General features: G+C 43.4%; 7 protein-coding genes and 4 long non-coding RNA genes across 14 annotated transcripts in view; 9 read left to right on the forward strand and 2 right to left on the reverse strand.

Annotated features, from left to right (window-relative positions):
* The first annotated feature begins 4,143 nt into the window (after window positions 1-4,143).
* On the forward strand, window positions 4,144-107,798 carry LOC142033811 (AF4/FMR2 family member 1-like). The gene is made up of 21 exons (XM_075034261.1): window positions 4,144-4,399; window positions 36,694-36,814; window positions 37,353-38,264; window positions 70,049-70,093; window positions 72,892-72,978; window positions 73,765-73,801; window positions 74,184-74,235; window positions 79,284-79,338; window positions 79,470-79,507; window positions 80,939-81,095; window positions 83,817-84,734; window positions 87,260-87,357; window positions 90,922-91,168; window positions 92,202-92,293; window positions 93,293-93,356; window positions 94,178-94,314; window positions 95,521-95,592; window positions 96,223-96,316; window positions 96,419-96,462; window positions 97,860-98,089; window positions 100,875-107,798. Exons 1-21 carry the CDS (start codon window positions 4,383-4,385, stop codon window positions 100,994-100,996), a joined length of 3,639 nt encoding a protein of 1,212 aa, XP_074890362.1. The 5' UTR covers window positions 4,144-4,382; the 3' UTR covers window positions 100,997-107,798.
* A 13-nt stretch (window positions 107,799-107,811) lies between these two features.
* Window positions 107,812-111,699, forward strand: LOC142033814 (uncharacterized). The gene is made up of 3 exons (XR_012651342.1): window positions 107,812-108,194; window positions 110,006-110,538; window positions 110,765-111,699. It is a non-coding gene; the product is annotated as an uncharacterized LOC142033814 (long non-coding RNA).
* A 3,457-nt stretch (window positions 111,700-115,156) lies between these two features.
* On the reverse strand, window positions 115,157-130,399 carry LOC142033808 (kelch-like protein 8). Its single transcript, XM_075034247.1, has 9 exons — window positions 129,154-130,399; window positions 125,332-125,880; window positions 121,940-122,126; window positions 121,108-121,251; window positions 119,870-119,981; window positions 117,639-117,807; window positions 116,897-117,056; window positions 115,698-115,899; window positions 115,157-115,280 (listed from the first exon to the last, which is right to left on the reverse strand). The coding sequence occupies exons 1-9, from the start codon at window positions 129,370-129,372 to the stop codon at window positions 115,157-115,159; spliced, it is 1,866 nt and encodes a 621-aa protein (XP_074890348.1). The 5' UTR covers window positions 129,373-130,399.
* LOC142033817 (uncharacterized) lies at window positions 115,214-125,341 on the forward strand. Of its 2 annotated transcripts, XR_012651346.1 has the most exons (4): window positions 115,214-115,311; window positions 120,233-120,420; window positions 124,073-124,133; window positions 125,135-125,341. It is a non-coding gene; the product is annotated as an uncharacterized LOC142033817 (long non-coding RNA). The 2 variants fall into 2 exon arrangements; XR_012651343.1 differs by lacking the exon at window positions 115,214-115,311 and having other exon boundaries at window positions 119,977-120,420.
* A 9,250-nt stretch (window positions 130,400-139,649) lies between the features above and the next one.
* Window positions 139,650-162,165, forward strand: LOC142036606 (AF4/FMR2 family member 1-like). The gene is made up of 15 exons (XM_075039954.1): window positions 139,650-139,678; window positions 139,779-139,833; window positions 139,965-140,002; window positions 141,438-141,594; window positions 144,322-145,239; window positions 147,758-147,855; window positions 151,420-151,666; window positions 152,700-152,791; window positions 153,791-153,854; window positions 154,676-154,812; window positions 156,019-156,090; window positions 156,721-156,814; window positions 156,917-156,960; window positions 158,357-158,583; window positions 161,370-162,165. The coding sequence occupies exons 1-15, from the start codon at window positions 139,650-139,652 to the stop codon at window positions 161,489-161,491; spliced, it is 2,394 nt and encodes a 797-aa protein (XP_074896055.1). The 3' UTR covers window positions 161,492-162,165.
* A 9,300-nt stretch (window positions 162,166-171,465) lies between these two features.
* Window positions 171,466-193,809, forward strand: LOC142036613 (AF4/FMR2 family member 1-like). The gene is made up of 15 exons (XM_075039967.1): window positions 171,466-171,494; window positions 171,595-171,649; window positions 171,781-171,818; window positions 173,254-173,410; window positions 176,134-177,051; window positions 179,570-179,667; window positions 183,232-183,478; window positions 184,512-184,603; window positions 185,603-185,666; window positions 186,488-186,624; window positions 187,831-187,902; window positions 188,533-188,626; window positions 188,729-188,772; window positions 190,169-190,395; window positions 193,183-193,809. The coding sequence occupies exons 1-15, from the start codon at window positions 171,466-171,468 to the stop codon at window positions 193,302-193,304; spliced, it is 2,394 nt and encodes a 797-aa protein (XP_074896068.1). The 3' UTR covers window positions 193,305-193,809.
* Window positions 193,810-203,821: 10,012 nt separating this feature from the next.
* LOC142036619 (AF4/FMR2 family member 1-like) lies at window positions 203,822-228,999 on the forward strand. The gene is made up of 15 exons (XM_075039981.1): window positions 203,822-203,850; window positions 203,951-204,005; window positions 204,137-204,174; window positions 205,605-205,761; window positions 208,488-209,405; window positions 211,924-212,021; window positions 215,586-215,832; window positions 216,866-216,957; window positions 217,957-218,020; window positions 218,842-218,978; window positions 220,185-220,256; window positions 220,887-220,980; window positions 221,083-221,126; window positions 222,524-222,750; window positions 225,515-228,999. The coding sequence occupies exons 1-15, from the start codon at window positions 203,822-203,824 to the stop codon at window positions 225,634-225,636; spliced, it is 2,394 nt and encodes a 797-aa protein (XP_074896082.1). The 3' UTR covers window positions 225,637-228,999.
* A 7,158-nt stretch (window positions 229,000-236,157) lies between these two features.
* On the forward strand, window positions 236,158-258,481 carry LOC142036625 (AF4/FMR2 family member 1-like). Its single transcript, XM_075039995.1, has 15 exons — window positions 236,158-236,186; window positions 236,287-236,341; window positions 236,473-236,510; window positions 237,942-238,098; window positions 240,825-241,742; window positions 244,263-244,360; window positions 247,925-248,171; window positions 249,205-249,296; window positions 250,296-250,359; window positions 251,181-251,317; window positions 252,524-252,595; window positions 253,226-253,319; window positions 253,422-253,465; window positions 254,863-255,089; window positions 257,854-258,481. Exons 1-15 carry the CDS (start codon window positions 236,158-236,160, stop codon window positions 257,973-257,975), a joined length of 2,394 nt encoding a protein of 797 aa, XP_074896096.1. The 3' UTR covers window positions 257,976-258,481.
* A 3,645-nt stretch (window positions 258,482-262,126) lies between these two features.
* Window positions 262,127-270,716, forward strand: LOC142033848 (uncharacterized). Of its 2 annotated transcripts, none has more exons than XR_012651360.1 (3): window positions 262,127-265,174; window positions 266,990-267,524; window positions 267,751-270,715. It is a non-coding gene; the product is annotated as an uncharacterized LOC142033848 (long non-coding RNA). The 2 variants fall into 2 exon arrangements; XR_012651361.1 differs by lacking the exon at window positions 262,127-265,174 and adding an exon at window positions 266,826-266,854 and having other exon boundaries at window positions 267,751-270,716.
* A 1,403-nt stretch (window positions 270,717-272,119) lies between these two features.
* On the forward strand, window positions 272,120-282,503 carry LOC142033854 (uncharacterized). Its single transcript, XR_012651363.1, has 5 exons — window positions 272,120-272,280; window positions 276,664-277,389; window positions 281,042-281,102; window positions 282,102-282,306; window positions 282,401-282,503. It is a non-coding gene; the product is annotated as an uncharacterized LOC142033854 (long non-coding RNA).
* LOC142033821 (kelch-like protein 8) overlaps window positions 272,126-283,998 on the reverse strand; it is a 138,670-nt gene continuing 126,797 nt past the window's right edge. The window contains exons 3-10 of one of the 2 annotated variants that reach the window (XM_075034299.1): window positions 282,299-282,847; window positions 278,909-279,095; window positions 278,077-278,220; window positions 276,839-276,950; window positions 274,609-274,777; window positions 273,867-274,026; window positions 272,668-272,869; window positions 272,126-272,249 (exon numbers count right to left, since the gene is read on the reverse strand). In XM_075034299.1, coding sequence (XP_074890400.1) covers window positions 272,126-272,249; window positions 272,668-272,869; window positions 273,867-274,026; window positions 274,609-274,777; window positions 276,839-276,950; window positions 278,077-278,220; window positions 278,909-279,095; window positions 282,299-282,847 — 1,647 coding nt within the window. The remainder of the gene's footprint in view (window positions 272,250-272,667; window positions 272,870-273,866; window positions 274,027-274,608; window positions 274,778-276,838; window positions 276,951-278,076; window positions 278,221-278,908; window positions 279,096-282,298; window positions 282,848-283,998) is intronic. The other variant, XM_075034308.1, reaches the window with a different exon arrangement.

The raw sequence follows: 283,998 nt of genomic DNA on the forward strand, positions 1-283,998 counted from the left end.
TAAAGTAGATAGTCTTAAATAATTAAATGCTTCCCTTTTTCCTTGCTTTCTAATCTCTTCAGCTGAAATTGCAGAAGATAATTACATATATAACTCTCCAGGGCAAATAGGATCTTTGCATTTGTTTGGAAAACCCCTCCAAAATGTTGCTAGATGTGCAGTTTTGGTGCTGGTATTAGTATGTTTAACTACCAGTGCTTTTGATTATACTTAGTAAGAACTTTCTAGCAGCAGTTAAATATATTCTCTTCTCTGAAGCTGTCAGGCTCTCAGCATTATTATTATTTTCCATAGCTTTTCATAGGGGGAAGAATCAAGTTCCTTCAAGTGACATGTGAGCTTGAAAGAGGATGTGGGACTTTTTTTTTCTTTCTTTTTTCTTTAAGTTATGATTTCAAATGCTATCATTAAGCCCTAAGAAGAAAAGCAGCATGTGTTTTGAAAGCTGCAGTTACTCTTACCTTCTTGTTGGTGACATACATTGCACTGAATCCCCAACTTTGCTATGTAAGGCAGACTAAGTGTCGTGGTGAACAAGATGAACAGGACCCATCAGTGTGCCCTTGTAGCAAATCACTGCCTGGGCTGCCTTAGCAGGAGGGTGGCTGACAGGATAGGGGAAAGGATTCCTCCCTTCTGTCCAATGCTGGGGAGACCATGCTCCCTAGTAGAGGAAGGACACTGAGATATTACAGAAAACGCAGTGCAAGAGCTACCGGGACAACCAGGCTGGAGTGCACAAAGTGCAGGAGAGGCCGAGATGGCTGGGTTTGTTTTCCTGGGCAAGAGAAGGATGAAGGGGTGTTTATTCCTGTCTGTTGCTATCTGGTGGGGGTAGAGAGCAGGCAGGAACAGAGTTCTCCCAGATGTGAACAGTGAAAGGATGGGAGGCAACAGATGCATTTTGAAACACAAGAAATTACAATTAGATAGTAAGAGCAGGGGCCCAGAGAGATTGTAGGATATCCAGCCTCAGTACAACTTGATAAAAGTTGGTTGTGCTTTGAGAGCAGAAGTTGGATTAACTGATGTCTGGATATCCCAGGCACCTAAATTATTCTGTGATTCTGTCTTGCAAAATAAAAAAATGGAAAAAAACCCCCAAACTTTTAAAGACCTGTTGTCAATTTATATTTTGTTCACATTAAACCTTTTGAAACATGTATTTAAGAAGCCTCAGTTTCTTGCGCCCCCAAGTGACAGGCTGGCTATCCTCAGTCTCTCTTCCTTCCCTCATCCCTAACTCGACAAAATGTGACAGGTGATAAGGAGAGACCAGCAATGGCCCAAGGACTGGGGTACTCATCTGGGATGTGGAACTTTTTTTTTTAAGGTTGGGGAGAGGGGAGATGTTTCACCTGAGAAGAGTTAGGTATTTGTGAATCCAGCTCTAGCAGTGGTAGCCCCGACAGCAGTGGTTTGGTTTTTTTTTCTTGACTGTAAAGTGCTGAAACCCTCCTGCTTAAGCTGCTCTCCTAATGGCAAAGGCTTGCACATCGTGTATCTGCGTAGCATTCCTGCCTTGCTGTTGCTTTCTTTGTTTATTTGGCCCTTTCCTAGTGGAAAAGGGGCATGAGGGTAAGGTGCGTTTCCTTGGGGTTGTGTCTTACCTGAAAATGAAAAAAATCCCCCGATGAGAAAATCAATGAGTTCAGCTTCAACAAAATAAAAACACTTACAGGATGCAAAAAGGCCCCTCCACGTTATGATACAGTTGAAGGTAACAGCAAGAGGACGTAGACAGGAATTTTCTAGCTTGTTTTTCTGTAGTACCTTGCAGAAATGTTTTAATTCATACAATACTGAGTATCAGAATGGCGAACGCCAGACCAGGAGTTTAGATGATTGGAGTGATTCTTCAAATAAAGCCAAGGTGAAAAAAAAGACAAAACTATCGTTTTTACCATGTGGGGTAAATTACATATTACAAACCTGGCTGAAATGTCTTGTGGTCACCAGTATCAAGTTATCAGAGCTAAGAGCCTGAATTAGTCTTCTAGGGAAAAGAGAGATGCTGTGCTTCCTTCTTGACAGAGCTCTAATATTTCTATAGTGTTATGAATTTATAAAATGCTGCAAAATAAGAAGTATTAGCTACCAACATTAGCAACTCTGATACTAGTAGTTAGTTTGCCTCTTTGAAGACCCCTGCTGCAATCTGGGATGCTTGTCTTCCATTCTAGGCTTTGCTGTTGGCCACCTGGGTGAAGCTGGGCATGTCATGGCACCTGTCTTTTGTACCCTGTTTGTAACCTGATGAGATTGATACTTGTCTCTTTGGAGATGCCCTTATTAAAAAAAGTGTTGTATGAGGATTTCATGTTAATCTTGTTACCTCCACACCACAGGTCATATACAGTAATCATCTCTTGCTGCCTTCTGTACTATCTCATTTACATATGAAATTTGCACTAAATAGCTACTTCTGCAAGCTTAGTTTTAAGTTTAAAAAAAATGTGTATGCGAGTGAGTGTTTGTGTAAATGTAAAACGTATGCTTTGCTGGGAGTTAGGGTTTTTGTGTTACAGTTACTCTTCCTAGTGAGGGGTGTCTGCTGCTTGGATAACTTGTTATTATTTTGTCCAGCCCTCATGGGTTTCCTTATTTGTTAATTGCTGTGAAATTGTCATCTTGTCTTCAGAGATGATAGTGGTTTTACCGGCACTTTTAGGACTTCAAACAATTTCACAAAATGCTGGGTGTGGATTTTGTTTTCGTTTGTTTGGGTTGGTTTTTGAGGGTGGGTTTTTGGAGTTCATAATAGACATTGTCTATTATCAAGGTGACACCTCAAATCCCCAGTCACTTATGAGCAGTTGAGTCCATGATTATCTAACATAACAGTGGTATTATCTGCTTAGTTTATAATCAGAGCCACTTGTTTTGCAGTTTTCTATTTACAATCTTTCCTTTTTGGGCGAAGACAAGGAATGGGAAAAACCCAAACATTTTTCAATAATTTTTACATTTTTAAACTATGTACTTAAAATTATATGCTTGTAGAAGCTTTATATAAATGGCCTTTTAGAATTATATTATTTTCCATGAACGGGGTATAAACTCTTCTCCTGGTACCTGCTGAGAGTACTTTGACGCAAGTTGTGCTTTAAAACAGAAAATTAGGAGGAATGTAATGTTGTTGCAGCGTTGGTAGGAATCTTAGCTATATATAGTCTGCTGAGAAAAGCTGAAGGGATCTTGGATAAATGTTTTTGCCTGCTGAATGCTTGGTTAATTACTGGTTGAAAGGAGTTGCAGTAGTTTTGTTTTTATAATTGTGCCAAGAACACAGAGCAAAGGACAGGTATTGCCGCTTTCTGAGCGAGTCTACAAACCGCGGTCAGGACTAGAGCCCAGAAAAAAATTGCGTAACAGATTCCCCCCCCCGCCCCAGTTTCTCAGCCTGCAATTTCAAGTACGGGCACCCGCAGGTTTAGTAGTTTAGTAGTATACTCAGGTTTTCACGTGCTCCACCTGTGTGGCCAGACGGGCTTCACGTTTACATCTAGGTTCTATGTCCGCTTTGAACATTTTGGAAACTGTGCGAGCCGCGTTCTCTCGTCTCTCCACAAAACCAAAGCCCCCCCCGTCAGCCCCTGGGGTGCGGCCAGCGGCAGGAGCTGGTACGCGGAGTAGCCTCCGCTGCCACCCCATCTCCCGGTTTCGGACGCGTGCTCTTTTTCCTTAGCCTTGTCCTCCCCCCGGCCCCCCGAGCGCCTCCGGAGAGGGACGCGGGCTGCGGAGGCCTGCGCTCGCGCTCCGGGGGTGGCGGGGCGCGGTCCCGGTCCCGGTGTGGGGCAGGGACCACCCCGGCACCGCGGGGCCCAATCCTTCAGTGCTCCTGCCCTGTCAGAGCGGCATGTCCATTTAAGGAGGTTGGGCCGTACCATGGAAACCTTGCTAAAAAGGGGTAGCCGTGCACACTGCGGGCGCCTGGGCTGCGTGAGCCGCTGCGAGGGCCGCTGGCCAAAAAGCCGCAGAGGAAGAAAAGAGCAGCCGGCGGCGTGCGGCGCTGACGCTCGCAAGCTGCGAGCCAGCCCTCGGCTTTTCGGCGGCGCTGTGTGCCCCCCCCCCTCCCCGCCACTGAAAGTGCGAGGGCCGCATCGCCCTCCCTGCCGGCCGGGAATGCATCGAGCCGGGGGAGGGCCCGAGTGCCCGGATGTCGATCAAAATGAGTGTAATCCAACCCTGCGCTAGGCAGCCCGGGCTCGGGAAACTGGGGCTCCGGGAGCGAGGGGCGCAGTGACATTTTAGAGGGGAACCGGGGAGCGGGCAGGAGGGCGGCCGGCAAATGGAAGAGAAGACTTTGGCAGGGGGGTAGAGCCTGGACAGTTGGGGAGAGAGCTCATGGATAGAGGACGCTTGGCAGTATAAACTTCACGATGGCTGCCCAGTCGAGGTACGGCATTAAATAACTTTTATCGCTGTTGGTGGATTTCACTGAGGGCTTTTCGTAGTCCGGTGTTGTTAAAGATGCTCTCGCTCGTTTTCAGACACAGTTTGCTGTTGATTTTCACACGGTGCTTCACAGAGATGTGTGTAGAGACACGTCCTGGATAGATTCTGTTCATGTATTTTGTTCACTGAAGTGTCCACTACCTCCTCTCAGCGTGAACTTTCTTTTAACAGGAAAAACAAAGTCTCAATTCCTCCCTGTCAAATCTCTCCCTTTCCAACAAGTTAATAGCTCTTTGAAGCTGATTTTCTTCTCCCTTGTGGACTTGTCTATTATTTGTTTGGTTTTTTTCCCCTGTAACCAGCCTAGTGTAAACAGGTTTCTGTGATTGCTCACAGCAATATTTTAAAAGGTAAATGGTTTATATTTGGTTGCATTGGAGAGCTGGCTGTATAAAATGGAAGCAGGTTGTGTCTGCTTGTGTGCAAATCTGCTGGATGGGTGGGAGGGTAGAAAATGGTTGTAGAGTATGAAAAAGAATGATCCAACGTCGTTGCTGTCAGGCAGCAAAATTCAAGCAAATATACCAATCTTGTTAAATACTTTTCAACAAACCGTGTTTTTAAAGAAAGAACTTCTTGCCTGCTCTGGGGGGGCATCCTGTCTAAAGTGAATTTCACACTCAGCATGGGGGAGGCAGCTTTTCTTAAGTCACAGTACTTGATGAAGCAGTGCTATTTAAGGTACCTGTTAAATGCCTTTTAGCTTTTACGATACTTTAATGGGCATTTCAGATATGCTGAAGAGAGAAATTCCTTTTTTTTTTGGCTCTTTAGTCCCATACCAAACAGCCACCCTGCTCCCCTTTTTCCTCCAGGCAGAGAGAAAAAAAAATTAAAATGGTGGCATATCCTACACAGAAGTTTGGCACTTGCAGTGTATTCTCACAGTGGTGCTTTTCTGCAGGTTTGAAGCCATGAGCTGGCTTTAAATTACAAACTGCAAATGACAGAGCCCTGAGGTTTGGGGAGGAAGGACGGGAAGATTGATTGCTTCGTTAACAGCTGAACTCTTCTGTAGCTCTGACTGCCTGCTCTCTGTGTGTGGGGAGACTGGGAGTACTTAACAAAGAGGCAAAGGTTTAATTTTTCAGCATCTTTTTTTCCTTTGTATGATCACTTATTTGCATGATTTACTGGCCTGCATTACCAGTGCATTGCTTTAATAGGTCCACACACTAAGAGAGGATACAGCATAAATCTTAGTGCTGCTGGCTGGCCTTGAAGCTTGGCTTGGCTCCAAGGCCAGGGACGTGCTTGATGTCTCAGAGGTTGCACAGCCATTTTCTTGGGTGGCAGGAGAGCACATGGAAGCCAGGTCCCAGCAGTAGCCCCCAGCCTCGGCAAACTGGCTGACAAGGGGCAAGGCTGGCACTGCGGTCAGGAACCCACATCCCTAACCTGTAAGGTGGATGGTGCAGAGAATAAAGTTTTATACATTGAGTGGTTCAAACTGAAAGTGAGGAAAATGGACCAAGGGCTGCATCCATGGGGCTGAGTCCTGTGGGGTAGGTGAAAGGACCGTGGCCCACACCTACTGTCTGAGACAGGCACGGAGACAAGATGTGCACCTGCCATTCTGGACCCTCCTTTCTCCTCCATCGTATGCGTTGGCTTTTGCTTTTGTCAAGATGCTGTCAGGTGCTCAAGCTGTAAAACTGTGTCAGAGCATTTGAGCTTAGGGAGTGAGAGGATAACCTCTGTATGCTTGAAGCTCAGTGTTAAAGTCTCTGATTATTGCTCATTTTAAGACATTTGAAAGAGAGTAGGAGTGAATATGGGCAGCAGAAGTGTATCTCTTGCAGGAGAGGCTACATTTGCCAGAAAGCCTGGTGCTTGTGGCACAGTCAACAGGGGTATCCATCTCAGTCCAAGAGATTTGTGCTTTGTGGATGCGTAGAAGCTTTTATTCAACAGTGAAGGATGAATTCATATTCACAATAAATAATTGGAGTTATATATACTGTGTGGGACTGAGAGGCCACATGTGTCTAGAATTTGTTTGCCAAAATGTGTCGGAGGGTTTACTCTGCTAGGTAGCTGACAAAAGATGTGGGTGAGCTTTTTGTGTTCATTTCTCCTTTGTAAAAAATACAAACAAGTTCTGCAAGCTCAGTAAATTACTGATGAGCTGGTATGGTACAGAGCACTGTAGCGTTTTGGGTATCACTCTGTATGAGGCCTTCAGGCACTCCTCCATCTGCTTGGGTTTGCTATTTCTCACATGCTGTATGTTTCAGCTAGTGAAAGGGATGTGACATTGGGGATGATGCTTGTTTGGTAATAAGAAAATCCTGCATCCTTTCTTGAGCTTCAGGGCTGTGATCCCGGACAGCTCACCTAGCATTTGGGTTTCACTGTTTTGAAGGGTGGAAGGGTAAGGAAAACAAGGTGATAAAACATGCCCGTTGCTGCTTTTCAGCATTTTAAAAACTGTAATTAGTGATGACTGAGAAACTGATGTGCTAATGGATGCCACAACATTTTTTAAAATAGTAAATCTTAAGAAACGATTATGTGGTGAGTTGGGTATGTTTTTGTTTCGGCTGTTTGAGAATGATCAGCTTCTACCAGTGGCTGCTGTAAATAGCTTATATCTAGAGCCATTAGGTGGAGAAACTATCCTCCACTTAGTGTTGTTTTGTGTATAATGTAGGTTTTCTTTTTTTTCAAGTTGCTAGCTGAGCTGTAGGTTTTCAGCTGTAGCTTTCTATGCACTCGCTTCTGGAATGCGCGGATGATCTGATGCCTGTAGTGTCCCCAGGCAACAGGGCTTGTGTCAGGTGTTTATGGTATATTCAGGAGTGTGTGAGCAGAAGCAGGATCGATCTGAATGAAGACAAGTTTACTTTCTTGGTAAATGTGGTGTGATATTCATCACGTGCTGTTCAGCTGCTCTGAGATACGGCAAGACCCCTAGGAGGTGTGTGGGACTGACTGGCAGCTGTGCTCACTACCAGCTACTACCAGCGGTCAGTGAGGCACGAGGATATGGCTCCTTAAGTGAGTGGCAGAGCCCATCTCTCTTCTGCTTCCTTCTTCGTTAAAATGTGTGCTCTACTGCAGCAATCGCAAGCTGAGGATCTTTAGGTGAACAGCTGCTTTTTTGAAGATGTAGGTTGTTTTTCTCAGGCTGGTTGGGATCATTTGAAATTATCTGTAGAGCCCTGTTGGTTACACTTCTTTTATTTAAAATTGGTGGATAAATAAATACTTGGTCATTATGGATGCTAAGAATTTCTAGTTGTCGTATAACTTGCCTTTTGAAGTGGTCATGATTAGCATGATTGCAGGTATGCAGAATGAATGCAATTTCCTAATCTTTGTACATAGGTGAACACAGTAGCACGGTCTGAGCAACATGAAATCCAAGTGTTGTGCTGTCATCCCTGCTGGGCTCACCTTGCTCTTTCTCCCGAGTCAGCCCTGCAGGGAAGGGTAATGATGGACAGCGGTCTGGGAAGCCCTCTGTTTCCACCCCTTAAAGCCAAGCGTACCAGCTAAACCCAGAAGAGTCTTGAAATGAGGCCAAACCACTCATTTTGGTAGAAAAAGAAGGTGATGCTGTGCAGAAATAAAATGTGGCCATATCCACCTTTAAAACATGGTAAATGCAGCAAGACAGTTTCTTCTGAAGGGAATAACGCTGAGGCTTTTCCCCAAGGAGAAGCTATGTTGAATGATGCAGCTTGATTTTGTTCCATGTCATTTCAGAGCTTTCCAGGCCAGATCTGAAGACATGTTTCATAACTTGTTTGTTTCGTGGGTCCTGTTGGTACAGGCAAATGCCGGTATTGGTGACGCTGCATTCCAGACAGCTGATCTTGGTGAAGAAGGGATGAAGCAATGTCTTGTTGGAGTTTACCTGTCTATTGAAAGCTAAAACATCCTGTGGACCCCCATTGGTTTTGCTGATACACTGCTACTAGCCCTGCCTGTAGAAATACAACCCTATTTTCTCCAGAACAAAATGCCTAGCTGATCTACAGCATGTTTTGTGGGCTGCTAGGGATTTTCAGTTCACAGTTTCTTATTTCCTGGACTTTCTGAACCTGGAGTCTGTTGCTTTGGAGCAGGCCTGCAGCTGAAGCTCCCCCATGGAGAAGAGATGTTCATAGGGAAGTGGATTTTTCAAGTAGGTTTGTTGGGTTTTGGTTTTGTGTGGTGGTTTTTTGTTACTTTGGGGTTTGGTTTGTTTTTTTTTCCAGTGGGCGTTTCAAGTTGTTATAGGCCTTTGAAAACTTTGAAATACAATTATCATGGTATACATGAGATGGTATAGAAGGGAATGTTTCTTTAGATCATGTAATTTTCCTGGGTCTGAATCTGCATTGTAGAGAAAGGCATCTTCTCACTGCTTTTTATGAGAAAATCATTTGCTAGTTCAACTGTAAGATGCAGCACAAGTAGCAGGAAACAAGCTTTTAATGAACTGCATAAATTCTCCTCAGCACTTTCTTTCTGAGCGTAGGCATAGTGAATGACAGCACGAAGCTTTTAAATGCTTTTAAAATATAATAGAGAAGCTGTCTCAGTAGTACATACGGATGCTACGAAGACATTGTTCTTCATGAGGTGGACTACGGTGAAGTGAGGAAGAGTTCTTCACTGAGTGCAGGGTGTCTTTCTAAGGCCTGGATCAGGCATAGGGTGGTCAGGACTGCAGAGGCTGATTTAGTGCCTAGCTTGCGAGCAACATGATGAAAGAGTTACTTTAGTGTAGAGATGCCCAAGCCTCAAAAAAAAAAAAAGGGGGAAGTATTCATCCTGACTCATCCTGTTCAGGCTTGAACACAGCGTGGAGATTTTTTCCCCTGTGGTATGTTATAGTGAAAAAAAGTACTGGCTATGTTATGTTTTGCAATTTTGGCTGCTGCAGTTCATCTGTGTCCATGATAAAAATGAGAAGACACACGTAGCACTGGCTGGGGTGGAGCAACTGGCTGGGGCAGATACTGCTCCAAAATGCAGTGTTATCATAGGTGGATTAGGATAGAGCTGCATTGTTCCAGCAGAATGCTTTTATGGGGAACAAGCAAGAGTTACTGCATGTGCTATGAGCAGATTTTCCACAGTTGCATATTTACAGACAATTCGGGGAAGAGAAGTTGCGTTCTAGTTCTGTACAGAATCAAGCAGCTGTAGAAAGTGGTGGGGGGCAGAATCCTTCCCGCCTGTCTTTCCTCTTGGCTGTGATGGCTGCTTTGTGCAGAGCTAGCCCCCAGCTCTCTTGTACGCTGCTGAGGTGCAGAAATTGTTGAACACCTTATTTTACTGCACAGGTTTTAAAAAGTGCATTTCTCTTGCTGCCTTATTCTTGTAGGGGAAGGGAGAGGTGGCAGGGAGGGAGAAAAAGCAGGTCTGTGGGCACAAAACTGCATTTGGGAAGGTGTTCTGCTCAGCATTGTCAAGCCGAGGTGTCTAGGAAGGTTTGAATAGCCAACCTTCATCATAGGTACCATATGCTTCATGAAGATGTTTGTCTTGGGTTAGTTTAGGCTTAGATATTGTTTAGTGTGTAGAGTTGTTGAACTGAGTGTTTGTTGTATCAGTGACCTAAAGTTTTCCTTTGGTGGTGTTTTTGCAATGCTACCCATCAGGTTAAGAGAAAATAATGTCCGCGCTTTAATTTTTAGAGAAGGTTCAGCAGGCAAACTGTTAATGTTTAACCTCAGAGACAACAGTAGAACTCATTCTCAGAACTGTAAAAAATGTGGGTTTCATTTTTGTACTTGTAAAAAAAAAAAAAAAGCTACGAAAAACCACAACCAAAGAAGCAACAAAGAACAATAAACAAAACCACCCCTACCCCCAATTCACCAAAACCTAAGCAAGAAGAGCACAGCAGATGCCCTTTTAAAAAGAGAAACAGAAGAGCAAACGCATAAGCATATGATAGTATTTTTATTCTGTACATGTTTTGCTTGGAGTACCATATACTGTGTAACCTATAAGCAGCAAATGATGTATTTATCGATGTATGAACATCTCCTTCATGGCACAGTAGCATTTAGCAGCTGGTGTGTGTATGTGAGGTATGCGAGAGAGCATGAGTGTGTGTGCCTCTTCCCTGAGCTGAGTTATGGGCATTACAGTTCGAAATACGGGTATCTGCTAGCATCTGAAATTGAAAGGAGTTATTAAAATGTGTAGCAATAAAGGGATATTAACATTTTTGGGGAGTTGTAGACGTATTGTAAGAAATTGCTTTCAGTATTCTTATGCTACCGCAGTTTGTTAGATTGTGCTTAAAAAAATATTATCGAGATAATTAATCTTTGCAAGCACAGCTTAGAAACCCTTCCTCAAAACTGGTCTGCATCTATTTCTCAAGAATCCTCTCCCCCCACTAGGCTGTTTTGGAAAAATCATCCTAATTTGAAGACAGGGAATATGCTGGCAGTTTAGAAGTGCTTTGGTGAAATCCTTCTCTGTTTTCCCTGTTCCCACAGCCCTCGGAAGAACAAGCTGTTCTAGTAAAAGTTGTTTTCCTGGTGCCAGTAAGCCCGTGGTTCTGCTGAGAGCAGGCTGTCAGTCTAGGGACCTATTTCTTAACACCTTTGCTAAAATAACATGTACTAACAGAAAGATAGAATGGGCTACCCATGCTGCAGAGCAGGCAGGTTTGCTTGGGGTTTGTTTGCTTGGCTTTTTTTTTTTTTTTGACTCCCTTAGTGTTGCCATTACCTAGAGGCTCCCCGTCCCTGGTCGCTACCGTGTCTGTCTGGCTGTCACTGCAGCTTCAAGGCCTTGTTTACCATGAAAAGTTTTGCTGGCATAGCTAAAAGTACAGGCAACAAATATACTGCAGAGGTGAGATAACTGTGTTGGCCAAAGGTTAGTGTAAACTCCATGATGCTGGTGAATAAGGCTGCTTTTTCTGGCATACAGCTTCTAGGGGTTGGGTATGGGATCGTGGATGTAAGCTGTGTTGGCTAAAGAGCTCTTCTGGACCACTGTGTCTGCCTTCTTTGCTGAGACCCTGCACACCCCTTGCAGCGGGATAGTCTGCTTTGTCCAGCAGTTAACTCTTAATTTGTGAAAGAAAACACCCATCTGTCCAGTGGGATCATGATCTTTCCTGTACTCCAGCCTGAAAGTCTCGCTTCAATTTTACTGAAATGCTACACCCACCTTTCAAGTTTTTAAAGTTACTTCTAGAATTGTCTATCTATATGCATTTAAAAAAAGCACTGAACCCCCTGTGGTTTACACAGATAGAAAAATGAAGATGCCTCGTGTTAATCACTGGGTTTATAGTATGCAGCTCTTTTGGAGAAACTCGTTTTTTCCATTACTAGTGCAGTGTAGTCTGACACGAGGAATGCAGTTACTTCTCTGTTCCTGCTGGGTGTCCTTTTGCAAAAATAATTGTACAGCTACTCTTCCCTTTTTTTTTTTTTTTTTTTTTTAACTGTTGTGTTGAGTCTTCAGTGTGTGAGTGAGGTGATTGCATTTGATTCTGGTACTTGTTTTGGGGAGGAAACGGGGAGAATGGAAAGCAGTCATTAGAAATAGTGTGGTGATACTTGAGACTTCATACCATGTCTCTTGTGGTCCTTGTGCTAAACTGTGATTACTGCCTGAGTTAGCACATGAGAAATAAAACTCATCGCCCTTCTCAGAAAAGGCTGGTTTGGGGCCTGCCTTCACCAGTGTGATAGCCGGTTGTGGTTAGTCTGTATGCCATTTTCTCACTCGTGCCTCTTTGTAGTATTTGCTACTGGAAAGCCGAGCCCACTTGTAAACTCTTCATTTGCAGCCTGGCTTGCAGTTAATTCTCAGTCTGCGCTGCAGGGTGATCTTGGCTGATGGACACCCAGATTTGAGGTACGTCCCAGGCTGGAGAGCGATGCCTTCCCCATGGGTGTCTCTTGTGCAGGCTGATATGAAACTTATGGCAGTACTCAAAGCAGTGCTTCTCCCTTCAAAAATAGTTATCAATTTTTAAAGCTTTAAGAATGTCAATTCAGAAGCATGTGGAGTTTAAATGTTTTTTTCCTGTGTCTGTATGTTTTATGCACATTCGTTTTTGAAAGCTCATGATTTTCAACTTGTTTAGATGCTCTGTGTCTCAGAAATGTTTAGATATATGAGGCTTGATTTTGGGTTTATGATTCATTTAACACGATATTCTGTAACTTTCATTCTGGAAACAAGATGAATGAGACAATATTTAAAGGGAATGTGATCACTTTGCTGAAGTTTTGGAACACCATTAATGATCTTTATCTGTCTGCAGACCCCTGCCCATTTTACATGGGGTGGCTTCAGCAAACTAATAATAGGCTTTCTTTGCTTAGCTAGTGTTTGTGACCCTCCTGAGAGGAAATGCCTGTTTTGTGTAATGGACTACAGGAGTAAAAAAAACTACTAGTCTAGAGCTTAAGAAAATTCTGTGTAACTGCCCAAATGAGGGAAAGACAGAAAAATAGGTAGAATTGTGTTCTGTTCTTTGAGAAAGTCTAATCTGCTTTTAGAAACACTGTAATAATGAGATGTATTCAGAGACGGGGGGGATTTTTCCCATTGCATTCTGCATGAAAAGCAGTTGACTCATACACTGAGGCATTAAAAATAATAGACCAAAAAAAAAACCCAACCTTCCGAAATTGGCTAACTTGGAAAAATTCAGTAAGTCAGTTTATCACCCTTGAAAAAAGACTTTTGGTCACTTAGTGAATTAAGTGCCACAGAGCTTTACCTTGCAGTTCTCTATTTGTAACAAAAATGGCACCAGTATTCCCAGCCTTTTCTGTTAAAAGCATATGCTGATAAAGGAATACCTTTATGGTATGGCTTTTGTTCTTCTAGGTATAGGGAATTTTTAATGTCATCAAGCTATTGCAACAAAAATGATGTGATATATGAAGGAGCTGGCAGAAATTCTTCCCTGCTGGGAAAACCCGGAGTTAGTAAGTTAGATGGTACAATGTAATCAAGTAAGAGCAAGTAAGAAAGCTGAAAGAGAACATGGTTAACACTAATAATGATGTAAAGAGGTGCCATCTAACTGTAACAGATGTTAGAGTGTTTTTTCCATAAGTTACCTATGGAAAAAAAACTTATTTTTAGCATACCATTCAGCAAGTTTCATTTTGGGGGAAAAAAGCTTTTACTTTGTAGACTTTCTTAGCAGGATACAAGTGTTTGTATTAAGCAATTTTGTAGCTTACTAGGGAACCATTAATAACAACAGCTGAAGGGAAAGTTACTAGCTTAAATTAATCTCTCACAAAAATTAATATCTCTGAGTACAAAGGTGTGCTTAAGGTTTGGTTGTGAATAGCTATATGTTTTAACTACAGACTGCAGCCTTTTGTGCAAGAATAAACCACCCTGGAAACTCATTTTTTATCAAAGACTTTCTGGGCAGATACATGGAATTGTGCCTACAAGGCAGCCTAGCCAGTTTGCGATGAAGAATTTAACTTGGGAATGGAGAAGAATAAAAGTTAACAACTTTATTTTGAGCAAAGGCTAGACTTTCCCTTTGAAGATGCCCTTAACTTTTTGTTGATGTTGTTCCCTTCTCCTTCCAGACTAGCTTCAAACTCTTGGTGAGTAAATGGGATGATCTCAACCTTGGTTCCGAGCAAGCCAAAATGAGACAGCCCCAAGCTGGAATTTTTGTACCTACCTTAGCATGTTGCTGAGCATAGCATAGTGCTGTTGCTCAGTGCTGCAGTGCACAGGCGGTGCAACTCTGCACAAGTAGGACCACAGCTAATTAAACTGGATGGATGAAATTGTCAGTCTGCAGAAATGATAACACTAAAACTTGGCTCCCAAGCTGGTTCTTGCTGCTCCTTAGATATGTGAGTCGGTCTGGTTCCTAATGATTTGGAAAGTGTGTTTTCTTTCCAGGTCAGTTAAGTAAACTGAACAAACTGACCTACAGTCGATAGGTTTCTCTCATTACACATCCCTTTTTCATACGTCTTTGGAGGGACAGACTGAATTTACATGCAGGGAGCCTATTGCTGTTCCCTTCTCTTACAATGTAGACAGCTGATGTAGTCTAGCACTGCGTTTCACAGCCAGAACCTTCTTTCTGTAATTCTTAAATTAATGAAAGTAGTTTGTAATTATAACGTAATCTGATAATTGCAACCAAAAGCTTCTCAGGCTCTGTTTTGGCAGCTGTATTGGTGTGTGTTGATGTTGTTTCACTATTTTAACAACTTGGGAAGGTATTTATCATGAAAACTTAGGAACTGTGCTATTTAAAAACAAAACACCCCAAAACAAAGAAAAAGAAAATGACACGCAACACCTGCCCGCCCCCCATCCTGTAATGCTTATACAGCCAGATGTGATCTAGGTTAATTTTTAAATCTGATGAACATTTAGTTGACATTCTGTCCTTTGGGCTGACCCTTGTGTTGTTTTGTGGCCAAATACAGTTGTTTCAGTCTTTACCCTAAGAACTGACTTGGTATCTGTGCTGTACTTAATTATAAAGAGACACATACGGAGCGCATGGTGTCTCAGTCAAGGGTCTCGCATTCAGTACCATTTCCACTCAGCTCCCCTCCCTTAAGAGTGCTTATTCCCATGGCTTTCTGATTTGGCAGTAATCATTTGTGCTAGTCAAAACAGTGGGGAGGGGAAGAAAAAGTCTTTTTATCATCTATAGCAAAAGAAAAACTCAAAAGCCGTGTTTAAAAATATTCCCCTCTTTGAAAAAGTCTGATAGAAATGCTGTATAAAAGAAGGTATTGTGAAGAAAACTCATTTCTTTCTGTGTCCCAACCCTATCTTTTGCTTTTCTTTTGATGGATTTCTGTATTAGCCGCCCTTTCATTTTTTTCTATGGGACATTGCTTTCTAGCTGTTAATTTGGTGGGCAAGGGCTGTCGTGTCAGTATGCAACTTATGGACAGGGGAAATACTGGGAAAATTACTTCTTTACTTCCCTGTTCCTTTGTACATCGATTAAATATCAAGTTAATGGTTTCCTTTTTTAAAAATTGCTTTCTTGAAAATGGGCCGTCCTCCTCCCTCTCAGCCTAATGAAGGAAATGTACAGATGATGTTGATATAAGCTATGTTTACTTGAGTGTAACAACTTTAAAGACCATTTATGTACAGTAATCTGGCAAGCAAATAATGATTTGGTTTTGTTTGTTCAATATTTCTTTCTTCCCCCTGGAGAAGTCCCTGAACACACAGGAGCCAGAGTTGTGAGGGCTGAAAAACCATTAGCAGTCACTGGGGTTAATATGATGCGTTTAAATGGTCTTTAATTAAGTCATGCAGTTTTCTTAGAAACTCCTTGAACTATTCTTTTACCCCTTCCTTTTCTCTTTCCCTTTGGTGAGTAACTGCAAATAAGATGGAGTGCAAGTGAGGTGCGGGCAGTGACTAGATACAGATCTTGGATCCTGCTGACACGCAGCAAAGTCTCAATGGAAAATAGGAAACCAGAGGAGGGTTGAAATGGTTTGTGCGAGTTCAGCCTGCCAAGGGTGTGCTGGAAGCTGAGGCGGCGGTGAGAGGTGACGCGCCAGGGCTCAGCAGGGTGTACGTGCAAGGTGTTAGAGCTGCTGCTCTGAATTTCGTGGGTCCCTCTGGGGTTTTCTACGTCGGTCTTATTCAGGGCCAAATCATAGCCTTCAGCATGTACCCTCGGTTCCAGCTGACCTATTCCCCCTGCATCTTTTGAGAGGCTTAAACTGTATATTATAATGCAATGAACTACTTTGGTGAAAGGAGGATTTTAGACCGGTATCTGGTTTTCTAGTTTCCTTTGGTTTTAAGCTTTCAAGTCCAATTCAAGAAAGCATTCCTGTTAAAGAGCTGTGCTTGAGTTTGTGCTCAAAATGAATTCTTGATCTCGAGCTTTTACACAGAGGATGGTCTTTGCATGTGTGTGTGTATAAGCAGGTGCTCAAAATGGGTTCCTGATTCACAGCTTGAAGCTGAGGAATGACTTCTACATGTGTGCATGACAGAGAGAAAAAGAGGTATGGGAGAGGGGAGGAATATTAACCTTACCATTTCCTTTGTTCTTTCTTTGTTGTATTGCTACAAGCATCATATTTCTAAGCAGGGCTGTGTTAAGTGAAAAAATGTGGGGCTAAGGCACAATATGCTGGCCAGGAAGGATTCTAAGAGTTGTTCTGAGGACAGATAAAAGGAAAGTTTCAGGTGGACTAGGAAAATGCAGAAATAGTGACTCTCTCTGTTCTTTCCGTCCTCCCATTTTTCAAGTGGCTTCCGGAAATACTTATGCGTAACAAGGTTGTTGTGCAAAATGTCTACTCTTTTGTGGTTGCATGTTTAGTAACTGTGACAACTAAGCAATTGAGTAAGGTGGAAAAGATACGGAATGTATTAGAAAGTGTGTGCTGAGATTTTAGGGAGATGTAGTTATCCTGTGCTTTAAAAAAAAAAAAAAAAAAAAAGTTGTTCAAAATCCCTATGATCAGCTTACATTTTCTTGAAAGTATCTAGCTTTCTACAGAAGACTAGGCTGGTTGTTACTTGGGTTGTTTGGGGTGTTAGCTGGTGTTGGAGTTGTTATTCATCGTGTTTGTGGATGCTTCATTAATGAATCTCTGGGACAGTGAGAGACTACAGAGAGATGAAGCAATCCAGAGGAAGCGCGTCCCCGTGATGATGCAGGAAGCTGGCTGGCTGGAAGCAGGTTGTTCAAGAGGCCTACCATGCTTGACATTGGATGTAGCTCTAGACAGACAGGGTCAGGGCGCAAGGGAAAATGCAGCAACCAACATGGAAGAATTTAAAACCTTTTTCAGAAGTTTGACACAATGGTTACTGTAGGGCATCTGCTTGGTCCCATGGAGAGCAAAGCGCAGCCCTCCTGCCTCGTGCTCAGGGTGATGAGTAACTGTCATTGGGAACATGTGTGGAAGGGCAGGGGATGAGGAACCCCGGGGAGAGGCAGTGCTGACTCATTCTCCTTCCAAACTGTCTGTCGCCACTGTGGCATTGAGGACAGGGGCTTTAAAAGGCTGTTGGTTGTTACCATGAAAATACTCAAAAGGGTAGGGCTCTGATGGGTTTTATCAGAGAAGGCAATGTATCGCTGGAAGACATCCTGAGTCACCACTGAGTGGACAAAATGTTGCATATGCCTGGTGGAACTCCTCCTGTGTATTCCTGCAGCACTTCAGTGTAATTTTCCAGCCTTGGTCACAAGCTTGGCACAAAATCGCCACCATTATTGTCTGGGCAGACTTGACTTCCTTTGAGAGTGGTAGTTTCCCCAGACAAAAGGACAGCTGGTTGAGAACAGTCTTGGAAAGATACCAATCCCTTAGAAGGTTAAAACTGGAAACAAAGTGATACAGTCTGGAAGCCCATGAAATAGAAGAGCTGTAATGTAATTAACAAGTACTTTGACTAGTTGCCTTTTACCAGTTGGCTGTCAGGTTTTGCTCCTTGAAGAAGGAAAGAAAAGTTGCTGTGATGTGACAGGGTGTTCTCATAGCTGAGACAGGCATATTTTTAATATGACTAAAGTTGAGCTTCCTCTCTAATTTCCATTTGCAGGAGTTGCATCTAGCGTGTGCTTCCTGCCAAGGTCCGAGGAAGAACATCTTCCTCATTTGTCACAGTCTTTTTACTTTGCAAGGGCTTCACTGGTACTGATAGTTTCCAAGGGCTGAAACTTTGTGCACATGGCAAAGCGGGGGCTTTCACCAGTAACCTCCAGTTTTCATGGGCTTAGAATGGATCACGCAGAGAGGGCAAGGACTTGGGAAAGAGCAGCAGAGCTATGCTGCAGAAAAAGAAGGAAGCAGAGAAAAAAAAACCAAAACAAACCAACAAACTGTAAAGTGGGGCATGAGGAGAACCACCCACAGAAATGGCAAACTTATTTCATTGTCCAGTTTTCTTGGTGGTAAATGTATTGACTGAGGCTGCACGAACACGGGAGATGTCTGAAATACTGGAATTCCTGAGTCCCACATGTGTACTGAAATGCAAGAGGCAGGAGTGGTCACTTTTTGCAGAAGTAAAACTTCCTGGACATTTCTTGCTCTGCTCTTAGAGACGTGAGCAATGATGCTGTGTTTACAGAGGAACTCCTCCTGCACATAGGTGTCTAGCCAGTGATTCTTACCCAGTTTCACCCAAACTCCTGTCAGGAAGCCAGCTCATCCATTGCTTATTCCACGTTGGTCCATCTGTAGGCGTGCTATGTGTCCTTTCCCTGGTTTTGGGACCCCACATGAGAAGAGGGTGTTTCTGTTGACCCATGAGCACTGCCTGCCCTTCCTGGGCTGCTTCACAGGGGCTCTGCCTGACAGGTATCTGCTCATGAGACTCCTGCGGTTGCATTATGTTTGTTGCTCAATTGTTTAACAGAGTGCTTTTAATGGAAACATAAAACTGTATAGAAATACAAAGCCTAATGGAATAATCTCTTAATTGCAGTGCTGTAAATGACTATTCAGCACATGATTACTGTACTTGCAGGGGGGACAGTGGGGAGGAAAGAATATTGAATGAAAGACACTAAACACTTCAGCTGCTAAGAATGATGATTTATTGCCAATCTGAGCATCAGGCTAAGCAGGGCAAATAAACTGACAATAGTAAGTGCTTTTAGAGGTAGAAATTGCCTCATTCATGGTATTCACTGCATGGGACACGTAAATTCTACCAGGATAAATGCACAAAGAGCGATTAATTAATAGTGGTGAGATACTCATGCATGCACTGTCCTTAGGCAACCCAGAAAAAGTATTAATCAGCACATTGCCCAATTATTGGCAGATAACTCCTGGTATGTAGTAGTTTGCCATTTCAGCTAGAAAATGCATTGTCCCTCTCCCTCCCTGTTAAAATCATGGCTTTTGCTGTGTTACTTGGTTCACAAAAGATACCTCATTTTTTTAAGCAGCAAAGGAGATGTGCTCAAAGGCATGTTGACATTATCATCTTTTGGTATTGCTGCAAGCCTTTCAAGACACATTAGTCCTTACAGAAGCTGTGTCAGTCTTTCAGATATCTCACCTAGTTTAGGCAGCAGCAGGTGGAAAAAGAATAGCTTGGTATTGAGCTGGCAATTGATTTGGTGTACAGCTGTGTGCTCTCCAGAACAGAGCGTAGTTATCAGGGAATATGTGCTCCAAGAGCACATGCTGCTCAGGAAGGCAAGACAAGTATTTTGGAAGCGGCCTTGCTGGTTCCCACCAGCACTTACTTTTCCCACAATTTACTGCCTGGTTTCCCTGTGCTGCCTAAGAAAAAGGACACCTGACTTTACCTGCTTGCAAAAGCCCCTCTGTTGCTCAAGCCTTTCTTTGCATGTTTAGGACATTCCACGTGCCTGTTGGACTCTACCCTTCTCTCTCTGGTACACACAGAAGCAGACCAAGTGCCATGCCTGCACCAAGCAAGTCAGAGATATTTCCAGTGTTTGGAGTGGGTCTCAGCACTTCCAAACCCATGCTGCTGTCCCGTGGGAACTGGAGCTAGCTGTTGCTTTTGATCTGAGCCAGTGTGATGTTCTCACTGCCTGCTGAGCCATTCGCTGTTACTGAGGGAAAGATAGGAGCTTTTCAAATAGACGTTCAGATGATGCAAGGAAAATGATTCTTTTTTTTTTTTTTTTTTGAAAGATGTTGAATAATTGTGTTCAGAATTGAAGGGAAAAAGTATTTGTAGCTTTTAAAATTATTCTCTTAAAGGAGTAGCTTTTTGTAGTTGCTAAAAGTAATAGCTTGTGTAAGATGAACTGCATGTAAATATTTTTTAAAAGCAGAAAAAAGGAAAGATGAGACACTTCAAAGTGTATTTTAGAGCAGCATATGCTTTGCAATGTGTATTAGGCATGCATCAGTACCTGCCTAATGCACCCTGTCATGGATTATTGCTCTTGCGTAGTTTGAACGCTTTCCAAGTCCTTTTGAATGACAATGAAATGCTTTGTTATATAGACATCAGGCTAATGATTTGAATGCAGTTTGAAACTCCAGCATAGAGAGGTACTGAGATACGGAGCATGTGCGCCTCTTAATAAAACTGAACAACAGTTACAAACCATAGGAAAATTAGCAGGCACTTGTGTGTGTAAATGGAAAAATTAGGAAATACTTCCAGAATAATTATAGTCTGGCAGAGACTGCAGGAAAGATTTTAAAATAGGCTTTCTCGGATATAAACAGATCTTTTTTACAAACATTATTAATCTCTTTTTGTTCCTGCTTAGTCCTTGCTATGCAGATAAGACTTGTCCAACCTGTTACTTGGTACATGCTGTTATGTAAGTGGAAAAATCAAAAGAATAGGAAACCTTTTCATTTGTGCATGATTTGTTTGCTGCTAATTCCTATGAAAGTATGAAAGAATTTAGATCTTTAATATTCTTTAATTTTTTTCTTAATCTCAAATTAGTTACAGTAGTGTCTTGTTCCTGTTCATAGCATGTTAGGTCTGATTTAGTCAATTGTTTGGCAAGAATTTTACAGAGTATGTTTCACAAAAAATATTACAGATTTGCTCATGTGCTTAATGGGTTGCAGGGGGTTTAAAGATTCAGGAGGCAGAACTGCACATATCCATATTTCTGAGACAGTTTCAAATGCTTATATTTGTAGGTTTTGCTTTTGTTATGCTCTACAGCAAATTAAAACCACTGATAGCATTTGATGTGTAGTTTATTCTTTAAACAGCTTCAGGTTTGCAGTCATGAAAGGAACAAATGCGAAGGCTGACATTACATTCCTTTTTATGTTGGGCTTTGTTTGCATTAAGCTGTAGGTCTTCAGGAGTACATGTTAGCCCACAGCTGGGATGGTAGCAGAGAGCAGAAAGGAGGACCCTTCTGACTGCAGGAAATGCGAGGTGCAAGGCTCTTAGGCTCTGCAGCAGTCTCGCTGCCAGCCTTGCAAACTGACAGCATTTAGGAAAGACTGGGTGGAATTAGGTCTCTGAAAAACAGGGGTTTTTTGGTAGTGTTTAAGGGAACAAGCTTACATGCTTTACGGTGATATGGATGGTTCTGTTGCCTCAAGAGGAGAATTGACGAAAGATAAGTTGTAATGTATGTGCATATATTTGTGTGTTATGCAAAGCAGGATGAAGTAATGCTGCAACTGGTGCTCCACCCGCATAACATGGTGTGGGGAGTGTGCAGGGGCTCGTTGTGGAGAAATGGTACTGAAGCTGAGCTGTGTGTGAAATGAGGATGTGATGCACTGTGTGGCAATAGGTGGATGATATGGCACCTGTGGGCTGCATGGCAATGCAGCTGATGGACTTATGAGCTGCTTGGCAGAGCATGGACAAGGTCAGCTGATAGCAGGCTCCTACGTAAAACCAATGACGTATTTACTCGGCTGGATGTACAGGGATGTTAGCTATGTGAGGAGGAGTATTACGTGAGAAGAGATTTAAAATGCAGACACATGAAGCAGCTGCTCACTAAATATTTCAGTTCCTTTTTTACTAACTATATATCTTGTTAAAATTCTTCTTTGGTGTAGTGGAGAACAATAATGTTTCGGGTTTTTTTAAAAGCATTTGGGAAACCAGTTCTATAAAATCAGTGAACAAAAGGCACATCTGGTTGAATAATTTTAATGTAGTCCTAAAGCAGAAAATTTATTGCATTTGACTTCTTGCACCTGCAGTAAGCATTTATGTATACTTGAAGAACTGAGGTAGAAAAATAGATTGTAAGACTTGAATCCTTGATTTAACTTGCAAGATGGTTTCACATGGAAAATTAAACATTGGGGAGGGTGTCTAAAATGTAATAGCTGATATCATCTAGATTTTTTTCTTTTTTTAATTTTGCTGTAACCTACTTTTATCTTAAGACCTTTTGACTGAGCTAGTTCTTTGAAAGGCTCATAATTTTTATGAGAACCCTGGGGAAACAGTAACTGGGTTGGGGGAGGGACCACTGGGCTTTGCTTTATTGAGTACTTCTGTGCTAGGTCAGGAATAAAATGTTTGGACAGTTGGTGGAAGAAACAGTAGGTCTAAGCAATCACGGTTTCATTTCCTACAATCAGTAAGATGGAAATAAGCGTGTGAATCATCATCTTGTAATTGAGTGAAAAAATGTATTAAAATAGGTTTGGGAAATTAATACTAAAGGCAAAAACTGTTTTTCTTGATTCCTTACTTGCTTATTTGGCTCTCAACCAGTACTAGTTTGCAACAGCCTTTTACCTAATCTCTCCGATCTCCAAGATTTGCTTGTAAAAGACATTCTTTTGGAGCCTATTTCAAAGAAATAGAAACCTGATTTCACGATTACATTCCATTTTTTGTAGATTGCTGCTACGAATGCACTGTTCCCTTGCTGCCTTTAAACCTATTACCAATAAACTGACTGTACAGAACAACAATAACAACAAAAAAGATATTTCAAGGCAAAAGCAAGTGAGCAGGTAGGATAGGTCTTATATAGGGTAGAATGTAGGTTTCACCCTATAGATTTTCCCAGGCAAACCTGGAGCAGTTCATCTGAGGTGCTGGATTTCTGCCACTGAGAGGAAGAATTCAGAAGCAGATGTGTACAGTGGGAGATTTCATGCAGCACTTCACTGAAGAAAGCCTTCAGACTGATTGGGCAGCAGCTGATAACCACTTCTGTCTATTCAAGAATGCCTTATCAGTGTTAGAAACAGTGATATTTTGCTAGTGGTGGGCTAGTTGATAAAACATCATAGTCATGGCCTCTGTGTTTCCGCTGGGGAACACCTCACTGTGCCAGGCAGTTGTGCACACATGTGCACGCAGCAAAAGGCTACCCCTGCTCTGAAAAGCTTGCTGCTTACCACATAGTAGTAACCCTGTTCCTGTGCTCATATGACTGACTTAAAGAGCTGTAACAGAAAGATTTGGCACAGAGATAATAGCTGAAGCGATGCACTGAAGTGCAGAGTGCTAGAGGATCTAGCCAGGATTAACAAAACTTGAGTTTTGGCACTCTTCCACTTATTTTACTTCAGTCACATCATTTTCTTGAGCTGGGGTTTGTAAGCTAACACTTGAGTTAGACTTATTTATTTGTCTCAAGTTGACTTAAACAACTGGGAGAAGTGTGTGATTGTTTTTATTATGAGTAGATAATCAAGAGGGAGAAATGTTGTGGGAAGGGATAATGCTGCAGGGCAGTCCATTCCTGAGTGGTGAGAGTTGTTCTGGGTGCTGTAATCCTAGCAGAGAGCAGAAGGTGTTGAGCTGGGTCTCTAATGGGTGTACTCACCTTCATTTTTCTTAATGCCCTCATACTGACTGAACACTGACTTATCCAAACAAATTGCCACTGTGCTGCTCTAAGGTGGCCATATTTGAGTTCATTTATATGTTCTTAATTCATGGCAGTTGCTAAGTGCTTTACCTCTGTTTTCATCAAGGGGAAAAAACCTCCATCTTGCAGCAAGCTCCAGGTAGTGCAGAGGCAGGGTACTGCTGAAACAGGTACAAACAGCAGCTGACGCACAGTAGCTTGTTACCCTGCTGCCAGCATGCCTGCGCTTGCCCTGTGGCAAGTCAGGAATAATACCAGGTTGCTTTTTGTTGATGGGAGACTGTATGACTGCCTTTGACTTTTAAATCCATAAAAATGGGACAAGGTCACTTCTGAGAAGAAGTAGATCTTGATCTTGTGTTCAGAATAGGTTTGCATGTGAAACAGCTGGTTTAAAACCTGAACTCTGGCTACAGGAAGACTTATCTTAGCTGCACTAAATTTTTAACAAAATCAGACTGTAGGTAGCACACTTAAGTAGAAGACTAGTTACTTTTTCAGAAGGCTGTGTACTATGACAACAGGTCTTTTGCAACCATGGGTTACTACAGTACATCTGCGGTTACTTAAACACACACTTTCCCTAGTGAGATTTGATCCTAGGTCACTTCCTTTTAAAGTTACTCTGCATCTATGTTGTATTGTAATGTTTAGACCGGGTGGAGCAGGATCAGCCATGATTAGCTCTGGAAAGTAACTGTGGCTTTCATGAATGTGTTTTTCAACTGTCTCTATCTTCCTTCTCCTTATCTAAGGAAATAAAAATGAGAGTACATCACTAGAGATAATTTCTCCCATGCCCAGTGATGCTTTTTTTGGTGGGTTTCTCAATGTCTGGCATTCTTCTGTAAGAAGAAACCCTGGAGAAAATTCTGTGAATTACTTCTCCCTGTCTTTTTCCTCTCTTGTTTCCTTATTATTTCCTCACATCACTTTTGTATTAATTCTATAGAGGCATGTGTGACACTTGGTGAGGGCTTTGTGGCAATTTTTTTTTTCATGTGTAATATGTGGTAGAAGTCTGGGCTTTGATCTGGAAATGTGTCACCGTTCTTAAGTGGGGAGCTCTGCTGGCTTTAGGAAGGCAGGTAAAAATATGTTCATCTTCATGGGTATAAGTGCTAGTAAGGTTGCTATCCTAGTGTGCATGGCACTTGGTGGGTAAAAACACAAAAAAGGAATAGTCGTTTTTTGTGGCAAAGGAGACTTATAGGGTTTTAGCGATATCTTTCCATAGCTATTGATAATATGTTGTTCATAACTGGGGAAAGCTTGCTACTAGGGCGTAGCTTTATATGAGATGTCATTGTATGTGCGTATGAAGTGTTTGATGACCTTCTGTGGACAGTTATTTTAAATGCAAAATTGTCTGCACCTTCTGTGTAAAAGTCCTTTTTCTGCACTCATTTTTTGTAGAACTCTTGAAGAAAAAAGTAGTAAATGGAATTCTTGTGTTGTCATACTATGCTCTACTGAAATAAATATTGCTTTGTTTTGTGTTTGCTATTTTGGAATAATGAGCACATGTTAGAGCTTCTTTAAAGAAAAAAAAGACGTCAACTCAGGAAGCATGCTTCTCAGGGTAGGAGAAGGGAAGGGAGAAGAATGGAAGGATATAAAGCCATCCACCATGTATATGTGCCTCTGTAAACTAAACAAACCTATTTAGTGATGTCTTTTCCCTGCTTGTCTACTTACCTTCAGAATCTGCCTGTTTCTGGCTGTTTCTTAGGCAATGCAGATGAATTTCTAAGCAACATAGTATGTGCAAAGAGTGGTGTGTTACTACAGTAAGTCTGTGCATAGCAATTTCCAAGATGTTTACAGCCATCAGGTATGTCAGTGAAAAGTTCTGTTCTGCTCACGTGAAAGGCATTTTGTGGCCTTGAACCAACAATGTTTCCTAATTTGTTCAACTCAGCTGCCCTTAGCTTGATTCAACCAGGCAGCTCATGTCTTTTGGTCATTTGGTGGACCTGCTGGGGCTCGGAAGATGAGATGTTGCTGATGCTTGCTTTGTCATGTAGAGGCACTCAGCATGGTGGTGTGAATGCAGATGCTCTAGGCTGTATTATGCAGCATGGCTTTTCTCATTGGAAAATGAGCTAACATGGAAGGCATTTGCCTCAGCACAGACGAACCGTCAGGAAGATAACATCCAAGGCTTGTCAGAATGGGGCCTAAGCTAATGCAAGATGACTCCAAGACAAATGCAGAAGAGAAAAGAATGATAGATGAAAACTTGAATGTGATCCTGTAGTCACTGTGGTGACGGATGGTGCTTAATGAAGGCTACCCTAGGCATCTTCCAAGAAGTCCTTTCTAAATAGCTTATGAAATTGCATGCTGAAGCAGGTTTTGGGGGAGGGGGGCATGAAGTGCTTAGAAATGGTGTGAGTGTGGGACCGCTTAAAACAAGACAAGTAGAATCGAGTGGGATAAGAATATGAATTAGCTGCATGATCACTGTGGGGGGCAGCAAGAGGAACAGAGTGTGGCTGGCCTTTGAAATCTGTTTTTCCTGTGCTTTGACGGTAGATATTTTCTCTCTGAGCTAAACTTCCAAGCAGACCCAAAGTTTACATTCTGGTAGAAAGGCTACACCCCATATGTTTGTTGATAGTGCCAAGGCCTTGTATTTACTTCCAGCAGCCTTTGATCTAGGGAGGCATGATGTAAGTACTTTTGAAGGGTAAATGTCTTTTCTGTTTGTGCGATCGTTTCCTCAGGCCTTTTTGCAGACAGGTCTTGGAGTGATGGTGGGTGACTCGGAGTCCTCTCCCAGTTAGAGCAGGATCTGCTCAGCAGGGAATGCTGTTTCTCCAAACAGACCAATTCTCAGACAAAGCCAGGATGTAACACTCTGTCAGAGGGATCTGGGTGTGCATTTCTCAAACTACCAGCTGAGCTTAACCAGATTATTCTTGGGTCTGAGAGCATGCTGTGGGAGAGCCTATGGAGGTACTTGCGTCTATGTGAAAATGTTTGCTCAGCTGTGCAACAGAGGAGTGTAACTGTGTTTGTGGCAGATTGAGGTCTCCAATTTTGATACAGAGTGAAGTTTAGAATAACTCATTTCTCACTGTCGCCTCTGCAGAGTAATCCCAGTCATTTGGGCATGTGTATATCGGCATCCTGACCAGGCTAACTTTTTGATCCTTGCTGATGAAGTGAGAAGAGACATGGATGGGCTCCTCTTGCCTGCAAAAGCTGCTCCCATGTAAGCTCAGTCTTGTCACAGTTGGGGCACCACAACCAAGACTGCTTGGTGTACAACTGTGAGGGGGCTCTTGGAGCCTGGGGAGTAGTCCTGCACTCAGGTCCCATTCTAGGCTGCATATCTAAAGCTGCTCCATCAGTGCTGCAGCCAAGGCACCGGCAGCTTTGTCTGAATCTTTCTGTGCATACTCAATTACTGAAATAGTACTTGAATTGCAGATCTTTACTCACCTACCCAAAAAGACATATGTGCCTTCAGGGCTGAAAGGCAGTCGGACCACTTTGGCTTGGGGAAATCCTGAGATGTGTGCCTGATGAATTAGGCTGCTGTGTACAGAACGCCTTGTCTCTAAGAGGTGAAGTGGTCAGGATTTTTCATTGCAGGTACCTGGTGATTTAAATTTTTCACATTTCCTCCTTTGCCTGCCACATCCAGATCAAAGAAAGCCTTAAATTCATCATTGTTCCAACGCCTTGTCTGGTCTCCTTGTAATTACACATAACACATCCACACCTTCTTAGAAGCCCTACTAGTATATTTGCATTTAGATGGAGAATAACAACTTTAGTGTTCCCTGTGTAACTCATAATTAGCACCTTTTCTGACAGTGTCTGACAGTGCTTTTCTGACAGTGCTGATTAACATCAGCATACGTGGGGTGAGGTTGAAAGCATGGGTTTCTTTAGAGAATTCATTTCTGCAGCATCATGAGTGGAGGGACTGCCTCTAGGTTTGTTCAGGTGCTTCAACTACAGCAACATAGTTAAGTGCTGTTATTGAAGACGACTAAGTGAAGATTGTATAAACTGAAGTAATTGTCACACTTTTCCAGATTTTGTAAGTTGCTGCTCTATGTGGCTGTTAAGTGAGGCTGGCCCTCAGCATGAGCTCCTGCTTTTTGTTGGGAACATCTTTCCGCTAACAGGCTCTGACTGTTTGCATGCTGTTTTCTGGCCTCTCAGAGATTCACCACTTTGGGAGGGGGTCGTTTGTTTGTGTTATATGTTCATCGTGAGGCTTTCTTGCCTCTTACAATCAAAAACTTTCTGCTCATATGTTAAATGGTGTGTCTGTGGAGACCGAGGAACAGTTGGCTCAGGTATGAGAGCTCCCGTCACTGTGGAGGGGAGGAAGAATAGGATGCCCTGCTGCTTAGGGGAGCACTGCAGCTTGGAGCACTGCTATTGGAAGCATTTTCAGCTGGAGAGTGCTGCACCTTTTTTAAAAGTATCCAAGTATCCTGTATAGTGCGATGTTTCTATAATGGCTTTCATTTGCAACTAAATAAAAGTTAGATTTTAAACATTTCAGTGCGTGAGGGAAAGTCCAAGTCATAAACCCTTCATTTTTTGCCTTTTTTGGGTAGGCAGAGAAGAGGTTGTTACTGTCAATTATTTGCATCTTTTAAAAAATCTTCGTTTTCCTCTTTTGAGCCTTCAGTGGTTTGTAGACCATAGGCTGAGAAATACTGCTCCAGATCCTGGGGTGTGTTTTTAAGCACATAGCCATTTGAGGATTTGGGGTTTTTTAGGCTCAATTGCATGAAGGGTTTGTTGTGTTTGAAGAATGTCTGAGAGTTCCCAACTCCTGACAAAGTCACTGGGTGCTGCAGGGGCTCAGCTCGTCTCAGGAAATGTTCAGGATTATTCCTGGGAACTGCTTGACAAAGAAAGGCCTATTGATGCCAAAAGGAAGCAAAAACCTTTTAATGGCTGAGTAATGAATGTATTTTTAAACTTGGCATCAGCAATAGGAAACGAATAAGTAAGAATCTGAACCCAAAGATTACCGTGGAAGAGGCAGAGTGAGAAGATGCTTAATGTTACATAGGTAGAACTGATTTTTTTTTCTGAAAAAAGCCAACTTAGATTATACTTAAGCAAACTGACAGTTCCCTGCTGCCTGTTACAACATCCCAGCCATTCTCCACTTCAATTTTTTGGTGTAACCTAGAGGGCTCTGTATTTAAAACATAGGAGGAGGTGTATTCAGCATCATTTTTCCATATGGTTTGAAGGAAAGCTTGCAGCAGTACTGGATTTTCTTGGAACATTGTTTTTGTTAAAAAATATTTGCCAGGAGGTTTCTTAGAGTCATCGTGGAAGTACAGATGGCCTGTGAGGCCTTGATCTCCTGCTCAGTGGTCTAATGCTGCTGTTGTACAGTCAGTGAACAGGGCTGGATAGACTTGATAAGTTGAAGGAGCTAGAGGAAGCAAAAGCTTGAAAAACAAATTCCAACTCATATTTCTCCAGTGTGAAGATATGTATTTTTGGAAAGCATGTACCAAAGCTGGTTGATGGTGATGATGCAGAAAATAATTGACTAACTGTACCATCTGTTGTGCTTCTGCCATATGTTTTCCTCTTATAATTTCTTTCTGTTCAAACTGTGTATGTTCTGTGAAGTAGTGTTTGATGTGAAACAGAACTTAAAAATATCCATCAAGTCACAACTTGATGATGTTTCCATAAAGGAAAGGAAGCAAAAGTCGGGACGAGGCATTTTTAGTGCTGTTTGGTATTAACTTTAATGTCATCCTTTCATCTGCTTGTCTTATAGTGACAAGCTGCTGAGGTGAGAGCTGAGCACATCTGTGATGCTTGGTAACTTCCTGTGCCATGCGTTTATCCATGTTTCTTTTCAAGCTGATGGGCTGATGAATGAAACTGCATATTTAATCTGTAGACGTGATCCTGGCTGTTGTAAATTGGTGGCAATCCTTCTATGGAGACTTTCAGAGCAGCAGAGCCAGAGTGCTGCAGCAAGGCTGTTACAGTGCATCCATGTGATTTCTGTTAATCTTTTTGGAGGGTGATGTGTCTTGCCTTGAAATTAAACAAGAATATATGTCTCAATCTTGAGAAGTGTTGATCAGCAGCTTCTCATGATAAAAAAAGAGTCCATTTGAATGACAAAACAGCTTCGATAAATTTGTGATTTCCTGCAGTTGTACTAAAAGGAAATGTTCTGTCTTAATGTTTCGGAGGAAGAGGTTCTGTGCATTCAGAAGGAAGTGAGCACTGTTTGTGTGTTTGCTTTTTAGCCTTTCTCCACCCCCTTCCCTGCTGCTGGAATAATTAATTCATTTTGGGAGCCAGCAACAGATCTTCTTACAATTAAAATAAAAGCAGATTTTTATTTTCATTTCACTTTCATTTGGACAACACACAGGGCAGGAGGAGAGGCAGAATTTCTTCCTGCATCAGTCTTTTTTTGAAAACTGTTGTCATGGGCTGGATTGTCACATATTGGCATTTGAAACTCTGTAGTAAAGATTGTCATGTTACTGAGAGTGGCTTCAGAGCACGTTGGTATTTGCATGGATTCTGTTACAGACCCAAGCCTAGATGTTGTGGGTCAGGGTGTATGCTTTGCTGAACTTTCTGAGCCAGATCTCTCTTTACTGGAGCCAGTGGACTGCCTTTTCCAGCATGGGCTGGTTTAAGCCTAGGAGTATTGTACCCTTTCAGTGTGTAGCAAAGCATGATTTGGGTTTCTTGGGGTGGGGCAGCCGGGGGGAGATTTGTGCATGTGTTTGAAGATGATCAAGACTGAACTAATGTTTCAGAGCAGACATTCAGTCTCATCTGCCTGTTTGAACATTCGGGGTACTTGGGTTTTCCTGGTGACATGTCACGTGTGGCCCAGCTGCAGAGAGTGCAGCACTATTTTTAACTCAAATTTTGAACTGTTTCCCCCCCTGAAGATGGATGGGGTGGGACTGTGGAGTTCCCCAGCTCCCAGGCTCCCATCTACTTGGCATGTTGGTGCTAAGCCTGGAGGTCCAGTTTCCCAAAGCACTTCCACAGATCAGTAATGAAGAGCTTGGGGGTGATTTTGGTTTTGAGTTTTTTTGAGTTCCCATTCTAGGAAAATCTAAATATCAAAGTTGCTAATCTGGAGAGGTTCCTGAAGAACAGGAGCTGGGGTTCATCCTGCAACTTTGGCAATAGTGAGGTTAGGGCTCTGGCCGTGCATGCACAAGGGACAGCTTGCTGGAGCCTGGCAGGCGGCTTTGCTGCACGGATTTCCTCTAACGGTGCCTGGCAGGCCGTGGAGACCTCCTCTCCTCTTGGCACAGGTCCATGCAGGCCCTTAGCTGACTGTGGTTCTCCGATGCTTTCTGCCTGCCTACCTAACACTAACTTTGGGGAAACTGTGTAATGTTATGAGTTACGGCATAGCCCAGGTTTTCAAAAGCTTTAAAGAGCATATTGACAAATACCCTAAAAGGCCAGGTTAATGGTGGACAGAAACTGTCTCCACAGATGTTGGGACTAGGATAACTACAGGCTTATATTTAAAAAGTAGACATTTCAGTAAGCAGCAGATGCTTCTGCTCTGAATTAGGAATTGCATCTTGTGCAATACAACTTACTTGTTTTTAAATAAGAGCTCCTCAGCATGAGATGAGGCAGCGTGCATGGTAAAATCTATGTATTAAAATGAGTTTTAGCTGTTGTCTTCAGGTAGTTTAAGGGCTAGTCTGTAACTTAAGAGAAGCGAGGGCTGGTGCTCTCCACTGCATGACCAAGTAAGTAGCTACTTAGTGTTTATTCCCTTATCATCCTGCTGTTACAATGATACCTCCACCTGTGCACTGAAGTTGGAGGAAAACTTGGAATGAAAATTGGTGTGATCCATTTCAGAAAGGGAGGCGGAGGGTGGGTGGCGATCCTGAGCAGCAAAACAGAGGGGTATGACCCCTTGCCTGGCTGAACGGGCAGTCAGCTGTGCATGGCCAGCAGCCTGGGCCACCAGTCACCCTGACAGCACGAAGAGGTCTGCAGTAGGGACAACGCATGACTAACCTTGCTGAGCAGTGCCCAGCAGGCCTGTACGTGTGAGAGCACCCGTGTCAGCCGGGCTGCCCTGGAGTAGGCACGTTCTTCTTTTAAACCTGCAGGAATTGGCATTATGGCAGAAAGGCGGTGTCCCTTCCCCTCCCCACTGCCCCTCCTCTCTCTTCACACACTCTTTAAAAAGAATTTATTGCTGGGAAGAGAGCTTGGGGTCAGGGAAGGTTCAGGGAGAGAAAAGGCCTTTGGAGGTATTTCAGCTGCCGTTTTTGCAGCAAGCGGCATGTAAGATGTTTTACATTCAGTGTTGGGATACATATAGGAAAGATAGCTGTTTCTCATCGTAAATATTATTGTTGCAAGAGACACAAGTTACAGTTGTTTAGGGTTTTCCTTTTGTTCGAAAATAATCAGAACCTCTGAGCAAAACAGCTTGATTGCTCTGAATTTGGATGCTTGCCAGCCTAGAAATAGAAGGATATCTGACGTAGCACAGTGTTTTAGTAGAAAACAATTTGCAGGGTCATAATATGTGGCTTGGGGTATTTTTGTTTGGTTGGTTTTAATTTTTTTTTTCATTGCTGCTGTTAGTTTTTAAACTACTTGCAAGTTAAGGGCTTCTCTTGCTCTGAGTGGAAATCTAGTGAGACATTTATAGCAAGGCATAATGTAAAACAAGAACCCTGATTGGCCAGCGCTGACAGCAGATTTTATCCTGGGAGAACAAATAAAAATAGCCTATGACATTTTCTGCAGTTCTTCCAACATGTCAGACTGATGTTCTTCTGTGTGCCTCCTTTCCAGTAGATTTTTGCTTGGGCATGTATGTGCGCATACAGGTTCTGTTTTGTCTTAATAATTAGGACTTGATGATATTGTTAAGAGAGTCTGTGGTAAAGAAGATGAAATATATGAGTAGTAATATTGTGCTAATGCTTTGGTTTATGATTAAGATTTATAAACTCAAACTTAATATTTGAGGGCTGTTTGTTTGGGGGGGTTGTAGGGTTTGGGTTTGTTTGTTTGTTTTTAATTTTTTGAAAGGTGCAGAAGCTGAACCTTGTGAGCTGATGTATAGTGTCCAAATGTGTGCCCAAGGTCACGCCTGTTTTGCATGACTAAAGAATGTGCTCTCATTGCCCAACACAAAGTCCGTTGAAACCAATAAGAAGTTTTTTGCCTATTTCAGTGGGCTTTGGCTAACCCTCCTGCTCTGCAAGTTGAGACAACCAAACAAAACCTCTTGGTCAGAATTTCCATTTGTTTTGCAGCAGAGTCTTACTGTGGAGTGATTCAGCTTCTCAGTGCTCCTCCAGCCAGGAAGATACACACGTGGTTATGCTGATATTTGTGTATCATCACTAATACTTTTCAATCTTGGTTTACTGCTGATAGTGGCATGCTGTTTTGTATTTTTCTGCAAGAATAGTAATCTGAGTAGTTTACGGCTCCTGCCCTTTTTACCCAGCAACCATAGAAAAAGACCTGTTAATACCAAGTAATGTTCTGTATAGGTTTTATCATACAAAGGGAGAACACAGGTGAACATGTGGATTCCCACTGACTTCCCACGTCAGCCTTCTGATATGTGGAAATGATAACCCAGCTTGTTAACTGGATCCATCTAAAGTATTGCATGTATTGGTTTTTGTTTTGGTTAAGAAAGTTGATCTACATTATCTCCTTGCTAATAAATCTTACGTGAAGAAGCTGATCAGGGGAGTAAATTTTAGATTACTGTTGAAAGCTAGACAAGCAGGGGTTAGTGAAGTCATAACAAGATATGACATTTGACTCTAGTAGCGTGTGGAGGCTGTTACTCAAAGTCCTCAGTGCTTTATAGGAGGGGCCACTACTACAATAGTGCACCTTGAAAGATCTCAAGTATTCAAATACTATTGCATGTGTCTTACTATATAATAATGCGGGTTATAAAGTGATGTGGTATGCTCTAGTAGTGATGTTAGAGTTTTTGAAAGGTAACTGATGTTGTTAGGGAGGTTGGGAATGGGTCTGTTCGAAGAGAAGTTACTCTTTCAGTCTTGACAGTGTTCCCCAAGAGACTTGTGTTCAGCCTTGTGGCTTTTATGTCTTTCTCTGTCCCTTCTGAAAGAAGCAAACAGCCTCTTACCTGGGAAGATAAAATGAGATTGGCTCATTTTAAAACAATCTATTTTAAAAACAGAAGGATTGGCTGTGGCTTTTGTCCTTATGTATTGTTTAGATGAACATTTTAAACTGCTTTCACTTCTTGGGCTTCAGCAGAGGGCTATGCCAGCTCAACAGCTTGTCTCCAGGAAGCCTGGATCTGAAGTGTGCCACAACAATCTGCAAATTGCAGTGGCAAAATCTGTTTTGGGGAAAGCTAGCACAATATCTGTGTGTGCTGTGTACTCCAGCCAACACCATGAGTAATTTAATAAGTACTAGGGAGAAAACAAACAAAAACAAATAAGTATATTTAATGTTGCAGTTGTATTAAAAAGTACTGTGTAGGTCTGAGTGCTTGCCATTCATGGTGTGGATCAAGACAGAAATAGTAACAGGGCGGGCTGAGATGTCAGCAGCGTTGTACAGACCAAAATGTGTACCTGTATCAAAAGACACAAAGCGGGAGAAGGAGCTTTGCTTTCTTTTTCTTTAATGCAGTTGTCAAGCTTGTAAAAAGTAGATCCCCTTTGTGCCTTTTAATTTCCTGTATGTCCCTCTGTCTATCGAATGATGAAAACTATGGCTGAAGAGCTGACAGGGAAAAACATGACTGGGAAAACAGCTGATGCTCAAGGAGGAGGAGTTAAACTAACTTAATATTGTACCTTCAGCATTGCACTGAATACTATCATTAGGCTCAAAAACATGGTGGTAGCTTCAAAAGGAAAAAGTCAAGGTGGGTGGGGAGAGCTGGAGCTGAGCACCTAGTTGCAGTAAGAGTCTTGATTAGTCTGAATAGGTCAGAAGAGCTCCTTGCAACAGAGTTGTATAATTTGTTAAGGGAAGATACTGACTGCAGGGCAAAGAGGCTGGGAACTGGCAAGAAGTGAGGACTGCCACCAAGGGCAGTGGTTTTCCTCCTTTGCCCTCCCCACAGTGTCACAGATTGGTGAAGAGAAGGTTTCAGAAGTCTCCTTCATGCTACAAGCCAGGGTCTTAGCTGTTAAAACCATCCTTTGTGGTTTTTTTCATGCTTGCTGTTAAGGGAATTTTTTTGAAGTTTATAGAAAGGATATTTACAGAATCAATTTTTACTTCCTGGAATGTTAGGAAAATGGTGCTTCATTCAGTAAAAATTTTCCAGATAACTTGAACAGATATGTTTGAAAAATGCTGTCAACTTGAAATGCATTCACTTAAAAATCATTCGTACCATACAATTTCAAGTAGTAGGTGTAGCCAAGATTGCTTCTAGTTTGCCTTATAATTCCTCCTAATTTTTTGTCTTCTGCAGTTGGTATCTCCCATATCTGGCTGCACAAAGCTTTACTGGCACACACAGGGCAACTCACTGATGATAGATATGAAATTGCTCACATGCAAAATGACATCAGATGCACAGAAGGAATGCTTCTATTATATATTGTTTGTAACAGAAGGATTGTGTATATTTACTGAATCAGTGTTCTGTGGGTTTTGTTTATTTTTTTTTTAATTTTTAAAATTGTTTGCAGAAGTGGGGTACATAGAGCTTACTGGAAACTTCTGTTTTGCTATATTTGGAAACAGTTCAGCACTAACAAAGTTGGAAACTATTTTAAATGTGCACAGTCTAACCCCCTGAATATGTTTTTCTGTCTTAGTGGCACAAGTACATCCTTGCTGCAGTTCCATATATGGAAATTTGCCATCAGACAGCATCGTTTTCCAGAGCTCACATTGAGTCAGGAAACCGCCTCTGCAGTAGTCAGACCTCTTGGTTAACTGTTACAGGAAAGCCAGTCCTCTATCTCTCCTTTAGGGATGATTAAACTTTCAGTAGATGATTATTAGTGTGATATTTGAGACAATGTCACTGGTGGGGAAGACAAGGCTCTTCCCTTCCAAACTGGAACACTTGAGGAATTGCATGTATGCAGTAGACTGTGCAATAGAGTAGAAATAGGAGAGGAGAGTAATACCTGCATCCACATACTATGCCTGCATGCTTTTTCTTCCCAAATGTCCATAAACATTAGGGCAATAGATTCACTTATTTTGCAGTAGTGTTTCACAGAGGAGGTGTAGTTTAAAGGATCTGGCTTTCCATGAAGTCATCCTGCTGTCCATGTGACACAGTTTTATTGCTGGTTTGGTGTGGGGCTGGTGGAATTAAGTGTGTGCGTATGTGGTTGAGGAGGAACAGGGGGATTCGACCCGGTATTTTCCAAATTTCTGAGACCTTCTCTTTACATACATTTACGCAATTGCTTTAAATGCAACTATGTGGTTTGCCAGGCAAGCAGCTTTCCAAATGTCCATTTGAAGTAGAGAGTAAGTTTTCAAGCCTGTTTATAAAGTAGGCAAAGTTCAATCTCTGAAAGTGGCAACACTTTGAAAATAGTGGATTCTTTTTTACTCTCAGGTGAAGAGTTGGGGCAGAAGTCTGGAGGAGAACAAGAATGGTAGTTTTCACATCAATCCTTGCAACTGGATTTGCCAGCTCATGCACTGATCACCCACGTTGACTTCCTTTCAGTTTGTGTTTCACAATTAAATGGATGGATAGTTTTTCCCTTCCCACCCTTCTTGATGTATGGTATCAGGAGTAGAAATCACTGAGCAGGATGTGTGCTGTACCTTGTATGTTACGTTACTATGCGGTATGGCAAATACTTGACATAACTGATTAGTCAACTATAACCACCTTGTGAATTTCAAAATTATTTTTATGCTGGACATATGCCGGTCTGAAAACCACAGTTTCTGCATAAAGTAGATACTTGTTAGTAACACTGGTGTAAAGTGTTAACCATCCTTTCTTTCTCTCTTTCCTAAAGCTTGTACAACGAGGACAGAAACTTGCTACGTATTCGAGAGAAAGAGAGGCGGAATCAGGAGGCTCTGCAGGAGAAAGACAAGTTCCCTGAGAAGACTCCGCTCTTTGCAGAACCCTACAAGGTAATGGTAGCGGAGTGCGTGGTGGAGGGAGAGGAGGAAAGTGGGTTGGGGTGGAAGCAGAGAGCTGTGGCCTCTGCATACGCTATAGCAGACTTGAGCATGATACATGCAAACACAGCATCTTCCCATCTGCTTAACTTAAATTTATCAGAGTATGTCCTTAAAGCTCTGTAGATGGTGCAAGTGCAGTACAGACTTTGGGTTGCGCAGATTAATTTGGGGGCCTCCTGTAGTCTGGGAGTTTGAGAGAGAGTTGCCCAGAAGCAGCTTGGCTGCCTGTCTGCAGCTGTGGTTGAAACAAACTGGTCTGATGTTAGTGTTCCTGAAGACTTGGCTCAGAAGAACTAATACTGACTAGAGCAGTCCCACTTGCTTTCAGAAACTGCATGCAGGATCAAGATGAGTTTGCATAACTTCACTCACAGTGATGCATGGTGATTAAAATAAGATCCTGAAGAATGTCTGTTCTTGAGCTGGATCTCTTGGGGTGGGGGGGTCATGCTTTTTAAATTTCTACCTCTCTGTTCTTCTGTTGCAGACTAATAAAGAAGATGAGTTGTCAAGCCGAATTCAGAACATGCTGGGCAATTATGAGGAGGTCAAGGAGCTCATCAGCAACAAATCCCATCAGAATCTCATAGGGATTCCAAAAAGTGTTGCTCCTCTTATCCCACAAGGAAAGCCTGATCGCCCATACTTCCCGGAAAAGACCAGCCATACATTACCATCTTCATTCCACCGCACAACCTACCATCCACCCATGGGACCTACGGTTGTACCTCCTCCCCCTCCAAGCCACTCCATTCACTACCAAAAGGCACAATCAAGAACAGAACCAGCTTCAGGTTTGCACACCAAGAGTCACAGCTTATCCAATGGTCGGAGCCAAGGTCAAGAACACAGTCGTGGTGGTCAGCAAAGTCATGCATGTTTTCACCACAAGAGAAATGACAGGCGTGTGGTTGGTGAAGGTCATGCTGATGAACTGCAGGCCTCCCTTTTGGTGCTTTCTCCATTGCTGTCATCTTTTTCTTCTCCAGTGGCACCCCTGTCACCTCTACATTCCAGCCAGCATATCAATTCCAGGTCACAGAACAGCAGCAAAAGTCATGGGCAGACCTACAGTCAAACAAAATCATCTCAGGACCTAGTGACAGGATCACAGGAGAAGGAAAGTCGGGACAGCTCAGCCATTAACCTGACCAGCACCGCTCAGCCTTCCTCTCAGACTTTTCCCCCACCTTTGCCATCAAAAACCAGTGCAATGCAGCAGAAACCAACTGCCTATGTCAGACCAATGGATGGCCAAGATCAGGCACCAGTTGAATCACCAGAGCTCAAACCTCTTCTGGAGGAATACCACAGAGAACCCTATGAAAAAATCTCAGATTTGAAGGCAAATGCCAAAGCCAAACTATCCAAGTTGGAAATCCCTTCTGAGCCTATAGAGGTGAGTGCCATTGTTGGGGGGCTCTGCTACTGGCAGGGTAAGTTCAGCTGTGGTAGAACAGGTCATCGAGGGACAGAGACTACTGGAAGCAATGGTGACTGTGCATGTGTTACCATTATTAGAAGGTGCATTTTGAGGTTGGCTTTTGCTGACCTGGGTGAGATACCTGTTTGGTGAAAATGCAACACTTGCCATGATTCTGTGGTTTTCTCAGTGAGCTGTAGCAGGTTTTATGGTTAGAGAGACTGCTTCTGTTGGTACGATTTTTGTTTTGCCTGTAAAGGATGTTGAAAAGGAGAAGGGGGAAATGATATACTGAGAAGGTCAAGTGGTGATGCACCTGCAGTTAGTACATGCAGAGTGTCAGTACTCAGTCTGAGTGCTGGTGGGTAGAAGCCCCAAATCCTCACTGACTATTGGGACAGCTGACTGTGCAGTGAGTTCTGTGGTCACCTGGTAGGTTGAAGGTTTTGGGGCTTTGATAAGTGACTGTGAACACCACAGGGTTCTCCTAAAAAAGTTTGTAAGATCTCACTGTAGACCCTCAGAAAAGTATTAATGTGAATAAAAAACATCCTATCGATTTCTGCCAGATGGATTTAGCCTAGCTTTCTCAGGAAACACACCACCGTTCTGTCTCCGGCTTCATCAAATGCCTTTTGAGTAAGTTCTGAAGGTTAAGTAAATTTAGTGCAGAGGTGGAATTCTCAATGATAAGCAAGATCCTAAAAGTTCTGTAAAATTTTGCATTCAAGCAAAGAAGATACTCTCTTTCTTGTACCAACTATGAGCAGAACTCTGCTATGTATTTGTTCTTACTAGCAGAAGGCAGCCTGGGCAGCAAGCTTGTGCATACCTTCGTTCTAGTCACTACACTTACCCTTTCTCTGCCAAGGACTGAGAGGGATGTTGCAAAAGACGTGGGATGTGAAGCTGCAGTTGTTGCAGTGAAGAGGTGGCAGTTGGGCCAAAGACCAAAATGTGTTGCATGTTAACCTTTGGTTATTCCTGCTCATCTGAGAACAGCTTCTTCCTGATATGTATTATTTTCTTGAGAGCAAAACACTAGCTTCTTCATTTGTCCCCCGTTTAAAAATGAATAATGTTTTGGGGCTTAGATTTCAGCCTGCAGTTAGAATCTGCAGTTTCAGTCTGCAATTAGACTTCTGTCTTCAGGTGCTCTTCCATCTTTCATTCTGCTCCTTTGGTCATTTTCATGGATTTGTCTTTTCCAGGTTGACACATGTCAGTTGGTTGCAACAAGGTTGAGTGCAGGGGTATTGCAGATTAGCAGGTGCAACTCAGAACATAACGCTGTTGCTCTTGTTCTGCTTAACTGGCCCTCTTGCTAGAGGGACGAAAACTTCTGAGAATATGGATTTTTGTATATAGTTCTACCTGCATCTTGAGTTGGTTAGAGATCATATGCAGTGTGTGGTAGAGACGGGCGCAGTTAAACTGGATTAGATTAGTCTGTTCTAGTTTTCACTTGAGAGAAAAAGGAAAAGGCAGTGGTCAGAGTGGTTGGGAAGGCTTTTCCAAAGATTTCAGAAAGCATCTCTCACCTATGTTTGCACCCTGCTCTGAAGTCCGGTGGCCTCACAAGGAGCAGGTGCATTGTTCAGGACACTGTTAGGAAACTTTAGGGCAAGGGGAGGATGGCTGGAATTACAATTGCTTCTTAACCAGGCGGTTAAGAAGTGGTTCTTTCCTTTCTAATTATTTTGATACAGCAAGATTCCTTGTTGTATTCCATCTGTTTTTGCTGACCCCAAGACCACCTATCTGATTTGTCATGTGTGATTGAGGTAGAAGCCTTGGATTTCTCAGACATGTGCTGTAAGTTAAAGTGGCTTGAAGCTCACACTGGTAAAACAGTGGGAGAGAAGGAGCACTGTTGTTGTACATGTGTTGTTCAGCAAATGCACGCTCTTTTTTGTTGTGCCCTTTGAAGACCACTGTTTCAGCTTTGCTAAGGGACCAGCACACTGATTCTGCCTGCCTTGTGGCTTAGCCTCCTACGAGCTCAAAGGCACTTGGTTCCCGGGTACATTTGGCAGTTTTACCATGCTCATCCTTTGGCACTGAGAATATTGCTATGCTCTATGGGATGTAGGATCCCACAGTGCTGACCTAAGGCAGCTGGGCGAGGAGAGCTTTGGAGATATTTTCAAATAGTATTTTGCCTTTGTAATAAAAAGGGAGAGTGTGGGTGAGGTCTGCTTTTCATGGAAAAGAGTGTTGATCAGCTGCAAATGGCTGTAGGCAATTTTTTTCTGGAAAATGAGACGAGACTGGCAAAATGACATTGTTGAGAAGTTGTGAAAATACTTTCATGCTGAGAGACTTTATTTGCTTCAAAGTAGGTTTGACATTGCACATCATAACTCCAAATAGGAAGTGCACTGTGGTCTGCTTTTCATTATTTGTTTCACCAGATATTTTAGTCCTGGGGGAGAAGTAAAGCAGTGCAGGGCCTTACCTTCTGCATTACCCATTCTTCATTAACCATTGCCAAAAAGATAAAGGGCATTTCTGGGTTTAAAACTCTTTTTAAAACTCTTTGCAATTTTTTTTTTCTTTTTGAGAGGGCATGCTTATTTTTTAGAAATGAGACTTTCTTGTTCTCTCCCAACTCTCCTGGTCCCTGGTCCCATTTCTATTTTCATCTTCTCTCTTTTTTTTTTTTTTTTTAAATTTATTTTTAATCCCCATGCTTTTTATGTCGTCTCATGTATCTCTGGTTTAATATGATTTTAGATAGGGTAGTGTTAGCTATGATGCTATATGCTTAATGAAACTTCTTTCTCACTTTCCATTGAGCACATGACTCTGAATCCAAATGCCCGTAAAAATCTTACAGCTTCCAGAGCATGAGTAGTGTTACCCATGCTATTAGATCTGTGGCAGAGTAAGAACATAATAAAAAGGGAATTGAAGATAATGAAAGAAATGGTTTTGCACAAACCAAAACCCTGGGTTTAATTATATGCTTAGTCCATTTGAAGCTGATAGATGAAACCTTTTGTGAATATGCTGAATGATCCTCATTTGAGGTAGGTATCTTTAGGCTGTGACGTCTGACTGTTTTCTGTGCATAGGCGTTTTGGATAATGGCTCTGTAAGCTCTAGTGAAAAATCCATGACTTCATTTTCTGCTTGTTTGAGGCTCATCATTATCATATTCACTTACTTCTGTTTGGTTTCAATATTTAATGTATATTTGATGGTACAGTCTTTCAGTGCTAAAGCCTGGAGAGTGAAGAGGAAGAAACAGTGTGGTTGCACACCTGGGTATATTCCCTCTGTGCTGGATGTACACTGTAAGAGAGGTGATTGGGGAACAGGGCTGGGCTGGTTTGCTTTTAGGAAACATCCAGTGGGGTATGTTGCATGCAGGTGAAAGATTCACCCAAAGAAAGGGATCTTGGGAAGGCTAATCAGGGGGTCCTTTGGCTGAAAGGTTGGCCCTCCCTTTTGTTTTTGGTGAAGCAGGAGCTGTGGGGAGGCTTCTTGCCCTCCCATGACCCTGACAGTGAATAGGTCTAGACTAGCAGAAACTCTGCTGTTCTTCCCTCTTCTTCCCAGCAACTGGGAGCATGGTTTTACAGATTTTATTTAAACTGTTTGGCCCCAGTTATACTGAACAGCCACATGCCAAACACAGTTTTTCCCATGATCTCCCTTGACATCATTTAGGAAAGCCATTTCTTCTACTGCATGTTTTTTGGCTAATTGAATTTCTAAGGCGTGTGTCACCTGCAGCTGTGAATTCATTATTGACAGCTTCTGTTCATGGCAACACTGACAAGTTAAGCCTTCCAGTCTGAATAGACAAGCAGATTCACTGTAGAGTGAATTAATCCACAGTGGATAACTGTGCAGTGACTCACTTTGCATTCATGTAAAGAAACTGAACAGCTCTTGCCCCACTTCCCCAAATAAAAACCTTCACTTTCAAACATCATCCCTGACTCTTTAAGGAATCTTTCCAAATTTATTGTGAGACAAAAATACAGCATACATGAAGCTTAGATGTATCCCTTCTCTTAATGTGCCATGTTTTACCTCTTCCCCCAGCACCTAAACAAAGATGCTTTTAAAGCCATTCTGTCTTTTCATGTCTTTAGGAGAGCTGCAGCACCAACAGAGACCCTTGTATTACCTCAGTTGACAAAGACTGTGATGTCTTAAAGGGAATTGTCTTGACGGAAGGGCTAAGAAGCAGTGAGGCTGGTTTGAGAGTGTTTATAAATCCTCAAGCATTATTAAGGGCATAGTGTCTGGAGGAATGTATAGCACTTGATGCTCACTGAAGATTTGACTTTGTTTTCCTGGCAGTTTTGTAAACATTAGGGAGTAGCTCCTTTTATCTCATGTAATGAGACCTCATTGGACTTTCCTCTTTCACCTACAAACTGGGAAGCAAATAGGGAAGCAACCAATTTAAAAAAAAAAAAACCAAAACCAAAACAGCAGCAGCAAACAATAGAGGAGTCCGGACATGTTAAGTCTTTTTGGTAATACTGTATTATCCTTGAAGTACAGGGTACACACAAAGATCTCTGTTCAAAGTGGGATTGCTGTCATTGAGCTCTGTTCACCTCAGTAAACATTTATGAATGGTCACCAGTTAAAACATGATTGTTGCGTAGTATATAATGATGACTAAATACCTAGAAAGAAGTTTGAATGCCAAAACAAAACCATTCTAGATAATATTTTTTCACTGACTTCTCTCCATGGCAGCTGAGCTTTTCTGCTGGAAGGAGTAGTCAGACAGGTGAACCCTGTAAACTAGAAATAAATACATTGCTTTAATCCGTCCTTTAAAAATGAAAATCTTTTAAAATATATATATAGCACTGTCATTTGGTCTTACCTAATGATTACAGAGTATTTAACATTATGCTGCTATTATTGTTTTTCTACCAACCTTATATTTATTTATCATTTACTGAATAGAAGGAATATTGGGCTTTTTTTCCCCTCTCCCCTTTGTATTCCTTTTTTTGATTCTTTTTTTTTCTTTTTTTCCCCTGCTTTGCACCAAGAGAGAGGTAACAAGGTGTTGCTTCTATGTCTCCTCTGCTGCCCTCTTTATAGTCAGAAGTGCCTTATGTGATTGGAGAAGGGTTTCCTTCCTTCACCACAAGCATTGTGTAAATTTGTCTTTTTGTTGGTGTGTGACTGCTAAAGAAGTAGATCAAACATGAATGACAATTGTTACTACTAGATTTTTAATATTTGCTTACGGTCTCCAGAACAAAGAGTGCTCTGGAAGAGCTGGAGGGTGAGGGCATGTGGGGCGAGGAGCAGGTGGTTGATTCAAAAGCCACAAAGGACATCTTGTGTTGTTAATTCAGTTTAACCAGACTCTGATGTTTAAAGTTCATGCATCAGGCTGCACAAGTCATAAATTAGAAGTAGTCTTGTTCATCTTCCTCTTTGATACTTGGAGAAGGTACTCTCAAGTCCAGTGTCCAACTACCAACTCTCACCTGCGAGGCTTTTCAAGTTTGAGAGCCTTGCTTGTTCACTTGGCTCCAAGGTCTGGGCTTGGCTTTTATGCAAAATACCAAATAATAGGGGAATTGTTTTAAAAAAACTGCATTCAGCCATCAGGCCACCAGAAATGGGTAGTGTTTGTTCTCGCTGCTTGGAAGGCCAACTAGGCAGTATCAGTGTGAAGAAAGGAACAGGGATCCTGCATCTGCCAAGAGTGTGTGGTGAGGAGGGGAAGGAGGGGGTGCCAAGAAACTGTTTCTGAGAGAACCGTTGAGTCCTTGCCAGTTTTTCCCATCAGATGTGGATGGACTTAGCTCTTTGGTTTACACCAAACCCGACTTCTCTCCATAGAGTGTCTCTGGGCACCATTGCGGAACATTTGTCCAGATTCAGTTGCTAAATCCACCACTTTGCAAAGCAATGGGAGACTGAGAAAGAGTAGTTAGATGCAGATTTGCAGATCCTGCAGAGAGCAAGAGCAGGATAGATAAGGTCAGGCAAGAATTTCCATAAACTACGGTGCATCTTTCCAGATGACTCAGAAGTCAGTGTCTCGTCCAGATTGCTGTGAGAAACTTGGGCTTAAACAAGCTGCCATAGCGTATTAATCACTGGGAAGTTTTTTGGTTGAGGTTTTTTAGGTTGTTGTTCTTCCTATGAAGGGCTTGTGATCAGCGATCCTTACTGGAATCAGTTATGATTCCAGCACAGCATTTAGGCCATTGCCTTTCTCATTGGCAACTGTAAAGAGAGTGGTGTTTAAAAAGGAGGGGCAAAAAAAAAAAAAAAAAAAAAAAAGAAGAAAGAAAGAAAACCTGTGGTCCTCTGCAGTTTGCAAAGTCAGGAGCGAACAAGCTGAATTTAAGGAGAACTTAAGAGCACTTACGTTGTTTACCATTGCTGTGCAGCACAAAATCAGTGCTTGTTAAATGTTGTGTATGTAAACAGCTACTTTTTTTCTGTAATAACCCATTTTGTGTCAATGGCTGTATGTTAATGAGTAAAATGAATATCCTGCAATTGTGGGTATGAGTAATTTTCCAAACCTTCATCTGTACAATGAGGACTAACATGCACAGTTTTACAAAGGTGAGTGAATAAATGTGTGTAGAAACTTTCAGATGTAGTAAAGCTGAGAAGGTATCAAAATAAAATTGATAACCCTGTCTTCAAAGCACGGAGTTAGTAGTGGGGTCTGGTAAGTCAAGCAAGAAGCAATAGTTTGGAACTGAGGGGTAAACCAGCAAGTGCTGTAAGCTACTTTGTAAAGCTCCATCTGTCTAACACAGCAAATGGCAAAATGTCTATATGACACACATTCTCACATTTCTCCTGAGTGCTTGATGTTGTTGGGTTAGTATTCCTGAAGTGCAGGGCATCAGGAATGAGTGGCTGGCTTCTGAGCGAGTATGGAAAATGTCAGTGAGACAGTTTTGCTGGATCCCTCAGGTTTCCTAACTCTTTTTCAACCCATGATTGTCTAGTGCCAGCTGTGTGAGTTTGTACACACTAGAGAGAGTGAGGGGAATGTGTGTGCCACTGGGGCTGCAGTTACGTTAGGGTAGCTGTGGTTTGAGGGACAGCATGGAGTTTGTGGGCTTTGGTGCTGACCGAGAGTCCCAGGGAAGGAAGGAAGGAAGCATCATTTGAAGGCAGCTGAAAACACATTGTTTAATAGTCTTGTCTATCTTGCAGGAGTTTCATATGAGGATGCTTTTCTTGTGCTATAATTGCTAAACAAAACCAAATCAAACATGCAGAACTTGTCTGCGAGCTGTGTTTGGTTTGGAAGTTTGTGGTCTCTATTTTAGTCCTTCAGAAAAGCTTGTACACCTGAAGGCCTGATTTGGTTTTTATGCTAAAGCACCTTGTTTAATAAGTAGTAGTATCTCTTTCTGGGAACCTGGAATCATGTGTCTTGACAAATATCACTGCTTCAGTGTCACTGTAACAGTTATATTGACAGAACTCAGGAGTAAAAACATAATGCTGTGACTTGTGTGCTGGGTATTTTCCATCCTCTGAAAGATTTATTTTTTTGGCTCTTTTGGAAGAGTCCCATCTTCTACTTTGAAGGCTTAACCATTGCTGTCATGACTTAAATCTGTGCTGCCCCCCGTAGTGATGATGATGGTGAAGTCCTTTGCTAGAGCTGCTTAGCCAAAGTTAAATTTCGGCAGAAGAACCCAACCTGGAGACCAGCATGAATTACCTGACCCTGAACACTATTCTGAATTTGAAGCCAAGCGTCAAGCTGCACCTTGCAGATGGTTGCATTATAGCCAGCTTTATTTACTTCTGAACAGCAAGGAGTCTAATTTTAGTTGGGTGAATGAGAAATGTTACTGCTTCTTTAGAACTGGCTTAGAAGAATTGGGAACTATTATTTCTAACTTTTTTTTTTTAAACTAATGGAAGTTTTCTGCACAAATCTTTTAAATGCAGAGGCAGCCTGTGCCTTTGCAGACAAAGCTTAGCTGCTCCGATAGCAACTTAAGGAAAGCAAAATTCAATGAAGGGAGCAGACTGCAGAAAAATATTTATTTAAAAAAAAAAAAAAAAAAAGGTTGTTTGGGAATGGAAGCAATGTTCCGTGACTGTCAGGTGGCCACTGCAGTTGCATGGGCATTACTGGTTTGTGATGCAGCTCGTTTGGGGTGGTAAGCTTGCAAGGGAGGAAATGAACTACCAGCTGCTGGGGTGGCGTGTCAGGGAGGGATTGGTTGGTTGATTGGTTTTAACTGTTTTGTTAAGCTGAAGGGGCTGTTTTCAAACCTTGTGTGGATAGTAATTGTTCGCAGTAATTACCTGACACTCCTGCTAAAAATCTGTGTGGAAATTAGAAAACTTTGTGTCAACCTTATCTTTGGTTATTGTTCATATGGGTCTCCAGTGGTGACTGCTGGTATGCAAAACTGTTGTCTGAATAGAGTAACGTATACTCATGTAGTGGAATCTCAAAGAGGGAATTGTCGTGGGGAAGAAACAGCAAGTGAAAATAGAACTTGGGTTCCTTGCTTGTGGGTGCACATCATGAACGAAATCCAAGGAGGTTGTGATTAGCAGCAGAAACATTACAAGAGGCATTTCATACTGCTAATACAATGATTGTTACTGCCCAATATAGACTGACTAATAGACAAGAAAAGTGGTCTGGAAAGCCTGAGGAGAAGGCTAAGAGCAGATGACAGCCAAACCTTCCAACAAGCCAACTTCAAAGCAAGCACTGAAGGCAGGGAGACGTTGCAGGTGACTTGCATGTTAAAGAGCTTCAACAAAACACAGCCACTGACAGCTTATCACTTCTAGTTTCAAAAGTAAAGCCAGACATTTATCTTGGAGGAGGAGGAGGTGACTGTAGTGGCCTCAACTGTTTCTCTGCCTGGTCTCCAGACTCCATTGTCCTGCAGTTGTAAGGTCTTTGACTGCAAGAGGCATAAAAAGTTTTGGGTTGTTTTGTTTTTTTTTTTTTTTTTAATTTTAGATGTAATTCTGGAAGAAAAACCCCAAAACCACAAACCCATGGTCTTTTGAAAATCCATGTTACGCTTGATGTTAGGTGGCACCGACAGACAATTTTCTTGTAGCCTGTGGCAGTAAGCTTGTTAAAAGCTGAGGAGTGGCTTTATTTCTGACCTGATATCTGTTTAAATGTGAAATATGTCTAAGGTTTGTTTAAAAATGATTTATGATTTATTTAAGAATTCCTTTGGACTTTGAAGTAGAAAATTTTTCTGTCCTCGACATGGCTCTCTTAATCAGTCCTCTGCAAGCCAGACTGTGTTGGTTGGGGCATATTTTGGAAATCTGTATGGAAAACTGCAAGCTTCAATGGAGCTTTGAAGCTCCAGTATCTTACCCTCTGTTAAAGTAAAATGAAACAGTCAAAAAAAAAGGATAAACAGCTTATTGGAGACTGCAAATCACAATTCCTTCACCTCTTTCCCTCCTCTCTTCCTGCATTTATGTTGCATTGGGTTTCACAGTGTTTTCTCTCCTAGCCCCTTTCTTGCTGTACCAAGCCAGGGGGCAGTGGGAAGAGTGCAGTGTGCAAGATAAGGGGGGTTGAACATGGTGGCAGCTCTTGAAGTTATTTTTCTGTAGATTAAAGTATACATCAGCTTTTCACAGTATACGGTTAGCTAGCCATTCATCAGCCTTCGTGTTATAAGCATCTCTTAACAACCAGGATGGAGTCTGTCATTAAGGTTTATATTGTGGCATAAAAATGCCTAGATCTGGGATGTCACTTGCTCTTAAACATGACACGAGTCATTTGCTTGGAAGAAACTGAACTTGGATTCCACCACTATCCCCTTACTGGGCATAGTGGTTGGCACCTTGGAAGATGTTAGAGGTGTTTGCCTGCATCTTTGTAAGAGGATGGATTGTATGTGTTTCTAGGAGGATTGGGGGTTTTAATTACTTTTTTTTAAATCAGTTGGCAAAACCATTTATTTTTATAGTTTCTTCACATGTATACATAATGATACTTGAATACTCAGGCTTGTTGTAATAGCACTTAGTCTGATCAACTCCATTTTATTTTTCTCACTCTTGTTTTATATTAGAAAAACTTAAAAAAACCACCAAAACCTCAGCTTCACTATAAGGGCTGAAACTGAGCTACACCATTCCCAGTAAACATCCCTAAAAACTTGCATGTTAATACCCAAAGCTGTGTGGTCCGAGCCTTCCTTGTAACCCTTAGGCATTGTGGTAAGTGTGAGCTGAAATGAATTGCAGCCAGAGAAGGGATAACTACAGGATTCTCCGCTGCTTGTTGTAATACCAAGTGCCCAAAGATGTATCCTTTTATTTGAGTCTTTTCCATGGCCCTTTTTGGCTCTCAGAATTGAAAGCAGTTGGTACCTTTTTTGCTCTTACATTAATTTCATTTCTTTTTCCCTTCATTTGCTGTAGCAGCTGTATTGGAGGTACATTCAGAGGTACTCACCCTGATCACTGCTTCTTGGGGTGATTTCATAGACACAAGCAGTTTAGGGGTTTGACAGTGCGCTACTGGTTATGAGGTCAGGATTGCATACAGCTTTTGCATTTTTAAATACATAAACAGATTTTGGCTTCTCTTGTTTTCTCTCACCTGATGTGCATGCAGTATCTTAGGAGAAATTAAAGTCAATCCCAGTGGACAGGAGAGAATGATATGGCAGTGCTGTGTTTTGGTTTGGGTTTTTTTTAATAAGCAAGCCATAGCATGCAAGTGTAATTATATAAGCAGAAATAGCTACTTGTTGTATTTGATTCAATAGGTGAGTCCCACTGGATGTGAAAGACTTTTTTTCCCTTGTGTGCCTCTCCTTTGGAAGAAGCCACATGTTTTATCCAGGCTGGAAATAAACCAGCAATAAAATGCCAAAGCAGCACAAATAGCTCTCACAAAACGACCTCCACCAACCTGTTTGTAGATTTTTTTTTTTAAACTCTCCGCACCATTTCTTGCACAAGTGGAAAGTGCCAAAGGGACAGATGTTGCCAATTTGAACCGTACAGGGGGAAGGCAAATATTGCTAAGCAACCGTGTGCTTGAGAGAGCATTTTTCGGAGAAGAGCCAAGGGAGTTATGCCTGGGAGCGCTTGCAGCTTCTCATGGCTCGGTGCGAGGGAAGAGATTAAAAGTTCTTTCCTGTCAGGGCTGACGCTGCTAGCACAAAAGACACCATAACCTATTGACACTGATTAGGGCTGACAAGGGAATGTATGAAAACAGGAAATCTCCCCTGCCATGTAGGAAGGCAGTAAGACATGTTCACGGAGGTAAGTGCACCACGCAGACGTGGCTCGGCACTAAGCTGCCTCTGCCAGGGCAATGTCAGGCGTTTAGCTTCAGCGGGAGGAGGTAAAACCCAGGCAGGCAGCTGAGCCCTGTGAAGTCTGCGGGGGTCCTTGTCTGGGTCCAGCTTTCGCATCTGGCTTGCGAGCAGGTTGCTGAAGGATGGGCTGGTGGGGAGAGGGGGCTGCTTTCAGTGAGTCTTGTAATTGCAGGCTGCCTCATGTAAATCGAGTTAACTTCTCTAGTTATTGAAGGACAAAAGAGCTTATAAACAAGGCAAGTCTTAAAACACCTTTGTATAGTTGCACTCCTCCCTGGCCAAGCAGCACCTCATAGCTCAGTGCCAGGCTGGAGGTCATTTTTCTGGTGGTCCTGAATGCCACTGGAGATGTTTCCTCAGAGAATGAATTTGCCTGTTTCAAGCCTCTGCATTATTTTGGCAATATACCTCTGGTGTCTTGTTCAAGAATGTATTTTCAGGAATAAAACAGTTTTGTTTTTCTACATTGGGCATCACATTAATACTCTCCTAAAGCTATTTTGAGCACCTTCTTGTCTTTGATCTGATTCTTGGCATTGTTTGAGTGAGGGGAGATGTTTAGCACACGCTGTGTTTCATGTCTTACTTCATGGGATTTTTACTAGGTACCAGTGAACCACAGTGGAAATGGCATTTTGCAGCCTAAGGATGCTCCGTAGGCATCGTCTGCATCAGCACAGTGATGCATGTTATGACAAGTCTTGTGGTACTGCTCTTGCTTGTTGGGCTCTGTTGTGATTGCAGTGCTCTTGCCCCATACAGGTGCTGCAGCAAGAAGTTGCTATGCTGAAGTGTTGGTCAGCTCTCTGGTTTTCAATAAGCTTGCTTGCTTACTAAGGGGAGAAAAGTTCTCCTGCCCTCTTGATGATGAGTAACTTGAGAGGGCAGCTGGTATAGTCCTGTATGGCAGAAGTGATTCCCGATGTTACCTGGTAGGGCGTGATATTGCCAGAGCTCACCAAAGAAGGCAGTGTGTAACCACTGCCACCTTAGGGGCAGTGATATTGGCTAGAGCACGGGCCTAGCATCCTTGGCAGGGATGGGCTCAGAGTGGGGGTCCAGCTCTCTGTGAGCATCCCTGTGTGTGTGGACCTGACCTCTGCAGTCTCCAGCACTGGCTGCTTCTGAAGCTGATGGCTGGTGCTAAACCAATGATACACCAATCCTGAATTTCAACATCTCTGGCTGATGTGCTGTACTGTTCCCAAAGCCTGACTATACCAGTATGTTAATTTTTGAAATGATATTCAGAAACTAGTGGTATTCTTGCCATGGCATACCCCTCAGCATAATCTGTTTTCTGTCAGTTATGCCTCTCTTATTTGTTTCCTTGTGTGGTTATACTGTTTCTCAAAGTTTCAGGTCTTGTTTTTTATTTTCACTGATGTCTAACAATGTCACTCAATTATCTTTAATATCCCCCTCCTTCCCAAGCTTTAGCTGCCAGTTTTCATTATCATAATGATGAGCATTTATTACTTAGACAATAAATTAGTGCTTAATTGTTTTAAGCAGAAGAATATTTTAATTCCCAGTTGGAAAAGGTGATATTCCTACCTTTTTGATCTCCTGCTTTTCAACACACTAATTTCTCTTTCTAAACTGCATTAGCAGTGTTACATTTTCTTGCCAAATTGTTCAATTGGTCAAACGGTTCATAAATGTCGTTAGATATTGAGGTGCTCTTTTTGCATGCAGTCAGGTGTAGCAAATAGTACGAGACATGATCTTGGCAGTCCATCCTGCTCCGAGCAAAAGGTCCGGGTGCATTTCCCAGAGAGGCTCTGCCGTCAGCCCAGCTGCCTTTGCATATACCCAACCACATGGAAAACAAACTGCAGCTGCCCATGGCCATGACTTAGCTTTTGTTTCAGACCCGGCAAGGGCTTGATGCTGGAAAGTGTCCTTTGCCCTCTTCCTTCCCCGCAGCTACCTTCATCTAATAAAAGGCATTACTGCTTTCTATGAGTCCTGCTTCTCTGGGATACTGAATTTAATCACTTTGGCCTTTCTGCCTGTTCTTAAGATGGAGCTTTTCTTGAATCAAAGGAGGAAGGAACAAGGGTGATGTTTGCCTTGGCTGCTAAGGAAATAGAGCTCAATAGTACTGGACTTACGGAGTAATTTTTAACTGGTTAGTCACCTTCAATACTAGTAAAAAAATGAAACTTTAAACTCCCATTGCTTACAGAAACTCCAGTTTGGGTGACTTATCCAGATGTGCACTTTCCTGTCAAGATAAATAGTAACTATTGCTATTCAATACATTGCTGTATAGCTTAGATTATGCCACAAGCAGAAATATTATCTTGGCTGGCTTATTAAGCTTCATTAAGTGAAAAGAAAAATGTGAACATTAAAAAAAACCCCCACAAAGTTTTCAGATATCTCTTCCTCTTTCACTGCTTGAATTTAGAAAGAATAGTGACAACATGGCAATACTTACTTTTTCCTTTTCTTGAGAGATGTTGAGAAAATTACGTTTCTGTATTAGCAGAATTTTGAGAGAACTTATTCCTCTTGAATCAGAGCCTAAATTCAAATATTTGTTTTAATGCACTATTGAATTCAATAAACAAAGCACGCCCAAAGGGAGAAATTCCTAGTTTAGAGATCAAACCCACAGAAATGCAGGAAATTTTGAGTGAGTACTTCCCCACGATTTTTAAGGCTAACTGCTGTATGTATTTACAACTACTTTTCTGTGTTTCTAGATTGAACACACTGGCAGGGTGACTGCTCAGTTTAAAAGTCTATTGTAAAATAAACAATGTGTGGAATGATTCCTTATTAATGCTGTGGTATATATTTCTTTTAAAGCTTGTTGGTTTTTTTTTTTAACAGGCATAAGAACACTAGGTTTTTTTACATATGCCTTATGCATGTTGCATTTTGAATAGCAGTAGCTTATGAAGTATGCTACAGGTTTTGGAATATGAAGAGTGAATTCTGTAACAGGAGACAAAGTCATGTCAGATTTGGATCCTGCCAACCTACTTCTTATACAAGGAATATTTTGGTTTCTTTCATCAGCCTGTCAGCTCATTGCTGTTCAGACTAAGTTGTAATTCAGTCTTGGTTGGACTCTATCTGTTTGCTAAAGGTGAAAGGTGCAGTATTTTCAGCCTGAACGTTTTCACTTGAAGCAAGCATTTTACTAAACGTGTTCTTGGCTTTTAAGTTGCTTGTCTATTTGCAGTTTTGCTTTGTTAATCCTTGGCTGGATGTGCTGAAAGAGGACAGGCTGACTTCCCTTGCCTCCTTGGTTTGCTATACTGCAGAGCAGGGTCAGCTCCATTCCCTCCTCTGCCTGCTGATACAGTGTTCATGTTACCACAGTAATACTCCGCATGTTTCCATAATGAAAGCAAGAAGAGAAGCAGTGTGGTATTTATTTTTGTTTGCTATGGTAGCAGTAACCCCCTTGGGTATGTCCTACCCTTTCCTTAGACATTTCCTCAGAGTCCTATAGTCCACAGCCTTCTGTGGTGCACATGTAGGGAAATGCTTGTTGTCCAGCTTGCAGGAGGTTGGTTGGGGATTGCAGGCAAAACTATCCAGATGTAGAGACTTTGCCTGAGAGGACATAAAGAACAAATTGCAGTACACAAAGGTGTTGAGCCCGATCCATCATATGACTACAAATTATTAACCTGCCTGCTCACATCCCTGAAGTATTTCAAATGGTTTGAGTATTTTGCCACTGGTTCATGGGAACTTTTCACACAAATATTGCCATCATAGGAGCAATTATGTATGAAGGAAAGTACAGGCAGTGAAACAGTAATACAGAAAATCTGGAAATGAGAGTAGGGGATGAGAGCCTCAAGTAATTAAGTCTTCTCCAGTTTGCTGTCCCCAAAAGCTGCTTTAGAGAAAGATGCAAAAAGCTTTCCTTAGGCAGAGGTTGGCTGGTCTCTTGGTAATTCTTGTAACCATCTCCCCTTGGTTGGATTTGGATTATAAACCATTCAGATGGTATGTTAAATAAGCAAAAAAGCCACTTCTTCCTTCCAGATTAGACAGACAAGGAAAGAAACAGTGAACTGACCCTCTCCTGTCCTCTCAGCATCGCTTTGTTTTGACAGCTATGTGAGCCTGGGAGGCTGATGGCCCATAGCCTTCCTAATTAATACACCTGACTTAACAGGGAATCACTTCTTAAATGCCAGCCAGGTATGTAAGCTCAGCACCTCCTGCTTCACTTAGCTGTGGGTAAAAATTGTATGTGACAGCTCTGCAGCGCTTAAACCTGGCCATAAAGAATTTCTGGGACTTGGGAAACACTGTCTGCAGTCTTTAATGCACAGTTTAGGGGATGATAAAAATGTCTTTCAGGGAAGTTTAAGTTTTTAATCATAACAGAGGCAAGTATCTTCTACATACGGATTTTAAATATTAATTTTAGACTGGTTTTTCTAGGCACAGCACAAGCAAAGCAGGTCCTAGAAGGCTGTGTCCAGCCCTGGCCTCTGTACCCACCTGGCAAACAAGCTGAGCGTGCTGCGGGCTTTACACTTGAGTCTGCAAAGCTGTTTGCTGAGGACAGGATGAAAGTGTCTCTGTGTGTGTGTGTGTTCAGTAAAGTAATAATCATCTCCTAGAAGCAGGCCTTGTCAGCCTTGGACACTGCTTTTACAGCTGAAAGTTTAAGTTAAGCTACTTCAGCAGGTAGTTTTGTATACTGGAAAGGGTGACCAGGTAACTGGTGGACAGGACTTGCTGTGGCTTCCAGTCTTCTACAGCAAGAGAAGGGAGCTTGCTAAGAGACTTGTGCAATACTCATCTCAGGGAGGATAACTTTCATCTGTGTATACATGACTTAATGAGGCACTTCACTGTCCCAACCCCAAAACATCAAATCTGGAAATAATCTGTTTGCATTTAGGTCAGTTGTAAAACTATGGCAACAGTTGCCTTTACAAGTAAAAGGATATCCTGCTATTTTTTTTCCCCACAGGTTAAGTACCTTGATTTGGAAGCATTGAAAAATATTTCTTAAATTTCCATTAAGTTCTTAAAATAGCACCTAGGCTCTTTCTCAGTTAAGAACTTAGCTTTCTTAAGGAGAGAGATAAAACTCCTGTCGTCTCAACACACACGTTTTCTTTTTTTCCTTTGGGAATACTATCCTTGGACCCACTAACAAGTATCCCTTTATTCACTTCCCTCCTGCTAGTCTGCTCTGTTGATGCACTGGTGCTGGTGGCTGATGCCTTCCAGCTCCCCTCCAAGTTGTGTGATCTGTCCCAGGCAGCAGCACAGAGCTGTGCCCGGTGCTGGCCTGGGACTGGTGATGCTGTGCCAGGCTCCAGCCTCCCTCTTAAATTCCTTTGTTTTCCAAATTTTTATTTGCAGTGGTGGCAATGCAGAGAGGTGGCATGGGGTACTGCTCTTCAAAACAGATAGACAAATAAAAGGTCTCGGTTCAGAAAAGCAGTCCTGTTAAGTATTAAAACAGTGTGAGAGCCTGCATCTCCAAGTATTGTTTACTGAGTCATTAAGGGGAAGTGCACCAAGTGTCACCACTGCCATCATAAATCTAACTCAGCTCTTTTTCCGAGAGGAAAGTAGTGTTTGGAAAGGGAAAAAACTTCTGAGAGATGGCAGCCATTAATTATCCGAGATAATCCCCAGAACCACAGGACACCTCTCACCACTAAAAACCCCAGTTTCCTTGATGGTCTTAACAAATGTACTTACTGTTTTCTTACCTTTTCGTTGAACTCAAATGAAGATCAGGATTTACCATCAAATAATTTCTCAAGCTTGCATTAGGGGATTTGAAAAATAAGTATATTAGCTGTAATACAATAATGCTTACAACATTACTGTTTCCATGGAAGGGAAACCATACTAGTGCCAAAGTTATGGTTGACATAAGAAGTCAGCCTGCTTGAAGACTGTAGTTCCTATGTGGTTCAAAGTTACTTCCAGTATGAATACCCAGTGTTTTGTGATACTGGCACTGAGCATCCATAAGATATACAGGAGTGGTAAAGAATGGGATGGGGAAGAGTGGAAGTTTGGGAAGCATGTGTGGGTTTTCAAGTGTTGCGAGGGTGGGTTTTTTTGTTAAAGCAGTTGATTTGAGAACTGAAGTGCATCCTTTGTACTCGCTCATATTGTTAACAGGTACCTTAATGCACAGATTTTTTTTAATTTTTTTTTTTTAAAGAGCCAAAAGGTAGCTATGCTCAGCTCAGATCTAAGTGAATAGAATTTATTGGCAAAATGCTATTTGCTTTTAAAAGCCTAAGTTGTGCTGACCTTCAGCAAAACATGGACCCTTAAATGGTTAAATCACTTTAGGAAGTAAAGCTAGAGCATCTGAGAAACTGGAAACCTTTGAAATGTATACCCCATCATTTGAATTTCCTAACTTGTGCTGCATGTTTATTTAATTATGGCACTTCGTGGTTTTCAAATAGCTTTGCTACAGTTGATCTATCACTTACGCATATATATGTATTAGCCTTGATACAACATTCCTACTAATGATCATGTATTAAATTTTGCAGATAATAATGATGCACCCTAATTTGTGATTTCATGCTATTTTTCTTTATAAAAATGTTAAAAATCATTATCTTTCAACCAGGTCTGAGCTGTTTTCCCCTCCAGCTCCCAGAATAATATCAAAGCTGTGATTTCTCCTCCTGCCCTGCTCCTTTCCTGTGACTATTTTATGTTAGCAAAAATTCATATGTAAATTTAGTTATGTCAGCAGAATACAGATTTATTTTATTTACTCATCTGACAGAGATTATCAACAAAAATCTCCCGTGACATGAATTATGTTTAGTTCTGCTACTTGCACGGCATTATCTGTATCGGCTGCAGTGACCAGCTTTTTTCTGGAGTAGGCTAGGAGTCAGGCTACCCAAAATACTGTAAAAATTATATCTAATAGCATAAATTGTGACAAGGTGGTATTGGAAATGAGAAAATAGCTGAAATCATGGCTTGCTACTCTTACTCAAATGCTTTTCATACCTTCAACACTTACACTGAAAGACGCCTTGTGTTTGTTCTGAATGGAACAGGAGGACACAGACTCAGCCTGTTATGGACACAATACTTATAGATTAATGTTAAGCAGTTTAAAAATTATTTACTGGAGAGACTTTAAAGGGACAGTAGGTAGGAAAGTTTTGCAGGATCAAGGGGTCAAAATTAGATTATTGAGAGGTGCTATACAGATAGTATATACTACAATGGGGAGGTGCTTTTGTGCAGAGATTCTTTATGTAGAGCAATTTACTAGTGAAATAATCAGCCTTAGCTGGAGTTCAGGTCTACATGGCTATATGCAGGTGATGCTGCTCTTAATTTTCATGTTTAGTTTATTTGGATTTCAATTATATTATTATTAGATGAAGGCTACCAAGGGATGCATGAATTGCTTTCAGCAATGCAAGATTTTTAAAGAAACCTTTATTAAAACATATCAACAGTCCATTCCTCTAGAACACAAAACCCTTTGCTCCATCAGACAAAGGAAGACAAAATAGGGATTTTTTTTTTCTCTTACACTGTTTGAACACAAGAAGGAGGCCCATGCATTTATTTTTAGATTGAGCAAAATAATCCATCTCAGAGTTAGAAAAGCGTGTAAAATCTTTAAAGAATGTTTTATTTCCTCCAGGCGCCCACGCAGGAACACGAGAGTACAACCATTGTTTACTGAGCATTTTGATGTAAAATGCTTAAATTGCCAGGATCATTCAGTGTCAGCTGAAGAAAGCAAGAGTAGAAGTTCATGGAAATGGTTTGATTTGTTTTCAAACCTGCGATGGGGGCGGTGGCAGGTCGGAGCTGCTGTCTTTTCTTGTGAGCTGGGCTGCTGGGTTGACGTCGGGGCAGAAGCAGGAGAGTGCCTGGTGGTGTGGCATTGTTGCAGTGGAATAACTTTGTCGTTGCCTTGGAAAGGAGAGGAGTGGACTCAGATGGGTTAAGTGTGCTTGTGAAACGGTCCACAGGGGACTTGGCTACATGCAAACTGCTGGTTAAATGCTGGTGCCCACAGAGGACCTGAAATAGCACCCAGAGAAATTATTTTAGAAGGCTCCCGTGGACTTTGAGACTTGTGGGTTGGTTTTGTAGTCTACAATGAAGTCATGTGTGTCAAAAACAAGCAAGCAGCATATAAACAAATGTGAAAACAAATGCATTTATAATGTAATTTTGAAGATTTTTGTCTCGCTGGATGAGACAGAGCCCTTATGTACATTTCTATGGTGCCTCAGCATTGTTTCAGTGTGCATAAAGCAAAAAGTGGTTTTGTTTTTCATGAAATACAGAAGTGAAACTTAATGCTGTAAGCAATGACAAGCAGATCTACTTTAGCTTTGCTTTGATTTGCTGGAATTATTCCAGCCTCGCTCCATTACGTTCAAGAACTAAGTTGGTGAGAGGGGAGACTTAGAATGTGTTGCTTGTTTCTGCTCATCCTTCATCGCTAAACCCACCCAGCTGGCTACCTGAAGCTAGACCAAAACTTGAACAAGTGCATCCCCAAACATGTATTTTTTACAGCTGCTGTGGTGTGTGGTGCCTTGTTAGTACTGCACTAGAACCAAATTTCTTCTCTTTCCACAAAGATAGTCTGATAACAAGGTTTTTATAAAATTGGTTTTCTATTTCAGTTTTCTTTGTGTTTCATTTTCTCTTTTTGTCCCTCTCTCTTCTACTGTCTTTTGTCTTTTTGTTGTGGTTGTCACGTTTTTGTTGAAATAAGGTGAGCTTTCTTCTTCTGTGCTGAAAATGATGCATCTTGCAGTAATTTTTAACCTCCTGTGAAAATTAATCCTAGTCTTAGGCTACCTGCTGAGAAAATTGCCTTCCCTTCTCACTGGTTTGTCGTTCTCTGATAGCAGCTTCCTGAATTTTCTAGAACAGTTCAAGCTGCTGTTACAAGGACGCTGCTGCCAAATATTATCTGTGCATTATTTTACAGTAGTAATGAAACCTCAGGCAATATTCCACATGACAAAATGGGATTTAAATCTGTACCTATAATTTATGAAGCCAGTCATTAAGGACATATTTAGCTCTGTACAATTTGAGATTTTAAACAAATGATATCAACAAAGATTTCATGACTAGATAATAAAAGTCCCTTCTTATTTTAAGTTTCTGAAATAAATGGTTTTGAGCTTAATACAAAAATAGCAGGAAGGAAAACTTAAATGTATGCAAGTATTCCCACACTGAAGTCAGGGAAGGGATGGTCTCATCCTTAAAATAAAGCTTGTTTCGAAGTCTTTGCACACTCTTTTATCTGATTCGTTATTGAGTCAATCCAAAGCTCACAGGCAAGAGTGCAAAGACCTACTCATCTCAGTAAGTTTTAGCTCAAATTCCATGTTTTTCCTTTCAAAAATGCTAACACTTTTTTGTATGAACTTTAAAAAAGAAACAAACACAAAATCCTAACCCCTACAATTCCTGAAGCTGAAAGAAATCAGAAGAAAATCTTGTATTAACTATCCGCCTGCACCTTTCTCGTATTTGATGCAATTTTGCTGCTTTCGTTTGCCGTTCATCAGTGTGGCTGTTTCCCCTGTGTAGTCAGTTCTCCTGTGGTTTGTAGGGGTCTTTTTTACCGCAGCAGCTGTGATAGCGGTGTTTTCCTTTCATATGTTCTTGCAAGAACACACCCGTTTACAAATGCAGGTGATGCATCTGAACCATTTTGACTTTTACGTGCGTGTGTTTCGGGTTAACCACGTGCCCTTTGAGTCGGCCTCTCCCGCTGCTCCCCGCTCCCCGCAGCGTGGCAGATGGCGCGGGAACGCGGCAGAGAACTCCTCTGCTGTGGCTGGCTGTGCCTTCCCCGCAGTCTGCCTTGCCCCCCGCTCAGCAGGGCCGCTTGCTGTGCAGCCGGGATGCCGCCGCTCTGAGCTGTGCGTAGTGAAGCTGCGCAGAGTGCCCAGGGCTTGTTCTGTACTGTTCCCAGCGCTGTGGGCTCTGTGGCCCAGCAGCGCTGTAAAGAGGAGCCAGCTGGCTTTAAAATCTCTGCTCGTTGTGTGTGGGCTCTTTACTGATCTTGATCCTCCACAAGTGACGTTGGTGCAAGATTTGCTTGTGATTTCAGGTTGCCCTCACAAGCCGAGGAGCCCACCTGAGGGCAGGGAAAGTTGGCATGGTAGCAGACAACAGCTGTTTGTTTTCTCCCTGGGTAGGTGAAATCAGGTTCGCCAAAGTGGTTGGTGGTGCCAGATCTGAACAAGTTGCATTGTATTAGAAGGGGCGGATGCTGATAAAACCTGTGGGTTGGAAACGAAAATGTGGTTTTATGCCCCAGAGAGCTGTTGAGGTTAGTAAGTTTCACCAGCGTGTCCTGCACTTCAAAACCAAGTCATCGCTTTCTTTTGCTTCCAATCTGTCTAGCTACAAGCAAGTAAAAAACCCCTAATCCACAGTTCAGAGTACTGAGGCAAAAACAGTGCCTTGAACTAGATTAGTGTATGCAAGAAAATGGAGCATCATGACACAATCTTTCTTATTTACAGGCTTTCTAGGCATAAGGAAATTTGCTAGCAGCAAAACATACATTGATCGCATGGGAGGTTTTCTTTGTGTCTTTTTGAAAATCTAAAATACCCACTTTTTAAAAATCATTATTTTCAAGTTATGCAAATATCAGGTGCAATATAAGAGGAACCTGAGATTTGTAAAATGTGAAGAATTGCAACACTTTTTCTACTGCAGTTCAGGGGAGTTTTACCACTGTAGGAGCAGGGTTAAACTGTGAACTGTGTGCTTCCGGAGATAATTTTGACCATAGGAGGTTGGCTCTGGATCCAAAGGGTTTACCAAACATTGGAAGCTGTGTAAAATTAAGACCTTTGCTCCCTCCAGGTGTGCCTGAGCATTTGTGGGAATGCACTCTCCTTCCCCTTCAGCTGCACCACTTCTGGTATTCATCTGGTGCTGTGGCCAGGTGATCAAAGGAGCTGAATCAACAGAAAGGGAATGATTGTCTGCCAGACCAAGTCCTGGACTGTCTCGGTGCAGGCTCAGGCCTGTGCCAGGGTAAGGGAAGGGCAGCAGAGGGGTGCACATGGCCATGGCCCGTGCAATCACTTGTTCTGGCAGCCACCAAGGGCTGCATTGCCTTCCCTGTGCTGTCAAACCTCACCCTCGAGCCTTAGAGCTGTTTCTGCTTCAAAATTATTTTTGCTTCATCTTCCCTTCTCCTCCCTGGCTCCCACTCGAGGCAAAAAGCTCAAAAGCAGAGTCCTACTGTCAGTGACTGCTGGCGGCTGACTTGCTTACCTCCCCAAAGACTTGTGGGGCTGATTTTTTGCCTCAAGGCTACTGTTTTAGGTGGGATTACTTTATAGCACTTCCTTTTGTGCCTTCTATCTGAGATTCACTACTGCTAAAACAAATATTGTTTACTGTAAGGTTCATGCTTAATGCTGGCTGAGAGATCATACAAGATGAATCAAAATGCAAAGCTCACAGGCATGAGAATGTTGTTAGCATTGCTATCTAATTAGTCTTGGTTTTCATTTCTGTTCCTCCCGCCCCCACTTTTTTTTTATAGCATATCTTAACAGTTGTTATTCAGGGTAAGAAAATTTTGTTGAATTGAGTGCATACTGTTTGAAGGATTGTTAGGGAACCTGTCTAACCGCAAAATAAACCTTTAGCTTGTTGAGTTGGAAAAACTTTGTTTGCCCTCTTAAGAAAGGGTTTGCCACGCAGCAGACGGCTTTTGGGAATCAGTAAGTGCGTGAGAGAGAGAGAGATCTGTTGAACAAGTGCACCATGTCTGCAGCAAAATATGAACATCTTTTAAAAACACACTTAACGACCACCCATGCTGATAGTTTGCTTGCAGGATGATGCCTGTCTGGCTAAAAGTGATTTTAGTCACAAATGCATTCCCACAGTCTTCATATTTGTTCTGATAAATGTTCTCCTGAATAGATAACTAGGAATTGTTGCTTCAGCTTTCTGTGAAAGCAGCTTTGTCACCACATCCTCCAAAAAAAGGTGGATGGAATAAGCCAGGTTTCAGATCATTGGACCTGTCTTTGTTTCATAGATGTATTTTAATCCATTTTGTGATACGGAGCATTTAAACATCCTTGGCAGAGAATCTGCTTGGGTGTTCCTCAAGATAGCGTGTGAAAACCTTTATGAATTTGTGTGTTTATGTGTTTGTTTTGACCAACAAAGTAATTTGAGCTTTAAATTTTGGCAGCTTTTTTCAATACATGGCAGAACATTATTGCATCCATAATCAAGATCAGTAGAGGCTTGGTTAAAATACGTATTGTCTCTTTTGTTGGCTGGGTCATTTTGGAAACACGCTCTCTGTGTTCATCTCGCATCTATCTATAGTATGGAGAGAGTGGATTTTTAACTGCACAGAAATGCAGGTGGAAAATTGCTTTGAAGAGTAAGTTAGCGTGCTATCCCTAGCGTGACTTGTGTGCAAGTAGATGCAAGATGTCCTCCTGCTCTGAGCTGGCTAAGCACATGTGGGTGAAGTGAGGACAGGATGGTAGGTTTCAGTCTGATTTTGTCCTGCCTGTTGTTTTCAAACTAACCCTTCATGCATATGCAGTTTTGTGATCTTCATTGCATTCAAGTGGCAAAAGCCTCTGCAGTTGACACGAAAAAATAAAGTTAAAACTAAATATTTACATTAAAATACAGTATTAAATGGGAAGCAGGTGTAAATGTGAAGGTTTGGGTTTATTTTGTTTTAGCGTGAACAGGTGACCTCTGCTGATAGTTGCAGTGGCAAAGCTCTCATTAGGAAACAAAGAAAACAAACAATACAATGAAGGGCACAGAACTCATAATTGGCTTTTCTTATCCTTGCTGCACTGCTCACTTGGGTTTTCTCAGCAGTCATAATTCAGTCTGAAATGAGGCAAAGAGCAATAGCTGGCATACTTGAGCTACACACACACGCACTTTGCAAATCCATTTCGATTAGGAGGAGATACCAGGCAGCATATGAAACGCACGCATGCTGTAGCTGTTCTTCACCTGTGCTGCCTGGGTATCTACAGGCACCAGTTTCACTGGAGGTGAAGGAGATGGGGAAGCACGGGGCTTGTTTGTGCGCAGGATGTCAGAGGGGCAGCTCTAAATGGGCTGTGACAGCAGAGGCATGCAAATAAGCAGAAATACGCAGTCGGGTAGAAATTACTGAGATGAGAAGGAACAGTTAAAGGTCTGCAACACCTTAATGCTTGCCTGAAAGGCAGCCCATATCCATTCTAGTTAATATCTGCTTCCAGACCTCCTGTCCTCATCTTTGCGTAATCTATACGCTGTTATGGCTGCTGGCCTTGTTTGAGCCCGCACATCTCAGCGGTGCCACTCAGTGACTTCTGAAATAATGCATGGCCAGCTCTCTCTTGGAGACAATTTTTTTGACAGCCTGCTTTAAACTATTCTGCCAGCCTCCTGACGAGGCAAGCCATTTAAAAACCAGGGAGAAAGCTTCGGCCCCCCACTTCTAAGTGTGAGAGCCTCATGGTCCTTCAGGTCCATTTGGCACATGTGGCAGAATGGGAGAAAAACGTGTGCTGTAATTTTTAATGGAATACCTTTTTAAAAAAAGAAGCAATCTTAGAGGCTCTTCAACATCATCTCTATTACCAAAAAAAGCACTGCTTATTCCTTGTAGTATCTATGGCGAAACCTTATTTTTAAAAAGATGCCCAGTTGTTTAGTTTCCCAGCTCTGGCCAGTATTGACTGCTTTGTGCCAGAGAGGAGAAAGCTGGGCTTTTGCAAGGATCCTTTCAACATCTCTCTCATTTTCCCCTTCCCCCTCTAGCCATCATGCTGAGACCGAGGAGCAGGTTGCTGGTCCCTCCTGCTGTGACGGTCTAGCGGGTGTAACTGTGTCAGCAGGAAAAGAGCACAGCGCCGGGAGGGTTGATGCTGTCCCTTTCTTGTGTTACTCCCTGGTTGGGGCACTGCAGCGCTTCTGGTTGACAGTTGGGTGGCTGGCCAACGTATTATGGCCAGTGGGGCATCTCATTTGTGTACCAGGTGGTTCCTCAAGCAGTTTAGTCTGGTTTCAGGGTGATTCTTATTATCCCAATTTCCTCAATTTCCTCATTCATGTCTATTTAGTGTGTCTAGCAGAGCTGTGCAAGGCTTGGGGCATGAGCAGAGCTTTGTGCTCATCAAAGTGTGTGTTTCTTTGGAATTCCTCATGAAGAGAGGACTCGGAGGTATTTCTGAGATTTTCGTCACACAGTTGCTATGCAGCTTGAATTTAGTGCCTGTGCAGATTTTAAATTGTCTTCTAAATTAAGAGCTTGCTCTCTTCTTTTGTGGGTATGTGCACCTGTGCATTTTTGCAAGACTGTTGTAATAAAGGCAGACTAGCTCCTCTCATAACTTCTAGGGCTTCTTATGTTTGTGTAGATGCTTGAAATTATATTGGCCCCAATCCTGAAATCCTTTTCAGCTCAGGATCAAAGTAGTACTGAATCCTTCAGTGGCTGGGTTTTTTGACTTTTAATGGGCAAGGGTAAATCCCATTGCATAGTCAAATCAGCAAATCATGTGCTACCCTAGTACATACGGGGAGGGGATCACACAAAATCTTTCACAGCCAAATTTCTAATAGATGCTTTAGCTGCTAATTCCACTTCTTTTCACCTCCTTTAGCATAAAGAAAGCTACTTTTCATGTGATTGAATGCATCATGGTACAGGAGGCAAACATTTAACTTCCTCAGGGGAAGCATGATGCTGTAGAGCAAAGCAAAATACTCTTTATCTGGTCAGCTGCAGTAGGTTATAATGTAGATGGTAATTCCTGCAGGTCTCTAGCCTTTGAGTTGTTTGTGCTTGGATAAAGTGAAAGCATTAATGTCCTTATTACTGTGGTAAAGAAACTGCATTAAAATGTATCACCCAAGCATGTGGTATTTATATACATTTTTGCTTTCTGTAACCATACATTGGCTTTCTGGATACAGCATTATGTTGTGCTGTGTGCGTGTAAGTGAGCGGAAAGGGAGTTGCTGGAATCTGTAGGAATTAATTAATCTCTCTGAAGTAACTTCTTCAACTGCATTTTCCCAGAAGGAAAATAGCAGTGCTTGTCTGAAACGACTCTGAATTGCATGTCCTTCCCCACATCGTTATCTGGGCAATGCACTTGCATGTATCAGAGGTTTCCAAAGTGGTGTACCTATACTAGATGCTGAATGAAAGTGCACAACTTCTTTGTCAAAAAAACTTGAATCAAAACAAACCCAAACCCCCAAAACCCCCTGAAAATATATGGTACCTCTTTTTTTTGTTTGTTTTATTAAAACTTTCACAGATATCTGCATAGAGATTTCTTCTTGGCTGAGGTCACTAGTAGTGAGGAAAAAGGAAGTGATTTTGTGCAACTACCAAGGGGAGAGAGTGTATGTGGGATTTAGGTCATGCTAGTCTGAGCTATTATGTTGCAGTTACGTTGAACCAAAAGGTTTGAGTGAAGTCCTTTTCAGACAACTTCACTTATACTTAGCAGTACTTCAGGCATATTGCCTTGTAGCACTGTCTTTTGTTAACCTTGAGATGATATGACTTTGCAAAATATTGCTTGGCCTTCATCAGCCAGTTATGCAAGTTGGTGAATTGGAAAAATGTATATACTGCAAAAATTATAAAAAGGAGAAAATGTGGTGGTCTCACCATTTTAATAGCATGTTGCTTGTTCTTTAGTAACTGAGAGAGGCTTAGAAGTCATATTAATGGTATTCTCTGCATTTTTCTGTAGTCAAAATTTATTTAATGGCTTTGGCTTTATGTTTATCCTGCTTTTTGTTAACAAAAACCTTGAAACCAAACTTATCCTTGACATTGTGAAATGTCTGTTATGCCAATTAAGTCTGTGAATCCTCATCAGAGATACTTGATTTTGTCTTGATGACCTTTTTAAACCTTTCTCTTTGCTTTTTAAGCTTGCAAGTAAGGAAGTTGTCTATTAAATTAGCCTTGCAAAACTTATTATGGAAATTTATCAGTCCAGATTCTGCTCCCATCATATGTTATCATATAAGTATAATTTTAAAATTGTCCCTTAAATTATTGGTCATGTAACAGGCATGAACCATGTTACGCAGTCTGTGTCTAGCTGTTCACTGGGATTTTTGTGGATAAGCACTGCAAATTACAAAGGTGGCAGTTTCTTCTGCCTGCTTTCTTAAAGTAGTTTTCTGTCTTCCTGAACAAGATTTATTTCCAAGTTACATCCATTTAACCTCTCCAGAGTTTGTGGGCCTGCGTCAATAGGGGAACTGGGCTGGAGTCTTGGGTCAGCTGTGACTACCTGCTTGTGGCTGGACGTGCGCGTCTGGCTCTGATGGTGCCTTCTGCTGGCGGAGATGGTAAATGGAGAAGTGTGCTGCCCTACAGACCTTTTTGGATTCTGTGAGATCACTGGGAGTTGGGCCTTCGATTGAGCAAAACCAGACTTTTTGGAACATAAATTAGTATTATTGTTGAGGGGGGTGGCTGTTACTGAAGCACAGCATCAGTTTGGATGGGAACTTTGGCATTAAAAAGCAAAACCAAAACAAAAACCCAGTGACACAATGGTTCTGGATGTCCTGTGATTGCACTTGACCTCGGCCATCAAAATGTTTTATGAGTGGCACTCAGAGGCATCTGCATCATTCCCATACTAACAGTGAGTGTGAAAATGGCATGAGGAAATCCTAGCTTGAGATTGTGCAGATGTCAGTGTCAGCCAGCAAATATGCACAGGGCTTGTCTGTGGGGAGTATGTTACAGTGTTCCCAGTAAAGGCTGTAAAACTGCTAGCAGGAATAGGCAGCAACATGTAATATTTGATCTTCTACACATACAGCCCTCACTGGAGCTTATCTCACTTCAGTGATTTCTTTGGCTTTATGGCTTTTTAACTTTTCTTTGAGCAACATTGTATTTCTCCTTTTGCCTAACCTCTTTTCTTAAAACTGCCAAAGACCTCCCTTGCTGCTGGGTGGTAATTGTCATTTAATGGTAGTTTAGAGGCCAAGATATGACTTGAATGAGGAAAAAAAAAGGGGGGGTGGAGGGGTGTGCAAAAAATTACTCAGCATGCAGAAAAGCCCAGCTTTGTAAAAGATGAGGAGTGCTTGGACACTGCAGCTGGGACAGAGTGAAAGGTGTGTGCCTGCCCTCTCCAGGGCCAGCGGGTTTGCGGCACAGGGACTGTGAAGGGCTGCAGACTGCATTAAAAATGACAGTCACAGTCCTACTTGACAGACAGGAGGGTTCCCCAGTGCAGTCAAATGGCACTGAGCAGTAGTGTTGTGGTTTTAGCACAGAAAACAAATTTTCTGTGTGTCCCCTGAACAGTCTGTCATTTTAAACTCTATAGCAAATGTTTCACCGTATATTTGGTACAGGTGTTGCAAGTCCATTTGTGAGCAGCAGTTATGTTTGCCTGTTGCACATTTTACTGATGGTGAAAGTGTCACTGGGTTTTTCAGTCTTAGGATGCAGCAGAATAGCAGAACAGAGATTAAAAATGCCTAAAAACCCATGCTCTTCAGGAAGAGTCTCCAGCAGTGGCATGGATGTGTCCTAACTTAGTGGCTCTGGGAGTAAACTGCTAGCCAAAGATGAAAGCAATCCTGTGAGCATCCCTAATACCTTATGTTCTGTATCTCCAGAGCTGCACATATTTTGGAGGCATGTATTTAAACCTTGTGTCTTAAAAAAACAAAAATAGAGGTCCTTGTGCTGCTGATGCAGGCTTCTGCAGTACTTGTTCAGTATCATGTGTTTGCTTTCCTTTAAATTTTGTGCCATGAAGAGGAAAGTGTTTTCTGCTAAGCCACTGGACCTGTGAAGAACAGCAGTCACTGAACAGTGCCCTTCGGTGTTATGATAAATCCTCCTGATAATTGCACTATAAATACTCATTGTATGTAAACCTGTATCAATTTCAAAGCCTCTTCAGGCCTGTCTGAAAGACCTTCAGGAAGGGATGTGAGTTCTTTGGCAAGGATAAGAGAGGTCCAAACTGGCTGTTACAGATATTCTCTGATTCTGAATTCCACTTTTGTCTTCAGTTATCACCTCATAAAACTTAAGTTTCTGGAATGAGAGAAGCAAACTGATTTTAATTTGTTGCAACTGATCCATTGTAGAGAGAGTTTTTGAATTCTTTGTCCAGGCAGGATCTTGATTGCTTAACCTGTTTTGTGGGAAGGGTTTTTACTGTGGTGCTCTCATGGGATATCTCAGGAGCTTTCTGAAGCGATCTGCTAGTTGAACACTGCTTTTCTGTACAGCAAGACACAAGTTTCTGTGTCTGCTTTTCACCATTTGTTAAATTAAGAAGTAAGTTAGGTGGTTGAGCTACCAGGTTAAGCTTGCTGGGAAGGAAGAGGGATTGCTTTTTGGCACCATGAGTTCTGAAGCGTCCGGATCTCTTGCCATGTGGTAGAAGTTCCCTGCTGTTTGCTCTCCCTCTCCCCTTCTCCTGCCTGCTGTGGGGTGCTTCTGCAAGCCTTGCTAGATCCCAGCCCCTTGCTTTCATTCATGTGACTCATCTGGCCATGCCTCAGCTTCCATTTGTCTCGGGGTGATTAAGGTCAGAAGCAGCTATCCATGCGTGATTTTCTGAAGAAAAGTCAAATCTTTGTCAAATGAGCACTGCCTCGATGAGAGCTTTATGTAGACACAGACAAATGAGGTTGCAGGGAAAAGAGATTCCTCATCTCCTCTTCTCCCTCCAATGTAAATAGTGCAGCATATGGGAAACAGATGAGTGACCTTTCTGCGAGAGTGTTAACGACAATGCTTTTTTACTTTATTAAAGTGTTTGCTTGCTTTGCTGTTTACCTTGTTCTGGGGAAGATCCTTCTGATTGGGCACTGTGCTCGCTGCCCCCTTCCTTTGACATGAGGAATGTCTTCCTGGCCTTTCCCTTTCAGCAATTATGCTGATTGCTGGGCATTTCCATTGAATCTCTTGTTTATGGGCAAGAAGCTGGTCCTGGATACACTTTGCTCCTTATAACTACTCAGCTCTTTGGTTGTTTTTCAATTTCCTTTAATGATACCAGTTAGGAAAGGGTGTGTAAATGACAGGTACTTTCAAAACACATGTCTTGCTAGTAGATGAGAAGCTGATCTGTTGAAGTGAAGCAGTGTTCCCCACGGCCAGGTGGCAGGTCAGTGTGTGGAAGCAGTGCAGGTCCTGCTGTGGAGCATCCCCGGCACCTAGTGCTGTTGGTGGCACTGGACGGAGGGCACTGCTGCTGCATCCTCTCCCGCTGTGCACAGCCCAGGCGTGAGGCAGGGGGGCTCTGTCAGGGGGCATGGCTGGTCGCCCTGGCTGTGCAGTTACCCTCGTCCCCATGTGCCTGGGGAGCGGGAGGTGTTTGCCGTGCTTGTCCCAGCCCCTGCCTTGCCCAGCAGTACCCACGCTGCCAATGCGTGGTGTCACGTGTGTGGAGGGGAGTCTCCTGCCAGGAGCCACGAAGTAGTTCTGCTGATACATTAGAAGCAGATTTATGTGTTTGCACAAGCTGCAATGTCTGCTGTTTGTTATATAACTGGCAAATATTAGCACTGAGTTTTGCTTTGTACTCTTCCCCAGAGCTTCATCGTGCCTGGGCTTGTGAGGCTGGTTGAAGGCAGCTGCAGACGCTGCCCCAGCTGTTTCCTCATCCCCTTCAGGTGGTGTTGGGGTAGTGCCAGGGCACCACCAGGGAGCTGGCCTCCCTTCAGAGGTCCTCACCACACTTGCACTTGGGGAGCCCTGGCCCCTGCCAGACGGGCACGTGGTGGTCACTGCCTGGGCTCCAGCGAAGCAGGTAGGGGAGGTACAGGGGCAGTCCCTCAATCCAGATCCAGGTCATCTGCAGGCTTTTCTAGAAATCACCATGTTGCTCCTACCCGGTGGTACATTCAAGGTTTTACTCTGAACTGTACAAGTTACAATTGTATTGCTTTTCTATTTTTTAATGGCAGTTGATGTTCCCATGAGTCCAAGAGCTGGCATTCAAGGGCCTGGTGCACGATTCCTCCACTTAAAACCACCTCTACTTTGCCTTCTCCAAGCTTAGAGCTTTATACTGTCTTGTTTTTCTGCTGAGTGTACATGGGTGTGTACAAGAACTCAAGTCATGAAACAGAGAATCCTGTCAGCTGAATGAGCACCACTGTTTAATGAGCTCTGTTTCACTTTCTTTCCTTCTCATTCTTAGAATATATCTTCTACTAGAGACTTGAAAACAACAGCCTTTCTAGAAGTGCATTTTTGACTGCCCTTCTGATGTGTCTTTTAATTCTTGCTAGCATTATATTATTAATGGACTTCCATGAAACTTACAGAACTGTTGATAAGCAGTGTTTGATGAGTGCGTCTGTTTGTCTTGTGTCAGTTGGTAAAAACAAAACAAACTCATGCTGCTTCCCTCTTTTTTGTTGTAGCAAACCTTTCCCAGTGATGTCCACTCCATTGAAGAAATTTTGAGGGTAGGTGGTCTTAAATAATAGATCTCTGTGTTTGCTTATATTTTGCATGCATTAAAGTAGTGTGTGGGAAAAAAGTATCGCTCTGCTTCTGTTCTATCAGTGGATGCTGCAATCACTAAAAGTGTGTTTTGGGGTACGCTGTGGAGAAGTAAAAATAAAAGTTAGCCTTGGATACAGCTGGAGTTGTAAGACCAGTCTTTCTATTAGTATGTAAGTGTAATACAGTCTGGCGCAGTCCAAGAGCAAGACTGACAAGTCATCCGAAACAGCCAGAGCTGCTGCTTTGTCAAGTCAGGGGGTTGCCATTACTAAGTGCACTTCCTCCAGAGGCGCTGGACATGCTGCCTCCTGTCCGTGCTGCCTCCTGTCCGTGCTGCCTCCTGTCCGTGCTGCCTCCTGTCCGTGCTGCCTCCTGTCCGTGCTGCCAGCCCCAGCAGCACGGCCCTGAACAGGAGCACACACCTGCGTCCTTCCCACGTGCCTGCACGTGGCACTGCTGCTGGGCTGCTTCTCCCTTGCTGTAATGCCAGTCCATTCGTGCAAAGCTAAGCCAGCTCTGACGCAAAACTGTCTCTGTAACCTTGTGTCAGAGCTGGCTCTGTGAGCCATGCACAGGCTCCTGGTAGCTGGGTCTAAGTACGTGTCACCCATTCACCGTGCACAGTGTGATAATGCACTATGATCTGCAAGCTGGTCATGCTGATACAGAGAAGACAGTTCCTTGATGTCAAATACTGTTCTGAGGCACTGAAATCCTAATGGAGGTGTTTAGTTTCTGTGATTGACTTCCCTCACTGTTGCTTCAGGTTGCAAAATCCTGGTGCCTTTATTGCTCTCAAGAAGCTGTTGTAGGGGCAGTGTTTTAGCTGAAGGGTAGTTCGTTGTGCACAGGTGCTCACTAGCTGCCACGTGCTGGTTGGTGTTGCAGCACAAGTACTCTGCCGGGAAGTACTGCATCCTTTCTTGTTTCACAAAATGTCCTGTTTTCTTGCCTGTTGATAATGCATAACACTATTTTTATAGCAACCACAGGGAAGCATGTACAAATACATGAAGAATTGTAGTGCACTGTATTGAAGAGTTTATCATCTATTGAAAGATTGCACAGCTAGTGAGTGAAGCGAGCAGTGAAGTGAGCAGTGAACAGTGGGAGGGGAGAAAGGAAACGGCAAAGGTGTTAACAACGCGATCACATAGTTACCCAGGTTAGTTGTAGGCTGCTTCTAGTTCTGCACAGAAACCCCTGTAGATTGCTCTGATCCCTGCTTATAGATCCAAAGGTAGCAATGTGGTTTCATTCCCTGTAAATGTTTGCATTTGATGGTACTCCTAATAGATAAGGAAACTAGGGACACTTCTGAACTTTAATATTTGTGCCTTGATGAAAAAATGGCACTTGTAAATTACAACACAGTGGAGATTTTCACACCTCAGTCTATTTGGTGCCAAAAGTACAAAAATGTACTTTGCACTGACAGGTTCCTCATTAATTTCTTTTAAGCCCCTGAGCAAGCTGTGTGTGGTGCATCCTCATCATGAGATGCGTTCAGCATGAACATAATTCCTAACTTTCTGAGCTGAGCAAAGTGCCAGTATTGTGTTACTCTGCAAGCTGCTTTCTTTGGGAAGTTGGCAGGGAATGGTTGTGATGACAGCCACTAGGGATGGGGATGGTGGGTGCACACCTTGAGTACAGAGGTGGTGTTGGACTAAGCAGGAAATCCTGAGATAACTATTCCTGGAAAGGCAGTGAGGGTGGCAGGCCATATGAATTCATTTACTTCTTGGAGTGACTATTATGCTCTTCAGGATTTAAAAACTTGAGGCTCAGGAGCCAAGAAAAGTCTGTCTTGTGTGATTTCAACAAGGTGGTTCTAAATTTCTGACCCCCAGCTTCCCCAAAGGCCTTGTCTAGATTAACCCCCATTAAAGTATTTTAGTGTATGTTCAAGACAAAGATCTTTCTGCTAGGCTTTTCATGTGTGTTTGTTGCAGTGCAAGTCAAGGTTTTAGCACGCTCGTCTGGGCCCAGCTGTGGTGCCAGAAGAGGCAGGCTGGAGGTTGATCTCACCTCCCGAGCCCTATCCCGTGGCCGTGATGTTTGTGCTCTGCTTTCACCTGGACCATGGCTGAGCCCAAGAAGCCAGTAGCTGGTAGTGATGATGGGTGAGAGTAAGGGCAGGGGAACAGGGCAGAAGGATTCCTAAAGACATAGCATATCAGGCGGTCTCTTTCTTTGGTTTGAAACTACATCCTGGAGCTCTGCGTCAAAGACCTCTTGGTCATTCAGGGCAAAAGCCAATGTTTCAGGCAGAATAGCATGGGCAAAGGCTGGCAGTCAGGGCTCTCTGGGTGACGCCCTCAAGCTATGAAGAGCCTTTCAGAGTGTTGTTGCTGTAAGGGGATATAAGAACTTCCATAATAGGAAAGTCCTGCGCTTTGAAAAACCTCAGAACTACTCATGTACGGATTTTATTTACTTTTCCCTTTATTAACTGTGATAGCTGTAAGGCTGAGGCCTAATCCTGCAAACACAGTAAGTACCTAACTCTCTACAGGCTTCACTGAGATTGCTGTTACTTGGGCAATTCAAATATGCTTGCAGAAAAGGAGCAAGTCCTTACCATGGTCTGGCTGCTGCGCTCAAAGGAGGGCTTCTTGCTGCAGTACCATCTCTTGGGTTTATGATCGGGTCGACGAGGACTATTTTGGTAGATCAATATGAATCTCTTTAGCATAAAACTTCACCTGTGTCTATCAGCAAAAATACTGTAAGCCACTTCTCAATCTCTTTCCAGGAAATGACCCACTCATGGCCACCTCCCCTGACAGCTATTCATACGCCTAGTACAGCAGAGCCTTCCAAATTTCCATTCCCAGCAAAGGTAAAACACCCTCTTTTTGCCAGGGCTTTTGATAAATTAGAAGAGAGCTTTCTGGCTCTTGCATGTGTTTTCATCTGATTTTGTCTCCCTTTTTGTAGATAAAGGCTGTTAGGAAAGATTATCTTTAGCAGAATTCATATAAATTAAAGCACAGTGGATCTTGAGTTGCGTAATGGCTGCTTGCAATGCATTGTTTTACTGAGAATTAGATCAGATTGTGCTTCTGAGTAATTGTTTTTGAGTGGGCTATATGGTAGTGTAATTATCTTTCCTCTTTCTTATTTTTTAAGCAAGCTTTGTATTTTTAAAGTTGTAAGATGTTTGAACCAGATGGGGGGATGAATGAATAATGTTTCAATGACTTACACTTTTGTTGTAATTGTGGGCTTCAAATGTGACTGCTTTTCAGAAATATTTTAAGCATCTCATCTCTGTTGCAGCACAAAAAACATTTTATCTTTATTGTCAACAAAATATTTGCTGACTGTGTTAAACAGAAGTGTTTGGCAGCTTTTATAAAATTTTTTTAATATTTCTTCAAAAATGCACATACCACTAATGTGCTAGCAACACATTTTTGGTGGCAGTAGCACGTATCATTTCTGTCCATGCTAAGGTACATCAGGCTAGCTTAGACTATTGGACACTTCAAAGTCATACTTTGACAAGTTAGTAAAAATATTTATTACACTAAGTAACATGTAGAAAACAAATCACTGATATGGTGCTATTGAGAGAGAGCTGATTTATTTTATTCTCAATTTGCACTTTGTCCCTTCTTTCTAGGAATTGCAGCATGTTGGATCTGTAGCACAGAATCAGAGTAAGTAGAAATCCAAAGAAAACACACTGTTATATGTGTATTGATAGATAGTTTTGTGTGTTGTGTGTTAACAGGTTGAAGAGAACATCAAATGTTTACATTGATTGAGGAGCACAATTTCCTGTGCTGCTTTGAACAGTGATGAATTTAGAAGATGTTTAAGAGATTGTATACATTCATTGCCTAGAAATTAAGGCAGCAGTTCAGCAGAGACCAAACAGTATTTTGTTAGGAAACCCCTTTTGGCATGATGAATAATCTCAATGGCAAACAATTACATCCTGGAAGAAAGTGACTTTCTGATCTCATGATCAGAGATCATAGGGTAAAATATGCGACAAGTGAGGCAAATAAAACCAACCGATTCATTTTTGATTTACAGAACAGTATGACGCACCTTCAGAAACGTTGCCTAGTTCTCAACCAAGAACATCGTAAGTAACCAGACTCAGTTCCCATCTCTACTGTGCAGTTACTTAAAAGAACCTGGAATGAATTAAAATTTGGTTTACTTGATGATTCTGAACATGATGGTTTTATCAGTCTGATTTTTCTCAGAAAATTGCAATGCAGGGAATTTTCACCAACAGAAACATTGCTGTTTCATGATTATAATGACAGTGTTAAAACAAAACTGAAGGAAACCCCCCCAACTATTATGTACATGATTGAAGCTTGTTTGCTCTTTTAATCTGTGGCTACTTAACATCTTGTCACACTTAGTGCTATTCAAACTACTAGCAATGCATTCAACTGACATAAATTATAAGGGATACAAACTGAATCTGATCTATTCTGCATATTGTTTTGAAAGCCTGTGAGGCCTAGTAAAGCTACAGCTATGAAAACTGTGAAAACTAGGGGTGACACTTTAAAGCAATCATAGGGTGTAACTTTCTGCAGTTGCCCAAGGAAAAGTTTTCTAAAAAGTGTTGTCTTAATTTTATTTTTATTTAAAAACAAACAAACAAAAACCTTTCATGTGGACTTTCTAGAAACCTCAATTATATTCTAATAATGTTAACTAGTTGCAAAGTGGGGTGAAGATGAAATTTCAGTAGCTTTTTTTAATAGTATATATATTTCTACTTTTCTTCATATATTTCTTCTTTTCCCTGTCATGTTATGTTTTCTCTCAGAAGAAAGCTTCTTAGAATTTGAGTCTCGGTGTAAGATGTTTATCCAGCGTCACTATAAAAGTTTTACAAGGCTAGGAAGGAGTATCAACTAATAAATGAATCGTTCCAATAGAAAATTTTAAGTTGGTGGATAAAATAACTTGGTACTGTCCTTGTAGGTGAAAGTGGCTATCTATCAATTAGGTTAATTACAGAAATTGCTTGAAAGTAGTTTTGTCTGAGCTGATATTAGTCTTTCAGTGTTAACCTGGCCAGATGGCAGCATTGATAGGTTCTGAGTCCCAAGTAACAAACAGAAATCTTTCCATGTCTGGAAGGCTAAGGGGTGCGTGTGCAAGGCAATTGTGGAACCATTAAATGCCTATCAGTTCATGTGATATATAAAGATCTCATGTTACTCCATGATATATTGTTCCATGGAAGGCTGCAAACTACAGACTGCAAAGCTTGCTCCACTTGTTTTGCTTTTCCTTATCATGAACAATTTAGTTAAAAAAAACCCACAAAACTGGGCTAGTCACAAGTAAGAGGAAGAGCATCTCTCCATCTTGGTTGAGACTCAAGTAGAATTTTGCACTCAAGCTCTGTAAGATCTGTAGAACAACGCTTTCCATACTGTTCCAGCATCATGCAGAGGAGCCCTCACTGGCTGGGAGTGTGAGATAGTGTCTTGCTGAGCAGTCAACTACTCCCTAAATCCATTCTTAATTTTTTTTCCAACTTCTTCCACCCCAGCTTGCTCCTCCTGAACAATTTCTGGAAATTTTCACTGCACTATTAAAAATACTAGTTTCAACTGCTCCAGGCTCTGCCTTCCTCCTCAGCTACCCTACAACCATCATCTTTATTTCAACTCTTCTCAGCTGCTTGTAAAAATCCCTCTAGCACTTTAGTCAGTTTTCCAGGCGACAGAGAGATAAGAGACTTTTACTGTAGATAAGAATCTGAAAATACTCCTTTCTTAGCCCAAAGGTCCAGAATTGTAAATTTGGCATGGTACATAGCTCTGTCCTTAGCCAACACCCCCTCTCTGCTCAGTGTCCGTGCGGGCACTTCAGAGTCAGCGGTCATCTACTAGGGACATGTGTGCTTACAATAGATGAAGGCAGTTGAAGCAGGAGGAACAGCGTGGCTTAGTTTTATGTCCAAAATGGAGTCAAGCGAGATTTGCCCAAGGACTACTTCTACATCTTTCCCTTGAACTGATGCATCCCTTCTTTTTTGTTTTTGTTTTCATTTGCACAACAGGGCTTGCTTTCTTTGCTGTTCAAAGCTCATGTGCCTGAAAATTCAGCTGCCTAGAGTAGCTCGTGTTACAGAGTGTAGCTGGCTGAAAACAAACAGCGTTTGTGCTGTTTAATTAGAAGTTGAAATCCCAGTGCATCTGTGTGCCCAAATTAAGCATTCAGCTTTACAGAGCGTGCAAGGGTTTCCCAGATGGCCTTCATTCTTGAATATAGCCCTGAAGTTAGCACCTGGCTGTGCTGGAATGGAAGTAGCCCTTCTTTTAAAAGGGGAGATGCCAAGCTCATTCTTGGTGATGCATCTTTAACCTGGCTGGTGGAGAGGGACCAGCCTGTGCTTTCAGTAGGGTTGTTTGGCAAGCAATATTAATTTTAGTGCTGCTTCTCTTGCTAAAAGAGCTATTTTTACATAGCTGTACAGGGAGATTGATGGTGTGTATATAAGCTGCAAATGAACAGGTCCTGCAAATGAAAACTTGGCATCTATTAACTCCTGAGCTAATTAAAGCCGTAAAAATATTAAAGCAGATTTATTTTCTTTAACTAGGTTACTTAACAACTTGTTGAAACCTTGTTTTGGGGAAACTGGCTTTGTCTATCCTTGCAGAAGTATGACTCATTTAAGACTCATTTAAAGTTTTACTGTTCTTCCTTGATTCTAAATTGAACTTAAGTAGTTACAATGTTCTTTTATGCTGATGCATTTTATTTACTAGCAGCTTAGGTGAAAAAGGCAGTCCTTTTTATTACAAACAGTTAAATCAGATTTAAAAGAAGATCTAGGTAATGTTTCCTTGCATTATCCTCTTATTGCTAAAGGAAATACATCTGTAGTCCACAATTCCTAAAGCAAAACAAAAAAAACCGAAAACACTTTCAGAACTTCTTAGCATCCCTGGAAGTTTGTTCATTATCACCTTTGAAGGACTACTTCCCCTAACAGGTTGGAAAAAGAATTAAAAGAATTCATTGAGATGCCAGTAGACATTTGGCCCAACTGCCCAGAAGTGTGGAAACTGGCTGTGTTGTTGCTGCTATTCTTTTTTCCTTTTTGTGTCTTGGTGGACTGGCAGTAAGCTTCAGCTGTAGCCTACATGTGAAGTTGGTGTGTGCAGGATTGCTGCAGACTGTGTGCCATTTGCCTTCTGTAGGAAATTCAGGGGCCTCGTTTTCCAAGGTGGTGTCTCATAGCGCTTCCCTTCAGTGTTTACTGTAAAAGAAGAGGAAGGAGGTGATTTCCACCAAGAAGGTGTGTAAGGAAATGAGGCAGTAGAAACTGAGAGATGGAGGAGGATTGTCACAGGGGAATGGCAAAGTCAAAATGCCTGAACAAAGAAAGCACGTACGTCTTCACAAGTGTAATCTGGCAGAGCCCTTGTGCACTGAGAACCTCTTCTGCATCAGTGAGAGGTACTCCGGGACTGTGGGCTCAGTACCTTTGCAGGAGGTGTCACCTGTGCAGGAGGGGTTGGCTCTGTACTGGTAGACACAGGAGACCTTTGGGGTTTCTTCATGTTGTCCTGCTCCATGGACAAGAGCAGATTTCTCACTTCTGGTTTGTGAAATTGTTGTTCGTTGTGAGATGGTGGCCACCTTCGGCAGTAAACACGGTCCTATTTCAATGAAAGTATCTCCGTGCATGTCAGTTGCTTTGGTATGAGTGTAAAATAATTTGTGTAGTTGGTGGGGATAGTGTTTAAATAAGGGAATCACTTTTTTATTCAAGGTTTTTACTCCTCTGTTGTCACAGAATCATAAAAGCAAACTGCTCAGAGTCATTAGAGGTGACCCACAGAGCCGTAAATCTTTTTTGCTTTGTTCATAATTTGACATGAAGGCTTGCAAGAGTGTGAGAGTTTCTGCAGGTTTCCTTTTCCTAACAAGCATCAGGAACACTAACTCTCTCCTCACTTTTCCCAGGTGATGTGGTTCACTGGGGATCTTTCGTATTTGTTTTCTTGCTATAAAATGTGTTACAGCTTATTTTTCTTATTTGGGCATGAGAAAAATTTCTCACAGAGAGCCCTTAGTTTGAAATGAGGTTGAAATAAACAGAGTTTTGACCTGATTGATTAAAACCCCTGTCTCTGTTCCCAAGCTTTTTATCCCATTTTTGGAATGACACTTGTGTAATTCTTTGCATTGAGTAGTCGGTCTCCAGCTAGTTTCAAGATTTAAACCACTATACTTTTGAATAGCAAGAGTTTTGCCTGTCTGTTTTCCAACTCCTTTTGGGGTGCCTGCCTCATTGCCAAAGAGGGGGATAGCAATTTGGGAGAACTTCGGGTCCCTCCCCATAAATCCTTCCCTTCCAGCCTTTTGAGGACCTCGGTAATACATTGAAATTGCCAGCAGTAGTTGCCATCTGCAGGCAGAGGACTAAATTATGCTTTTGGAAACATTTGCAGGCAGCCTGCTTTCTACTCTAGCAACAGTAGAACAGAGTTCATGCCTCCCCACTTGTAAACTGCTTTAAGTATCTGAACTGCTCAATGTTACGGTTACTGCTGAGATGTGCAGGAGCATGAATTTCATTGTGTAGAGAAGAAATAGGTGATAGGCTTGACCTTGGCATTTGCTTATGTCTTGTGTAGGAGACCTCAGCAGCAAAAAAAGAACCCCTGTGGCAGAAGAAATATTCGCAGAGAGAGTGAACATGCACAGCTTCTGGTGCAAAGTTGATGCTTTCTGCCCCTTGGGGAGCCAGTGCAGTCTAGTAGCATGCTAGTCTCTTGCTGTACAAGGATCAGACTTCTTCCACCCTGCCCTGCTGTGTTAGTGTGCTAGGTAACCTTCGTTTAGAATTCCGCTCACGGAACTTTGTCTTTGTTGTCTGTAGATGGCAGCCAAGGATACTGACCTCCATTGCAAAGTGTCCTGAGATCAGTTGGAAAGCACAGTTAAATCCCTAGATTGTGTGTTATCATTTTATCATTCATTCAGGTAATGACAAGGTTTAGCAGATTGGGCATGCTAAATGTTCAGAAAGGATGTGGGAGGTTTGTTTGTTTTGGCAAGTGCAAACTAAGTCTTTTTCAGTGTCTGCTGCTTGAAAATGTGTCTGCCTTGGCTGATATTTGTCTTCTGGTTGTCTTTCAGAATGCTCCAGGCCGACCTGCAGCTCAGTGATAGTGAAGAGAGTGGTGACGACCAAGTCAGTTTTAGATGTTTTATACACTAGGCACACAGACTTCCCTTTAAATCATCACAACTTGTTGTGTTGTTCCGAGTTCCTTAAGCTAACCTTTCCTCCCCCTCTCCTCTTTGTTTTTGTGAACAAAACAGGTTGTTGAAAAGCCACCTTCTTCACTTGCTCCTCCAAGGTACAGGTTTGTTCCCAAACTACTAGCTAGACCAAATAAGGAGGAAAAACAAAACTAATGGGGTAGAAGATGGGTAAGGGTTCCTGGTTTCTCTTGTAGATACAGGTGTTGGTTTCTAGCTGCCTGAAGCTGCTGTTGAAAATCGCCTTTAGTTGTGTGGAGTTTTACGGAAAGCTCCGATTAGAAAGTAATAATCCAGACATGCTGGATTTTGTCTGTGAACCAGAACTGATTTCCCCAACTGTTCCCTTCTTTTCTCCTCTTCCTCTCCACCAGTGTATATGTAGATCACACTGGATCTAATGGGATTTTCAGTTGTAGTAGTGACAAGTGAGGTGTGAGTCCAGTTTTAGTTTAGAAGGAAGCCCAAAAAAGCCAAGTGGATGAAGAACAGAAAAGGGTTAGGTAGGCTCATGGAGGCTATTTCAGCTCCTACTGATAAGGCAGCTGGCTGTAAGCAGTTCCTGCCATGTGTTGTTAGTCAGAAGCAGTATTCAAGGTAGACTGAACAGCCACACGCCAGCATTAGAGGAAGAAAGGTGGAGAAGCCCAGAATTTTTCCTATAGGAGAGCACCGACATATGTTTTTGGCTTGATATCTATATTCTTCAAGCACAGGGTAATGGTCTACAAAGTCAGACTGGCAGAAGGGCACGTCAGTTCTTGGTGTGATCTGTGTCTCTGCAAGCTCTTGAAATAGAGTGTTCTCACAGTATCAGTCTGGATAAGCAAGGAGCTTGCCTCCAGATCATACAAATGTGTTGATACTAATGTGGGAAACAGTTTTCAAAGCAAAAAAAACCAAATCAACATTTTGTAAGCCCATTTCAAAACAAAAAGAAGGTGTGCATAAAAGTCACAGTTCTCCCTCAGTTCCATCCACTCCCATTGTCAGTGCTAGAGGAAAACACTTTTGAGTAGGGGAGGGTGTTGCAAAAAATGCTACTGATTGACATGACCGTTAATGAAACAGTTACAGCACCTTGACCAAGTAACACAGATGAAGAAGTAAAAACTTAAGGGGGAGAACACAAAAAAGAGAAACCATCCTGGAATGTATGTTTCTGTCTTGTTAGCCTTTATTGGAAATTTTTCCGTTGAGGGTTGGGGCTTTCAGAAAAACACTCGTTAGTTTTGGCTATTTTGTAAACTTCGGTTGGCTAAATGCAGCTTCATACTGGAGCAGTGATGTCCTGCTTACGTATTTGTCCGACTGGGTTGGAGTTGAAGGTTTTATTATTTCCAGAGGTTTTTTATTCCAGTGCTTTATCTTTTGACTATGGCAATGTATTCCTTTGGCCTTCTCCCCTCCCCTCTCAGTGCCAAAACACAGGGTTTCAGTTTTATTTTTGAATCCTGCCATGTCAATATAATAAGTAAGTAACCTTCACCCATGCTGCTTTCTAATTTTATCTCATGGTGGCCTTGCAGTGCCCTACAGTCCCAGCCCAAGAGTGTGGCATCAGCACATTCCAGCAGCCCGGAGTCAGGGAGCACCAGTGACTCAGACAGCTCTTCAGACTCAGAGACGGAGAGCAACTCGAGTGACAGTGAAGCAAACGACCCTCCGAGAGCGTCAGCACCTGAGGTGAATGCCAATAAAATGTAGAGGCTGCTTAATGCAGCCTCTTGCCTCAGACTCTCTGCTGTCTGAATGCATTCAGGACAGGAGACCTGAAATACTGTCGTTGTTCAGGTGTCCCCTTGACATCTTTGCTGCATCATCAGGCTTATCTTGCCCTTTGTTTCCCTTCTAGAGTTTGTCAATTAAATAACCCTTAGTAACAGCATAATTAGACGTCTACATGCCTAACCTTGAAGTGTTGCCCCCTTCTCCTTTGGCATCATTGTCTAGCACTCCTGGAGGAATTAGTGCCTTCACGGGTGAGACACAAGCAAGGTGCAGATGAGAAGCACAGCTTGTCTGGGGTGTTTGGGGCCCATGTCTGCCCGTGCAGCTTTCCTGGGTGCCAAGGCTATGGGTTGCTTCGGGGTGAGACCAGTTTCCTGATACATTAAGAGGAGCCACTGCCTCCCTGCAGCTCCTGTGTGTGAGTGACAGATTCAGCTTCTCCCAGATCACAGCTGAAGTGATGAGACCTGCAGGAAGGGCTGGAATGTGCTTAGACTTGCTTCTGTTGAATTTGGCTCAGATAGTGCTGCACTGGCATTTCTGAGGCTTTTACTGGGAAAAGCAGACAACCAGAACTTAGCGCCTTAAAGTTTCATAATTGAGACCATGCATTTTTTGAAAATCTGCTGCAGAAGTGCTCATGTCCCATGGTTTCAAACAGTTCCTCCAGCTTGCAAAACATTCTTGGGCCAGTGGGAAGTACATAGTTATATCCTGTGGACCACAGCTGATGTAAACCAATCTGCTGCCAGTTTTGAGGTACTCTCACAAAACACAGAAACCGTGTAATTTATTCCCCGCCCCCTCCTCCAGCCCTAGTTTTCCTTTCTTTTACCTTAGAAGCACATGAACAGGGAGAATTTTATGTGCAGAAAACAAGCTTTGAGAAGGTGTATCTTTTCATCTCACATCTAATACACTTCACCCTCTAGCAGTTCAGTTACAGACTTTGCCCTCTGCAGTGTGGGTGTCTTTGGAAGGACAGATGTTATACTTCTCCTCTTTTACCAAAGCCTGCCTGGTTTGTCCTGAAAATACTAGATTGTAAGATCCTTCTCGCTCTAGTGAAGTCCTAACTATTTGCCATTGACCATTTTATCCTTTTTTATTCAGCAAACTATTCATCCATGGTGCTCAAGGAGTAAGTTAGTGCACATGGCCCATTTGTTTATAGTCAGTTCTTCACATGCAAAAGAACAGACTTTAAGACCTATAGGCAGTAGTTCCTTTATTTTTTTTTATTTTATTTTTTAAAAAAAAATCTCTTACTATCCTTTGGTTTTGGAAACCTAATGAAAACCTGTATGATGGTGTAGATCACAAACAAGATAACCGATGGTAGAAGTGCTAGAAAAGGATCAGAGTATGCCACTGTCTGATAGCTACGTACATTATAAACCAAAGTTTACTAAGTCTTTTAGCCATGTTTTTACAGTGTTTGACCAAAAACCAAATGTTCTTCAGTGGCTAGTAAGTTAAAATTCTGATGAAAATAAAGCAGATTTGTGTTATCTGAAAAGCCTAATGGAATTCGTGGTTTAATTTTACTTCCAAACCCATGGTAAAACCAAGCACTGTTTTTTAAACCAGGATTCTAGATGGACTGACTTAAACACAGTTGAAGACATGTCTTATTTATCTGCATGTTCTACAGTGAGTTGAGTCTGGATAGAGAAGAAAATCATGGCAGAAGGGATTCATTAGTCTCGGAAAACATTTCACGTACTGGGCTTTCTCTTTTTGGGGAAGGGTTGTGGCTCTTCTCAGAAGTGAGAGTGGTAACTGGGGAGAATCAGTGAGTGCGGGAGTTTAGCTGTGCTCTGATGGTGCCCAGATAATGAGTTACCCATTTGAGTGGTGTTGCCACATACATGGTATTTTCAGAATGGGCCCCAGAGAATAATGCCTCAGACTTGCAGCTTCTGTTGTCTCTTTTAGCATTAGTTGGGTTTGCTTTTCTCGTAATTTGTCAGACCGCTGTTAGATTAGGCAGAGCTTGTAGCAACCACGTTATGTTATTTGACCGTGATGCCAGGGGCCTTCAGACTTCAGTCGTTGCTCACGCCTTGCTTGACCCAGAGGGAAGCGAGTGTTGGGTTGTGTAGGCAGAGGACTCAGAAGAGGCCGGACTTGACATGCTAGCCATACAATTTATTTTGGTAAATGGTTTGCTTTTGGCTAAACCACAGGAGCCTGACAGCCTACCTGTCAGACTTCAATGAGATGTGTTAGCTGGCACAGCTGCTCATCTGTTTTGAAAGTAGTGCTGTGTGCAACTAACTTTCCAAAAGTGTTGCGAGGACAGCACCTAATCCATTTCTACGACTGCTGCTTTTTTTATATGTTGTCTGATTGCACAACGGTGTTGGTTAGTGGCAAACCAAGATGAAGCTTTCATGTAGACTGGTCTCTTGCTGAGCAACAGGTAAGGCTAGCAGAGATCCAGGAGTGCTGTGCAATACGTTTGACTGATCCTGTGCGAAGATGAGGTCTGTGTTTCTGAATTGTCAATGTGCACACGCTAAAGCATCACCACTGACACATGGTCTTTCACTTTCAAGCTCTTTTAACATCAAGGGGAAATTTTACTGGGCTCTGGTAAGCCATGCTAGGATGAAAATAGCCCATAAAGGCATCATAAAGTCTTGCATCCTTCCTTTCTCTTTTTGTGTGCAGCCTGACCCACCGACTTCTAATAAGTGGCAGCTTGACAACTGGCTAACCAAGGTGAACCCACCAGCAGTGCCAACAGAGAGTCTCAGCGAAATTGCCCATGGGGATGGATGTGAAGAGGGCAAGGAGCAGGGGCAGGCTGTCAGCAGCAATTCCTCCCACCAGCGTGCCGAGCCGAGGGAGCCTCATCACAAGAGCTCTGGCCGAGCGGCCAGGGCTCCTCAGGACGCTCATCTTCTGACCAAACGCAACTGCCAGAAGTCTCCTGTGCGGGCCGAGGGGCCCTCACCCAGGCAGACTGTGGGCATCAAAGGGCCCAGCAAGGGCCTTGTCCACGAGGGGCCCAAAGGAGGCCTGAAGGTGGAGAGTGACCCTGGTCCTTTTGAGGTCAGAGACCAGTCTTCCAGAGACAAGCCAAAAGTCAAAACGAAAGGGAAGCCAAAATCCAGTGACAGAAAAGACCTGACCCCGGCACTGCAAGAGCCCCCTGAGAACAGAAAGCACAAGAGCTCCCACCAGGCCAATGCCAAACCCTTCTTGGACCCCAAGGTCATGAGAGATGTTTTGCTTGGCAGTGTCCAGGAGCATCTCGCTCTCAGTCCCCTTCCTCAAGGCCAGGGCACAAGCCCCACCAGGACTAGCGGCCACAGGCCTGCCATCGTGGCCAGAGAGGATTTTCACAAGGAGAAACTTCCCTTGCCTATCAGGGGGAAGAAGTTGCTCTCGCCAGTGAGGGACTCCCCTGCCCCTCAGTCCCTCATGGTGAAAATAGATCTCCCTCTGCTGTCAAGAGTCCCCCAGCCCCCTGGGAAAGGCAGTCACCAGAAGAGAGCAGAAGCCAAGGAACCCCCTGGTGCAAGGAAGCAGGACTTGGAGAGAAAAATCACGGATACTCTTGACAAGTCCCTTCAGAAGAGGAAGGTAAGAGGTGGAGGTGGGTTTGTACAAGGACCAAGGTGGTGTTTGAAAAACCCATGCGGAGAGTTCATTTCTGCTCCTAAGTTGGGAGTAGATCCCTTGCGCTCCTCCTTTAAAGGTGTTATCAAACTTCTAAAGGGAATGTGTATCAAAGCCGTTCATAGAGGTTTCTTGTTGGTCACAAATGCCCTGCTGAGCAAATGAAAAGCCTCGTGAGCTAACAAACGCTTTGGTATTTGAAAACATTTTCTGCTGTATTTTCTTGAAATACTAGTTTTCTCAGACAACAAAACCCCAGCCCTCCTATATTGGAGGAGCTTTCAGCAGCAGGCTGTGTCAGCATGTGGTTGGCCAGCCCCCTGGTAGCATTTGTGGGTTTCCCTGGCTTTCAACCAAGCAGAGCTTTGTAGGGCTGTGGTGCCCCCTCCCCCTGCAACCCCTTTAAATGCAGCATGGTATCTGAAGCACCTCCCAGACTGTGCAGTCATCTACACTATCCATTTAATGTCTGTTGTGGGAGAGCACCTTGCCTGCACTTTGTGGGGAGAACTGACACAGGCTGCCCTGGTCTGTGGTTTTTGGTTTTGTCTATGCGTGGACCTTCTGCTGCCTTTAGCCATGCAGCCTTAGGCTGCGTAGCGTAGTCTTTTCCTGTGTGGAGTCATTCATTTCCATGAAACAGTTGTGATTGCTTGCTTACACAAAGAGGAACAAATTCTGCAGGTGTGAATTGTGTTATTACTAGGGATGATGGCAGCAGCCCCATGTTTTTGCTTTTCCATAAATGCAGACTTTTAACTGAACCAGGTTCACCGAGAGTAACAAGTGTCGCTAAACCCTGCTTTGGATCTCAGCGGTTGGCTAAATATGTAGAAAACTTCTTTGGTTTCCCCTGGAGCTGCTGAGGTGCTAGCAGCGATGCTAGTGCTTAAAAGATGCATGTGTCCAGAGTCCTTCAGCTAGAATAGTTGCTTTGCTTTGAATTACAAGACAGCCCTTTATTTAACTGAGATGGTAGTTGCTCACAAGTGTTTTTTGGAAAGCTAAGTCCCAAAGGGGGCTGTGAATATACTTCTAGCCAGCTGGTTCAGCTGCACAGGGTTGGTTGCAGGCCTTGTGGTGAATGGGTATTCACTGTGGATATTTCAGTGCCTGTATACCTTCTTGGTCCTCCTCACAGAGCAGGTGGCTTAGCACATGTGGGTGAACAACCTTGGCTCCCGTGTGGGTTTCATTTAGTCTTGTCATTTTCTGAACTTCCCATAGTTGTGGGGGAGAATTCAGAAGAGCAGGGAAAGGGTGAAGAAACCGGAGAGACCACAGCAGTCCCCCTCTTGCGGAGCAGTGGAAGAGGGTAAACAGGCAGCAAATCTGTTGCTTCTCCTGTTATCTCAAAGACCCAAAAGAGGAGCTATTTGATATTAGACATGTCTTCCCTTGCAGCCTGAGTGTCTGATTGCAGGAAACCCCTCCTCAGAGCCTTGCTGTCTGCATTATGTCAGCATGCATCAGTGTCCTTGGAGGCTCAGGCTTCATAACAGCCAGCTAGGTCAGGTACAGCTGTCAGACATCGTTTGCGGCAGTGTGGAGCTCAACTTGAGAAACAGTTTAAGAACTTGATCTAGGTGCTGGAGCCTTGCCCTGAGCACACTGCCAGAGGTCGACTCTGCCGAGCACAATCTACTGAGCTCCATCACAGTGACATAAACCTGCATGTACTCTTGGGAGAGAGACAGAAAGTCCTGGAATGCTTTTGGCTGCCACCAGGCACACTGTGGGTAACACTGACTGATAAGTGCAGTTTCTTTTACATTTTCTTGGCTTGTAGCAAATTATTCTAAAGTTTTTCATTCAGGTGAGCTGATGATTTGCACGCTTTGTATTGTAAGACCTATGGAGTGCAGTTAAAAAGTATTATTTATTACCTCTCCGCCTTAATGGTTCCTGTTCTTCTGGAGGACAATGGCAGTGATTTTAACTGCCTGTTTAAAATTTCAGCTGTATCAGATTCTTCTTCATAAAACCAAAAACCCCTGCACATCTGAGGAATCGGAGGGATCTAACTCTCCTGTGAATGCATTTTTTTCCTTCCCTTTGATAAGGCATACCACAAAACACAATTGCTTGCAGTTCATGACTTTGCCAGGAGGAATCTGAATACATTTCTGTATAATTCGTACTGAGTAGGAAAAAAAAAGCCCATCTAGAACAGATGGAATGCTTATTTTCAGCAGTGGAGATGCCTTAATTTTGATTACTATTAGCAACAAGAGGTTTAGCAGTTCCATCCCCATCACTACAAAATAATTAATCTATCCAAGCAAATGTAGGTAAAATGTCATTTTAGGATACTTGTCAGCGAGCCTGAAATCTATATCCGCTGTGTTTTGGGTTTATGCTTTGTCAGTTCTAATATCTTATCCTTTTCTTTTTTTAACCAGAATCAAACTTAGCTGTATTGGTCTGTACTTTGCACCAACTTTCAAAACGTGAGTGATTTTTTTTTTTTTTTTTTTTCTTCCTGTTAGAGGGAAGTGGAGAAGGAGATTGATAGGAAGAAAATGAAATCAGAAAAAGAAAGAAAATCATTGCAGTCTTCAGCTAACAAAGACTCCAATAAATTGAAGTGAGTATACAGTGGTGGGATGGCAGACATGCATAAAACTAAGTCTTTTTTTAAAAAGGTTAAGGCGAGGAACTGTATCTCCTGTCCTTATACTTCTGAGTTTGCTTATAACATCGTGTGCCTTCTGAAACTTAATCTGCTGCAATCTGTCTTTACATCCTGGAACCAACCATGTGGCTATGGGAGTGTCATTTATTCGCCTTTTTATTTGTTGCAGATGTGAAGTGATACTTGGGTGTCACTTATCTTCCTCTCCCTTAACGCTGAGGATTATGGTTCTAATCATTCAAGCATAAGCTGACGTTTCCGTGGCTGATCATCCTCCTATACCTGGTTTACACTGCTGCAAAAGCGTTGAATGCTGTGGCATTTGTCCTGATTTCGAACAGTTGAGATGGGAATGAAGACTTCACCATTTTAAACACAAACTTGTCCATCCTGCAGCTTATGTTGCTGCATGCTCTGATCCATATACTACATGTAGCTCAAAGAATCTGTTTATGCTGCAAGAAATTTAATTGCCAGTTGTGCCCGTACTACTTTTCCTTCTAAGCTGGTAGGCAACCATTTGCACTGCTCTCTTTCAGACCAGATGCAGGAAACAAATTTGTGCAAAAAAATTAGACGTTGTTTGAGTTGCAAACAGTGTGGTAGATTGCACGCTGGGATGTAGGAGCCATTTCCCCTTCTCTAAACTACAGTGGTGGTAATCTCTCAGCAGACAATTGCCCAGGTGATCTGGGAGGTGGCAGCTGTTCTGTGGGGAGTAGCATATGCTTGTTCTGCACGATGGCTTAGGTGTTTCAGGGGATGGCAAGAGAACTTGCCATCTGGTTGACAATGTCTCTGCTCATTGCAGGGGGGTTGTACTAGATGATCTTTAAAGGTCCCTTCCAACCAAAACTCTTCTATGACTCTAGGTGAGTAAGACTTGAGAGTTCAAGTATCAATTATTTCTGCTTTCATGAGAAATGGAACTAGCCTTAAAATGCTTTTAAAAAGGGAGTTGGACTAGATGATCTTTAAAGGTCCCTTCTAACCCAAACCATTCAATGATTCTTACGAACTTCTTTTTCTTTGCGCATGTTTTCCTCATTCTGGGTTCTACTGTCATACTTGTTTTGGGGAAGTTCGTGGTCTCACTGCATGGGAAGCAGCAGAAAGCTTTTTAGCAGATTCATAGTACTTCACATGCATTTAAAGCTCTGAGTCTTTGTAAGGTGAGAAGATGATGTGAACGTGTTTTGCACATGGGGAAATTGAGATGCAGACAAATTTGAGTTGCTTGCTCAGGCTCCTGCTGCAAACAGGTGACATAGCTGAAAGTGTGGCCCCGAAATCGTGAGTCTTATTCCCATGATTGAGCAATCACGTCCACAGCAGAGCAAGTTCTGGCAGCCTCTTGGGAAAGGATATTGTACTAAATGCAACTGTATGTCCATAAATTTTGACTAGGTGATCATTGCTGTTTTCGTAATTGGACAGGTCCTGATGAAAGAAAAAAGTCAGATGTTAATGCTGATACTCTCTACTCCCTCAGCTGCTTTTGCTGTCATCGGTTACAGACTTTGAACAGCACTTAGCGGCTGGTGCACGCAGTGTCTGTGCTAGGTGGAACTTGTCTTCTCCCAGCTGAGAATGCAGAGGTGAATGTGATGGATATTGCAGAGCTCTGTTTTCTCACCTTGCTGCCATGGGAGGCTGCTGAGCTGGGATGCTCCAGAAGCACGTGGACATGCAGCTCCCCCTTTCTCTAACCAAACCAAGATGCCGCAGTGCCAGTAGGCTTTTTACTTTGACTAGCCCAGATTTGCATAGAGGTGAAATGTGCAAAGCCCAGTCCAGAAAACAGATTTGTATGTATAGGTGGGTAGGGAGCATTTGCATTCTCCACTAAAATCATCATCTTGTTTTTGTCTTTTTTGTATGTGACCTAATGGGGACGCAACCAGTGTGCCTTTTGAATTGCGGTCTTTCTAGAATTTCAGATGGCCTTTATGGCCAGGAATTTCTCATGTATTCCACTATAGCATTTGCAGTGTTTCTGGTAGATCTGCTGAAACTTACCCCATAATTTGCATACCAGTGTACTGCCAGCATTTTGGCTAGGTCTTTGCTAGAGCAAACGCTTCCAAGAGCATGTCTTCAAATGGGCGGTGTTCCTGAGAGGGGAGGCTCCTGTGTCAGTTCTAGGCTACTGCATTCAATTCCTGCTTGATTGTGGCTTGAATTTGAGGTATTGACTTGCATTGGTATGTAGCATTGAGGTTTGTGTCCTGACAACATGAGTAAACTGCTTTTCTGCAGAGAAAACATTGAAGTACTCTGAAAGCACTTAGGCGTTAGGGCTAACATTTAGTTGGGTGAAGGGATATTTCAGCTGTGGTAATAATGGAAGGGCATTACTTCTGTGGTTCATTCCTCCCTTTTTCTCAGTGAAAATGAGCACCCCTTTTAGCCATGTTCTGGCTTTCAGAGTGGGAAGAATAGGATGCGTTTTTGGGGAGAGAGGGCTCTGGGTCAGGTCAGGGGATGCCGCTGAGCTCTGCGTCAAACAGTCCTCTCTGGAGCGTCAGCTGTAGTGAAGCTGGGGAGCATGTGTGCAGTGAGTAGGGACTGTGCCACGGGAAAAGTGGGTTGTGGAAGAGGGGAGAGGACTGTCGCACGCACAGCAGAACAAAGCAAGATGTGCAATGTTACACTTCAGTCTTCTCACTGGGTTTAACTTCATTTCCTCCTCTTCTGATAAGGCAGTCCATGAGTTGGGATTCACTGCTCTGTGTTTTCCTGGAAACTTTGAGAAGCTGAATAAAAATGGTGTAAATGAGCAGTAGTGAAACAAGGTTTAGAGCTATTTGGTGCTGCTTACAGCTGCCAGAGTTCCCTGGTAATCCTAACTTCAAATGATCAGAAATCTGATGTGCCACCATCCTATTAAATGTGATAGTCTCTGCCATTTAAAAGCACAGCATTTTAAGTCTCTATCACTGGAATCCTCTCAACTTTATAGTGTTGTCTAGTTGAGCTGGTGAGTCCTGGCAAGGGATGACTCAGTTGAATTCTGTCAAAGCACATACAGGATCAAATGTCTAGGTGAGTATCTCTGACCATAGAAGATATCTTCTACCATAATTGGGAAAGAGAGGTAGTGCTGCAGTTCATTTGCCTTGTTGGGTGATTTGTGCCAGGGATTTTAGTTGCTGTGATTGCCTCTCTTCCTCTTTCAGTGAAAAGGGGCTGTGTTGGAGGGATGCCTTTTTTTTGCAACATCCTCATATTCTGGTTGCAAGCATTTGCTCCAATGATAAGTCCTGAAGGTTATTCCTACTTGAAAACCAACTTGTTTGTGTGTTGTTGGCGGCTTAAGATGTGTTACCTAATGCCAGTGAAGTCCCTGAAGTTTTGTTTTGCTTTTGTTGGATTCTTTATGTTAACAACTCATTTCACACTTCCAGAGAAATTTAAAGAGAACTGGCACATGATATAACTATGTTTTTAAAAAAATCCCTACCTTATATGTACACCATATTCATCCCAATTGCTGAATTTGCTTCCCATCTCCAGAGCATCAAAAACTTCACTTGAAACCCAGAAGAAAGATCTCCTGCTACCCCCACCACTGCCACCCATGTCTCCTGTACATCCTCCACCAAAGTCAACCAAGATGGCCCAAAAGAGACCCAAAAGTGAGAGCAGCGAGCTGCCTGTCGTGGAGAAGACTGCCAGGGACGAGAGCAACCACAAGGATCCTTTGTTCTCCAAGCACAAGAAAGTGGAGAGAAATCCCGCTGAGCTCTCAAAGGGCATCAAAGTAGGTATCCATTATAACTGGCAGGATGTTTCCTGCAACCCATGGGTGCTGTGTGATTCTCTTGAGAAACATGCTCTGAGGATATTAAAAAGGAAGGAGGATAAACAAGCCACCAGAGAAAGCTCTTTGAAGCATTTTTACCCCTTTAATGGCTATCTGTGACCTTATGTTGCTAGCTCAAAAGCCTGTGTTGTAACTTCTCTGCTGACTTTCCATCATCTGTTTTAATCTTACCAGTGAAACATAGTGAGAAGGGGTGACCATGTGAAAAACAAAGGCAAGAGAATCGTGTTTATGGTAGTAACTGCTTCTGACTGTAGGCAACTGCAAGTACAATATTGGTGTAAAAATAAGTGTGTTTACAGAAAGAAAGAGTGGATTGCTTAAAAATACGAAACAAGCAACCTGTGGTTTTGACCGTGACCTAGGTATAAGGTTTTATAGCTTGCTTACAAAATTGTTGATGATCCTTGCAGCTGGATCTTTGCATTTTGAGGTTATAAAATTCAATTATATTGCTGCTTACTCATGGCTCTGTGTGTGTGATCTAGGATGTTGCTGTGTGTGTTAAGCTAGACTGTGCATGCTGTATTAGCTGGCTTCTAACTGCTTGCTTTTTCCTGATAATGTAGTTAGTAGTGGAGAATCAGCAATTTCCATGTGGTTAAGCTGGAAATAAGTGTGAATGGATATTACCCCTTCTGCCTTGGCTAGTGGCCATGAAAAATGTGCTGCTTGCAGCCTTACTGCTATTTTAGCCATTGTGCAAGGAAACCTGCTACTTAATTTCTCCATGCTTGGGAGAAGTTTGAATGGTATTAAGCCTTGCTAGCAGTCAGGTAGGATGCCAAGTTTCCATTTCCATTATTGAAAGGGGTACTGGGGAAGAAAGTAAGAAGAGCTGGAGAGCCTGGAGAATAGATTATGCCTGGGACAAATAAACATTTTCTCTTGAAATTTAGGAAAGCCAAGCTTTGGAATTGATTTAGACATCTCTCTAACCAGCTTTATCTCCACTCTGTGTTTTTTTCAGGGATCTCCAGGGGATGTCACAAATCCTTTCCCAGTGCCTTCTTTGCCAAATGGTACCTCCAAGCCAAGGGGACCTCAACTCAAGTTTGAAAAGTAAGTTTTTGTTTTACACCCATCACCTGTACTTTCTGAATACACCAGACAAGGCTGGCCCTGCAGCCACCCAGGCTTCTGCTTCTTGATCACTTCTTTGGGGAGGAAAGAGAGAGAGAGATGTCTGAGACCTGCCCTGTACTGCCTTCTTGTGTCTGGGACTTAGCCCACCCACCACAAAGCAAAGGTCTCATTACAACAGTTCTTGGTTTGAGGGAAGCTACTCTAGAAATTAAGTACTTTTGAACTCTGAGAGGAGGTGTCTTGTGCCTGCCTACAAGTAATGGGTTTTGATTTGTCTGATTCTTGACAAGTGGCAAACTCCTCTGTGACAGGGTGCTGGGCAGGCAACTGACTTTTTCTGAGAGGGTATGACTCTACTTGCTCCTTTTGTTAGCGCACAGGTGGCTGTATGCCATTTCCATGGTGAATAGATTATCCCAATGCGCAGAAATGTGTGCAGTCCAAATTTATCATCATTTATGTGTTGACTGAGACCCAGCTCTGTAGAAGCGTTGCACACCATATCTCTTGTAAGCAGATAACTTGAATGCAAGCTCTTTTGGTCTGAGTGTGTCATACTGCAGAGTTTACTGTATGCTTCAATCAAAAATGTATTGCTGGTATTGTACTTGAGGAATGATAGGGCATCACGTAACTACTATCTTTCCATGGGAGCAAAGAAGTAAACTTGGCCTCATAGTAGCCTAACCTCCAGTGTTTTTTCTACTTAGAAATGTAAGTTTTCAGTGTTATTCTAACATACATTTTTTAAGAAATCAATTCATTTTATCTGTCCATTCAACTGCTATGTATTTCTGAACATGCAGACAACATTCATTTAGTGACTATCATAACTGTAACGTGTGTTTGATAAGGCTGTAACAAGCTTACCAAAACAGGATGTTCAGACTCATAGCATCCTGTAGATAAGAAGGTAAAATTTATCCTACTCTTTTTCTCTGTTTTCTGTTTTTCCTCTTTCTGTCCCCAATTCAGGCAGCATCCGATGGAATACTACATAGAAGTGGCCAAGAGGCTGAAGCACAAAGCTGATGCAATGGTAAGTCATGGCCCTGTGCTAGAAATGTTAACCAGCTCTTGCATTCAGACCTGATACTTGCATGCACGTGAATAAGATTCGCTGGCTAACGTTACTTCCATACTCCCTACATGGAGCATGTTCAAGTCATATGTGGGGAGGCTGTCTTTATTTGCCAAATGTTCAGGCATTTCCCTTTGTTGTAAACACATCTAGAGAATGTGCCTAGAGAATAGGATTCAGAACTGATGTTGTCTGAGGTTAGCAGGCCTGTTTGCTTTGCAGAGCTATCACAAAGTCCTTGGAAGATAGTTTTAAGACAGTTTACTCTGAAACGTCAGGATCCTGTGTTGGTGAACAAGACTTGGAAGTGCCCTTTGCAGATGTAACTAGCTTTCTCCACTATGTGCAGTTTAACAGCATGCATGAATGAACCTATTTTTTTGCTAATTATGGCTCAGTCAGATAATGTACATTTGCTACTTGCCATTTACCTGTGAAAATGAAGTGAGGGAATACTGCAATGGGAAGGCCCCATCTGCCTCTCCCAAAGCAGGCCCCCAAGATGAGACAATAATATCCAAAAATGTGAAGGTAATAAATTACTTAAGGAAAATGTTGAGCAAGAGGAAGAGATACGAATAGCCAGAGCCCACAAAGCTGATGACTGGGACCACATTAGGGGTTCTGCTGAGAATCCTTTAATTATCACCTGGAGGCCTGACTTGCATCTTTTTCTTTCTTCAAATCCTGCCTAACTAGGGGAAAAAAAGGGAATTCAGGTATACTTGAGAGAAGTAGTTTTTGTCTTAGTCTAAAAATTAGAATTTTCTTCCCAATAGACTGACAAGACTGGAAAGGCCTTTCAGTACCTAGATGCTGCCCTTTCCTTCATTGAGTATGGGATCGCCTTGGAATCGGATGCACCAGCACCAAAATCAGCTTACAGCATATTCAGTGACACCATAGATCTCATCAAGTAAGTGGTTTTCAAAGCATGATGGTTAGGCAGCATGTTTGGAGGGGAAGGGTTAGTTGCATTGCTTGTTTGCAACTGTGGCAGCTCTGGATTCCCACCATGGAGCAGAGTTTGGGTTGCTGTACAAGCATCAGACAGACCATCCAGAGGCACCAGAGACAAATCCTTTGAAATGTGTTTCAGCATTGCTTATCAGAAGAAGTAGGCACCATGTCCTCCTCAGCATTTGAGCCTTGCAGTTGAGGTACACCAGAGGACACTGGTTCAGATAATCAAGGACAGGAAGGAGTTTTTACTTTATCCAGAACTGAAGTTGCTTTTGCATGTGAGCTCAATAGTATGTCAGTTAAAAAAAATCAAAGCAACAATATAGCACGTGGAAGAGCGGTTTGTGCCCCAAAGCTCTTGCAGCTTGATTGAAGGCAGATTTTACTGGTTTCTCCCATGTGTCTTTGTACCAGTGCACTTTATTGGGGTTTCTTTTAGCAACGTTCCCTGTTTAGTTTCACAGCCATAGTAGATGCATGTAGATAGTAGACATTATGACATATGCAGGCAGTGCAATCCAAGGAACCATGTACTGGATAGAAGAGAGACAGGTATCGGTTTATTCATATTGAAATTACAGGTTATGTGAGTTTTCGAGAGCTGATTTGACTTCTGACCTTAGAGCTGAAAGAGCTGTCAGAGGTTTTTTTGTGGTAGACTTCAAACTTTTTAAATGACATTGTTTGCTTTTTGGTCTTGAGGGACTGCATTTCCAAGATGCTACTGTTGCTTTGTTTTCAAAAAGGAGGTTTGCTTATTTGTTCTTTGCCAAAAGAAACATTTCCACTGAGATGTCTGTCTTGTCCAGAAACACTTGAATTAGTGTTGTAGTCAGTGGTGGGGGCACCTCTCCTGGGCCTCAGGCCTGTAGGTGGCCCACGGGGGGCATCTACTTGTAGGGATGTTGCCCATTAATCAGTGTAAGAGGAGAGCGAGTCGCATAAGGGGCCACATCTGTTCCTGCTGCGTGGAAAACAAGGCATTTGGAGACAGTCCTCTGCTCAAGATCATACAAAGCACTTGGTGCCAGGACTAAGAACTCGGGGCAGGTTTCTTGACTTTTGGACCAGTGCTTGAGATAACGGCATGCACTGGTTTTTCATAAACAGTAGGACTTCAGAGCCCTGATGACTGACAAGATTCTGTTTGTTTCCTTAGATTCGTCATGACATTGAAATCCTTTACGGACTCCTCAGCATCTTCACAAGAAAAAATCTTTGCTGTGTTATGGTGCGTAACTGTTGTTCTGCACCTTCATATTCTGTTTTTAGACTTGATAGAGTGAAAGACCCGTTATTTTCAGGGGCAAAAGAATGAGTTAAATGGGAATCAGAGTTCTGCAAGGAAAAAACCCCCACAATATAAAAACCAGAATGAACAGGAACATCTCTAAAGTGAGCTGGGATATCACAAGGGACTACATGTGGAAGGCACAGGCTCTAAAATTTGATCTGCTGGTAACTTGAGAGCACATAAGGGCTTTCACCTAAGGTGAAAGAATGCGATTTGGCTGTCCGTGCTTGAGCTGTGTAACTGAAGCTGTAGTTGAACGTAGCTGAGGCACTTCTGGACAGAGGCTTACTCAGCCTGTGGCACCTATAAGAGGTTGGGCACCTGTTTTATGTAAAAGACCAGACATGGCCCTTCCTTGTTTGGTTGGTTTTTTTGTTGGGTTTTTTTTCCCCCCTTGTGATTTTTTTACAGGGTCTTTCTTTAAGATGAGCAGGAGGAGAAATTCTGAGCTTTCTTGACTTTGCAATACAGCTGATGTGTGCCTGCCTCCATCCCACAAGGCTGATGACTGCTGAGCAGGCAGCGGTGAGCGTGAACACTTACTCTTGGTTGTGTTTCTGTTCACAGCATGCGCTGCCAGTCCATTCTGCACATGGCAATGTTTCGTTACAAAAAAGACACTGCAATAAAGTATTCCAGGATCCTGAATGACCACTTCAAGGTAGGGCATGCGTATTACTAAGCTGCCAGCTGGCTGGCTGCAGTAGTTACTGATGTTGGCTGAATAGCCCATACCTAACAAGAGTTCTGTTCCTTACTGCAGAGTTCTTCCAGAGTAACACAAGCACCTTCTCCATGTGTTGCAAGGTAAGATTTAAAAAGATGTATGTTGTGATGTGTCTATAAGGGTGTGAGTGAAAATAGTATCCCGAGTATTTGAGTTGCAGGCTGCGTTTGAGTGCCTCACCGCTCGCTCTTTCGTACCACCTGAAATCATATTGTTAGGGGGCATGAGTAGGTTTCTGCTCTCTCTTTCCTGTCTTTTCTCATTGGAAAGGTTGGGGTTTTTTTTGTTATGAGGTCCAGAGTTACTGTGTATCAGGCAGAGCAGTTCTCCACCAGAGAAACAGGCCAGAGGAGCAAGGAAGGTAGCATCACTATGCTATTTCAGAGTCCCTGTTGTTGTCATCTTTGTTCTGTTCTGTCGCTCTCATCTAGAGATCGTTTCAGACTTAAGAGGGTACCATCCCCATCTCCCTGGCCACTGTCCAGTAGGATTATGCCTTCAGCCTGTGGTAGCATAACTTTGAGGTGATACTTTAATATTTTTCTCTTTACCTCAGTCACCAATTAAGAAAAAGAAACTAATTTTCTAATTTGTGAGTTATTGAGCATTTTGTCCTTTCTATGTATCTGCAGCAGTGTTGCTGCGTATGTGGCAGCAAAAGTAAAAGGCAAGATGTCCCATAACAGTGTTTGGCCCAATGCCTGGCAGACTGGTGCTGTGTTTTAATGACAATGAGTAAGACTTTTTCTCTATCCTGTGGTAATTGCATTTGGCAGATAGCTATCCAGCTCCACGTCTGTCCCTTTTAAACTTTGCAGTTGAGAGAAGGTTGTTTGGTCTTCAGTAGTGACGCTGAAATTCCAGTTATTTTTCTGCCACCTTGGACAGTGTAGGTTATTGGGAATTAAATGGTCTCCCAAGAGCAGTGGTGGAAGCTCGCTCATACCAGTGACTGAAATGAGGTTGATTGAAGTGGTGGGGGTGAAGCGATGTGATGAAGCCAGCCTGTGTCTGGAAGGCGGGCAGCTGACTGCATTTAGCTTCCCTAGGTCTATAAATAAGTGTGTGTAGGCTGACCTGGTTGCTTTGACTAGCTGTCAGAAAGCTCCAGCCTCTGTAGGTGGGGAGCTTCAGCATGCCTGAAATGGAAGTCTTTAGCAAAAAACACTTAGAGAATCTGGTGAAGGCTTGCACAAGGAGGTGTAGATTTTGGAAGGTGGATGGGTGGCCCTTTCTGATGTCTGGTCCCGCATTTTCTTTTGTCAAGAGGAGTCCTTAGAGTCGCAAATCAATTCAAAAACCTTGGCCTTGCACTCAGAGGACAATTACCTGTTATGTAGCTGAATGCATCTCAGTTTTTAACACTCTATGCTGCAGGCCTAGATGATACTGGATAGCTCCTGGCATAAGCCAGTCTTGTGGCAAGACTTTCGACTCTGAAATGAAATGTTTGTGGTGGTGTTTCTTTCTCCTGCAGAAGCACAGGCATGCCTTCTCCTCTTTCTCCAATGCCCTCTCCTGCTGGTTCTGTGAGTTCTCAGCCAGGATCGAATGCTAGCAACTGCAGCGGCAACAGCATTGGCTCTTCAGTCACTGTCCCTTATAATATCCCAAGCATCACCTCTTCCTACGTCAACATTACTTCCTATATCCTCTATGCTTATGATATTTGGGAACGGGCTGATGCACTGGTCAGGAAGAATAAGGGTAAGTTTTTGCCCTCTGGCTTTTCTGTCTTATGTGTTGTGTTTATGTGTATGTACTTGCTTAAATCCTAACACTCAGTGTAGCAAACACCATACCTAAAGAACAAAGCAGTAAAAATGTCGAAATAGACAGCTATGGCTTATTGGCAGGTTATTGGCAGAGATACTTGGTGGTGATATAATGATGAGTGTTCCAATTAAAAGGTTGTCTTGGCATCCTCAAATGTCTAAGAGCTAAGGCATGAGGGTATCAAGTGCAGGAAACCAGCCAGCTCACTCCATGGTAACACAGGAAGCATAAGGGGTTTTTTTTCTGTTTGTTTTTCCCTTTGGGGCGCTTAGCTTTTCTGAATTGGTCCGTTTTCTTTAAAAACATCTTTTTGGCCTGTACCCTTGTGTTTCAGTTTGTTTGTCAAACTTCCAGGTATTTTTGTCTTGAAAACGGTGAAGCTGGCTTCTCTCCATAACAGAGAAGCTGAGCAGCACTTCAATTGGAGTCCTTGCTGGGCATGTGACCAGTATTTGCCAAGCAGCATTTCTAAAATTGCTCCTACTTTTTTTTATTTTACAGTTTTGTAGTTAAAAATGTTGTGTTGTCCTGTGGTACAAGCAGTGGTGGATAAGCAAAAGCCCTAGAGCAGATGCAGTTCAGTCTGTAACCTGCCATCCCATGTGGCATTTGCAGTGTCATTTTCCGTAAAACACAAAGTTTTGTGAGCTACTGTGGGCAAAGGGAAGTTTTGCCATGATCTGTTGGCAAACTTGCGAAAGAAAATAAACACGATGTGCCTGGCTGAATTGTTGGAAGGCTGTAAAAATAGTCACACTAATGAGGCAGTTGCTGAAATTCAAAAGGCTTTGCAAGTCACCTTTGAATAAAGTAACTCCAGTTGTTGGCTGTCCTCTGAGCAAATCTGTGCTCACAGCAGCAATTCATGTGTAGTATTTTGGATTCTAGCCTCTAAAGGCTGAGAAAAGACTGTCACATAGAAGGAGCAGTGGATGCTGCTGGTAAGCCAGAGGAATGAGTCCTGGAGGAAAACCTGTGGGAGGGCAGCCTGAGCACAATCTTGCATCAATCAAGACTAAATTCAGAACCTGCTATGTGTTGCTGTTTTGATGTAGGGGAATGATGACCGGGGTAGTAAATACTCCTTAGGGAGTAGATCTGTGCAGAAGAGTAAATACTCATGTAGGCTTAGCAGTTGTTGTCACTGTTCAGGATGGTGGAGGAATTTCAGAACTGGAACTTGTTGATATTCAGTGTAACGTACAGATGCTAAGAGGTGCGGAGAGTGAGTACCTAAAACTAAAAAAAAGGCCATATCCTTGATTCTTTTGTGCAATTCATAGGGCATAAGAAGAGGAAAGAGCAGTGGCCTTCAGTTATCGAGTTCTCTTAAACAGGGAAGTCATAAGTTAGTGGAAAGCAGTTAGTTCTAACTACGTCCAAGTCACTTGTGCAGAGCTGAAGTGCTTTCTGGCGGGTCCGCAACCAGTTGCTTCCAGCACAGAACCCAGCTCCTCACTGTAATGCAGAGTAGCACCGTGGATCATGAGGCTGTAAGAGGTTGTCTTCAGCCTCTGATTTCCCACAGCAAGGACAAGCTGAGGTTGCACGTGTGCATGTGAAGTCACTCTCCTTTCACAAAGTACTGTGGTCCCAGATCAGATTATCTTCTGGTTGCCCAGGCAGGGTGTTCAGACTCCTTGTCCCTGCTTACAGCTCTTCTGTTTCCTGTGGAGGGAATGGATACCCATTTTGTACACAAAAGGAGGGAAATCAGGGGAAATGTGTTCTCTGCTTCTGAATTGGAAAGTATTAGAATGAAAGTGTTGTGCTCTCTGCTGCTGAAGAGTTCCTTGCACAGCCAAGCAGAAATCTTCAGCCTCCAGGTTCAATCTTTGTTTGTAAATAAGGAGAGCTGAGAACGGGCGGTTTCTGAAAAGGTACCTGGCAACACGATCAAGGCTGGAGGGACCGAGGGACTGGGACGAGCCCATGTCACTAGAAGGCAGGTCATGCAGGAATATCTTGGAAAGGTGACTGGAAAGGAATAGGTGTGATAATTTCCTGTAACTCACTGTCACCCGCACAGATGATTGCCAGCACAGAGCAGGGCATGCAGCCTGCCGGCATCTCCCAGCAGATTCAGATATGCTGCAAGAGCCTTCTCCTGCCCATGTGGGAGGAGGAGCGTGGTGCCTCAAGTTGGTGGCAGGGTAGGAGGACTCTGTGAAATCTGCCTGACATGCCCAGCTAAAGGCAACCCAAATCTGAGCTGTATAGCCTGGCAAGCTCTATAAATTTTTAAACCTGTTCAGCTGAGAAATCATGATGTCTCCAAGGTTTGAGGATGGATGAAGGAAAGGGACCAGTCTGATGACGGCTGTGTGTGCTTCCCGGCATCACTCAGAAAGACACTCAAATTTGGCCTGTTTAAAATCTGTGGGAAGCACACAGCAGTAACTGGGGTATGAACACCCAAACTTTTGCCCACCTACCATGGAGTCTCGATGTCCTTTTAAAGCCAGCACCTGGGGAGGCGGTTCAGTGTGTGTAGGCGTGTGTGCGTGTGATTTTCCTCTTGCGTGCTGTGCCTCGTGCACTTATTACATTTCCCAGCCTTCTACTATTGCTGACCTCTCTGCATGAACAATGTTTAATGGGACTTGCCAACTGTCAGTGTGCTGCTGTTGTCGCTCCTCACTGCCCCCTAGCCTGTCGGATGTGCCTGTTTTGTGAAACCAACCAAATGTTTTCTTTCTCCCTCCCCTTTTTCCAGAGTTTTTTGCTGAACTCAGCACAGCGACGTGCACTCTGGCACTGAACAGTAGCATGACCGAACTGGTACACTACGCTAGACAGGGTTTACAGTGGCTGAGACTGGAAACAAATACGCCTTAACTGGTGCTCAAGGTGGTCAAATACCTTGAACTTTTTTGCACTTTTGAAGCCTCAGAAACAGTCTAACTTGTTGAATCATTGGATACAAAGCACCTGCAAGGGAAAATAAATCAAGGTGGAAGGGATCTGGTTACACTGGAAAAACTTTGAACTGCATTTTTAGGGTAGCGCTTTGCTGCCTTGAAAAAGAAGAGATGGAGGAAAGCCTCGGCGTTGATGGCACCTTCCTTTCAAACAATGAAGTGCAATGAATTGTCTGAATGGCCTAATGTATTGATGGTCTATAAACATTTCTATTACGAATAACCAGCAGGACAATAATCACACATGAAGAAGTGCCGACAAGAAGGAAATCTGCCTCCAGAGGTTATTATGCAACATCCCACAGTCTGCAACAGTTGTGTGCCCAGAAGACATGTCAGAGAAATGTTTTTCCAAGCATGGATGCAATCTTTGGTGTCTTTGTTCCTCAGATGGCAAGTAGCAACAACCTCATCAGCACCGAAAAGCGTTATGTTACAATAAAAACAGCAAAGTGGTCTGCCTTGCCTGCTTTCCAACCCCACCCTCTTGCATTTCTCAGCCAGCTGCTGTCCTGAGAAGCGGGGGAAGCCACTGCCTTCAGTGCTGCAAGTTCACTTTTTAAGTCGTCGCTGCTTTGGTCCTCCTCCTTGCCATGCACTCACGCACACAGAAGCCCTTAGCACTCGAACTGTATTACTTAGGGTCTTGCTCGGTTTAAGCCTTGTAAGCCAGAAACAGTTGGGGTGGCAAAATGACCAGGCGTGGTTGGAAACAGCTCTGCCTTTCTTCGGTGGTGGAGGGATGTCACTCACACTGAGGACTCCTTGACTGGTTGCTTTTTGTCATTCCGATGGGTGGGGGTGGACAGCTGTACTGGGTCACTCTGATTGCTTGGGCATGGTTCTGAGTCTGAGAGCTTACATGGGGAGGAATCACTTCTGTTTAAGGAGGGACTAAGTGGCTGAACGTGGAACATAAGACAAATTTTGCATTTGGGTATTTGCCTGCAACCGTTGCTGGTCTCAGTGAATATCTAAGAGCAGGATTTGGTACCAAAGTAGGGCATCCTTCATGGGGGAGATGACTTGTGCTTTTTCTCAGCCAAACTACAGGATGGGCCCAGCAACTTAGAAATCTGTCAAGGGAACACAAAAGGGATAATTAACTGTTTGCAAGCATTTTTTCCTTGTCAGGAGCTGCAGTTTTGAAATTGCAATTTTGCAGGTGACAGTAACAGTGAAGGCAGCATCCATGGCATTAGTGTATGCAGTAAGATGACACCCTTCTCTACCCAAAGATTTCCTGTTGCATGACAGCAGCGTCCTGCCGTCCTCATATCTAATAGTGTGCCTTAGCCCTCTGGTCCCCTCTCGCATCCCTCGCCCTATCTCTGACAAACCCGTGGGAGTGGCAAAGAGAAGGACGGTATCCCAAAATACTTGTGCTTACAGGAAAGAATTAGCTCCCTTTTCCACATAATTTCAGGATGGAGGAACAGGTCTGCATGCATGTAGCAGTACCCCCTTTGTAAAGTACCTTCTTGTGGTTTTGAGGCTTCCGAAAATGGACAGTAAATAAATATCAACAAAAGGTCTGCATTTCCAGAAGTAGTTTCTGTAGAAATGAGCCCTGCCACAAGGAAGCCTGGAGTCCTCTTGCCTCTGGGAGGAGCTGGCAGGAGTGTGCTGTGGTCCTGCCCTTGTCCTGAGCACAAGGGAGCTCTCCTCTTGTCTCCCCTGGCAGCGCAGGACTGCCGGGATCATGGCCGGGTCTTCCTGCAGCTTCAAGAGGCTGTCCTTTTACGTTCACTTTATCAAAAGCCTTAGTGCATTTCAGGGATAAGTTGTCCTAACCAATGGAAGGAAGGTCCATGTCCCCCCCCTCCCCATTTTCCTTATCAAACTTCACTTGTACTCCTCCTCCCTGGAGGAGCAACTGCTCTGAATAAGCCAGGGACAGAGAGAGGCTCAGTGTTAACTGTTTTGTTCTCAGGAAGCGCAGCGATGGCCAGCCGGCCCGAAGGCTTGACGTGCACTTTGGAGCTTGATTCCATACTAGTGGGACGATGCCTTCTTCTGACTTTGTCTTCAAACAAAGCTGTTTTTAGGATCACCAGCTGAGGAGGAGGAAGGCAGGCAGTAAGCTTTATTGAACCTGAAAACCGCTGTGGGAGTCTGTAAGAATGATAGCAAAGTCTTAGGGGGAAGCATAAGGTGAAGCAGGGACACGGGTACCCCTGGTACTTCATTTCGCATACACCCATCTCCCTCCCTGCTGCCAGGCCAGGTTCCTGTCGGAGAGCCGCTTGCTCATGGCTTGCCAGCCCCGGGGCAACTGCCTGCCACAACCTGCGAGGCAGGGTGTGCGGCTGCCCCGCTCCTGCATCCAGCTTGGTGCAGCCCATGGGTGCACCAGGTCCTGTCCTCGCCTGCTCTTTGGGCACTCTACTGCCCAGAGAGTGATAATCTGTTGTCCTGCTCCTAGGAAAGCTCGTGCAAGGGTGCCGGGTGAGCAAAGTTGGTAAGAAGACACCCAGCGAAGGCAGATGAACTACTGGCATTTGCTTCTTTACAGTTGGGAAAAGGCAGCACGTGCTCTGCTACCATGCAAAGACAGTTGTGCGAGAACTGCTCCTGCTCCCCCAGGCTTCGGAGGAAATGAGATCACAGGCAGTTTGTGTTACGGGCATGTGGGGGGCTATTTGGGGGCTCTCATTTCAAAAGCGATCAGTGGAAGCCTCAGGACTAAGCTACATAGCAAGAAGCTGTGTTTTGTTTCAGGTCATGGAGAAGACTGTTTAAATAATAGGAAATTTTTGAAAAGCCATCGTATTTCAACCTTGAGCTAGGTCAGAGGCCTGCAAAGGGTTAGGAAAGATGCTCATCATTTTGACTTGGGCCTGTTCAGGCCTTTAAAAAAAAACCAAAACAAAACCAAAAACCAAAAACCAAACAAAAAAATAATAAATAAAAAAACCCAAACCAAAACATAACAGTGGAGGAAATAGCATTTGCCGTTAGGAAACAAAACCATGAATCCAAGGAAAAACAGAGGTGGTGGTTGAGTCCCAGGAGGAGAGGAGGCAGCTATGGTGGCAAAACAGAATCATTTCCATGCAATATTTATTTAGAAGAAATAATACATGTGTTGAAATTCTCAAATGTTCTATTTTTAAGATGCCATTTATTTAATAGTTGAAAACCCTACTTACATGGAGATAGAGATCTCTTCTGTAACTGAAAGTCAAAGTCTGACTGCAATGTCATTGTTTTTGGTTTTGTCCTCTCCCCTCCCTCTTGGTTCCCATTATAAATCTGTACATCTTAAACTTATTTTAGGGATGTATGTCCCTTTTGTAAATAACTTTTTCTGCCCTGTGTGTGATGGAGTTTCCAAGATGGTTGATTCATTCATATGGGGAAATAAACAATAAATGAAGTAGCCTATTTGTTATGAGTTGTTGCAAGAGTCCTCATGTTCTCAGCTTCTTGTAGAGAAATTGTAATTTGCCTTTTCTCTCTGAATGGTCTTAGTGTTTCCCTTCTGAATGAGGTTTAAGCATGAATTTCTGTACAAGAAGCCTCTGTTTCAATTGCTCCCCTGTTTATTGCCCCTTGCCCTTTCCTGTAGGAACAAGAATGTGTGCAAATCTAGATGCTCAGAGTGGCAGGAGGGTCACGACTCAAGAAATCTACCTCCTATCCTCCTGAAACAGATTCAAGGAAGACTGTGCTGGGGTCAGCCGCTGACAGCCAGCAAAGCCTGGCTCTAAGCGCTTGCTGACAGGAAAATCCCATGGATTGGTTTCATGCAGGTGAACAAGTTAAATAAGAAAACAAGGAGACAAGGCACAAAAATAGTAGTTGAAGCGTACTGCTCCATGTTTGCCACAAAGGTGCTGCAGGACTCGGTGCTGGGAGGAGAGTCTGCTCAGGTCTAGTTCACGGATACATTTCTAAAGTGCTGCAAGGAGGAATTCCCTTGGGTAATCCTGCAGGATTTCATGCCCCGTGGTAGCTCTGCTTCTCATTGGTTGTGCAAGGTGATCTCTTTGCAATGGCCTTACACTTCTTGTTTGGGGCTTTTCCCACTTTTTGTTTTATGTCGGGCAATGTAACTGTTTCTTGGAAGAATGATTTTTGCATCTCTCTATGCACTATTGTGATATAATTTGTGTGTATAATTCAGGTCCTTTCTGCAACAGGCATTGCACCTAAGTTGTTTGCTAATAATGGATGTGGTTTTCTAATGTAGTATGTAAATTGTAGACGACACTGAAACCTGTTTTAATACCCGCTAGATATGTTGCTGTTACAGATGTTGTACATAGGAATGTACACTTTTTGGGGGTCAATGCACTTTTTCACTGCATGCTTAAAATCCCAATGGCAAAATTGGTATTGAAGTAAGAATAAAAGGAAAAAACATCTAGTTAGTCATAAAAAAAGAAATGTGAAACATCCCCAGATGAGCATCTGGTGGGATTTTTAGCTACAGACTAGACAGGAGGAGCTTGGTGGTGCGTTTGCTCAGGCGAGGTGGGACTGGGACTCAGTTCATTGCCATCAATTAGTCTTCCAAGTGGCATGAAACCAGCTTGGCCCCAGGCTGGTTGCAAGATGCACAGAGGGTAAGAAGAGCATAGGAAGATAGCTTGTGGTTGTGGCCATACACATGTGGATGAAGCGTCTGTGACTTTTGTTCCGGTTTCAGTGGGGTGCGAGGCGTAGTTGGACATGAGCTGTCCTGTCTGCTGGTCAGGGTGGAGCTGCTTTTCCTGGGTTATTTGGATCCTCTGTCCCTCCATTTCCTTCCCCCTCCCACCCCAAAAGGCATGTTTCCCAGACTCCTTGCTTGGGGCAAAAGCAAGGAGGATTAGTTTTGGAGGTGGAGTGGAGATGGGGAGTGGAAGGGAGGGATGCAGAGGAAGGAGGTGCAACATGTCAGCAGGGGAGGTCATCCACAAGCCAGGGAGGGAGAAGCGGGAGAAGGAGGCCACAGGGCTGCAGCAGGCGTTGACCACCCCACTCAGATTTCTGCCTGGGGCAGCGGCCCACCCTGGGCTAAAACTGCCAAAAATATTTTGGGGTTGTTTTCCAATAATACTGTGGTGTTGTTTATTTATTTATTGAGCCTTTATTGACCAAACCTAATTTTGCAACCACATTTAATTTATTCTGAGATTTGTTATACATTATAGATTAGCTTGCTTTCTCTCTTTGGCTTGGCTTACCCTTTCCAGAGACAAATGTTATTTTTGGCAAAACAGCTGCATTAAAGTTGATTACAGTTTCTCAGCCCTATGCTGCTCTCCAAACACTAAAATAGCCCGTTGACAGCCTATGCTTGCTTTATATTAATTGCGCTTTTAGTAACCCCTGTCACTACCTGAAACCGACAGTGTTCCTGGGCCACCATCAGCATTTCTGATTGTGTTTCCTTAAACTTTATGTTCCTGAAATGAGGACTTGTGCATGTTGCAATGACAGCATGCGATCACTGCTGGTTTGCGATGTGTTTTGTCAAGCTACAGGGTTCCTGAAATTCCTGCTGCGTTTTTCTCCTCTCCTACTCAGTATTGCTGAGTTTAAGGTTTTCTTTGGGTCCAGTGTTTCATATCATAGCAAAATGGCAATGTTGTCCACTTCTGTTGAGCCAGCAAAACTGCATTCCAACCAATAGCTTTTTTCTGTTCACTTTCAGTATTTGAAGGCACGTACCAGCCCGTATGTGGTCTGTGGCAGCTGAAAGGTATTTCTGAAAGTTGCTCCACCTTGTGCAACTTTTTGCTTGTTACACATGAGGTGCAGCAGGCTCTGAACTTGCTCATGAACTCTCCTTGCTGTTCAGAGAAGAGCTAGTTAGGATTTGGTGTCAGGCTTTTGCTTTGTCTTGTTTTTCCAGGGGTCCCTGGGGAATGGGGTTGAGCAAGATGCAATCTGGAAAGGAGGGCAGGAGCTGAAGGTTTCATGGGTGGTATTTTCTTTGAGACGTGAATGCGTACGGTAGTGCTGTGGGTGCCAGTAGGGCTCGTGTCATCAGGTCTCCAGGCAGCACGTGAATTGTGGCGCACTGGTCAAACCACTGCCTGTCTGTTCAGCTGCCAGCCACTCTGTCCTTGCATTTCTAGGTTATTTCTGTGGGATTTCTATTTCAACTATTATCATACAGGGTTGGCTTTTTCTCTTTTTTTCACCCTGCTTTACTCATCATTTTCAAGCGTAAATAAAATCTGCAATTCTCAGTGAAAACGTCCTTAAAAATTAACTGTCAGGTTTCTTGAACACAGGACATTGGTCTTAAATCTGTTAAATGGTCCTCGTCCTGTGGGGAGTGACACGCTAGTCCTCCCCACTCACAGCAGCTCTTCATGTGCTGGGACACAGGAGTGGCCTGGGCATGGGAGAGGTGCAAAGTGTTAGAGCCCCATGGAGAAATGAGGATGCCAAACCTCTTGCAAAATGGAGTCTCCAGTGGGAAAAGATGTGCAAATAAGTGAGAGGAGGAGACTGATGTGTTTGACTTCAGCACTGAATCAGCACTCTAAGGCTTCTGTGAATTAGAAGTAGCTGCCTTTTATAGTCCTTGAAAAAGACAAAAACCAGATCTGTGATACAGCTTAAAAAAAAAAAAAAAAGTAAAAAAAGAAAGAAAACCTCTCCAAAGAAATTGTGCCACAGATCTTTTGTTTGTTTGTCTTCTGTACTGAGGATGAATTGCTGCACGTGTGTGTGTATATATATATATATATAAAAAAAAATTAAAATATGAATTTTGACTTGCTTGTCTTCAAGTTCTTCAGATGAAAGGGATGTTGGTCAAAATTGTAAAGATGAAATGAAAAACAAGCTGCCTGGGGAGGGGCAATTTCTTGTTTTCCTGATCTGAAGCTGAGATGTCTCACCCTCCCCCGTGCTTTGCTCACACAAAGTTGCACAAGCACAGCCGCTGGGTGCAGCTTTGCTCAGAGGTGAGGGTTGATGTGGCTGTGCAATGTGTGATTGGTATGTGGTTGAATTTCTTGAAATATTCAACAGCACGAACTTGCCACTGTCTTCACCTCATTGCCACCTTTTGAGGGAATATATCAAAATGGTGTGTTTCAAGTTTTTTAACCTTGAAGTTTGAAATTCAGGCGTCCATCCTGACGGCACTCTGATGCAGGGATTCATTTGTAAGTACTACTTCAGCAAAATATTCAAGCATGTTTCCAAATCCCATTTATTTTGCCTGAGACTGGGGCATGTTCTACTGGGCCAAGTGTCCTCCGGAGCTCTGGATACCTGGTACGTATGTATTTTCCTTTTTTTCCTTTCTCCTAATGACTGCATGCATAGTGGTCCAACGCTGCCTCTGTCTTCTGGTTGATAACATGAAAAAGAGAACAGAATTACTCTTCTGTTTTACCTGTTCATTTTGTCTGGCAGCTTTGACCTTCTTTCAGTGAGGAAAACTTTAATTAAGGGTGGTAACTAACCTTCTGCTAAAAACCAGTCATCAGTGGGCATGACTCAGCACCACACGCATGCAGAGGGATGAATCTCAGCCTGACCCCAAGAGTTGGACATAGCAGCAACCCAGCTAAGGACTCCAGCAGGGCTGTGCTGTGTGTTTCTGTGGCCACGGTCTTTACAGACCAAGGCAAGTGTATGCCCATACCAGCTTTCCTTTTTTCCTCTTGGACAGGCTCCACTGGAGGGAGTTTTGGCAAGCCTTGGAGTGGTGTTGGTGCCAGGTGAAATGGGCTTCATCTGAAAGCTGAAGTGCGTGTGTGTGCAGACGTTGCAAGCAGGAAAAGAGTGTGTGGAGCAGAGGAGCTGGTCCTCGGGAGGGAGTATGGAGTTGTAGATCTTTGATGGTAATTAGGTAGGATGGATTATTACAGTTAGCTGACCTAGGGGTGCTCCAGCAACCCATGTTGGGTAGGGAGTGATAAAAAGCAAGGAAACCAGCTGGGGGAAGCAGAGCCAGGTGTGAGGAGCTGGGAAAGGAAAAGGTAAGAGAGAGAGAGAGGCATGGTGGTCTCTTGGAGGTAAAAGGAAGACCTTGGGAACCAAACAGCAGTAGTGAGAGCAGCTGGGATGTCCACTGAGGACGGGAAGAAAGAAGGGCTGTTTGGCTCTGCTTTTCTATTCCTGTCCTTTCTGTCCTGCATTGACCAAGATTTTGGCTGGGGAGCTGGTAGCTGCTCATACAAAAGAAAAGTGAGAAGCGGGAGGAGACAGTTGCCATGTGGCGTAACGCGCGGTGACAACGTGACACCTAAATGCGATCATATTGGCAGCTGTAACGTGCCATTTGTTTCATCTGGCAGCCGTTCACTTGGAGGTCTGACTAGGACTGTGTCAGTACAGTGCATGGATTTGCAATTACTTTCTCCCAGCAGCCTGTGCTGAGTTAGGTGTGCTGACTTGCACTGTCCAATTTTTTTTTCTTTCTTGGAAAATGTGTGTAGGGGAAGATAATTTGCTTATGGTTCTTGGCCCAAGTTAAGTCTTACCCATCGAACAAATGAAGACACAAAAATGTTTCTCGTTGGCTATGTAACCAGAGCCAAGCCTCGCCACCACTCCCAGAACAGCTATAGCTGCATAGTTGCCTGCTTGGAGTATTAATTTTCAGGACCATTTATTTAATGAGCATCAGAGAAATTCTCCTGTGGGGCACTGCCAGGTAGCAGGGGCGCTTTAGAAGCCAGGCAGGCAGCCATAGCCATGCATGTGTTCTCTTCATCACAGCCCAGTGCACGTGTCTTACTATCTCTGTCCGGATGCTGGCTGCCGCACCATCTAACGTAGGTTGTGTGTACTCATTAAAAGATCAAGTTACCGTTTCAGTGGAAAACTTGCGGCAGGTATGTATTTGCATGGGCTTTTTGCTTGTATTGATGGAACACAACAACGCCTGCAGACCAGACAAGTCAGATGGCAGAAATTACATAGTTCCCTGTTGACTTTTTTTTTTTTTTTTTTTGTGCTGGAACAGCTTTAAAATGAAACTGTCTGGAATCCAAGGAATTGCGTTGAAATGCTGCAAAGTGACAGAAACACCAACCATGCTGACAGCCAGGAAAGAATTACAAATACAAGTTTCATCTCCTGGCTAGGAGTGCTTTATTTGCTGCCAGTTCCAGTTGAGAGAACATGCAAAGGTTTAGAAAACAAACACAGATGTGATAAAAGCAGCCAGCAAAAAAAATTAAGTGGAGCATCTGGAATAAAGTACTTGGGTTTGCAAAACTGTGCACTGCAGCGATGCTGAAAATAGTTTTAAAAGCAGTTTCAGCCTAAAAAGCTCTATTTAACTGTGGGACTAATCTGGAGTTATGGACTTTCCAGGCATTTGTTCTAATTAAGCTTGGACAGGTTAATTGGCTGAATTTTTATCGCCTGATGACAACTTGTTTGTAAAATGAATCTCAGTGTCATTTTGTGTTGGAGCTGTGGTCCCATCATACAAGATCATACTGAGCATCCTGCAGCTGTCTTGGCAGACAGAGCGGACACACAGAAAACGAGGTAAATGCAACCACTTCTGTTACTCATTGTGGTTCAGGGCAGTTACGTTGGGCTGGAGCTGTTGGGAAGCTGCGTAATCAGTGTTGCATTCTGAGCACTCAATTTTATCTTTAACAAACCTTTATTTAGTCAGGAGTTTCCCTGAGTCAGCGAGGCCTGTCCCCCATTCCTCAGTGTTTGCTGTTTGTAAATGCTTTTGCCTGTTGACTTGAATTTTCTCATGCAGCTCGTTTCCAACACTTAGAAGAGATGGAATCACTCCGGAGTGAAAATGTTGTTGCAAGTGGAGGTAAGACACAGAACTGAAGTCATGCAGTCAGGACGTAGGAAGGAAGCCTGATTTTAGTCAAGTTCACAGAAAAGTTCAGAGCAGCAAAGCAATCTTGTAAAATTTCCTGGGGCTTTGATAATCTTATTGCTGCTGGTCTGCATCTCTCTTGCTAGCACTTGAATGCAGTCGGATTGAGCATAAAGAGGCTGTTCAGCCTGAGTGTTGGTTTCAGAATCTGCTGCCAGTCATGCTTTTATTTAATTACCTTTCCACTGCTCTAAATAAAGAAGTGTCTTTCCAGATCACAAGCAAGAGCATTTCCTTGATTTTGATGAATCAATTGCTTCTGACATGTTCAGTCTGCCCTACATGAGTGCATGCTACATGGGTTAAGAACTCTGACACTGGAATAACTGCTCCCAGATCCCACCCCACCTGAAGGAAGATCCTGGAGACAGACACAGGATCCCTCCAGTGCCTGGCTGGGGTCATTGTTACCTCCTGCTTCCATGCAGCAGCCCGAGGCCGTTGGTTGATTACCTGTTGGTTATGTGGCATAAATAGAAGTGTATGCAAAGCCCTCTGCGAAGGCTTGGTTATTTGCTGGGCTGCATCCCCCTCTACAGGCAGACATTTCAGTGAAATAATTTTCTCTCAGCTGGTATTCAGCAGGAGGAAAGTCTGTAGTCTTTCTGATGGGAGTAAGAATGCATGCATATATTTTGTTTACGTTTTAAAATATGCAAGTAGCATGTGCATCACCTTCTGAAGTCTCCTGTCCGCATCTGAATATTTCAGCAGAATGTCTAAGCCAAACAGTTTTGCTGCAAGCATGGCTCTATTAGGAATGAGATGCCTTTGGGGAAGAGCAATATTAAAAAGTATTCAAAGCTGTGAAAGTATAACCAAATTCTCACAATCCACTTTGAACGTAAATAATAAGATACGAATTTAAGATTTATTGAAAGGACGTATTTTACAAAATTGAAATAAACAGTAATACATGCAAGATCCTTGCATCATCATGGTGTTATGGCATGTCCTGAAAAAAATACCATCAGAAATTACTATTTTAATGTAGTGATAAGAAATCTAACTTAAAGGGAAATCTTTGTCTTCGTATTGATCTTCCATAAATAAAAGTGCCGAGATGAAAACTTCCTGAAGACAAACATGGCTGTGGAAGGCACAGCAGATGATGCGCTGCCCTTGGCAGCGGTATGGTTTGGGAAGAATTGCTCCAAGTCCTGAGGTGAGGAGCAGCGTCATGCTTGAGGGCTGCTGTGGGGCAGCAGGAGAGCTGAGATGGGGAGGCAGCGTGTCCCAGCACCTGGGGCGGCAGCAGGGTGGACAGGCAGCAGGGTGGCTGGTCAGCACTGGCTGCACACACAGGACTGGAGATGCACGGCCAAGGGGGCTGGTCAAGAGTGGTCCAGAATCTGGTCCTGCTCTTCCAGGAAGCCCGTGACATGGTTAAAATCAGCAGGCCGGGAACTTTGATGTAACTGTAACCACACGCGAGTCTTCCAAAATTATTTTTTCTTTGTGTTTAAGGGAGGTACTAATAGACACCTTCGGGTTTATGATTTTTATGGGTGAGGTCAAGGATACAGGAAAAACATCATTAACAGAAGCAGTAACAATTCCACATTTGGGATGAGATGTGCATCATGTTTAGATGCAGTGATTTCATGAGCCTGAATGTTTAAAGACTTTGCTATTGCAAATCCCGAGTTTACTTTTAAATTAGAAGAGGCAGTGGGAGTGAGGGCCTGCTGCCACTGGAGGGCTGCCTCCCCACGGGGAACCAGGGCAGGCTGCTCTGTTTCCCCAGCCTGGGGGAGGTTACTTTGTTACCATTATCCTGTCGCCAGTACTGGAAGAAGAAAAACGAGTTTGCTGGCGTTAAATCACAACAGCTTTATATGCAGGTAAGTCATTACGGTTTGTTGCCACAGTAATCCTATACTTTTTTTTTTTTAATATACTTTGACATCATTATCACATTTCCAGCAAGTGTTCCTAAAAACAGTTCTGCACAAAATATTTGTAGTTCTGGTGCCATCTAAGATTAATACTGTGGACACCACTATACTGGCAACAGGGTTGTTCCTTGTAAACCTTTTTGGCAGTTTTCCTGCCAGCCCTAAAAGATATGCCTCCAGAAGCCTGAGCACAAATGTTGGGGGGCAGGGTGCACAAACTGAAATACAACAGAAGTGTCTGTCTCACGATTGTCTTCAGCCCTAGTATAGTTTGACTTCCAGCTACAGGGTTGGCAGCAGAGCTCCTCCCACACTGTACAGAATCCCAGTGCATTTGCTGTACCCTTAACGTGCTGAACACACACGCCTCCCTTTGGTGCCTGGAAGGTGATTGCTGTCAGTGTGGTCCAGATGTGTGAGTTACAGGTTGTACCTGTGGGTGCTAGCACTTTCCCACCAAGAGGAGAAATGTATCAGCTGGCAAGCAGCACTGCCAGGCTACTTGGTTTCATGGTCAGTGTTACTTTGTGGAAAACTTGCCTTTTTTTTTTTCTTTTTTCATTTTTTTCCTTCTTAAGTTTTCTCGTTAGAAAGGACATCCATAGAAGAACCTGTCTGCTTCCAGAGAGGGAACCTGCACCTCTTCTTTCCACCCCTCCTAGCAAGATCAAGAGCCACAAGGGTGACCACATCCTCGCATGGGGACAAGGGCAGTAGCAGAGTGGTATGGCTCATGGCTCTAACGCAGGATTTTCCCTGCTGATAAAGGCTTCCTGTTGAGAATTACACTCTGCAGAAACCAAAAATACTCAAATGCTTCCCCACAGTAGCATGCTCCAGTCATACTATAAACAAGGTGCTTTGAAGTACAAATGTTTTATTGCAATGTTTCATTATTTACAGTACCATTCACTTTGACCCTGGGTGCTACCAAAGTGCAAGCCATTTGAAACAGAAAAGCTAAATTATGGTAACTCAACAGCAAAACATGACTATGCCTTATGCTCGTACTGTCCTGCCTCTCACCTGGTACTGAAGGCAGAGAAGTTTGCTGCTCTCCCTAGTCACTTGTAACAACCTGGTAACGTGAAACTTTGGTCACAAAGGATTGTCAGTTGTTGGTCTGTTCAAGGTGATGCCAGAACAAGAATCTGCAGTCTTTCCAGCTGGACTTTACGTGGCATTCAGGGTGTCTGACTGCATAACAAGATGTCTTTGTACACAGCCTTGTCAACTTCCTATTTCAATTTTTGATGTAAGAACTGGTGAATTTCCAATTCTTTTTGTTGCTGATTCTCTTTGGTTGATGTAAGCTTTAAGTCATCTACCTGTTTTGAGGCTAGATCCTTCTGGCTTAACTATCTTAAAAAGAGCCAGTACCTCTAGAATTACCACAGAGTTGCTACTGGAAACTGAAATTGGACATGCCATCTTCTAGAGTTGCATTTAAAGGTCTTTACAGAATACTGCAACTTTTATTATGATGTTTCTATTTCATATGAAAACGGTGATTCAGACATCACTGAAGCCTACATTTTCATACACTGTATCATCTCAAAGTAGGACAAATTACACTGGTTACTTCAGGAATGACCTCTCAACAGAAAGTTGCCTTTTGGGGGGGTAGTTACTATAAATTTTTTTGAAGACTTGAAACTTCCAGTATTCCAGTGGCTAAACTCAGGTCAAGAATTTTTTTCAGCTTTCTAACAAGTGTGTTAGCTTGAGAAAGTACTTTGAAAGACAGGTTTCAGACTAAGTACCTGCAATTGCCACTGCTGCCATAAGTCCCTTGGGAGGTGGGCAGTGAACTTCTCTGCTCCAGTTATCTTAGTGTGCAACAGGGCTATCATTACCTTCTAAAACTTGAGACACTTTGTGTTTTGTGTTACAAAGCTCTTGTACAATTAGGAAATGTTTAAGACTACATTCCTGAAAATAAGTTATATTAAATGGCACTCAAGTCCTCCAGAAAACAAGTAGCGGGGCTGTTGGGTAAGGCTCAGCAGTCCTAACTGCCGCGCTCTCACCTCACCCCATGCCTGGTTTATGGTTCAATAATGAGTCCTTGCAACAGCTGCCTCAAATGATTTTGAAATTGCAACTTCTTAAAAATGGGATGATTGCAGCTCTTGGCAGGTCTTCTCCTGTAAGTCCCACTTTTATTCCATGTTTTCACAGGCTTTTCTGTATCACTATTGATAGAAAGCCACCAAAAGCTTTACAGTTGCAGAAGGTAACATTTTCACAAAGAAAATGTGCTGGTTTTATTTCTTAACCTACCGTACAAAACATGGTGTTTAAAAGCTCTGCAGTGCCTCCCTACTATCATTCTTCTGGAATTTGGAGGAGGCAGCAGAGCTCACATGCAGTCAACAACGTTGCTGGATCCTTGGCCCACATCCCGGACCTGGCTGCTGAGACAAGAGCACACAGCCACGCCTGCCCCCGCCCTGCAGTGTGACACAGAGCTGACGAGTTCCCATCTAAGAAGACGGCAGAAGAAAAAAAATAAAAGTAAGTTCCTGTCCTTTCTGAGCAACCTGAAAGTATTTCTTTTCTGTGTCTGAAATTCTATTATACAGCCTAGCTGTTTACTGTGCACAAAAATACACCCTGCTAGTTTATTCTTATTTCTCTGGTAAATTTAGTGCAAAATCAGACTGAAACAACCAGAAGAATGTAGATTCTTATTGAATGAAAGGAAGAGGGCAAGGGATGGAGGGGAGGAGGAGGTGCTTAAATATTTACAAGAACCTAGTGGCATAAGCAGCACTCCTGCATCACTAGTCATGGATATTACTCAATTATTACAAGGAAACAACAGAGAAACTCCTGCTGCACACTTTTCATATAGGCAAATTTCATTGTCTTACTAAGCCAAATAGAAAAGTTTAAATTACCTATTCACTATGGGATCAAATGCTTCCACTGTATTCAGGTACGTGTTGCCATTATGACCTCCAACTGCAAAAATTTTACCCATCAGTGTCGCTATGCCAACGCCACCCCTCGGAGTTGTAAGCTCTGCTACATATTCCCATTTGTTACTGCGTGGGTCAAACCGCTCCACTGAGCTCAGTGGAGAGTTGTCATCAAAGCCACCTGCAAAGAATCATCACATTATCAGTTCTTAGCCACTCCTAGTGCTGGTGATATCCAAGACTGGCATTATCATGCTATTCTCAGCATTCAGTGGGCTAGTGTCCAGCTCTATTTCTTTACATGAATTTTACAAGTTCCTAAAAATTAACAGCTCTCCCTCCTGTATCACCCAGAGTGACAGTTTTCTTCTACTCAAGTTGGAAGGAGTGGTATTTCTCTTATTTTTCTCCTTGAATTCATCTTACACATAGTTATAATGAAACAGCTTCTAATTTGAAATAGAAAAAAAAACTAAGACCAGTAAAAGGATGGTCCTGATCTCATTTTGGCTTAAGTAAAACACACTCTTGCGTTGTTTTCAAATTACAGCATTGCTGAATACCTGAGTAGGAAAAAAAAATCCTCAAGTAAGACTTCAGTGATGCATTCCCCTTGCTGGGGCAGCTGTCAGATGAGCATTTTACTTGAAACTTTTGAAATCACTTATTATAATAGACAAGGCAGAGCTCTGCAACCTATTACTACATCATACCTACCTGGCACCTTCCCCCCTCAGGAGAGCAGGTAAATGCAAGGTAGAGCAGAACAAGACAGGCCTAGGACAACAGGCTGTGGAATAAGTATCATCACCATGTGAAAAAGCTACTGTCGTCTACACTCAAAATGGAACTAGAGTGCTTTAGAAGTGCATGAACTTCAGAATAATTTTCCTAAAAGGAAACTCAAGATTAGTGAGTCTCGAGAGGATTTTCTATATAGACATACTGTCCTGAACAGTATAGGCCACCCTAAAGGTGGGTTAGGAACGGCTTTTTATTTCCTCACTAACATACCTTGGTTTAAGCATGCCCTGGTTGTGCTTGCTTTCTTCTCCTGCCCAGGAACACAAAGTACAGGTCAGGTCTATCTGTTCCCCAGTTCCTCTAGCAAAAACAGCCTCTTCCAAATACCAGTACTTGGCAGAAACAGCACTACAAAATGTCACATCCCTACTCACCAACAACATACAAGCAGCCATGGAGCTCGCTGACACCATTGCCAGCTCTTCGCTGACCCATCTCTTTCACTTCTGTCCACTTATCCAAATGGGGATCATATTTCTCCACACTGGAAAGAGATGCTACACCATCATTGCCACCCACAGCATAAACATGGTTCTGGAAAACAGTTGTATAGAGAAAGATTGTTTGTAATGTATATGTATTTACTCATAAGCAATGTTAGAATGATAGGAAAACATGGTATATCCACACATTGCTAATCATTTAATTTATTTAATAATTCCAACAACAGACTTAATTATCCAACAAATTGTAAACGCCATCTTCCAGTTGAAGAAGTGAAAAAGTTACATAGTGTTGCAGACATCTTGCAGATTATATATGGTGAAGGGGGTTAAAGTGCAGATGCATTCAGTACTTTTAAACATAGTAACCATGACAAACCAGAGTCTTCTGAATGAGACCTGAAGCATTAGCTTGATGTTGTTAGAAGGGTCCTGGTGCTTGCTCCCAGTACCTCAAGTACTGTTGAAACAGGGAGCGTGGTTCAATTTGCTATGAGTATTATCCTAAATACCTCACCTTTTGCACAGTTCCATAGAATTTTGATGACCGGAGGTGCTCAGACCCACCAGGTGCATTTTGTTTGAAATCCTTATGTTCCACTTTGTAAAAGCAGATTTGAAAAGCAGGTCAGTTCCTCAGTTGGCCCTGACTTGGGAGGAAATAGTCACTTACCACAAGGGCTACAGAGCCGACTCCTCCCCTGGGAGTGTTCATTGGGGCAACTGCACTCCATCGATCAGAATCAATGTCGTATCTTTCCACATCGCTGAAGCAAGTGTTGTCATCCAAACCTCCTATTGCATAAATGGGGCCACCAAGGGAGGCAAGAGCAATTCCTCTCCTAAGAAAACCATAGGATCAATACCTCAGTGCAAATCCTTAAGGAAAGGGAATGGGAAAGACGGATCAAGTGTCTGGCACCTGTTTTAAACTATGGGGAAAAAGTAATGAAAATTTTAAAAGTGAAGTTTATAATAAATAATGACCAGTAACTGTGGCTGGCCCTCTGCACGCCTGTATCAGTCTTGCAGCTTTATCCTGAAAGCCTTTTGTATGTTTGCAGCCTCCCATTAGAGGGACTCTAGAGTTTTATCTGTACTTCACCTCAGCTTTCTCAGGCACCTGTTTGTTAGGACTGCTGCAGCTAGAATTTTTTTAGACTGCAAAAAGACAAAGCTCCTGTTTAAAAAATAAAAAAAAAAATAAAGGTGGGGTGCATGGAATATTGTTTTGACTGAATGTCACCTAAGGCCCAAGTCCTCTACTTACATGCTTGGATATATGAGATTGTCTTAGTTATTTGATATCTCTGTCTTGGTACTTAATTTTACACCTCCTATCTTGTTGTACTGAATCTGATGGGGAGCCAAAACCTGCTGGTTTTAACTGGTATAGCTGCTGCTACAATTTGGGAATGATTTTTTGGGGGGTGAGATTAATATATATGAAAAGGCAAACCTGAGCTGGATATTAGATGACAGAACTCTAGCAAGATTTAATTGCAGTTTCTTCCATTCTGTTATTTTCTATTAAGTCTGTGTTAAAATAGCTATCAGATTTTTTTCTACTGAATCTGCTAATATGAAAGTACAGTCACTACTACAAAATGAAAAGTATGGTCTAGAATGGAGTTATTAAGTGAATGGAGCATTAAGTTTCTGCTTTAACTACCAAGACAGGTGATTTACTGTTTCACTGAGAACATTCTTGTCTCATTACACAGAGGGCAGGTTCACAGATACCTAAGCAGGAGCAAGGGAGGCACAATCTTTCTACTCAGCTGTTAGCATAGACACCATCAATGGTGGCAGTTTTTTGTCAACTAAGTATTCCAACACCACCTCGGTGAATGGGAGGAGTGGGGCGTAGCCAAGGCATGGCAGCCCTTTCATTTACCAAGGTACGGAGTAAGAAATGTCACAGAAGTCTAGGACTGATGTTTGCCAAAAATATGCCCTGGGGTGGTGGCATGACGGAGGGAGGAAGAGGAGCAAGAAGCCACTTCCAGGAGTGTGGGTCTTCTATTTTGATTAGGTCACGGCTACAAATAATTTTAGGACTTAGCCAAACTCGGTATTTTACTCCTACTTGTACATGATGCTTTTAGAAACAACAAATAACAAAATGGAATGTAGAATTATGGAGGCTGATTTAAATGACAGCAGAAAAAAAAAATACAGATCTGTGAGTCCAGTAGCTCCTTAAAAGAATCTTAAATGTCAAAAGGCAAGAAAAATCCTCAATCTGACTGTCAGTGTTTTAGTGCTTCTGGCCTTTTGTGGCAAGAACATAGGCAGCTACTGTTTCCTGGGCATGAAATATTTCACTGTGCATGTTCTGATGGCAGTTATCTTGCTCATTCTTAAAAAGAGCAGAAAACCCACAGAACCAGTTAATCAGTTTCAAGTTCTTTACTGGGCACAGCAGAAAGGCCCTAGATGTCAGAATGTAAGCACAGCTGGAGTAGAAGAGCTCTCTGCTCCAGAAGCCAGCCACACTGCGCCCCCCCCCCCCCAAAAAAAAAAAGAAAAAAAGAAAAAAAAGAAAAGGATAGAGCAACAAAAGAAAGCCAAAGCATAAACATAACCAATGTTACCAGCCAGGGCCTCTCCCTAGAGAGAGGGATTATGCAGTTTTGCAGTGAAATATTACGTTACACACAACTTTGTGTTTGTGCAAATATGTGATGTATGCAAGTATGTGATGCAGATTTGTGTTTGCTTTACAGGTGGTAAATAAAGGTGTCTGATAGCATAAAGCCCCAAACTAGGAAAACAAATTTCCTAAAAATAACACAGTTCGGAAACCCAAATAAAGACAGGACAGACATGATGTTTTTCAGCATCAGCAAGAAATGATACATCACAGACTAGGACTTATATTTTGGATCATGAGACGGGTACCTCTTTGTGTTCATTGATGCCTTCATCATCCACTTGTTTGTGAGAGGATCAAATACTTCCATGCTTCCTAAGTGTTCATTTCCATCATGCCCACCTACTGCGTAGACTTTACCTGAAACACAAACACATCTTTTGGTACAGAGATTGCTTGGCAACATTTCAGTTTTCATTTATGCAATATCCCTGCCTATGTGAAGACAAAAGCTCAAACAAAGGTTAAAGTTTTCAAATGTTTTCAATATCAGGATTTTAATAAGTACAGACTTTATATTTTTACATGCTGTACTCAACCAGAGATCTGTTCTAACATGAACTTAGACAAAGCTTGAGATACGTAGACAAAAGATCTTCCCATAACTTCAGTCCTGCAGGTCAGATCAATTTTGGACACTTGTATCAGTCTCTCCAGATTTTCTATGGGGATATAAAGATACCTGTTCTGCTGCAGCAACACGGGGGCTACCATGTACAAGGAAAATTTGCATCATGGGTGCTAAGCTGCTCTAGATTGCACAGACGTGGTTTCAGAAGATGGAGACCCAAAAATAAAGGTAGGTCTGCTCTTGGAAGAGTTATGGTCTTAGTGACTTGCCTGAACGGATTTAAGTATGAAGGGAGATAGCAAATGCTGGGCGACTCTGCTGTGTAAGGCTGTTTCTTTATAAATGGAATAAAAAAAATTCAATTGCCTATTAAAGCAAGCGGCTATATACAGTTCATAGAATAGTTTGGGTTGGAAGGGACCTTTAATGATCATCTAGTCCAGCCCCCCTGCAATGAGCAGAGACATCTTTGACTAGATCAAGTTGCTCAGAGCCCTGTCCAACCTGACTTGGAATGTTTCCAGGGATGGGGCATCTACAACCTCTCCAGGCAACCTGTTCCAGTGTTTCACCACCCTCACTGTAAAAAATGTCATCCTTATATCTAGCCTAAATCTATCCTCTTTTAGTTTAAAACCATTACCCCTTGTCCTATTGCTACAAGCCCTACTAAAAAGCTATCTGCAGGCTGAACAACCCTAACTTTCTCAGTTCGCAATAATGTCTTTTCAGTAAGCATGCTCTCAGATCATTTCAGAATCAAAAACCCCTTCATGAAGAAGAAGCTTTGCTAAACTGAAGAATATCCAACAGTTAAGCCATTGCAAGACAGGTTTATTTAGTAGAAGTACCAATTCCAGCAAAAGGAGCAAACAAGTGCCTTTTGAATAGGGTTGCTTGAATAGGGTTACTGACCTCCCACAGAGATCACACCCACGTGCCTTCTCCTGCTGTTCATTTCAGGGCCGAAGAACCAGTTGTTTTTGCTGATAGAGTAACATTCAATGCTGCGAAATGGATCACCTGATCCACCTCTACCACCAACACAGAACAGCACACCTGAAGAAGACAAAACGGGTTTCCAGAAAACCAGCAGGAAGATGGCAGATAAAGTTGTATAGCAGAGTGAACTGAAAATTATGTAGTCCAGGAGAAGTGGTATTTCACTTCAAGGGGCACAGTCATTGCCCTGTATAATTGGATGCTGGATTCTGGCCTTTGCTTGGCATGATGCTATGGCAATTAACTATCTATGCTCTTGCAAAAACAATGCATATTTTAAATATGCTTTTTGTGATTTTGTTTAGGGTGATGAACAGATTGTTTGTTAAAGATAACAAAGTAAAAATTAGGATTTGCAGTCTAATATTCATCAGTCACTTTTGGTGTAGGTTAGCCAAGGAGTTTAAAAGTTAGCTCAACCTTCTCACACCAAAAGATAAGTGTCCACTGTTTTTGATATAACTTTGAGCATACTGCCTGGTCATAACATACTTAACAGTTCTAGCTTTAATACAGATAGAGCCGATCATGACAAATAAATAATTCTTCAAAGAAAGAAAATGACTGCTAACGTTCTGCTAGGAAAAAATGCAGCACGTTTCCTAATTCCCAGAGGTATACCATGGCTTTCACAATTTTGCATTAAGTCATTAACAACCATTTATATCAAGCTATCTAAGCCTGCACAGATGCACCACCTTTTCTCCACACTCCTTACTGGATAATCAGACACACATTTAATTACCAGCAGTCTGCTTCCTTGGTGTTGTGCGAATGGAGTACTCAAAGTCTGGCACTGCCCTGCTGCTCAGGTGAAGGTGGTAGTTTCTTGCTTCATCCAGCAAATCCCTACATTTTAGATTCTGCTTGACAATCTCTTCCTTTGCCACAACACCCATAAGGAAACAAATGGGCAAGAGAGGCAGCCGTACCTGACAGAAATGAACACAGTTGGAGTAACTGGCTGAACTGACTGAGTCTCACCATTTACAGTGATGCACGCGTAACAGATGGCAGCTTCTGAGCCAGCTGCCAGCCCCACACTCTTCACTAAAAAGAGCAGCTTTCATTTTTTTTTTTTTCCAGAATAACAGTGATATGAACAGTTCTTTTTAGTGACAAACGTTTGCTACAACCATTTGCATTTAAGCAGCAGTGGAGAACTGTCCCTTGGCCCAGGCTGAGCAGAGGAAGAAGTGCCGCTGCCTGTACTGCAACTGCGCCTGCCTGGCGTGACACAGGCAGCATCTGTGACTGTACCAGAATAGTCTGTGTCAGGTAGTCTGCTGAGGGTATGAATTTTCAGCTCACTGCTGTACCAGCGTATAGAGGGCTTTTGCTAGAATGGTTCATTTTCTTTGGGTGGCAAGTCAAAAAGGAAACACTGTCAGCATGAACTAAGTGTCTATTAAGGAGGTATTGCTAGTGCAGTAACACCTTTCTCTAGTGTGGACTTGACAAGACTGCAGGATTAAAAAAAAAAAAGGTTGAGAGTTAATTGTTTCCTTCCTCAAATCCTTCCTGTGGTTCCCCAGAAGAGTGCTGGTGACCAGGCTGAGGAACAGAAGGCTTGCTCTGGGTAAGGCTACAGGTGGTCACTGCCCAGAGCAATCCCCAGTGACGGGGCAGATCTGAAATAAGGTCAGCCTCTCCAAGACTGCCTTGAAATGCCTTCCTCCCCACAGTCAATTTATTTCACCAAGCCTTTCCTTTGGCCTTGTGAGAGAAACAGTGAGGAATATGAAGTACAATCAGATGCAAAGGTGGGACAGGTGTTAGCGGGGGGGGACTGAAGTAAATCACCATCTGACTTCCTAAGGTTTGGAGTCAATGCTGTCAGGCAGCTCCCAGTTAGCTCAGCAGCAATGGTGAAGAAGTCCAGTATCTCTGGTGCTTCTCAGAGCAGCAGCATGGTGGTTTTAAATCGCTGACAAAGTGTCCCTGTCTTCACGTAAGCACGTGTCTCTACCACTTCTTCCTTGCCCACTCACTTTCCGTCCCACTTCTTCCTTTAGTGTGGCCCAGCTTATTTTAGGCTAATTAAAAGCACCACCGTAGCCCTGCTAATACTCATAAGGTTAGTGATGCGGTAAGAACTCAAGGCTCACAAATTCAGAACCTCATTATAACAGCAAAACCTGTATGGCTGATTATGATGTGGATAGTAACTGTCAAGAAGCCCAGTCATGTTTTCTGCCAGCAGTAATGTCCAAATCAACTGATGGCTCCATATACTCTGGCAAATAACCCATGTTTACAGGAAGGCATTTACTTTTTCATTGCTTCATTCCAGACTCTGGTTTCCCTGAATAGAATAAAGCTGTTAATCATCTCATCTGCTAGCAAAACTGGGCAATAAAAATCAATCTTTTTTTTTAATCTCAAATTATATTGCCTGTGAATTTAATTACAGTGTACTGAAGTGGTTTTTTGTACCTAAAACCTCATGCTAGTCTAGATGAAAGTGAACGTTTTTGGAAGACAGTTAATAAACACTTGTGATCTTTTACCAGGAAGTGTGAAAAATGATGCAAGAAGACAATGACAGCAGCATGTTAGTGCACCTCTTGTTACTCACATGATGCCAATATTAGCAATTCTGCTAAATGCAAAATATTTAAGTTGGAGTTCAGTGACAACTGAAACAGCACAGTTGATCCTACCTGCTAAGACACATAGGGCATTTTGCAGCACATGGCATGTACCCCCTCCTCCCCAGCACACGTTCTCCATACCTGTCTCAAATACTGTATTTTAAACTCCTATAACCAGCACATATGGAGCTTGAATAACTGAAGTAACTAACGTTTTGACAGGAGGAGGTCTGATGGGTGTTTAAATAAGTTCAGCTAAGTGACCTTTTGATACCTTCTTTCAGAAGCAGCGGATTTGCATCAAGTCTAGAGGATTAAACTCCGAACTCCTTTCCGATCCTACAGGTAACCAGCAGTGCTAGTCTAGTGAGCATTAAAGGGTCTAGCATATGCTTCTGTCCTGGTTTCAGCTGGGATAGAGTTAACTGTCTTCCTAGTAGCTGGTAAGGTGCTATGTTTTGAGTTCAGTATATGCAAAGAATGTTGATAACACACCGATGTTTTCAGTTGTTGCTAAGTAGTGTTTAGTCTGAAGGCAAGGATTTTTCAGCTTCTCAAGCCCAGCCAGTGAGAAAGCTGGAGGGGCGCAAGAAGTTGGCACGGGACACAGCCAGGGCAGCTGACCCAAACTGGCCAAAGGGGTATTCCATACCATGGGACGTCACATCTCGTATAGAACCTGGGGGGGGGGGGGGGCAGAGGGGGGGGAAGGCATCACTGCTCAGGGACTAACTGGGTGTCAATTGGCGGGTGGTGAGCAATTGCACTGTGCATCTTTTGTACATTCCAATCCTTTTATTATTACTGTTGTCATTTTATTAGTGTTATCATTATCATTATTAGTTTCTTCTTTTCTGTTCTATTAAACCGTTCTTATCTCAACCCATGAGTTTTACTTCTTTTCCCAATTTTCTCCCCCATCTCACTGGGTGTGGGGGAAGTGAGTGAGCGGCTGCGTGGTGCTTAGTTGCTGGCTGTGCTTAAACCACAACAGCTTCCTAGCCTGCTCATAGGGCTAATACATCTTGGTCTTTTGTTAATTAAACATACAGGAAGTTCTAGAATTAGCACAACTTTATGTGACACATCTCCATTACAGTTTTACTTTCCTAATCATGTAAAAAACCTCCTCAACAGCTTTACTCTCCTTTCTTAAGTACAAATACTTAACCAGCAGGGGAAGTGAGCATTTCAGGCTGTAGTAGCATCAAACCAAGTGAAGTGATGGCTTTATGTTCTCCACTATGTGTAAATCTAAGAAGTTTCTGCTCTAACGCAGATACAGCTTTTTGTTGGCTCCCTACCCCCCAGCCACGAGCATGAAGTGAGTACTCTTCTCTCTACAGAAACTGGAGAATACAACTTCTTCCTAATATTCAAGAGATCTAACCTGCTTCTACTGTCAACTGAACAGCTGTGAATACCAGATGAGGCACCGACTGCTAAGAATATTTTTCCTCTTGAGATCTACCCAAGTACAAACAGTTGATTATACAACTAAACCAGTGACAAGACAGGCGCCCAGCACCTTGGTCTGCCCTACCTGCGCAAGTATTTCATCCAGCCACATAGCATGATGCTGTGGATTGGCTAGCAGCCACTTGATAGCAGCATTGTAAACTTGCTTTTCATTTTCAATATTCAGGTCACTGGAGGACAGGAGTTTATGGAGGTGCTGTGGTGACATGCTCACAAAGTCTTCACACTCCACCACTTCTGTAAAATGTTCGCAAGCATACTGATCAGCCATGTCCATCAAGTCAATGCGGTTATGACTCTCTGCAAATGCCCTGACTGCCAGGCAGTTGGAGGGATGGAAGTGCAGCTTCATGTATTCACAGCATGCCTTTGCTACCAGTTCCACCTGAAGAATGCAAGCAGCGTACAAGAGAGGCTGGACGTTATCCACTGTCAGAGTAAGCCGGGAGGAGTACACAAACTTCACTAGGTCTTCTATTGCATCTCCATCGAAGTCCCTGATCTCAATCAATGTCTGCTTGGCTTCAGCCATTTCTGAAAGAAACATGGCTCTGAAGTAAGGTATAACACAAGCTAGCACCAGTTTGTGGCAGGAGATAAGCTTTGAACCAACCTGAAAAAAGAACAACAAAAAAACACCCAGTCTTTTACTGGAATGTCAGTTTCAGCTGTGAAAGGAGGGATAGTTAAGCTGAAGTAAGAATCCTGAACTCAGTATGCATTGAGCTACTGTATTTTGTTCAAACAAATTAACTCCACTTGCCCTGTACTTCTGACATTACATCAATATATCCCAAACAGATCTGAGTTGTAACTTGGCCGTCAGAGTAGGGCAAGGCAATAACACAAGGAAGCAATAGCACTGATGTACGTAACTTGCTTTTCTTTAAGAGCTGTGTCCTATTTTTTAAATGAAACATCCTTAAGAACCTTCTAGATACATCTTGGAGACAGGAGGAGACTGCTAGGCACTTGTTTGGTTTATGTGTATTCAGAGGTTTGGGGGGGCAGGGAATTGTAAACTGACATTTTTAGACTACTTAATTTAAACCTCTGGACTTTTACTAGTGTTGAGGAATTCATAATGCTGTTTATAGAAGCAACTTCATGTAAAACTACTGTAATAACAGCTATTACAGGGATTATTCAGAGTTACCAATCACTTCAAGGATTTTTAGAAGCTGTTTAGCCACAAAAGATGTGGCATTTTTCAAAATTCTGCTCAGAAAGCGCAAAATAAGCTTTTCACTTACAAAATTCTAGAATTCAATTACATTACAAGACAATGTAACTATTGAAGGTAAATGAACAACCTACTACTTATTGGTGTTACAAGAGTGCTTTCTTACAGCCTTTGTCATTCTGCAGTCTGCACTAACAAGCACATGGCCAAGTTAAGCAACCAGTTTCCCTGACAGACTCGAATTACATGTTCATTTCCAGATGAATGTGTTACACTGAGCTGTCTTGCAGTTTAAAAAAAAAAAAAAGGATATTAAATTATAACGGAGAATTTGGAGTTTTTTCTACCTCTGCTTCAATACACAATTGCTCTACCCTTTTTAAAAGTGTGTATTATCAACACAAGTGTAACCTGCCTGGTGACCAGCAAGTTGAGTACAGAAAGCAAACACACATGGAAGAGTATGGACATTAAAAGAGAGGAAAAGATGGATGGCTCAGTGTGAGTTAATTGATCACTCCAGAAGGAACAATTCATAGACCTACCAAACAAACAAAAAACCAGACCAACAGGAGAAAAGCAGATAGATGGTACGCAACTGCCACTCTCCGCCTTCTAACAGGGAGCTGTTCATATGACAGTAGCAGTACAGTAGGTGACATTCCAGATTTTAACTTTTTGGAGCAGAGGAAGTCTCCCGTGGTTTATCACTGTCACAATGTCAGCATTCCAACTAATTATAGTACTGATGCAAAATGATGGTACCAGCTGGCCTGCTATATCAGGAAAAGCTCCTAGGCCATTCTCACCTTCAGAGATTGTTATTCTGTCCATCATCCCACTCTCTAATTGCATCTTTCTTTTGAATTAAGTGGCTTCACTATTTTACCCAAATCTGCTTAACTTTAAATATCTAGTATGTTCTTGGTATTTTGAAATCAAAGTTCCCCTCCAGTTATTAACTATCATATTTTAAGATCCAGCAGTTAAATCAATAATTGGTCTGACAACAGCAATGCCAGAATTGCTCACTGTCAGAGGTCACGCACAAAAGCAGAAAGTTCAGTAGAGAAATCATTATTCTTAAAACACAAGAAATGCCTGAGCGCTAGAGAAAGAAAAATCAAGCCCTCCAGAAAATTCTAGTTCAAGACGGAGTTAACAGTTACTTGAAAATCACTGCTTTAGGAAGCCTTACGGTAAGATGTACATACCTAGGTTGCTCTAGCCTCCATAGATTATCTTCTCTACTTGAGGACTGGAAGCCAAGTCATGCAATCTAATATTCTTAAATTACTGAAGTAGCTTCACACAAATAATACATATGAACAATACAAGCCTAACTCAGGGGAAGTTAAGCTGCAGCCACAGTAAAGTGTATTTTGCAAGCCAAGCTCCCTAGCACAAGTATACGTTTAACTACGTTTATAAAATAAGACTTTCTGCCTTTTTCGCAAGGGTGGGTGGAAAGGGAGAAAAGCGAGGATGAGGGCAAGAAAAGGGAAGAGAGGAGGGTTGTTAAAGAGCTCTGACATGAACCTTCTTCCCCAAAACACCTTTTAAAATGACAAGATGTAAAAAGACCTGATGACGAGCTCAGGCAAGTTCTGTTTCATGGCGTTGGTGCTGGCCGGAGCAGCTTCAGTATTGTCATTCAGTGTCCTATGAGCATTAACTCAACTGTTATGAGGCACTGGACCTATTTGCTGCTGCATCTAGTGCCTGCTCCATGGCTGGTGACAGGCAATTTAATACCTGCTGCAAAGCAGAACGGAAAAATGTTCTGGCTTGTTCTACTCCTGTTGTCTACTGGGGCAGGACAGAAACCCTCTTCCTCTCAGAGACCTCCATTGTCTCCCAAGCGTTTTAGAAAGATGAGATGCCTACTGGGGGGGGGGGGCACAAGAGACACACATCTGTCAAGGATTTTCCATATTAATATCTAATAGTAAAAGTGGCAGGCAAACAATTTCTCTTAAAGGCATCTGTCATTTGTTCTTGGTATAGGTATATTTTTCTTAAATAACTATCTTGCACTACTAAGATGTCTAGCTAAGCAATACTTAATACTTGTAGGTGCTGGCGACCACTGTTACAGATGCTAGATATAAATTTATTGTGATCAGGATATAAGTAATATACAGCTGAGTTACAAAGAATGCATTAAAGCAATGCTATGCAAGAATCATAAAACTGGTTTCCTCCTCCTCCTTTACTCTTTGATCAACTGTAGAACATAATTGCCTGTTTTGGGTTTTTTTTTCCTTTCTTTGAGAATGCTGGAAGTTGGATTTGTTGCAGAAATCCTGTTTGCCAGGAAAGATGTAGCAGAGCAACACAGAATGCAAAAATAGAGATAAAATTGGGGATGAAAATGTGTGAGAACAAAGAGGCTACAAGGAGCTGAAACTGCACAGTAATACACTGATCAACTGTGGGAACTTGCTTAGAAGGCAAGTTGGGTGGCGTCAAAGTCATGTACTTCCTCTCTCAGACTGTCAATATCTTAAATGTTTACATTTCAGTTGTAAACTTCCTAAATAAGAAGAAAAAAACCCCATGAGCATATCTAGAGATACCTCGGATCCAACAGCTATTCTATGGCTTCCAATACCCCTGCCTAAATTCACAGCCACCTCCAGCACACCTATTTGTAGCTTAATCTTCAGACTGTTAAATGAAATGGATGTGTGACAATATCACCTTCAGTGTAACATCACAGAGCTCTCCAGCTTCAAAGAAGTGAAGAAGAGAGCTATGAAAATCCTTCCAAGCCTCATTTGCTTCAAATACAAAGATGTCATCTTCACCATCACTGTTGGAAGACCTAGTTTGCTGCTGCTGCTGCTGCTGCTGCTGCCGCCTTTTTCCCTTTACCAGATGTTGTTTTGCCTGCTCTGGCACCATGGATTCTGAAGCCATTGGCTGTTTCTTCTTTCACTGCATGAATCTTCAAAAACTCCTGCCAAGAAAAGATCCAGCCCATCAGAAGTCAAGTCCTAAAGTGCTGTTACGTTCTGTTCATCTTCCTGTTTAAGAAAACACAAAAAAAGCAGATGAGACATTAGGTACTGCTAGTACCTAACACTTTGATTACGTGTTATAAATACTACCTATAATCTGACTTGGGGAATATGGGAGAAGGGGAAAAAAGACCCACAGTCAAGAATCCTATGCAGGTACCTTTAGGAAAAGCCGTTGTCTGTGAACTTGTTGCCCACGCTTCTGGAAAAAGACATAAAAAAGAAAAGCCAAGAATGTATCTTCTAACATTGCTGATCTCACTGCTGTGGATGGCAGAGGAACAGAAGGGACATGGCCTGCAGACAGCTGTGCTTCTTTGGTGCCTAAGTAGCATCTCTCATCACTGCTGCCACAGACAGACTATTGATCTGACCCTGCCGGTTATTTTGTACATACCACTCAGCTTTCCTAGGTCTCTTCAAAAGCTAAAGCAATCCTTAAGTGTTTTATCCATTTATGCAAATGTAAGCAAAATATAACAAGCTTCTACAGAACTAGATAACAAAATTTACACTTACAGAAAAATTGTGGAATGAAAATTATCTCCTTTTATCTAGCAACTTTATTAATCCAACATATTGGTATTTAAAGCATGACAATGCGTGTTAGGCAAAAGTTTGCTCCTGCTTGCTAGCTTTTGTTTTAGACTGTTTGCCCAGCTTAGCTGAAGATATTTAAGGTGTCTAAGATTTATGCAGCTCAGACTAAAGGAATCTTAGCTATACTGACATCACAGCTTTCCCAGGGCTGAACGACAAATCTGGGATACCACAGACAATGGGGAGAAGGCTTTTTCTGCTCCTGTCACTCAAATACTTTACTCTTCCTGCTACTGTGAGCATCAGTTAGGTTCAGCTTGAAGTTGACCTTTTTTATTTGCAAAAAAAAAGTTAAGCAGTAGGGGCAGTGCAAATTTTTTTCCAGTTCTGTAGCATATTTTAAGTTTTTGTTCTGTGTGTCTAAAAGCCACGAAAGCCAACTCAGTGAGATTTAGGCTGTTAATCCACATGCTTTGTGGAGGATGATTACAAAGTCCACAAGATAAAAATTAAATACTATTTGAAAGCATGGAGTTACTGATTCAGCTTACAAGCAAGAGTTCTGTTAGATTTTTGGCAAGGGAAGAAAAAGGATTTGTAAGGTTTTAAGACAAAGTCTCTGGAGAGCATATTTAGTAGTGTGTTTCTCTCTTACACTGGCTAGCTTTGGTTTTCATGGTTTCTGGTTAATTTATTATGCATTCATTCTCCAGTCTACCCTAAGACTTGATGATTGCTGTAGCTCAGTGATTTCTGCTCAGGGACTCTGGTGTTAGAGGAAGTGGACTGACTGAAGGAACAAAAAATTCGTCTACAATAAAAATGTCAGTCAGTCAGTCACATGTCTGGGAGCAGAACTGATTTTCTTCCAGGGTATTTTGAGAGTGTCTGTGCCTATTACTAAATTTATAACTCCTCATGCATCGGTACCAGAGAAAGAGCAGGAAGTGACTTGAGGGTGATCATACTCATTTCTGCTGTAGTTCACAGGGTTGTTGTCAGCTCCATGTCCTGTGCAGTGACAAGGCTGTTCACTGCACTGAGCCAGGCAGATTAAAGCAAGATCAAACATGCCTAGAATATTCACTAATAGCGCTGTTAGCAAGGGAAGTATTCTTTTAAAATATATCTAAGAGAAATATCTTACTTCTTCCAAAACCACAAACTAGCTCCACGATATTACAGATCACGGTATATTTATATTGTTTATAGCAAGGAATACCTTTTTCTGCTGAAAACTTAACAACTTCTCAGACTTGTCAAATTACTATACTAAGATGTTTTTCCAGTTCATTAGGAGGAAAAAATGTTGATATTTTGGTTGTCCTCTTTTAACTTCAAATTAATCGTCCACTACTGGTACTTAACTACCTTGGCTTTGTTTAACATTGTTTTGGGTTTGTGTGGTGGGGGTTTTTTTGGTAGTGGGGGAGGGAGCTGCAGGGGTGGTTCCTGTGAGCAGCTACTAGAAGCTTCCCCACTGCCTCTGGCCTAGGCCGACCCAAACAGTGATGGTGGTAGCACCTCTGGGAGAACAGATTTAAGAAGGGGAACCTGCAGTGAGTAGGGGGATTGGAATGTGAGAGGAACACCTTATGGCCCGTGACCATAAGGGGGAGTGATCCCTCCCAGTCCTTATCTCGACCCACGAGCCTTTCTTCATGTTTTCTCCAAATCCCACCATGGCCGGGGTGGGGAGGAGTGAGCGAGCGGCTGCGTGGGGCTTTGTTACCAGCTGGGTTCAAACCACAACAAACATGCCCTTCGAAGAAGTCGCTGTTACCATTGGGATATGAAGCTAACACAGAGCTTCAGAGGCAACCTACTGAAGTTACAAAAGGGAACATAGACAAGCAAGAGGAAAAAGAAAGAAGTTGAAATGCTGTACAAGGGTTTTGAAAAGCATCCTGTATTATTCATTCAGAGGTAAGATACAGCATCTTTAGCCTACACTTCTAGGGAACTCTTGCTTATTTTTGCTCCTTAACTGACACTCTCACTTCACCACTCCCTAGCTACTCACATCTAACTATTTTTGCAGCCAAGTAGAAACACTGCTGTCAGACAGAACTGCCACTGACTACTAAACGATAGTTCGCAGCTCCCAAGTTCTTAACGTTTTCCATCTGACATATGCTATATTTATCCTCATGCTTTAACTGCAACTGCTCACATACTTTCCAAAACTGTTCTGTGCTTCACTGTAAAAGAGGCTGATGGTGTACATTTTACCTATTCTGGGTATGCCATTGTAAACACCAACACAAAACCCTTGAGTCTTAAGATAAATCACTGCTGCTGGGGTGGCTTTTTTTTATGTTTTAAAAAAACTGAGCAATAACACAAAAGCCAAACATAACTGATTTTAAGCAATATCCTTCATCTGTATCTGATGCTTGTATCAAATGAAGCTCTTGGAGATGCTGAGCTCTCACCTGTAAGAAAAGAAGTTGAGCACGTATTTGTATTAATATATTTAGCACATACTAAGTACACACTTGATATTTCAGGGGAAGAAGCCAGAAATCACACCAAAGGAGACCAAGGCCGTTACTCAGGCTCATAGCCGTAGATAGGGGAGTCCCATGTACAAGGCAGCTCCCAGTATGGCAATATCAAATAAGTGTATGGGAACATGAGAACAAGTCAGTTACTGCTCCTCAAGTAAAAAGAAGTTTCTGCAACATGTTAAAAATTAACATGTTTACTATAACCTTAAGGAAATATTCAGATAGCAATAGTCGGACACACTTCAGTTTAATTTTGATGAGACTTTGTGACAGATAATAATATCGTAGGTAATATTTTTATTCTTCTCCCAAGTCACCGCTTCAGGAGCTTCTGTGATACATCGTCCAAATCTTTTTAGATATCCATCCACAAATCCTCCACTTGTCTTAATTACAGCATCTCACAGTTTGAGCCTTCAAACAAATCATCATCTACTATGGAAAGTACCAGCTATAGCCATCAGACCGCTGTAAAACTAGCTGTGGAGAGCCAGGTCACTGTATATATCCAGTTGGCTGTTAATTGTATCTGGCTTGAGAAACAGCAGTTATGAATTATATCATCTATTTGAAAAATCAAGGGATTTTCACAATCAGAGGTTTAAGGTAAGTCAAGAGCCAGTCTTACCAACATGATGCACTACTAGAGTTAAAGATGAAAAGATGTAATATTACAGATGTAAACCACAATATTAAGATAATGTATTGCAGTGTGTGATAGAATTGATCACGATCCAGACAGAAGGAGAGAACAGATGTTCCACTTGCAGAAAATACTGGTTTGGGCTGACCTGAATGCTTAGCTATAGGCTTTTACTGTTCTCCGATTTTAAACAGAACAGAAATGAGTTTTAGTAGCACTTCTTGAATCAAGATACTAAACTCTGGAAATCTGAAGGTCACACAGAAGTCATGAACGTCAGTATATTTCAAGTCCAAACCTACTCCTCCTTCCAGCTTGAAATGGAATTGTACATAGGTTTGTCATTGCACAGCCTGAAGGGACAGCAGATGAAAAGGGCAAGAAGTTGAAGTTGTACTTTCACATCTTTAATTATATAGAAGTTCACTAGTTTAAGAACCACTAGCTAGGAGGATTGATCAGCATTTAGGTTAGCGTGCATGATGCTCTGTTAATTATGTACTAAGAATCCACAAACAGAGAGAAGAGCCATTTACAGATTTGCTCCCCAAATCAACAGTAATGCAACAATAACATCCAACTACTTGAGGTTAGTTTAGTACTGGGTGAATGCTGCACACTTGGACACACACAGAGTTATTTCCCTCTCTAGGACGAAACACTGCCACGGCCATTCAAAACCTCAGTAACGTGTGCTCCCTTTTCATCTTGGCAATTAAGTCTTCCAGCCTCGGTACAGTCTAGTATTTCAACTACACTAAGAATGTAAGTGGCCATCACAGAAAGTGACCGACTCTAAGGAAACTAAAGGAAGTGCCTCATTCATAACATCATCTGTTATTCCTTGTAGACAGCTGTTTGACACTTCCAATGAAGGAGTAACTGTCTGAATAAAAAAACAAACCACATATTGTTTATAGCTCACCATTGTTTGCTGAGAGCAGGCCTGCAATTTTCTTGTTCAAGTTAAATATTTAGAAATATTGATTGCATCTGCTGTTCCCAGAGTGCAGCTGTTCCAGACCCCGGAGTTGGTGTTCTGGTCTTCAGGCAAGGGACTGAGGATCCCCTCCTAGCTATTCCTCACTATCAAACTTAGAAAAGCAAGCAGCGATGGGAGGTCAGAGCACAAGCACGTTATCTTATATCTGCTACAGTTCAGATAACAGTAACACCCTGAAGTGAAGCAATTTTGATTCAGACATTCTAGGTAAGTCTGAAACGGAATTAAGTGTAACATTACTCAAGTCAAGTCACATCATAGAGTATTTATGTTCAGTATAGGCAAAATACCTCAAATAATATAATTTTGAAGCAAAGAGAAATGAAGACACTAGACAGTGGCAGGACATGAATGAACATCGCTCTGTTTTCCTGTGTCATGAAATGAAACCCCAGGAATGCTGGCCGACGAGCCAACCTAGATGTTGGAGTACATGGCCTGCTCCACCTGTCACGTACCTTGGGAGACAGTGACCTAGAAAGAGGGGATTGTCCTCATTCTTCCACTGACACAAGGGAGGAAGACATTTCAGTGATACAGAACAGAAACCAAACCAAGACCCCCACTATAACCACAACTAGGCAGTGTTCAGGTGAGAAGTATTATGATACCCGTAAATCCAATGCTCTTTATGAGCAGTGGTACTGAAGTAAGTTGGAGAAAAGAAGGCAGAAGTCCAGGAGAAATCAAGACACAGGTGAAGTTTCACCAAGTATCCTGTATGTAATTTTGGTTACCAACTCACAAGATGAACAAAAAATCACATCATGGTCTGTACAGAGAAGGACAGTTAGCCTCACTCACTCAGAAAACAAAAGGGCCTTTTAATTGAAGGAGACAAGAAATTTGCCTTCTGTAAATGCAAAGTTTGTAGCCCTATGAACAGGGAGGTTTTGGAAGTGACTTGAGTACAAACAGACTGCATGCATATAAATATATACGAGTTTGTATGTGTGGCTGTGTAAAACTAACTTGTCTAATACAGAGCCTGATGACACGCTGGTGCTGCTGACCACAAGATTAGATAAGCATATGCAGTGATGAGATCTTCTCCAGTTTAATGTAGCTAACTGTCATGGTTTAAGCCCAGCCAGCAACTAAGCACCACGCAGCCGCCCACTCACTTCCCCCCACCCAGTGGGATGGGGGAGAGAATCGGGAAAAGAAGTAAAACTCATGGGTTGAGATAAGAACGGTTTAATAGAACAGAAAAGAAGAAACTAATAATGATAATGATAACAGTAATAAAATGACAACAGTAATAATAAAAGGATTGGAATGTACAAATGATGCACAGTGCAATTGCTCAGCACCCGCCAATCGACACCCAGTTAGTCCCCGAGCTGTTCCCCCCTCCAGTTCCTATACGAGATGTGACGTCCCATGGTATGGAATACCCCTTTGGCCAGTTTGGGTCAGCTGCCCTGGCTGTGTCCTGTGCCAACTTCTTGCGCCCCTCCAGCTTTCTCACTGGCTGGGCTTGAGAAGCTGAAAAATCCTTGCCTTCAGACTAAACACTACTTAGCAACAACTGAAAACATCGGTGTGTTATCAACATTCTTTGCATATACTGAACTCAAAACATAGCACCTTACCAGCTACTAAGAAGACAATTAACTCTATCCCAGCTAAAACCAGGACACTAACAGAACAAGGCTAGTTGTTGTCTTGTGTTGTACTAAGAAAACCTGAACATTTGAAAAGAGGGCAGCTGGCAGAGCTGAGGAAGAGACAGAGGGACAGAAGTGGGAAGGGCAGGAGGCAGCTGCAGTGCAAACTGCAGCCCAGCAGCAGCTTTGGCAGGGACTGCACAAGCAGCTGTTCGCTGTTCAGTTTGGTTACAGCTGCATCACCAAGAAGGAACATGGGGGGAAAAACCTGACAAAATAGCGTAGAAAAACGTCAGTGCTCTCCCCTTCTCCATTCACCAACTCTGTCACAGGAGTTATTGCAACCTCAGGCAAAACTGCTCAGATGCCCATGCTAATTCGGTCAAATGGTTGGAAAACATGGGAAAGTTCAAGTTACACACTGTAATACAAGCCTAAGCCTACTGTACTTTTCAGCAGAAAGTTAATTTAACAGGGAAAAAAACCAAATCAGAAACCACATATCTAACTGGTTTAGCTTGTTTAAAACCACCAGGCTTCCTTTTGTAGAAATTAATAAAAAATTTTCTTAAGACAACATGAATATAAATTTCCAGATCCTTTCAGAATTTCAAAGGTTCTTTGTAGCAAAAACTGACATGTGTTATTGTTCTGTGTTACTTGTCACACAGGTAGTTCAGAAAACGGTGAAATGGGTACAGCTGCCACCATCTTTTATCTTCTTCTGTAACTAAAACCCCATCGGTGCTGTAGACGCACAAACAGTGAATACAGACTGCTCTTTCTTGGAAAAATGTGACAGAAAAGGTGTCTTGTAGAGCATGAAAAGCACAGATAAAATCTCACTTTGGAAAGAATTCTGCCTGGCAATCCCTTAATCCTGTTTTGAGAGAGCTTCTTCCCTGCTTCCTTTGATATAATACGTGATTATGCTCAACAAAGTTCTACTGAGGTTTAATCCCAGTTTCCATCGAACAGCAGAAAGGCCAACTGTCCTCTGGGCTTTATGGGATGACAGGTTGACAATTTTGTTCAATTTTGCATAATCAAAACCAAACAACCTAATATGCCATGATTTACTTCTGCTTGATTTACTTTTGCTTCAGAACAATCAGCAAAACGTATCAGAAGCCCCAAAACAGTGAAGAAGGACTCTGCTTTATAGATACAGGTGCACTCGAGTGATTTATTTATGCAAGGTAACCTTGGCAATATCCAAAAAGTAGAACACAAAAGAAAAAACACTGCAAATGAGTCCAATTATTGGGACCATAGTGAAGTGTTGGTAGATAGGTAATGAAAATTTTAACTAGTACTTTACATTCCTAATAACACAGAACAGGCCCTTACCAAGGAGAGACACTATTGTCTCCTCTGATGGACGTGATTTAAAATAACAATAGTTTAATGGTCTCCACAGCAGTGTTTAGTCCAGCCCTTCCTGGGAAGTGTTAACAGAGAGCAAAATAATTTCTAAGTCATTTGCCAGCTGCCCTTTATCCTGGACACATAAATCAAGGCATGGCACCCACCAGCACATCCTAGAGCTGTAGCCAAACACCATTTCCCATATACCCACCAGCCCCATCCTCTCAGAGCTCTCTGCCTTAGCTGCCAACCGTCATCATATTCTCTCATCTAGAGTTGAGATTCACTGAGGCTGCAGCCTCATGGTACACTCACAAGTCAAATGGCTCAAACCATAAAGCAATATCATTCTCCTTTTGTCCCAGAGCTGTAAGGCTCCTTCAAAATCTGTTTGAAATCAGGAGGGGGCAGAGGTAATACAAGAGAAAAGGCTTCACAACCCAAGAAGCTACAACTATTGATGCAGGAAATCATTATTACAAAATTTGTTTGGTGAAGCCTGCTGAGGAAGAGCTAAGACACTGGCTAGCATGGTACTATGCTGCCTTGCATCAAAGTCTTGGTGGACTGGCAGTGAGCTTCAGCTGTAGCCCACATGTGAAGTTGGTGTGTGCAGGATTGCTGCAGCCTGTGTGCCATTTGCCTTCTGTAGGAAATTGAGGGGCCTCGTTTTCCAAGGTGGTGTCTCATAGCGCTTCCCTTCAGTGTTTACTGTAAAAGAAGAGGAAGGAGGTGATTTCCACCAAGAAGGTGTGTAAGGAAATGAGGCAGTAGAAACTGAGAGATGGAGGAGGATAGTCGCAGGGGAATGGCAAAGTCAAAATGCCTGAACAAAGAAAGCACGTACGTCTTCACAAGTGTAATCTGGCAGAGCCCTTGTGCACTGAGAACCTCTTCTGCATCAGTGAGAGGTACTCCGGGACTGTGGGCTCAGTACCTTTGCAGGAGGTGTCACCTGTGCAGGAGGGGTTGGCTCTGTACTGGTAGACACAGGAGACCTTTGGGGTTTCTTCATGTTGTCCTGCTCCATGGACAAGAGCAGATTTCTCACTTCTGGTTTGTGAAATTGTTGTTCGTTGTGAGATGGTGGCCACCTTCGGCAGTAAACACGGTCCTATTTCAATGAAAGTATCTCCGTGCATGTCAGTTGCTTTGGTATGAGTGTAAAATAATTTGTGTAGTTGGTGGGGATAGTGTTTAAACAAGGGAATCACTTTTTTATTCAAGGTTTTTACTCCTCTGTTGTCACAGAATCATAAAAGCAAACTGCTCAGAGTCATTAGAGGTGACCCACAGAGCCGTAAATCTTTTTTGCTTTGTTCATAATTTGACATGAAGGCTTGCAAGAGTGTGAGAGTTTCTGCAGTTTTCCTTTTCCTAACAAGCATCAGGAACACTAACTCTCTCCTCGCTTTTCCCAGGTGATGTGGTTCACTGGGGATCTTTCGTATTTGTTTTCTTGCTATAAAATGTGTTACAGCTTATTTTTCTTATTTGGGCATGAGAAAAATTTCTCACAGAGAGCCCTTAGTTTGAAATGAGGTTGAAATAAACAGAGTTTTGACCTGATTGATTAAAACCCCTGTCTCTGTTCCCAAGCTTTTTATCCCATTTTTGGAATGACACTTGTGTAATTCTTTGCATTGAGTAGTCGGTCTCCAGCTAGTTTCAAGATTTAAACCACTATACTTTTGAATAGCAAGAGTTTTGCCTGTCTGTTTTCCAACTCCTTTTGGGGTGCCTGCCTCATTGCCAAAGAGGGGGATAGCAATTTGGGAGAACTTCGGGTCCCTCCCCATAAATCCTTCCCTTCCAGCCTTTTGAGGACCTCGGTAATACATTGAAATTGCCAGCAGTAGTTGCCATCTGCAGGCAGAGGACTAAATTATGCTTTTGGAAACATTTGCAGGCAGCCTGCTTTCTACTCTAGCAACAGTAAAACAGAGTTCATGCCTCCCCACTTGTAAACTGCTTTAAGTATCTGAACTGCTCAATGTTACGGTTACTGCTGAGATGTGCAGGAGCATGAATTTCATTGTGTAGAGAAGAAATAGGAGATAGGCTTGACCTTGGCATTTGCTTATGTCTTGTGTAGGAGACCTCAGCAGCAAAAAAAGAACCCCTGTGGCAGAAGAAATATTCGCAGAGAGAGTGAACATGCACAGCTTCTGGTGCAAAGTTGATGCTTTCTGCCCCTTGGGGAGCCAGTGCAGTCTAGTAGCATGCTAGTCTCTTGCTGTACAAGGATCAGACTTCTTCCACCCTGCCCTGCTGTGTTAGTGTGCTAGGTAACCTTTGTTGGCTGTGTTAGTGTGCTAGGTAACCTTCGTTTAGAATTCCGCTCACGGAACTTTGTCTTTGTTGTCTGTAGATGGCAGCCAAGGATACTGACCTCCATTGCAAAGTGTCCTGAGATCAGTTGGAAAGCACAGTTAAATCCCTAGATTGTGTGTTATCATTTTATCATTCATTCAGGTAATGACAAGGTTTAGCAGATTGGGCATGCTAAATGTTCAGAAAGGATGTGGGAGGTTTGTTTGTTTTGGCAAGTGCAAACTAAGTCTTTTTCAGTGTCTGCTGCTTGAAAATGTGTCTGCCTTGGCTGAGATTTGTCTTCTGGTTGTCTTTCAGAATGCTCCAGGCCGACCTGCAGCTCAGTGATAGTGAAGAGAGTGGTGACGACCAAGTCAGTTTTAGATGTTTTATACACTAGGCACACAGACTTCCCTTTAAATCATCACAACTTGTTGTGTTGTTCCGAGTTCCTTAAGCTAACCTTTCCTCCCCCTCTCCTCTTTGTTTTTGTGAACAAAACAGGTTGTTGAAAAGCCACCTTCTTCACTTGCTCCTCCAAGGTACAGGTTTGTTCCCAAACTACTAGCTAGACCAAATAAGGAGGAAAAACAAAACTAATGGGGTAGAAGATGGGTAAGGGTTCCTGGTTTCTCTTGTAGATACAGGTGTTGGTTTCTAGCTGCCTGAAGCTGCTGTTGAAAATCGCCTTTAGTTGTGTGGAGTTTTACGGAAAGCTCCGATTAGAAAGTAATAATCCAGACATGCTGGATTTTGTCTGTGAACCAGAACTGATTTCCCCAACTGTTCCCTTCTTTTCTCCTCTTCCTCTCCACCAGTGTATATGTAGATCACACTGGATCTAATGGGATTTTCAGTTGTAGTAGTGACAAGTGAGGTGTGAGTCCAGTTTTAGTTTAGAAGGAAGCCCAAAAAAGCCAAGTGGATGAAGAACAGAAAAGGGTTAGGTAGGCTCATGGAGGCTATTTCAGCTCCTACTGATAAGGCAGCTGGCTGTAAGCAGTTCCTGCCATGTGTTGTTAGTCAGAAGCAGTATTCAAGGTAGACTGAACAGCCACACGCCAGCATTAGAGGAAGAAAGGTGGAGAAGCCCAGAATTTTTCCTATAGGAGAGCACTGACATATGTTTTTGGCTTGATATCTATATTCTTCAAGCACAGGCTAATGGTCTACAAAGTCAGACTGGCAGAAGGGCACGTCAGTTCTTGGTGTGATCTGTGTCTCTGCAAGCTCTTGAAATAGAGTGTTCTCACAGTATCAGTCTGGATAAGCAAGGAGCTTGCCTCCAGATCATACAAATGTGTTGATACTAATGTGGGAAACAGTTTTCAAAGCAAAAAAAAAAAAAAAAATCAACATTTTGTAAGCCCATTTCAAAACAAAAAGAAGGTGTGCATAAAAGTCACAGTTCTCCCTCAGTTCCATCCACTCCCATTGTCAGTGCTAGAGGAAAACACTTTTGAGTAGGGGAGGGTGTTGCAAAAAATGCTACTGATTGACATGACCGTTAATGAAACAGTTACAGCACCTTGACCAAGTAACACAGATGAAGAAGTAAAAACTTAAGGGGGAGAACACAAAAAAGAGAAACCATCCTGGAATGTATGTTTCTGTCTTGTTAGCCTTTATTGGAAATTTTTCCGTTGAGGGTTGGGGCTTTCAGAAAAACACTCGTTAGTTTGGGTTATTTTTTAAACTTCGGTTGGCTAAATGCAGCTTCATACTGGAGCAGTGATGTCCTGCTTACGTATTTGTCCGACTGGGTTGGAGTTGAAGGTTTTATTATTTCCAGAGGTTTTTTATTCCAGTGCTTTATCTTTTGACTATGGCAATGTATTCCTTTGGCCTTCTCCCCTCCCCTCTCAGTGCCAAAACACAGGGTTTCAGTTTTATTTTTGAATCCTGCCATGTCAATATAATAAGTAAGTAACCTTCACCCATGCTGCTTTCTAATTTTATCTCATGGTGGCCTTGCAGTGCCCTACAGTCCCAGCCCAAGAGTGTGGCATCAGCACATTCCAGCAGCTCGGAGTCAGGGAGCACCAGTGACTCAGACAGCTCTTCAGACTCAGAGACGGAGAGCAACTCGAGTGACAGTGAAGCAAACGACCCTCCGAGAGCGTCAGCACCTGAGGTGAATGCCAATAAAATGTAGAGGCTGCTTAATGCAGCCTCTTGCCTCAGACTCTCTGCTGTCTGAATGCATTCAGGACAGGAGACCTGAAATACTGTCGTTGTTCAGGTGTCCCCTTGACACCTTTGCTGCACCATCAGGCTTATCTTGCCCTTTGTTTCCCTTCTAGAGTTTGTCAATTAAATAACCCTTAGTAACAGCATAATTAGACGTCTACGTGCCTAACCTCGAAGTGTTCCCCCCTTCTCCTTTGGCATCATTGTCTAGCACTCCTGGAGGAATTAGTGCCTTCACGGGTGAGACACAAGCAAGGTGCAGATGAGAAGCACAGCTTGTCTGGGGTGTTTGGGGCCCATGTCTGCCCGTGCAGCTTTCCTGGGTGCCAAGGCTATGGGTTGCTTCGGGGTGAGACCAGTTTCCTGATACATTAAGAGGAGCCACTGCCTCCCTGCAGCTCCTGTGTGTGAGTGACAGATTCAGCTTCTCCCAGATCACAGCTGAAGTGATGAGACCTGCAGGAAGGGCTGGAATGTGCTTAGACTTGCTTCTGTTGAATTTGGCTCAGATAGTGCTGCACTGGCATTTCTGAGGCTTTTACTGGGAAAAGCAGACAACCAGAACTTAGCGCCTTAAAGTTTCATAATTGAGACCATGCATTTTTTGAAAATCTGCTGCAGAAGTGCTCATGTCCCATGGTTTCAAACAGTTCCTCCAGCTTGCAAAACATTCTTGGGCCAGTGGGAAGTACATAGTTATATCCTGTGGACCACAGCTGATGTAAACCAATCTGCTGCCAGTTTTGAGGTACTCTCACAAAACACAGAAACCGTGTAATTTATTCCCCGCCCCCTCCTCCAGCCCTAGTTTTCCTTTCTTTTACCTTAGAAGCACATGAACAGGGAGAATTTTATGTGCAGAAAACAAGCTTTGAGAAGGTGTATCTTTTCATCTCACATCTACTACACTTCACCCTCTAGCAGTTCAGTTACAGACTTTGCCCTCTGCAATGTGGGTGTCTTTGGAAGGACAGATGTTATACTTCTCCTCTTTTACCAAATCCTGCCTGGTTTGTCCTGAAAATACTAGATTGTAAGATCCTTCTCGCTCTAGTGAAGTCCTAACTATTTGCCATTGACCATTTTATCCTTTTTTATTCAGCAAACTATTCATCCATGGTGCTCAAGGAGTAAGTTAGTGCACATGGCCCATTTGTTTATAGTCAGTTCTTCACATGCAAAAGAACAGACTTTAAGACCTATAGGCAGTAGTTCCTTTATTATTTTTTTTTTTTATTATTTTTTTTTTAAAAAAATCTCTTACTATCCTTTGGTTTTGGAAACCTAATGAAAACCTGTATGATGGTATAGATCACAAACAAGATAACCGATGGTAGAAGTGCTAGAAAAGGATCAGAGTATGCCACTGTCTGATAGCTACGTACATTATAAACCAAAGTTTACTAAGTCTTTTAGCCATGTTTTTACAGTGTTTGACCAAAAACCAAATGTTCTTCAGTGGCTAGTAAGTTAAAATTCTGATGAAAATAAAGCAGATTTGTGTTATCTGAAAAGCCTAATGGAATTCGTGGTTTAATTTTACTTCCAAACCCATGGTAAAACCAAGCACTGTTTTTTAAACCAGGATTCTAGATGGACTGACTTAAACACAGTTGAAGACATGTCTTATTTATCTGCATGTTCTACAGTGAGTTGAGTCTGGATAGAGAAGAAAATCATGGCAGAAGGGATTCATTAGTCTCGGAAAACATTTCACGTACTGGGCTTTCTCTTTTCGGGGAAGGGTTGTGGCTCTTCTCAGAAGTGAGAGTGGTAACTGGGGAGAATCAGTGAGTGCGGGAGTTTAGCTGTGCTCTGATGGTGCCCAGATAATGAGTTACCCATTTGAGTGGTGTTGCCACATACATGGTGTTTTCAGAATGGGCCCCAGAGAATAATGCCTCAGATTTGCAGCTTCTGTTGTCTCTTTTAGCATTAGTTGGGTTTGCTTTTCTCGTAATTTGTCAGACCGCTGTTAGATTAGGCAGAGCTTGTAGCAACCACGTTATGTTATTTGACCGTGATGCCAGGGGCCTTCAGACTTCAGTCGTTGCTCACGCCTTGCTTGACCCAGAGGGAAGCGAGTGTTGGGTTGTGTAGGCAGAGGACTCAGAAGAGGCCGGACTTGACATGCTAGCCATACAATTTATTTTGGTAAATGGTTTGCTTTTGGCTAAACCACAGGAGCCTGACAGCCTACCTGTCAGACTTCAATGAGATGTGTTAGCTGGCACAGCTGCTCATCTGTTTTGAAAGTAGTGCTGTGTGCAACTAACTTTCCAAAAGTGTTGCGAGGACAGCACCTAATCCATTTCTACACCTGCTGCTTTTTTTATATGTTGTCTGATTGCACAACGGTGTTGGTTAGTGGCAAACCAAGATGAAGCTTTCATGTAGACTGGTCTCTTGCTGAGCAACAGGTAAGGCTAGCAGAGATCCAGGAGTGCTGTGCAATACGTTTGACTGATCCTGTGCGAAGATGAGGTCTGTGTTTCTGAATTGTCAATGTGCACACGCTAAAGCATCACCACTGACACATGGTCTTTCACTTTCAAGCTCTTTTAACATCAAGGGGAAATTTTACTGGGCTCTGGTAAGCCATGCTAGGATGAAAATAGCCCATAAAGGCATCATAAAGTCTTGCATCCTTCCTTTCTCTTTTTGTGTGCAGCCTGACCCACCGACTTCTAATAAGTGGCAGCTTGACAACTGGCTAACCAAGGTGAACCCACCAGCAGTGCCAACAGAGAGTCTCAGCGAAATTGCCCATGGGGATGGATGTGAAGAGGGCAAGGAGCAGGGGCAGGCTGTCAGCAGCAATTCCTCCCACCAGCGTGCCGAGCCGAGGGAGCCTCATCACAAGAGCTCTGGCCGAGCGGCCAGGGCTCCTCAGGACGCTCATCTTCTGACCAAACGCAACTGCCAGAAGTCTCCTGTGCGGGCCGAGGGGCCCTCACCCAGGCAGACTGTGGGCATCAAAGGGCCCAGCAAGGGCCTTGTCCACGAGGGGCCCAAAGGAGGCCTGAAGGTGGAGAGTGACCCTGGTCCTTTTGAGGTCAGAGACCAGTCTTCCAGAGACAAGCCAAAAGTCAAAACGAAAGGGAAGCCAAAATCCAGTGACAGAAAAGACCTGACCCCGGCACTGCAAGAGCCCCCTGAGAACAGAAAGCACAAGAGCTCCCACCAGGCCAATGCCAAACCCTTCTTGGACCCCAAGGTCATGAGAGATGTTTTGCTTGGCAGTGTCCAGGAGCATCTCGCTCTCAGTCCCCTTCCTCAAGGCCAGGGCACAAGCCCCACCAGGACTAGCGGCCACAGGCCTGCCATCGTGGCCAGAGAGGATTTTCACAAGGAGAAACTTCCCTTGCCTATCAGGGGGAAGAAGTTGCTCTCGCCAGTGAGGGACTCCCCTGCCCCTCAGTCCCTCATGGTGAAAATAGATCTCCCTCTGCTGTCAAGAGTCCCCCAGCCCCCTGGGAAAGGCAGTCACCAGAAGAGAGCAGAAGCCAAGGAACCCCCTGGTGCAAGGAAGCAGGACTTGGAGAGAAAAATCACGGATACTCTTGACAAGTCCCTTCAGAAGAGGAAGGTAAGAGGTGGAGGTGGGTTTGTACAAGGACCAAGGTGGTGTTTGAAAAACCCATGCGGAGAGTTCATTTCTGCTCCTAAGTTGGGAGTAGATCCCTTGCGCTCCTCCTTTAAAGGTGTTATCAAACTTCTAAAGGGAATGTGTATCAAAGCCGTTCATAGAGGTTTCTTGTTGGTCACAAATGCCCTGCTGAGCAAATGAAAAGCCTCGTGAGCTAACAAACGCTTTGGTATTTGAAAACACTTTTTGCTGTATTTTCTTGAAATACTAGTTTTCTCAGACAACAAAACCCCAGCCCTCCTATATTGGAGGAGCTTTCAGCAGCAGGCTGTGTCAGCATGTGGTTGGCCAGCCCCCTGGTAGCATTTGTGGGTTTCCCTGGCTTTCAACCAAGCAGAGCTTTGTAGGGCTGTGGTGCCCCCTCCCCCTGCAACCCCTTTAAATGCAGCATGGTATCTGAAGCACCTCCCAGACTGTGCAGTCATCTACACTATCCATTTAATGTCTGTTGTGGGAGAGCACCTTGCCTGCACTTTGTGGGGAGAACTGACACAGGCTGCCCTGGGCTGTGGTTTTTGGTTTTGTCTATGCGTGGACCTTCTGCTGCCTTTAGCCATGCAGCCTTAGGCTGCGTAGCGTAGTCTTTTCCTGTGTGGAGTCATTCATTTCCATGAAACAGTTGTGATTGCTTGCTTACACAAAGAGGAACAAATTCTGCAGGTGTGAATTGTGTTATTACTAGGGATGATGGCAGCAGCCCCATGTTTTTGCTTTTCCATAAATGCAGACTTTTAACTGAACCAGGTTCACCGAGAGTAACAAGTGTCGCTAAACCCTGCTTTGGATCTCAGCGGTTGGCTAAATATGTAGAAAACTTCTTTGGTTTCCCCTGGAGCTGCTGAGGTGCTAGCAGTGATGCTGGTGCTTAAAAGATGCATGTGTCCAGAGTCCTTCAGCTAGAATAGTTGCTTTGCTTTGAATTACAAGACAGCCCTTTATTTAACTGAGATGGTAGTTGCTCACAAGTGTTTTTTGGAAAGCTAAGTCCCAAAGGGGGCTGTGAATATACTTCTAGCCAGCTGGTTCAGCTGCACAGGGTTGGTTGCAGGCCTTGTGGTGAATGGGTATTCACTGTGGATATTTCAGTGCCTGTATACCTTCTTGGTCCTCCTCACAGAGCAGGTGGCTTAGCACATGTGGGTGAACAACCTTGGCTCCCGTGTGGGTTGCATTTATTCCTGTCATTTTCTGAACTTCCCATAGTTGTGGGGGAGAATTCAGGAGAGCAGGGAAAGGGTGAAGAAACCGGAGAGACCACAGCAGTCCCCCTCTTGCGGAGCAGTGGAAGAGGGTAAACAGGCAGCAAATCTGTTGCTTCTCCTGTTATCTCAAAGACCCAAAAGAGGAGCTATTTGATATTAGACATGTCTTCCCTTGCAGCCTGAGTGTCTGATTGCAGGAAACCCCTCCTCAGAGCCTTGCTGTCTGCATTATGTCAGCATGCATCAGTGTCCTTGGAGGCTCAGGCTTCGTAACAGCCAGCTAGGTCAGGTACAGCTGTCAGACATCGTTTGCGGCAGTGTGGAGCTCAACTTGAGAAACAGTTTAAGAACTTGATCTAGGTGCTGGAGCCTTGCCCTGAGCACACTGCCAGAGGTCGACTCTGCCGAGCACAATCTACTGAGCTCCATCACAGTGACATAAACCTGCATGTACTCTTGGGAGAGAGACAGAAAGTCCTGGAATGCTTTTGGCTGCCACCAGGCACACTGTGGGTAACACTGACTGATAAGTGCAGTTTCTTTTACATTTTCTTGGCTTGTAGCAAATTATTCTAAAGTTTTTCATTCAGGTGAGCTGATGATTTGCACGCTTTGTATTGTAAGACCTATGGAGTGCAGTTAAAAAGTATTATTTATTACCTCTCCGCCTTAATGGTTCCTGTTCTTCTGGAGGACAATGGCAGTGATTTTAACTGCCTGTTTAAAATTTCAGCTGTATCAGACTCTTCTTCATAAAACCAAAAACCCCTGCACATCTGAGGAATCGGAGGGATCTAACTCTCCTGTGAATGCATTTTTTTCCTTCCCTTTGATAAGGCATACCACAAAACACAATTGCTTGCAGTTCATGACTTTGCCAGGAGGAATCTGAATACATTTCTGCATAATTCGTACTGAGTAGGAAAAAAAAGCCCATCTAGAACAGATGGAATGCTTATTTTCAGCAGTGGAGATGCCTTAATTTTGATTACTATTAGCAACAAGAGGTTTAGCAGTTCCATCCCCATCACTACAAAATAATTAATCTATCCAAGCAAATGTAGGTAAAATGTCATTTTAGGATACTTGTCAGCGAGCCTGAAATCTATATCCGCTGTGTTTTGGGTTTATGCTTTGTCAGTTCTAATATCTTATCCTTTTCTTTTTTTAACCAGAATCAAACTTAGCTGTATTGGTCTGTACTTTGCACCAACTTTCGAAACGTGAGTGATTTTTTTTTTTTTTCTTCCTGTTAGAGGGAAGTGGAGAAGGAGATTGATAGGAAGAAAATGAAATCAGAAAAAAAAAGAAAATCATTGCAGCCTGCAGCTAACAAAGACTCCAATAAATTGAAGTGAGTGTACAGTGGTGGGATGGCAGACATGCATAAAACTAAGTCTTTTTTTAAAAAGGTTAAGGCGAGGAACTGTATCTCCTGTCCTTATACTTCTGAGTTTGCTTATAACATCGTGTGCCTTCTGAAACTTAATCTGCTGCAATCTGTCTTTACATCCTGGAACCAACCATGTGGCTATGGGAGTGTCATTTATTCGCCTTTTTATTTGTTGCAGATGTGAAGTGATACTTGGGTGTCACTTATCTTCCTCTCCCTTAACGCTGAGGATTATGGTTCTAATCATTCAAGCATAAGCTGACGTTTCCGTGGCTGATCATCCTCCTATACCTGGTTTACACTGCTGCAAAAGCGTTGAATGTTGTGGCATTTGTCCTGATTTCGAACAGTTGAGATGGGAATGAAGACTTCACCATTTTAAACACAAACTTGTCCATCCTGCAGCTTATGTTGCTGCATGCTCTGATCCATATACTACATGTAGCTCAAAGAATCTGTTTATGCTGCAAGAAATTTAATTGCCAGTTGTGCCCGTACTACTTTTCCTTCTAAGCTGGTAGGCAACCATTTGCACTGCTCTCTTTCAGACCAGATGCAGGAAACAAATTTGTGCAAAAAAATTAGACGTTGTTTGAGTTGCAAACAGTGTGGTAGATTGCACGCTGGGATGTAGGAGCCATTTCCCCTTCTCTAAACTACAGTGGTGGTAATCTCTCAGCAGACAATTGCCCAGGTGATCTGGGAGGTGGCAGCTGTTCTGTGGGGAGTAGCATATGCTTGTTCTGCACGATGGCTTAGGTGTTTCAGGGGATGGCAAGAGAACTTGCCATCTGGTTGACAATGTCTCTGCTCATTGCAGGGGGGTTGTACTAGATGATCTTTAAAGGTCCCTTCCAACCAAAACTCTTCTATGACTCTAGGTGAGTAAGACTTGAGAGTTCAAGTATCAATTATTTCTGCTTTCATGAGAAATGGAACTAGCCTTAAAATGCTTTTAAAAAGGGAGTTGGACTAGATGATCTTTAAAGGTCCCTTCTAACCCAAACCATTCAACGATTCTTACGAACTTCTTTTTCTTTGCGCATGTTTTCCTCATTCTGGGTTCTACTGTCATACTTGTTTTGGGGAAGTTCGTGGTCTCACTGCATGGGAAGCAGCAGAAAGCTTTTTAGCAGATTCATAGTACTTCACATGCATTTAAAGCTCTGAGTCTTTGTAAGGTGAGAAGATGATGTGAACGTGTTTTGCACATGGGGAAATTGAGATGCAGACAAATTTGAGTTGCTTGCTCAGGCTCCTGCTGCAAACAGGTGAAATAGCTGAAAGGGTGGCCCCGAAGTCGTGAGTCTCATTCCCATGATTGAGCAATCACGTCCACAGCAGAGCAAGTTCTGGCAGCCTCTTGGGAAAGGATATTGTACTAAATGCAACTGTATGTCCATAAATTTTGACTCGGTGATCATTGCTGTTTTCTTAATCGGACAGGTCCTGATGAAAGAAAAAAGTCAGATGTTAATGCTGATACTCTCTACTCCCTCAGCTGCTTTTGCTGTCATCGGTTACAGACTTTGAACAGCACTTAGCGGCTGGTGCACGCAGTGTCTGTGCTAGGTGGAACTTGTCTTCTCCCAGCTGAGAATGCAGAGGTGAATGTGATGGATATTGCAGAGCTCTGTTTTCTCACCTTGCTGCCATGGGAGGCTGCTGAGCTGGGATGCTCCAGAAGCACGTGGACATGCAGCTCCCCCTTTCTCTAACCAAACCAAGATGCCGCAGTGCCAGTAGGCTTTTTACTTTGACTAGCCCAGATTTGCATAGAGGTGAAATGTGCAAAGCCCAGTCCAGAAAACAGATTTGTATGTATAGGTGGGTAGGGAGCATTTGCGTTCTCCACTAAAATCATCATCTCGTTTTTGTCTTTTTTGTATGTGACCTAATGGGGACGCAACCAGTGTGCCTTTTGAATTGCGGTCTTTCTAGAATTTCAGATGGCCTTTATGGCCAGGAATTTCTCATGTATTCCACTATAGCATTTGCAGTGTTTCTGGTAGATCTGCTGAAACTTACCCCATAATTTGCATACCACTGTACTGCCAGCATTTTGGCTAGGTCTTTGCTAGAGCAAACGCTTCCAAGAGCATGTCTTCAAATGGGCGGTGTTCCTGAGAGGGGAGGCTCCTGTGTCAGTTCTGGGCTATTGCATTCAATTCCTGCTTGATTGTGGCTTGAATTTGAGGTATTGACTTGCATTGGTATGTAGCATTGAGGTTTGTGTCCTGACAACATGAGTAAACTGCTTTTCTGCAGAGAAAACATTGAAGTACTCTGAAAGCACTTAGGCGTTAGGGCTAACATTTAGTTGGGTGAAGGGATATTTCAGCTGTGGTAATAATGGAAGGGCATTACTTCTGTGGTTCATTCCTCCCTTTTTCTCAGTGAAAACGAGCACCCCTTTTAGCCATGTTCTGGCTTTCAGAGTGGGAAGAACAGGATGCGTTTTTGGGGAGAGAGGGCTCTGGATCAGGTCAGGGGATGCCGCTGAGCTCTGCGTCAAACAGTCCTCTCTGGAGCGTCAGCTGTAGTGAAGCTGGGGAGCATGTGTGCAGTGAGTAGGGACTGTGCCACGGGAAAAGTGGGTTGTGGAAGAGGGGAGAGGACTGTCGCACGCACAGCAGAACGAAGCAAGATGTGCAATGTTACACTTCAGTCTTCTCACTGGGTTTAACTTCATTTCCTCCTCTTCTGATAAGGCAGTCCATGAGTTGGGATTCACTGCTCTGTGTTTTCCTGGAAACTTTGAGAAGCTGAATAAAAATGATGTAAATGAGCAGTAGTGAAACAAGGTTTAGAGCTATTTGGTGCTGCTTACAGCTGCCAGAGTTCCCTGGTAATCCTAACTTCAAATGATCAGAAATCTGATGTGCCACCATCCTATTAAATGTGATAGTCTCTGCCATTTAAAAGCACAGCATTTTAAGTCTCTATCACTGGAATCCTCTCAACTTTATAGTGTTGTCTAGTTGAGCTGGTGAGTCCTGGCAAGGGATGACTCAGTTGAATTCTGTCAAAGCACATACAGGATCAAATGTCTAGGTGAGTATCTCTGACCATAGAAGATATCTTCTACCATAATTGGGAAAGAGAGGTAGTGCTGCAGTTCATTTGCCTTGTTGGGTGATTTGTGCCAGGGATTTTAGTTGCTGTGATTGCCTCTCTTACTCTTTCAGTGAAAAGGGGCTGTGTTGGAGGGATGCCTTTTTTTTGCAACATCCTCGTATTCTGGTTGCAAGCATTTACTCCAATGATAAGTCCTGAAGGTTATTCCTACTTGAAAACCAACTTGTTTGTGTGTTGTTGGCGGCTTAAGATGTGTTACCTAATGCCAGTGAAGTCCCTGAAGTTTTGTTTTGCTTTTGTTGGATTCTTTATGTTAACAACTCATTTCACACTTCCAGAGAAATTTAAAGAGAACTGGCACATGATATAACTATGTTTTTAAAAAAATCCCTACCTTATATGTACACCATATTCATCCCAATTGCTGAATTTGCTTCCCATCTCCAGAGCATCAAAAACTTCACTTGAAACCCAGAAGAAAGATCTCCTGCTACCCCCACCACTGCCACCTATGTCTCCTGTACATCCTCCACCAAAGTCAACCAAGATGGCCCAAAAGAGACCCAAAAGTGAGAGCAGCGAGCTGCCTGTCGTGGATAACACTGCCAGGGACGAGAGCAACCACAAGGATCCTTTGTTCTCCAAGCACAAGAAAGTGGAGAGAAATCCCGCTGAGCTCTCAAAGGGCATCAAAGTAGGTATCCATTATAACTGGCAGGATGTTTCCTGCAACCCATGGGTGCTGTGTGATTCTCTTGAGAAACATGCTCTGAGGATATTAAAAAGGAAGGAAGATAAACAAGCCACCAGAGAAAGCTCTTTGAAGCATTTTTACCCCTTTAATGGCTATCTGTGACCTTATGTTGCTAGCTCAAAAGCCTGTGTTGTAACTTCTCTGCTGACTTTCCATCATCTGTTTTAATCTTACCAGTGAAACATAGTGAGAAGGGGTGACCATGTGAGAAACAAAGGCAAGAGAATCGTGTTTATGGTAGTAACTGCTTCTGACTGTAGGCAACTGCAAGTACAATATTGGTGTAAAAATAAGTGTGTTTACAGAAAGAAAGAGTGGATTGCTTAAAAATACGAAACAAGCAACCTGTGGTTTTGACCGTGACCTAGGTATAAGGTTTTATAGCTTGCTTACAAAATTGTTGATGATCCTTGCAGCTGGATCTTTGCATTTTGAGGTTATAAAATTCAATTATATTGCTGCTTACTCATGGCTCTGTGTGTGTGATCTAGGATGTTGCTGTGTGTGTTAAGCTAGACTGTGCATGCTGTATTAGCTGGCTTCTAACTGCTTGCTTTTTCCTGATAATGTAGTTAGTAGTGGAGAATCAGCAATTTCCATGTGGTTAAGCTGGAAATAAGTGTGAATGGATATTACCCCTTCTGCCTTGGCTAGTGGCCATGAAAAACGTGCTGCTTGCAGCCTTACTGCTATTTTAGCCATTGTGCAAGGAAACCTGCTACTTAATTTCTCCATGCTTGGGAGAAGTTTGAATGGTATTAAGCCTTGCTAGCAGTCAGGTAGGATGCCAAGTTTCCATTTCCATTATTGAAAGGGGTACTGGGGAAGAAAGTAAGAAGAGCTGGAGAGCCTGGAGAATAGATTATGCCTGGGACGAATAAACATTTTCTCTTGAAATTTAGGAAAGCCAAGCTTTGGAATTGATTTAGACATCTCTCTAACCAGCTTTATCTCCACTCTGTGTTTTTTTCAGGGATCTCCAGGGGATGTCACAAATCCTTTCCCAGTGCCTTCTTTGCCAAATGGTGCCTCCAAGCCAAGGGGACCTCAACTCACGTTTGAAAAGTAAGTTTTTGTTTTACACCCATCACCTGTACTTTCTGAATACACCAGACAAGGCTGGCCCTGCAGCCACCCAGGCTTCTGCTTCTTGATCACTTCTTTGGGGAGGAAAGAGAGAGAGAGATGTCTGAGACCTGCCCTGTACTGCCTTCTTGTGTCTGGGACTTAGCCCACCCACCACAAAGCAAAGGTCTCATTACAACAGTTCTTGGTTTGAGGGAAGCTACTCTAGAAATTAAGTACTTTTGAACTCTGAGAGGAGGTGTCTTGTGCCTGCCTACAAGTAATGGGTTTTGATTTGTCTGATTCTTGACAAGTGGCAAACTCCTCTGTGACAGGGTGCTGGGCAGGCAACTGACTTTTTCTGAGAGGGTATGACTCTACTTGCTCCTTTTGTTAGCGCACAGGTGGCTGTATGCCATTTCCATGGTGAATAGATTATCCCAATGCGCAGAAATGTGTGCAGTCCAAATTTATCATCATTTATGTGTTGACTGAGACCCAGCTCTGTAGAAGCGTTGCACACCATATCTCTTGTAAGCAGATAACTTGAATGCAAGCTCTTTTGGTCTGAGTGTGTCATACTGCAGAGTTTACTGTATGCTTCAATCAGAAATGTATTGCTGGTATTGTACTTGAGGAATGATAGGGCATCACGTAACTACTATCTTTCCATGGGAGCAAAGAAGTAAACTTGGCCTCATAGTAGCCTAACCTCCAGTGTTTTTTCTACTTAGAAATGTAAGTTTTCAGTGTTATTCTAACATACATTTTTTAAGAAATCAATTCATTTTATCTGTCCATTCAACTGCTATGTATTTCTGAACATGCAGACAACATTCATTTAGTGACTATCATAACTGTAACGTGTGTTTGATAAGGCTGTAACAAGCTTACCAAAACAGGATGTTCGGACTCATAGCATCCTGTAGATAAGAAGGTAAAATTTATCCTACTCTTTTTCTCTGTTTTCTGTTTTTCCTCTTTCTGTCCCCAATTCAGGCAGCATCCGATAGAATACTACATAGAAGTGGCCAAGAGGCTGAAGCACAAAGCTGATGCAATGGTAAGTCATGGCCCTGTGCTAGAAATGTTAACCAGCTCTTGCATTCAGACCTGATACTTGCATGCACGTGAATAAGATTCGCTGGCTAACGTTACTTCCATACTCCCTACATGGAGCATGTTCAAGTCATATGTGGGGAGGCTGTCTTTATTTGCCAAATGTTCAGGCATTTCCCTTTGTTGTAAACACATCTAGAGAATGTGCCTAGAGAATAGGATTCAGAACTGATGTTGTCTGAGGTTAGCAGGCCTGTTTGCTTTGCAGAGCTATCACAAAGTCCTTGGAAGATAGTTTTAAGACAGTTTACTCTGAAACGTCAGGATCCTGTGTTGGTGGACAAGACTTGGAAGTGCCCTTTGCAGATGTAACTAGCTTTCTCCACTATGTGCAGTTTAACAGCATGCATGAATGAACCTATTTTTTTGCTAATTATGGCTCAGTCAGATAATGTACATTTGCTACTTGCCATTTACCTGTGAAAATGAAGTGAGGGAATACTGCAGTGGGAAGGCCCCATCTGCCTCTCCCAAAGCAGGCCCCCAAGATGAGACAATAATATCCAAAAATGTGAAGGTAATAAATTACTTAAGGAAAATGTTGAGCAAGAGGAAGAGATACGAATAGCCAGAGCCCACAAAGCTGATGACTGGGACCACATTAGGGGTTCTGCTGAGAATCCTTTAATTATCACCTGGAGGCCTGACTTGCATCTTTTTCTTTCTTCAAATCCTGCCTAACTAGGGGAAAAAAAGGGAATTCAGGTACACTTGAGAGAAGCAGTTTTTGTCTTAGTCTAAAAATTAGAATTTTCTTCCCAATAGACCGACAAGACTGGAAAGGCCTTTCAGTACCTAGATGCTGCCCTTTCCTTCATTGAGTATGGGATCGCCTTGGAATCGGATGCACCAGCACCAAAATCAGCTTACAGCATATTCAGGGGCACCATAGATCTCCTCAAGTAAGTGGTTTTCAAAGCATGATGGTTAGGCAGCATGTTTGGAGGGGAAGGGTTAGTTGCATTGCTTGTTTGCAACTGTGGCAGCTCTGGATTCCCACCATGGAGCAGAGTTTGGGTTGCTGTACAAGCATCAGACAGACCATCCAGAGGCACCAGAGACAAATCCTTTGAAATGTGTTTCAGCATTGCTTATCAGAAGAAGTAGGCACCATGTCCTCCTCAGCATTTGAGCTTTGCAGTTGAGGTACACCAGAGGACACTGGTTCAGATAATCGAGGACAGGAAGGAGTTTTTACTTTATCCAGAACTGAAGTTGCTTTTGCATGTGAGCTCAATAGTATGTCAGTTAAAAAAAATCAAAGCAACAATCTAGCACGTGGAAGAGCGGTTTGTGCCCCAAAGCTCTTGCAGCTTGATTGAAGGCAGATTTTACTGGTTTCTCCCATGTGTCTTTGTACCAGTGCACTTTATTGGGGTTTCTTTTAGCAACGTTCCCTGTTTAGTTTCACAGCCATAGTAGATGCATGTAGATCGTAGACATTATGACATATGCAGGCAGTGCAATCCAAGGAACCATGTACTGGATAGAAGAGAGACAGGTATCGGTTTATTCATATGGAAATTACAGGTTATGTGAGTTTTCGAGAGCTGATTTGACTTCTGACCTTAGAGCTGAAAGAGCTGTCAGAGGTTTTTTTGTGGTAGACTTCAAACTTTTTAAATGACATTGTTTGCTTTTTGGTCTTGAGGGACTGCATTTCCAAGATGCTACTGTTGCTTTGTTTTCAAAAAGGAGGTTTGCTTATTTGTTCTTTGCCAAAAGAAACATTTCCACTGAGATGTCTGTCTTGTCCAGAAACACTTGAATTAGTGTTGTAGTCAGTGGTGGGGGCACCTCTTCTGGGCCTCAGGCCTGTAGGTGGCCCACGGGGGGCATCTACTTGTAGGGATGTTGCCCATTAATCAGTGTAAGAGGAGAGCGAGTCGCATAAGGGGCCACATCTGTTCCTGCTGCGTGGAAAACAAGGCATTTGGAGACAGTCCTCTGCTCAAGATCATACAAAGCACTTGGTGCCAGGACTAAGAACTCGGGGCAGGTTTCTTGACTTTTGGACCAGTGCTTGAGATAACGGCATGCACTGGTTTTTCATAAACAGTAGGACTTCAGAGCCCTGATGACTGACAAGATTCTGTTTGTTTCCTTAGATTCGCCATGACATTGAAATCCTTTACGGACTCCTCAGCATCTTCACAAGAAAAAATCTTTGCTGTGTTATGGTGCGTAACCGTTGTTCTGCACCTTCATATTCTGTTTTTAGACTTGATAGAGTGAAAGACCCGTTACTTTCAGGGGCAAAAGAATGAGTTAAATGGGAATCAGAGTTCTGCAAGGAAAAAACCCCCACAATATAAAAACCAGAATGAACAGGAACATCTCTAAAGTGAGCTGGGATATCACAAGGGACTACATGTGGAAGGCACAGGCTCTAAAATTTGATCTGCTGGTAACTTGAGAGCACATAAGGGCTCTCACCTAAGGTGAAAGAATGCGATTTGGCTGTCCGTGCTTGAGCTGTGTAACTGAAGCTGTAGTTGAACGTAGCTGAGGCACTTCTGGACAGAGGCTTACTCAGCCTGTGGCACCTATAAGAGGTTGGGCACCTGTTTTATGTAAAAGACCAGACATGGCCCTTCCTTGTTTGGTTGGTTTTTTTGTTGGGTTTTTTTTTCCCCCTTGTGATTTTTTTACAGAGTCTTTCTTTAAGATGAGCAGGAGGAGAAATTCTGAGCTTTCTTGACTTTGCAATACAGCTGATGTGTGCCTGCCTCCATCCCACAAGGCTGATGACTGCTGAGCAGGCAGCGGTGAGCGTGAACTCTTACTCTTGGTTGTGTTTCTGTTCACAGCATGCGCTGCCAGTCCATTCTGCACATGGCAATGTTTCGTTACAAAAAAGAGACTGCAATAAAGTATTCCAGGATCCTGAATGACCACTTCAAGGTAGGGCATGCGTATTACTAAGCTGCCAGCTGGCTGGCTGCAGTAGTTACTGATGTTGGCTGAATAGCCCATACCTAACAAGAGTTCTGTTCCTTACTGCAGAGTTCTTCCAGAGTAACACAAGCACCTTCTCCATGTGTTGCAAGGTAAGATTTAAAAAGATGTATGTTGTGATGTGTCTATAAGGGTGTGAGTGAAAATAGTATCCAGAGTATTTGAGTTGCAGGCTGCGTTTGAGTGCCTCCCACTCGCTCTTTCGTACCACCTGAAATCATATTGTTAGGGGGCATGAGTAGGTTTCTGCTCTCTCTTTCCTGTCTTTTCTCATTGGAAAGGTTGGGGTTTTTTTTGTTATGAGGTCCAGAGTTACTGTGTATCAGGCAGAGCAGTTCTCCACCAGAGAAACAGGCCAGAGGAGCAAGGAAGGTAGCATCACTATGCTATTTCAGAGTCCCTGTTGTTGTCATCTTTGTTCTGTTCTGTCGCTCTCATCTAGAGATCGTTTCAGACTTAAGAGGGTACCATCCCCATCTCCCTGGCCACTGTCCAGTAGGATTATGCCTTCAGCCTGTGGTAGCATAACTTTGAGGTGATACTTTAATATTTTTCTCTTTACCTCAGTCACCAATTAAGAAAAAGAAACTAATTTTCTAATTTGTGAGTTATTGAGCATTTTGTCCTTTCTATGTATCTGCAGCAGTGTTGCTGCGTATGTGGCAGCAAAAGTAAAAGGCAAGATGTCCCATAACAGTGTTTGGCCCAATGCCTGGCAGACTGGTGCTGTGTTTTAATGACAATGAGTAAGACTTTTTCTCTATCCTGTGGTAATTGCATTTGGCAGATAGCTATCCAGCTCCACGTCTGTCCCTTTTAAACTTTGCAGTTGAGAGAAGGTTGTTTGGTCTTCAGTAGTGATGCTGAAATTCCAGTTATTTTTCTGCCACCTTGGACAGCGTAGGTTATTGGGAATTAAATGGTCTCCCAAGAGCAGTGGTGGAAGCTCGCTCATACCAGTGACTGAAATGAGGTTGGTTGAAGTGGTGGGGGTGAAGCGATGTGATGAAGCCAGCCTGTGTCTGGAAGGCGGGCAGCTGACTGCATTTAGCTTCCCTAGGTCTATAAATAAGTGTGTGTAGGCTGACCTGGCTGCTTTGACTAGCTGTCAGAAAGCTCCAGCCTCTGTAGGTGGGGAGCTTCAGCACGCCTGAAATGGAAGTCTTTAGCAAAAAACACTTAGAGAATCTGGTGAAGGCTTGCACAAGGAGGTGTAGATTTTGGAAGGTGGATGGGTGGCCCTTTCTGATGTCTGGTCCCACATTTTCTTTTGTCAAGAGGAGTCCTTAGAGTCGCAAATCAATTCAAAAACCTTGGCCTTGCACTCAGAGGACAATTACCTGTTATGTAGCTGAATGCATCTCAGTTTTTAACACTCTATGCTGCAGGCCTAGATGATACTGGATAGCTCCTGGCATAAGCCAGTCTTGTGGCAAGACTTTCGACTCTGAAATGAAATGTTTGTGGTGGTGTTTCTTTCTCCCGCAGAAGCACAGGCATGCCTTCTCTTTCTCCAATGGCCTCTCCTGCTGGTTCTGTGAGTTCTCAGCCAGGATCGAATGCTAGCAACTGCAGCGGCAACAGCATTGGCTCTTCAGTCACTGTCCCTTATAATATCCCAAGCATCACCTCTTCCTACGTCAACATTACTTCCTATATCCTCTATGCGTATGATATTTGGGAACGGGCTGATGCACTGGTCAGGAAGAATAAGGGTAAGTTTTTGCCCTCTGGCTTTTCTGTCTTATGTGTTGTGTTTATGTGTATGTACTTGCTTAAATCCTAACACTCAGTGTAGCAAACACCATACCTAAAGAACAAAGCAGTAAAAATGTCGAAATAGACAGCTATGGCTTATTGGCAGGTTATTGGCAGAGATACTTGGTGGTGATATAATGATGAGTGTTCCAATTAAAAGGTTGTCTTGGCATCCTCAAATGTCTAAGAGCTAAGGCATGAGGGTATCAAGTGCAGGAAACCAGCCAGCTCGCTCCATGGTAACACAAGAAGCATAAGGGGTTTTTTTTTTCTTTTTGTTTTTCCCTTTGGGGCCTTAGCTTTTCTGAATTGGTCTGTTTTCTTTAAAAACATCTTTTTGGCCTGTACCCTTGTGTTTCAGTTTGTTTGTCAAACTTCCAGGTATTTTTGTCTTGAAAACGGTGAAGCTGGCTTCTCTCCGTAACAGAGAAGCTGAGCAGCACTTCAGTTGGAGTCCTTGCTGGGCATGTGACCAGTATTTGCCAAGCAGCATTTCTAAAATTGCTCCTACTTTTTTTTATTTTACAGTTTTGTAGTTAAAAATGTTGTGTTGTCCTGTGGTACAAGCAGTGGTGGATAAGCAAAAGCCCTAGAGCAGATGCAGTTCAGTCTGTAACCTGCCATCCCATGTGGCATTTGCAGTGTCATTTTCCTTAAAACACAAAGTTTTGTGAGCTACTGTGGGCAAAGGGAAGTTTTGCCATGATCTGTTGGCAAACTTGCGACAGAAAATAAACACGATGTGCCTGGCTGAATTGTTGGAAGGCTGTAAAAATAGTCACACTAATGAGGCAGTTGCTGAAATTCAAAAGGCTTTGCAAGTCACCTTTGAATAAAGTAACGCCAGTTGTTGGCTGTCCTCTGAGCAAATCTGTGCTCACAGCAGCAATTCATGTGTAGTATTTTGGATTCTAGCCTCTAAAGGCTGAGAAAAGACTGTCACATAGAAGGAGCAGTGGATGCTGCTGGTAAGCCAGAGGAATGAGTCCTGGAGGAAAACCTGTGGGAGGGCAGCCTGAGCACAATCTTGCATCAATCAAGACTAAATTCAGAACCTGCTATGTGTTGCTGTTTTGATGTAGGGGAATGATGACCGGGGTAGTAAATACTCCTTAGGGAGTAGATCTGTGCAGAAGAGTAAATACTCATGTAGGCTTAGCAGTTGTTGTCACTGTTCAGGATGGTGGAGGAATTTCAGAACTGGAACTTGTTGATATTCAGTGTAATGTACAGATGCTAAGAGGTGCGGAGAGTGAGTACCTAAAACTAAAAAAAAGGCCATATCCTTGATTCTTTTGTGCAATTCATAGGGCATAAGAAGAGGAAAGAGCAGTGGCCTTCAGTTATCGAGTTCTCTTAAACAGGGAAGTCATAAGTTAGTGGAAAGCAGTTAGTTCTAACTATGTCCAAGTCACTTGTGCAGAGCTGAAGTGCTTTCTGGCGGGTCCGCAACCAGTTGCTTCCAGCACAGGACCCAGCTCCTCACTGTAATGCAGAGTAGCACCGTGGATCATGAGGCCGTAACAGGTTGTCTTCAGCCTCTGATTTCCCACAGCAAGGACAAGCTGAGGTTGCACGTGTGCATGTGAAGTCACTCTCCTTTCACAAAGTACTGTGGTCCCAGATCAGATTATCTTCTGGTTGCCCAGGCAGGGTGTTCAGACTCCTTGTCCCTGCTTACAGCTCTTCTGTTTCCTGTGGAGGGAATGGATACCCATTTTGTACACAAAAGGAGGGAAATCAGGGGAAATGTGTTCTCTGCTTCTGAATTGGAAAGTATTAGAATGAAAGTGTTGTGCTCTCTGCTGCTGAAGAGTTCCTTGCACAGCCAAGCAGAAATCTTCAGCCTCCAGGTTCAATCTTTGTGTGTAAATAAGGAGAGCTGAGAACGGGCGGTTTCTGAAAAGGTACCTGGCAACACGATCAAGGCTGGAGGGACCGAGGGACTGGGACGAGCCCATGTCCCTAGAAGGCAGGTCATGCAGGAATATCTTGGAAAGGTGACTGGAAAGGAATAGGTGTGATAATTTCCTGTAACTCACTGTCACCCGCACAGATGATTGCCAGCACAGAGCAGGGCATGCAGCCTGCCGGCATCTCCCAGCAGATTCAGATATGCTGCAAGAGCCTTCTCCTGCCCATGTGGGAGGAGGAGCGTGGTGCCTCAAGCTGGTGGCAGGGTAGGAGGACTCTGTGAAATCTGCCTGACATGCCCAGCTAAAGGCAACCCAAATCTGAGCTGTATAGCCTGGCAAGCTCTATAAATTTTTAAACCTGTTCAGTTGAGAAATCATGATGTCTCCAAGGTTTGAGGATGGATGAAGGAAAGGGACCAGTCTGATGACGGCTGTGTGTGCTTCCCGGCATCACTCAGAAAGACACTCAAATTTGGCCTGTTTAAAATCTGGGGGAAGCACACAGCAGTAACTGGGGTATGAACACCCAAACTTTTGCCCACCTACCATGGAGTCTCGATGTCCTTTTAAAGCCAGCACCTGGGGAGGCGGTTCAGTGTGTGTAGGCGTGTGTGAGTGTGATTTTCCTCTTGCGTGCTGTGCCTCGTGCACTTATTACATTTCCCAGCCTTCTACTATTGCTGACCTCTCTGCATGAACAATGTTTAATGGGACTTGCCAACTGTCAGTGTGCTGCTGTTGTCGCTCCTCACTGCCCCCTAGCCTGTCGGATGTGCCTGTTTTGTGAAACCAACCAAATGTTTTCTTTCTCCCTCCCCTTTTTCCAGAGTTTTTTGCTGAACTCAGCACAGCGACGTGCACTCTGGCACTGAACAGTAGCATGACCGAACTGGTACACTACGCTAGACAGGGTTTACAGTGGCTGAGACTGGAAACAAATACGCCTTAACTGGTGCTCAAGGTGGTCAAATACCTTGAACTTTTTTGCACTTTTGAAGCCTCAGAAACAGTCTAACTTGTTGAATCATTGGATACAAAGCACCTGCAAGGGAAAATAAATCAAGGTGGAAGGGATCTGGTTACACTGGAAAAACTTTGAACTGCATTTTTAGGGTAGCGCTTTGCTGCCTTGAAAAAGAAGAGATGGAGGAAAGCCTCGGCGTTGATGGCACCTTCCTTTCAAACAATGAAGTGCAATGAATTGCCTGAATGGCCTAATGTATTGATGGTCTATAAACATTTCTATTACGAATAACCAGCAGGACAATAATCACACATGAAGAAGTGCCGACAAGAAGGAAATCTGCCTCCAGAGGTTATTATGCAACATCCCACAGTCTGCAACAGTTGTGTGCCCAGAAGACATGTCAGAGAAATGTTTTTCCAAGCATGGATGCAATCTTTGGTGTCTTTGTTCCTCAGATGGCAAGTAGCAACAACCTCATCAGCACCGAAAAGCGTTATGTTACAATAAAAACAGCAAAGTGGTCTGCCTTGCCTGCTTTCCAACCCCACCCTCTTGCATTTCTCAGCCAGCTGCTGTCCTGAGAAGCGGGGGAAGCCACTGCCTTCAGTGCTGCAAGTTCACTTTTTAAGTCGTCGCTGCTTTGGTCCTCCTCCTTGCCATGCACTCACGCACACGGAAGCCCTTAGCACTCGAACTGTATTACTTAGGGTCTTGCTCGGTTTAAGCCTTGTAAGCCAGAAACAGTTGGGGTGGCAAAATGACCAGGCGTGGTTGGAAACAGCTCTGCCTTTCTTCTGTGGTGGAGGGATGTCACTCACACTGAGGACTCCTTGACTGGTTGCTTTTTGTCATTCCGATGGGTGGGGGTGGACAGCTGTACTGGGTCACTCGGATTGCTTGGGCATGGTTCTGAGTCTGAGAGCTTACATGGGGAGGAATCACTTCTGTTTAAGGAGGGACTAAGTGGCTGAATGTGGAACATAAGACAAATTTTGCATTTGGGTATTTGCCTGCAACCGTTGCTGGTCTCAGTGAATATCTAAGAGCAGGATTTGGTACCAAAGTAGGGCATCCTTCATGGGGGAGGTGACTTGTGCTTTTTCTCAGCCAAACTACAGGATGGGCCCAGCAACTTAGAAATCTGTCAAGAGAACACAAAAGGGATAATTAACTGTTTGCAAGCATTTTTTCCTTGTCAGGAGCTGCAGTTTTGAAATTGCAATTTTGCAGGTGACAGTAACAGTGAAGGCAGCATCCATGGCATTAGTGTATGCAGTAAGATGACACCCTTCTCTACCCAAAGATTTCCTGTTGCATGACAGCAGCGTCCTGCCGTCCTCATATCTAATAGTGTGCCTTAGCCCTCTGGTCCCCTCTCGCATCCCTCGCCCTATCTCTGACAAACCCGTGGGAGTGGCAAAGAGAAGGATGGTATCCCAAAATACTTGTGCTTACAGGAAAGAATTAGCTCCCTTTTCCACATAATTTCAGGATGGAGGAACAGGTCTGCATGCATGTAGCAGTACCCCCTTTGTAAAGTACCTTCTTGTGGTTTTGAGGCTTCCGAAAATGGACAGTAAATAAATATCAACAAAAGGTCTGCATTTCCAGAAGTAGTTTCTGTAGAAATGAGCCCTGCCACAAGGAAGCCTGGAGTCCTCTTGCCTCTGGGAGGAGCTGGCAGGAGTGTGCTGTGGTCCTGCCCTTGTCCTGAGCACAAGGGAGCTCTCCTCTTGTCTCCCCTGGCAGCGCAGGACTGCCGGGATCATGGCCGGGTCTTCCTGCAGCTTCAAGAGGCTGTCCTTTTACGTTCACTTTATCAAAAGCCTTAGTGCATTTCAGGGATAAGTTGTCCTAACCAATGGAAGGAAGGTCCATGTCCCCCCCCTCCCCATTTTCCTTATCAAACTTCACTTGTACTCCTCCTCCCTGGAGGAGCAACTGCTCTGAATAAGCCAGGGACAGAGAGAGGCTCAGTGTTAACTGTTTTGTTCTCAGGAAGCGCAGCGATGGCCAGCCGGCCCGAAGGCTTGACGTGCACTTTGGAGCTTGATTCCATACTAGTGGGACGATGCCTTCTTCTGACTTTGTCTTGAAACAAAGCTGTTTTTAGGATCACCAGCTGAGGAGGAGGAAGGCAGGCAGTAAGCTTTATTGAACCTGAAAACCGCTGTGGGAGTCTGTAAGAATGATAGCAAAGTCTGAGGGGGAAGCATAAGGTGAAGCAGGGACACGGGTACCCCTGGTACTTCATTTCGCATACACCCATCTCCCTCCCTGCTGCCAGGCCAGGTTCCTGTCGGAGAGCCGCTTGCTCATGGCTTGCCAGCCCCGGGGCAACTGCCTGCCACAACCTGCGAGGCAGGGTGTGCGGCTGCCCCGCTCCTGCATCCAGCTTGGTGCAGCCCATGGGTGCACCAGGTCCTGTCCTCGCCTGCTCTTTGGGCACTCTACTGCCCAGAGAGTGATAATCTGTTGTCCTGCTCCTAGGAAAGCTCGTGCAAGGGTGCCGGGTGAGCAAAGTTGGTAAGAAGACACCCAGCGAAGGCAGATGAACTACTGGCATTTGCTTCTTTACAGTTGGGAAAAGGCAGCACGTGCTCTGCTACCATGCAAAGACAGTTGTGCGAGAACTGCTCCTGCTCCCCCAGGCTTCGGAGGAAATGAGATCACAGGCAGTTTGTGTTACGGGCATGTGGGGGGCTATTTGGGGGCTCTCATTTCAAAAGCGATCAGTGGAAGCCTCAGGACTAAGCTACATAGCAAGAAGCTGTGTTTTGTTTCAGGTCATGGAGAAGACTGTTTAAATAATAGGAAATTTTTGAAAAGCCATCGTATTTCAACCTTGAGCTAGGTCAGAGGCCTGCAAAGGGTTAGGAAAGATGCTCATCATTTTGACTTGGGCCTGTTCAGGCCTTTAAAAAAAAACAAAAACAAAAACAAAAACCAAAAACCAAACAAAAAAATAATAAATAAAAAAAACCAAACCAAAACATAACAGTGGAGGAAATAGCATTTGCCGTTAGGAAACAAAACCATGAATCCAAGGAAAAACAGAGGTGGTGGTTGAGTCCCAGGAGGAGAGGAGGCAGCTATGGTGGCAAAACAGAATCATTTCCATGCAATATTTATTTAGAAGAAATAATACATGTGTTGAAATTCTCAAATGTTCTATTTTTAAGATGCCATTTATTTAATAGTTGAAAACCCTACTTACATGGAGATAGAGATCTCTTCTGTAACTGAAAGTCAAAGTCTGACTGCAATGTCATTGTTTTTGGTTTTGTCCTCTCCCCTCCCTCTTGGTTCCCATTATAAATCTGTACATCTTAAACTTATTTTAGGGATGTATGTCCCTTTTGAAAATAACTTTTTCTGCCCTGTGTGTGATGGAGTTTCCAAGATGGTTGATTCATTCATATGGGGAAATAAACAATAAATGAAGTAGCCTATTTGTTATGAGTTGTTGCAAGAGTCCTCATGTTCTCAGCTTCTTGTAGAGAAATTGTAATTTGCCTTTTCTCTCTGAATGGTCTTAGTGTTTCCCTTCTGAATGAGGTTTAAGCATGAATTTCTGTACAAGAAGCCTCTGTTTCAGATAGCAATAGTCGGACACACTTCAGTTTAATTTTGATGAGACTTTGTGACAGATAATAATATCGTAGGTAATATTTTTATTCTTCTCCCAAGTCACCGCTTCAGGAGCTTCTGTGATACATCGTCCAAATCTTTTTAGATATCCATCCACAAATCCTCCACTTGTCTTAATTACAGCATCTCACAGTTTGAGCCTTCAAACAAATCATCATCTACTATGGAAAGTACCAGCTATAGCCATCAGACAGCTGTAAAACTAGCTGTGGAGAGCCAGGTCACTGTATATATCCAGTTGGCTGTTAATTGTATCTGGCTTGAGAAACAGCAGTTATGAATTATATCATCTATTTGAAAAATCAAGGGATTTTCACAATCAGAGGTTTAAGGTAAGTCAAGAGCCAGTCTTACCAACATGATGCACTACTAGAGTTAAAGATGAAAAGATGTAATATTACAGATGTAAACCACAGTATTAAGATAATGTATTGCAGTGTGTGATAGAATTGATCACGATCCAGACAGAAGGAGAGAACAGATGTTCCACTTGCAGAAAATACTGGTTTGGGCTGACCTGAATGCTTAGCTATAGGCTTTTACTGTTCTCCGATTTTAAACAGAACAGAAATGAGTTTTAGTAGCACTTCTTGAATCAAGATACTAAACTCTGGAAATCTGAAGGTCACACAGAAGTCATGAACGTCAGTATATTTCAAGTCCAAACCTACTCCTCCTTCCAGCTTGAAATGGAATTGTACATAGGTTTGTCATTGCACAGCCTGAAGGGACAGCAGATGAAAAGGGCAAGAAGTTGAAGTTGTACTTTCACATCTTTAATTATATAGAAGTTCACTAGTTTAAGAACCACTAGCTAGGAGGATTGATCAGCATTTAGGTTAGCGTGCATGATGCTCTGTTAATTATGTACTAAGAATCCACAAACAGAGAGAAGAGCCATTTACAGATTTGCTCCCCAAATCAACAGTAATGCAACAATAACATCCAACTACTTGAGGTTAGTTTAGTACTGGGTGAATGCTGCACACTTGGACACACACAGAGTTATTTCCCTCTCTAGGACGAAACACTGCCACGGCCATTCAAAACCTCAGTAACGTCTGCTCCCTTTTCATCTTGGCAATTAAGTCTTCCAGCCTCGGTACAGTCTAGTATTTCAACTACACTAAGAATGTAAGTGGCCATCACAGAAAGTGACCGACTCTAAGGAAACTAAAGGAAGTGCCTCCTTCATAACATCATCTGTTATTCCTTGTAGACAGCTGTTTGACACTTCCAATGAAGGAGTAACTGTCTGAATAAAAAAACAAACCACATATTGTTTATAGCTCACCATTGTTTGCTGAGAGCAGGCCAGCAATTTTCTTGTTCAAGTTAAATATTTAGAAATATTGATTGCATCTGCTGTTCCCAGAGCGCAGCTGTTCCAGACCCCAGAGTTGGTGTTCTGGTCTTCAGGCAAGGGACTGAGGATCCCCTCCTAGCTATTCCTCACTATCAAACTTAGAAAAGCAAGCAGCGATGGGAGGTCAGAGCACAAGCACGTTATCTTATATCTGCTACAGTTCAGATAACAGTAACACCCTGAAGTGAAGCAATTTTGATTCAGACATTCTAGGTAAGTCTGAAACGGAATTAAGTGTAACATTACTCAAGTCAAGTCACATCATAGAGTATTTATGTTCAGTATAGGCAAAATACCTCAAATAATATAATTTTGAAGCAAAGAGAAATGAAGACACTAGACAGTGGCAGGACATGAATGAACATCGCTCTGTTTTCCTGTGTCATGAAATGAAACCCCAGGAATGCTGGCCGACGAGCCAACCTAGATGTTGGAGTACATGGCCTGCTCCACCTGTCACGTACCTTGGGAGACAGTGACCTAGAAAGAGGGGATTGTCCTCATTCTTCCACTGACACAAGGGAGGAAGACATTTCAGTGATACAGAACAGAAACAAAACCAAGACCCCCACTATAACCACAACTAGGCAGTGTTCAGGTGAGAAGTATTATGATACCCGTAAATCCAATGCTCTTTATGAGCAGTGGTACTGAAGTAAGTTGGAGAAAAGAAGGCAGAAGTCCAGGAGAAATCAAGACACAGGTGAAGTTGCACCAAGTATCCTGTATGTAATTTTGGTTACCAACTCACAAGATGAACAAAAAATCACATCATGGTCTGTACAGAGAAGGACAGTTAGCCTCACTCACTCAGAAAACAAAAGGGCCTTTTAATTGAAGGAGACAAGAAATTTGCCTTCTGTAAATGCAAAGTTTGTAGCCCTATGAACAGGGAGGTTTTGGAAGTGACTTGAGTACAAACAGACTGCATGCATATAAATATATACGAGTTTGTATGTGTGGCTGTGTAAAACTAACTTGTCTAATACAGAGCCTGATGACACGCTGGTGCTGCTGACCACAAGATTAGATAAGCATATGCAGTGATGAGATCTTCTCCAGTTTAATGTAGCTAACTGTCATGGTTTAAGCCCAGCCAGCAACTAAGCACCACGCAGCCGCTCACTCACTTCCCCCCACCCAGTGGGATGGGGGAGAGAATCGGGAAAAGAAGTAAAACTCATGGGTTGAGATAAGAACGGTTTAATAGAACAGAAAAGAAGAAACTAATAATGATAATGATAACAGTAATAAAATGACAACAGTAATAATAAAAGGATTGGAATGTACAAATGATGCACAGTGCAATTGCTCAGCACCCGCCAATCGACACCCAGTTAGTCCCCGAGCTGTTCCCCCCTCCAGTTCCTATACGAGATGTGACGTCCCATGGTATGGAATACCCCTTTGGCCAGTTTGGGTCAGCTGCCCTGGCTGTGTCCTGTGCCAACTTCTTGCGCCCCTCCAGCTTTCTCACTGGCTGGGCTTGAGAAGCTGAAAAATCCTTGCCTTCAGACTAAACACTACTTAGCAACAACTGAAAACATCGGTGTGTTATCAACATTCTTTGCATATACTGAACTCAAAACATAGCACCTTACCAGCTACTAAGAAGACAATTAACTCTATCCCAGCTAAAACCAGGACACTAACAGAACAAGGCTAGTTGTTGTCTTGTGTTGTACTAAGAAAACCTGAACATTTGAAAAGAGGGCAGCTGGCAGAGCTGAGGAAGAGACAGAGGGACAGAAGTGGGAAGGGCAGGAGGCAGCTGCAGTGCAAACTGCAGCCCAGCAGCAGCTTTGGCAGGGACTGCACAAGCAGCTGTTCGCTGTTCAGTTTGGTTACAGCTGCATCACCAAGAAGGAACATGGGGGGAAAAACCTGACAAAATAGCGTAGAAAAACGTCAGTGCTCTCCCCTTCTCCATTCACCAACTCTGTCACAGGAGTTATTGCAACCTCAGGCAAAACTGCTCAGATGCCCATGCTAATTCGGTCAAATGGTTGGAAAACATGGGAAAGTTCAAGTTACACACTGTAATACAAGCCTAAGCCTACTGTACTTTTCAGCAGAAAGTTAATTTAACAGGGAAAAAAACCAAATCAGAAACCACATATCTAACTGGTTTAGCTTGTTTAAAACCACCAGGCTTCCTTTTGTAGAAATTAATAAAAAATTTTCTTAAGACAACATGAATATAAATTTCCAGATCCTTTCAGAATTTCAAAGGTTCTTTGTAGCAAAAACTGACATGTGTTATTGTTCTGTGTTACTTGTCACACAGGTAGTTCAGAAAACGGTGAAATGGGTACAGCTGCCACCATCTTTTATCTTCTTCTGTAACTAAAACCCCATCGGTGCTGTAGACGCACAAACAGTGAATACAGACTGCTCTTTCTTGGAAAAATGTGACAGAAAAGGTGTCTTGTAGAGCATGAAAAGCACAGATAAAATCTCACTTTGGAAAGAATTCTGCCTGGCAATCCCTTAATCCTGTTTTGAGAGAGCTTCTTCCCTGCTTCCTTTGATATAATACGTGATTATGCTCAACAAAGTTCTACTGAGGTTTAATCCCAGTTTCCATCGAACAGCAGAAAGGCCAACTGTCCTCTGGGCTTTATGGGATGACAGGTTGACAATTTTGTTCAATTTTGCATAATCAAAACCAAACAACCTAATATGCCATGATTTACTTCTGCTTGATTTACTTTTGCTTCAGAACAATCAGCAAAACGTATCAGAAGCCCCAAAACAGTGAAGAAGGACTCTGCTTTATAGATACAGGTGCACTCGAGTGATTTATTTATGCAAGGTAACCTTGGCAATATCCAAAAAGTAGAACACAAAAGAAAAAACACTGCAAATGAGTCCAATTATTGGGACCATAGTGAAGTGTTGGTAGATAGGTAATGAAAATTTTAACTAGTACTTTACATTCCTAATAACACAGAACAGGCCCTTACCGAGGAGAGACACTATTGTCTCCTCTGATGGACGTGATTTAAAATAACAATAGTTTAATGGTCTCCACAGCAGTGTTTAGTCCAGCCCTTCCTGGGAAGTGTTAACAGAGAGCAAAATAATTTCTAAGTCATTTGCCAGCTGCCCTTTATCCTGGACACATAAATCAAGGCATGGCACCCACCAGCACATCCTAGAGCTGTAGCCAAACACCATTTCCCATATACCCACCAGCCCCATCCTCTCAGAGCTCTCTGCCTTAGCTGCCAACCGTCATCATATTCTCTCATCTAGAGTCGAGATTCACTGAGGCTGCAGCCTCATGGTACACTCACAAGTCAAATGGCTCAAACCATAAAGCAATATCATTCTCCTTTTGTCCCAGAGCTGTAAGGCTCCTTCAAAATCTGTTTGAAATCAGGAGGGGGCAGAGGTAATACAAGATAAAAGGCTTCACAACCCAAGAAGCTACAACTATTGATGCAGGAAATTATTATTACAAAATTTGTTTGGTGAAGCCTGCTGAGGAAGAACAAAGACACTGGCTAGCATGGTACTATGCTGCCTTGCATCAAAGCCTTGGTGGACTGGCAGTGAGCTTCAGCTGTAGCCCACATGTGAAGTTGGTGTGTGCAGGATTGCTGCAGCCTGTGTGCCATTTGCCTTCTGTAGGAAATTGAGGGGCCTCGTTTTCCAAGGTGGTGTCTCATAGCGCTTCCCTTCAGTGTTTACTGTAAAAGAAGAGGAAGGAGGTGATTTCCACCAAGAAGGTGTGTAAGGAAATGAGGCAGTAGAAACTGAGAGATGGAGGAGGATAGTCACAGGGGAATGGCAAAGTCAAAATGCCTGAACAAAGAAAGCACGTACGTCTTCACAAGTGTAATCTGGCAGAGCCCTTGTGCACTGAGAACCTCTTCTGCATCAGTGAGAGGTACTCCGGGACTGTGGGCTCAGTACCTTTGCAGGAGGTGTCACCTGTGCAGGAGGGGTTGGCTCTGTACTGGTAGACACAGGAGACCTTTGGGGTTTCTTCATGTTGTCCTGCTCCATGGACAAGAGCAGATTTCTCACTTCTGGTTTGTGAAATTGTTGTTCGTTGTGAGATGGTGGCCACCTTCGGCAGTAAACACGGTCCTATTTCAATGAAAGTATCTCCGTGCATGTCAGTTGCTTTGGTATGAGTGTAAAATAATTTGTGTAGTTGGTGGGGATAGTGTTTAAACAAGGGAATCACTTTTTTATTCAAGGTTTTTACTCCTCTGTTGTCACAGAATCATAAAAGCAAACTGCTCAGAGTCATTAGAGGTGACCCACAGAGCCGTAAATCTTTTTTGCTTTGTTCATAATTTGACATGAAGGCTTGCAAGAGTGTGAGAGTTTCTGCAGTTTTCCTTTTCCTAACAAGCATCAGGAACACTAACTCTCTCCTCGCTTTTCCCAGGTGATGTGGTTCACTGGGGATCTTTCGTATGTTTTCTTGCTATAAAATGTGTTACAGCTTATTTTTCTTATTTGGGCATGAAATAGGAGATAGGCTTGACCTTGGCATTTGCTTACGTCTTGTGTAGGAGACCTCAGCAGCAAAAAAAGAACCCCTGTGGCAGAAGAAATATTCGCAGAGAGAGTGAACATGCACAGCTTCTGGTGCAAAGTTGATGCTTTCTGCCCCTTGGGGAGCCAGTGCAGTCTAGTAGCATGCTAGTCTCTTGCTGTACAAGGATCAGACTTCTTCCACCCTGCCCTGCTGTGTTAGTGTGCTAGGTAACCTTTGTTGGCTGTGTTAGTGTGCTAGGTAACCTTCGTTTAGAATTCCGCTCACGGAACTTTGTCTTTGTTGTCTGTAGATGGCAGCCAAGGATACTGACCTCCATTGCAAAGTGTCCTGAGATCAGTTGGAAAGCACAGTTAAATCCCTAGATTGTGTGTTATCATTTTATCATTCATTCAGGTAATGACAAGGTTTAGCAGATTGAGCATGCTAAATGTTCAAAAAGGATGTGGGAGGTTTGTTTGTTTTGGCAAGTGCAAACTAAGTCTTTCTCAGTGTCTGCTGCTTGAAAATGTGTCTGCCTTGGCTGAGATTTGTCTTCTGGTTGTCTTTCAGAATGCTCCAGGCCGACCTGCAGCTCAGTGATAGTGAAGAGAGTGGTGACGACCAAGTCAGTTTTAGATGTTTTATACACTAGGCACACAGACTTCCCTTTAAATCATCACAACTTGTTGTGTTGTTCCGAGTTCCTTAAGCTAACCTTTCCTCCCCCTCTCCTCTTTGTTTTTGTGAACAAAACAGGTTGTTGAAAAGCCACCTTCTTCACTTGCTCCTCCAAGGTACAGGTTTGTTCCCAAACTACTAGCTAGACCAAATAAGGAGGAAAAACAAAACTAATGGGGTAGAAGATGGGTAAGGGTTCCTGGTTTCTCTTGTAGATACAGGTGTTGGTTTCTAGCTGCCTGAAGCTGCTGTTGAAAATCGCCTTTAGTTGTGTGGAGTTTTACGGAAAGCTCCGATTAGAAAGTAATAATCCAGACATGCTGGATTTTGTCTGTGAACCAGAACTGATTTCCCCAACTGTTCCCTTCTTTTCTCCTCTTCCTCTCCACCAGTGTATATGTAGATCACACTGGATCTAATGGGATTTTCAGTTGTAGTAGTGACAAGTGAGGTGTGAGTCCAGTTTTAGTTTAGAAGGAAGCCCAAAAAAGCCAAGTGGATGAAGAACAGAAAAGGGTTAGGTAGGCTCATGGAGGCTATTTCAGCTCCTACTGATAAGGCAGCTGGCTGTAAGCAGTTCCTGCCATGTGTTGTTAGTCAGAAGCAGTATTCAAGGTAGACTGAAGAGCCACACGCCAGCATTAGAGGAAGAAAGGTGGAGAAGCCCAGAATTTTTCCTATAGGAGAGCACTGACATATGTTTTTGGCTTGATATCTATATTCTTCAAGCACAGGGTAATGGTCTACAAAGTCAGACTGGCAGAAGGGCACGTCAGTTCTTGGTGTGATCTGTGTCTCTGCAAGCTCTTGAAATAGAGTGTTCTCACAGTATCAGTCTGGATAAGCAAGGAGCTTGCCTCCAGATCATACAAATGTGTTGATACTAATGTGGGAAACAGTTTTCAAAGCAAAAAAAAAAAAAAAAATCAACATTTTGTAAGCCCATTTCAAAACAAAAAGAAGGTGTGCATAAAAGTCACAGTTCTCCCTCAGTTCCATCCACTCCCATTGTCAGTGCTAGAGGAAAACACTTTTGAGTAGGGGAGGGTGTTGCAAAAAATGCTACTGATTGACATGACCGTTAATGAAACAGTTACAGCACCTTGACCAAGTAACACAGATGAAGAAGTAAAAACTTAAGGGGGAGAACACAAAAAAGAGAAACCATCCTGGAATGTATGTTTCTGTCTTGTTAGCCTTTATTGGAAATTTTTCCGTTGAGGGTTGGGGCTTTCAGAAAAACACTCGTTAGTTTGGGTTATTTTTTAAACTTCGGTTGGCTAAATGCAGCTTCATACTGGAGCAGTGATGTCCTGCTTACGTATTTGTCCGACTGGGTTGGAGTTGAAGGTTTTATTATTTCCAGAGGTTTTTTATTCCAGTGCTTTATCTTTTGACTATGGCAATGTATTCCTTTGGCCTTCTCCCCTCCCCTCTCAGTGCCAAAACACAGGGTTTCAGTTTTATTTTTGAATCCTGCCATGTCAATATAATAAGTAAGTAACCTTCACCCATGCTGCTTTCTAATTTTATCTCATGGTGGCCTTGCAGTGCCCTACAGTCCCAGCCCAAGAGTGTGGCATCAGCACATTCCAGCAGCCCGGAGTCAGGGAGCACCAGTGACTCAGACAGCTCTTCAGACTCAGAAACGGAGAGCAACTCGAGTGACAGTGAAGCAAACGACCCTCCGAGAGCGTCAGCACCTGAGGTGAATGCCAATAAAATGTAGAGGCTGCTTAACGCAGCCTCTTGCCTCAGACTCTCTGCTGTCTGAATGCATTCAGGACAGGAGACCTGAAATACTGTCATTGTTCAGGTGTCCCCTTGACACCTTTGCTGCATCATCAGGCTTATCTTGCCCTTTGTTTCCCTTCTAGAGTTTGTCAATTAAATAACCCCTAGTAACAGCATAACTAGACGTCTACGTGCCTAACCTTGAAGTGTTGCCCCCTTCTCCTTTGGCATCATTGTCTAGCACTCCTGGAGGAATTAGTGCCTTCACGGGTGAGACACAAGCAAGGTGCAGATGAGAAGCACAGCTTGTCTGGGGTGTTTGGGGCCCATGTCTGCCCGTGCAGCTTTCCTGGGTGCCAAGGCTATGGGTTGCTTCGGGGTGAGACCAGTTTCCTGATACATTAAGAGGAGCCACTGCCTCCCTGCAGCTCCTGTGTGTGAGTGACAGATTCAGCTTCTCCCAGATCACAGCTGAAGTGATGAGACCTGCAGGAAGGGCTGGAATGTGCTTAGACTTGCTTCTGTTGAATTGGGCTCAGATAGTGCTGCACTGGCATTTCTGAGGCTTTTACTGGGAAAAGCAGACAACCAGAACTTAGCGCCTTAAAGTTTCATAATTGAGACCATGCATTTTTTGAAAATCTGCTGCAGAAGTGCTCATGTCCCATGGTTTCAAACAGTTCCTCCAGCTTGCAAAACATTCTTGGGCCAGTGGGAAGTACATAGTTATATCCTGTGGACCACAGCTGATGTAAACCAATCTGCTGCCAGTTTTGAGGTACTCTCACAAAACACAGAAACCGTGTAATTTATTCCCCGCCCCCTCCTCCAGCCCTAGTTTTCCTTTCTTTTACCTTAGAAGCACATGAACAGGGAGAATTTTATGTGCAGAAAACAAGCTTTGAGAAGGTGTATCTTTTCATCTCACATCTACTACACTTCACCCTCTAGCAGTTCAGTTACAGACTTTGCCCTCTGCAATGTGGGTGTCTTTGGAAGGACAGATGTTATACTTCTCCTCTTTTACCAAATCCTGCCTGGTTTGTCCTGAAAATACTAGATTGTAAGATCCTTCTCGCTCTAGTGAAGTCCTAACTATTTGCCATTGACCATTTTATCCTTTTTTATTCAGCAAACTATTCATCCATGGTGCTCAAGGAGTAAGTTAGTGCACATGGCCCATTTGTTTATAGTCAGTTCTTCACATGCAAAAGAACAGACTTTAAGACCTATAGGCAGTAGTTCCTTTATTTATTTTTTTTTAAATTTTTTTTTAAAAAAATCTCTTACTATCCTTTGGTTTTGGAAACCTAATGAAAACCTGTATGATGGTGTAGATCACAAACAAGATAACCGATGGTAGAAGTGCTAGAAAAGGATCAGAGTATGCCACTGTCTGATAGCTACGTACATTATAAACCAAAGTTTACTAAGTCTTTTAGCCATGTTTTTACAGTGTTTGACCAAAAACCAAATGTTCTTCAGTGGCTAGTAAGTTAAAATTCTGATGAAAATAAAGCAGATTTGTGTTATCTGAAAAGCCTAATGGAATTCGTGGTTTAATTTTACTTCCAAACCCATGGTAAAACCAAGCACTGTTTTTTAAACCAGGATTCTAGATGGACTGACTTAAACACAGTTGAAGACATGTCTTATTTATCTGCATGTTCTACAGTGAGTTGAGTCTGGATAGAGAAGAAAATCATGGCAGAAGGGATTCATTAGTCTCGGAAAACATTTCACGTACTGGGCTTTCTCTTTTCGGGGAAGGGTTGTGGCTCTTCTCAGAAGTGAGAGTGGTAACTGGGGAGAATCAGTGAGTGCGGGAGTTTAGCTGTGCTCTGATGGTGCCCAGATAATGAGTTACCCATTTGAGTGGTGTTGCCACATACATGGTGTTTTCAGAATGGGCCCCAGAGAATAATGCCTCAGATTTGCAGCTTCTGTTGTCTCTTTTAGCATTAGTTGGGTTTGCTTTTCTCGTAATTTGTCAGACCGCTGTTAGATTAGGCAGAGCTTGTAGCAACCACGTTATGTTATTTGACCGTGATGCCAGGGGCCTTCAGACTTCAGTCGTTGCTCACGCCTTGCTTGACCCAGAGGGAAGCGAGTGTTGGGTTGTGTAGGCAGAGGACTCAGAAGAGGCCGGACTTGACATGCTAGCCATACAATTTATTTTGGTAAATGGTTTGCTTTTGGCTAAACCACAGGAGCCTGACAGCCTACCTGTCAGACTTCAATGAGATGTGTTAGCTGGCACAGCTGCTCATCTGTTTTGAAAGTAGTGCTGTGTGCAACTAACTTTCCAAAAGTGTTGCGAGGACAGCACCTAATCCATTTCTACACCTGCTGCTTTTTTTATATGTTGTCTGATTGCACAACGGTGTTGGTTAGTGGCAAACCAAGATGAAGCTTTCATGTAGACTGGTCTCTTGCTGAGCAACAGGTAAGGCTAGCAGAGATCCAGGAGTGCTGTGCAATACGTTTGACTGATCCTGTGCGAAGATGAGGTCTGTGTTTCTGAATTGTCAATGTGCACACGCTAAAGCATCACCACTGACACATGGTCTTTCACTTTCAAGCTCTTTTAACATCAAGGGGAAATTTTACTGGGCTCTGGTAAGCCATGCTAGGATGAAAATAGCCCATAAAGGCATCATAAAGTCTTGCATCCTTCCTTTCTCTTTTTGTGTGCAGCCTGACCCACCGACTTCTAATAAGTGGCAGCTTGACAACTGGCTAACCAAGGTGAACCCACCAGCAGTGCCAACAGAGAGTCTCAGCGAAATTGCCCATGGGGATGGATGTGAAGAGGGCAAGGAGCAGGGGCAGGCTGTCAGCAGCAATTCCTCCCACCAGCGTGCCGAGCCGAGGGAGCCTCATCACAAGAGCTCTGGCCGAGCGGCCAGGGCTCCTCAGGACGCTCATCTTCTGACCAAACGCAACTGCCAGAAGTCTCCTGTGCGGGCCGAGGGGCCCTCACCCAGGCAGACTGTGGGCATCAAAGGGCCCAGCAAGGGCCTTGTCCACGAGGGGCCCAAAGGAGGCCTGAAGGTGGAGAGTGACCCTGGTCCTTTTGAGGTCAGAGACCAGTCTTCCAGAGACAAGCCAAAAGTCAAAACGAAAGGGAAGCCAAAATCCAGTGACAGAAAAGACCTGACCCCGGCACTGCAAGAGCCCCCTGAGAACAGAAAGCACAAGAGCTCCCACCAGGCCAATGCCAAACCCTTCTTGGACCCCAAGGTCATGAGAGATGTTTTGCTTGGCAGTGTCCAGGAGCATCTCGCTCTCAGTCCCCTTCCTCAAGGCCAGGGCACAAGCCCCACCAGGACTAGCGGCCACAGGCCTGCCATCGTGGCCAGAGAGGATTTTCACAAGGAGAAACTTCCCTTGCCTATCAGGGGGAAGAAGTTGCTCTCGCCAGTGAGGGACTCCCCTGCCCCTCAGTCCCTCATGGTGAAAATAGATCTCCCTCTGCTGTCAAGAGTCCCCCAGCCCCCTGGGAAAGGCAGTCACCAGAAGAGAGCAGAAGCCAAGGAACCCCCTGGTGCAAGGAAGCAGGACTTGGAGAGAAAAATCACGGATACTCTTGACAAGTCCCTTCAGAAGAGGAAGGTAAGAGGTGGAGGTGGGTTTGTACAAGGACCAAGGTGGTGTTTGAAAAACCCATGCGGAGAGTTCATTTCTGCTCCTAAGTTGGGAGTAGATCCCTTGCGCTCCTCCTTTAAAGGTGTTATCAAACTTCTAAAGGGAATGTGTATCAAAGCCGTTCATAGAGGTTTCTTGTTGGTCACAAATGCCCTGCTGAGCAAATGAAAAGCCTCGTGAGCTAACAAACGCTTTGGTATTTGAAAACATTTTCTGCTGTATTTTCTTGAAATACTAGTTTTCTCAGACAACAAAACCCCAGCCCTCCTATATTGGAGGAGCTTTCAGCAGCAGGCTGTGTCAGCATGTGGTTGGCCAGCCCCCTGGTAGCATTTGTGGGTTTCCCTGGCTTTCAACCAAGCAGAGCTTTGTAGGGCTGTGGTGCCCCCTCCCCCTGCAACCCCTTTAAATGCAGCATGGTATCTGAAGCACCTCCCAGACTGTGCAGTCATCTACACTATCCATTTAATGTCTGTTGTGGGAGAGCATCTTGCCTGCACTTTGTGGGGAGAACTGACACAGGCTGCCCTGGGCTGTGGTTTTTGGTTTTGTCTATGCGTGGACCTTCTGCTGCCTTTAGCCATGCAGCCTTAGGCTGCGTAGCGTAGTCTTTTCCTGTGTGGAGTCATTCATTTCCATGAAACAGTTGTGATTGCTTGCTTACACAAAGAGGAACAAATTCTGCAGGTGTGAATTGTGTTATTACTAGGGATGATGGCAGCAGCCCCATGTTTTTGCTTTTCCATAAATGCAGACTTTTAACTGAACCAGGTTCACCGAGAGTAACAAGTGTCGCTAAACCCTGCTTTGGATCTCAGCGGTTGGCTAAATATGTAGAAAACTTCTTTGGTTTCCCCTGGAGCTGCTGAGGTGCTAGCAGCGATGCTGGTGCTTAAAAGATGCATGTGTCCAGAGTCCTTCAGCTAGAATAGTTGCTTTGCTTTGAATTACAAGACAGCCCTTTATTTAACTGAGATGGTACTTGCTCACAAGTGTTTTTTGGAAAGCTAAGTCCCAAAGGGGGCTGTGAATATACTTCTAGCCAGCTGGTTCAGCTGCACAGGGTTGGTTGCAGGCCTTGTGGTGAATGGGTATTCACTGTGGATATTTCAGTGCCTGTATACCTTCTTGGTCCTCCTCACAGAGCAGGTGGCTTAGCACATGTGGGTGAACAACCTTGGCTCCCGTGTGGGTTGCATTTATTCCTGTCATTTTCTGAACTTCCCATAGTTGTGGGGGAGAATTCAGGAGAGCAGGGAAAGGGTGAAGAAACCGGAGAGACCACAGCAGTCCCCCTCTTGCGGAGCAGTGGAAGAGGGTAAACAGGCAGCAAATCTGTTGCTTCTCCTGTTATCTCAAAGACCCAAAAGAGGAGCTATTTGATATTAGACATGTCTTCCCTTGCAGCCTGAGTGTCTGATTGCAGGAAACCCCTCCTCAGAGCCTTGCTGTCTGCATTATGTCAGCATGCATCAGTGTCCTTGGAGGCTCAGGCTTCGTAACAGCCAGCTAGGTCAGGTACAGCTGTCAGACATCGTTTGCGGCAGTGTGGAGCTCAACTTGAGAAACAGTTTAAGAACTTGATCTAGGTGCTGGAGCCTTGCCCTGAGCACACTGCCAGAGGTCGACTCTGCCGAGCACAATCTACTGAGCTCCATCACAGTGACATAAACCTGCATGTACTCTTGGGAGAGAGACAGAAAGTCCTGGAATGCTTTTGGCTGCCACCAGGCACACTGTGGGTAACACTGACTGATAAGTGCAGTTTCTTTTACATTTTCTTGGCTTGTAGCAAATTATTCTAAAGTTTTTCATTCAGGTGAGCTGATGATTTGCACGCTTTGTATTGTAAGACCTATGGAGTGCAGTTAAAAAGTATTATTTATTACCTCTCCGCCTTAATGGTTCCTGTTCTTCTGGAGGACAATGGCAGTGATTTTAACTGCCTGTTTAAAATTTCAGCTGTATCAGACTCTTCTTCATAAAACCAAAAACCCCTGCACATCTGAGGAATCGGAGGGATCTAACTCTCCTGTGAATGCATTTTTTTCCTTCCCTTTGATAAGGCATACCACAAAACACAATTGCTTGCAGTTCATGACTTTGCCAGGAGGAATCTGAATACATTTCTGCATAATTCGTACTGAGTAGGAAAAAAAAGCCCATCTAGAACAGATGGAATGCTTATTTTCAGCAGTGGAGATGCCTTAATTTTGATTACTATTAGCAACAAGAGGTTTAGCAGTTCCATCCCCATCACTACAAAAGAATTAATCTATCCAAGCAAATGTAGGTAAAATGTCATTTTAGGATACTTGTCAGCGAGCCTGAAATCTATATCCGCTGTGTTTTGGGTTTATGCTTTGTCAGTTCTAATATCTTATCCTTTTCTTTTTTTAACCAGAATCAAACTTAGCTGTATTGGTCTGTACTTTGCACCAACTTTCAAAACGTGAGTGATTTTTTTTTTTTTTCTTCCTGTTAGAGGGAAGTGGAGAAGGAGATTGATAGGAAGAAAATGAAATCAGAAAAAGAAAGAAAATCATTGCAGCCTGCAGCTAACAAAGACTCCAATAAATTGAAGTGAGTGTACAGTGGTGGGATGGCAGACATGCATAAAACTAAGTCTTTTTTTAAAAAGGTTAAGGCGAGGAACTGTATCTCCTGTCCTTATACTTCTGAGTTTGCTTATAACATCGTGTGCCTTCTGAAACTTAATCTGCTGCAATCTGTCTTTACATCCTGGAACCAACCATGTGGCTATGGGAGTGTAATTTATTCGCCTTTTTATTTGTTGCAGATGTGAAGTGATACTTGGGTGTCACTTATCTTCCTCTCCCTTAACGCTGAGGATTATGGTTCTAATCATTCAAGCATAAGCTGACGTTTCCGTGGCTGATCATCCTCCTATACCTGGTTTACACTGCTGCAAAAGCGTTGAATGTTGTGGCATTTGTCCTGATTTCGAACAGTTGAGATGGGAATGAAGACTTCACCATTTTAAACACAAACTTGTCCATCCTGCAGCTTATGTTGCTGCATGCTCTGATCCATATACTACATGTAGCTCAAAGAATCTGTTTATGCTGCAAGAAATTTAATTGCCAGTTGTGCCCGTACTACTTTTCCTTCTAAGCTGGTAGGCAACCATTTGCACTGCTCTCTTTCAGACCAGATGCAGGAAACAAATTTGTGCAAAAAAATTAGACGTTGTTTGAGTTGCAAACAGTGTGGTAGATTGCACGCTGGGATGTAGGAGCCATTTCCCCTTCTCTAAACTACAGTGGTGGTAATCTCTCAGCAGACAATTGCCCAGGTGATCTGGGAGGTGGCAGCTGTTCTGTGGGGAGTAGCATATGCTTGTTCTGCACGATGGCTTAGGTGTTTCAGGGGATGGCAAGAGAACTTGCCATCTGGTTGACAATGTCTCTGCTCATTGCAGGGGGGTTGTACTAGATGATCTTTAAAGGTCCCTTCCAACCAAAACTCTTCTATGACTCTAGGTGAGTAAGACTTGAGAGTTCAAGTATCAATTATTTCTGCTTTCATGAGAAATGGAACTAGCCTTAAAATGCTTTTAAAAAGGGAGTTGGACTAGATGATCTTTAAAGGTCCCTTCTAACCCAAACCATTCAACGATTCTTACGAACTTCTTTTTCTTTGCGCATGTTTTCCTCATTCTGGGTTCTACTGTCATACTTGTTTTGGGGAAGTTCGTGGTCTCACTGCATGGGAAGCAGCAGAAAGCTTTTTAGCAGATTCATAGTACTTCACATGCATTTAAAGCTCTGAGTCTTTGTAAGGTGAGAAGATGATGTGAACGTGTTTTGCACATGGGGAAATTGAGATGCAGACAAATTTGAGTTGCTTGCTCAGGCTCCTGCTGCAAACAGGTGAAATAGCTGAAAGGGTGGCCCCGAAGTCGTGAGTCTCATTCCCATGATTGAGCAATCACGTCCACAGCAGAGCAAGTTCTGGCAGCCTCTTGGGAAAGGATATTGTACTAAATGCAACTGTATGTCCATAAATTTTGACTCGGTGATCATTGCTGTTTTCTTAATCGGACAGGTCCTGATGAAAGAAAAAAGTCAGATGTTAATGCTGATACTCTCTACTCCCTCAGCTGCTTTTGCTGTCATCGGTTACAGACTTTGAACAGCACTTAGCGGCTGGTGCACGCAGTGTCTGTGCTAGGTGGAACTTGTCTTCTCCCAGCTGAGAATGCAGAGGTGAATGTGATGGATATTGCAGAGCTCTGTTTTCTCACCTTGCTGCCATGGGAGGCTGCTGAGCTGGGATGCTCCAGAAGCACGTGGACATGCAGCTCCCCCTTTCTCTAACCAAACCAAGATGCCGCAGTGCCAGTAGGCTTTTTACTTTGACTAGCCCAGATTTGCATAGAGGTGAAATGTGCAAAGCCCAGTCCAGAAAACAGATTTGTATGTATAGGTGGGTAGGGAGCATTTGCGTTCTCCACTAAAATCATCATCTCGTTTTTGTCTTTTTTGTATGTGACCTAATGGGGACGCAACCAGTGTGCCTTTTGAATTGCGGTCTTTCTAGAATTTCAGATGGCCTTTATGGCCAGGAATTTCTCATGTATTCCACTATAGCATTTGCAGTGTTTCTGGTAGATCTGCTGAAACTTACCCCATAATTTGCATACCACTGTACTGCCAGCATTTTGGCTAGGTCTTTGCTAGAGCAAACGCTTCCAAGAGCATGTCTTCAAATGGGCGGTGTTCCTGAGAGGGGAGGCTCCTGTGTCAGTTCTGGGCTATTGCATTCAATTCCTGCTTGATTGTGGCTTGAATTTGAGGTATTGACTTGCATTGGTATGTAGCATTGAGGTTTGTGTCCTGACAATATGAGTAAACTGCTTTTCTGCAGAGAAAACATTGAAGTACTCTGAAAGCACTTAGGCGTTAGGGCTAACATTTAGTTGGGTGAAGGGATATTTCAGCTGTGGTAATAATGGAAGGGCATTACTTCTGTGGTTCATTCCTCCCTTTTTCTCAGTGAAAACGAGCACCCCTTTTAGCCATGTTCTGGCTTTCAGAGTGGGAAGAACAGGATGCGTTTTTGGGGAGAGAGGGCTCTGGATCAGGTCAGGGGATGCCGCTGAGCTCTGCGTCAAACAGTCCTCTCTGGAGCGTCAGCTGTAGTGAAGCTGGGGAGCATGTGTGCAGTGAGTAGGGACTGTGCCACGGGAAAAGTGGGTTGTGGAAGAGGGGAGAGGACTGTCGCACGCACAGCAGAACGAAGCAAGATGTGCAATGTTACACTTCAGTCTTCTCACTGGGTTTAACTTCATTTCCTCCTCTTCTGATAAGGCAGTCCATGAGTTGGGATTCACTGCTCTGTGTTTTCCTGGAAACTTTGAGAAGCTGAATAAAAATGATGTAAATGAGCAGTAGTGAAACAAGGTTTAGAGCTATTTGGTGCTGCTTACAGCTGCCAGAGTTCCCTGGTAATCCTAACTTCAAATGATCAGAAATCTGATGTGCCACCATCCTATTAAATGTGATAGTCTCTGCCATTTAAAAGCACAGCATTTTAAGTCTCTATCACTGGAATCCTCTCAACTTTATAGTGTTGTCTAGTTGAGCTGGTGAGTCCTGGCAAGGGATGACTCAGTTGAATTCTGTCAAAGCACATACAGGATCAAATGTCTAGGTGAGTATCTCTGACCATAGAAGATATCTTCTACCATAATTGGGAAAGAGAGGTAGTGCTGCAGTTCATTTGCCTTGTTGGGTGATTTGTGCCAGGGATTTTAGTTGCTGTGATTGCCTCTCTTACTCTTTCAGTGAAAAGGGGCTGTGTTGGAGGGATGCCTTTTTTTTGCAACATCCTCGTATTCTGGTTGCAAGCATTTACTCCAATGATAAGTCCTGAAGGTTATTCCTACTTGAAAACCAACTTGTTTGTGTGTTGTTGGCGGCTTAAGATGTGTTACCTAATGCCAGTGAAGTCCCTGAAGTTTTGTTTTGCTTTTGTTGGATTCTTTATGTTAACAACTCATTTCACACTTCCAGAGAAATTTAAAGAGAACTGGCACATGATATAACTATGTTTTTAAAAAAATCCCTACCTTATATGTACACCATATTCATCCCAATTGCTGAATTTGCTTCCCATCTCCAGAGCATCAAAAACTTCACTTGAAACCCAGAAGAAAGATCTCCTGCTACCCCCACCACTGCCACCTATGTCTCCTGTACATCCTCCACCAAAGTCAACCAAGATGGCCCAAAAGAGACCCAAAAGTGAGAGCAGCGAGCTGCCTGTCGTGGATAACACTGCCAGGGACGAGAGCAACCACAAGGATCCTTTGTTCTCCAAGCACAAGAAAGTGGAGAGAAATCCCGCTGAGCTCTCAAAGGGCATCAAAGTAGGTATCCATTATAACTGGCAGGATGTTTCCTGCAACCCATGGGTGCTGTGTGATTCTCTTGAGAAACATGCTCTGAGGATATTAAAAAGGAAGGAAGATAAACAAGCCACCAGAGAAAGCTCTTTGAAGCATTTTTACCCCTTTAATGGCTATCTGTGACCTTATGTTGCTAGCTCAAAAGCCTGTGTTGTAACTTCTCTGCTGACTTTCCATCATCTGTTTTAATCTTACCAGTGAAACATAGTGAGAAGGGGTGACCATGTGAAAAACAAAGGCAAGAGAATCGTGTTTATGGTAGTAACTGCTTCTGACTGTAGGCAACTGCAAGTACAATATTGGTGTAAAAATAAGTGTGTTTACAGAAAGAAAGAGTGGATTGCTTAAAAATACGAAACAAGCAACCTGTGGTTTTGACCGTGACCTAGGTATAAGGTTTTATAGCTTGCTTACAAAATTGTTGATGATCCTTGCAGCTGGATCTTTGCATTTTGAGGTTATAAAATTCAATTATATTGCTGCTTACTCATGGCTCTGTGTGTGTGATCTAGGATGTTGCTGTGTGTGTTAAGCTAGACTGTGCATGCTGTATTAGCTGGCTTCTAACTGCTTGCTTTTTCCTGATAATGTAGTTAGTAGTGGAGAATCAGCAATTTCCATGTGGTTAAGCTGGAAATAAGTGTGAATGGATATTACCCCTTCTGCCTTGGCTAGTGGCCATGAAAAACGTGCTGCTTGCAGCCTTACTGCTATTTTAGCCATTGTGCAAGGAAACCTGCTACTTAATTTCTCCATGCTTGGGAGAAGTTTGAATGGTATTAAGCCTTGCTAGCAGTCAGGTAGGATGCCAAGTTTCCATTTCCATTATTGAAAGGGGTACTGGGGAAGAAAGTAAGAAGAGCTGGAGAGCCTGGAGAATAGATTATGCCTGGGACGAATAAACATTTTCTCTTGAAATTTAGGAAAGCCAAGCTTTGGAATTGATTTAGACATCTCTCTAACCAGCTTTATCTCCACTCTGTGTTTTTTTCAGGGATCTCCAGGGGATGTCACAAATCCTTTCCCAGTGCCTTCTTTGCCAAATGGTGCCTCCAAGCCAAGGGGACCTCAACTCACGTTTGAAAAGTAAGTTTTTGTTTTACACCCATCACCTGTACTTTCTGAATACACCAGACAAGGCTGGCCCTGCAGCCACCCAGGCTTCTGCTTCTTGATCACTTCTTTGGGGAGGAAAGAGAGAGAGAGATGTCTGAGACCTGCCCTGTACTGCCTTCTTGTGTCTGGGACTTAGCCCACCCACCACAAAGCAAAGGTCTCATTACAACAGTTCTTGGTTTGAGGGAAGCTACTCTAGAAATTAAGTACTTTTGAACTCTGAGAGGAGGTGTCTTGTGCCTGCCTACAAGTAATGGGTTTTGATTTGTCTGATTCTTGACAAGTGGCAAACTCCTCTGTGACAGGGTGCTGGGCAGGCAACTGACTTTTTCTGAGAGGGTATGACTCTACTTGCTCCTTTTGTTAGCGCACAGGTGGCTGTATGCCATTTCCATGGTGAATAGATTATCCCAATGCGCAGAAATGTGTGCAGTCCAAATTTATCATCATTTATGTGTTGACTGAGACCCAGCTCTGTAGAAGCGTTGCACACCATATCTCTTGTAAGCAGATAACTTGAATGCAAGCTCTTTTGGTCTGAGTGTGTCATACTGCAGAGTTTACTGTATGCTTCAATCAGAAATGTATTGCTGGTATTGTACTTGAGGAATGATAGGGCATCACGTAACTACTATCTTTCCATGGGAGCAAAGAAGTAAACTTGGCCTCATAGTAGCCTAACCTCCAGTGTTTTTTCTACTTAGAAATGTAAGTTTTCAGTGTTATTCTAACATACATTTTTTAAGAAATCAATTCATTTTATCTGTCCATTCAACTGCTATGTATTTCTGAACATGCAGACAACATTCATTTAGTGACTATCATAACTGTAACGTGTGTTTGATAAGGCTGTAACAAGCTTACCAAAACAGGATGTTCGGACTCATAGCATCCTGTAGATAAGAAGGTAAAATTTATCCTACTCTTTTTCTCTGTTTTCTGTTTTTCCTCTTTCTGTCCCCAATTCAGGCAGCATCCGATAGAATACTACATAGAAGTGGCCAAGAGGCTGAAGCACAAAGCTGATGCAATGGTAAGTCATGGCCCTGTGCTAGAAATGTTAACCAGCTCTTGCATTCAGACCTGATACTTGCATGCACGTGAATAAGATTCGCTGGCTAACGTTACTTCCATACTCCCTACATGGAGCATGTTCAAGTCATATGTGGGGAGGCTGTCTTTATTTGCCAAATGTTCAGGCATTTCCCTTTGTTGTAAACACATCTAGAGAATGTGCCTAGAGAATAGGATTCAGAACTGATGTTGTCTGAGGTTAGCAGGCCTGTTTGCTTTGCAGAGCTATCACAAAGTCCTTGGAAGATAGTTTTAAGACAGTTTACTCTGAAACGTCAGGATCCTGTGTTGGTGGACAAGACTTGGAAGTGCCCTTTGCAGATGTAACTAGCTTTCTCCACTATGTGCAGTTTAACAGCATGCATGAATGAACCTATTTTTTTGCTAATTATGGCTCAGTCAGATAATGTACATTTGCTACTTGCCATTTACCTGTGAAAATGAAGTGAGGGAATACTGCAGTGGGAAGGCCCCATCTGCCTCTCCCAAAGCAGGCCCCCAAGATGAGACAATAATATCCAAAAATGTGAAGGTAATAAATTACTTAAGGAAAATGTTGAGCAAGAGGAAGAGATACGAATAGCCAGAGCCCACAAAGCTGATGACTGGGACCACATTAGGGGTTCTGCTGAGAATCCTTTAATTATCACCTGGAGGCCTGACTTGCATCTTTTTCTTTCTTCAAATCCTGCCTAACTAGGGGAAAAAAAGGGAATTCAGGTACACTTGAGAGAAGCAGTTTTTGTCTTAGTCTAAAAATTAGAATTTTCTTCCCAATAGACCGACAAGACTGGAAAGGCCTTTCAGTACCTAGATGCTGCCCTTTCCTTCATTGAGTATGGGATCGCCTTGGAATCGGATGCACCAGCACCAAAATCAGCTTACAGCATATTCAGGGGCACCATAGATCTCCTCAAGTAAGTGGTTTTCAAAGCATGATGGTTAGGCAGCATGTTTGGAGGGGAAGGGTTAGTTGCATTGCTTGTTTGCAACTGTGGCAGCTCTGGATTCCCACCATGGAGCAGAGTTTGGGTTGCTGTACAAGCATCAGACAGACCATCCAGAGGCACCAGAGACAAATCCTTTGAAATGTGTTTCAGCATTGCTTATCAGAAGAAGTAGGCACCATGTCCTCCTCAGCATTTGAGCTTTGCAGTTGAGGTACACCAGAGGACACTGGTTCAGATAATCGAGGACAGGAAGGAGTTTTTACTTTATCCAGAACTGAAGTTGCTTTTGCATGTGAGCTCAATAGTATGTCAGTTAAAAAAAATCAAAGCAACAATCTAGCACGTGGAAGAGCGGTTTGTGCCCCAAAGCTCTTGCAGCTTGATTGAAGGCAGATTTTACTGGTTTCTCCCATGTGTCTTTGTACCAGTGCACTTTATTGGGGTTTCTTTTAGCAACGTTCCCTGTTTAGTTTCACAGCCATAGTAGATGCATGTAGATCGTAGACATTATGACATATGCAGGCAGTGCAATCCAAGGAACCATGTACTGGATAGAAGAGAGACAGGTATCGGTTTATTCATATGGAAATTACAGGTTATGTGAGTTTTCGAGAGCTGATTTGACTTCTGACCTTAGAGCTGAAAGAGCTGTCAGAGTTTTTTTTGTGGTAGACTTCAAACTTTTTAAATGACATTGTTTGCTTTTTGGTCTTGAGGGACTGCATTTCCAAGATGCTACTGTTGCTTTGTTTTCAAAAAGGAGGTTTGCTTATTTGTTCTTTGCCAAAAGAAACATTTCCACTGAGATGTCTGTCTTGTCCAGAAACACTTGAATTAGTGTTGTAGTCAGTGGTGGGGGCACCTCTTCTGGGCCTCAGGCCTGTAGGTGGCCCACGGGGGGCATCTACTTGTAGGGATGTTGCCCATTAATCAGTGTAAGAGGAGAGCGAGTCGCATAAGGGGCCACATCTGTTCCTGCTGCGTGGAAAACAAGGCATTTGGAGACAGTCCTCTGCTCAAGATCATACAAAGCACTTGGTGCCAGGACTAAGAACTCGGGGCAGGTTTCTTGACTTTTGGACCAGTGCTTGAGATAACGGCATGCACTGGTTTTTCATAAACAGTAGGACTTCAGAGCCCTGATGACTGACAAGATTCTGTTTGTTTCCTTAGATTCGCCATGACATTGAAATCCTTTACGGACTCCTCAGCATCTTCACAAGAAAAAATCTTTGCTGTGTTATGGTGCGTAACCGTTGTTCTGCACCTTCATATTCTGTTTTTAGACTTGATAGAGTGAAAGACCCGTTACTTTCAGGGGCAAAAGAATGAGTTAAATGGGAATCAGAGTTCTGCAAGGAAAAAACCCCCACAATATAAAAACCAGAATGAACAGGAACATCTCTAAAGTGAGCTGGGATATCACAAGGGACTACATGTGGAAGGCACAGGCTCTAAAATTTGATCTGCTGGTAACTTGAGAGCACATAAGGGCTCTCACCTAAGGTGAAAGAATGCGATTTGGCTGTCCGTGCTTGAGCTGTGTAACTGAAGCTGTAGTTGAACGTAGCTGAGGCACTTCTGGACAGAGGCTTACTCAGCCTGTGGCACCTATAAGAGGTTGGGCACCTGTTTTATGTAAAAGACCAGACATGGCCCTTCCTTGTTTGGTTGGTTTTTTTGTTGGGTTTTTTTTTCCCCCTTGTGATTTTTTTACAGAGTCTTTCTTTAAGATGAGCAGGAGGAGAAATTCTGAGCTTTCTTGACTTTGCAATACAGCTGATGTGTGCCTGCCTCCATCCCACAAGGCTGATGACTGCTGAGCAGGCAGCGGTGAGCGTGAACACTTACTCTTGGTTGTGTTTCTGTTCACAGCATGCGCTGCCAGTCCATTCTGCACATGGCAATGTTTCGTTACAAAAAAGAGACTGCAATAAAGTATTCCAGGATCCTGAATGACCACTTCAAGGTAGGGCATGCGTATTACTAAGCTGCCAGCTGGCTGGCTGCAGTAGTTACTGATGTTGGCTGAATAGCCCATACCTAACAAGAGTTCTGTTCCTTACTGCAGAGTTCTTCCAGAGTAACACAAGCACCTTCTCCATGTGTTGCAAGGTAAGATTTAAAAAGATGTATGTTGTGATGTGTCTATAAGGGTGTGAGTGAAAATAGTATCCGGAGTATTTGAGTTGCAGGCTGCGTTTGAGTGCCTCCCACTCGCTCTTTCGTACCACCTGAAATCATATTGTTAGGGGGCATGAGTAGGTTTCTGCTCTCTCTTTCCTGTCTTTTCTCATTGGAAAGGTTGGGGTTTTTTTTGTTATGAGGTCCAGAGTTACTGTGTATCAGGCAGAGCAGTTCTCCACCAGAGAAACAGGCCAGAGGAGCAAGGAAGGTAGCATCACTATGCTATTTCAGAGTCCCTGTTGTTGTCATCTTTGTTCTGTTCTGTCGCTCTCATCTAGAGATCGTTTCAGACTTAAGAGGGTACCATCCCCATCTCCCTGGCCACTGTCCAGTAGGATTATGCCTTCAGCCTGTGGTAGCATAACTTTGAGGTGATACTTTAATATTTTTCTCTTTACCTCAGTCACCAATTAAGAAAAAGAAACTAATTTTCTAATTTGTGAGTTATTGAGCATTTTGTCCTTTCTATGTATCTGCAGCAGTGTTGCTGCGTATGTGGCAGCAAAAGTAAAAGGCAAGATGTCCCATAACAGTGTTTGGCCCAATGCCTGGCAGACTGGTGCTGTGTTTTAATGACAATGAGTAAGAGTTTTTCTCTATCCTGTGGTAATTGCATTTGGCAGATAGCTATCCAGCTCCACGTCTGTCCCTTTTAAACTTTGCAGTTGAGAGAAGGTTGTTTGGTCTTCAGTAGTGATGCTGAAATTCCAGTTATTTTTCTGCCACCTTGGACAGCGTAGGTTATTGGGAATTAAATGGTCTCCCAAGAGCAGTGGTGGAAGCTCGCTCATACCAGTGACTGAAATGAGGTTGGTTGAAGTGGTGGGGGTGAAGCGATGTGATGAAGCCAGCCTGTGTCTGGAAGGCGGGCAGCTGACTGCATTTAGCTTCCCTAGGTCTATAAATAAGTGTGTGTAGGCTGACCTGGCTGCTTTGACTAGCTGTCAGAAAGCTCCAGCCTCTGTAGGTGGGGAGCTTCAGCACGCCTGAAATGGAAGTCTTTAGCAAAAAACACTTAGAGAATCTGGTGAAGGCTTGCACAAGGAGGTGTAGATTTTGGAAGGTGGATGGGTGGCCCTTTCTGATGTCTGGTCCCACATTTTCTTTTGTCAAGAGGAGTCCTTAGAGTCGCAAATCAATTCAAAAACCTTGGCCTTGCACTCAGAGGACAATTACCTGTTATGTAGCTGAATGCATCTCAGTTTTTAACACTCTATGCTGCAGGCCTAGATGATACTGGATAGCTCCTGGCATAAGCCAGTCTTGTGGCAAGACTTTCGACTCTGAAATGAAATGTTTGTGGTGGTGTTTCTTTCTCCCGCAGAAGCACAGGCATGCCTTCTCTTTCTCCAATGGCCTCTCCTGCTGGTTCTGTGAGTTCTCAGCCAGGATCGAATGCTAGCAACTGCAGCGGCAACAGCATTGGCTCTTCAGTCACTGTCCCTTATAATATCCCAAGCATCACCTCTTCCTACGTCAACATTACTTCCTATATCCTCTATGCGTATGATATTTGGGAACGGGCTGATGCACTGGTCAGGAAGAATAAGGGTAAGTTTTTGCCCTCTGGCTTTTCTGTCTTATGTGTTGTGTTTATGTGTATGTACTTGCTTAAATCCTAACACTCAGTGTAGCAAACACCATACCTAAAGAACAAAGCAGTAAAAATGTCGAAATAGACAGCTATGGCTTATTGGCAGGTTATTGGCAGAGATACTTGGTGGTGATATAATGATGAGTGTTCCAATTAAAAGGTTGTCTTGGCATCCTCAAATGTCTAAGAGCTAAGGCATGAGGGTATCAAGTGCAGGAAACCAGCCAGCTCGCTCCATGGTAACACAAGAAGCATAAGGGTTTTTTTTTTTCTTTTTGTTTTTCCCTTTGGGGCGCTTAGCTTTTCTGAATTGGTCCGTTTTCTTTAAAAACATCTTTTTGGCCTGTACCCTTGTGTTTCAGTTTGTTTGTCAAACTTCCAGGTATTTTTGTCTTGAAAACGGTGAAGCTGGCTTCTCTCCATAACAGAGAAGCTGAGCAGCACTTCAGTTGGAGTCCTTGCTGGGCATGTGACCAGTATTTGCCAAGCAGCATTTCTAAAATTGCTCCTACTTTTTTTTATTTTACAGTTTTGTAGTTAAAAATGTTGTGTTGTCCTGTGGTACAAGCAGTGGTGGATAAGCAAAAGCCCTAGAGCAGATGCAGTTCAGTCTGTAACCTGCCATCCCATGTGGCATTTGCAGTGTCATTTTCCGTAAAACACAAAGTTTTGTGAGCTACTGTGGGCAAAGGGAAGTTTTGCCATGATCTGTTGGCAAACTTGCGACAGAAAATAAACACGATGTGCCTGGCTGAATTGTTGGAAGGCTGTAAAAATAGTCACACTAATGAGGCAGTTGCTGAAATTCAAAAGGCTTTGCAAGTCACCTTTGAATAAAGTAACGCCAGTTGTTGGCTGTCCTCTGAGCAAATCTGTGCTCACAGCAGCAATTCATGTGTAGTATTTTGGATTCTAGCCTCTAAAGGCTGAGAAAAGACTGTCACATAGAAGGAGCAGTGGATGCTGCTGGTAAGCCAGAGGAATGAGTCCTGGAGGAAAACCTGTGGGAGGGCAGCCTGAGCACAATCTTGCATCAATCAAGACTAAATTCAGAACCTGCTATGTGTTGCTGTTTTGATGTAGGGGAATGATGACCGGGGTAGTAAATACTCCTTAGGGAGTAGATCTGTGCAGAAGAGTAAATACTCATGTAGGCTTAGCAGTTGTTGTCACTGTTCAGGATGGTGGAGGAATTTCAGAACTGGAACTTGTTGATATTCAGTGTAATGTACAGATGCTAAGAGGTGCGGAGAGTGAGTACCTAAAACTAAAAAAAAGGCCATATCCTTGATTCTTTTGTGCAATTCATAGGGCATAAGAAGAGGAAAGAGCAGTGGCCTTCAGTTATCGAGTTCTCTTAAACAGGGAAGTCATAAGTTAGTGGGAAGCAGTTAGTTCTAACTATGTCCAAGTCACTTGTGCAGAGCTGAAGTGCTTTCTGGCGGGTCCGCAACCAGTTGCTTCCAGCACAGGACCCAGCTCCTCACTGTAATGCAGAGTAGCACCGTGGATCATGAGGCTGTAAGAGGTTGTCTTCAGCCTCTGATTTCCCACAGCAAGGACAAGCTGAGGTTGCACGTGTGCATGTGAAGTCACTCTCCTTTCACAAAGTACTGTGGTCCCAGATCAGATTATCTTCTGGTTGCCCAGGCAGGGTGTTCAGACTCCTTGTCCCTGCTTACAGCTCTTCTGTTTCCTGTGGAGGGAATGGATACCCATTTTGTACACAAAAGGAGGGAAATCAGGGGAAATGTGTTCTCTGCTTCTGAATTGGAAAGTATTAGAATGAAAGTGTTGTGCTCTCTGCTGCTGAAGAGTTCCTTGCACAGCCAAGCAGAAATCTTCAGCCTCCAGGTTCAATCTTTGTGTGTAAATAAGGAGAGCTGAGAACGGGCGGTTTCTGAAAAGGTACCTGGCAACACGATCAAGGCTGGAGGGACCGAGGGACTGGGACGAGCCCATGTCCCTAGAAGGCAGGTCATGCAGGAATATCTTGGAAAGGTGACTGGAAAGGAATAGGTGTGATAATTTCCTGTAACTCACTGTCACCCGCACAGATGATTGCCAGCACAGAGCAGGGCATGCAGCCTGCCGGCATCTCCCAGCAGATTCAGATATGCTGCAAGAGCCTTCTCCTGCCCATGTGGGAGGAGGAGCGTGGTGCCTCAAGCTGGTGGCAGGGTAGGAGGACTCTGTGAAATCTGCCTGACATGCCCAGCTAAAGGCAACCCAAATCTGAGCTGTATAGCCTGGCAAGCTCTATAAATTTTTAAACCTGTTCAGTTGAGAAATCATGATGTCTCCAAGGTTTGAGGATGGATGAAGGAAAGGGACCAGTCTGATGACGGCTGTGTGTGCTTCCCGGCATCACTCAGAAAGACACTCAAATTTGGCCTGTTTAAAATCTGGGGGAAGCACACAGCAGTAACTGGGGTATGAACACCCAAACTTTTGCCCACCTACCATGGAGTCTCGATGTCCTTTTAAAGCCAGCACCTGGGGAGGCGGTTCAGTGTGTGTAGGCGTGTGTGAGTGTGATTTTCCTCTTGCGTGCTGTGCCTCGTGCACTTATTACATTTCCCAGCCTTCTACTATTGCTGACCTCTCTGCATGAACAATGTTTAATGGGACTTGCCAACTGTCAGTGTGCTGCTGTTGTCGCTCCTCACTGCCCCCTAGCCTGTCGGATGTGCCTGTTTTGTGAAACCAACCAAATGTTTTCTTTCTCCCTCCCCTTTTTCCAGAGTTTTTTGCTGAACTCAGCACAGCGACGTGCACTCTGGCACTGAACAGTAGCATGACCGAACTGGTACACTACGCTAGACAGGGTTTACAGTGGCTGAGACTGGAAACAAATACGCCTTAACTGGTGCTCAAGGTGGTCAAATACCTTGAACTTTTTTGCACTTTTGAAGCCTCAGAAACAGTCTAACTTGTTGAATCATTGGATACAAAGCACCTGCAAGGGAAAATAAATCAAGGTGGAAGGGATCTGGTTACACTGGAAAAACTTTGAACTGCATTTTTAGGGTAGCGCTTTGCTGCCTTGAAAAAGAAGAGATGGAGGAAAGCCTCGGCGTTGATGGCACCTTCCTTTCAAACAATGAAGTGCAATGAATTGCCTGAATGGCCTAATGTATTGATGGTCTATAAACATTTCTATTACGAATAACCAGCAGGACAATAATCACACATGAAGAAGTGCCGACAAGAAGGAAATCTGCCTCCAGAGGTTATTATGCAACATCCCACAGTCTGCAACAGTTGTGTGCCCAGAAGACATGTCAGAGAAATGTTTTTCCAAGCATGGATGCAATCTTTGGTGTCTTTGTTCCTCAGATGGCAAGTAGCAACAACCTCATCAGCACCGAAAAGCGTTATGTTACAATAAAAACAGCCAAGTGGTCTGCCTTGCCTGCTTTCCAACCCCACCCTCTTGCATTTCTCAGCCAGCTGCTGTCCTGAGAAGCGGGGGAAGCCACTGCCTTCAGTGCTGCAAGTTCACTTTTTAAGTCGTCGCTGCTTTGGTCCTCCTCCTTGCCATGCACTCACGCACACAGAAGCCCTTAGCACTCGAACTGTATTACTTAGGGTCTTGCTCGGTTTAAGCCTTGTAAGCCAGAAACAGTTGGGGTGGCAAAATGACCAGGCGTGGTTGGAAACAGCTCTGCCTTTCTTCTGTGGTGGAGGGATGTCACTCACACTGAGGACTCCTTGACTGGTTGCTTTTTGTCATTCCGATGGGTGGGGGTGGACAGCTGTACTGGGTCACTCGGATTGCTTGGGCATGGTTCTGAGTCTGAGAGCTTACATGGGGAGGAATCACTTCTGTTTAAGGAGGGACTAAGTGGCTGAATGTGGAACATAAGACAAATTTTGCATTTGGGTATTTGCCTGCAACCGTTGCTGGTCTCAGTGAATATCTAAGAGCAGGATTTGGTACCAAAGTAGGGCATCCTTCATGGGGGAGGTGACTTGTGCTTTTTCTCAGCCAAACTACAGGATGGGCCCAGCAACTTAGAAATCTGTCAAGAGAACACAAAAGGGATAATTAACTGTTTGCAAGCATTTTTTCCTTGTCAGGAGCTGCAGTTTTGAAATTGCAATTTTGCAGGTGACAGTAACAGTGAAGGCAGCATCCATGGCATTAGTGTATGCAGTAAGATGACACCCTTCTCTACCCAAAGATTTCCTGTTGCATGACAGCAGCGTCCTGCCGTCCTCATATCTAATAGTGTGCCTTAGCCCTCTGGTCCCCTCTCGCATCCCTCGCCCTATCTCTGACAAACCCGTGGGAGTGGCAAAGAGAAGGATGGTATCCCAAAATACTTGTGCTTACAGGAAAGAATTAGCTCCCTTTTCCACATAATTTCAGGATGGAGGAACAGGTCTGCATGCATGTAGCATGTAAAGTACCTTCTTGTGGTTTTGAGGCTTCCGAAAATGGACAGTAAATAAATATCAACAAAAGGTCTGCATTTCCAGAAGTAGTTTCTGTAGAAATGAGCCCTGCCACAAGGAAGCCTGGAGTCCTCTTGCCTCTGGGAGGAGCTGGCAGGAGTGTGCTGTGGTCCTGCCCTTGTCCTGAGCACAAGGGAGCTCTCCTCTTGTCTCCCCTGGCAGCGCAGGACTGCCGGGATCATGGCCGGGTCTTCCTGCAGCTTCAAGAGGCTGTCCTTTTACGTTCACTTTATCAAAAGCCTTAGTGCATTTCAGGGATAAGTTGTCCTAACCAATGGAAGGAAGGTCCATGTCCCCCCCCTCCCCATTTTCCTTATCAAACTTCACTTGTACTCCTCCTCCCTGGAGGAGCAACTGCTCTGAATAAGCCAGGGACAGAGAGAGGCTCAGTGTTAACTGTTTTGTTCTCAGGAAGCGCAGCGATGGCCAGCCGGCCCGAAGGCTTGACGTGCACTTTGGAGCTTGATTCCATACTAGTGGGACGATGCCTTCTTCTGACTTTGTCTTCAAACAAAGCTGTTTTTAGGATCACCAGCTGAGGAGGAGGAAGGCAGGTAGTAAGCTTTATTGAACCTGAAAACCGCTGTGGGAGTCTGTAAGAACGATAGCAAAGTCTTAGGGGGAAGCATAAGGTGAAGCAGGGACACGGGTACCCCTGGTACTTCATTTCGCATACACCCATCTCCCTCCCTGCTGCCAGGCCAGGTTCCTGTCGGAGAGCCGCTTGCTCATGGCTTGCCAGCCCCGGGGCAACTGCCTGCCACAACCTGCGAGGCAGGGTGTGCGGCTGCCCCGCTCCTGCATCCAGCTTGGTGCAGCCCATGGGTGCACCAGGTCCTGTCCTCGCCTGCTCTTTGGGCACTCTACTGCCCAGAGAGTGATAATCTGTTGTCCTGCTCCTAGGAAAGCTCGTGCAAGGGTGCCGGGTGAGCAAAGTTGGTAAGAAGACACCCAGCGAAGGCAGATGAACTACTGGCATTTGCTTCTTTACAGTTGGGAAAAGGCAGCACGTGCTCTGCTACCATGCAAAGACAGTTGTGCGAGAACTGCTCCTGCTCCCCCAGGCTTCGGAGGAAATGAGATCACAGGCAGTTTGTGTTACGGGCATGTGGGGGGCTATTTGGGGGCTCTCATTTCAAAAGCGATCAGTGGAAGCCTCAGGACTAAGCTACATAGCAAGAAGCTGTGTTTTGTTTCAGGTCATGGAGAAGACTGTTTAAATAATAGGAAATTTTTGAAAAGCCATCGTATTTCAACCTTGAGCTAGGTCAGAGGCCTGCAAAGGGTTAGGAAAGATGCTCATCATTTTGACTTGGGCCTGTTCAGGCCTTTAAAAAAAAACAAAAACAAAAACAAAAACCAAAAACCAAACAAAAAAATAATAAATAAAAAAAACCAAACCAAAACATAACAGTGGAGGAAATAGCATTTGCCGTTAGGAAACAAAACCATGAATCCAAGGAAAAACAGAGGTGGTGGTTGAGTCCCAGGAGGAGAGGAGGCAGCTATGGTGGCAAAACAGAATCATTTCCATGCAATATTTATTTAGAAGAAATAATACATGTGTTGAAATTCTCAAATGTTCTATTTTTAAGATGCCATTTATTTAATAGTTGAAAACCCTACTTACATGGAGATAGAGATCTCTTCTGTAACTGAAAGTCAAAGTCTGACTGCAATGTCATTGTTTTTGGTTTTGTCCTCTCCCCTCCCTCTTGGTTCCCATTATAAATCTGTACATCTTAAACTTATTTTAGGGATGTATGTCCCTTTTGAAAATAACTTTTTCTGCCCTGTGTGTGATGGAGTTTCCAAGATGGTTGATTCATTCATATGGGGAAATAAACAATAAATGAAGTAGCCTATTTGTTATGAGTTGTTGCAAGAGTCCTCATGTTCTCAGCTTCTTGTAGAGAAATTGTAATTTGCCTTTTCTCTCTGAATGGTCTTAGTGTTTCCCTTCTGAATGAGGTTTAAGCATGAATTTCTGTACAAGAAGCCTCTGTTTCAGATAGCAATAGTCGGATACACTTCAGTTTAATTTTGATGAGACTTTGTGACAGATAATAATATCGTAGGTAATATTTTTATTCTTCTCCCAAGTCACCGCTTCAGGAGCTTCTGTGATACATCGTCCAAATCTTTTTAGATATCCATCCACAAATCCTCCACTTGTCTTAATTACAGCATCTCACAGTTTGAGCCTTCAAACAAATCATCATCTACTATGGAAAGTACCAGCTATAGCCATCAGACAGCTGTAAAACTAGCTGTGGAGAGCCAGGTCACTGTATATATCCAGTTGGCTGTTAATTGTATCTGGCTTGAGAAACAGCAGTTATGAATTATATCATCTATTTGAAAAATCAAGGGATTTTCACAATCAGAGGTTTAAGGTAAGTCAAGAGCCAGTCTTACCAACATGATGCACTACTAGAGTTAAAGATGAAAAGATGTAATATTACAGATGTAAACCACAGTATTAAGATAATGTATTGCAGTGTGTGATAGAATTGATCACGATCCAGACAGAAGGAGAGAACAGATGTTCCACTTGCAGAAAATACTGGTTTGGGCTGACCTGAATGCTTAGCTATAGGCTTTTACTGTTCTCCGATTTTAAACAGAACAGAAATGAGTTTTAGTAGCACTTCTTGAATCAAGATACTAAACTCTGGAAATCTGAAGGTCACACAGAAGTCATGAACGTCAGTATATTTCAAGTCCAAACCTACTCCTCCTTCCAGCTTGAAATGGAATTGTACATAGGTTTGTCATTGCACAGCCTGAAGGGACAGCAGATGAAAAGGGCAAGAAGTTGAAGTTGTACTTTCACATCTTTAATTATATAGAAGTTCACTAGTTTAAGAACCACTAGCTAGGAGGATTGATCAGCATTTAGGTTAGCGTGCATGATGCTCTGTTAATTATGTACTAAGAATCCACAAACAGAGAGAAGAGCCATTTACAGATTTGCTCCCCAAATCAACAGTAATGCAACAATAACATCCAACTACTTGAGGTTAGTTTAGTACTGGGTGAATGCTGCACACTTGGACACACACAGAGTTATTTCCCTCTCTAGGACGAAACACTGCCACGGCCATTCAAAACCTCAGTAACGTCTGCTCCCTTTTCATCTTGGCAATTAAGTCTTCCAGCCTCGGTACAGTCTAGTATTTCAACTACACTAAGAATGTAAGTGGCCATCACAGAAAGTGACCGACTCTAAGGAAACTAAAGGAAGTGCCTCCTTCATAACATCATCTGTTATTCCTTGTAGACAGCTGTTTGACACTTCCAATGAAGGAGTAACTGTCTGAATAAAAAAACAAACCACATATTGTTTATAGCTCACCATTGTTTGCTGAGAGCAGGCCAGCAATTTTCTTGTTCAAGTTAAATATTTAGAAATATTGATTGCATCTGCTGTTCCCAGAGCGCAGCTGTTCCAGACCCCAGAGTTGGTGTTCTGGTCTTCAGGCAAGGGACTGAGGATCCCCTCCTAGCTATTCCTCACTATCAAACTTAGAAAAGCAAGCAGCGATGGGAGGTCAGAGCACAAGCACGTTATCTTATATCTGCTACAGTTCAGATAACAGTAACACCCTGAAGTGAAGCAATTTTGATTCAGACATTCTAGGTAAGTCTCAAACGGAATTAAGTGTAACATTACTCAAGTCAAGTCACATCATAGAGTATTTATGTTCAGTATAGGTAAAATACCTCAAATAATATAATTTTGAAGCAAAGAGAAATGAAGACACTAGACAGTGGCAGGACATGAATGAACATCGCTCTGTTTTCCTGTGTCATGAAATGAAACCCCAGGAATGCTGGCCGACGAGCCAACCTAGATGTTGGAGTACATGGCCTGCTCCACCTGTCACGTACCTTGGGAGACAGTGACCTAGAAAGAGGGGATTGTCCTCATTCTTCCACTGACACAAGGGAGGAAGACATTTCAGTGATACAGAACAGAAACAAAACCAAGACCCCCACTATAACCACAACTAGGCAGTGTTCAGGTGAGAAGTATTATGATACCCGTAAATCCAATGCTCTTTATGAGCAGTGGTACTGAAGTAAGTTGGAGAAAAGAAGGCAGAAGTCCAGGAGAAATCAAGACACAGGTGAAGTTTCACCAAGTATCCTGTATGTAATTTTGGTTACCAACTCACAAGATGAACAAAAAATCACATCATGGTCTGTACAGAGAAGGACAGTTAGCCTCACTCACTCAGAAAACAAAAGGGCCTTTTAATTGAAGGAGACAAGAAATTTGCCTTCTGTAAATGCAAAGTTTGTAGCCCTATGAACAGGGAGGTTTTGGAAGTGACTTGAGTACAAACAGACTGCATGCATATAAATATATACGAGCTTGTATGTGTGGCTGTGTAAAACTAACTTGTCTAATACAGAGCCTGATGACACGCTGGTGCTGCTGACCACAAGATTAGATAAGCATATGCAGTGATGAGATCTTCTCCAGTTTAATGTAGCTAACTGTCATGGTTTAAGCCCAGCCAGCAACTAAGCACCACGCAGCCGCTCACTCACTTCCCCCCACCCAGTGGGATGGGGGAGAGAATCGGGAAAAGAAGTAAAACTCATGGGTTGAGATAAGAACGGTTTAATAGAACAGAAAAGAAGAAACTAATAATGATAATGATAACAGTAATAAAATGACAACAGTAATAATAAAAGGATTGGAATGTACAAATGATGCACAGTGCAATTGCTCAGCACCCGCCAATCGACACCCAGTTAGTCCCCGAGCTGTTCCCCCCTCCAGTTCCTATACGAGATGTGACGTCCCATGGTATGGAATACCCCTTTGGCCAGTTTGGGTCAGCTGCCCTGGCTGTGTCCTGTGCCAACTTCTTGTGCCCCTCCAGCTTTCTCACTGGCTGGGCTTGAGAAGCTGAAAAATCCTTGACTTCAGACTAAACACTACTTAGCAACAACTGAAAACATCGGTGTGTTATCAACATTCTTTGCATATACTGAACTCAAAACATAGCACCTTACCAGCTACTAAGAAGACAATTAACTCTATCCCAGCTAAAACCAGGACACTAACAGAACAAGGCTAGTTGTTGTCTTGTGTTGTACTAAGAAAACCTGAACATTTGAAAAGAGGGCAGCTGGCAGAGCTGAGGAAGAGACAGAGGGACAGAAGTGGGAAGGGCAGGAGGCAGCTGCAGTGCAAACTGCAGCCCAGCAGCAGCTTTGGCAGGGACTGCACAAGCAGCTGTTTGCTGTTCAGTTTGGTTACAGCTGCATCACCAAGAAGGAGCATGGGGGAAAAAACTGACAAAATAGCGTAGAAAAACGTCAGTGCTCTCCCCTTCTCCATTCACCAACTCTGTCACAGGAGTTATTGCAACCTCAGGCAAAACTGCTCAGATGCCCATGCTAATTAGGTCAAATCAGACAAGGTTGGAAAACATGGGAAAGTTCAAGTTACACACTGTAATACAAGCCTAAGCCTACTGTACTTTTCAGCAGAAAGTTAATTTAACAGGGAAAAAAAACAAATCAGAAACCACATATCTAACTGGTTTAGCTTGTTTAAAACCACCAGGCTTCCTTTTGTAGAAATTAATAAAAAATTTTCTTAAGACAACATGAATATAAATTTCCAGATCCTTTCAGAATTTCAAAGGTTCTTTGTAGCAAAAACTGACATGTGTTATTGTTCTGTGTTACTTGTCACACAGGTAGTTCAGAAAACGGTGAAATGGGTACAGCTGGCACCATCTTTTATCTTCTTCTGTAACTAAAACCCCATCGGTGCTGTAGACGCACAAACAGTGAATACAGACTGCTCTTTCTTGGAAAAATGTGACAGAAAAGGTGTCTTGTAGAGCATGAAAAGCACAGATAAAATCTCACTTTGGAAAGAATTCTGCCTGGCAATCCCTTAATCCTGTTTTGAGAGAGCTTCTTCCCTGCTTCCTTTGATATAATACATGATTATGCTCAACAAAGTTCTACTGAGGTTTAATCCCAGTTTCCATCGAACAGCAGAAAGGCCAGCTGTCCTCTGGGCTTTATGGGATGACAGGTTGACAATTTTGTTCAATTTTGCATAATCAAAACCAAACAACCTAATATGCCATGATTTACTTCTGCTTGATTTACTTTTGCTTCAGAACAATCAGCAAAACGTATCAGAAGCCCCAAAACAGTGAAGAAGGACTCTGCTTTATAGATACAGGTGCACTCGAGTGATTTATTTATGCAAGGTAACCTTGGCAATATCCAAAAAGTAGAACACAAAAGAAAAAACACTGCAAATGAGTCCAATTATTGGGACCATAGTGAAGTGTTGGTAGATAGGTAATGAAAATTTTAACTAGTACTTTACATTCCTAATAACACAGAACAGGCCCTTACCAAGGAGAGACACTATTGTCTCCTCTGATGGACCTGATTTAAAATAACAATAGTTTAATGGTCTCCACAGCAGTGTTTAGTCCAGCCCTTCCTGGGAAGTGTTAACAGAGAGCAAAATAATTTCTAAGTCATTTGCCAGCTGCCCTTTATCCTGGACACATAAATCAAGGCATGGCACCCACCAGCACATCCTAGAGCTGTAGCCAAACACCATTTCCCATATACCCACCAGCCCCATCCTCTCAGAGCTCTCTGCCTTAGCTGCCAACCGTCATCATATTCTCTCATCTAGAGTCGAGATTCACTGAGGCTGCAGCCTCATGGTACACTCACAAGTCAAATGGCTCAAACCATAAAGCAATATCATTCTCCTTTTGTCCCAGAGCTGTAAGGCTCCTTCAAAATCTGTTTGAAATCAGGAGGGGGCAGAGGTAATACAAGATAAAAGGCTTCACAACCCAAGAAGCTACAACTATTGATGCAGGAAATTATTATTACAAAATTTGTTTGGTGAAGCCTGCTGAGGAAGAACAAAGACACTGGCTAGCATGGTACTATGCTGCCTTGCATCAAAGCCTTGGTGGACTGGCAGTGAGCTTCAGCTGTAGCCCACATGTGAAGTTGGTGTGTGCAGGATTGCTGCAGCCTGTGTGCCATTTGCCTTCTGTAGGAAATTGAGGGGCCTCGTTTTCCAAGGTGGTGTCTCATAGCGCTTCCCTTCAGTGTTTACTGTAAAAGAAGAGGAAGGAGGTGATTTCCACCAAGAAGGTGTGTAAGGAAATGAGGCAGTAGAAACTGAGAGATGGAGGAGGATAGTCACAGGGGAATGGCAAAGTCAAAATGCCTGAACAAAGAAAGCACGTACGTCTTCACAAGTGTAATCTGGCAGAGCCCTTGTGCACTGAGAACCTCTTCTGCATCAGTGAGAGGTACTCCGGGACTGTGGGCTCAGTACCTTTGCAGGAGGTGTCACCTGTGCAGGAGGGGTTGGCTCTGTACTGGTAGACACAGGAGACCTTTGGGGTTTCTTCATGTTGTCCTGCTCCATGGACAAGAGCAGATTTCTCACTTCTGGTTTGTGAAATTGTTGTTCGTTGTGAGATGGTGGCCACCTTCGGCAGTAAACACGGTCCTATTTCAATGAAAGTATCTCCGTGCATGTCAGTTGCTTTGGTATGAGTGTAAAATAATTTGTGTAGTTGGTGGGGATAGTGTTTAAACAAGGGAATCACTTTTTTATTCAAGGTTTTTACTCCTCTGTTGTCACAGAATCATAAAAGCAAACTGCTCAGAGTCATTAGAGGTGACCCACAGAGCCGTAAATCTTTTTTGCTTTGTTCATAATTTGACATGAAGGCTTGCAAGAGTGTGAGAGTTTCTGCAGTTTTCCTTTTCCTAACAAGCATCAGGAACACTAACTCTCTCCTCGCTTTTCCCAGGTGATGTGGTTCACTGGGGATCTTTCGTATTTGTTTTCTTGCTATAAAATGTGTTACAGCTTATTTTTCTTATTGGGGCATGAGAAAAATTTCTCACAGAGAGCCCTTAGTTTGAAATGAGGTTGAAATAAACAGAGTTTTGACCTGATTGATTAAAACCCCTGTCTCTGTTCCCAAGCTTTTTATCCCATTTTTGGAATGACACTTGTGTAATTCTTTGCATTGAGTAGTCGGTCTCCAGCTAGTTTCAAGATTTAAACCACTATACTTTTGAATAGAAAGAGTTTTGCCTGTCTGTTTTCCAACTCCTTTTGGGGTGCCTGCCTCATTGCCAAAGAGGGGGATAGCAATTTGGGAGAACTTCGGGTCCCTCCCCATAAATCCTTCCCTTCCAGCCTTTTGAGGACCTCGGTAATACATTGAAATTGCCAGCAGTAGTTGCCATCCGCAGGCAGAGGACTAAATTATGCTTTTGGAAACATTTGCAGGCAGCCTGCTTTCTACTCTAGCAACAGTAGAACAGAGCTCATGCCTCCCCACTTGTAAACTGCTTTAAGTATCTGAACTGCTCAATGTTACGGTTACTGCTGAGATGTGCAGGAGCATGAATTCCATTGTGTAGAGAAGAAATAGGAGATAGGCTTGACCTTGGCATTTGCTTATGTCTTGTGTAGGAGACCTCAGCAGCAAAAAAAGAACCCCTGTGGCAGAAGAAATATTCGCAGAGAGAGTGAACATGCACAGCTTCTGGTGCAAAGTTGATGCTTTCTGCCCCTTGGGGAGCCAGTGCAGTCTAGTAGCATGCTAGTCTCTTGCTGTACAAGGATCAGACTTCTTCCACCGTGCCCTGCTGTGTTAGTGTGCTAGGTAACCTTTGTTGGCTGTGTTAGTGTGCTAGGTAACCTTCGTTTAGAATTCCGCTCACGGAACTTTGTCTTTGTTGTCTGTAGATGGCAGCCAAGGATACTGACCTCCATTGCAAAGTGTCCTGAGATCAGTTGGAAAGCACAGTTAAATCCCTAGATTGTGTGTTATCATTTTATCATTCATTCAGGTAATGACAAGGTTTAGCAGATTGGGCATGCTAAATGTTCAAAAAGGATGTGGGAGGTTTGTTTGTTTTGGCAAGTGCAAACTAAGTCTTTCTCAGTGTCTGCTGCTTGAAAATGTGTCTGCCTTGGCTGAGATTTGTCTTCTGGTTGTCTTTCAGAATGCTCCAGGCCGACCTGCAGCTCAGTGATAGTGAAGAGAGTGGTGACGACCAAGTCAGTTTTAGATGTTTTATACACTAGGCACACAGACTTCCCTTTAAATCATCACAACTTGTTGTGTTGTTCCGAGTTCCTTAAGCTAACCTTTCCTCCCCCTCTCCTCTTTGTTTTTGTGAACAAAACAGGTTGTTGAAAAGCCACCTTCTTCACTTGCTCCTCCAAGGTACAGGTTTGTTCCCAAACTACTAGCTAGACCAAATAAGGAGGAAAAACAAAACTAATGGGGTAGATGGGTAAGGGTTCCTGGTTTCTCTTGTAGATACAGGTGTTGGTTTCTAGCTGCCTGAAGCTGCTGTTGAAAATCGCCTTTAGTTGTGTGGAGTTTTACGGAAAGCTCCGATTAGAAAGTAATAATCCAGACATGCTGGATTTTGTCTGTGAACCAGAACTGATTTCCCCAACTGTTCCCTTCTTTTCTCCTCTTCCTCTCCACCAGTGTATATGTAGATCACACTGGATCTAATGGGATTTTCAGTTGTAGTAGTGACAAGTGAGGTGTGAGTCCAGTTTTAGTTTAGAAGGAAGCCCAAAAAAGCCAAGTGGATGAAGAACAGAAAAGGGTTAGGTAGGCTCATGGAGGCTATTTCAGCTCCTACTGATAAGGCAGCTGGCTGTAAGCAGTTCCTGCCATGTGTTGTTAGTCAGAAGCAGTATTCAAGGTAGACTGAACAGCCACACGCCAGCATTAGAGGAAGAAAGGTGGAGAAGCCCAGAATTTTTCCTATAGGAGAGCACTGACATATGTTTTTGGCTTGATATCTATATTCTTCAAGCACAGGGTAATGGTCTACAAAGTCAGACTGGCAGAAGGGCACGTCAGTTCTTGGTGTGATCTGTGTCTCTGCAAGCTCTTGAAATAGAGTGTTCTCACAGTATCAGTCTGGATAAGCAAGGAGCTTGCCTCCAGATCATACAAATGTGTTGATACTAATGTGGGAAACAGTTTTCAAAGCAAAAAAAAAAAAAAATCAACATTTTGTAAGCCCATTTCAAAACAAAAAGAAGGTGTGCATAAAAGTCACAGTTCTCCCTCAGTTCCATCCACTCCTATTGTCAGTGCTAGAGGAAAACACTTTTGAGTAGGGGAGGGTGTTGCAAAAAATGCTACTGATTGACATGACCGTTAATGAAACAGTTACAGCACCTTGACCAAGTAACACAGATGAAGAAGTAAAAACTTAAGGGGGAGAACACAAAAAAGAGAAACCATCCTGGAATGTATGTTTCTGTCTTGTTAGCCTTTATTGGAATTTTTTCAGTTGAGGGTTGGGGCTTTCAGAAAAACACTCGTTAGTTTTGGTTATTTTTTAAACTTCGGTTGGCTAAATGCAGCTTCATACTGGAGCAGTGATGTCCTGCTTACGTATTTGTCCGACTGGGTTGGAGTTGAAGGTTTTATTATTTCCAGAGGCTTTTTATTCCAGTGCTTTATCTTTTGACTATGGCAATGTATTCCTTTGGCCTTCTCCCCTCCCCTCTCAGTGCCAAAACACAGGGTTTCAGTTTTATTTTTGAATCCTGCCATGTCAATATAATAAGTAAGTAACCTTCACCCATGCTGCTTTCTAATTTTATCTCATGGTGGCCTTGCAGTGCCCTACAGTCCCAGCCCAAGAGTGTGGCATCAGCACATTCCAGCAGCCCGGAGTCAGGGAGCACCAGTGACTCAGACAGCTCTTCAGACTCAGAGACGGAGAGCAACTCGAGTGACAGTGAAGCAAACGACCCTCCGAGAGCGTCAGCACCTGAGGTGAATGCCAATAAAATGTAGAGGCTGCTTAATGCAGCCTCTTGCCTCAGACTCTCTGCTGTCTGAATGCATTCAGGACAGGAGACCTGAAATACTGTCGTTGTTCAGGTGTCCCCTTGACACCTTTGCTGCATCATCAGGCTTATCTTGCCCTTTGTTTCCCTTCTAGAGTTTGTCAATTAAATAACCCTTAGTAACAGCATAATTAGACGTCTACGTGCCTAACCTCGAAGTGTTCCCCCCTTCTCCTTTGGCATCATTGTCTAGCACTCCTGGAGGAATTAGTGCCTTCATGGGTGAGACACAAGCAAGGTGCAGATGAGAAGCACAGCTTGTCTGGGGTGTTTGGGGCCCATGTCTGCCCGTGCAGCTTTCCTGGGTGCCAAGGCTATGGGTTGCTTCGGGGTGAGACCAGTTTCCTGATACATTAAGAGGAGCCACTGCCTCCCTGCAGCTCCTGTGTGTGAGTGACAGATTCAGCTTCTCCCAGATCACAGCTGAAGTGATGAGACCTGCAGGAAGGGCTGGAATGTGCTTAGACTTGCTTCTGTTGAATTTGGCTCAGATAGTGCTGCACTGGCATTTCTGAGGCTTTTACTGGGAAAAGCAGACAACCAGAACTTAGCGCCTTAAAGTTTCATAATTGAGACCATGCATTTTTTGAAAATCTGCTGCAGAAGTGCTCATGTCCCATGGTTTCAAACAGTTCCTCCAGCTTGCAAAACATTCTTGGGCCAGTGGGAAGTACATAGTTATATCCTGTGGACCACAGCTGATGTAAACCAATCTGCTGCCAGTTTTGAGGTACTCTCACAAAACACAGAAACCGTGCAATTTATTCCCCGCCCCCTCCTCCAGCCCTAGTTTTCCTTTCTTTTACCTTAGAAGCACATGAACAGGGAGAATTTTATGTGCAGAAAACAAGCTTTGAGAAGGTGTATCTTTTCATCTCACATCTACTACACTTCACCCTCTAGCAGTTCAGTTACAGACTTTGCCCTCTGCAATGTGGGTGTCTTTGGAAGGACAGATGTTATACTTCTCCTCTTTTACCAAAGCCTGCCTGGTTTGTCCTGAAAATACTAGATTGTAAGATCCTTCTCGCTCTAGTGAAGTCCTAACTATTTGCCATTGACCATTTTATCCTTTTTTATTCAGCAAACTATTCATCCATGGTGCTCAAGGAGTAAGTTAGTGCACATGGCCCATTTGTTTATAGTCAGTTCTTCACATGCAAAAGAACAGACTTTAAGACCTATAGGCAGTAGTTCCTTTATTATTTTTTTTTTTATTATTTTTTTTAAAAAAAAATCTCTTACTATCCTTTGGTTTTGGAAACCTAATGAAAACCTGTATGATGGTGTAGATCACAAACAAGATAACCGACGGTAGAAGTGCTAGAAAAGGATCAGAGTATGCCACTGTCTGATAGCTACGTACATTATAAACCAAAGTTTACTAAGTCTTTTAGCCATGTTTTTACAGTGTTTGACCAAAAACCAAATGTTCTTCAGTGGCTAGTAAGTTAAAATTCTGATGAAAATAAAGCAGATTTGTGTTATCTGAAAAGCCTAATGGAATTCGTGGTTTAATTTTACTTCCAAACCCATGGTAAAACCAAGCACTGTTTTTTAAACCAGGATTCTAGATGGACTGACTTAAACACAGTTGAAGACATGTCTTATTTATCTGCATGTTCTACAGTGAGTTGAGTCTGGATAGAGAAGAAAATCATGGCAGAAGGGATTCATTAGTCTCGGAAAACATTTCACGTACTGGGCTTTCTCTTTTCGGGGAAGGGTTGTGGCTCTTCTCAGAAGTGAGAGTGGTAACTGGGGAGAATCAGTGAGTGCGGGAGTTTAGCTGTGCTCTGATGGTGCCCAGATAATGAGTTACCCATTTGAGTGGTGTTGCCACATACATGGTATTTTCAGAATGGGCCCCAGAGAATAATGCCTCAGATTTGCAGCTTCTGTTGTCTCTTTTAGCATTAGTTGGGTTTGCTTTTCTCGTAATTTGTCAGACCGCTGTTAGATTAGGCAGAGCTTGTAGCAACCACGTTATGTTATTTGACCGTGATGCCAGGGGCCTTCAGACTTCAGTCGTTGCTCACGCCTTGCTTGACCCAGAGGGAAGCGAGTGTTGGGTTGTGTAGGCAGAGGACTCAGAAGAGGCCGGACTTGACATGCTAGCCATACAACTTATTTTGGTAAATGGTTTGCTTTTGGCTAAACCACAGGAGCCTGACAGCCTACCTGTCAGACTTCAATGAGATGTGTTAGCTGGCACAGCTGCTCATCTGTTTTGAAAGTAGTGCTGTGTGCAACTAACTTTCCAAAAGTGTTGCGAGGACAGCACCTAATCCATTTCTACACCTGCTGCTTTTTTTATATGTTGTCTGATTGCACAACGGTGTTGGTTAGTGGCAAACCAAGATGAAGCTTTCATGTAGACTGGTCTCTTGCTGAGCAACAGGTAAGGCTAGCAGAGATCCAGGAGTGCTGTGCAATACGTTTGACTGATCCTGTGCGAAGATGAGGTCTGTGTTTCTGAATTGTCAATGTGCACACGCTAAAGCATCACCACTGACACATGGTCTGTCACTTTCAAGCTCTTTTAACATCAAGGGGAAATTTTACTGGGCTCTGGTAAGCCATGCTAGGATGAAAATAGCCCATAAAGGCATCATAAAGTCTTGCATCCTTCCTTTCTCTTTTTGTGTGCAGCCTGACCCACCGACTTCTAATAAGTGGCAGCTTGACAACTGGCTAACCAAGGTGAACCCACCAGCAGTGCCAACAGAGAGTCTCAGCGAAATTGCCCATGGGGATGGATGTGAAGAGGGCAAGGAGCAGGGGCAGGCTGTCAGCAGCAATTCCTCCCACCAGCGTGCCGAGCCGAGGGAGCCTCATCACAAGAGCTCTGGCCGAGCGGCCAGGGCTCCTCAGGACGCTCATCTTCTGACCAAACGCAACTGCCAGAAGTCTCCTGTGCGGGCCGAGGGGCCCTCACCCAGGCAGACTGTGGGCATCAAAGGGCCCAGCAAGGGCCTTGTCCACGAGGGGCCCAAAGGAGGCCTGAAGGTGGAGAGTGACCCTGGTCCTTTTGAGGTCAGAGACCAGTCTTCCAGAGACAAGCCAAAAGTCAAAACGAAAGGGAAGCCAAAATCCAGTGACAGAAAAGACCTGACCCCGGCACTGCAAGAGCCCCCTGAGAACAGAAAGCACAAGAGCTCCCACCAGGCCAATGCCAAACCCTTCTTGGACCCCAAGGTCATGAGAGATGTTTTGCTTGGCAGTGTCCAGGAGCATCTCGCTCTCAGTCCCCTTCCTCAAGGCCAGGGCACAAGCCCCACCAGGACTAGCGGCCACAGGCCTGCCATCGTGGCCAGAGAGGATTTTCACAAGGAGAAACTTCCCTTGCCTATCAGGGGGAAGAAGTTGCTCTCGCCAGTGAGGGACTCCCCTGCCCCTCAGTCCCTCATGGTGAAAATAGATCTCCCTCTGCTGTCAAGAGTCCCCCAGCCCCCTGGGAAAGGCAGTCACCAGAAGAGAGCAGAAGCCAAGGAACCCCCTGGTGCAAGGAAGCAGGACTTGGAGAGAAAAATCACGGATACTCTTGACAAGTCCCTTCAGAAGAGGAAGGTAAGAGGTGGAGGTGGGTTTGTACAAGGACCAAGGTGGTGTTTGAAAAACCCATGCGGAGAGTTCATTTCTGCTCCTAAGTTGGGAGTAGATCCCTTGCGCTCCTCCTTTAAAGGTGTTATCAAACTTCTAAAGGGAATGTGTATCAAAGCCGTTCATAGAGGTTTCTTGTTGGTCACAAATGCCCTGCTGAGCAAATGAAAAGCCTCGTGAGCTAACAAACGCTTTGGTATTTGAAAACATTTTCTGCTGTATTTTCTTGAAATACTAGTTTTCTCAGACAACAAAACCCCAGCCCTCCTATATTGGAGGAGCTTTCAGCAGCAGGCTGTGTCAGCATGTGGTTGGCCAGCCCCCTGGTAGCATTTGTGGGTTTCCCTGGCTTTCAACCAAGCAGAGCTTTGTAGGGCTGTGGTGCCCCCTCCCCCTGCAACCCCTTTAAATGCAGCATGGTATCTGAAGCACCTCCCAGACTGTGCAGTCATCTACACTATCCATTTAATGTCTGTTGTGGGAGAGCACCTTGCCTGCACTTTGTGGGGAGAACTGACACAGGCTGCCCTGGTCTGTGGTTTTTGGTTTTGTCTATGCGTGGACCTTCTGCTGCCTTTAGCCATGCAGCCTTAGGCTGCGTAGCGTAGTCTTTTCCTGTGTGGAGTCATTCATTTCCATGAAACAGTTGTGATTGCTTGCTTACACAAAGAGGAACAAATTCTGCAGGTGTGAATTGTGTTATTACTAGGGATGATGGCAGCAGCCCCATGTTTTTGCTTTTCCATAAATGCAGACTTTTAACTGAACCAGGTTCACCGAGAGTAACAAGTGTCGCTAAACCCTGCTTTGGATCTCAGCGGTTGGCTAAATATGTAGAAAACTTCTTTGGTTTCCCCTGGAGCTGCTGAGGTGCTAGCAGCGATGCTAGTGCTTAAAAGATGCATGTGTCCAGAGTCCTTCAGCTAGAATAGTTGCTTTGCTTTGAATTACAAGACAGCCCTTTATTTAACTGAGATGGTAGTTGCTCACAAGTGTTTTTTGGAAAGCTAAGTCCCAAAGGGGGCTGTGAATATACTTCTAGCCAGCTGGTTCAGCTGCACAGGGTTGGTTGCAGGCCTTGTGGTGAATGGGTATTCACTGTGGATATTTCAGTGCCTGTATACCTTCTTGGTCCTCCTCACAGAGCAGGTGGCTTAGCACATGTGGGTGAACAACCTTGGCTCCCGTGTGGGTTGCATTTAGTCCTGTCATTTTCTGAACTTCCCATAGTTGTGGGGGAGAATTCAGAAGAGCAGGGAAAGGGTGAAGAAACCGGAGAGACCACAGCAGTCCCCCTCTTGCGGAGCAGTGGAAGAGGGTAAACAGGCAGCAAATCTGTTGCTTCTCCTGTTATCTCAAAGACCCAAAAGAGGAGCTATTTGATATTAGACATGTCTTCCCTTGCAGCCTGAGTGTCTGATTGCAGGAAACCCCTCCTCAGAGCCTTGCTGTCTGCATTATGTCAGCATGCATCAGTGTCCTTGGAGGCTCAGGCTTCGTAACAGCCAGCTAGGTCAGGTACAGCTGTCAGACATCGTTTGCGGCAGTGTGGAGCTCAACTTGAGAAACAGTTTAAGAACTTGATCTAGGTGCTGGAGCCTTGCCCTGAGCACACTGCCAGAGGTCGACTCTGCCGAGCACAATCTACTGAGCTCCATCACAGTGACATAAACCTGCATGTACTCTTGGGAGAGAGACAGAAAGTCCTGGAATGCTTTTGGCTGCCACCAGGCACACTGTGGGTAACACTGACTGATAAGTGCAGTTTCTTTTACATTTTCTTGGCTTGTAGCAAATTATTCTAAAGTTTTTCATTCAGGTGAGCTGATGATTTGCACGCTTTGTATTGTAAGACCTATGGAGTGCAGTTAAAAAGTATTATTTATTACCTCTCCGCCTTAATGGTTCCTGTTCTTCTGGAGGACAATGGCAGTGATTTTAACTGCCTGTTTAAAATTTCAGCTGTATCAGACTCTTCTTCATAAAACCAAAAACCCCTGCACATCTGAGGAATCGGAGGGATCTAACTCTCCTGTGAATGCATTTTTTTCCTTCCCTTTGATAAGGCATACCACAAAACACAATTGCTTGCAGTTCATGACTTTGCCAGGAGGAATCTGAATACATTTCTGCATAATTCGTACTGAGTAGGAAAAAAAAGCCCATCTAGAACAGATGGAATGCTTATTTTCAGCAGTGGAGATGCCTTAATTTTGATTACTATTAGCAACAAGAGGTTTAGCAGTTCCATCCCCATCACTACAAAATAATTAATCTATCCAAGCAAATGTAGGTAAAATGTCATTTTAGGATACTTGTCAGCGAGCCTGAAATCTATATCCGCTGTGTTTTGGGTTTATGCTTTGTCAGTTCTAATATCTTATCCTTTTCTTTTTTTAACCAGAATCAAACTTAGCTGTATTGGTCTGTACTTTGCACCAACTTTCAAAACGTGAGTGATTTTTTTTTTTTTTCTTCCTGTTAGAGGGAAGTGGAGAAGGAGATTGATAGGAAGAAAATGAAATCAGAAAAAGAAAGAAAATCATTGCAGTCTTCAGCTAACAAAGACTCCAATAAATTGAAGTGAGTGTACAGTGGTGGGATGGCAGACATGCATAAAACTAAGTCTTTTTTTAAAAAGGTTAAGGCGAGGAACTGTATCTCCTGTCCTTATACTTCTGAGTTTGCTTATAACATCGTGTGCCTTCTGAAACTTAATCTGCTGCAATCTGTCTTTACATCCTGGAACCAACCATGTGGCTATGGGAGTGTCATTTATTCGCCTTTTTATTTGTTGCAGATGTGAAGTGATACTTGGGTGTCACTTATCTTCCTCTCCCTTAACGCTGAGGATTATGGTTCTAATCATTCAAGCATAAGCTGACGTTTCCGTGGCTGATCATCCTCCTATACCTGGTTTACACTGCTGCAAAAGCGTTGAATGTTGTGGCATTTGTCCTGATTTCGAACAGTTGAGATGGGAATGAAGACTTCACCATTTTAAACACAAACTTGTCCATCCTGCAGCTTATGTTGCTGCATGCTCTGATCCATATACTACATGTAGCTCAAAGAATCTGTTTATGCTGCAAGAAATTTAATTGCCAGTTGTGCCCGTACTACTTTTCCTTCTAAGCTGGTAGGCAACCATTTGCACTGCTCTCTTTCAGACCAGATGCAGGAAACAAATTTGTGCAAAAAAATTAGACGTTGTTTGAGTTGCAAACAGTGTGGTAGATTGCACGCTGGGATGTAGGAGCCATTTCCCCTTCTCTAAACTACAGTGGTGGTAATCTCTCAGCAGACAATTGCCCAGGTGATCTGGGAGGTGGCAGCTGTTCTGTGGGGAGTAGCATATGCTTGTTCTGCACGATGGCTTAGGTGTTTCAGGGGATGGCAAGAGAACTTGCCATCTGGTTGACAATGTCTCTGCTCATTGCAGGGGGGTTGTACTAGATGATCTTTAAAGGTCCCTTCCAACCAAAACTCTTCTATGACTCTAGGTGAGTAAGACTTGAGAGTTCAAGTATCAATTATTTCTGCTTTCATGAGAAATGGAACTAGCCTTAAAATGCTTTTAAAAAGGGAGTTGGACTAGATGATCTTTAAAGGTCCCTTCTAACCCAAACCATTCAACGATTCTTACGAACTTCTTTTTCTTTGCGCATGTTTTCCTCATTCTGGGTTCTACTGTCATACTTGTTTTGGGGAAGTTCGTGGTCTCACTGCATGGGAAGCAGCAGAAAGCTTTTTAGCAGATTCATAGTACTTCACATGCATTTAAAGCTCTGAGTCTTTGTAAGGTGAGAAGATGATGTGAACGTGTTTTGCACATGGGGAAATTGAGATGCAGACAAATTTGAGTTGCTTGCTCAGGCTCCTGCTGCAAACAGGTGAAATAGCTGAAAGGGTGGCCCCGAAGTCGTGAGTCTCATTCCCATGATTGAGCAATCACGTCCACAGCAGAGCAAGTTCTGGCAGCCTCTTGGGAAAGGATATTGTACTAAATGCAACTGTATGTCCATAAATTTTGACTCGGTGATCATTGCTGTTTTCTTAATCGGACAGGTCCTGATGAAAGAAAAAAGTCAGATGTTAATGCTGATACTCTCTACTCCCTCAGCTGCTTTTGCTGTCATCGGTTACAGACTTTGAACAGCACTTAGCGGCTGGTGCACGCAGTGTCTGTGCTAGGTGGAACTTGTCTTCTCCCAGCTGAGAATGCAGAGGTGAATGTGATGGATATTGCAGAGCTCTGTTTTCTCACCTTGCTGCCATGGGAGGCTGCTGAGCTGGGATGCTCCAGAAGCACGTGGACATGCAGCTCCCCCTTTCTCTAACCAAACCAAGATGCCGCAGTGCCAGTAGGCTTTTTACTTTGACTAGCCCAGATTTGCATAGAGGTGAAATGTGCAAAGCCCAGTCCAGAAAACAGATTTGTATGTATAGGTGGGTAGGGAGCATTTGCGTTCTCCACTAAAATCATCATCTCGTTTTTGTCTTTTTTGTATGTGACCTAATGGGGACGCAACCAGTGTGCCTTTTGAATTGCGGTCTTTCTAGAATTTCAGATGGCCTTTATGGCCAGGAATTTCTCATGTATTCCACTATAGCATTTGCAGTGTTTCTGGTAGATCTGCTGAAACTTACCCCATAATTTGCATACCACTGTACTGCCAGCATTTTGGCTAGGTCTTTGCTAGAGCAAACGCTTCCAAGAGCATGTCTTCAAATGGGCGGTGTTCCTGAGAGGGGAGGCTCCTGTGTCAGTTCTGGGCTATTGCATTCAATTCCTGCTTGATTGTGGCTTGAATTTGAGGTATTGACTTGCATTGGTATGTAGCATTGAGGTTTGTGTCCTGACAACATGAGTAAACTGCTTTTCTGCAGAGAAAACATTGAAGTACTCTGAAAGCACTTAGGCGTTAGGGCTAACATTTAGTTGGGTGAAGGGATATTTCAGCTGTGGTAATAATGGAAGGGCATTACTTCTGTGGTTCATTCCTCCCTTTTTCTCAGTGAAAACGAGCACCCCTTTTAGCCATGTTCTGGCTTTCAGAGTGGGAAGAACAGGATGCGTTTTTGGGGAGAGAGGGCTCTGGATCAGGTCAGGGGATGCCGCTGAGCTCTGCGTCAAACAGTCCTCTCTGGAGCGTCAGCTGTAGTGAAGCTGGGGAGCATGTGTGCAGTGAGTAGGGACTGTGCCACGGGAAAAGTGGGTTGTGGAAGAGGGGAGAGGACTGTCGCACGCACAGCAGAACGAAGCAAGATGTGCAATGTTACACTTCAGTCTTCTCACTGGGTTTAACTTCATTTCCTCCTCTTCTGATAAGGCAGTCCATGAGTTGGGATTCACTGCTCTGTGTTTTCCTGGAAACTTTGAGAAGCTGAATAAAAATGATGTAAATGAGCAGTAGTGAAACAAGGTTTAGAGCTATTTGGTGCTGCTTACAGCTGCCAGAGTTCCCTGGTAATCCTAACTTCAAATGATCAGAAATCTGATGTGCCACCATCCTATTAAATGTGATAGTCTCTGCCATTTAAAAGCACAGCATTTTAAGTCTCTATCACTGGAATCCTCTCAACTTTATAGTGTTGTCTAGTTGAGCTGGTGAGTCCTGGCAAGGGATGACTCAGTTGAATTCTGTCAAAGCACATACAGGATCAAATGTCTAGGTGAGTATCTCTGACCATAGAAGATATCTTCTACCATAATTGGGAAAGAGAGGTAGTGCTGCAGTTCATTTGCCTTGTTGGGTGATTTGTGCCAGGGATTTTAGTTGCTGTGATTGCCTCTCTTACTCTTTCAGTGAAAAGGGGCTGTGTTGGAGGGATGCCTTTTTTTTGCAACATCCTCGTATTCTGGTTGCAAGCATTTACTCCAATGATAAGTCCTGAAGGTTATTCCTACTTGAAAACCAACTTGTTTGTGTGTTGTTGGCGGCTTAAGATGTGTTATCTAATGCCAGTGAAGTCCCTGAAGTTTTGTTTTGCTTTTGTTGGATTCTTTATGTTAACAACTCATTTCACACTTCCAGAGAAATTTAAAGAGAACTGGCACATGATATAACTATGTTTTTAAAAAAATCCCTACCTTATATGTACACCATATTCATCCCAATTGCTGAATTTGCTTCCCATCTCCAGAGCATCAAAAACTTCACTTGAAACCCAGAAGAAAGATCTCCTGCTACCCCCACCGCTGCCACCCATGTCTCCTGTACATCCTCCACCAAAGTCAACCAAGATGGCCCAAAAGAGACCCAAAAGTGAGAGCAGCGAGCTGCCTGTCGTGGATAACACTGCCAGGGACGAGAGCAACCACAAGGATCCTTTGTTCTCCAAGCACAAGAAAGTGGAGAGAAATCCCGCTGAGCTCTCAAAGGGCATCAAAGTAGGTATCCATTATAACTGGCAGGATGTTTCCTGCAACCCATGGGTGCTGTGTGATTCTCTTGAGAAACATGCTCTGAGGATATTAAAAAGGAAGGAGGATAAACAAGCCACCAGAGAAAGCTCTTTGAAGCATTTTTACCCCTTTAATGGCTATCTGTGACCTTATGTTGCTAGCTCAAAAGCCTGTGTTGTAACTTCTCTGCTGACTTTCCATCATCTGTTTTAATCTTACCAGTGAAACATAGTGAGAAGGGGTGACCATGTGAAAAACAAAGGCAAGAGAATCGTGTTTATGGTAGTAACTGCTTCTGACTGTAGGCAACTGCAAGTACAATATTGGTGTAAAAATAAGTGTGTTTACAGAAAGAAAGAGTGGATTGCTTAAAAATAAGAAACAAGCAACCTGTGGTTTTGACCGTGACCTAGGTATAAGGTTTTATAGCTTGCTTACAAAATTGTTGATGATCCTTGCAGCTGGATCTTTGCATTTTGAGGTTATAAAATTCAATTATATTGCTGCTTACTCATGGCTCTGTGTGTGTGATCTAGGATGTTGCTGTGTGTGTTAAGCTAGACTGTGCATGCTGTATTAGCTGGCTTCTAACTGCTTGCTTTTTCCTGATAATGTAGTTAGTAGTGGAGAATCAGCAATTTCCATGTGGTTAAGCTGGAAATAAGTGTGAATGGATATTACCCCTTCTGCCTTGGCTAGTGGCCATGAAAAACGTGCTGCTTGCAGCCTTACTGCTATTTTAGCCATTGTGCAAGGAAACCTGCTACTTAATTTCTCCATGCTTGGGAGAAGTCTGAATGGTATTAAGCCTTGCTAGCAGTCAGGTAGGATGCCAAGTTTCCATTTCCATTATTGAAAGGGGTACTGGGGAAGAAAGTAAGAAGAGCTGGAGAGCCTGGAGAATAGATTATGCCTGGGACAAATAAACATTTTCTCTTGAAATTTAGGAAAGCCAAGCTTTGGAATTGATTTAGACATCTCTCTAACCAGCTTTATCTCCACTCTGTGTTTTTTTCAGGGATCTCCAGGGGATGTCACAAATCCTTTCCCAGTGCCTTCTTTGCCAAATGGTGCCTCCAAGCCAAGGGGACCTCAACTCACGTTTGAAAAGTAAGTTTTTGTTTTACACCCATCACCTGTACTTTCTGAATACACCAGACAAGGCTGGCCCTGCAGCCACCCAGGCTTCTGCTTCTTGATCACTTCTTTGGGGAGGAAAGAGAGAGAGAGATGTCTGAGACCTGCCCTGTACTGCCTTCTTGTGTCTGGGACTTAGCCCACCCACCACAAAGCAAAGGTCTCATTACAACAGTTCTTGGTTTGAGGGAAGCTACTCTAGAAATTAAGTACTTTTGAACTCTGAGAGGAGGTGTCTTGTGCCTGCCTACAAGTAATGGGTTTTGATTTGTCTGATTCTTGACAAGTGGCAAACTCCTCTGTGACAGGGTGCTGGGCAGGCAACTGACTTTTTCTGAGAGGGTATGACTCTACTTGCTCCTTTTGTTAGCGCACAGGTGGCTGTATGCCATTTCCATGGTGAATAGATTATCCCAATGCGCAGAAATGTGTGCAGTCCAAATTTATCATCATTTATGTGTTGACTGAGACCCAGCTCTGTAGAAGCGTTGCACACCATATCTCTTGTAAGCAGATAACTTGAATGCAAGCTCTTTTGGTCTGAGTGTGTCATACTGCAGAGTTTACTGTATGCTTCAATCAAAAATGTATTGCTGGTATTGTACTTGAGGAATGATAGGGCATCACGTAACTACTATCTTTCCATGGGAGCAAAGAAGTAAACTTGGCCTCATAGTAGCCTAACCTCCAGTGTTTTTTCTACTTAGAAATGTAAGTTTTCAGTGTTATTCTAACATACATTTTTTAAGAAATCAATTCATTTTATCTGTCCATTCAACTGCTATGTATTTCTGAACATGCAGACAACATTCATTTAGTGACTATCATAACTGTAACGTGTGTTTGATAAGGCTGTAACAAGCTTACCAAAACAGGATGTTCGGACTCATAGCATCCTGTAGATAAGAAGGTAAAATTTATCCTACTCTTTTTCTCTGTTTTCTGTTTTTCCTCTTTCTGTCCCCAATTCAGGCAGCATCCGATAGAATACTACATAGAAGTGGCCAAGAGGCTGAAGCACAAAGCTGATGCAATGGTAAGTCATGGCCCTGTGCTAGAAATGTTAACCAGCTCTTGCATTCAGACCTGATACTTGCATGCACGTGAATAAGATTCGCTGGCTAACGTTACTTCCATACTCCCTACATGGAGCATGTTCAAGTCATATGTGGGGAGGCTGTCTTTATTTGCCAAATGTTCAGGCATTTCCCTTTGTTGTAAACACATCTAGAGAATGTGCCTAGAGAATAGGATTCAGAACTGATGTTGTCTGAGGTTAGCAGGCCTGTTTGCTTTGCAGAGCTATCACAAAGTCCTTGGAAGATAGTTTTAAGACAGTTTACTCTGAAACGTCAGGATCCTGTGTTGGTGGACAAGACTTGGAAGTGCCCTTTGCAGATGTAACTAGCTTTCTCCACTATGTGCAGTTTAACAGCATGCATGAATGAACCTATTTTTTTGCTAATTATGGCTCAGTCAGATAATGTACATTTGCTACTTGCCATTTACCTGTGAAAATGAAGTGAGGGAATACTGCAGTGGGAAGGCCCCATCTGCCTCTCCCAAAGCAGGCCCCCAAGATGAGACAATAATATCCAAAAATGTGAAGGTAATAAATTACTTAAGGAAAATGTTGAGCAAGAGGAAGAGATACGAATAGCCAGAGCCCACAAAGCTGATGACTGGGACCACATTAGGGGTTCTGCTGAGAATCCTTTAATTATCACCTGGAGGCCTGACTTGCATCTTTTTCTTTCTTCAAATCCTGCCTAACTAGGGGAAAAAAAGGGAATTCAGGTACACTTGAGAGAAGCAGTTTTTGTCTTAGTCTAAAAATTAGAATTTTCTTCCCCATAGACCGACAAGACTGGAAAGGCCTTTCAGTACCTAGATGCTGCCCTTTCCTTCATTGAGTATGGGATCGCCTTGGAATCGGATGCACCAGCACCAAAATCAGCTTACAGCATATTCAGGGGCACCATAGATCTCCTCAAGTAAGTGGTTTTCAAAGCATGATGGTTAGGCAGCATGTTTGGAGGGGAAGGGTTAGTTGCATTGCTTGTTTGCAACTGTGGCAGCTCTGGATTCCCACCATGGAGCAGAGTTTGGGTTGCTGTACAAGCATCAGACAGACCATCCAGAGGCACCAGAGACAAATCCTTTGAAATGTGTTTCAGCATTGCTTATCAGAAGAAGTAGGCACCATGTCCTCCTCAGCATTTGAGCCTTGCAGTTGAGGTACACCAGAGGACACTGGTTCAGATAATCAAGGACAGGAAGGAGTTTTTACTTTATCCAGAACTGAAGTTGCTTTTGCATGTGAGCTCAATAGTATGTCAGTTAAAAAAAATCAAAGCAACAATCTAGCACGTGGAAGAGCGGTTTGTGCCCCAAAGCTCTTGCAGCTTGATTGAAGGCAGATTTTACTGGTTTCTCCCATGTGTCTTTGTACCAGTGCACTTTATTGGGGTTTCTTTTAGCAACGTTCCCTGTTTAGTTTCACAGCCATAGTAGATGCATGTAGATAGTAGACATTATGACATATGCAGGCAGTGCAATCCAAGGAACCATGTACTGGATAGAAGAGAGACAGGTATCGGTTTATTCATATGGAAATTACAGGTTATGTGAGTTTTCGAGAGCTGATTTGACTTCTGACCTTAGAGCTGAAAGAGCTGTCAGAGTTTTTTTTGTGGTAGACTTCAAACTTTTTAAATGACATTGTTTGCTTTTTGGTCTTGAGGGACTGCATTTCCAAGATGCTACTGTTGCTTTGTTTTCAAAAAGGAGGTTTGCTTATTTGTTCTTTGCCAAAAGAAACATTTCCACTGAGAAGTCTGTCTTGTCCAGAAACACTTGAATTAGTGTTGTAGTCAGTGGTGGGGGCACCTCTTCTGGGCCTCAGGCCTGTAGGTGGCCCACGGGGGGCATCTACTTGTAGGGATGTTGCCCATTAATCAGTGTAAGAGGAGAGCGAGTCGCATAAGGGGCCACATCTGTTCCTGCTGCGTGGAAAACAAGGCATTTGGAGACAGTCCTCTGCTCAAGATCATACAAAGCACCTGGTGCCAGGACTAAGAACTCGGGGCAGGTTTCTTGACTTTTGGACCAGTGCTTGAGATAACGGCATGCACTGGTTTTTCATAAACAGTAGGACTTCAGAGCCCTGATGACTGACAAGATTCTGTTTGTTTCCTTAGATTCGCCATGACATTGAAATCCTTTACGGACTCCTCAGCATCTTCACAAGAAAAAATCTTTGCTGTGTTATGGTGCGTAACTGTTGTTCTGCACCTTCATATTCTGTTTTTAGACTTGATAGAGTGAAAGACCCGTTACTTTCAGGGGCAAAAGAATGAGTTAAATGGGAATCAGAGTTCTGCAAGGAAAAAAACCCCACAATATCAAAACCAGAATGAACAGGAACATCTCTAAAGTGAGCTGGGATATCACAAGGGACTACATGTGGAAGGCACAGGCTCTAAAATTTGATCTGCTGGTAACTTGAGAGCACATAAGGGCTCTCACCTAAGGTGAAAGAATGCGATTTGGCTGTCCGTGCTTGAGCTGTGTAACTGAAGCTGTAGTTGAACGTAGCTGAGGCACTTCTGGACAGAGGCTTACTCAGCCTGTGGCACCTATAAGAGGTTGGGCACCTGTTTTATGTAAAAGACCAGACATGGCCCTTCCTTGTTTGGTTGGTTTTTTTGTTGGGGTTTTTTTTCCCCCTTGTGATTTTTTTACAGAGTCTTTCTTTAAGATGAGCAGGAGGAGAAATTCTGAGCTTTCTTGACTTTGCAATACAGCTGATGTGTGCCTGCCTCCATCCCACAAGGCTGATGACTGCTGAGCAGGCAGCGGTGAGCGTGAACACTTACTCTTGGTTGTGTTTCTGTTCACAGCATGCGCTGCCAGTCCATTCTGCACATGGCAATGTTTCGTTACAAAAAAGAGACTGCAATAAAGTATTCCAGGATCCTGAATGACCACTTCAAGGTAGGGCATGCGTATTACTAAGCTGCCAGCTGGCTGGCTGCAGTAGTTACTGATGTTGGCTGAATAGCCCATACCTAACAAGAGTTCTGTTCCTTACTGCAGAGTTCTTCCAGAGTAACACAAGCACCTTCTCCATGTGTTGCAAGGTAAGATTTAAAAAGATGTACGTTGTGATGTGTCTATAAGGGTGTGAGTGAAAATAGTATCCCGAGTATTTGAGTTGCAGGCTGCGTTTGAGTGCCTCACCACTCGCTCTTTCGTACCACCTGAAATCATATTGTTAGGGGGCATGAGTAGGTTTCTGCTCTCTCTTTCCTGTCTTTTCTCATTGGAAAGGTTGGGGTTTTTTTTGTTATGAGGTCCAGAGTTACTGTGTATCAGGCAGAGCAGTTCTCCACCAGAGAAACAGGCCAGAGGAGCAAGGAAGGTAGCATCACTATGCTATTTCAGAGTCCCTGTTGTTGTCATCTTTGTTCTGTTCTGTCGCTCTCATCTAGAGATCGTTTCAGACTTAAGAGGGTACCATCCCCATCTCCCTGGCCACTGTCCAGTAGGATTATGCCTTCAGCCTGTGGTAGCATAACTTTGAGGTGATACTTTAATATTTTTCTCTTTACCTCAGTCACCAATTAAGAAAAAGAAACTAATTTTCTAATTTGTGAGTTATTGAGCATTTTGTCCTTTCTATGTACCTGCAGCAGTGTTGCTGCGTATGTGGCAGCAAAAGTAAAAGGCAAGATGTCCCATAACAGTGTTTGGCCCAATGCCTGGCAGACTGGTGCTGTGTTTTAATGACAATGAGTAAGAGTTTTTTTCTATCCTGTGGTAATTGCATTTGGCAGATAGCTATCCAGCTCCACGTCTGTCCCTTTTAAACTTTGCAGTTGAGAGAAGGTTGTTTGGTCTTCAGTAGTGACGCTGAAATTCCAGTTATTTTTCTGCCACCTTGGACAGCGTAGGTTATTGGGAATTAAATGGTCTCCCAAGAGCAGTGGTGGAAGCTCGCTCATACCAGTGACTGAAATGAGGTTGGTTGAAGTGGTGGGGGTGAAGCGATGTGATGAAGCCAGCCTGTGTCTGGAAGGCGGGCAGCTGACTGCATTTAGCTTCCCTAGGTCTATAAATAAGTGTGTGTAGGCTGACCTGGCTGCTTTGACTAGCTGTCAGAAAGCTCCAGCCTCTGTAGGTGGGGAGCTTCAGCATGCCTGAAATGGAAGTCTTTAGCAAAAAACACTTAGAGAATCTGGTGAAGGCTTGCACGAGGAGGTGTAGATTTTGGAAGGTGGATGGGTGGCCCTTTCTGATGTCTGGTCCCACATTTTCTTTTGTCAAGAGGAGTCCTTAGAGTCGCAAATCAATTCAAAAACCTTGGCCTTGCACTCAGAGGACAATTACCTGTTATGTAGCTGAATGCATCTCAGTTTTTAACACTCTATGCTGCAGGCCTAGATGATACTGGATAGCTCCTGGCATAAGCCAGTCTTGTGGCAAGACTTTCAACTCTGAAATGAAATGTTTGTGGTGGTGTTTCTTTCTCCTGCAGAAGCACAGGCATGCCTTCTCTTTCTCCAATGGCCTCTCCTGCTGGTTCTGTGAGTTCTCAGCCAGGATCGAATGCTAGCAACTGCAGCGGCAACAGCATTGGCTCTTCAGTCACTGTCCCTTATAATATCCCAAGCATCACCTCTTCCTACGTCAACATTACTTCCTATATCCTCTATGCGTATGATATTTGGGAACGGGCTGATGCACTGGTCAGGAAGAATAAGGGTAAGTTTTTGCCCTCTGGCTTTTCTTTCTTATGTGTTGTGTTTATGTGTATGTACTTGCTTAAATCCTAACACTCAGTGTAGCAAACACCATACCTAAAGAACAAAGCAGTAAAAATGTCGAAATAGACAGCTATGGCTTATTGGCAGGTTATTGGCAGAGATACTTGGTGGTGATATAATGATGAGTGTTCCAATTAAAAGGTTGTCTTGGCATCCTCAAATGTCTAAGAGCTAAGGCATGAGGGTATCAAGTGCAGGAAACCAGCCAGCTCGCTCCATGGTAACACAAGAAGCATAAGGGGTTTTTTTTTTCTGTTTGTTTTTCCCTTTGGGGCCTTAGCTTTTCTGAATTGGTCCGTTTTCTTTAAAAACATCTTTTTGGCCTATACCCTTGTGTTTCAGTTTGTTTGTCAAACTTCCAGGTATTTTTGTCTTGAAAACGGTGAAGCTGGCTTCTCTCCATAACAGAGAAGCTGAGCAGCACTTCAATTGGAGTCCTTGCCAAGCAGCATTTCTAAAATTGCTCCTACTTTTTTTTATTTTACAGTTTTGTAGTTAAAAATGTTGTGTTGTCCTGTGGTACAAGCAGTGGTGGATAAGCAAAAGCCCTAGAGCAGATGCAGTTCAGTCTGTAACCTGCCATCCCATGTGGCATTTGCAGTGTCATTTTCCGTAAAACACAAAGTTTTGTGAGCTACTGTGGGCAAAGGGAAGATTTGCCATGATCTGTTGGCAAACTTGCGAAAGAAAATAAACACGATGTGCCTGGCTGAATTGTTGGAAGGCTGTAAAAATAGTCACACTAATGAGGCAGTTGCTGAAATTCAAAAGGCTTTGCAAGTCACCTTTGAATAAAGTAACTCCAGTTGTTGGCTGTCCTCTGAGCAAATCTGTGCTCACAGCAGCAATTCATGTGTAGTATTTTGGATTCTAGCCTCTAAAGGCTGAGAAAAGACTGTCACATAGAAGGAGCAGTGGATGCTGCTGGTAAGCCAGAGGAATGAGTCCTGGAGGAAAACCTGTGGGAGGGCAGCCTGAGCACAATCTTGCATCAATCAAGACTAAATTCAGAACCTGCTATGTGTTGCTGTTTTGATGTAGGGGAATGATGACCGGGGTAGTAAATACTCCTTAGGGAGTAGATCTGTGCAGAAGAGTAAATACTCATGTAGGCTTAGCAGTTGTTGTCACTGTTCAGGATGGTGGAGGAATTTCAGAACTGGAACTTGTTGATATTCAGTGTAATGTACAGATGCTAAGAGGTGCGGAGAGTGAGTACCTAAAACTAAAAAAAAGGCCATATCCTTGATTCTTTTGTGCAATTCATAGGGCATAAGAAGAGGAAAGAGCAGTGGCCTTCAGTTATCGAGTTCTCTTAAACAGGGAAGTCATAAGTTAGTGGAAAGCAGTTAGTTCTAACTATGTCCAAGTCACTTGTGCAGAGCTGAAGTGCTTTCTGGCGGGTCCGCAACCAGTTGCTTCCAGCACAGGACCCAGCTCCTCACTGTAATGCAGAGTAGCACCGTGGATCATGAGGCTGTAAGAGGTTGTCTTCAGCCTCTGATTTCCCACAGCAAGGACAAGCTGAGGTTGCACGTGTGCATGTGAAGTCACTCTCCTTTCACAAAGTACTGTGGTCCCAGATCAGATTATCTTCTGGTTGCCCAGGCAGGGTGTTCAGACTCCTTGTCCCTGCTTACAGCTCTTCTGTTTCCTGTGGAGGGAATGGATACCCATTTTGTACACAAAAGGAGGGAAATCAGGGGAAATGTGTTCTCTGCTTCTGAATTGGAAAGTATTAGAATGAAAGTGTTGTGCTCTCTGCTGCTGAAGAGTTCCTTGCACAGCCAAGCAGAAATCTTCAGCCTCCAGGTTCAATCTTTGTGTGTAAATAAGGAGAGCTGAGAACGGGCGGTTTCTGAAAAGGTACCTGGCAACACGATCAAGGCTGGAGGGACCGAGGGACTGGGACGAGCCCATGTCCCTAGAAGGCAGGTCATGCAGGAATATCTTGGAAAGGTGACTGGAAAGGAATAGGTGTGATAATTTCCTGTAACTCACTGTCACCCGCACAGATGATTGCCAGCACAGAGCAGGGCATGCAGCCTGCCGGCATCTCCCAGCAGATTCAGATATGCTGCAAGAGCCTTCTCCTGCCCATGTGGGAGGAGGAGCGTGGTGCCTCAAGCTGGTGGCAGGGTAGGAGGACTCTGTGAAATCTGCCTGACATGCCCAGCTAAAGGCAACCCAAATCTGAGCTGTATAGCCTGGCAAGCTCTATAAATTTTTAAACCTGTTCAGTTGAGAAATCATGATGTCTCCAAGGTTTGAGGATGGATGAAGGAAAGGGACCAGTCTGATGACGGCTGTGTGTGCTTCCCGGCATCACTCAGAAAGACACTCAAATTTGGCCTGTTTAAAATCTGGGGGAAGCACACAGCAGTAACTGGGGTATGAACACCCAAACTTTTGCCCACCTACCATGGAGTCTCGATGTCCTTTTAAAGCCAGCACCTGGGGAGGCGGTTCAGTGTGTGTAGGCGTGTGTGAGTGTGATTTTCCTCTTGCGTGCTGTGCCTCGTGCACTTATTACATTTCCCAGCCTTCTACTATTGCTGACCTCTCTGCATGAACAATGTTTAATGGGACTTGCCAACTGTCAGTGTGCTGCTGTTGTCGCTCCTCACTGCCCCCTAGCCTGTCGGATGTGCCTGTTTTGTGAAACCAACCAAATGTTTTCTTTCTCCCTCCCCTTTTTCCAGAGTTTTTTGCTGAACTCAGCACAGCGACGTGCACTCTGGCACTGAACAGTAGCATGACCGAACTGGTACACTACGCTAGACAGGGTTTACAGTGGCTGAGACTGGAAACAAATACGCCTTAACTGGTGCTCAAGGTGGTCAAATACCTTGAACTTTTTTGCACTTTTGAAGCCTCAGAAACAGTCTAACTTGTTGAATCATTGGATACAAAGCACCTGCAAGGGAAAATAAATCAAGGTGGAAGGGATCTGGTTACACTGGAAAAACTTTGAACTGCATTTTTAGGGTAGCGCTTTGCTGCCTTGAAAAAGAAGAGATGGAGGAAAGCCTCAGCGTTGATGGCACCTTCCTTTCAAACAATGAAGTGCAATGAATTGCCTGAATGGCCTAATGTATTGATGGTCTATAAACATTTCTATTACGAATAACCAGCAGGACAATAATCACACATGAAGAAGTGCCGACAAGAAGGAAATCTGCCTCCAGAGGTTATTATGCAACATCCCACAGTCTGCAACAGTTGTGTGCCCAGAAGACATGTCAGAGAAATGTTTTTCCAAGCATGGATGCAATCTTTGGTGTCTTTGTTCCTCAGATGGCAAGTAGCAACAACCTCAGCAGCACCGAAAAGCGTTATGTTACAATAAAAACAGCAAAGTGGTCTGCCTTGCCTGCTTTCCAACCCCACCCTCTTGCATTTGTCAGCCAGCTGCTGTCCTGAGAAGCGGGGGAAGCCACTGCCTTCAGTGCTGCAAGTTCACTTTTTAAGTCGTCGCTGCTTTGGTCCTCCTCCTTGCCATGCACTCACGCACACAGAAGCCCTTAGCACTCGAACTGTATTACTTAGGGTCTTGCTCGGTTTAAGCCTTGTAAGCCAGAAACAGTTGGGGTGGCAAAATGACCAGGCGTGGTTGGAAACAGCTCTGCCTTTCTTCTGTGGTGGAGGGATGTCACTCACACTGAGGACTCCTTGACTGGTTGCTTTTTGTCATTCCGATGGGTGGGGGTGGACAGCTGTACTGGGTCACTCGGATTGCTTGGGCATGGTTCTGAGTCTGAGAGCTTACATGGGGAGGAATCACTTCTGTTTAAGGAGGGACTAAGTGGCTGAATGTGGAACATAAGACAAATTTTGCATTTGGGTATTTGCCTGCAACCGTTGCTGGTCTCAGTGAATATCTAAGAGCAGGATTTGGTACCAAAGTAGGGCATCCTTCATGGGGGAGATGACTTGTGCTCTTTCTCAGCCAAACTACAGGATGGGCCCAGCAACTTAGAAATCTGTCAAGAGAACACAAAAGGGATAATTAACTGTTTGCAAGCATTTTTTCCTTGTCAGGAGCTGCAGTTTTGAAATTGCAATTTTGCAGGTGACAGTAACAGTGAAGGCAGCATCCATGGCATTAGTGTATGCAGTAAGATGACACCCTTCTCTACCCAAAGATTTCCTGTTGCATGACAGCAGCGTCCTGCCGTCCTCATATCTAATAGTGTGCCTTAGCCCTCTGGTCCCCTCTCGCATCCCTCGCCCTATCTCTGACAAACCCGTGGGAGTGGCAAAGAGAAGGATGGTATCCCAAAATACTTGTGCTTACAGGAAAGAATTAGCTCCCTTTTCCACATAATTTCAGGATGGAGGAACAGGTCTGCATGCATGTAGCAGTACCCCCTTTGTAAAGTACCTTCTTGTGGTTTTGAGGCTTCCGAAAATGGACAGTAAATAAATATCAACAAAAGGTCTGCATTTCCAGAAGTAGTTTCTGTAGAAATGAGCCCTGCCACAAGGAAGCCTGGAGTCCTCTTGCCTCTGGGAGGAGCTGGCAGGAGTGTGCTGTGGTCCTGCCCTTGTCCTGAGCACAAGGGAGCTCTCCTCTTGTCTCCCCTGGCAGCGCAGGACTGCCGGGATCATGGCCGGGTCTTCCTGCAGCTTCAAGAGGCTGTCCTTTTACGTTCACTTTATCAAAAGCCTTAGTGCATTTCAGGGATAAGTTGTCCTAACCAATGGAAGGAAGGTCCATGTCCCCCCCCTCCCCATTTTCCTTATCAAACTTCACTTGTACTCCTCCTCCCTGGAGGAGCAACTGCTCTGAATAAGCCAGGGACAGAGAGAGGCTCAGTGTTAACTGTTTTGTTCTCAGGAAGCGCAGCGATGGCCAGCCGGCCCGAAGGCTTGACGTGCACTTTGGAGCTTGATTCCATACTAGTGGGACGATGCCTTCTTCTGACTTTGTCTTGAAACAAAGCTGTTTTTAGGATCACCAGCTGAGGAGGAGGAAGGCAGGCAGTAAGCTTTATTGAACCTGAAAACCGCTGTGGGAGTCTGTAAGAATGATAGCAAAGTCTGAGGGGGAAGCATAAGGTGAAGCAGGGACACGGGTACCCCTGGTACTTCATTTCGCATACACCCATCTCCCTCCCTGCTGCCAGGCCAGGTTCCTGTCGGAGAGCCGCTTGCTCATGGCTTGCCAGCCCCGGGGCAACTGCCTGCCACAACCTGCGAGGCAGGGTGTGCGGCTGCCCCGCTCCTGCATCCAGCTTGGTGCAGCCCATGGGTGCACCAGGTCCTGTCCTCGCCTGCTCTTTGGGCACTCTACTGCCCAGAGAGTGATAATCTGTTGTCCTGCTCCTAGGAAAGCTCGTGCAAGGGTGCCGGGTGAGCAAAGTTGGTAAGAAGACACCCAGCGAAGGCAGATGAACTACTGGCATTTGCTTCTTTACAGTTGGGAAAAGGCAGCACGTGCTCTGCTACCATGCAAAGACAGTTGTGCGAGAACTGCTCCTGCTCCCCCAGGCTTCGGAGGAAATGAGATCACAGGCAGTTTGTGTTACGGGCATGTGGGGGGCTATTTGGGGGCTCTCATTTCAAAAGCGATCAGTGGAAGCCTCAGGACTAAGCTACATAGCAAGAAGCTGTGTTTTGTTTCAGGTCATGGAGAAGACTGTTTAAATAATAGGAAATTTTTGAAAAGCCATCGTATTTCAACCTTGAGCTAGGTCAGAGGCCTGCAAAGGGTTAGGAAAGATGCTCATCATTTTGACTTGGGCCTGTTCAGGCCTTTAAAAAAAAACAAAAACAAAAACAAAAACCAAAAACCAAACAAAAAAATAATAAATAAAAAAACCCAAACCAAAACATAACAGTGGAGGAAATAGCATTTGCCGTTAGGAAACAAAACCATGAATCCAAGGAAAAACAGAGGTGGTGGTTGAGTCCCAGGAGGAGAGGAGGCAGCTATGGTGGCAAAACAGAATCATTTCCATGCAATATTTATTTAGAAGAAATAATACATGTGTTGAAATTCTCAAATGTTCTATTTTTAAGATGCCATTTATTTAATAGTTGAAAACCCTACTTACATGGAGATAGAGATCTCTTCTGTAACTGAAAGTCAAAGTCTGACTGCAATGTCATTGTTTTTGGTTTTGTCCTCTCCCCTCCCTCTTGGTTCCCATTATAAATCTGTACATCTTAAACTTATTTTAGGGATGTATGTCCCTTTTGAAAATAACTTTTTCTGCCCTGTGTGTGATGGAGTTTCCAAGATGGTTGATTCATTCATATGGGGAAATAAACAATAAATGAAGTAGCCTATTTGTTATGAGTTGTTGCAAGAGTCCTCATGTTCTCAGCTTCTTGTAGAGAAATTGTAATTTGCCTTTTCTCTCTGAATGGTCTTAGTGTTTCCCTTCTGAATGAGGTTTAAGCATGAATTTCTGTACAAGAAGCCTCTGTTTCAGATAGCAATAGTCGGACACACTTCAGTTTAATTTTGATGAGACTTTGTGACAGATAATAATATCGTAGGTAATATTTTTATTCTTCTCCCAAGTCACCGCTTCAGGAGCTTCTGTGATACATCGTCCAAATCTTTTTAGATATCCATCCACAAATCCTCCACTTGTCTTAATTACAGCATCTCACAGTTTGAGCCTTCAAACAAATCATCATCTACTATGGAAAGTACCAGCTATAGCCATCAGACCGCTGTAAAACTAGCTGTGGAGAGCCAGGTCACTGTATATATCCAGTTGGCTGTTAATTGTATCTGGCTTGAGAAACAGCAGTTATGAATTATATCATCTATTTGAAAAATCAAGGGATTTTCACAATCAGAGGTTTAAGGTAAGTCAAGAGCCAGTCTTACCAACATGATGCACTACTAGAGTTAAAGATGAAAAGATGTAATATTACAGATGTAAACCACAGTATTAAGATAATGTATTGCAGTGTGTGATAGAATTGATCACGATCCAGACAGAAGGAGAGAACAGATGTTCCACTTGCAGAAAATACTGGTTTGGGCTGACCTGAATGCTTAGCTATAGGCTTTTACTGTTCTCCGATTTTAAACAGAACAGAAATGAGTTTTAGTAGCACTTCTTGAATCAAGATACTAAACTCTGGAAATCTGAAGGTCACACAGAAGTCATGAACGTCAGTATATTTCAAGTCCAAACCTACTCCTCCTTCCAGCTTGAAATGGAATTGTACATAGGTTTGTCATTGCACAGCCTGAAGGGACAGCAGATGAAAAGGGCAAGAAGTTGAAGTTGTACTTTCACATCTTTAATTATATAGAAGTTCACTAGTTTAAGAACCACTAGCTAGGAGGATTGATCAGCATTTAGGTTAGCGTGCATGATGCTCTGTTAATTATGTACTAAGAATCCACAAACAGAGAGAAGAGCCATTTACAGATTTGCTCCCCAAATCAACAGTAATGCAACAATAACATCCAACTACTTGAGGTTAGTTTAGTACTGGGTGAATGCTGCACACTTGGACACACACAGAGTTATTTCCCTCTCTAGGACGAAACACTGCCACGGCCATTCAAAACCTCAGTAACGTGTGCTCCCTTTTCATCTTGGCAATTAAGTCTTCCAGCCTCGGTACAGTCTAGTATTTCAACTACACTAAGAATGTAAGTGGCCATCACAGAAAGTGACCGACTCTAAGGAAACTAAAGGAAGTGCCTCCTTCATAACATCATCTGTTATTCCTTGTAGACAGCTGTTTGACACTTTCCATGAAGGAGTAACTGTCTGAATAAAAAAACAAACCACATATTGTTTATAGCTCACCATTGTTTGCTGAGAGCAGGCCAGCAATTTTCTTGTTCAAGTTAAATATTTAGAAATATTGATTGCATCTGCTGTTCCCAGAGCGCAGCTGTTCCAGACCCCAGAGTTGGTGTTCTGGTCTTCAGGCAAGGGACTGAGGATCCCCTCCTAGCTATTCTTCACTATCAAACTTAGAAAAGCAAGCAGCGATGGGAGGTCAGAGCACAAGCACGTTATCTTATATCTGCTACAGTTCAGATAACAGTAACACCCTGAAGTGAAGCAATTTTGATTCAGACATTCTAGGTAAGTCTGAAACGGAATTAAGTGTAACATTACTCAAGTCAAGTCACATCATAGAGTATTTATGTTCAGTATAGGTAAAATACCTCAAATAATATAATTTTGAAGCAAAGAGAAATGAAGACACTAGACAGTGGCAGGACATGAATGAACATCGCTCTGTTTTCCTGTGTCATGAAATGAAACCCCAGGAATGCTGGCCGACGAGCCAACCTAGATGTTGGAGTACATGGCCTGCTCCACCTGTCACGTACCTTGGGAGACAGTGACCTAGAAAGAGGGGATTGTCCTCATTCTTCCACTGACACAAGGGAGGAAGACATTTCAGTGATACAGAACAGAAACCAAACCAAGACCCCCACTATAACCACAACTAGGCAGTGTTCAGGTGAGAAGTATTATGATACCCGTAAATCCAATGCTCTTTATGAGCAGTGGTACTGAAGTAAGTTGGAGAAAAGAAGGCAGAAGTCCAGGAGAAATCAAGACACAGGTGAAGTTTCACCAAGTATCCTGTATGTAATTTTGGTTACCAACTCACAAGATGAACAAAAAATCACATCATGGTCTGTACAGAGAAGGACAGTTAGCCTCACTCACTCAGAAAACAAAAGGGCCTTTTAATTGAAGGAGACAAGAAATTTGCCTTCTGTAAATGCAAAGTTTGTAGCCCTATGAACAGGGAGGTTTTGGAAGTGACTTGAGTACAAACAGACTGCATGCATATAAATATATACGAGTTTGTATGTGTGGCTGTGTAAAACTAACTTGTCTAATACAGAGCCTGATGACACGCTGGTGCTGCTGACCACAAGATTAGATAAGCATATGCAGTGATGAGATCTTCTCCAGTTTAATGTAGCTAACTGTCATGGTTTAAGCCCAGCCAGCAACTAAGCACCACGCAGCCGCTCACTCACTTCCCCCCACCCAGTGGGATGGGGGAGAGAATCGGGAAAAGAAGTAAAACTCATGGGTTGAGATAAGAACGGTTTAATAGAACAGAAAAGAAGAAACTAATAATGATAATGGTAACAGTAATAAAATGACAACAGTAATAATAAAAGGATTGGAATGTACAAATGATGCACAGTGCAATTGCTCAGCACCCGCCAATCGACACCCAGTTAGTCCCCGAGCTGTTCCCCCCTCCAGTTCCTATACGAGATGTGACGTCCCATGGTATGGAATACCCCTTTGGCCAGTTTGGGTCAGCTGCCCTGGCTGTGTCCTGTGCCAACTTCTTGCGCCCCTCCAGCTTTCTCACTGGCTGGGCTTGAGAAGCTGAAAAATCCTTGACTTCAGACTAAACACTACTTAGCAACAACTGAAAACATCGGTGTGTTATCAACATTCTTTGCATATACTGAACTCAAAACATAGCACCTTACCAGCTACTAAGAAGACAATTAACTCTATCCCAGCTGAAACCAGGACACTAACAGAACAAGGCTAGTTGTTGTCTTGTGTTGTACTAAGAAAACCTGAACATTTGAAAAGAGGGCAGCTGGCAGAGCTGAGGAAGAGACAGAGGGACAGAAGTGGGAAGGGCAGGAGGCAGCTGCAGTGCAAACTGCAGCCCAGCAGCAGCTTTGGCAGGGACTGCACAAGCAGCTGTTCGCTGTTCAGTTTGGTTACAGCTGCATCACCAAGAAGGAACATGGGGGGAAAAACCTGACAAAATAGCGTAGAAAAACGTCAGTGCTCTCCCCTTCTCCATTCACCAACTCTGTCACAGGAGTTATTGCAACCTCAGGCAAAACTGCTCAGATGCCCATGCTAATTCGGTCAAATGGTTGGAAAACATGGGAAAGTTCAAGTTACACACTGTAATACAAGCCTAAGCCTACTGTACTTTTCAGCAGAAAGTTAATTTAACAGGGAAAAAAACCAAATCAGAAACCACATATCTAACTGGTTTAGCTTGTTTAAAACCACCAGGCTTCCTTTTGTAGAAATTAATAAAAAATTTTCTTAAGACAACATGAATATAAATTTCCAGATCCTTTCAGAATTTCAAAGGTTCTTTGTAGCAAAAACTGACATGTGTTATTGTTCTGTGTTACTTGTCACACAGGTAGTTCAGAAAACGGTGAAATGGGTACAGCTGGCACCATCTTTTATCTTCTTCTGTAACTAAAACCCCATCGGTGCTGTAGACGCACAAACAGTGAATACAGACTGCTCTTTCTTGGAAAAATGTGACAGAAAAGGTGTCTTGTAGAGCATGAAAAGCACAGATAAAATCTCACTTTGGAAAGAATTCTGCCTGGCAATCCCTTAATCCTGTTTTGAGATAGCTTCTTCCCTGCTTCCTTTGATATAATACGTGATTATGCTCAACAAAGTTCTACTGAGGTTTAATCCCAGTTTCCATCAAACAGCAGAAAGGCCAACTGTCCTCTGGGCTTTATGGGATGACACGTTGACAATTTTGTTCAGTTTTGCATAATCAAAACCAAACAACCTAATATGCCATGATTTACTTCTGCTTGATTTACTTTTGCTTCAGAACAATCAGCAAAACGTATCAGAAGCCCCAAAACAGTGAAGAAGGACTCTGCTTTATAGATACAGGTGCACTCGAGTGATTTATTTATGCAAGGTAACCTTGGCAATATCCAAAAAGTAGAACACAAAAGAAAAAACACTGCAAATGAGTCCAATTATTGGGACCATAGTGAAGTGTTGGTAGATAGGTAATGAAAATTTTAACTAGTACTTTACATTCCTAATAACACAGAACAGGCCCTTACCAAGGAGAGACACTATTGTCTCCTCTGATGGACCTGATTTAAAATAACAATAGTTTAATGGTCTCCACAGCAGTGTTTAGTTCAGCCCTTCCTGGGAAGTGTTAACAGAGAGCAAAATAATTTCTAAGTCATTTGCCAGCTGCCCTTTATCCTGGACACATAAATCAAGGCATGGCACCCACCAGCACATCCTAGAGCTGTAGCCAAACACCATTTCCCATATACCCACCAGCCCCATCCTCTCAGAGCTCTCTGCCTTAGCTGCCAACCGTCATCATATTCTCTCATCTAGAGTCGAGATTCACTGAGGCTGCAGCCTCATGGTACACTCACAAGTCAAATGGCTCAAACCATAAAGCAATATCATTCTCCTTTTGTCCCAGAGCTGTAAGGCTCCTTCAAAATCTGTTTGAAATCAGGAGGGGGCAGAGGTAATACAAGATAACAGGCTTCACAACCCAAGAAGCTACAACTATTGATGCAGGAAATTATTATTACAAAATTTGTTTGGTGAAGCCTGCTGAGGAAGAACAAAGACACTGGCTAGCATGGTACTATGCTGCCTTGCATCAAAGCCTTGGTGGACTGGCAGTGAGCTTCAGCTGTAGCCCACATGTGAAGTTGGTGTGTGCAGGATTGCTGCAGCCTGTGTGCCATTTGCCTTCTGTAGGAAATTCAGGGGCCTCGTTTTCCAAGGTGATGTCTCATAGCGCTTCCCTTCAGTGTTTACTGTAAAAGAAGAGGAAGGAGGTGATTTTCACCAAGAAGGTGTGTAAGGAAATGAGGCAGTAGAAACTGAGAGATGGAGGAGGATAGTCACAGGGGAATGGCAAAGTCAAAATGCCTGAACAAAGAAAGCACGTACGTCTTCACAAGTGTAATCTGGCAGAGCCCTTGTGCACTGAGAACCTCTTCTGCATCAGTGAGAGGTACTCCGGGACTGTGGGCTCAGTACCTTTGCAGGAGGTGTCACCTGTGCAGGAGGGGTTGGCTCTGTACTGGTAGACACAGGAGACCTTTGGGGTTTCTTCATGTTGTCCTGCTCCATGGACAAGAGCAGATTTCTCACTTCTGGTTTGTGAAATTGTTGTTCGTTGTGAGATGGTGGCCACCTTCGGCAGTAAACACGGTCCTATTTCAATGAAAGTATCTCCGTGCATGTCAGTTGCTTTGGTATGAGTGTAAAATAATTTGTGTAGTTGGTGGGGATAGTGTTTAAATAAGGGAATCACTTTTTTATTCAAGGTTTTTACTCCTCTGTTGTCACAGAATCATAAAAGCAAACTGCTCAGAGTCATTAGAGGTGACCCACAGAGCCGTAAATCTTTTTTGCTTTGTTCATAATTTGACATGAAGGCTTGCAAGAGTGTGAGAGTTTCTGCAGTTTTCCTTTTCCTAACAAGCATCAGGAACACTAACTCTCTCCTCGCTTTTCCCAGGTGATGTGGTTCACTGGGGATCTTTCGTATTTGTTTTCTTGCTATAAAATGTGTTACAGCTTATTTTTCTTATTTGGGCATGAGAAAAATTTCTCACAGAGAGCCCTTAGTTTGAAATGAGGTTGAAATAAACAGAGTTTTGACCTGATTGATTAAAACCCCTGTCTCTGTTCCCAAGCTTTTTATCCCATTTTTGGAATGACACTTGTGTAATTCTTTGCATTGAGTAGTCGGTCTCCAGCTAGTTTCAAGATTTAAACCACTATTTTTTTGAATAACAAGAGTTTTGCCTGTCTGTTTTCCAACTCCTTTTGGGGTGCCTGCATCATTGCCAAAGAGGGGGATAGCAATTTGGGAGAACTTCGGGTCCCTCCCCATAAATCCTTCCCTTCCAGCCTTTTGAGGACCTCGGTAATACATTGAAATTGCCAGCAGTAGTTGCCATCCGCAGGCAGAGGACTAAATTATGCTTTTGGAAACATTTGCAGGCAGCCTGCTTTCTACTCTAGCAACAGTAGAACAGAGTTCATGCCTCCCCACTTGTAAACTGCTTTAAGTATCTGAACTGCTCAATGTTACGGTTACTGCTGAGATGTGCAGGAGCATGAATTTCATTGTGTAGAGAAGAAATAGGAGATAGGCTTGACCTTGGCATTTGCTTATGTCTTGTGTAGGAGACCTCAGCAGCAAAAAAAGAACCCCTGTGGCAGAAGAAATATTCGCAGAGAGAGTGAACATGCACAGCTTCTGGTGCAAAGTTGATGCTTTCTGCCCCTTGGGGAGCCAGTGCAGTCTAGTAGCATGCTAGTCTCTTGCTGTACAAGGATCAGACTTCTTCCACCCTGCCCTGCTGTGTTAGTGTGCTAGGTAACCTTTGTTGGCTGTGTTAGTGTGCTAGGTAACCTTCGTTTAGAATTCCGCTCACGGAACTTTGTCTTTGTTGTCTGTAGATGGCAGCCAAGGATACTGACCTCCATTGCAAAGTGTCCTGAGATCAGTTGGAAAGCACAGTTAAATCCCTAGATTGTGTGTTATCATTTTATCATTCATTCAGGTAATGACAAGGTTTAGCAGATTGAGCATGCTAAATGTTCAAAAAGGATGTGGGAGGTTTGTTTGTTTTGGCAAGTGCAAACTAAGTCTTTCTCAGTGTCTGCTGCTTGAAAATGTGTCTGCCTTGGCTGAGATTTGTCTTCTGGTTGTCTTTCAGAATGCTCCAGGCCGACCTGCAGCTCAGTGATAGTGAAGAGAGTGGTGACGACCAAGTCAGTTTTAGATGTTTTATACACTAGGCACACAGACTTCCCTTTAAATCATCACAACTTGTTGTGTTGTTCCGAGTTCCTTAAGCTAACCTTTCCTCCCCCTCTCCTCTTTGTTTTTGTGAACAAAACAGGTTGTTGAAAAGCCACCTTCTTCACTTGCTCCTCCAAGGTACAGGTTTGTTCCCAAACTACTAGCTAGACCAAATAAGGAGGAAAAACAAAACTAATGGGGTAGAAGATGGGTAAGGGTTCCTGGTTTCTCTTGTAGATACAGGTGTTGGTTTCTAGCTGCCTGAAGCTGCTGTTGAAAATCGCCTTTAGTTGTGTGGAGTTTTACGGAAAGCTCCGATTAGAAAGTAATAATCCAGACATGCTGGATTTTGTCTGTGAACCAGAACTGATTTCCCCAACTGTTCCCTTCTTTTCTCCTCTTCCTCTCCACCAGTGTATATGTAGATCACACTGGATCTAATGGGATTTTCAGTTGTAGTAGTGACAAGTGAGGTGTGAGTCCAGTTTTAGTTTAGAAGGAAGCCCAAAAAAGCCAAGTGGATGAAGAACAGAAAAGGGTTAGGTAGGCTCATGGAGGCTATTTCAGCTCCTACTGATAAGGCAGCTGACTGCAAGCAGTTCCTGCCATGTGTTGTTAGTCAGAAGCAGTATTCAAGGTAGACTGAAGAGCCACACGCCAGCATTAGAGGAAGAAAGGTGGAGAAGCCCAGAATTTTTCCTATAGGAGAGCACCGACATATGTTTTTGGCTTGATATCTATATTCTTCAAGCACAGGGTAATGGTCTACAAAGTCAGACTGGCAGAAGGGCACGTCAGTTCTTGGTGTGATCTGTGTCTCTGCAAGCTCTTGAAATAGAGGGTTCTCACAGTATCACTCTGGATAAGCAAGGAGCTTGCCTCCAGATCATACAAATGTGTTGATACTAATGTGGGAAACAGTTTTCAAAGCAAAAAAAACCAAATCAACATTTTGTAAGCCCATTTCAAAACAAAAAGAAGGTGTGCATAAAAGTCACAGTTCTCCCTCAGTTCCATCCACTCCCATTGTCAGTGCTAGAGGAAAACACTTTTGAGTAGGGGAGGGTGTTGCAAAAAATGCTACTGATTGACATGACCGTTAATGAAACAGTTACAGCACCTTGACCAAGTAACACAGATGAAGAAGTAAAAACTTAAGGGGGAGAACACAAAAAAGAGAAACCATCCTGGAATGTATGTTTCTGTCTTGTTAGCCTTTATTGGAAATTTTTCCGTTGAGGGTTGGGGCTTTCAGAAAAACACTCGTTAGTTTGGGTTATTTTTTAAACTTCGGTTGGCTAAATGCAGCTTCATACTGGAGCAGTGATGTCCTGCTTACGTATTTGTCCGACTGGGTTGGAGTTGAAGGTTTTATTATTTCCAGAGGTTTTTTATTCCAGTGCTTTATCTTTTGACTATGGCAATGTATTCCTTTGGCCTTCTCCCCTCCCCTCTCAGTGCCAAAACACAGGGTTTCAGTTTTATTTTTGAATCCTGCCATGTCAATATAATAAGTAAGTAACCTTCACCCATGCTGCTTTCTAATTTTATCTCATGGTGGCCTTGCAGTGCCCTACAGTCCCAGCCCAAGAGTGTGGCATCAGCACATTCCAGCAGCTCGGAGTCAGGGAGCACCAGTGACTCAGACAGCTCTTCAGACTCAGAGACGGAGAGCAACTCGAGTGACAGTGAAGCAAACGACCCTCCGAGAGCGTCAGCACCTGAGGTGAATGCCAATAAAATGTAGAGGCTGCTTAACGCAGCCTCTTGCCTCAGACTCTCTGCTGTCTGAATGCATTCAGGACAGGAGACCTGAAATACTGTCGTTGTTCAGGTGTCCCCTTGACACCTTTGCTGCATCATCAGGCTTATCTTGCCCTTTGTTTCCCTTCTAGAGTTTGTCAATTAAATAACCCTTAGTAACAGCATAATTAGACGTCTACGTGCCTAACCTCGAAGTGTTCCCCCCTTCTCCTTTGGCATCATTGTCTAGCACTCCTGGAGGAATTAGTGCCTTCACGGGTGAGACACAAGCAAGGTGCAGATGAGAAGCACAGCTTGTCTGGGGTGTTTGGGGCCCATGTCTGCCCGTGCAGCTTTCCTGGGTGCCAAGGCTATGGGTTGCTTCGGGGTGAGACCAGTTTCCTGATACATTAAGAGGAGCCACTGCCTCCCTGCAGCTCCTGCGTGTGAGTGACAGATTCAGCTTCTCCCAGATCACAGCTGAAGTGATGAGACCTGCAGGAAGGGCTGGAATGTGCTTAGACTTGCTTCTGTTGAATTGGGCTCAGATAGTGCTGCACTGGCATTTCTGAGGCTTTTACTGGGAAAAGCAGACAACCAGAACTTAGCGCCTTAAAGTTTCATAATTGAGACCATGCATTTTTTGAAAATCTGCTGCAGAAGTGCTCATGTCCCATGGTTTCAAACAGTTCCTCCAGCTTGCAAAACATTCTTGGGCCAGTGGGAAGTACATAGTTATATCCTGTGGACCACAGCTGATGTAAACCAATCTGCTGCCAGTTTTGAGGTACTCTCACAAAACACAGAAACCGTGTAATTTATTCCCCGCCCCCTCCTCCAGCCCTAGTTTTCCTTTCTTTTACCTTAGAAGCACATGAACAGGGAGAATTTTATGTGCAGAAAACAAGCTTTGAGAAGGTGTATCTTTTCATCTCACATCTACTACACTTCACCCTCTAGCAGTTCAGTTACAGACTTTGCCCTCTGCAATGTGGGTGTCTTTGGAAGGACAGATGTTATACTTCTCCTCTTTTACCAAAGCCTGCCTGGTTTGTCCTGAAAATACTAGATTGTAAGATCCTTCTCGCTCTAGTGAAGTCCTAACTATTTGCCATTGACCATTTTATCCTTTTTTATTCAGCAAACTATTCATCCATGGTGCTCAAGGAGTAAGTTAGTGCACATGGCCCATTTGTTTATAGTCAGTTCTTCGCATGCAAAAGAACAGACTTTAAGACCTATAGGCAGTAGTTCCTTTATTATTTTTTTTTTTATTATTTTTTTTTAAAAAAAATCTCTTACTATCCTTTGGTTTTGGAAACCTAATGAAAACCTGTATGATGGTGTAGATCACAAACAAGATAACCGATGGTAGAAGTGCTAGAAAAGGATCAGAGTATGCCACTGTCTGATAGCTACGTACATTATAAACCAAAGTTTACTAAGTCTTTTAGCCATGTTTTTACAGTGTTTGACCAAAAACCAAATGTTCTTCAGTGGCTAGTAAGTTAAAATTCTGATGAAAATAAAGCAGATTTGTGTTATCTGAAAAGCCTAATGGAATTCGTGGTTTAATTTTACTTCCAAACCCATGGTAAAACCAAGCACTGTTTTTTAAACCAGGATTCTAGATGGACTGACTTAAACACAGTTGAAGACATGTCTTATTTATCTGCATGTTCTACAGTGAGTTGAGTCTGGATAGAGAAGAAAATCATGGCAGAAGGGATTCATTAGTCTCGGAAAACATTTCACGTACTGGGCTTTCTCTTTTCGGGGAAGGGTTGTGGCTCTTCTCAGAAGTGAGAGTGGTAACTGGGGAGAATCAGTGAGTGCGGGAGTTTAGCTGTGCTCTGATGGTGCCCAGATAATGAGTTACCCATTTGAGTGGTGTTGCCACATACATGGTGTTTTCAGAATGGGCCCCAGAGAATAATGCCTCAGATTTGCAGCTTCTGTTGTCTCTTTTAGCATTAGTTGGGTTTGCTTTTCTCGTAATTTGTCAGACCGCTGTTAGATTAGGCAGAGCTTGTAGCAACCACGTTATGTTATTTGACCGTGATGCCAGGGGCCTTCAGACTTCAGTCGTTGCTCACGCCTTGCTTGACCCAGAGGGAAGCGAGTGTTGGGTTGTGTAGGCAGAGGACTCAGAAGAGGCCGGACTTGACATGCTAGCCATACAACTTATTTTGGTAAATGGTTTGCTTTTGGCTAAACCACAGGAGCCTGACAGCCTACCTGTCAGACTTCAATGAGATGTGTTAGCTGGCACAGCTGCTCATCTGTTTTGAAAGTAGTGCTGTGTGCAACTAACTTTCCAAAAGTGTTGCGAGGACAGCACCTAATCCATTTCTACGACTGCTGCTTTTTTTATATGTTGTCTGATTGCACAACGGTGTTGGTTAGTGGCAAACCAAGATGAAGCTTTCATGTAGACTGGTCTCTTGCTGAGCAACAGGTAAGGCTAGCAGAGATCCAGGAGTGCTGTGCAATACGTTTGACTGATCCTGTGCGAAGATGAGGTCTGTGTTTCTGAATTGTCAATGTGCACACGCTAAAGCATCACCACTGACACATGGTCTTTCACTTTCAAGCTCTTTTAACATCAAGGGGAAATTTTACTGGGCTCTGGTAAGCCATGCTAGGATGAAAATAGCCCATAAAGGCATCATAAAGTCTTGCATCCTTCCTTTCTCTTTTTGTGTGCAGCCTGACCCACCGACTTCTAATAAGTGGCAGCTTGACAACTGGCTAACCAAGGTGAACCCACCAGCAGTGCCAACAGAGAGTCTCAGCGAAATTGCCCATGGGGATGGATGTGAAGAGGGCAAGGAGCAGGGGCAGGCTGTCAGCAGCAATTCCTCCCACCAGCGTGCCGAGCCGAGGGAGCCTCATCACAAGAGCTCTGGCCGAGCGGCCAGGGCTCCTCAGGACGCTCATCTTCTGACCAAACGCAACTGCCAGAAGTCTCCTGTGCGGGCCGAGGGGCCCTCACCCAGGCAGACTGTGGGCATCAAAGGGCCCAGCAAGGGCCTTGTCCACGAGGGGCCCAAAGGAGGCCTGAAGGTGGAGAGTGACCCTGGTCCTTTTGAGGTCAGAGACCAGTCTTCCAGAGACAAGCCAAAAGTCAAAACGAAAGGGAAGCCAAAATCCAGTGACAGAAAAGACCTGACCCCGGCACTGCAAGAGCCCCCTGAGAACAGAAAGCACAAGAGCTCCCACCAGGCCAATGCCAAACCCTTCTTGGACCCCAAGGTCATGAGAGATGTTTTGCTTGGCAGTGTCCAGGAGCATCTCGCTCTCAGTCCCCTTCCTCAAGGCCAGGGCACAAGCCCCACCAGGACTAGCGGCCACAGGCCTGCCATCGTGGCCAGAGAGGATTTTCACAAGGAGAAACTTCCCTTGCCTATCAGGGGGAAGAAGTTGCTCTCGCCAGTGAGGGACTCCCCTGCCCCTCAGTCCCTCATGGTGAAAATAGATCTCCCTCTGCTGTCAAGAGTCCCCCAGCCCCCTGGGAAAGGCAGTCACCAGAAGAGAGCAGAAGCCAAGGAACCCCCTGGTGCAAGGAAGCAGGACTTGGAGAGAAAAATCACGGATACTCTTGACAAGTCCCTTCAGAAGAGGAAGGTAAGAGGTGGAGGTGGGTTTGTACAAGGACCAAGGTGGTGTTTGAAAAACCCATGCGGAGAGTTCATTTCTGCTCCTAAGTTGGGAGTAGATCCCTTGCGCTCCTCCTTTAAAGGTGTTATCAAACTTCTAAAGGGAATGTGTATCAAAGCCGTTCATAGAGGTTTCTTGTTGGTCACAAATGCCCTGCTGAGCAAATGAAAAGCCTCGTGAGCTAACAAACGCTTTGGTATTTGAAAACATTTTCTGCTGTATTTTCTTGAAATACTAGTTTTCTCAGACAACAAAACCCCAGCCCTCCTATATTGGAGGAGCTTTCAGCAGCAGGCTGTGTCAGCATGTGGTTGGCCAGCCCCCTGGTAGCATTTGTGGGTTTCCCTGGCTTTCAACCAAGCAGAGCTTTGTAGGGCTGTGGTGCCCCCTCCCCCTGCAACCCCTTTAAATGCAGCATGGTATCTGAAGCACCTCCCAGACTGTGCAGTCATCTACACTATCCATTTAATGTCTGTTGTGGGAGAGCACCTTGCCTGCACTTTGTGGGGAGAACTGACACAGGCTGCCCTGGTCTGTGGTGGTTTTTGGTTTTGTCTATGCGTGGACCTTCTGCTGCCTTTAGCCATGCAGCCTTAGGCTGCGTAGCGTAGTCTTTTCCTGTGTGGAGTCATTCATTTCCATGAAACAGTTGTGATTGCTTGCTTACACAAAGAGGAACAAATTCTGCAGGTGTGAATTGTGTTATTACTAGGGATGATGGCAGCAGCCCCATGTTTTTGCTTTTCCATAAATGCAGACTTTTAACTGAACCAGGTTCACCGAGAGTAACAAGTGTCGCTAAACCCTGCTTTGGATCTCAGCGGTTGGCTAAATATGTAGAAAACTTCTTTGGTTTCCCCTGGAGCTGCTGAGGTGCTAGCAGCGATGCTAGTGCTTAAAAGATGCATGTGTCCAGAGTCCTTCAGCTAGAATAGTTGCTTTGCTTTGAATTACAAGACAGCCCTTTATTTAACTGAGATGGTAGTTGCTCACAAGTGTTTTTTGGAAAGCTAAGTCCCAAAGGGGGCTGTGAATATACTTCTAGCCAGCTGGTTCAGCTGCACAGGGTTGGTTGCAGGCCTTGTGGTGAATGGGTATTCACTGTGGATATTTCAGTGCCTGTATACCTTCTTGGTCCTCCTCACAGAGCAGGTGGCTTAGCACATGTGGGTGAACAACCTTGGCTCCCGTGTGGGTTTCAGTTAGTCTTGTCATTTTCTGAACTTCCCATAGTTGTGGGGGAGAATTCAGAAGAGCAGGGAAAGGGTGAAGAAACCGGAGAGACCACAGCAGTCCCCCTCTTGCTGAGCAGTGGAAGAGGGTAAACAGGCAGCAAATCTGTTGCTTCTCCTGTTATCTCAAAGACCCCAAAGAGGAGCTATTTGATATTAGACATGTCTTCCCTTGCAGCCTGAGTGTCTGATTGCAGGAAACCCCTCCTCAGAGCCTTGCTGTCTGCATTATGTCAGCATGCATCAGTGTCCTTGGAGGCTCAGGCTTCGTAACAGCCAGCTAGGTCAGGTACAGCTGTCAGACATCGTTTGCGGCAGTGTGGAGCTCAACTTGAGAAACAGTTTAAGAACTTGATCTAGGTGCTGGAGCCTTGCCCTGAGCACACTGCCAGAGGTCGACTCTGCCGAGCACAATCTACTGAGCTCCATCACAGTGACATAAACCTGCATGTACTCTTGGGAGAGAGACAGAAAGTCCTGGAATGCTTTTGGCTGCCACCAGGCACACTGTGGGTAACACTGACTGATAAGTGCAGTTTCTTTTACATTTTCTTGGCTTGTAGCAAATTATTCTAAAGTTTTTCATTCAGGTGAGCTGATGATTTGCACGCTTTGTATTGTAAGACCTATGGAGTGCAGTTAAAAAGTATTATTTATTACCTCTCCGCCTTAATGGTTCCTGTTCTTCTGGAGGACAATGGCAGTGATTTTAACTGCCTGTTTAAAATTTCAGCTGTATCAGATTCTTCTTCATAAAACCAAAAACCCCTGCACATCTGAGGAATCGGAGGGATCTAACTCTCCTGTGAATGCATTTTTTTCCTTCCCTTTGATAAGGCATACCACAAAACACAATTGCTTGCAGTTCATGACTTTGCCAGGAGGAATCTGAATACATTTCTGTATAATTCGTACTGAGTAGGAAAAAAAAGCCCATCTAGAACAGATGGAATGCTTATTTTCAGCAGTGGAGATGCCTTAATTTTGATTACTATTAGCAACAAGAGGTTTAGCAGTTCCATCCCCATCACTACAAAATAATTAATCTATCCAAGCAAACGTAGGTAAAATGTCATTTTAGAATACTTGTCAGCGAGCCTGAAATCTATATCCGCTGTGTTTTGGGTTTATGCTTTGTCAGTTCTAATATCTTATCCTTTTCTTTTTTTAACCAGAATCAAACTTAGCTGTATTGGTCTGTACTTTGCACCAACTTTCGAAACGTGAGTGATTTTTTTTTTTTTCTTCCTGTTAGAGGGAAGTGGAGAAGGAGATTGATAGGAAGAAAATGAAATCAGAAAAAGAAAGAAAATCATTGCAGCCTTCAGCTAACAAAGACTCCAATAAATTGAAGTGAGTGTACAGTGGTGGGATGGCAGACATGCATAAAACTAAGTCTTTTTTTAAAAAGGTTAAGGCGAGGAACTGTATCTCCTGTCCTTATACTTCTGAGTTTGCTTATAACATCGTGTGCCTTCTGAAACTTAATCTGCTGCAATCTGTCTTTACATCCTGGAACCAACCATGTGGCTATGGGAGTGTAATTTATTCGCCTTTTTATTTGTTGCAGATGTGAAGTGATACTTGGGTGTCACTTATCTTCCTCTCCCTTAACGCTGAGGATTATGGTTCTAATCATTCAAGCATAAGCTGACGTTTCCGTGGCTGATCATCCTCCTATACCTGGTTTACACTGCTGCAAAAGCGTTGAATGTTGTGGCATTTGTCCTGATTTCGAACAGTTGAGATGGGAATGAAGACTTCACCATTTTAAACACAAACTTGTCCATCCTGCAGCTTATGTTGCTGCATGCTCTGATCCATATACTACATGTAGCTCAAAGAATCTGTTTATGCTGCAAGAAATTTAATTGCCAGTTGTGCCCGTACTACTTTTCCTTCTAAGCTGGTAGGCAACCATTTGCACTGCTCTCTTTCAGACCAGATGCAGGAAACAAATTTGTGCAAAAAAATTAGACGTTGTTTGAGTTGCAAACAGTGTGGTAGATTGCACGCTGGGATGTAGGAGCCATTTCCCCTTCTCTAAACTACAGTGGTGGTAATCTCTCAGCAGACAATTGCCCAGGTGATCTGGGAGGTGGCAGCTGTTCTGTGGGGAGTAGCATATGCTTGTTCTGCACGATGGCTTAGGTGTTTCAGGGGATGGCAAGAGAACTTGCCATCTGGTTGACAATGTCTCTGCTCATTGCAGGGGGGTTGTACTAGATGATCTTTAAAGGTCCCTTCCAACCAAAACTCTTCTATGACTCTAGGTGAGTAAGACTTGAGAGTTCAAGTATCAATTATTTCTGCTTTCATGAGAAATGGAACTAGCCTTAAAATGCTTTTAAAAAGGGAGTTGGACTAGATGATCTTTAAAGGTCCCTTCTAACCCAAACCATTCAATGATTCTTACGAACTTCTTTTTCTTTGCGCATGTTTTCCTCATTCTGGGTTCTACTGTCATACTTGTTTTGGGGAAGTTCGTGGTCTCACTGCATGGGAAGCAGCAGAAAGCTTTTTAGCAGATTCATAGTACTTCACATGCATTTAAAGCTCTGAGTCTTTGTAAGGTGAGAAGATGATGTGAACGTGTTTTGCACATGGGGAAATTGAGATGCAGACAAATTTGAGTTGCTTGCTCAGGCTCCTGCTGCAAACAGGTGAAATAGCTGAAAGGGTGGCCCCGAAGTCGTGAGTCTTATTCCCATGATTGAGCAATCACGTCCACAGCAGAGCAAGTTCTGGCAGCCTCTTGGGAAAGGATATTGTACTAAATGCAACTGTATGTCCATAAATTTTGACTCGGTGATCATTGCTGTTTTCGTAATTGGACAGGTCCTGATGAAAGAAAAAAGTCAGATGTTAATGCTGATACTCTCTACTCCCTCAGCTGCTTTTGCTGTCATCGGTTACAGACTTTGAACAGCACTTAGCGGCTGGTGCATGCAGTGTCTGTGCTAGGTGGAACTTGTCTTCTCCCAGCTGAGAATGCAGAGGTGAATGTGATGGATATTGCAGAGCTCTGTTTTCTCACCTTGCTGCCATGGGAGGCTGCTGAGCTGGGATGCTCCAGAAGCACGTGGATATGCAGCTCCCCCTTTCTCTAACCAAACCAAGATGCCGCAGTGCCAGTAGGCTTTTTACTTTGACTAGCCCAGATTTGCATAGAGGTGAAATGTGCAAAGCCCAGTCCAGAAAACAGATTTGTATGTATAGGTGGGTAGGGAGCATTTGCGTTCTCCACTAAAATCATCATCTTGTTTTTGTCTTTTTTGTATGTGACCTAATGGGGACGCAACCAGTGTGCCTTTTGAATTGCGGTCTTTCTAGAATTTCAGATGGCCTTTATGGCCAGGAATTTCTCATGTATTCCACTATAGCATTTGCAGTGTTTCTGGTAGATCTGCTGAAACTTACCCCATAATTTGCATACCAGTGTACTGCCAGCATTTTGGCTAGGTCTTTGCTAGAGCAAACGCTTCCAAGAGCATGTCTTCAAATGGGCGGTGTTCCTGAGAGGGGAGGCTCCTGTGTCAGTTCTGGGCTACTGCATTCAATTCCTGCTTGATTGTGGCTTGAATTTGAGGTATTGACTTGCATTGGTATGTAGCATTGAGGTTTGTGTCCTGACAATATGAGTAAACTGCTTTTCTGCAGAGAAAACATTGAAGTACTCTGAAAGCACTTAGGCGTTAGGGCTAACATTTAGTTGGGTGAAGGGATATTTCAGCTGTGGTAATAATGGAAGGGCATTACTTCTGTGGTTCATTCCTCCCTTTTTCTCAGTGAAAACGAGCACCCCTTTTAGCCATGTTCTGGCTTTCAGAGTGGGAAGAATAGGATGCGTTTTTGGGGAGAGAGGGCTCTGGATCAGGTCAGGGGATGCCGCTGAGCTCTGCGTCAAACAGTCCTCTCTGGAGCGTCAGCTGTAGTGAAGCTGGGGAGCATGTGTGCAGTGAGTAGGGACTGTGCCACGGGAAAAGTGGGTTGTGGAAGAGGGGAGAGGACTGTCGCACGCACAGCAGAACGAAGCAAGATGTGCAATGTTACACTTCAGTCTTCTCACTGGGTTTAACTTCATTTCCTCCTGTTCTGATAAGGCAGTCCATGAGTTGGGATTCACTGCTCTGTGTTTTCCTGGAAACTTTGAGAAGCTGAATAAAAATGATGTAAATGAGCAGTAGTGAAACAAGGTTTAGAGCTATTTGGTGCTGCTTACAGCTGCCAGAGTTCCCTGGTAATCCTAACTTCAAATGATCAGAAATCTGATGTGCCACCATCCTATTAAATGTGATAGTCTCTGCCATTTAAAAGCACAGCATTTTAAGTCTCTATCACTGGAATCCTCTCAACTTTATAGTGTTGTCTAGTTGAGCTGGTGAGTCCTGGCAAGGAATGACTCAGTTGAATTCTGTCAAAGCACATACGGGATCAAATGTCTAGGTGAGTATCTCTGACCATAGAAGATATCTTCTACCATAATTGGGAAAGAGAGGTAGTGCTGCAGTTCATTTGCCTTGTTGGGTGATTTGTGCCAGGGATTTTAGTTGCTGTGATTGCCTCTCTTCCTCTTTCAGTGAAAAGGGGCTGTGTTGGAGGGATGCCTTTTTTTTGCAACATCCTCGTATTCTGGTTGCAAGCATTTACTCCAATGATAAGTCCTGAAGGTTATTCCTACTTGAAAACCAACTTGTTTGTGTGTTGTTGGCGGCTTAAGATGTGTTATCTAATGCCAGTGAAGTCCCTGAAGTTTTGTTTTGCTTTTGTTGGATTCTTTATGTTAACAACTCATTTCACACTTCCAGAGAAATTTAAAGAGAACTGGCACATGATATAACTATGTTTTTAAAAAAATCCCTACCTTATATGTACACCATATTCATCCCAATTGCTGAATTTGCTTCCCATCTCCAGAGCATCAAAAACTTCACTTGAAACCCAGAAGAAAGATCTCCTGCTACCCCCACCGCTGCCACCCATGTCTCCTGTACATCCTCCACCAAAGTCAACCAAGATGGCCCAAAAGAGACCCAAAAGTGAGAGCAGCGAGCTGCCTGTCGTGGATAACACTGCCAGGGACGAGAGCAACCACAAGGATCCTTTGTTCTCCAAGCACAAGAAAGTGGAGAGAAATCCCGCTGAGCTCTCAAAGGGCATCAAAGTAGGTATCCATTATAACTGGCAGGATGTTTCCTGCAACCCATGGGTGCTGTGTGATTCTCTTGAGAAACATGCTCTGAGGATATTAAAAAGGAAGGAAGATAAACAAGCCACCAGAGAAAGCTCTTTGAAGCATTTTTACCCCTTTAATGGCTATCTGTGACCTTATGTTGCTAGCTCAAAAGCCTGTGTTGTAACTTCTCTGCTGACTTTCCATCATCTGTTTTAATCTTACCAGTGAAACATAGTGAGAAGGGGTGACCATGTGAAAAACAAAGGCAAGAGAATCGTGTTTATGGTAGTAACTGCTTCTGACTGTAGGCAACTGCAAGTACAATATTGGTGTAAAAATAAGTGTGTTTACAGAAAGAAAGAGTGGATTGCTTAAAAATAAGAAACAAGCAACCTGTGGTTTTGACCGTGACCTAGGTATAAGGTTTTATAGCTTGCTTACAAAATTGTTGATGATCCTTGCAGCTGGATCTTTGCATTTTGAGGTTATAAAATTCAATTATATTGCTGCTTACTCATGGCTCTGTGTGTGTGATCTAGGATGTTGCTGTGTGTGTTAAGCTAGACTGTGCATGCTGTATTAGCTGGCTTCTAACTGCTTGCTTTTTCCTGATAATGTAGTTAGTAGTGGAGAATCAGCAATTTCCATGTGGTTAAGCTGGAAATAAGTGTGAATGGATATTACCCCTTCTGCCTTGGCTAGTGGCCGTGAAAAACGTGCTGCTTGCAGCCTTACTGCTATTTTAGCCATTGTGCAAGGAAACCTGCTACTTAATTTCTCCATGCTTGGGAGAAGTTTGAATGGTATTAAGCCTTGCTAGCAGTCAGGTAGGATGCCAAGTTTCCATTTCCATTATTGAAAGGGGTACTGGGGAAGAAAGTAAGAAGAGCTGGAGAGCCTGGAGAATAGATTATGCCTGGGACAAATAAACATTTTCTCTTGAAATTTAGGAAAGCCAAGCTTTGGAATTGATTTAGACATCTCTCTAACCAGCTTTATCTCCACTCTGTGTTTTTTTCAGGGATCTCCAGGGGATGTCACAAATCCTTTCCCAGTGCCTTCTTTGCCAAATGGTGCCTCCAAGCCAAGGGGACCTCAACTCACATTTGAAAAGTAAGTTTTTGTTTTACACCCATCACCTGTACTTTCTGAATACACCAGACAAGGCTGGCCCTGCAGCCACCCAGGCTTCTGCTTCTTGATCACTTCTTTGGGGAGGAAAGAGAGAGAGAGATGTCTGAGACCTGCCCTGTACTGCCTTCTTGTGTCTGGGACTTAGCCCACCCACCACAAAGCAAAGGTCTCATTACAACAGTTCTTGGTTTGAGGGAAGCTACTCTAGAAATTAAGTACTTTTGAACTCTGAGAGGAGGTGTCTTGTGCCTGCCTACAAGTAATGGGTTTTGATTTGTCTGATTCTTGACAAGTGGCAAACTCCTCTGTGACAGGGTGCTGGGCAGGCAACTGACTTTTTCTGAGAGGGTATGACTCTACTTGCTCCTTTTGTTAGCGCACAGGTGGCTGTATGCCATTTCCATGGTGAATAGATTATCCCAATGCGCAGAAATGTGTGCAGTCCAAATTTATCATCATTTATGTGTTGACTGAGACCCAGCTCTGTAGAAGCGTTGCACACCATATCTCTTGTAAGCAGATAACTTGAATGCAAGCTCTTTTGGTCTGAGTGTGTCATACTGCAGAGTTTACTGTATGCTTCAATCAGAAATGTATTGCTGGTATTGTACTTGAGGAATGATAGGGCATCACGTAACTACTATCTTTCCATGGGAGCAAAGAAGTAAACTTGGCCTCATAGTAGCCTAACCTCCAGTGTTTTTTCTACTTAGAAATGTAAGTTTTCAGTGTTATTCTAACATACATTTTTTAAGAAATCAATTCATTTTATCTGTCCATTCAACTGCTATGTATTTCTGAACATGCAGACAACATTCATTTAGTGACTATCATAACTGTAACGTGTGTTTGATAAGGCTGTAACAAGCTTACCAAAACAGGATGTTCGGACTCATAGCATCCTGTAGATAAGAAGGTAAAATTTATCCTACTCTTTTTCTCTGTTTTCTGTTTTTCCTCTTTCTGTCCCCAATTCAGGCAGCATCCGATAGAATACTACATAGAAGTGGCCAAGAGGCTGAAGCACAAAGCTGATGCAATGGTAAGTCATGGCCCTGTGCTAGAAATGTTAACCAGCTCTTGCATTCAGACCTGATACTTGCATGCACGTGAATAAGATTCGCTGGCTAACGTTACTTCCATACTCCCTACATGGAGCATGTTCAAGTCATATGTGGGGAGGCTGTCTTTATTTGCCAAATGTTCAGGCATTTCCCTTTGTTGTAAACACATCTAGAGAATGTGCCTAGAGAATAGGATTCAGAACTGATGTTGTCTGAGGTTAGCAGGCCTGTTTGCTTTGCAGAGCTATCACAAAGTCCTTGGAAGATAGTTTTAAGACAGTTTACTCTGAAACGTCAGGATCCTGTGTTGGTGGACAAGACTTGGAAGTGCCCTTTGCAGATGTAACTAGCTTTCTCCACTATGTGCAGTTTAACAGCATGCATGAATGAACCTATTTTTTTGCTAATTATGGCTCAGTCAGATAATGTACATTTGCTACTTGCCATTTACCTGTGAAAATGAAGTGAGGGAATACTGCAGTGGGAAGGCCCCATCTGCCTCTCCCAAAGCAGGCCCCCAAGATGAGACAATAATATCCAAAAATGTGAAGGTAATAAATTACTTAAGGAAAATGTTGAGCAAGAGGAAGAGATACGAATAGCCAGAGCCCACAAAGCTGATGACTGGGACCACATTAGGGGTTCTGCTGAGAATCCTTTAATTATCACCTGGAGGCCTGACTTGCATCTTTTTCTTTCTTCAAATCCTGCCTAACTAGGGGAAAAAAAGGGAATTCAGGTACACTTGAGAGAAGCAGTTTTTGTCTTAGTCTAAAAATTAGAATTTTCTTCCCAATAGACCGACAAGACTGGAAAGGCCTTTCAGTACCTAGATGCTGCCCTTTCCTTCATTGAGTATGGGATCGCCTTGGAATCGGATGCACCAGCACCAAAATCAGCTTACAGCATATTCAGGGGCACCATAGATCTCCTCAAGTAAGTGGTTTTCAAAGCATGATGGTTAGGCAGCATGTTTGGAGGGGAAGGGTTAGTTGCATTGCTTGTTTGCAACTGTGGCAGCTCTGGATTCCCACCATGGAGCAGAGTTTGGGTTGCTGTACAAGCATCAGACAGACCATCCAGAGGCACCAGAGACAAATCCTTTGAAATGTGTTTCAGCATTGCTTATCAGAAGAAGTAGGCACCATGTCCTCCTCAGCATTTGAGCTTTGCAGTTGAGGTACACCAGAGGACACTGGTTCAGATAATCGAGGACAGGAAGGAGTTTTTACTTTATCCAGAACTGAAGTTGCTTTTGCATGTGAGCTCAATAGTATGTCAGTTAAAAAAAATCAAAGCAACAATCTAGCACGTGGAAGAGCGGTTTGTGCCCCAAAGCTCTTGCAGCTTGATTGAAGGCAGATTTTACTGGTTTCTCCCATGTGTCTTTGTACCAGTGCACTTTATTGGGGTTTCTTTTAGCAACGTTCCCTGTTTAGTTTCACAGCCATAGTAGATGCATGTAGATCGTAGACATTATGACATATGCAGGCAGTGCAATCCAAGGAACCATGTACTGGATAGAAGAGAGACAGGTATCGGTTTATTCATATGGAAATTACAGGTTATGTGAGTTTTCGAGAGCTGATTTGACTTCTGACCTTAGAGCTGAAAGAGCTGTCAGAGTTTTTTTTGTGGTAGACTTCAAACTTTTTAAATGACATTGTTTGCTTTTTGGTCTTGAGGGACTGCATTTCCAAGATGCTACTGTTGCTTTGTTTTCAAAAAGGAGGTTTGCTTATTTGTTCTTTGCCAAAAGAAACATTTCCACTGAGATGTCTGTCTTGTCCAGAAACACTTGAATTAGTGTTGTAGTCAGTGGTGGGGGCACCTCTTCTGGGCCTCAGGCCTGTAGGTGGCCCACGGGGGGCATCTACTTGTAGGGATGTTGCCCATTAATCAGTGTAAGAGGAGAGCGAGTCGCATAAGGGGCCACATCTGTTCCTGCTGCGTGGAAAACAAGGCATTTGGAGACAGTCCTCTGCTCAAGATCATACAAAGCACTTGGTGCCAGGACTAAGAACTCGGGGCAGGTTTCTTGACTTTTGGACCAGTGCTTGAGATAACGGCATGCACTGGTTTTTCATAAACAGTAGGACTTCAGAGCCCTGATGACTGACAAGATTCTGTTTGTTTCCTTAGATTCGCCATGACATTGAAATCCTTTACGGACTCCTCAGCATCTTCACAAGAAAAAATCTTTGCTGTGTTATGGTGCGTAACTGTTGTTCTGCACCTTCATATTCTGTTTTTAGACTTGATAGAGTGAAAGACCCGTTACTTTCAGGGGCAAAAGAATGAGTTAAATGGGAATCAGAGTTCTGCAAGGAAAAAAACCCCACAATATCAAAACCAGAATGAACAGGAACATCTCTAAAGTGAGCTGGGATATCACAAGGGACTACATGTGGAAGGCACAGGCTCTAAAATTTGATCTGCTGGTAACTTGAGAGCACATAAGGGCTCTCACCTAAGGTGAAAGAATGCGATTTGGCTGTCCGTGCTTGAGCTGTGTAACTGAAGCTGTAGTTGAACGTAGCTGAGGCACTTCTGGACAGAGGCTTACTCAGCCTGTGGCACCTATAAGAGGTTGGGCACCTGTTTTATGTAAAAGACCAGACATGGCCCTTCCTTGTTTGGTTGGTTTTTTTGTTGGGGTTTTTTTTCCCCCTTGTGATTTTTTTACAGAGTCTTTCTTTAAGATGAGCAGGAGGAGAAATTCTGAGCTTTCTTGACTTTGCAATACAGCTGATGTGTGCCTGCCTCCATCCCACAAGGCTGATGACTGCTGAGCAGGCAGCGGTGAGCGTGAACTCTTACTCTTGGTTGTGTTTCTGTTCACAGCATGCGCTGCCAGTCCATTCTGCACATGGCAATGTTTCGTTACAAAAAAGACACTGCAATAAAGTATTCCAGGATCCTGAATGACCACTTCAAGGTAGGGCATGCGTATTACTAAGCTGCCAGCTGGCTGGCTGCAGTAGTTACTGATGTTGGCTGAATAGCCCATACCTAACAAGAGTTCTGTTCCTTACTGCAGAGTTCTTCCAGAGTAACACAAGCACCTTCTCCATGTGTTGCAAGGTAAGATTTAAAAAGATATATGTTGTGATGTGTCTATAAGGGTGTGAGTGAAAATAGTATCCAGGGTATTTGAGTTGCAGGCTGCGTTTGAGTGCCTCACCACTCGCTCTTTCGTACCACCTGAAATCATATTGTTAGGGGGCATGAGTAGGTTTCTGCTCTCTCTTTCCTGTCTTTTCTCATTGGAAAGGTTGGGGTTTTTTTTGTTATGAGGTCCAGAGTTACTGTGTATCAGGCAGAGCAGTTCTCCACCAGAGAAACAGGCCAGAGGAGCAAGGAAGGTAGCATCACTATGCTATTTCAGAGTCCCTGTTGTTGTCATCTTTGTTCTGTTCTGTCGCTCTCATCTAGAGATCGTTTCAGACTTAAGAGGGTACCATCCCCATCTCCCTGGCCACTGTCCAGTAGGATTATGCCTTCAGCCTGTGGTAGCATAACTTTGAGGTGATACTTTAATATTTTTCTCTTTACCTCAGTCACCAATTAAGAAAAAGAAACTAATTTTCTAATTTGTGAGTTATTGAGCATTTTGTCCTTTCTATGTATCTGCAGCAGTGTTGCTGCGTATGTGGCAGCAAAAGTAAAAGGCAAGATGTCCCATAACAGTGTTTGGCCCAATGCCTGGCAGACTGGTGCTGTGTTTTAATGACAATGAGTAAGACTTTTTCTCTATCCTGTGGTAATTGCATTTGGCAGATAGCTATCCAGCTCCACATCTGTCCCTTTTAAACTTTGCAGTTGAGAGAAGGTGGTTTGGTCTTCAGTAGTGATGCTGAAATTCCAGTTATTTTTCTGCCACCTTGGACAGTGTAGGTTATTGGGAATTAAATGGTCTCCCAAGAGCAGTGGTGGAAGCTCGCTCATACCAGTGACTGAAATGAGGTTGGTTGAAGTGGTGGGGGTGAAGCGATGTGATGAAGCCAGCCTGTGTCTGGAAGGCGGGCAGCTGACTGCGTTTAGCTTCCCTAGGTCTATAAATAAGTGTGTGTAGGCTGACCTGGCTGCTTTGACTAGCTGTCAGAAAGCTCCAGCCTCTGTAGGTGGGGAGCTTCAGCACGCCTGAAATGGAAGTCTTTAGCAAAAAACACTTAGAGAATCTGGTGAAGGCTTGCACGAGGAGGTGTAGATTTTGGAAGGTGGATGGGTGGCCCTTTCTGATGTCTGGTCCCACATTTTCTTTTGTCAAGAGGAGTCCTTAGAGTCGCAAATCAATTCAAAAACCTTGGCCTTGCACTCAGAGGACAATTACCTGTTATGCAGCTGAATGCATCTCAGTTTTTAACACTCTATGCTGCAGGCCTAGATGATACTGGATAGCTCCTGGCATAAGCCAGTCTTGTGGCAAGACTTTCAACTCTGAAATGAAATGTTTGTGGTGGTGTTTCTTTCTCCTGCAGAAGCACAGGCATGCCTTCTCTTTCTCCAATGGCCTCTCCTGCTGGTTCTGTGAGTTCTCAGCCAGGATCGAATGCTAGCAACTGCAGCGGCAACAGCATTGGCTCTTCAGTCACTGTCCCTTATAATATCCCAAGCATCACCTCTTCCTACGTCAACATTACTTCCTATATCCTCTATGCGTATGATATTTGGGAACGGGCTGATGCACTGGTCAGGAAGAATAAGGGTAAGTTTTTGCCCTCTGGCTTTTCTTTCTTATGTGTTGTGTTTATGTGTATGTACTTGCTTAAATCCTAACACTCAGTGTAGCAAACACCATACCTAAAGAACAAAGCAGTAAAAATGTCGAAATAGACAGCTATGGCTTATTGGCAGGTTATTGGCAGAGATACTTGGTGGTGATATAATGATGAGTGTTCCAATTAAAAGGTTGTCTTGGCATCCTCAAATGTCTAAGAGCTAAGGCATGAGGGTATCAAGTGCAGGAAACCAGCCAGCTCGCTCCATGGTAACACAAGAAGCATAAGGGTTGTTTTTTTCTGTTTGTTTTTCCCTTTGGGGCGCTTAGTTTTTCTGAATTGGTCCGTTTTCTTTAAAAACATCTTTTTGGCCTGTACCCTTGTGTTTCAGTTTGTTTGTCAAACTTCCAGGTATTTTTGTCTTGAAAACGGTGAAGCTGGCTTCTCTCCATAACAGAGAAGCTGAGCAGCACTTCAATTGGAGTCCTTGCCAAGCAGCATTTCTAAAATTGCTCCTACTTTTTTTTATTTTACAGTTTTGTAGTTAAAAATGTTGTGTTGTCCTGTGGTACAAGCAGTGGTGGATAAGCAAAAGCCCTAGAGCAGATGCAGTTCAGTCTGTAACCTGCCATCCCATGTGGCATTTGCAGTGTCATTTTCCGTAAAACACAAAGTTTTGTGAGCTACTGTGGGCAAAGGGAAGTTTTGCCATGATCTGTTGGCAAACTTGCGAAAGAAAATAAACACGATGTGCCTGGCTGAATTGTTGGAAGGCTGTAAAAATAGTCACACTAATGAGGCAGTTGCTGAAATTCAAAAGGCTTTGCAAGTCACCTTTGAATAAAGTAACTCCAGTTGTTGGCTGTCCTCTGAGCAAATCTGTGCTCACAGCAGCAATTCATGTGTAGTATTTTGGATTCTAGCCTCTAAAGGCTGAGAAAAGACTGTCACATAGAAGGAGCAGTGGATGCTGCTGGTAAGCCAGAGGAATGAGTCCTGGAGGAAAACCTGTGGGAGGGCAGCCTGAGCACAATCTTGCATCAATCAAGACTAAATTCAGAACCTGCTATGTGTTGCTGTTTTGATGTAGGGGAATGATGACCGGGGTAGTAAATACTCCTTAGGGAGTAGATCTGTGCAGAAGAGTAAATACTCATGTAGGCTTAGCAGTTGTTGTCACTGTTCAGGATGGTGGAGGAATTTCAGAACTGGAACTTGTTGATATTCAGTGTAATGTACAGATGCTAAGAGGTGCGGAGAGTGAGTACCTAAAACTAAAAAAAAGGCCATATCCTTGATTCTTTTGTGCAATTCATAGGGCATAAGAAGAGGAAAGAGCAGTGGCCTTCAGTTATCGAGTTCTCTTAAACAGGGAAGTCATAAGTTAGTGGAAAGCAGTTAGTTCTAACTATGTCCAAGTCACTTGTGCAGAGCTGAAGTGCTTTCTGGCGGGTCCGCAACCAGTTGCTTCCAGCACAGGACCCAGCTCCTCACTGTAATGCAGAGTAGCACCGTGGATCATGAGGCTGTAAGAGGTTGTCTTCAGCCTCTGATTTCCCACAGCAAGGACAAGCTGAGGTTGCACGTGTGCATGTGAAGTCACTCTCCTTTCACAAAGTACTGTGGTCCCAGATCAGATTATCTTCTGGTTGCCCAGGCAGGGTGTTCAGACTCCTTGTCCCTGCTTACAGCTCTTCTGTTTCCTGTGGAGGGAATGGATACCCATTTTGTACACAAAAGGAGGGAAATCAGGGGAAATGTGTTCTCTGCTTCTGAATTGGAAAGTATTAGAATGAAAGTGTTGTGCTCTCTGCTGCTGAAGAGTTCCTTGCACAGCCAAGCAGAAATCTTCAGCCTCCAGGTTCAATCTTTGTGTGTAAATAAGGAGAGCTGAGAACGGGCGGTTTCTGAAAAGGTACCTGGCAACACGATCAAGGCTGGAGGGACCGAGGGACTGGGACGAGCCCATGTCACTAGAAGGCAGGTCATGCAGGAATATCTTGGAAAGGTGACTGGAAAGGAATAGGTGTGATAATTTCCTGTAACTCACTGTCACCTGCACAGATGATTGCCAGCACAGAGCAGGGCATGCAGCCTGCCGGCATCTCCCAGCAGATTCAGATATGCTGCAAGAGCCTTCTCCTGCCCATGTGGGAGGAGGAGCGTGGTGCCTCAAGCTGGTGGCAGGGTAGGAGGACTCTGTGAAATCTGCCTGACATGCCCAGCTAAAGGCAACCCAAATCTGAGCTGTATAGCCTGGCAAGCTCTATAAATTTTTAAACCTGTTCAGCTGAGAAATCATGATGTCTCCAAGGTTTGAGGATGGATGAAGGAAAGGGACCAGTCTGATGACGGCTGTGTGTGCTTCCCGGCATCACTCAGAAAGACACTCAAATTTGGCCTGTTTAAAATCTGGGGGAAGCACACAGCAGTAACTGGGGTATGAACACCCAAACTTTTGCCCACCTACCATGGAGTCTCGATGTCCTTTTAAAGCCAGCACCTGGGGAGGCGGTTCAGTGTGTGTAGGCGTGTGTGAGTGTGATTTTCCTCTTGCGTGCTGTGCCTCGTGCACTTATTACATTTCCCAGCCTTCTACTATTGCTGACCTCTCTGCATGAACAATGTTTAATGGGACTTGCCAACTGTCAGTGTGCTGCTGTTGTCGCTCCTCACTGCCCCCTAGCCTGTCGGATGTGCCTGTTTTGTGAAACCAACCAAATGTTTTCTTTCTCCCTCCCCTTTTTCCAGAGTTTTTTGCTGAACTCAGCACAGCGACGTGCACTCTGGCACTGAACAGTAGCATGACCGAACTGGTACACTACGCTAGACAGGGTTTACAGTGGCTGAGACTGGAAACAAATACGCCTTAACTGGTGCTCAAGGTGGTCAAATACCTTGAACTTTTTTGCACTTTTGAAGCCTCAGAAACAGTCTAACTTGTTGAATCATTGGATACAAAGCACCTGCAAGGGAAAATAAATCAAGGTGGAAGGGATCTGGTTACACTGGAAAAACTTTGAACTGCATTTTTAGGGTAGCGCTTTGCTGCCTTGAAAAAGAAGAGATGGAGGAAAGCCTCAGCGTTGATGGCACCTTCCTTTCAAACAATGAAGTGCAATGAATTGCCTGAATGGCCTAATGTATTGATGGTCTATAAACATTTCTATTACGAATAACCAGCAGGACAATAATCACACATGAAGAAGTGCCGACAAGAAGGAAATCTGCCTCCAGAGGTTATTATGCAACATCCCACAGTCTGCAACAGTTGTGTGCCCAGAAGACATGTCAGAGAAATGTTTTTCCAAGCATGGATGCAATCTTTGGTGTCTTTGTTCCTCAGATGGCAAGTAGCAACAACCTCAGCAGCACCGAAAAGCGTTATGTTACAATAAAAACAGCAAAGTGGTCTGCCTTGCCTGCTTTCCAACCCCACCCTCTTGCATTTCTCAGCCAGCTGCTGTCCTGAGAAGCGGGGGAAGCCACTGCCTTCAGTGCTGCAAGTTCACTTTTTAAGTCGTCGCTGCTTTGGTCCTCCTCCTTGCCATGCACTCACGCACACAGAAGCCCTTAGCACTCGAACTGTATTACTTAGGGTCTTGCTCGGTTTAAGCCTTGTAAGCCAGAAACAGTTGGGGTGGCAAAATGACCAGGCGTGGTTGGAAACAGCTCTGCCTTTCTTCGGTGGTGGAGGGATGTCACTCACACTGAGGACTCCTTGACTGGTTGCTTTTTGTCATTCCGATGGGTGGGGGTGGACAGCTGTACTGGGTCACTCGGATTGCTTGGGCATGGTTCTGAGTCTGAGAGCTTACATGGGGAGGAATCACTTCTGTTTAAGGAGGGACTAAGTGGCTGAATGTGGAACATAAGACAAATTTTGCATTTGGGTATTTGCCTGCAACCGTTGCTGGTCTCAGTGAATATCTAAGAGCAGGATTTGGTACCAAAGTAGGGCATCCTTCATGGGGGAGGTGACTTGTGCTTTTTCTCAGCCAAACTACAGGATGGGCCCAGCAACTTAGAAATCTGTCAAGAGAACACAAAAGGGATAATTAACTGTTTGCAAGCATTTTTTCCTTGTCAGGAGCTGCAGTTTTGAAATTGCAATTTTGCAGGTGACAGTAACAGTGAAGGCAGCATCCATGGCATTAGTGTATGCAGTAAGATGACACCCTTCTCTACCCAAAGATTTCCTGTTGCATGACAGCAGCGTCCTGCCGTCCTCATATCTAATAGTGTGCCTTAGCCCTCTGGTCCCCTCTCGCATCCCTCGCCCTATCTCTGACAAACCCGTGGGAGTGGCAAAGAGAAGGATGGTATCCCAAAATACTTGTGCTTACAGGAAAGAATTAGCTCCCTTTTCCACATAATTTCAGGATGGAGGAACAGGTCTGCATGCATGTAGCAGTACCCCCTTTGTAAAGTACCTTCTTGTGGTTTTGAGGCTTCCGAAAATGGACAGTAAATAAATATCAACAAAAGGTCTGCATTTCCAGAAGTCGTTTCTGTAGAAATGAGCCCTGCCACAAGGAAGCCTGGAGTCCTCTTGCCTCTGGGAGGAGCTGGCAGGAGTGTGCTGTGGTCCTGCCCTTGTCCTGAGCACAAGGGAGCTCTCCTCTTGTCTCCCCTGGCAGCGCAGGACTGCCGGGATCATGGCCGGGTCTTCCTGCAGCTTCAAGAGGCTGTCCTTTTACGTTCACTTTATCAAAAGCCTTAGTGCATTTCAGGGATAAGTTGTCCTAACCAATGGAAGGAAGGTCCATGTCCCCCCCCTCCCCATTTTCCTTATCAAACTTCACTTGTACTCCTCCTCCCTGGAGGAGCAACTGCTCTGAATAAGCCAGGGACAGAGAGAGGCTCAGTGTTAACTGTTTTGTTCTCAGGAAGCGCAGCGATGGCCAGCCGGCCCGAAGGCTTGACGTGCACTTTGGAGCTTGATTCCATACTAGTGGGACGATGCCTTCTTCTGACTTTGTCTTGAAACAAAGCTGTTTTTAGGATCACCAGCTGAGGAGGAGGAAGGCAGGCAGTAAGCTTTATTGAACCTGAAAACCGCTGTGGGAGTCTGTAAGAATGATAGCAAAGTCTGAGGGGGAAGCATAAGGTGAAGCAGGGACACGGGTACCCCTGGTACTTCATTTCGCATACACCCATCTCCCTCCCTGCTGCCAGGCCAGGTTCCTGTCGGAGAGCCGCTTGCTCATGGCTTGCCAGCCCCGGGGCAACTGCCTGCCACAACCTGCAAGGCAGGGTGTGCGGCTGCCCCGCTCCTGCATCCAGCTTGGTGCAGCCCATGGGTGCACCAGGTCCTGTCCTCGCCTGCTCTTTGGGCACTCTACTGCCCAGAGAGTGATAATCTGTTGTCCTGCTCCTAGGAAAGCTCGTGCAAGGGTGCCGGGTGAGCAAAGTTGGTAAGAAGACACCCAGCGAAGGCAGATGAACTACTGGCATTTGCTTCTTTACAGTTGGGAAAAGGCAGCACGTGCTCTGCTACCATGCAAAGACAGTTGTGCGAGAACTGCTCCTGCTCCCCCAGGCTTCGGAGGAAATGAGATCACAGGCAGTTTGTGTTACGGGCATGTGGGGGGCTATTTGGGGGCTCTCATTTCAAAAGCGATCAGTGGAAGCCTCAGGACTAAGCTACATAGCAAGAAGCTGTGTTTTGTTTCAGGTCATGGAGAAGACTGTTTAAATAATAGGAAATTTTTGAAAAGCCATCGTATTTCAACCTTGAGCTAGGTCAGAGGCCTGCAAAGGGTTAGGAAAGATGCTCATCATTTTGACTTGGGCCTGTTCAGGCCTTTAAAAAAAAACAAAACAAAACCAAAAACCAAAAACCAAACAAAAAAATAATAAATAAAAAAAACCAAACCAAAACATAACAGTGGAGGAAATAGCATTTGCCGTTAGGAAACAAAACCATGAATCCAAGGAAAAACAGAGGTGGTGGTTGAGTCCCAGGAGGAGAGGAGGCAGCTATGGTGGCAAAACAGAATCATTTCCATGCAATATTTATTTAGAAGAAATAATACATGTGTTGAAATTCTCAAATGTTCTATTTTTAAGATGCCATTTATCTAATAGTTGAAAACCCTACTTACATGGAGATAGAGATCTCTTCTGTAACTGAAAGTCAAAGTCTGACTGCAATGTCATTGTTTTTGGTTTTGTCCTCTCCCCTCCCTCTTGGTTCCCATTATAAATCTGTACATCTTAAACTTATTTTAGGGATGTATGTCCCTTTTGTAAATAACTTTTTCTGCCCTGTGTGTGATGGAGTTTCCAAGATGGTTGATTCATTCATATGGGGAAATAAACAATAAATGAAGTAGCCTATTTGTTATGAGTTGTTGCAAGAGTCCTCATGTTCTCAGCTTCTTGTAGAGAAATTGTAATTTGCCTTTTCTCTCTGAATGGTCTTAGTGTTTCCCTTCTGAATGAGGTTTAAGCATGAATTTCTGTACAAGAAGCCTCTGTTTCAATTGCTCCCCTGTTTATTGCCCCTTGCCCTTTCCTGTAGGAACAAGAATGTGTGCAAATCTAGATGCTCAGAGTGGCAGGAGGGTCACGACTCAAGAAATCTACCTCCTATCCTCCTGAAACAGATTCAAGGAAGACTGTGCTGGGGTCAGCCGCTGACAGCCAGCAAAGCCTGGCTCTAAGCGCTTGCTGACAGGAAAATCCCATGGATTGGTTTCATGCAGGTGAACAAGTTAAATAAGAAAACAAGGAGACAAGGCACAAAAATAGTAGTTGAAGCGTACTGCTCCATGTTTGCCACAAAGGTGCTGCAGGACTCAGTGCTGGGAGGAGAGTCTGCTCAGGTCTAGTTCACGGATACATTTCTAAAGTGCTGCAAGGAGGAATTCCCTTGGGTAATCCTGCAGGATTTCATGCCCCGTGGTAGCTCTGCTTCTCATTGGTTGTGCAAGGTGATCTCTTTGCAATGGCCTTACACTTCTTGTTTGGGGCTTTTCCCACTTTTTGTTTTATGTCGGGCAATGTAACTGTTCTTGGAAGAATGATTTTTGCATCTCTCTATGCACTATTGTGATATAATTTGTGTGTATAATTCAGGTCCTTTCTGCAACAGGCATTGCACCTAAGTTGTTTGCTAATAATGGATGTGGTTTTCTAATGTAGTATGTAAATTGTAGACGACACTGAAACCTGTTTTAATACCCGCTAGATATGTTGCTGTTACAGATGTTGTACATAGGAATGTACACTTTTTGGGGGTCAATGCACTTTTTCACTGCATGCTTAAAATCCCAATGGCAAAATTGGTATTGAAGTAAGAATAAAAGGAAAAAACATCTAGTTAGTCATAAAAAAAGAAATGTGAAACATCCCCAGATGAGCATCTGGTGGGATTTTTAGCTACAGACTAGACAGGAGGAGCTTGGTGGTGCGTTTGCTCAGGCGAGGTGGGACTGGGACTCAGTTCATTGCCATCAATTAGTCTTCCAAGTGGCATGAAACCAGCTTGGCCCCAGGCTGGTTGCAAGATGCACAGAGGGTAAGAAGAGCATAGGAAGATAGCTTGTGGTTGTGGCCATACACATGTGGATTAAGCGTCTGTGACTTTTGTTCTGGTTTCAGTGGGGTGCGAGGCGTAGTTGGACATGAGCTGTCCTGTCTGCTGGTCAGGGTGGAGCTGCTTTTCCTGGGTTATTCGGATCCTCTGTCCCTCCATTTCCTTCCCCCTCCCACCCCAAAAGGCATGTTTCCCAGACTCCTTGCTTGGGGCAAAAGCAAGGAGGATTAGTTTTGGAGGTGGAGTGGAGATGGGGAGTGGAAGGGAGGGATGCAGAGGAAGGAGGTGCAACATGTCAGCAGGGGAGGTCATCCACAAGCCAGGGAGGGAGAAGCGGGAGAAGGAGGCCACAGGGCTGCAGCAGGCGTTGACCACCCCACTCAGATTTCTGCCTGGGGCAGCGGCCCACCCTGGGCTAAAACTGCCAAAAATATTTTGGGGTTGTTTTCCAATAATACTGTGGTGTTGTTTATTTATTTATTGAGCCTTTATTGACCAAACCTAATTTTGCAACCACATTTAATTTATTCTGAGATTTGTTATACATTATAGATTAGCTTGCTTTCTCTCTTTGGCTTGGCTTACCCTTTCCAGAGACAAATGTTATTTTTGGCAAAACAGCTGCATTAAAGTTGATTACAGTTTCTCAGCCCTATGCTGCTCTCCAAACACTAAAATAGCCCGTTGACAGCCTATGCTTGCTTTATATTAATTGCGCTTTTAGTAACCCCTGTCACTACCTGAAACCGACAGTGTTCCTGGGCCACCATCAGCATTTCTGATTGTGTTTCCTTAAACTTTATGTTCCTGAAATGAGGACTTGTGCATGTTGCAATGACAGCATGCGATCACTGCTGGTTTGCGATGTGTTTTGTCAAGCTACAGGGTTCCTGAAATTCCTGCTGCGTTTTTCTCCTCTCCTACTCAGTATTGCTGAGTTTAAGGTTTTCTTTGGGTCCAGTGTTTCATATCATAGCAAAATGGCAATGTTGTCCACTTCTGTTGAGCCAGCAAAACTGCATTCCAACCAATAGCTTTTTTCTGTTCACTTTCAGTATTTGAAGGCACGTACCAGCCCGTATGTGGTCTGTGGCAGCTGAAAGGTATTTCTGAAAGTTGCTCCACCTTGTGCAACTTTTTGCTTGTTACACATGAGGTGCAGCAGGCTCTGAACTTGCTCATGAACTCTCCTTGCTGTTCAGAGAAGAGCTAGTTAGGATTTGGTGTCAGGCTTTTGCTTTGTCTTGTTTTTCCAGGGGTCCCTGGGGAATGGGGTTGAGCAAGATGCAATCTGGAAAGGAGGGCAGGAGCTGAAGGTTTCATGGGTGGTATTTTCTTTGAGACGTGAATGCGTACGGTAGTGCTGTGGGTGCCAGTAGGGCTCGTGTCATCAGGTCTCCAGGCAGCACGTGAATTGTGGCGCACTGGTCAAACCACTGCCTGTCTGTTCAGCTGCCAGCCACTCTGTCCTTGCATTTCTAGGTTATTTCTGTGGGATTTCTATTTCAACTATTATCATACAGGGTTGGCTTTTTCTCTTTTTTTCACCCTGCTTTACTCATCATTTTCAAGCGTAAATAAAATCTGCAATTCTCAGTGAAAACGTCCTTAAAAATTAACTGTCAGGTTTCTTGAACACAGAACATTGGTCTTAAATCTGTTAAATGGTCCTCGTCCTGTGGGGAGTGACACGCTAGTCCTCCCCACTCACAGCAGCTCTTCATGTGCTGGGACACAGGAGTGGCCTGGGCATGGGAGAGGTGCAAAGTGTTAGAGCCCCATGGAGAAATGAGGATGCCAAACCTCTTGCAAAATGGAGTCTCCAGTGGGAAAAGATGTGCAAATAAGTGAGAGGAGGAGACTGATGTGTTTGACTTCAGCACTGAATCAGCACTCTAAGGCTTCTGTGAATTAGAAGTAGCTGCCTTTTATAGTCCTTGAAAAAGACAAAAACCAGATCTGTGATACAGCTTAAAAAAAAAAAAAAAAAGTAAAAAAAGAAAGAAAACCTCTCCAAAGAAATTGTGCCACAGATCTTTTGTTTGTTTGTCTTCTGTACTGAGGATGAATTGCTGCACGTGTGTGTGTATATATATATATATATATAAAAAAAAATTAAAATATGAATTTTGACTTGCTTGTCTTCAAGTTCTTCAGATGAAAGGGATGTTGGTCAAAATTGTAAAGATGAAATGAAAAACAAGCTGCCTGGGGAGGGGCAATTTCTTGTTTTCCTGATCTGAAGCTGAGATGTCTCACCCTCCCCCGTGCTTTGCTCACACAAAGTTGCACAAGCACAGCCGCTGGGTGCAGCTTTGCTCAGAGGTGAGGGTTGATGTGGCTGTGCAATGTGTGATTGGTATGTGGTTGAATTTCTTGAAATATTCAACAGCACGAACTTGCCACTGTCTTCACCTCATTGCCACCTTTTGAGGGAATATATCAAAATGGTGTGTTTCAAGTTTTTTAACCTTGAAGTTTGAAATTCAGGCGTCCATCCTGACGACACCCTGATGCAGGGATTCATTTGTAAGTACTACTTCAGCAAAATATTCAAGCATGTTTCCAAATCCCATTTATTTTGCCTGAGACTGGGGCATGTTCTACTGGGCCAAGTGTCCTCCGGAGCTCTGGATACCTGGTACGTATGTATTTTCCTTTTTTTCCTTTCTCCTAATGACTGCATGCATAGTGGTCCAACGCTGCCTCTGTCTTCTGGTTGATAACATGAAAAAGAGAACAGAATTACTCTTCTGTTTTACCTGTTCATTTTGTCTGGCAGCTTTGACCTTCTTTCAGTGAGGAAAACTTTAATTAAGGGTGGTAACTAACCTTCTGCTAAAAACCAGTCATCAGTGGGCATGACTCAGCACCACACGCATGCAGAGGGATGAATCTCAGCCTGACCCCAAGAGTTGGACATAGCAGCAACCCAGCTAAGGACTCCAGCAGGGCTGTGCTGTGTGTTTCTGTGGCCACGGTCTTTACAGACCAAGGCAAGTGTATGCCCATACCAGCTTTCCTTTTTTCCTCTTGGACAGGCTCCACTGGAGGGAGTTTTGGCAAGCCTTGGAGTGGTGTTGGTGCCAGGTGAAATGGGCTTCATCTGAAAGCTGAAGTGCGTGTGTGTGCAGACGTTGCAAGCAGGAAAAGAGTGTGTGGAGCAGAGGAGCTGGTCCTCGGGAGGGAGTATGGAGTTGTAGATCTTTGATGGTAATTAGGTAGGATGGATTATTACAGTTAGCTGACCTAGGGGTGCTCCAGCAACCCATGTTGGGTAGGGAGTGATAAAAAGCAAGGAAACCAGCTGGGGGAAGCAGAGCCAGGTGTGAGGAGCTGGGAAAGGAAAAGGTAAGAGAGAGAGAGAGGCATGGTGGTCTCTTGGAGGTAAAAGGAAGACCTTGGGAACCAAACAGCAGTAGTGAGAGCAGCTGGGATGTCCACTGAGGACGGGAAGAAAGAAGGGCTGTTTGGCTCTGCTTTTCTATTCCTGTCCTTTCTGTCCTGCATTGACCAAGATTTTGGCTGGGGAGCTGGTAGCTGCTCATACAAAAGAAAAGTGAGAAGCGGGAGGAGACAGTTGCCATGTGGCGTAACGCGCGGTGACAACGTGACACCTAAATGCGATCATATTGGCAGCTGTAACGTGCCATTTGTTTCATCTGGCAGCCGTTCACTTGGAGGTCTGACTAGGACTGTGTCAGTACAGTGCATGGATTTGCAATTACTTTCTCCCAGCAGCCTGTGCTGAGTTAGGTGTGCTGACTTGCACTGTCCAATTTTTTTTTCTTTCTTGGAAAATGTGTGTAGGGGAAGATAATTTGCTTATGGTTCTTGGCCCAAGTTAAGTCTTACCCATCGAACAAATGAAGACACAAAAATGTTTCTCGTTGGCTATGTAACCAGAGCCAAGCCTCGCCACCACTCCCAGAACAGCTATAGCTGCATAGTTGCCTGCTTGGAGTATTAATTTTCAGGACCATTTATTTAATGAGCATCAGAGAAATTCTCCTGTGGGGCACTGCCAGGTAGCAGGGGCGCTTTAGAAGCCAGGCAGGCAGCCATAGCCATGCATGTGTTCTCTTCATCACAGCCCAGTGCACATGTCTTACTATCTCTGTCCGGATGCTGGCTGCCGCACCATCTAACGTAGGTTGTGTGTACTCATTAAAAGATCAAGTTACCGTTTCAGTGGAAAACTTGCGGCAGGTATGTATTTGCATGGGCTTTTTGCTTGTATTGATGGAACACAACAACGCCTGCAGACCAGACAAGTCAGATGGCAGAAATTACATAGTTCCCTGTTGACTTTTTTTTTTTTTTTTTTTTTTTGTGCTGGAACAGCTTTAAAATGAAACTGTCTGGAATCCAAGGAATTGCGTTGAAATGCTGCAAAGTGACAGAAACACCAACCATGCTGACAGCCAGGAAAGAATTACAAATACAAGTTTCATCTCCTGGCTAGGAGTGCTTTTGCTTTGCTGCCAGTTCCAGTTGAGAGAACATGCAAAGGTTTAGAAAACAAACACAGATGTGATAAAAGCAGCCAGCAAAAAAAATTAAGTGGAGCATCTGGAATAAAGTACTTGGGTTTGCAAAACTGTGCACTGCAGCGATGCTGAAAATAGTTCTAAAAGCAGTTTCAGCCTAAAAAGCTCTATTTAACTGTGGGACTAATCTGGAGTTATGGACTTTCCAGGCATTTGTTCTAATTAAGCTTGGACAGGTTAATTGGCTGAATTTTTATCGCCTGATGACAACTTGTTTGTAAAATGAATCTCAGTGTCATTTTGTGTTGGAGCTGTGGTCCCATCATACAAGATCATACTGAGCATCCTGCAGCTGTCTTGGCAGACAGAGCGGACACACGGAAAACGAGGTAAATGCAACCACTTCTGTTACTCATTGTGGTTCAGGGCAGTTACGTTGGGCTGGAGCTGTTGGGAAGCTGCGTAATCAGTGTTGCATTCTGAGCACTCAACTTTATCTTTAACAAACCTTTATTTAGTCAGGAGTTTCCCTGAGTCAGCGAGGCCTGCCCCCCATTCCTCAGTGTTTGCTGTTTGTAAATGCTTTTGCCTGTTGACTTGAATTTTCTCATGCAGCTCGTTTCCAACACTTAGAAGAGATGGAACCACTCCGGAGTGAAAATGTTGTTGCAAGTGGAGGTAAGACACAGAACTGAAGTCATGCAGTCAGGACGTAGGAAGGAAGCCTGATTTTAGTTAAGTTCACAGAAAAGTTCAGAGCAGCAAAGCAATCTTGTAAAATTTCCTGGGGCTTTGATAATCTTATTGCTGCTGGTCTGCATCTCTCTTGCTAGCACTTGAATGCAGTCGGATTGAGCATAAAGAGGCTGTTCAGCCTGAGTGTTGGTTTCGGAATGCCAGTCATGCTTTTATTTAATTACCTTTCCACTGCTCTAAATAAAGAAGTGTCTTTCCAGATCACAAGCAAGAGCATTTCCTTGATTTTGATGAATCAATTGCTTCTGACATGTTCAGTCTGCCCTACATGAGTGCATGCTACATGGGTTAAGAACTCTGACACTGGAATAACTGCTCCCAGATCCCACCCCACCTGAAGGAAGATCCTGGAGACAGACACAGGATCCCTCCAGTGCCTGGCTGGGGTCATTGTTACCTCCTGCTTCCATGCAGCAGCCCGAGGCCGTTGGTTGATTACCTGTTGGTTATGTGGCATAAATAGAAGTGTATGCAAAGCCCTCTGCGAAGGCTTGGTTATTTGCTGGGCTGCATCCCCCTCTACAGGCAGACATTTCAGTGAAATAATTTTCTCTCAGCTGGTATTCAGCAGGAGGAAAGTCTGTAGTCTTTCTGATGGGAGTAAGAATGCATGCATATATTTTGTTTACGTTTTAAAATATGCAAGTAGCATGTGCATCACCTTCTGAAGTCTCCTGTCCGCATCTGAATATTTCAGCAGAATGTCTAAGCCAAACAGTTTTGCTGCAAGCATGGCTCTATTAGGAATGAGATGCCTTTGGGGAAGAGCAATATTAAAAAGTATTCAAAGCTGTGAAAGTATAACCAAATTCTCACAATCCACTTTGAACGTAAATAATAAGATACGAATTTAAGATTTTATTGAAAGGACGTATTTTACAAAATTGAAATAAACAGTAATACATGCAAGATCCTTGCATCATCATGGTGTTACGGCATGTCCTGAAAAAAATACCATCAGAAATTACTATTTTAATGTAGTGATAAGAAATCTAACTTAAAGGGAAATCTTTGTCTTCGTATTGATCTTCCATAAATAAAAGTGCCGAGATGAAAACTTCCTGAAGACAAACATGGCTGTGGAAGGCACAGCAGATGATGCGCTGCCCTTGGCAGCGGTATGGTTTGGGAAGAATTGCTCCAAGTCCTGAGGTGAGGAGCAGCGTCATGCTTGAGGGCTGCTGTGGGGCAGCAGGAGAGCTGAGATGGGGAGGCAGCGTGTCCCAGCACCTGGGGCGGCAGCAGGGTGGACAGGCAGCAGGGTGGCTGGTCAGCACTGGCTGCACACACAGGACTGGAGATGCACGGCCAAGGGGGCTGGTCAAGAGTGGTCCAGAATCTGGTCCTGCTCTTCCAGGAAGCCCGTGACATGGTTAAAATCAGCAGGCCGGGAACTTTGATGTAACTGTAACCACACGCGAGTCTTCCAAAATTATTTTTTCTTTGTGTTTAAAGGAGGTACTAATAGACACCTTCGGGTTTATGATTTTTATGGGTGAGGTCAAGGATACAGGAAAAACATCATTAACAGAAGCAGTAACAATTCCACATTTGGGATGAGACGTGCATCATGTTTAGATGCAATGATTTCATGAGCCTGAATGTTTAAAGACTTTGCTATTGCAAATCCCGAGTTTACTTTTAAATTAGAAGAGGCAGTGGGAGTGAGGGCCTGCTGCCACTGGGGGGCTGCCTCCCCACGGGGAACCAGGGCAGGCTGCTCTGTTTCCCCAGCCTGGGGGAGGTTACTTTGTTACCATTATCCTGTCGCCAGTACTGGGAGAAGAAAAACGAGTTTGCTGGCGTTAAATCACAACAGCTTTATATGCAGGTAAGTCATTACGGTTTGTTGCCACAGTAATCCTATACTTTTTTTTTTTTAATATACTTTGACATCATTATCACATTTCCAGCAAGTGTTCCTAAAAACAGTTCTGCACAAAATATTTGTAGTTCTGGTGCCATCTAAGATTAATACTGTGGACACCACTATACTGGCAACAGGGTTGTTCCTTGTAAACCTTTTTGGCAGTTTTCCTGCCAGCCCTAAAAGATATGCCTCCAGAAGCCTGAGCACAAATGTTGGGGGGCAGGGTGCACAAACTGAAATACAACAGAAGTGTCTGTCTCACGATTGTCTTCAGCCCTAGTATAGTTTGACTTCCAGCTACAGGGTTGGCAGCAGAGCTCCTCCCACACTGTACAGAATCCCAGTGCATTTGCTGTACCCTTAACGTGCTGAACACACACGCCTCCCTTTGGTGCCTGGAAGGTGATTGCTGTCAGTGTGGTCCAGATGTGTGAGTTACAGGTTGTACCTGTGGGTGCTAGCACTTTCCCACCAAGAGGAGAAATGTATCAGCTGGCAAGCAGCACTGCCAGGCTACTTGGTTTCATGGTCAGTGTTACTTTGTGGAAAACTTGCCTTTTTTTTTTTCTTTTTTCATTTTTTTCCTTCTTAAGTTTTCTCGTTAGCTAGGACATCCATAGAAGAACCTGTCTGCTTCCAGAGAGGGAACCTGCACCTCTTCTTTCCACCCCTCCTAGCAAGATCAAGAGCCACAAGGGTGACCACATCCTCGCATGGGGACAAGGGCAGTAGCAGGGTGGTATGGCTCATGGCTCTAACGCAGGATTTTCCCTGCTGATAAAGGCTTCCTGTTGAGAATTACACTCTGCAGAAACCAAAAATACTCAAATGCTTCCCCACAGTAGCATGCTCCAGTCATACTATAAACAAGGTGCTTTGAAGTACAAATGTTTTATTGCAATGTTTCATTATTTACAGTACCATTCACTTTGACCCTGGGTGCTACCAAAGTGCAAGCCATTTGAAACAGAAAAGCTAAATTATGGTAACTCAACAGCAAAACATGACTATGCCTTATGCTCGTACTGTCCTGCCTCTCACCTGGTACTGAAGGCAGAGAAGTTTGCTGCTCTCCCTAGTCACTTGTAACAACCTGGTAACGTGAAACTTTGGTCACAAAGGATTGTCAGTTGTTGGTCTGTTCAAGGTGATGCCAGAACAAGAATCTGCAGTCTTTCCAGCTGGACTTTACGTGGCATTCAGGGTGTCTGACTGCATAACAAGATGTCTTTGTACACAGCCTTGTCAACTTCCTATTTCAATTTTTGATGTAAGAACTGGTGAATTTCCAATTCTTTTTGTTGCTGATTCTCTTTGGTTGATGTAAGCTTTAAGTCATCTACCTGTTTTGAGGCTAGATCCTTCTGGCTTAACTATCTTAAAAAGAGCCAGTACCTCTAGAATTACCACAGAGTTGCTACTGGAAACTGAAATTGGACATGCCATCTTCTAGAGTTGCATTTAAAGGTCTTTACAGAATACTGCAACTTTTATTATGATGTTTCTATTTCATATGAAAACGGTGATTCAGACACCACTGAAGCCTACATTTTCAAACACTGTGTCATCTCAAAGTAGGACAAATTACACTGGTTACTTCAGGAATGACCTCTCAACAGAAAGTTGCCTTTTGGGGGGGTAGTTACTATAAATTTTTTTGAAGACTTGAAACTTCCAGTAAACTCAGGTCAAGAATTTTTTCAGCTTTCTAACAAGTGTGTTAGCTTGAGAAAGTACTTTGAAAGACAGGTTTCAGACTAAGTACCTGCAATTGCCACTGCTGCCATAAGTCCCTTGGGAGGTGGGCAGTGAACTTCTCTGCTCCAGTTATCTTAGTGTGCAACAGGGCTATCATTACCTTCTAAAACTTGAGACACTTTGTGTTTTGTGTTACAAAGCTCTTGTACAATTAGGAAATGTTTAAGACTACATTCCTGAAAATAAGTTATATTAAATGGCACTCAAGTCCTCCAGAAAACATGTAGCGGGGCTGTTGGGTAAGGCTCAGCAGTCCTAACTGCCGCGCTCTCACCTCACCCCATGCCTGGTTTATGGTTCAATAATGAGTCCTTGCAACAGCTGCCTCAAATGATTTTGAAATTGCAACTTCTTAAAAATGGGATGATTGCAGCTCTTGGCAGGTCTTCTCCTGTAAGTCCCACTTTTATTCCATGTTTTCACAGGCTTTTCTGTATCACTATTGATAGAAAGCCACCAAAAGCTTTACAGTTGCAGAAGGTAACATTTTCACAAAGAAAATGTGCTGGTTTTATTTCTTAACCTACCGTACAAAACATGGTGTTTAAAAGCTCTGCAGTGCCTCCCTACTATCATTCTTCTGGAATTTGGAGGAGGCAGCAGAGCTCACATGCAGTCAACAACGTTGCTGGATCCTTGGCCCACATCCCGGACCTGGCTGCTGAGACAAGAGCACACAGCCACGCCTGCCCCTGCCCTGCAGTGTGACACAGAGCCGACGAGTTCCCATCTAAGAAGACGGCAGAAGAAAAAAAATAAAAGTAAGTTCCTGTCCTTTCTGAGCAACCTGAAAGTATTTCTTTTCTGTGTCTGAAATTCTATTATACAGCCTAGCTGTTTACTGTGCACAAAAATACACCCTGCTAGTTTATTCTTATTTCTCTGGTAAATTTAGTGCAAAATCAGACCGAAACGACCAGAAGAATGTAGATTCTTATTGAATGAAGGGAAGAGGGCAAGGGATGGAGAGGAGGAGGAGGTGCTTAAATATTTACAAGAACCTAGTGGCATAAGCAGCACTCCTGCATCACTAGTCATGGATATTACTCAATTATTACAAGGAAACAATAGAGAAACTCCTGCTGCACACTTTTCATATAGGCAAATTTCATTGTCTTAACTAAGCCAAATAGAAAATTTTAAATTACCTATTCACTATGGGATCAAATGCTTCCACTGTATTCAGGTACGTGTTGCCATTATGACCTCCAACTGCAAAAATTTTACCCATCAGTGTCGCTATGCCAACGCCACCCCTCGGAGTTGTAAGCTCTGCTACATATTCCCATTTGTTACTGCGTGGGTCAAACCGCTCCACTGAGCTCAGTGGAGAGTTGTCATCAAAGCCACCTGCAAAGAATCATCACATTATCAGTTCTTAGCCACTCCTAGTGCTGGTGATATCCAAGACTGGCATTATCATGCTATTCTCAGCATTCAGTGGGCTAGTGTCCAGCTCTATTTCTTTACATGAATTTTACAAGTTCCTAAAAATTAACAGCTCTCCCTCCTGTATCACCCAGAGTGACAGTTTTCTTCTACTCAAGTTGCAAGGAGTGGTATTTCTCTTATTTTTCTCCTTGAATTCATCTTACACATAGTTATAATGAAACAGCTTCTAATTTGAAATAGAAAAAAAAACTAAGACCAGTAAAAGGATGGTCCTGATCTTATTTTGGCTTAAGTAAAACACACTCTTGCGTTGTTTTCAAATTACAGCATTGCTGAATACTTGAGTAGGAAAAAAAAATCCTCAAGTAAGACTTCAGTGATGCATTCCCCTTGCTGGGGCAGCTGTCAGATGAGCATTTTACTTGAAACTTTTGAAATCACTTATTATAATAGACAAGGTAGAGCTCTGCAACCTATTACTACATCATACCTACCTGGCACCTTCCCCCCTCAGGAGAGCAGGTAAATGCAAGGTAGAGCAGAACAAGACAGGCCTAGGACAACAGGCTGTGGGATAAGTATCATCACCATGTGAAAAAGCTACTGTCGTCTACACTCAAAATGGAACTAGAGTGCTTTAGAAGTGCATGAACTTCAGAATAATTTTCCTAAAAGGAAACTCAAGATTAGTGAGTCTCGAGAGGATTTTCTATATAGACATACTGTCCTGAACAGTATAGGCCACCCTAAAGGTGGGTTAGGAACGGCTTTTTATTTCCTCACTAACATACCTTGGTTTAAGCATGCCCTGGTTGTGCTTGCTTTCTTCTCCTGCCCAGGAACACAAAGTACAGGTCAGGTCTATCTGTTCCCCAGTTCCTCTAGCAAAAACAGCCTCTTCCAAATACCAGTACTTGGCAGAAACAGCACTACAAAATGTCACATCCCTACTCACCAACAACATACAAGCAGCCATGGAGCTCGCTGACACCATTGCCAGCTCTTCGCTGACCCATCTCTTTCACTTCTGTCCACTTATCCAAATGGGGATCATATTTCTCCACACTGGAAAGAGATGCTACACCATCATTGCCACCCACAGCATAAACATGGTTCTGGAAAACAGTTGTATAGAGAAAGATTGTTTGTAATGTATATGTATTTACTCATAAGCAATGTTAGAATGATAGGAAAACATGGTATATCCACACATTGCTAATCATTTAATTTATTTAATAATTCCAACAACAGACTTAATTATCCAACAAATTGTAAACGCCATCTTCCAGTTGAAGAAGTGAAAAAGTTACATAGTGTTGCAGACATCTTGCAGATTATATATGGTGAAGGGGGTTAAAGTGCAGATGCATTCAGTACTTTTAAACATAGTAACCATGACAAACCAGAGTCTTCTGAATGAGACCTGAAGCATTAGCTTGATGTTGTTAGAAGGGTCCTGGTGCTTGCTCCCAGTACCTCAAGTACTGTTGAAACAGGGAGCGTGGTTCAATTTGCTATGAGTATTATCCTAAATACCTCACCTTTTGCACAGTTCCATAGAATTTTGATGACCGGAGGTGCTCAGACCCACCAGGTGCATTTTGTTTGAAATCCTTATGTTCCACTTTGTAAAAGCAGATTTGAAAAGCAGGTCAGTTCCTCAGTTGGCCCTGACTTGGGAGGAAATAGTCACTTACCACAAGGGCTACAGAGCCGACTCCTCCCCTGGGAGTGTTCATTGGGGCAACTGCACTCCATCGATCAGAATCAATGTCGTATCTTTCCACATCGCTGAAGCAAGTGTTGTCATCCAAACCTCCTATTGCATAAATGGGGCCACCAAGGGAGGCAAGAGCAATTCCTCTCCTAAGAAAACCATAGGATCAATACCTCAGTGCAAATCCTTAAGGAAAGGGAATGGGAAAGACGGATCAAGTGTCTGGCACCTGTTTTAAACTATGGGGAAAAAGTAATGAAAATTTTAAAAGTGAAGTTTATAATAAATAATGACCAGTAACTGTGGCTGGCCCTCTGCACGCCTGTATCAGTCTTGCAGCTTTATCCTGAAAGCCTTTTGTATGTTTGCAGCCTCCCATTAGAGGGACTCTAGAGTTTTATCTGTACTTCACCTCAGCTTTCTCAGGCACCTGTTTGTTAGGACTGCTGCAGCTAGAATTTTTTTAGACTGCAAAAAGACAAAGCTCCTGTTTAAAAAATAAAAAAAAAAATAAAGGTGGGGTGCATGGAATATTGTTTTGACTGAATGTCACCTAAGGCCCAAGTCCTCTACTTACATGCTTGGATATATGAGATTGTCTTAGTTATTTGATATCTCTGTCTTGGTACTTAATTTTACACCTCCTATCTTGTTGTACTGAATCTGATGGGGAGCCAAAACCTGCTGGTTTTAACTGGTATAGCTGCTGCTACAATTTGGGAATGATTTTTTGGGGGGTGAGATTAATATATATGAAAAGGCAAACCTGAGCTGGATATTAGATGACAGAACTCTAGCAAGATTTAATTGCAGTTTCTTCCATTCTGTTATTTTCTATTAAGTCTGTGTTAAAATAGCTATCAGATTTTTTTCTACTGAATCTGCTAATATGAAAGTACAGTCACTACTACAAAATGAAAAGTATGGTCTAGAATGGAGTTATTAAGTGAATGGAGCATTAAGTTTCTGCTTTAACTACCAAGACAGGTGATTTACTGTTTCACTGAGAACATTCTTGTCTCATTACACAGAGGGCAGGTTCACAGATACCTAAGCAGGAGCAAGGGAGGCACAATCTTTCTACTCAGCTGTTAGCATAGACACCATCAATGGTGGCAGTTTTTTGTCAACTAAGTATTCCAACACCACCTCGGTGAATGGGAGGAGTGGGGCGTAGCCAAGGCATGGCAGCCCTTTCATTTACCAAGGTACGGAGTAAGAAATGTCACAGAAGTCTAGGACTGATGTTTGCCAAAAATATGCCCTGGGGTGGTGGCATGACGGAGGGAGGAAGAGGAGCAAGAAGCCACTTCCAGGAGTGTGGGTCTTCTATTTTGATTAGGTCACGGCTACAAATAATTTTAGGACTTAGCCAAACTCGGTATTTTACTCCTACTTGTACATGATGCTTTTAGAAACAACAAATAACAAAATGGAATGTAGAATTATGGAGGCTGATTTAAATGACAGCAGAAAAAAAAAATACAGATCTGTGAGTCCAGTAGCTCCTTAAAAGAATCTTAAATGTCAAAAGGCAAGAAAAATCCTCAATCTGACTGTCAGTGTTTTAGTGCTTCTGGCCTTTTGTGGCAAGAACATAGGCAGCTACTGTTTCCTGGGCATGAAATATTTCACTGTGCATGTTCTGATGGCAGTTATCTTGCTCATTCTTAAAAAGAGCAGAAAACCCACAGAACCAGTTAATCAGTTTCAAGTTCTTTACTGGGCACAGCAGAAAGGCCCTAGATGTCAGAATGTAAGCACAGCTGGAGTAGAAGAGCTCTCTGCTCCAGAAGCCAGCCACACTGCGCCCCCCCCCCCCAAAAAAAAAAAGAAAAAAAGAAAAAAAAGAAAAGGATAGAGCAACAAAAGAAAGCCAAAGCATAAACATAACCAATGTTACCAGCCAGGGCCTCTCCCTAGAGAGAGGGATTATGCAGTTTTGCAGTGAAATATTACGTTACACACAACTTTGTGTTTGTGCAAATATGTGATGTATGCAAGTATGGGATGCAGATTTGTGTTTGCTTTACAGGTGGTAAATAAAGGTGTCTGATAGCATAAAGCCCCAAACTAGGAAAACAAATTTCCTAAAAATAACACAGTTCGGAAACCCAAATAAAGACAGGACAGACATGATGTTTTTCAGCATCAGCAAGAAATGATACATCACAGACTAGGACTTATATTTTGGATCATGAGACGGGTACCTCTTTGTGTTCATTGATGCCTTCATCATCCACTTGTTTGTGAGAGGATCAAATACTTCCATGCTTCCTAAGTGTTCATTTCCATCATGCCCACCTACTGCGTAGACTTTACCTGAAACACAAACACATCTTTTGGTACAGAGATTGCTTGGCAACATTTCAGTTTTCATTTATGCAATATCCCTGCCTATGTGAAGACAAAAGCTCAAACAAAGGTTAAAGTTTTCAAATGTTTTCAATATCAGGATTTTAATAAGTACAGACTTTATATTTTTACATGCTGTACTCAACCAGAGATCTGTTCTAACATGAACTTAGACAAAGCTTGAGATACGTAGACAAAAGATCTTCCCATAACTTCAGTCCTGCAGGTCAGATCAATTTTGGACACTTGTATCAGTCTCTCCAGATTTTCTATGGGGATATAAAGATACCTGTTCTGCTGCAGCAACACGGGGGCTACCATGTACAAGGAAAATTTGCATCATGGGTGCTAAGCTGCTCTAGATTGCACAGACGTGGTTTCAGAAGATGGAGACCCAAAAATAAAGGTAGGTCTGCTCTTGGAAGAGTTATGGTCTTAGTGACTTGCCTGAACGGATTTAAGTATGAAGGGAGATAGCAAATGCTGGGCGACTCTGCTGTGTAAGGCTGTTTCTTTATAAATGGAATAAAAAAAATTCAATTGCCTATTAAAGCAAGCGGCTATATACAGTTCATAGAATAGTTTGGGTTGGAAGGGACCTTTAATGATCATCTAGTCCAGCCCCCCTGCAATGAGCAGAGACATCTTTGACTAGATCAAGTTGCTCAGAGCCCTGTCCAACCTGACTTGGAATGTTTCCAGGGATGGGGCATCTACAACCTCTCCAGGCAACCTGTTCCAGTGTTTCACCACCCTCACTGTAAAAAATGTCATCCTTATATCTAGCCTAAATCTATCCTCTTTTAGTTTAAAACCATTACCCCTTGTCCTATTGCTACAAGCCCTACTAAAAAGCTATCTGCAGGCTGAACAACCCTAACTTTCTCAGTTCGCAATAATGTCTTTTCAGTAAGCATGCTCTCAGATCATTTCAGAATCAAAAACCCCTTCATGAAGAAGAAGCTTTGCTAAACTGAAGAATATCCAACAGTTAAGCCATTGCAAGACAGGTTTATTTAGTAGAAGTACCAATTCCAGCAAAAGGAGCAAACAAGTGCCTTTTGAATAGGGTTGCTTGAATAGGGTTACTGACCTCCCACAGAGATCACACCCACGTGCCTTCTCCTGCTGTTCATTTCAGGGCCGAAGAACCAGTTGTTTTTGCTGATAGAGTAACATTCAATGCTGCGAAATGGATCACCTGATCCACCTCTACCACCAACACAGAACAGCACACCTGAAGAAGACAAAACGGGTTTCCAGAAAACCAGCAGGAAGATGGCAGATAAAGTTGTATAGCAGAGTGAACTGAAAATTATGTAGTCCAGGAGAAGTGGTATTTCACTTCAAGGGGCACAGTCATTGCCCTGTATAATTGGATGCTGGATTCTGGCCTTTGCTTGGCATGATGCTATGGCAATTAACTATCTATGCTCTTGCAAAAACAATGCATATTTTAAATATGCTTTTTGTGATTTTGTTTAGGGTGATGAACAGATTGTTTGTTAAAGATAACAAAGTAAAAATTAGGATTTGCAGTCTAATATTCATCAGTCACTTTTGGTGTAGGTTAGCCAAGGAGTTTAAAAGTTAGCTCAACCTTCTCACACCAAAAGATAAGTGTCCACTGTTTTTGATATAACTTTGAGCATACTGCCTGGTCATAACATACTTAACAGTTCTAGCTTTAATACAGATAGAGCCGATCATGACAAATAAATAATTCTTCAAAGAAAGAAAATGACTGCTAACGTTCTGCTAGGAAAAAATGCAGCACGTTTCCTAATTCCCAGAGGTATACCATGGCTTTCACAATTTTGCATTAAGTCATTAACAACCATTTATATCAAGCTATCTAAGCCTGCACAGATGCACCACCTTTTCTCCACACTCCTTACTGGATAATCAGACACACATTTAATTACCAGCAGTCTGCTTCCTTGGTGTTGTGCGAATGGAGTACTCAAAGTCTGGCACTGCCCTGCTGCTCAGGTGAAGGTGGTAGTTTCTTGCTTCATCCAGCAAATCCCTACATTTTAGATTCTGCTTGACAATCTCTTCCTTTGCCACAACACCCATAAGGAAACAAATGGGCAAGAGAGGCAGCCGTACCTGACAGAAATGAACACAGTTGGAGTAACTGGCTGAACTGACTGAGTCTCACCATTTACAGTGATGCACGCGTAACAGATGGCAGCTTCTGAGCCAGCTGCCAGCCCCACACTCTTCACTAAAAAGAGCAGCTTTCATATTTTTTTTTTCCAGAATAACAGTGATATGAACAGTTCTTTTTAGTGACAAACGTTTGCTACAACCATTTGCATTTAAGCAGCAGTGGAGAACTGTCCCTTGGCCCAGGCTGAGCAGAGGAAGAAGTGCCGCTGCCTGTACTGCAACTGCGCCTGCCTGGCGTGACACAGGCAGCATCTGTGACTGTACCAGAATAGTCTGTGTCAGGTAGTCTGCTGAGGGTATGAATTTTCAGCTCACTGCTGTACCAGCGTATAGAGGGCTTTTGCTAGAATGGTTCATTTTCTTTGGGTGGCAAGTCAAAAAGGAAACACTGTCAGCATGAACTAAGTGTCTATTAAGGAGGTATTGCTAGTGCAGTAACACCTTTCTCTAGTGTGGACTTGACAAGACTGCAGGATAAAAAAAAAAAAAGGTTGAGAGTTAATTGTTTCCTTCTTCAAATCCTTCCTGTGGTTCCCCAGAAGAGTGCTGGTGACCAGGCTGAGGAACAGAAGGCTTGCTCTGGGTAAGGCTACAGGTGGTCACTGCCCAGAGCAATCCCCAGTGACGGGGCAGATCTGAAATAAGGTCAGCCTCTCCAAGACTGCCTTGAAATGCCTTCCTCCCCACAGTCAATTTATTTCACCAAGCCTTTCCTTTGGCCTTGTGAGAGAAACAGTGAGGAATATGAAGTACAATCAGATGCAAAGGTGGGACAGGTGTTAGCGGGGGGGGACTGAAGTAAATCACCATCTGACTTCCTAAGGTTTGGAGTCAATGCTGTCAGGCAGCTCCCAGTTAGCTCAGCAGCAATGGTGAAGAAGTCCAGTATCTCTGGTGCTTCTCAGAGCAGCAGCATGGTGGTTTAAAATCGCTGACAAAGTGTCCCTGTCTTCACGTAAGCACGTGTCTCTACCACTTCTTCCTTGCCCACTCACTTTCAGTCCCACTTCTTCCTTTAGTGTGGCCCAGCTTATTTTAGGCTAATTAAAAGCACCACCGTAGCCCTGCTAATACTCATAAGGTTAGTGATGCGGTAAGAACTCAAGGCTCACAAATTCAGAACCTCATTATAACAGCAAAACCTGTATGGCTGATTATGATGTGGATAGTAACTGTCAAGAAGCCCAGTCATGTTTTCTGCCAGCAGTAATGTCCAAATCAACTGATGGCTCCATGTACTCTGGCAAATAACCCATGTTTACAGGAAGGCATTTACTTTTTCATTGCTTCATTCCAGACTCTGGTTTCCCTGAATAGAATAAAGCTGTTAATCATCTCATCTGCTAGCAAAACTGGGCAATAAAAATCAATCTTTTTTTTTTAATCTCAAATTATATTGCCTGTGAATTTAATTACAGTGTACTGAAGTGTTTTTTTGTACCTAAAACCTCATGCTAGTCTAGATGAAAGTGAACGTTTTTGGAAGACAGTTAATAAACACTTGTGATCTTTTACCAGGAAGTGTGAAAAATGATGCAAGAAGACAATGACAGCAGCATGTTAGTGCACCTCTTGTTACTCACATGATGCCAATATTAGCAATTCTGCTAAATGCAAAATATTTAAGTTGGAGTTCAGTGACAACTGAAACAGCACAGTTGATCCTACCTGCTAAGACACATAGGGCATTTTGCAGCACATGACATGTACCCCCTCCTCCCCAGCACACGTTCTCCATACCTGTCTCAAACACTGTATTTTAAACTCCTATAACCAGCACATATGGAGCTTGAATAACTGAAGTAACTAACGTTTTGACAGGAGGAGGTCTGATGGGTGTTTAAATAAGTTCAGCTAAGTGACCTTTTGATACCTTCTTTCAGAAGCAGCGGATTTGCATCAAGTCTAGAGGATTAAACTCCGAACTCCTTTCCGATCCTACAGGTAACCAGCAGTGCTAGTCTAGTGAGCATTAAGGGGTCTAGCATATGCTTCTGTCCTGGTTTCAGCTGGGATAGAGTTAACTGTCTTCCTAGTAGCTGGTAAGGTGCTATATTTTGAGTTCAGTATATGCAAAGAATGTTGATAACACACCGATGTTTTCAGTTGTTGCTAAGTAGTGTTTAGTCTGAAGTCAAGGATTTTTCAGCTTCTCAAGCCCAGCCAGTGAGAAAGCTGGAGGGGCGCAAGAAGTTGGCACAGGACACAGCCAGGGCAGCTGACCCAAACTGGCCAAAGGGGTATTCCATACCATGGGACGTCACATCTAGTATAGAAACTGGGGGGGGGGGGGGCGGGGGGGGGGAAGGCATCACTGCTCAGGGACTAACTGGGTGTCAATTGGCGGGTGGTGAGCAATTGCACTGTGCATCTTTTGTACATTCCAATCCTTTTATTATTACTGTTGTCATTTTATTACTGTTATCATTATCATTATTAGTTTCTTCTTTTCTGTTCTATTAAACCGTTCTTATCTCAACCCATGAGTTTTACTTCTTTTCCCGATTTTCTCCCCCATCTCACTGGGTGTGGGGGTAGTGAGTGAGCGGCTGCGTGGTGCTTAGTTGCTGGCTGGGCTTAAACCACAACAGCTTCCTAGCCTGCTCATAGGGCTAATACATCTTGGTCTTTTGTTAATTAAACATACAGGAAGTTCTAGAATTAGCACAACTTTATGTGACACATCTCCATTACAGTTTTACTTTCCTAATCATGTAAAAAACCTCCTCAACAGCTTTACTCTCCTTTCTTAAGTACAAATACTTAACCAGCAGGGGAAGTGAGCATTTCAGGCTGTAGTAGCATCAAACCAAGTGAAGTGATGGCTTTATGTTCTCCACTATGTGTAAATCTAAGAAGTTTCTGCTCTAACGCAGATACAGCTTTTTGTTGGCTCCCTACCCCCCAGCCACGAGCATGAAGTGAGTACTCTTCTCTCTACAGAAACTGGAGAATACAACTTCTTCCTAATATTCAAGAGATCTAACCTGCTTCCACTGTCAACTGAACAACTGTGAATACCAGATGAGGCACCGACTGCTAAGAATATTTTTCATCTTGAGATCTACCTAAGTACAAACAGTTGATTATACAACTAAACCAGTGACAAGACAGGCGCCCAGCACCTTGGTCTGCCCTACCTGCGCAAGTATTTCATCCAGCCACATAGCATGATGCTGTGGATTGGCTAGCAGCCACTTGATAGCAGCATTGTAAACTTGCTTTTCATTTTCAATATTCAGGTCACTGGAGGACAGGAGTTTATGGAGGTGCTGTGGTGACATGCTCACAAAGTCTTCACACTCCACCACTTCTGTAAAATGTTCGCAAGCATACTGATCAGCCATGTCCATCAAGTCAATGCGGTTATGACTCTCTGCAAATGCCCTGACTGCCAGGCAGTTGGAGGGATGGAAGTGCAGCTTCATGTATTCACAGCATGCCTTTGCTACCAGTTCCACCTGAAGAATGCAAGCAGCGTACAAGAGAGGCTGGACGTTATCCACTGTCAGAGTAAGGCGGGAGGAGTACACAAACTTCACTAGGTCTTCTATTGCATCTCCATCGAAGTCCCTGATCTCAATCAACGTCTGCTTGGCTTCAGCCATTTCTGAAAGAAACATGGCTCTGAAGTAAGGTATAACACAAGCTAGCACCAGTTTGTGGCAGGAGATAAGCTTTGAACCAACCTGAAAAAAGAACAACAAAAAAACACCCAGTCTTTTACTGGAATGTCAGTTTCAGCTGTGAAAGGAGGGATAGTTAAGCTGAAGTAAGAATTCTGAACTCAGTATGCATTGAGCTACTGTATTTTGTTCAAACAAATTAACTCCACTTGCCCTGTACTTCTGACATTACATCAATGTATCCCAAACGGATCTGAGTTGTAACTTGGCCGTCAGAGTAGGGCAAGGCAATAACACAAGGAAGCAATAGCACTGATGTACGTTACTTGCTTTTCTTTAAGAGCTGTGTCCTATTTTTTAAATGAAACATCCTTAAGAACCTTCTAGATACATCTTGGAGACAGGAGGAGACTGCTAGGCACTTGTTTGGTTTATGTGTATTCAGAGGTTTGGGGGGGCAGGGAATTGTAAACTGACATTTTTAGACTACTTAATTTAAACCTCTGGACTTTTACTAGTGTTGAGGAATTCATAATGCTGTTTATAGAAGCAACTTCATGTAAAACTACTGTAATAACAGCTATTACAGGGATTATTCAGAGTTACCAATCACTTCAAGGATTTTTAGAAGCTGTTTAGCCACAAAAGATGTGGCATTTTTCAAAATTCTGCTCAGAAAGCGCAAAATAAGCTTTTCACTTACAAAATTCTAGAATTCAATTACATTACAAGACAATGTAACTATTGAAGGTAAATGAACAATCTACTACTTATTGGTGTTACAAGAGTGCTTTCTTACAGCCTTTGTCATTCTGCAGCCTGCACTAACAAGCACATGGCCAAGTTAAGCAACCAGTTTCCCTGACAGACTCGAATTACATGTTCATTTCCAGATGAATGTGTTACACTGAGCTGTCTTGCAGTTTAAAAAAAAAAAAGGATATTAAATTATAACGGAGAATTTGGAGTTTTTTCTACCTCTGCTTCAATACACAATTGCTCTACCCTTTTTAAAAGTGTGTATTATCAACACAAGTGTAACCTGCCTGGTGACCAGCAAGTTGAGTACAGAAAGCAAACACACATGGAAGAGTATGGACATTAAAAGAGAGGAAAAGATGGATGGCTCAGTGTGAGTTAATTAGATCACTCCAGAAGGAACAATTCATAGACCTACCAAACAAACAAAAAACCAGACCAACAGGAGAAAAGCA

The sequence above is a fragment of the Buteo buteo genome, chromosome 1 (genome assembly GCF_964188355.1).
Source record: "Buteo buteo chromosome 1, bButBut1.hap1.1, whole genome shotgun sequence".
Classification (NCBI taxonomy): Eukaryota; Metazoa; Chordata; class Aves; order Accipitriformes; family Accipitridae; genus Buteo; species Buteo buteo.

What these genes read in the sequence shown, in the direction of transcription:
- LOC142036613 (XM_075039967.1), top strand. Translation starts at nt 171,466, where the DNA reads ATGCTAAATGTTCAAAAAGGATGTGGGAG. An exon ending in GGCACCATAGATCTCCTCAA is followed by an intron (nt 186,625 to 187,830) that starts GTAAGTGGTTTT and finishes TTGTTTCCTTAG; the next exon opens with ATTCGCCATGACATTGAAAT. An exon ending in AAAATCTTTGCTGTGTTATG is followed by an intron (nt 187,903 to 188,532) that starts GTGCGTAACCGT and finishes TTCTGTTCACAG; the next exon opens with CATGCGCTGCCAGTCCATTC.
- LOC142036625 (XM_075039995.1), top strand. Translation starts at nt 236,158, where the DNA reads ATGCTAAATGTTCAAAAAGGATGTGGGAG. An exon ending in AGCTCTCAAAGGGCATCAAA is followed by an intron (nt 248,172 to 249,204) that starts GTAGGTATCCAT and finishes TGTTTTTTTCAG; the next exon opens with GGATCTCCAGGGGATGTCAC. An exon ending in TCCTGAATGACCACTTCAAG is followed by an intron (nt 253,320 to 253,421) that starts GTAGGGCATGCG and finishes TCCTTACTGCAG; the next exon opens with AGTTCTTCCAGAGTAACACA.
- LOC142033811 (XM_075034261.1), top strand. An exon ending in AAGAGAGTGGTGACGACCAA is followed by an intron (nt 79,339 to 79,469) that starts GTCAGTTTTAGA and finishes TGAACAAAACAG; the next exon opens with GTTGTTGAAAAGCCACCTTC. An exon ending in TCCTGAATGACCACTTCAAG is followed by an intron (nt 96,317 to 96,418) that starts GTAGGGCATGCG and finishes TCCTTACTGCAG; the next exon opens with AGTTCTTCCAGAGTAACACA.
- LOC142036619 (XM_075039981.1), top strand. Translation starts at nt 203,822, where the DNA reads ATGCTAAATGTTCAAAAAGGATGTGGGAG. An exon ending in TCTTCACTTGCTCCTCCAAG is followed by an intron (nt 204,175 to 205,604) that starts GTACAGGTTTGT and finishes GTGGCCTTGCAG; the next exon opens with TGCCCTACAGTCCCAGCCCA. An exon ending in GGCACCATAGATCTCCTCAA is followed by an intron (nt 218,979 to 220,184) that starts GTAAGTGGTTTT and finishes TTGTTTCCTTAG; the next exon opens with ATTCGCCATGACATTGAAAT.
- LOC142036606 (XM_075039954.1), top strand. Translation starts at nt 139,650, where the DNA reads ATGCTAAATGTTCAGAAAGGATGTGGGAG. An exon ending in AGCACAAAGCTGATGCAATG is followed by an intron (nt 153,855 to 154,675) that starts GTAAGTCATGGC and finishes TCTTCCCAATAG; the next exon opens with ACCGACAAGACTGGAAAGGC. An exon ending in GGCACCATAGATCTCCTCAA is followed by an intron (nt 154,813 to 156,018) that starts GTAAGTGGTTTT and finishes TTGTTTCCTTAG; the next exon opens with ATTCGCCATGACATTGAAAT.
- LOC142033808 (XM_075034247.1), bottom strand. Translation starts at nt 129,372, where the DNA reads ATGGCTTCAGAATCCATGGTGCCAGAGCAGGCAAAACAACATCTGGTA. An exon ending in TGGCTGCTTGTATGTTGTTG is followed by an intron (nt 115,900 to 116,896) that starts GTGAGTAGGGAT and finishes GATTCTTTGCAG; the next exon opens with GTGGCTTTGATGACAACTCT. An exon ending in TTTGATCCCATAGTGAATAG is followed by an intron (nt 115,281 to 115,697) that starts GTAATTTAAACT and finishes CCGTCTTCTTAG; the next exon opens with ATGGGAACTCGTCAGCTCTG.